We start from the raw sequence: 288,358 nt of genomic DNA, 5'->3' as shown, positions 1-288,358 counted from the left end.
CACTGCACGGGAGCACGAAGGCGAGCAAACAAACTCAGCATACAAAGGAGAAATCTATGGCTTGCGAGAATCAACCGCAAGGATTATCAGCCTTCCAAATACAGCAAAGTCTGCTCCGATCATTTTATAAGTGGTAAGTTGTTTAAATAAACAATCAATTGTGTTTAAGTTTGTTTTTGGAAACCAAAACATCATGTGAACACTCTCTGGAGAATGCCTAACTGGAACCGCTGAGTGTACGTTTACATTGTAATGTACACTTAATATCGCTCGTTTGTCACGTTTCTATTTGACACTTGTCACTTCACTCATGCAAGGGTCATTTTTGAAAAACATTTTAGGTCTATTCTGTATGATTTAATTTGTGTTTGGGATGCAAACAGCGCACCTTTTGGCGGATGCTGCCTGAATCACGCAGATCCGGTTTTTTTGGGGGGGGGGGGGGCATTGGAGTGTCTGATTATAATTTCAAAGTAAATTCTGTATTAAAATTACTAAATAAGCAAATCCGTTACAGCCCATGAAACAGGAAGTATAAGGATAAGAAAGAAACAGTTTAAATCGGGAAGCTGCGCACATTTGTGCAGCCTGAGCGGTGTGCAGGACTGCGCAAATGTGCGCAGCTTCCCGATTTAAACTGTTTCTTTCTTATCCTTATACCTCCTGTTTCATGGGCTGTAACGGATTTGCTTATTTAGTAATTTTAATACAGAATTTACTTTGAAATTACAATCAGACACTCCCAACGGCCCCCCCTTAACAAAAAAAACCCCGGATCTGCGCGATTCAGGCGGCATCCGCCAAAAGGCGCGCTGTGAATATATAAAGTTGTATATATCAGACAGCCTTTAAAGTTTGATGAAGTCAGTTTCAGGCTTTGGAGCAGGCTTTGGCAGTTTCAGGCTTTGGCAGCCCTGCATAGTCACTTGAAAATGCATCTTTGTCCACTTTGTAGGGGTCAATTCCCCCAATCAAGGCCAGTTTGGCTGCATACCGATGTCGTCTAGTGTATCTATATACTTCTGTTTGCTTGATTTTGCCGACATTGATCTTTATTTTAGAAAACTGACTATATAACTTCATAAATTCGTCCGAGATAACGTAGCCGGTAGTGGCGATGGTCCGTTTTGTTTGCCCTCCAAGATGGCAGCTGGAGGGCGTTCCCCGGAATGCCGTGACGTCAGTGAAAACTATCTATAGATCCCTGGAGCTGTGTGAAGTCCCCTCATGCTTCAAACGCTCCACAATAATCCCGGTTCCCAAGAAAACCACCATCACAGGACTGAATGACTATAGACCCTTTTCAGTCACGTGACCTTCGTAAACGCAACCACCATTTTGGACATGTAGCGGACTTCGGCTCGAATTGGTTTGAATGCGAGGAAGGCGACAAACGGAGAACATACAAGAAAAAGGAGTGAGATGCAGAAAACATCTTCGCTATCCAGCGAAGTAGGGCATTTACAGGGCGAGCAGAGGGAGAGGTATTTTCAAAAACTGAGGTTAGCAGGCTTAGAGAGTGACGTTTATCTGCTTCCGCCTGGATTGTTTACAGACGTACGGAAGTACACGAAGCCCTCGTCTTTACCTGACTTCGGCCCACATGATCTTTATACCTATGTCGTTAAAAACCCATCGCCATACACAGGTATTGATCTGAAAACTCTTGTTTTGAACACTTATTTGTAGGCAGTGCTTAATTTGTAAAGTGGGAGGTCCCGGAGCGCAGAGGATGAGCAGCTCCGGTGCGGGAAAAAAAGAGGGGGGGGAGGGGAGTGCGGCGCTGCGCTTCTGGGCATGTTTTGTAATAACACTGCAAATTAAGTTCATCTGCAGATATTTTGTGGATGTCATTTCATTAGAGAAATCACCAACAAGACATATCAAAATCAGACATTAACACTAAATAAACTTGCATTTTTTTATTTAATTATTTGTTGTTGTTTTTTTGTTACATAGTCAAAAGAGGTGTCGGATCACCGGATCCAGTGTAAATAGCTGCCGGAGCCAACGCCCGAGGTTCCGGAGCGCGCTCCGGCTTGCTCCCCCTCAAATTAAGCGCTGTTTGTAGGACACTGCCTCTGATCTGTCCTACAGTCTACCAACAGCAAAGGAACACAATGCTAGCTAATGTCGTTAGCTAATAGCTACTACAGAAGAACAAAGAGGTTACAATGGGTTATTTTAGCCTATTTGGTTACACACTCGCCGCCACAGAATGTTAACAGCAATGTAATGCCTTTTCTGGCTAATTTTATTTGTCTTACCTCCAACAAAGTGGTCACTGCACAAGCGCTGGTATGCCGAGGGCTGCCAATCTTTCCTGTTTATGGCCGCTATCCATCTTCTCCGTCGGTCAGCATCTACCGGGATCCGATAAAATGATAACCCTTGCCTTGTTTGTTGATGGTTACTACATCCAGGTGCACAACAATATAGTGGCATGATGGAAGTCTTGCTGAAAATAAACACTTTCTTTGCTGCCGTTCCTCAATGCTGGCTGTGGTAAACTACTGGTAGTACATGTCCAAAATGGCGGCCGCGTTTGTCGTGATGTCACGTAAAAAGGGTCCATAGGCCTGTAGCCCTCACATCTGTAGTCATGAAGTCCTTCGAGAGACTGGTGTTGTCACACCTGAAGGACATCACAGACCCCCTGCTGGACCCCCTGCAGTTTGCCTACTGGGCAAACAGGTCAGCAGGTGATGCAATCAATATGGGACTGCACTACATCCTGCAACACCTTGACTCTGCAGGGACGTACGCCAGGATCCTGTTCGTGGACTTCAGTTTGGTGTTCAACACCATCGTTCCAGACATCCTCCACACCAAGCTCACCCAGCTCACTGTGCCCTCCTCCACCTGTCAGTGGATTATAAACTTCCTGACTGACAGGAAGCAGCAGGTGAGGCTGGGGAGCATCACATCCAGCACCCGGACTATCAGCACTGGCGCCCCCCCAGGGGTGTGTGCTCTCTCCACTGCTATTCTCCCTTTACACCAACGACTGCACCTCAAGAGACCCGTCTGTTAAACTCCTGAAATTTGCAGACGACACAACGGTCATCGGCCTCATCCGAGATGGTGACGAGTCTGCATACAGACGGGAGGTTGAACGGCTGGTCTGTTGGTGCGGTCAGAACAATCTGGAGCTGAACACGCTCAAAACTGTGGAGATAACCGTGGACTTTAGGAGGAGCCCCCACCCTGCCGCCCATCACCATCATCAACAACACTGACTGCTGTTGAAACCTTCAGGTTTCTGGGCTCCACAATCTCCCGGGATCTGAAGTGGGAGACCAACACAGTCACCATCATCAAAAAGGTCCAGCAGAGGTTGTACTTTCTGCGCCAGCTTTGGAAGCTCAACCTGTCTAAGGAGCTGCTGACACAATTCTACTCTGCCATCATTCAGTCTGTTCTCTGCTCTTCCATCACTGTTTGGTTTGGATTGGTCACCAAGCAGGACAAGAACAGACTGCAACGGACAATAAGGTCTGCAGAGAAAGTTATTGGTGTCAGCCTGCCCTCCATTCAAGACCTGTACCTGTCCAGAGTTAGGAAACGGGCAGGTAACATCTCTGCAGACCCATCACACCCTGGTCACAAATTGTTTAAACTTCTCCCCTCTGGGAGACACTACAGATCACTGTACGCAAAAACAACCAGACACAGGAACAGTTTTTTCCCTCAGGCTGTCTCTGTGATGAACAGCTAAAACCAGACTCAAATATCAGTAACATCAACTGTGAAATATCTGCACACTCATACCGTCATTCTGTGCACACTATATATTTATATTTACTAAGTCATCCTTGCACTATGCACCATTTTGCACCAAAAGATTCTATATGTACATAGCTTTTTGTTTTGTTTTTTGTCTACGCTTTTTTTATCTGTTTGTACGAAGAGAGCTAAGTGAAACCGGAGTCAAATTCTTCATGTGTTCACATACCTGGCAATAAAAGTGATTCTGATATTGCTTCATCATGTCATTGCCTGAGATCCAGGAACCTTTGGGAATGACTCACACAATACAAATGTGTGTTAATACGTCAGTTTTATTCAGAGTGGAACAGATTAATTGAATCTGTCTCAAACTGCAAAAGAGATTAAAACTCATTAACAGCTACATGAGAGGGAAAATTGCCTTGTGATGAACTAGTATCCATCCAATGTGTATTCATGCCTTGCAACCAGGATTCCTGGGGATAAGCTGTGGATCCACTGTGGCTCAGGATAAAATGATTACTGAAGATGAATGAATAATTTAGAGTTAATATACTCCAATCAGCCATGACATTAAAACCACCTGCCTAATATTGTGTAGGTCCCCTTTTTGCCACCAAAACAGCTATGATCCATTGAGGCATGGTCTCCACAAAACCTCTGAATGTGTGCTGCGGTATTTATCACCAAGACATTAGCAGCAGATCCTTTAAAGGAATAGAAAATGCAAAATAAATACATGCATGGGTTGGTAGCTTGTAATATTGAGAGCCCGTAAGAAAAGTGTCAGGCATGTTTGACTATTTATAAGAAAGTTGTGAGCGTTTTTGTATCACTGCTCTAATGCCACTAGTAGGCTGCCATGTTGCCTGTTGGAAGGGCAATGCGTGACATCATTTGGGCGCAAGGCTGTGTCGCTTTTCAGTACTGAAGGGGCAAAGTAGACATTGTCTACTAATGTGACAATGTCGATTTTTTTCACTATACATCTGAAATAGTGTATTAATGAGCTGCAACCCTGACTTATGGACAAACCTGAACTGTTTACCTGTAAAACGAGGCTGAAACTATGTGTTATACTACTCATTAGCACGCTTAGCATGCTCTCAACTCATTCATGAAAAACTTCCTCATCAAGACGTCCCCAGGCTAGCCTACCGTAATTACCGTAGTAGGCAGTCCAACCCCCGCAGCAACGCAGAAAGAGGGTAAACAAGCACTGCTTTACTATACAGGATTCATGTGAACATTACAGGAAGATGCACTTGTATGGAAAAAGGCGGAAATATTGCCAGAAACACCCGAGCTGCTGGTATGGTATGGATTTATTTGGTTAAATTCATACATGTAAAAGATACAGTATAAATAGCACCAAGGACAACATAAAGTATAAAATACACTTATTTCCAATGTGGTCCTCTTGATGACAGCAGGAAACAATAAAATATAAGAGACAATAATAAATTGACAAAATTGTATAAACAATGATGAAAATCATAAACAAAAAAAATGCTAACTGTGATAATTACAGAGTACAACTAGATTACGGAAACTGCACCAAAATGATTAAAAATTAGTTATATATATACATCATAAAACTGGGTTTGGAATTTACTCCATAAAAACTCACCTGTTTCTTAAAATGATCACGTGTTTGACTAGATTGCAGTGATCAAGGTCGGCTATTCCACAAAGAAATTCCTGTATACCTAAAAGAATTCCAAATGGTTTCTGTAAAGTGTGACATCACTTACAATACACAGCCATATTCGAGAAAATGGACCGTAGCACCAGTGACATTTCCTCACTGATTTCCTTGAGTATTTCGGACAATGACATGAATAACGATGATCATGATAAACAAGCATTACCCTATCAATCGAGTTGTTTTAGTTAGTCATTACTGAGGCTTTTCTGACAACACTAAATCAAAGCAAGACACCCAACAAACATCAAATCGCTTAGCTGCATCAGCAATTATTATGTTTATGCCCAAAGGAACTCAAAATAACATATCACGCATAATAACTTAGGGAAGCCATAAAAAATGTTTTCTAAAGGCCCGGTCCCACTGCACTTACGGATGCAAAGAGGATGTAAAACGTAAAAAAATCTTTGCCATCCGTTGGAAAACGCTATGCATCCGTTGTGTACTCATTGCATACGTGCTTCATACGCTCTATCCATCGAGCATCCGTCCACTGTGATTTCATCCGCGCAAAAAGTTTTGAGCTGCACAAAACTTTTAGAACGGATGAACTTTCCGCCGTGTACGATGTAAATCCGCGACATATGCGAGCAACAAACGTTCTATGTCCGTTATCATCCGTTAAACGTCTGCTGTATCCTCTCTGCATCCTCTGGGCATCCTCGCAACTCACATCCGCTGCAGCTGAAAACGGAAAGAGGGAGGAAAGATAAGGTACATGAAACGTCTATTCATCGTTAGTAGCACGGAAATAGAAAGGATGTAAGCGTATGCATCTCGTATATAAAGTATTCAAAACGGACAAAGCGTTTATATCTGGGATGTATCTCGTATATTTAGGATGTCTGGAGTATGTCTAGAGTATGAAGAAGGACACCTAGCGGACAATCGATATTTTGTATAAAAAGGGGGAGAAAATCATCTAGTAGTAGAGATGTATTGATGTAGCCGCCAGCACGTCTTTCTGCTTTATGCTGACGGCGTGCGTGCTGCATCCCTTTATATCCACGGAGCAGACGCAATTCATACCCCCCGCATGCGCAGTGAACGGTCTGCATCCGATATACATCCGCGCAACATCCCCTTTGTTTCCGTTAGGCGTACGTGATGCATCTCCTTCATCCGCTCTTTCTGCTATGCGTCCGCTTCTCAGTTATCACCGGTAACCCCTTCGGAGCTGTCATCCACTTCCATCCGCTTTCATCCGCTAGGCTTCCTATAAACATGCGTTTAACATCCCCGCTATATACTACCCACGTCCGTTCTTTTCTGTTCTGTTTTCGCAAATTTTCGCCAATTTTGTCCATTTCTGGAGCGGATGAAAACGGATAGAGCCACCCCCGAAATTTTGCTCGTCCGCTGTGTCCTTTTTGCATACGTTTTGTGTCCATCGGCCAGTGGGACCGGGCCTTTACCCTTTGAACTTCTCTTTTGCAGATTACTGACCATGTTGTCTCATTTGTCTTGTCCGCTTTTTGGCCAAAGATTGTGGGAACCGCATCTGGATTCAGCGCTGGCTTGTACGGTATTCCTAATGCCCGCTGGATCCGAGTTGTTTGAGTGAAACAGTTTTCTTCAAAATGTTCCGAGCACACGAGCTGCGCGAAGCAGTGTTTGTTTACCCTCTTTCTGCGTTGCCGTGGGGGTTGGACACTCCTACTATGGTAATTACGGTAGGCCAGCAGGGTGACGTCTTGACGAAGAAGTTTTTCATGAATTAATCGAGAGCATGCTAAGTGTGCTAATGAGTGCTTATGCTGCCAGGAACGCGTAAAAACTCAAGCACTTGCCTCTTGGACAGATTTCGGTAAGTCAGATTATATGCAGATCTGTTTGTAGGTTGTCTAGCAAGGTTACAGTCTGCAGAACGAGGCTGTCACAGCAGCACTACTTGTACCGGGGATATAAATATGAAAAGTTACCTTCCCCATTCAGTCACAGAAATACATCAGTTGTTCACTATTCCCTCACTATTTATCAGTGACATCAGTATTATCTTCCCCCTCCACTTTTTTTTGTTAGAGAAATGGAATTGCAATATTTTTTTCACATAAACTTTTAATGAAATAATCTCCAGCCAGGTGCAGCTTCAAGTCTTACTCGCTATGCGGAGCTTCTGTGTCTTGCGCTCAAATGATGTCAGAGCATTGCTGGAAACGATCAGTGGGATTTTTCTGATTGGTTAAAATATTTGCAATGGCAGCCTCCATGAAATCGTCCATTCTGCATAGAAACTTGACTTTTGGAGATGGATATCTTAGTTGTATGAGCTGCTTATTTTCAATTATTCACATTAATCATTAGTTTATATCATAATCTATCTTCATAACTGTATTATTAAAAATGGGTTTTCTTTACTTTTAAGTCCTGTAAGTTGCAAGGTGGGGCCTCCATGGATCAGGCTTGTCTGTTCAGCGGATCCCACAAATGCTTGACTGAATTCAGATTTGGGGAAATTAGATTAGATTAGATTAGATTAGATTAGATTAGATTAGATTAGATTAGATAAAACTTTATTGATCCCTTTGGGAGGGTTCCCTCAGGGAAATTAAGATTCCAGCAGCATCATTACAGATAAACAGAGAAAAGAAGTAGAGAAAACTTCTAGATAAATTAAAATAAATTAAGTATTTACATATACAAATATAAAAGAATAAGATATGGGGAAGAGAGGAAGGGGGAAAGGGGAGGAGAAGTGGGGTTAGGGTAAGGTTGTGTGTGTGTGTGGGGGGGGGGGGGGGGGGGGGGGGAGCAGGAAAGATATTGCACATTATATTGCACATTGTCCGGTATTGCTTATTGTTAGGCTAGGCTACTGCTCCTTCCCGTCCTCTGTCCTCCTGTTACCCCTCCTCCCCCCCACAGAGGAGTTGTACAGTCTGATGGCGATAGGGACAAAGGAGTTTTTAAGTCTGTTCATCCTGCACTTGGGAAGGAGCATTCTGTCACTGAACAGGCTCCTCTGGTTGCTGATGACGGTGTGCAGAGGATGACTAGTATCGTCCATGATGTTCAATAGTTTGTCCATAGACCTCTTCTCGACCACCGTCACCAGAGAGTCCAGCTTCATGCCGACCACAGAGCCGGCCCGCCTGATCAGTTTGTCCAGCCTGGATGTGTCCTTCTTGGATGTGCTGCCCACCCAGCACACCACGGTGTAAAACAGGACACTGGCGACCACAGACTGATAGAACATCCACAGGAGTTTCCTGCAGATGTTAAAGGACCGCAGCCTCCTAAGGAAGTATAGCCTGCTCTGTCCCTTCCTGTATAAGTGATTGGTGTTGCATGTCCAGTCCAGCTTGCTGTCCAGCCACAGCCCGAGGTACTTGTAGGAATCCACAGCCTCCACCTTGACTCCCTTAATCAGAACTGGTCGTGACCTTGGTCTGGACCTCCCAAAGTCAATGACCAGGTCCTTGGTCTTCAAGGTGTTGAGCTGCAGATGGTTCCTGTTGCACCACACAGCAAAGTCCTTCGCCAGGCTCCTATACTCCTCCTCTCATCACTGATACACCCAACGATGGCTGTGTCATCGGCAAACTTCTGAATGTGACACAACTCCGAGTTGTAGCAGAAGTCTGCGGTGTACAGGGTGAAGAGAAGAGGGGCCAGCACCGTGCCCTGGGGTGCTCCGGTGCTGCTAATTACAATGTCAGTTGTGATGTCCTTCAGCCTGACATACTGCGGCCTGTCAGTGAGGTAGCTGGAGATCCAGGTGACCAGGCAGGGGTCCACTCGCATCCTGTTCAGTTTGTCCTGAAGCAAAAGGGGCTGGATGGTGTTGAAGGCACTTGAGAAGTCCAAGAAGAGGATCCTCACTGTGCCATTTCCCTTATCCAGATGCGAGTGGGCTCGGTGTAGCAGGTAAAAGATCGCGTCTTCCACACCAACACCTGCCCAGTACGCAAACTGCAGACAGTCCTGGGCATGTTGTACCTGGGGTCTGAAGAGGCTGAGGAAGAGCTGCTCCAACGTCTTCATCAGATGTGAAGTGAGTGCCACCGGTCGGAAGTCATTCAGCTCGCTGGGCTGATTCTTTTTGGGAACTGGAATGATACATGATGTCTTCCAGAGGGTGGGCACTCTCCCCAGCTGCAGGCTGAGGTTGAAGATGTGTTGGCGTGGTTCACCCAGTTCAGCAGCGCAGGTCTTCAGTAGTCGTGGACACACCTTGTCCAGCCCTGCTGCTTTCCTGGGGTGAAGCTTCCTCAGTTGACCTCTTACCTGGTCTGCAGTAATGCATAGAGGAATCTGTGTTGAGGTCGGGGAGGAGGGGGCTGCTGTGATGACTGGGGGGAGGTGTGTTGAGGGAAGAAGGAGAGATGGCTGCAGTGAGGGAGAGGGTGGGGGTACGTGGGCTGGTTGAACCGATTGAAGAAGTCATTCAACTCGTTCATTCAACTCCACTGTCCCCTCAACGACTCTGGTCTTTGTATTGTAGCCTGTGATGGTTTTCACACCTTCCCAGACCTCCCTCATGCTGTTCTCCTTCAGCTTCTGCTCCACCTTTCTCCTGTAGCTGTCCTTAGCTTCCCTCATGCAGCATTTCACCTCCTGCTGTGCTGCTTTCATCGCCTCCCTGTCCCTGCTCCTGAAGGCAGCCTTCTTCCTGTTGAGGACAGCTTTGACTTCCTGTGTTACCCATGGCTTGTTAATAGGATAACACCGTACAGTCTTAGTGGGGGAGACCATGTCTGCACAGAATTTGAGGTAATCTGTCAGACAGTGTGTCAGCCCCTCTATGTCCTCACAGTGTGGGCTAAGCAGCACATCCCAATCCGTGATGTCATAGCAGTCTCTGAGGGCATCTTCCATTTCAGGGGACCACCTCCTGATGGAGCTAGTTGTTGCAGGCTGCCTTTGAACCAGGGGGGTGTACTTCGGCTGTAGAAGAACCAGGTTGTGGTCAGACTTCCCTAGTGGGGGGAGGGGTGTGACTCTGTATGCATCCCTCACATTAGCAAACAGCAAGTTAATTGTCCTGTTGTTCCTTGTTGGACAATCCACAGCCTGGTAAAAAGCAGCCAAAGTAGAGTCCAAAGTAGCATGATTAAAGTCCCCAGAAATGATCATAAATGCCTCAGGGTGCTGTGTCTGCAGCCTTGCTGTGACAGAGTGAATCCTCTCACATGCAGCGGCTGCTTCTGCCTTCGGAGGGATGTAAACACAGATGGTGATCACGTGACTGAACTCTCTCGGCAGATAATATGGCCACAGGCTAACGGCTAGCAGCTCCAAGTCCAGGCAACATAAAACTGTCTTTACAGAGATATGTCCTGGGTTACACCAGCAGTTGTTAACATAAATGATGAGTCCCCCACCTTTGCTTTTCCCGCATGTGTTAGTGTCTCTGTCGGCTCTCACAGCAGTGAATCCCCGCAGGTCCACGTTAGCATCCGGTACAAGGTGTGTTAGCCATGTCTCCATAAAGATAAATAAGCTGCTCTCCCGGTAAATCCGCTGGTTGTTCAGAGCGGAAAGCTCGTTGACTTTATTCAGCAGTGAGTTCACATTCCCCATGATAACGGAGGGAATGGATAGTTTGTAGTGCCGCCGGTTGTCCACTGGCCTAGCCTTTAGTTTAGCTCCGGCTTTGCAGCCCCTGGGTTTCCTCCTCAGCTCCGCCGGGATGGGGTGTTGTATCCCGGCTCGTCCCATTGTTTTCAGGGCCAAATTTGGAGGCCAAATCAATACCCTGAACTCTTTTGTCATGCTCCTCAAACCATTTCTGAACAATTTTTGCAGTGTGCCAAATCCTGCTGAAAGAGGTCACTGCCATTAGTGCCATTGCAGTGTGCCAATGCATTAGTGCCTTTGCAGCGTGCCAAATCCTGCTGAAAGAGGTCACTGACATTCACGTGTTTGTTGCTATGAAGCAGTCTACTTGGTCTGCAGCAACATTTAGGTAGGTGGTACATGTCAAAGTAACATCCACATGAATGCCAGGACCCAAGGGTTTCCCAGCAGAACATTGCCCAGAGCATCACACTAGTGCAACATCCCATCACGCATCCTGGTGTCATCGCTTCTCCAGGTAAGTAACACACGTGCATCCTGCCATTCACATGATGTAAAAGAAAACATGATTCATCAAACCAGGCCACCCTTTTATCAACAAAACTGATAAAAACTGGTCATAACAATAGTTGTCAACAAATTTCATTATTGATTCGCTGAACTGCATTATGAAGCTGTTTGATCTGAACTGTTGGATAGTGACATGCCATAGTGACACGCATATATCTTCCGTCCTGCTTTCAGAAGTTGATTCCAAAAGAATCTCAGACATTGAAAACTTAGCTGCAAAACTTTGGAGTCAATTTGCCACACTGAAAATGATTCATCAATTTCATTTAGCAGACGCTCTTATCCAGAGCAGCCTGGGGAGCAGTTGCCTTGCTCAAGGGCATTTCAGCCATTCCTGCTGGTCCAGAAAATCAAACCAGCAACCTCTTGTTCCTAAAGCTGCATCTCTAACCATTAAGCCATGGATTCACCTCATGCACACAGACAGCAAACAAAATGAATTTAGTATTGGAGACTTTCAGCCAGCGAAATAGGTAGCGGATATTTATTTTTGAATTTCTCTGTTTTTGAAATTTTAACAAATCATGACTTGCAGACGCAGAGTTGCAAAAAGTAAGTGAATAAAAAAGTGATAAGCAGTCAACAATGTACATAATGTACATAATACAATCACTTTGTGTTAGTCCATTTGGTTGGCATGAGCACTTGGTAATATTCTCATGCTGGGACAGGTTATCTGAAAATATCAGTAATGTTGTATTGTAATTAGTGAACTGTTATTTAATTAAGACTAGTTAAAAAAGAGGTCTATAGTAGTGCTAATTTAAAGGATGTAAATAAATATTTAAATATGTTTTGTGTGTGATATATATGGGTCTGTCTCAGAAACTGGGTACTGTGGGAGTACCCCACTAAATATACTCAGTCAATAAACTATATGGTTTTGAATGGTGATGTTGGTTTTAATTTGAAATAAAATGAAAGAAATAATACAGATAAAAATAAATATTTGATATGAATACTTCATTCAGAATTTGGCAAAAATTCTGCAAATTTGTGGAAAAATGGCGGCTTGATCTGGGACATGATAAATGATTGACTACATCGCATTTCCTTAAAAAGGTTGTAGTCCACTGAAAAGTCTACAGTTATCACTAATTGTATTTTAAGTTGTAACTTTATACACCTAAGGATTGGTGCGCTCACAGAATAATCATAACCGCAATAAAACATCATGCAAAATATTTGATCACCGTTGTAACTCCATTTTCCGCATACCCAAAACCAATACGATCGTGTGTTTTGATCTAAACAGAAAGCCTCAGGGTCAAGGTCACTACCTCACCAAAAGTAGTAACTTAAAATCACTACGGCATATAAAAATTGTTATAAATCTGCGATTTTTTTTTTTAAACGAAAGCTGAAAGTTAGGTATAGAATATGTTTCTTACAGAATATGTTACGATGGTAGCTGGTCTTGTATGAATTTCTGAGCTATAAAATGAGTTGTGGTCTATTTTTTACCGTAGCGTGTTATTTGTGTGCGGGGAAGGACACACATTAACAATTTGCATGTGTAGAATGGAATTTTCCACTCCAACAGTTAGAAGTTGATCGTGCTTCCATTTGCGGTCTTTCTGTTACGCGAGTGATCTGTTCGGCCGTTATCACTGAAAAGGTGAGTTTTGACGGTTTTATTTTGTTTTAGTCTTGCAGTACAAGGCAGTAGAATGTTTCTTTTTCATCTTACTTTCATATTTCGTAGTGTTTGCATATTTTTGGCCAATATTTTGCAACCATGGCCAATTTAGCTCGAACTTTTGATAGAATCTACAGCCAGTCATTTTGCCCCGCCCATGCCTCGCGCTCCGTCCGGTGTGGTAGTGATGTCCCGTTGCTCGTGCGCCTCAGCGGAGACCCGCGCGACCTTCAGCCGGTACAGTCGCTGTTCTTTTACCAGCACCGTTATTCTCATCTTTCCGGTGTGTTCTTGATTTTTCCATTGTGTCCTATTTCGCCATATCAAATACCCAAAATGTATCATATTATTCATATTTAAGTGAATAATCAATTCAGTTATCATAACTTGGCATTTTTAACCCAAGCAATCAAAAAGAGGAAATTTATTCAATATTTTCACTCATCTGTGAAGGAGGGGCTTTAATTCTTCATGATGTAGTTATTTTATATGTAAATCAATTTTGCAAAAGCATTTGAATTGTAATCAAAAAAAATTTCCACAGTGGAGGCCAGATAAAGCAAGATACTATCTTTATTCTTATTAAACATGACAAAAGAATCATTGAGTGTTAGGTAAATGCAAAAAAATAGTAACATTAGAAAATTAATTTTTTGACCATAATGTCCCAAATGAGAGACCAGTTTCTGAGACGGACCCATATATAAATTAATTGGAAAAAATAATCGACAGATTGGTTATCAAAATAATTGCTAGTTGCAGCCCTACTCATGTGCCCATTTTAGGTGTTTCCTGTGGTAGTCAGGGGTTAGCATGAACACTGAGGCCAAGTTTACATTAGACCGTATCTGTCTCGTTTTCTTCACGGATGCACTGTCCGTTTACATTAAACCGCCTGGAAACGCCGGGAAACGGGAATCCGCCAGGGTCCACGTATTCAATCTAGATCGTGTCTGGTCCGGTGCTGTGTAAACATTGAGAATACGCGGATACGCTGTGCTGAGCTCTAGCTGGCGTCGTCACTGGACAACGTCACTGTGACATCCACCTTCCTGATTTGCTGGCGTTGGTCATGTGACGCGACTGCTGAAAAACGGCGCGGACTTCCGCCTTGTATCACCTTTCATTAAAGAGTATAAAAGTATGAAAATACTGCAAATACTGCCCATTGTGTAGTTATGATTGTCTTTAGGCTTGCCATCCTTCCACTTGCAAGTGGTAAGTGACGCGCATGCCCGATATGCACTGGGATCACACACACAGCGGCTCAGTCCCGAATCACTGCTCGTGCACTTCACTCGCGCGCTCTGTGAGCTGCGCAGGGCCGGAGTGCGCACCCTCCAGAGGGCACTCGCTGTTCAGGGCGGAGTGATTTGGAGCGCAGGATGCCTGCGGAGCCGAGCGTATCCGTGTATTGGCGTTGCTGTGTGCACGCGAATCGTGTATTGGTGTTGCTGTGTGCACGCTAATCGTTTTAAAAACGTTAATCTGATGATCCGCTGATACGGTCTAATGTAAACCCCACCTGACCAGTCTGTGCCTACACAGCCCCAAATGCAGCAAACTGTGATGCACCGTGTGTTCTGGCACCTTTCTATCATAGCCAGCATTAATGTTTTCAGCCATTTGTGCTACAGTATCTCTTCTTTGCGACTGGCCCACATGGGCTAGTCTTTGCTCCCCAAGCACATCACTGAGCCTTGGGCACCCATGACCCCTGTCCTTACTTGGACCACTTTTGGTAGGTACTAACCACTGCAGATTGGGAACACCCCACAAGACTTGCTGTTCTGGAGGGGCACAGACTCAGTCATCTTGCCCTCACAATTTGGCCCTTGTCAAAGTTGCTCAGACCTGACCACTTGCCCACTTATCTTGCTTCCAACACATCAACTTCAAACATTGATTGTTCACTTTCTGCCTCATATATCCCACCTCTTGCCAGGTGCCATTGTAATCTCATCTCATCTCATTATTTGTAGCTGCTTTATCCTGTTCTACAGGGTCGCAGGCAAGCTGGAGCCTATCCCAGCTGACTACGGGCGAAAGGCGGGGTACACCCTGGACAAGTCGCCAGGTCATCACAGGGCTGACACATAGACACAGACAACCATTCACACTCACATTCACACCTACGGTCAATTTAGAGTCACCAGTTAACCTAACCTGCATGTCTTTGGACTGTGGGGGAAACCGGAGCACCCGGAGGAAACCCACGCGGACACGGGGAGAACATGCAAACTCCGCACAGAAAGGCCCTCGCCGGCCACGGGGCTTGAACCCAGACCTTCTTGCTGTGAGGCGACAGCGCTAACCACTACACCACCATGCCGCCCGCCATTGTAATGAAATAATCAATGTTATTCACGCCACCTATCTGTGGTCTTAACGTTATGGCTGATTGGTGTATGTACAGTACTGTGCAAAAGTCTTAGACACATGTAAAGAAATGCTATAGACCAAAAATGGCTTAAAAATAATGAAATGAAATGTTTCAGCATGAATAAAATACTATAAACATTAGTGAGCCATAATAAATAAAACAAAGTCAATATATGGTGTGAGACGACCCTTTGCTTTAAAAAAAAAAACTAGTCTCAGGTACAGTGAGTGCAGTTTTATAAGGAACTGAGCTGTAGGTTTTACTGAGCATCTTACAGAACCAGCCACAGTTCTTCTGGACACTTTGACTGTCACACTTGCTTCTTAATTTTTCAGCAAAACCCAGCAGCCTTCATTACGTTTTCTTTTTTACTCTGAAAAGTGCTCTCTTATGTAACATGCTCCTCAGATAGAAACATTTTTTTCTGTAAAATTTAATTTTGTGCTGGAAAATGAACGTTTGGACTCTAAAATGTTTTTTTACCGACTCGATAACGTAGAAGTCTCATCTCATCTCATTATCTGTAGCCGCTTTATCCTGTTCTACAGGGTCGCAGGCAAGCTGGAGCCTATCCCAGCTGACTATGGGCGAAAGGCGGGGTACACCCTGGACAAGTCGCCAGGTCATCACAGGGCTGACACATATGCCGCTTTTCCACTACCAACGCGGCTGAGTCGGGCTGAGCCGTGCCGTGCTGAGTTGGGCTGAGTCGAGCTGAGTTGGGCTATTGGAGTTGCATTTCGACTACAACCGCGCTGAACCGTGCTGGCTGGAAGTGGGTGGACACATTGGGTGGAGTTAGCGAAAGTGGGTGGACGTCACGTGATTAAGCGGCGCAAACAGTGACATCAGTGATCTTTTAAGCGGTAGTCTCACAACCCGGATAGTAAACAATAAACATGGAGGACATGGAGTCGTTAGTGTTGCTGGTCTTGGTGCTGTGGCTTGTTGTCACCGACAACGCCAACAGATACTGGCAAGAGCGTATAGATGAGGCGAGGCGCATAAGGCTTCAGAAATTCTCGTAATTCGTAATTCTTCTTCTTCCGGGTTTACGGTGTTTACAGATCCCAGCGTGCTCGCGGGGCGTGTGTGGGCATGTGAGGACACTCCTCCTCACCAATCAGTGCACAGGGGAGTGTCTGCTCACGCCCCCAGCCTCACTCAGCTCGGTTTGGCTCGCTTCAGCCCCACTCCAAAACCGTGCGAGTTTTGGGTGCTAAGCAGGGCTGAAGCGAGCTGAGTCGTGCTGTTTTGAGATAGTCGAAACGCGAGCCGTGTCGGGCTGAAGTGAGCTGAAGCGAGCTGAAGTGAGCTGAAAAAGGGTAGTGGAAAAGGGCCAATAGACACAGACAACCATTTACACTCACATTCACACCTACGGTCAATTTAGAGCCACCAGTTAACCTAACCTGCATGTCTTTGGACTGTGGGGGAAACCGGAGCACCCGGAGGAAACCCACGTGGACACGGGGAGAACATGCAAACTCCACACAGAAAGGCCCTCGCCGGCCACGGGGCTCGAACCTGGACCTTCTTGCTGTGAGGTGACAGCGCTAACCACTACACCACCGTGCTGCCCAATGTAGAAGTAATCAAATAGAAATCTGTAACAAAGTTTGTATGATAAAAAGGGTGCCTAAGAGTTTTGCCCAGTACTGTAGATAATATAAAACTCTTGGCAATTTGTTTGGCCAAATGATTAAATTACTCTTTTGGGATTTAGACAAATACTTTTATTTGTATTACCGGTGATAAGTACAGAACATAAAGCTGTATCAGTGTTAGTGCTGGTATTTCAAATTTAATTTTGATCATGATTATGAATATTGAGGAGGTTCGTAGATGCACTGCTGTAACTATGTTGCCACTGTGCTAGTTTTATGAATGAAATTCCAGATCACAGGTTTCCATCAGGAAATGCAGTGAAGGCTGAAGGTGTGTATGTGTTATGTCTTATGTAATTAATTACTGCTTTGTGCGTATACACACGTGTGTCCGATGCCTGTATAAACATGCATGTGTGTGTATATCATTTGTGTGTATATATAGTACAAATAAATGTGTCCTGTGTGCCCATGGGAAAAGCTAACAACATTTGATTTGTTTCAGACCCCAAACCAAAATTCTCAAATCTGTGTCTGTGGATCTAAATCCTCACAGTAGGCGCACTGTGAAAACTTTGGGTGTGAAAACATTCCAGCACCAGTGATTGAAAACTGCCCCAGCTGTGTATGAACCCTGCTGGTGTGTGTTACCCAAAGACAGTTGTTCAGTTTATGATGGCAAAGCTTGAGTCAAAGAGTCGCTCACATAGAATTTATATCAGACGGTTTAGTTAACAGTTAGATGTACGTACATACATCATTAGCTTATCTGGCCATAAGGCCAAAGAGTTATTGCCATGGCGTGGCGTCCGTCGTCCACAATTCAGTTAAATCCTATCTCCTCCGTCAATTCTCCACGGATTTCCATTTCTATTATTTTGTTTGAAAGAACTCATCACTCCACACAAAACTTGGTCGTTGTTTTGTCTAATTTTTTGCTAACAAGTTAGTAATTAGGCCAAATTAACAAATTTTCCAGGCTTCTCACTAGAATTGTATCTCCTCTCTCATTTCTCATCCAATTCCAGTTCTGATCGATGTTTTGGTTAGATCTTCCCATGAGGAACAAAACTTGGTCATTTGTTTGTTCAGTTTATTGTTGTAAACAATTTGCTTACAACAGTTGGTTTATTTTCAGTTAAATCATGTCTCCTCCCTCAGTTCTCAGTGGATTTCAGTTTTGATTGTTTTATTTGAAAGAACTAGACCTGGGCGGCACGGTGGTGTAGTGGTTAGCGCTGTCGCCTCACAGCAAGAAGGTCCTGGGTTCGAGCCCCGTGGCCGGCGAGGGCCTTTCTGTGTGGAGTTTGCATGTTGTCCACGTGGGTTTCCTCCGGGTGCTCCGGTTTCCCCCACAGTCCAAAGACATGCAGGTTAGGTTAACTGGTGACTCTAAATTGACCGTAGGTGTGAGTGTGAATGGTTGTCTGTGTCTATGTGTCAGCCCTGTGATGACCTGGCGACTTGTCCAGGGTGTACCCCGCCTTTCGCCCGTAGTCAGCTGGGATAGGCTCCAGCTTGCCTGCAACCCTGTAGAAGGATAAAGCGGCTAGAGATAATGAGATGAGATGAGAACTAGACCTTCTGCACAAAACTTGGTCGTTGTATTGTCAATCTTTTGCTGACAAATTTTCTTCTGACTAGAATTGTATCTCCTCTGACATTTCTCATACAAATTCCCCTCTGATCAACGTTTTGGATAGATCTTCCCTCGGGGAACAAAATTTTAGCCCTTTTTATCCCCCACTGGCCAAAAGGCCCGAAGGGGGATTTTTCATGGCAAATTCTGTCTGTCCATCTGTCTGTCTGTCCGTCCGTCCCGGAAAGGGTTCTCACCTTCTGAAATCAACTCCTCTCAAGATTTTTGAAAGAATTTCACGAAACTTGGCAAAAGGCTTTGTTATAGGACGGTAATACACATATTGCAATTTCGTTTGCAATATATTGTAGCGGAGGATATTGTGCTCTCAGAGAACGCTTGTTTGATTTTCCTGTTGTAAACAATTTGTCATGGAGGTTGGTCCTCTCACATTGTCACATTTCAGTTCTGTTTGATGTGTTGGTATTCGTGGTTGTTTTGATGGCAGGTCAGATGAGCTACTACATATTTGACATTCTGGTTGATAATTGTTTGAGTCACTGGATTTTTCACTCAACCTTCAGGAATTTGAAAATTGTGACACTTTTTTGAGCAGCACTGTCAATAACTACTGTTTCAACTGTACAACTGTGTTGGAGGAAATGTGGAATTCAGGACCTGAAAGTAGTTTGGTACCAGGAAGTAGTGGAGCCACCCATGACCAAAAGTCCTTGACCTAGAACTAGTTGTATAATCATCCTCCAGGAAGTGGAGACCATGCGTGATGGAAAGGTGAAATGTTAGAAAACAGGTGTTTGGGGTTTTTTGTTCCTGTTTATCAGAAGACTGTTTAGGGCAACTGCATGTTCCTCATGACCCTGATTTGTACAATCTGTTATTTTATCTGGTCTTTGGTAACCTTCAAACCGAAGGGACACACATGTATGTGCACATAGTATATAACTACACTTAAATTACTTTACAAACATCCCCTCTTCACAATGTACCCTTTTTTGGCTGGTGCTAATTTGAGCCTAAATATGCAGGCTTTTGAGCTTAATCCCACTGTGTTTCTGGTGTCACGTATCCCTGTCTGTATTAGAACACTGTAATTCCCAGTTGCTTGGCCAGTAGGAACATGCTCTTGTCCATGGCATGGGAAGGTAATAATGAGTCTTGCAGACATACCATGCTTTGAAGAGAGGGCCATGACCTGCACGTCAGCATGGGATATAGGTGACTGGTGCCATGAAAAGGGCCATTGTCATCTGGAGAGAGAGAGAGAGAGCGAGCGAGCAGTGGACTAGTTTGGTTTAGATGTAGATCACTAAAGCACATGGCTGCTTGTATGCCTCGCTAGTACTACATTTCTTTCTCTTTCACTTTTCTCTTACATTCCATTTATTTCATTCATGGAAAGAAGGCAGTGCTCAAAAATGTCCCAGTAGATACGGAAGGTTATATGAGTCGCAGGGGTGTTTCATTCCCATGTCAACTCACCGATTGCTTCAAAACATCCCCATCTTCTCCGGTATAGACATTTACAGTTGACAAAATGTGGAAAACAGTGGATGGAAAATATATAACTGTTCCTTGGCTGCTATTTACAGTATGAGGTGGACAGGTTCCAAAGCCAGCTACGTGAAACCCATGTCCCTGTGTATCAACTCCACAGCTCTCCTATTCATTAGATCTGATCAGTTGTGTTCCTTAAATAAATCAGAACGTTCTGACAGTCAGAGTCACAGATACAAATCTGCAGCAGATTAATATGGAAAAAATCTGTAGCTTAGTGTGTCATAAAGAACCATCTCAAACACCTCCAAACACGTCATTCCCTAAATATAAATGAAGTACTATAGCGTCTGTCCTGAAGATATTGGCTCTCACTGCAGGTAAATCCAGGTGAGAGATGTGTTGAGACTTTGATCCCAGTTCTTGTACAGCGAGGCTTTCTGATTTCAGCGACAGTCTGAACTTGTCTCTCTCTCTCTCGCTCTCAGAGCATTGATACACTGATACATGTCTCCTAACCCATTTCCTTCTTCCTTCACAAAGCTTCCATAATTAATGATCTTTTCAAAGAGTCCTCTGTGTACATTTAATAACTCACTTCATGCCGTCCAAGTTTATTTTGGTTGGGCTAACTGGGGGCTTTTAGTAACGTTCTAATCAATCCAGTGGGACTTCAACACAGAAATGTCTTTCCACTGCCTTAATATTTAGGCTTTGGTACAATCTTCTGTTCCAGCACTATAACACAAAAGAATATCATACAGATGTGTTTTTGACTGAAGAATATGTGCAATATCCTTTTTTATTCCCTCGTATGGAGTGAAACATTTTACAGGCTAAGACACCGTTTAATTGTGTGTTAGCATGTCTTGAAACAGTTTTTGTATATGCGGCTAAATATTTCCAACATACAGTATATCTCATTTCTATGCACAATAGGAAAATAATGTCACATTTTAGCCAAATAAAAAGACTTTTGAAACTCCGAAAATCTTCCAGATCTTAATTTTTGAAATGAAGAATCTTTAAACATTTATCATTGAAAACAGGCCCAGTGAAGTCGTGCAGTATCTTTTCCATCCATCTGCTTTCCAGACCCACAGCCTCGCTTTCTTTCCGTTCCTTCCTTCTTCTTTTTTTTTTTTTGGTTTGAATTTCAAGCAATTAACAGCTTTACATGATGTGATTTTATCATGCCCGAAGTCTTTCATGTTGGCGACTTGCAGAGTGGAGAAAAACAATGGGAAAATGTTGCTTTGTGCCATCCATAACACCAGAGTATCACACGGACATTCAGTGAGGCTTTCAGCTTTTTTTTATATATTTGATTTAATCTCTTTTATTCTCTTTCATTTCAACCATATTTTTGCAGAGCTGATTTTTCACTGTTGTGCTTGGAGTAGCTGTGGGGAAATTTCTGTCTTGCAATATGTCTATGTTTGTGTTTTCATTGCCGTACATGCCATGCTAGATGCTCTAGGTGTCTATGGTGCTCCCAGAAGGCAAGTGGGACTGACAAGAAGCTTGTTGCCTCACTCATTAATCCCCATTACTTGGCTTTACATGACTCTGAGATATCTGTGCTACAGATGTTTCTGTCTCTGTGCTCTTTCCCCCACCCATTTGTTCCCTTTTCATTCCGTCTGCTCTTTCTCTTTCCAGATTCTAGAAAGTGAACTTTGAGACCACCTCTCCTAGGGATCTGTTCCTGTCACACTTGTGCTTCTTTTTTTCTTGACTTCAGAATGATTGCCGAATGTCATACCTTTATGCATTGTTGTCACTTATGATCGTAAACTTATTAACTTATAAACGTTTGCAATGAGTGAATGTGAGTACCATTCACTCTTGTGAGAGTGAATGAAGCTCACACACCAGAAGTAGAGATAATAAGCAAAAAAAAAAAATCTGAAATACGATGCATTACAATGTTTCATTTCATATAAATATGGGGAAGCCATGGCCTAATGGTTAGAGAAGCAGCTTTGGACTCAGAAGGTCACTGGTTTGATTCTTTGGACCAGCAGGAGTGGCTGAACTGCTCTTGAGCAAGGCACCTGCTCCCCAGGCTGCTCTGGGTGTGTTATACGTCGCTCTGGATAAGAGTGTCTGCTAAATGCCTGTGATGTAATGTAACTTAAAGGATATACGGAGTACCTTTATTTTGAAATACATTTCTGAGTGGATAGTATCTCCATCCTTGACTCTTGTATGTTGCATAAATGGGAATAAAAAATATATATTTTTGAGAGTTAAAATCGACTGCAAAGTTGGCATTGGAGCTGCCCTGCTGAGCCAGCCAGCCCTGAGTGCGTGACGTCACTGCGGTAACCGGTTTTAAGGCCGACACCTTTGACAGCTATAGACCAAAGTCATATAAATAAAAATTTATGGTGAAAGTAAGAAATACCGTTACCGACTTGCTCAACTAAGACTGATTTGACTTCATTGATTGTGGGTTGACTCTCATTAAAACAGGATAGGTGTTATAACTTATGCAACATACATGTACACGCATGCATTTTCACTGATAAAACGTAAAAGGCGAATTAAATAATCAGATGAACTGAGACAATCACATTCTGAAGCAAATTAAATAATCTTATACCGGTAACTTAAACACACAATACAAGTTACATGTATTAATCTAAATGCAGGGAAACAACGTGTTTTTTTATCCAAATGAGAGTCGCGTCTTACCCGTCTGTGTTCTCGCTTCTTGAAGGCCGATCTTGTGGCCGATTGTTTTGAAACAATCTGACTTACAGTTGTTCGTTCAGTTCTCCGTTCATTCGCTTCTTCCACGTAAGGGCAAGATGGCAGCAATATCAAGTTTAGAAATGAGACGGCTGGTCCACTCATTCTCTGTTTTCTTCATACTGTGTATTCCGCCATTACTGCTGAGCTCAGGCAATCACTAAAACCCGGGACGGAACGGGATGTCACCAGTTTTAGCAACAACTGCGGGGAGGTCACTGCCCGAGCGATATGTCATGTCCCGTTCTGTCCCGGGTTTTACCAACAACCCTCGGCTCACTCGGGAGGACTGGTGCAACTGAACTCACTTTCCTTTAAAATAAATAAATAACTTTCCTTTTCTTGTAGTTTTCTTTTCCTTTAATTGTTGGGACTGCACCCTTTTTCAATACGGGCTTATAGCCAACGCTCCTCAACAGATCAGAGGTCTCGTATGAGTCCTCAGTAAAATGGGCAGAGCAGAGGAGAGACCACGTCATAGGCGCCCAATGTGCCCGTGAACTTCTCGCAAAACGCGTCCAGATCTTTGCAGTTTGAACATTCTTGAGCCATGAATGCAACGTAAATCCACCTTCTGTCATGTTGCTGCACCGGCCAGCAGCACATCTACGTGGCATGGTGATAAATTAGCTCAAAATGGAGGATCGGAGTTGCAGTCAGCTCTGTGTTTTAGTATAGCGGAAATGGCGATGAGACTGATAGACTTCCTGCTGTGACGTTACGGATGTCAGGGTCATTCACTCAGACCGCTACCTATATAAATAAGTTTAATCGTAAAAATTACTATATTAGATTTATTGTTAACGCTTAAAACTATTTCTGTGCCATTCTTGAGGTCTCAAGGCATTTATAAATGAAAGTGAGGCCATGGCTCTGCGTATATGCTTTAAATACACAATACAAGTTACATGTATTAATCTAAATGCAGGTAAACAACAAGTATTGCTGTTTTTGTTGTTTTGTATCCAAATGAGAGTCGGAGCTTACCCGTCTGTGTTCTCGCTTCTTGAAGGCCGACCTTGTGGCCGATTGTTTTGAAACAATCAGACTTTCAGTTGTTCATTTAGTGCTCCGTTCATTCACTTCTTCCACGTAAGGGCAAGATATTGCTGCTGAGGCGAGCATATCCAGCAGAGAAATCAGACGGTTGCTCCACTCATTCTCCATTTTCTCCATACGGAGTACTCCACCATTACTACTCTGCTCAGGCAATTACTAAAACCCAGGATGGAACGGGACGTCACTGGTTTTAGCAACAACCGCGGGGAGCTCACTGCCTGAGTGAGAATATGTCCCGTCCCATCCCAGGTTTTAGCAATAACCCTCGGCTCACACTCCGGGAGAACTGGTGCAACTGAACTTACTTTTCTTTTCTTGTAGTTTTATTTAATGGTTGGTACTGCACCCTCTTTCAATACAGGCTTATAGCCAACGCTCCCCAGCAGATCAGCGGTCTCGTACGAGTCTTCAGTAAAATGTGGAGAGCAGAGGAGAAACCACTTCGTAGGCGCCCAATCTGTGAACTTCTTGCAAAACGCGTCCAAATCTTTGCAGTTCGAACATTCTTGGGCCATGAATGCAATGTAAATCCACCTTCTGTCATGTTGCTGCACTGGCCAGCAACACGTCTACATAGCACGGCGATAAATTAGTTCAAAATGGAGGATCGGAGTTGCAGTCAGCTCTGTGTTTTAGTATAGCGGAAATGGCGATGAGACTGATAGACTTCCTACTGTGACGTCACGGATGTCAAGGTCATTCACTCAGACTGCTACCTATATGAATCACTTTAGTCGTAAAAATTACTATATTAGATTTATTGTTAACGCTTAAAACTATTCCTGTGCCATTCTTGAGGTCTCAAGGCATTTATAAACAAAAAGTGAGGCCATTGTTCTGCGTATATGTTTTAAGTACTGAAGAATTCTTGAAATAAGTATAAAGTTATGGAACCCTGATTGAGTCAGATGTCCGAATGGAGTGTAGAGGTTGAGCTTTTTCCTTGACTGACAGTTCTTTTATTTATCAGTGCAGTAGTTTCCAGCATGTGTCATTAACTGAGATGCGTTGGCATTGCACAGTCTATTAAACCAAACCTCAGAAGTATAAACCAACCTTGATTGTATATTTGTCTTTTGAGCTATGGCTGCCTGTTCCCTCACTCCAAAAATTAATTTATATTTACTGGGAAAACTCTCTGGGACCTTGTTGTTACATGTGTAGGCTAGAACAGCCCAAAATGAATTGGTTTAAAATGAATAGCTGAAGAGAGTAATGCTAGAAAACAAAGCGTTTGCCAATAAAACTGTAAAGGAGGTTGAGGTTTGCTCAGCGTATACAAAAAGATTCTCGGGGGTCCTACATGCATTACATATGCCCTGCCTCACAGACTAAAAATATTCATATCACCCCCTTGATCTCAGTGCCTCAGTGTGCTGTATCGAAGCAAATGACTAAACATTACAGAGAACATTAATTTTCCGAATGCTCATTGACCTACAACAGGTATTGCCCCATAGATCGTTAATTAAGATCTTTTCAACCCATCAGCGTTGGATGAAGTTTAATAGCGAAACATAAAAATGGATCACTTGAAGCCATGCCCTTCATGGTATAAGAGATTGTAGTGCAAGTCCAATATGAAAAATAGCACCTCATTTTCCTTTGCAGTGACTTATTCCATTTCCCTGTAAATCATGGGTGAAGTCAGGTTATTCATTCGGAATTAGTATTAAGAATGAAATGTATGTATTGCAACAAAATACAATGGAAGTATCATGTCATGCCGTATGTTGTTATTTCATGTTTTTTGGCTCTGGAATTGCTATTGAGCAACAATCTGGCTAATTTTAGAGCCCTACACACTTGATATTTCATATTCCACAGAACTGTGTGTCAGCACATTTCATCAGCTAGTCTGAATTGTGTCTGAGGATGTGAGGATAGCTTGTGTAAAAATGCTTCCAATTCATACTCTATACCGCTTATCCATTGTGGGTCATAAGGGAAGCTAGAGCCAGTCCCAGCTAACACTGGGCAAGAGGCGGGATACATCCTAGACAGGTTGCTAATCTGTCACAGGGCTAACACATGCCCCTTTTCCACCAAAGCAGTTCCAGGGCTGGTTCGGGGCCAGTGCTTAGTTTGGAACCGGGTTTTCTGTTTCCACTGACAAAGAACTGGCACTGGGGCCAGAAAAACTGGTTCCAGGCTAGCACCAACTCTCTGCTGGGCCAGAGGAAAGAACCGCTTACGTCAGCGGGGGGGCGGAGTTGTTAAGACCACCAACAATAACAAGACCGCGAAAGATCGCCATTTTTAAGCGACGAGAAGCAGCAGCTGTACAAACGCGAAGTCATCCATTATTGTTGTTGTTGTTATTGCTGCTGCTGCTTCTTCCGTGTTGTTTTTGCTTCGATATTCGCGCCAAAGTTTATGCAAACGTAGCGACGTAACTGACGTATACAACGACATAACTGACGTATACAGCGACGTAATGACGTGGCTTCCCTTAGCACCGCGAGCTATGGAAAAGCAAACTGGTTCTCAGCTGGCTCGCAAGTTGAACGAGTTGTGAACCAGCACCAGCACTGGCCCCGAACCAGCCCTGGAACTGATTTGGGGGAAAAGGGGTAACAGAGAGACAGACAGTTACTCACACTCACATTCACATCTATGGGCAATTTAGAGTAGCTAGTGTTCCTAATCTGCATGTCTTTGGACTGTGGGAGGAAATCAGAGAACCTGGAGGAAACCCACATGAGCATGCAGAAGGAGAACATGCAAACGTCACACAGAAAGGCCCCAGTCGACAGGCAGGTTCAAACCCAGGACCTGTTTGCTGCGATAATGTTAACTATTGCACCACTGTGCCGTTCATGCTTACAATTATAAAAGTTATTTAGAATTGCTTTGAATTTTATTTCTTCCAAGAAATACCTGGAGTAGCCATAAAATATTTAGTTGATTACCTCTAACTGTTAGGTAATTACTTGGGATGCGTATCAGGCATTTAACAGTTACTCCATGAAATCGAGTTGTACATGAGCTGATAGCTGACGAGGCACTTAGCACCCAGTTGGCTATAAGCCATGTACAACGAGATTGAGTGGAATAACTGTTTTATTCTATCCACATTCACTGGATTTTGAGAAACAGAGCATTTTATTTTTTGCAAATTCGATAAATAAAAACTTTATACAAAACGGCTGACAAAATCATTTCCGCTTAGAATGTAAACAAACCGATGAAATGACAGTAGCAATTTGTGAAAAATGCGATAATAATAATAATTCTTGAAAAATAAAAAAAAATACGTTCTTACCATCAAATACTCTCATTCCATATATTGTTGCTTTTTTTGTGTATTTTTGGGGTTTTGTTGTTGAGTAGAGTTTTTATTTCCTCCTCAGTTGGTTCGGCAACACACTCCACCATTTTTTTTCTCTACTCACGGTATATGAGCTAATAGACAAGTAGTAGAGCAGCCAATCAGAGTGTGTGATTGCTCATATCCAGTGAATATGGATTGAATAACATCCGATATTGTGCTCATTTGCTTATATTTGTTAAAAAAATGTGTCCGTATACACACCTACGAGGCTTAGGTTACACAGTATCACATGATATCGGATGTTTAATACCAACATACAATACGATGTGATACTATGTAACATAAGCCTAGAATATGTGTATGAAGCAAACTGTACAAACTGCAGCGACAGCAAACTGTGCTCTGCTAAAATATGAAGAGGAGGTTCTTCCTGATAAAATGTCTTATGGTTTTTAAACAGTATCTTAAAGAGAGTATGACACTGACTGACCTGAGCACTCAGAGTAGTATCGGTGAACGTACTTATTAAAAACAAGCATGCAAGGCAAAGACTCGGGAGAAGGTTTAAGCTCCATGTGCTGGAGTTGTATTATTTGGTTGTTAAAATATTAACAAATCCAAAGCAGTAAGGTGTAAAGCAGGCAGGAAATCAAGTCAGAGAGAATCCAGATACAGTGCCTTGCAAAAGTATTAATCCCCCTTGGTGTTTGTCCTGTTTTGTCGTGTTACAAGCTGGAATTAAAATGGATTTTTGGGGGGTTAGCGCCATTTGATTTACACAACATGCCTACCACTTTAAAGGTGCACATTGTTTTTTTTTTTATTATGACACAAACAATAATTAAGATGAAAAAAAAGAAATCTGGAGTGTGCATAAGTATTCACCCCCTCTCGTATGAAACCCCTAAATAAGAGCTGGTCCAACCAATTCACTTCATAAGTCACATAATTAGTTGATTAAGATCCACCTGTGTGCAATCAAAGTGTCACATGATCTGTCACATGATGTCTGTATAACTCAACCTGTTCTGGAAGGACCCTGACTCTGCAACACTACTAAGCAAGCAACATGAAAACCAAGGAGCCTCCAAACAGGTCAGAGACAAAGTTGTGAAGAAGTATAGATCAGGGTTGGGTCATAAAAATATCCCAAACTTTGAATATCCCAGGGAGCGCCATTAAATCCATTATAGCAAAATGGAAAGAATATGGCACCACTACAAACCTGACAAGAGAAGGCTGCCCACCCAAACTCACAGACCGGGCAAGGAGGGCATTAATCAGAGATGCAACAAAGACACCAACGATAACGCTGAGGGAGCTGCAAAGATCCACAGTGGAGATGGGAGTATCTGTTCATAGGACCTCTTTAAGCCGTACACTCCACAGAGTGGGGCTTTCTGGAAGAGTGGCCAGAAAAAAGTCATTGCTTAAAAAGTCACGTTTGGAGATTGCCCAACAGCATGTGGCAGACTCCCCAAACACATGGAAGAAGATTCTCTGGTCAAATGAGACTAAAATTGATCTTTTTGGCCATCATGGGAAATGCCGTGTGTGGTGCAAACCCAACACCCTGAGGACACCATTCCTACAGTGAAGCATGGTGGTGGCAGCATCATGCTGTGGGGATATTTTTCATCTGCACAGACAGGAAAGCTGGTCAGGACTGAAGGAAAGATGGATGGCACTAAATACAGGGCAATTCTGAAGGAAAACCTGTTTGAGTTGGCCAGAGGTTTGAGACTGGGATGAAGGTTCACGGTCTAGCAGGACAATGACCCTAAACATACTGTTCAAGCTACACTGGAGTGGTTTAAAGGGAAACATTTAAATGTCTTGGAATAGCCTAGTCAAAGCCCAGACCTCAATCCAATTGAGAATCTGTGGCATGACTTGAAGATTGCTGTACACCAACGCAACCCATGTAAATTGAAGGAGTTGGAGCAGTTTTGCCTTGAGGAATGGACAAAAATCCCGGTGGCTAGATGTGCTAAGCTAATAGAGACATACCCCAAGAGACTTGCAGCTGTAATTGTAGCTAAAGGTGGCTCTATAAAGTATTGACTTTTGGGGGGGATACTTATGCACACTCCAGATTTCTGTTTTTTCATCTTAATTATTGTTTGTGTCACAATAAAAAAACAATGTGCACCTTTAAAGTGGTAGGCATGTTGTGTAAATCAAATGGTGCTAACCCCCCAAAAATCCATTTTAATTCCAGCTTGTAATACAACAAAACAGGACAAATGCCAAGTGGGATGAATACTGTTGCAAGGCACTGTAAGCATCAGTTGAAAGGGTAACAAACAGACCAAGGGAATCCTTATCAGGAAACAACTGCCACACATAAGAGCACTTCAGTTCAGCGAGCACTGAGCACTAAGATACAGTGGTAATTGAAAGTTTGTAAACCCTTTAGAATTTTCTATATTTCTGCATAAATATGACCTAAAACATCATCAGATTTTCACACAAGTCCTAAAATTAGATAAAGAGAGCCCAGTTAAACAAATGAGACAAAAATATTATACTCGGTCATTTATGTATTGAGGAAAATGATCCAATATTACATATCTGTGAGTGGCAAAAGTATGTGAACCTTTGCTTTCAGTATCTGGTGTGACCCCCTTGTGAAAACAATAACTGCAACTAAACATTTCTGGTAACTGTTGATCAGTTCTGCACACCAGCTTGGAGGAATTTTAGCCCATTCCTCCATACAGAACAGCTTCAACTCTGGGATATTGGTGGGCTTCCTCACATGAACTGCTCGCTTCAGGTCCTTCCACAACAGTTCGATTGGATTAAGGTCAGGACTTTGACTTGGCCATTCCAAAACATTAACTTTATTCTTCTTTAACCATTCCTTGGTACAACCCCAATTCCAAAAAAGTTGGGACAAAGTACAAATTGTAAATAAAAACGGAATGCAATGATGTGGAAGTTTCAAAATTCCATATTTTATTCAGAATAGAACATAGATGACATATCAAATGCTTAAACTGAGAAAATGTATCATTTAAAGAGAAAAATTAGGTGATTTTAAATTTCATGACAACAACACATCTCAAAAAACTTGGGACAAGGCCATGTTTACCACTGTGAGACATCCCCTTTTCTCTTTACAACAGTCTGTAAACGTCTGGGGACTGAGGAGACAAGTTGCTCAAGTTTAGGGATAGGAATGTTAACCCATTCTTGTCTAATGTAGGATTCTAGTTGCTCAACTGTCTTAGGTCTTTTGTTGTCGTATCTTCCGTTTTATGATGCGCCAAATGTTTTCTATGGGTGAAAGATCTGGACTGCAGGCTGGCCAGTTCAGTACCCAGACCCTTCTTCTACGCAGCCATGATGCTGTAATTGATGCAGTATGTGGTTTGGCATTGTCATGTTGGAAAATGCAAGGACTTCCCTGAAAGAGACGTCGTCTGGATGGGAGCATATGTTGCTCTAGAACCTGGATATACCTTTCAGCATTGATGGTGTCTTTCCAGATGTGTAAGCTGCCCATGCCACACGCACTAATGCAACCCCATACCATCAGAGATGCAGGCTTCTGAACTGAGCGCTGATAACAACTTGGGTCGTCCTTCTCCTCTTTAGTTCGAATGACACGGCGTCCCTGATTTCCATAAAGAACTTCACATTTTGATTCGTCTGACCACAGAACAGTTTTCCACTTTGCCACAGTCCATTTTAAATGAGCCTTGGCCCAGAGAAGACGTCTGCGCTTCTGGATCATGTTTAGATACGGCTTCTTCTTTGAACTATAGAGTTTTAGCTGGCAACGGCGGATGGCACGGTGAATTGTGTTCACAGATAATGTTCTCTGGAAATATTCCTGAGCCCATTTTGTGATTTCCAATACAGAAGCATGCCTGTATGTGATGCAGTGCTGTCTAAGGGCCCGAAGATCACGGGCACCCAGTATGGTTTTCCGGCCTTGACCCTTACGCACAGAGATTCTTCCAGATTCTCTGAATCTTTTGATGATATTATGCACTGTAGATGATGATATGTTCAAACTCTTTGCAATTTTACACTGTCGAACTCCTTTCTGATATTGCTCCACTATTTGTCGGCGCAGAATTAGGGGGATTGGTGATCCTCTTCCCATCTTTACTTCTGAGAGCCGCTGCCACTCCAAGATGCTCTTTTTATACCCAGTCATGTTAATGACCTATTGCCAATTGACCTAATGAGTTGCAATTTGGTCCTCCAGCTGTTCCTTTTTTGTACCTTTAACTTTTCCAGCCTCTTATTGCCCCTGTCCCAACTTTTTTGAGATGTGTTCCTGTCATGAAATTTCAAATGAGCCAATATTTGGCATGAAATTTCAAAATGTCTCACTTTTGACATTTGATATGTTGTCTATGTTCTATTGTGAATACAATATCAGTTTTTGAGATTTGTAAATTATTGAATTCCGTTTTTATTTACAATTTGTACTTTGTCCCAACTTTTTTGGAATCGGGGTTGTAGAACGACTTGTGTGCTAAGGGTTGTTGTCTTGCTGCATGACCCACCTTTTCTTGAGATTCAGTTCATGGACATATGTCCTGACATTTTCCTTTAGAATTTGCTGGTATGATTCAGAATTCATTGTTCCATCAATGATGGCAAGCCGTCCTGGCCCAGATGCAGCAAAACAGGCCCAAACCATGATACTACTATCACCATGTTTCACAGATGGGATAAGGTTCTTATGCTGGAATGCAGTGTTTTCCTTTCTCCAAACATAACGCTTCTCGTTGAAACCAAAAAGTTCTATTCTATTCTATTTTGGTCTCATCCATTCACCAAACATTTTTTCCAATAGCCTTCTGGCTTGTCCATGTGATCTTTAGCAAACTGCAGATGAGCAGCAATGTTTTTTTTGGAGAGCAGTGGCTTTCTCCTTGCAACCCTGCCATGCACACCATTGTTGTTCAGTGTTCTCCTGACGGTGGACTCATGAACATTAGCCAATGTGAGAGAGGCCTTCAGTTGCTTAGAAGTTACCCTGGGGTCCTTTGTGACCTCGCCAACTATTACACGCCTTGCTCTTGGAGTGATCTTTGTTGGTTGACCACTCCTAGGGAGGGTAACAGTGGTCTTGAATTTCATCCATTTGTTCACAATCTGACTGTGGATTGGTGGAGTCCAAACTCTTTACTCTTTAGAGATGGTTTTGTAACCTTTTCCAGCCTGATGAGCATCAACAACGCTTTTTCTGAGGTCCTCAGAAATCTCCTTTGTTCGTGCCATGATACACATCCACAAACGTGTTGTGAAGATCAGACTTTGATAGATCCCTGTTCTTTAAATAAAACAGGATGCCCACTCACACCCGATTGTCATCCCATTGATTGAAAACATCTGACTCTAAGTTCACCTTCAAATTAACTGCTAATCCTAGAGGTTCACATACTTTTGCCACTCACAGATATGTAATATTGGATCCTTTTCCTCAATAAATAAATGACCAAGTATAATATTTTTTGTCTTGTTTTTTTAACTGGGTTCTCTTTATCTACTTTTAGGACTTGTGTGAAAATCTGATGATGTTTCAGGTCATATTTATGCAGAAATATAGAAAATTCTAAAGGGTTCACAAACTTTCAAGCACCACTGTACACACGCACCAAGGTCAACACTTTGTTTGGCGATCAAGTTGCATTTCATGGCCCGCTGATACTGCTCTACATGTCCTGATTGGCCACCCTCACACACTATTAAAAATCATGTTTCAGCACCATAATGTTACAAACATAACCCAGTCACCTGTCCTTGAATGGCCATTTTGTTCTCGCTAACATTAGTATATAGTGGTATCTTGGCATTTCGTTTCATAAGAATTCCAGTACACCTTTAATGTAGAATATGTGGTGCACAGGTCAATAAACACATTGCGATGTCATAAAGATTCCCACAGTTGATATTAATAGTATTTAATTACTCACAAAAATAGGGCTTTAAGTTCGTGAAAAATGCAAGCAGTGCAATTCAAATGATCAATATCAGAAGTGGTTAATATTCACAGAGTAAATGTACAGTTTGAGCTGAATGTTTCCTCAAATCCTATGAAATCTTTCCAGACTCACACATTAAACATATTAAACACAGCTTTGATGGGGGGAAAAAAAATGCTTGCTTCTTCTGGGCCGAGGAGAGGGAGTCTGGGGAGGGGGGAAGACGTCAAGTGCCAAATCCTTGGAGGACTTTTGAAGAGATTTATATGAAGCAGATAAGGTTGATATACATCTGAAGCTATGCTCGCTCTTCTCAGCCTGGCCAGAGCCACTGCCGCTGCCAAAGCCGTTAAAAGCAGGATTTACATTCCTCTGTTCTCTGTGAGAGAGACTATATAGCTAGCGGCATGGAGAGATTGAAATGAGGAGAGGTGATATTTCAGGAATCAGGTGGTAGTCGATAGGTTAAAAAAAATGGATTCGAAAGAGATTGAGGATAAACAGAGCTCTGAGTCTGCACACTTCCATGTGTACATGACCCTGTTCTTCTTCCAGCACTAACAGCCATAGCTGTACGGTATGATTAGGGCACATGATAGAGCGCCCATACTTACCAGCTTACAGCTCCAACTGTAAAGAATAAATAAATGACACACATGATAAAAAGGCTCCTTTGTGGTGCGCAGGGTCAGTGGAAATCCCACTGGGAGGAAAGCTAAAAGAAGCTTGACAGTAGCTCTAATTAAGCCAAGCTGGGAGCATGCTTATGAGAATTTGGTATTGAAAGCCGTCTGCTGGATTTGCCCCAGGTAATACGCCATGGTTCTTTTCTCTTATTCAGCTGTACAGACTCATATACAGAGATATCACACATTCACTTACACACACACACACACACACACACGCACATGTTGAAGTAATCAGTTGAAATGTAAAGAAAGCAGAGCTTGTGGCAGAACGTAGCGGTACGCCACATTTCAGGCCTTCTCTCTTTCACAATGTCAGTAATGTATTTGACACAGGTAAAAGACTGACATCCTCCATATTATCTCCCTGTCTCTCCCTTTCTCTTTCTTACTTCCTCTTCTAACTCTCTGTTTCTCAGGCTTGTCGGTAATAAAGCCTAAAACACACCACCTAGCTCTCAGTAAATGTCAAAAGCAGGTTGTACATCTTTTCATAGTGAATGAAATCAACTCATGTATACCACCCCTTGTGTTTGGTGTTTATAGCTTCCTCCCTAAAGGGGAATGATTAAGTTGATATGCCTCTTGTAAAAAGTCAACCTCTATTTACATTTCAGTGGTAAGAGATACTATGTATGTAACAAGTGGGAGCTGGAGGCATTCGGGCGTTATCATTTCTTTTGGCGGATCCAAGAATTGTGGCTGTTGTCCGTAGCAGAGATCAGGGCCCTGTACTACGAACGGAGGTTAACCTACCCAGAAGTAACCCAGGGTTCCCCCGCTAAACCGGGGTTGACAAAACCTGGTTATCTTGTTTGGGGTTAAACGGTACTACGATGCCAGTTATGAAGTTGATTTGTTGAACCTGGTTTAACCTAATCAGGGTTAATGCGCGTTCACGTTAAAGGGGAGGTTATCAGCGCAAATCCCCACTGTTCACAATGGCACGGTCGCCGTACTTCACGGAGGAAGAATGCGCTGTCATAATGCAAAGCTACGAGGAGTTCAAAACAACATTAAGAGCAAAATCTAACACAGCGGCTGCCAATAAGGAGCGGTGAGCATGTTGGCAACGAATTGCCGATCGGGTAAATGCGTAAATACATTCTCCCTTCTACATGTTCCAGAACAGAAGTGTAGGATGAGAGAAAGCTTCATGATCAATCACAAGTCACAGAAAATGGTCCTTCGACGTGGCCCCAGTCATATATAGCTTGTTTAATGTCCGAAAAATCCTGAATAAAATTTGGTATGGTAAATTCATGGAGTAGCCTACTTAAGCTGATATGTGCACAGAGTCACATGAATTAGGATGACTGACTGTTCAGTCCCTTTGACTAAGTTGGTGTATGTCCTGTGAACATTTCAGAGGCAACAGCAGTGCCAAACGCACCTGGCAACAGGTGAAAATGAAATATAAAAACATCATTCATAATGGTGTGTGTGTGTGCACGCGTGCAAGCAAGCATTCATTTGCCTTTTATTTATTCAAGTTTTATCTGTTTGCCTAATAGTTCAAATTGTTTTGTATATAGTTTATAATGTTGTTGTGTGATATTAATGATAATATTGTGGGAAAACTACTTTGCACGGACGTTCATTTAATTTATTCTTTCGTCATTTTGTTTGTTCTATTTTTGTGTATTTTATTTATTTATCTGTTTGTCTAGTTGTATCTATTTTTCTAATAATAATATTTTTTGCATTAATAGTTTGTTTTTTCCTATTAAAATAATCTTGTGTTCTTGTTATAACTTTATCTATTTATCTGACTGTTTAGTTGTATCTATTTTTGTTACAATTTCAATATTTTTAATATAGAAAGTTTGTTTTTTTTCTATTAAAATGTTCTTGTGTGATAACTAGTTCTTGTGTTATATTTATTGTAGTTGTATCTATTTTGTATCTCAGACTTAAATATTTTTGTAAAACAAGTGTTTTTTATAAAATATTCTTGCGTTCTTGGTAACTATGTTCTTGAGTGGGTTCTTTTTTTTTTTTTTTTACAGAAAAGCCGTTCTGCATGGACATTCATTGAAGCCCTCATTGTTTTTTAATGGTTATTTATGAGCGTTTAGGGGTTACAATAATGTAAGTCTAGGTTGCTTTATATAAAAGGTATGTCCAGAAATATTGATGTCACTGTCTAAGCAGAGGGATCTGGCTTCTTTAGACGCTGTCTTCTTAAAACTGAATAAATATTTAAAAAGAGCCAAATGAGCCAGTCTTTTGAACGGCTCTTTTCAAAGAACGGATCACAAAGATGCGGATCCCATCAAAGAGCCATAAATCCCATCTCTAATCTGCGCTCCGATATCGCACAGGTCATCCAGGTACACTGGCATTGTCTCTAGAGGAAATGTCGGTGGAGAGGTGGTGTTTAAAAAGGGTGTGGTTAATCGGAAACCTCGGGTTAACCAAGAACATAACCTGAGACGAGCAGGTTTGAGATGCAGCGTAAGTTGCCATGGCAGCATACCTCGGTTTGAACCAGGGCTTTGAACCGGAATTTTGTTCCTATTGGTTCGTTCCGAACAGAAACGGAATTTTAACGTTTCCGGTTTTGGGTTCCACCATTAAATAGACGTTCCCGAACCGGTTAGAACAAAAAAAATTTCGTTCCCGGAACGGTTAATTACGTTCCCTGTCAGCGGTTTAACAAATGGCTATAAAATTATGTCTCTGTCTCATCCAGCTTAAGCCAAATGTAGGCTAATTCTATTACAACCTTCATTAAATAAGACAAGAAATAATTCAAAACAATTATTATTTCAAATGTTGGCGATTTGGATTCTCAGTATGTCTTCCCATCTACACAAACAGAAAAAGTGCCAAAAATGAAAGAGAATTCGTTTAGTGTGTTACCAAAGGCTAGTCAGGCCCTATAGAGGGCTACCGCATGACGTCACCGCGCCGCGAGATTTTGTTAGGCGCCATATTGGAAGACCAAGTACACATCTATGCAAGTACATACATACATAAAACAAACTACACCTGAAATGTAGCCAGGGCCGGTTCTGCCCTAATCTGGACCCGGGTGCAACATCGCGCAAACCCCCCCCCCCCCCCCCCCCCCCCAAAAAAAAAAAAAACACCAGTCTAAATCAGGACAACCATCACATAACTATAACTATAAACATTTTATATCAACTATTTTAACTAAATGGGCTATAATAAATAAGCCTGCAGGCAGCCACGGCGGGCTGCCTCAGAAAAGTAACCATTCAATGACACAACTGAAAGCCTGCAGCCACGGCGGGCTGCCTCAGAAAAGTAACCATTTGTCTTACCTTAAAACTCGTTTTGCATTTTCTGCCTCCTTTTTTGTATTTTCGACCCTGCGTTTATTTTCTTTCCTTTTCTGAAAACCCGATTTGTGTCCAGACATTTTGTTCTGCTACCAACGAACTAACTCGTCAGGTCTCGTCTCTCGAGCCCGCGATGATTCCCGTGGGAAGGGCAACAACTGATACATTTTTACAAACAGCCAATAGGGAGGTTGCAACGTTCAGGCTCTTCTTTGCTCAGACACTCAGTAATGCAATTACTCACTAGTAGTCCACCTTCCCGCTCTCTCCATTCAATCAGCGAACGTCACACAGGAAGTGAACCCCAGCGGGTCATAGAAACTTGCGCAGGAGAAGAATGACTATTTGTAGGCTACAGAAACTTTGAGGAACGAAATAAAAACCGGTATTAACCGGTTACCATTATTTTTAATAAGCGTTTCTGTTCCGGAACATAAAAAATAACAAAGTTTCTGGTTTCGTTTCTGTTCCATGTGAAATAGAAAAAGTTCCCGGTTTTCGTTTTCGTTCCTTGAACCGGTTCAAAGCCCTGGTTTGAACATAGCCAACTTTCGTAGTATGGGTTAATCGGGAAGTTACGCTGCACGTGATCAAGTTACTCTCGAAGTTACCCTGGTAAGCCAGAAAACCCGCTTCGTAGTACAGGGCCCAGGTCATTCAAAACCAGATTTAACAGGCAAATATTTACTCATAGTACTAAGGCAAGGGTAAAAACAAAAGAAAGCAGGAACGCTTGAAATAAACTATTGTGAAATGTAGGATAGTGAAAAAAGCAAATAGGAAACACCCTGTTCAATGAACGCAAGTCAAGTCAGGTTTATCTGTATAGCACTTTTAACAACATTGTCGCAAAGCACCTTTATAAAAAGTTAAAAACTTTAAACATGAGCTAGTTTTATCCCTAATTTATCCCCAGTGAGTAAGCCTGTGGCGACAGTGGCAAAGAAAAACTCTCTCAGACGACGTGAGAAAGAACCCTTGAGAGGAACCAGACTCAAAAGGGAACCCATCCTCATTTGGGAGATAACAGATAGCGTGATTATAAATAACTCACTTCTATAACTGTGTCCTATAATAGAGTCACAAAGTATTATCGTGTAACCTGGAAATTCATTATAGTTTTAACATGAAGCCTGTTTTGTTGAAGAACTGTTTGTTGATAGAAACTTGAGTGCAAAACTGTTCATGACAACTGCAGTCCTAAAGTTAGCAAGTTAACTGTAGTCCTCAGCCATAAAAGCATTACTGCAAGCGTCCAGAGCCGTCTTCCACGTGCGACTTTCGACTGTCCATATGAGGCCGTCCTCCACAGGAGCAAAGTGATGAGACTCCAGCCAGACGTAGGGCATCAGGATGGATCAGGCAGGTCCGAGGAGCAGAAGAGGTCAGCATCACTGGTGTCTCAGGATCGACATGTAACTCAGTAGAGACAGACAGACAGATAGAGAGAAGAGATGGAGGGGACAGGTTGTTAGGTATGCCCAATGTCACTTAAGGAGTAAGAACAGGATACATTTTGCACTGAGTGCAAGCAGGGACTCTGGCAAGACTAGCTATGACAGCATAACTAAAAGGGGAGAGCTAGAAGGTAACACAGACATGTGGGAGCCCTGGGACATAAAGCAGCCAGCCACTACACCGTCTGATCTCAGGCACGTATTCAGGCAATGCTTATATTCGCTGTATAAGAACAGCATACCACAGGTCAATTAAGGTGTCATGAAACATACTTGATATATCACTAATCATCTTATATCTTTCTTTATTTTATCCATCTTCTTATTTCTACTGAGCCATTGCACTTTTCTCCCAGACACATCCTATAAACTGGTTTTCTCCCTGTGATAAAAGCTGATTGCAGGTCTGTATAATTTAAACACTGTGCATTAGTTTCATATAAAACAATAGCAGTCGGAAACCTTAAGCTCTTTATAATGACTACGGTTGGACTTTAGACACGGGCACAGCTGGGAGTTTTTAAATGTGGGCTTTACACACAATACGGCTATAGACATTTTCTAAGACTTTCATTACCACTCTTTGGAAAAATGTAGCAAATCTTTTTTTTTGACAAATTTGTATGGGTCATAAGTGTCTTATTTTTCGTTATCCCACAACTGCCCTGATTGGGTAGTAGCACAATCCATGCTTACTTTATAAGACATATTTATTTCAGTATGACTGACTCCCTGGAGTGTTTAAAATTTGAGATTAAAACCAAGCGATGGGGAATATGACTCTATCTTTTTCTATAAATCCAGTAATTGCTGCTATTAGCTCAGTTCCTCTATTCAGAAGAGCTATTACCACATTTCAGGGATTTACTGTACAGCTGTGCCAGGCTTTCTGACACACTTTACTTTTTCTTTACTTAATTATTTAATTTATTATTATTATAATTATTATTATTATTAGGAAATGAGTCATACATGGTTAAAATGCAGCATGCAGTATGTACAGTATTAACTTAAGACCTATGGACTTAAACGAGCACTGATTAAATATAAAAAAGACCAGAGAAAAAAACCTTGCCTTGTACTTTTTCATTGCTGTACTAAATTCATTCTACTAATGCCTCTCTAACTGGGTTTTAATTTGATAGTGTTCTCAGACCCTGACCTATTTCTACTTGGATAAGGACATGCTTTGGATGGAGACTATGAAGCATTTCTGTTTGTCTCTCTGGATAAGGGTGACTGCCAAAAGCTGTAAATGTTAAAGTATTTTATGTGAGTTAAATGTACACATATGGAGACACACATCAGGGAGTGAGTGAGTAGACTTAATTAGACTACACTTTAGTAGCAGATGATGAAAATTGTTGATGGTAATGATGACGGAGTCATGAAGGGAGCATAGAAATTAACATCCTCTTAGACCACACACTCATGCACGCGCACACACAAAACCGTCATGCCTGCTGTGCTGATATAGTGCCTTCATATAAACCTTCAAGCCTCGTCTCGTCTTCTTCTGCTTATCCAGGGCCGGGTCACGGAGGCAGCAGTCTGAGCATGGAAGCCCAAACTTCCCTTTCCCCAGACACCTCGGCCAGCTCCTCGGGAAGAACACCAAGGCATTCCCAGGCCAGCCGAGAGACATAGTCCCTCCAGCGTGTCCTGGGTCTTCCCCGGGGCCTCCTCCCGGGGGGACATGCCTGGAACACCACCCCAGGGAGGCGGCCAGGAGGCATCCGAAAAAGATGCCCGAGCCACCTCAGCTGATTCCTCTCGATGTGGAGGAGCAGCGGCTCTACTCCGAGCTCCTCCCGAGTGACTGTGCTTCTCACCCTATCTCTAAGGGAGCGCCCAGCCACCCTGCGAAGGAAACTCATTTCGGCCGCTTGTATCCGCGATCTTGTTCTTTCGGTCATTACCCAAAGCTCATGACCATAGGTGAGAGTCGGAATGTAGATCGACCGGTAAATCGAGAGCTTCGCCTTTTGGCTCAGCTCCTTCACCACGATGGACCGGTAAAGTGACCGCATCACTGCGGAGGCCGCACCGATCCGCCTGTCGATCTCGCGCTCTATCCTTCCCTCACTTGTGAACAAGATCCCGAGATACTTAAACTCCTCCACTTGAGGCAGGACTTCTCCACCAACCTGGAGAGAGCAAGCCACCCTTTTCCGGTCGAGAACCATGGCCTCGGACTTGAAGGTGCTGATTCTCATCCCAGCCGCTTCACACTCGACTGCAAACCACCCCAGTGCATGCTGAAGGTCCTGGTTTGAAGAAGCCAACAGGACAACATCATCTGCAAAAAGCAGAGATGAAATCCTGTGGTTCCCAAACAGGATTCCTTCCAGCCCCTGGCTGCGCCTAGAAATTCTGTCCATAAAGATTATGAACAGAACCGGTGACAAAGGGCAGCCCTGCCAGAGTCCAACATGCACTGGGAACAGGTCTGACTTACTGCCGGCAATGCGAACCAGACTCCTGCTCCGTTCGTACAGGGACCAGACAGCCCTTAGCAAAGAGCCCCGAACCCCATACTCCCGAAGCACCCCCACAGAATACCACGAGGGACACGGTCGAATGCCTTCTCCAGATCCACAAAGCACATGTGGACTGGTTGGGCAAACTCCCATGAACCCTCGAGCACCCTATGAAGGGTATAGAGCTGGTCCAGTGTTCCGCGACCAGGATGAAAACCGCATTGTTCCTCCTAGATCCGAGGTTCGACTATTGGCCGAATTCTCCTCTCCAGTACCCTGGAGTAAACCTTCCTTGGGAGGCTGAGAAGTGTGATTCCCCTATAATTGGAGCACACTCTCCGGTCCCCTTTCTTAAAAAGAGGGACCACCACCCCAGTCTGCCACTCCAGAGGCACTGTCCCTGACCGCCACGCGATGTTGCAGAGGCGTGTCAGCCAAGACAGCCCCACAACATCCAGAGACTTGAGATACTCGGGGCGGATCTCATCCACCCCCGGTGCCTTGCCACCGAGGAGCTTGCTAACCACCTCAGTGACTTCGGCTTGGGTAATGGACGAGTCCACCTCTGAGTCATCAGCCTCAGTCTCCTCAATGGAAGACATGACGGTGGGATTGAGGAGATCCTCGAAGTATTCCTTCCACCGCCCGACAATGTCCCCAGTCGAGGTCAACAGCTCCCCACCCACACTGTAAACAGTGTTGGCAGAGTACTGCTTCCTCCTCCTGAGGCGCCGGACAGTTTGCCAGAATTTCTTCGAGGCCGACCGATAGTCCTCCTCCATGGCCTCACTGAATGCCTCCCAGTTCTGAGTTTTTGCCTCCGCAACTGCCCGAGCTGCGGCACGCCTGGCCTGCCGATACCCGTCAGCTGCCTCAGGAGTCCCGGAGGCCAACATGGCCCGATAGGACTCCTTCTTCAGCTTGACGGCATCCCTTACTTCCGGTGTCCACCACCGGGTTCGGGGATTGCCGCCACGACAGGCACCGGAGACTTTGCGGCCACAGCTCCGAACAGCCGCGTCGACAATGGAGGCAGAGAACATGGTCCACTCAGACTCAATGTCCCCCGCCTCCCTCGGAAGCTGGGAGAAGCTCTCCCGGAGGTGGGAGTTAAAGACCTCCCTGACAGAGTGCTCGGCCAGACGTTCCCAGTAGACCCTCACCATACGTTTGGGCCTGCCAGGTCTGTCCGGCTTCCTCCTCTGCCAGCCGATCCAACTCACCACCAGGTGGTGATCAGTTGACAGCTCAGCCCCTCTCTTCACCCGAGTGTCCAAGACATAGGGCCGGAGAGCCGATGAAATGACAACAAAGTCGATCATCGACCTCTGACCTAAGGTGTCCTGGTGCCACATGCACTTATGGACACCCCTATGCTCGAACATGGTGTTCGTTATGGACAAACCGTGACTAGCACAGAAGTCCAATAACAAAACACCACTCGGGTTCAGATCGGGGAGGCTGTTCCTCCCAATCACGCCCCTCCAGGTATCACTGTCGTCGCCTACATGAGCGTTGAAGTCCCCCAGTAGAACAATGGAGTCCCCAGTCTGAGCACCTCTCAGTATCTCTCCCAGGGACTCCAAGAAGGCCGGATACTCTATACTGCTATTCGGCCCGTAGGCACAAACAACAGCAAGAGCCCTCTCCCCAATCCGAAGGCGCAGAAAGGCGACCCTCTCGTTCACTGGGGTAAACTCCAACACATGGCGGCTGAGCTGGGGAGCTATAAGCAAGCTTACACCAGCCCGCCGCCGTTCACCATGGGTGACTCCAGAGAAGTGGAGAATCCAGCCCCTCTCGAGGAGCTGGGTTCTGGAGCCCAAGCTGTGTGTGGAGGTGAGCCCGACTATCTCTAGCTGGTACCTCTCAACCTCCCACACAAGCTCAGGCTCTTTCCCCCCCAGCGAAGTGACATTCCATATCCCAACAGCTAGCCACTGTGTTCGGGGATCAGGTCGTGGAGGCCCCTGCCTTCGACTGCCGCCCAATCCACACTGCACCAATCCCCTATGGCTACCTCTGTGGGTGGTGAACCCACAGGAGGTCGGGCCCACGTCACTGCTTTGGGCTGAGCCCGGCTGGGCCCCGTGGGCAACGGCCCGGCCACCAAGCGCTCGCATACGAGCCCCAACGATGGGCCTGGCTCCAGGGTGGGGCCCCGGCTGCGCCATACCGGGCGACGTCACGGTTCTTGATCGATTGTTATCCATAAGGGGTTTTGGTGAACTGCTCTTAGTCTGGCCTGTCACCTAGGACCTGTCTGCCTTGGGAGACCCTAACAGGGGTGTAATGCCTCCGACAACATAGCTCCTAGGCTCATTCAAGCACACAAATCCCTCCACCACAATAAGGTGGCAGTTCTAGGAGGGGACCTTCAAGTCCACCCTATTTTATATTTCTCAACTTCACCTGCAATTTGTCATTAGTTCTTAAAAGTGCTCATAAGAAAATGCCCTCTACCGTTGCACACTGATAGTGCTGATTTTTATCTCAGCTGCTGGTGCTAATTTTTACTTGGTACAGTATTTGTGTTAATCCTGTTAGAGAAATTGTGTGCTATAGTCAGTGTTGTGCATGAACATGCTAAATGAGCACGGTTCATTGAACATGCTCATATTTTGATGAACGGTGAACTGAATGAATCAGTTTGCAACTCGTGAATGTGAATGTCGTTCACTGGTGAGGGAGCAAATAAGCAAAAAAAATTTGTATGAAATATGATGCAGTACAATGTCTCTTCATATAAAGATGGGGAAGCCATGGCGTAATGGTTAAAGAAGCAGCTTTTGGGATCAAAAGGTCACCAGTTTGATTCCCTGAACCAGCAGGAATGGCTGAAGTATGCTTGAGCAAGATACCTGCTGCTCTGGGTATGATGTATGTTGCTCTAGATAAGAGTGCTTGTATAATGTCTTGGGATCACACCTTGGAAAATTATTACTTGACCACCTTGATTTTCTTGCACATTCCTTGTCTTGACCAGTACTGTTTTACAGCAGTGTGCTGCTCGTTACATGACTGGTTTGCTGATATCAATAAAGTAGACTCCATGAGGTGAAATTTAATATTTTAATTGCCAATCAAAAATTTACGTGACACTGAATTCAGAACAGTTCATTAAAAAAAATCAGAATGTAAAGTTGAACTAGTTCATTTTTGAGGCTACGATCTATAAACTAGTTCATTTTAATCTGTGTGAACTTACAGAACACTGGCCGCGGTATTGTTGCCAGTCAAAATAGTAGGAGGAAAAAATATATCATTTCAAACAATCATTTCTGCTGTTAGCTTATTTTCTCACTCACCCTTTTCCATGAGACAAACATAGGACTCCAAGTTCCATAATGTAGCACAGTTATTTGATGCAGTTGCACTGAGTTACAGCAGAGACTCAGCTCAGCTAGTTACTGATCTACGAGCAGATCATGGTGTACAGATGAGGAGGTGAGAGAGCTGGACAGACGAAAAAAGAGTAAAGCACTGCTGCACTCGACACTTTAGTTTGAGATGAAATCTCACTGGTGCCACGAAAATCAAGAAGTCACACAGTGTTGTGGGTAATGTAGGAAACCATTAACCACTGTGAACATAGACACACATGTTGACGAAAGAAGTTAAACGAAAAAAAGTCAAATCTGAATTTTAATTCCAAATAAATGTTGAATGCCACTGAAGATCACGAAGATACAGTATTAATGATAAAGCTTAATATACATTTGGCTCATTCTTCCTTTTTCCTTGAAGATAAAGATATAACCAGAGATGCTATGCAGAAGACCTTATGCTGGCTCAGTGGTTTTAGACTGACAAATCACGACCCTGTGTGATTACATCTCCATACTGCACAGACTAACACCGAGCAGCAGGGCTTCAGTCAGGATCAGTCCTGTAGGTGGACGGGAGGGAAGCTTTTTTGTTAACTTTGGCTAGTTTTGAAAATCAAGCCGGAATCCACTCTCACGTTCTTGCTTCATTTTCAGATTCCCAGCAGGTTGTAGCATAACGCAGATATGCTGCATCCTACTGTAATGCCGCAGTCATAAATCTGACACATTGCCCCTGGCCCTACACCTTGATTGTGTGTTATGGATCCAAAGGGATCCTAGAAATCCCAGTATGCAGAGTTTGGTGCTGGGAAGGAATGAACATAGCTGGAGAGACAGAGCAAATGAGGGGACACAAGGGCAAGAGGTGAGGTACTGAAACTGTATTGACGTGTGTGTGTAAGGTGTGTCTGAGAGGCGTAAGAAGTTGGGTGGTGTAGTGGTTAGCACTGTTGCCTCACAGTAAGAAGGTTCTGGGTTCAAACCCCACAGCTGATAGAGGCCTTTCTGTGAGGAGTTTGCATGTTCTCCCTGTGTCTACATGGGCTTCTTCCAGGTGTTCTCGTTTCACCCAGACATGTTAACATGAGGTGGCTGTGGGCTGAAGTGCTCTTGAGCAAGGTACCTAACCCCCAACTGCTCCCTGGGTGCTGTAGCATAGCTGCCCACTGCTCTGGGTGTGTGTGCATGCATGGGTTAAATGCAGAGGATGAATTTCACTGTGCTTGAGTGTGTATGTGACAAAGGCTTCTTCTTTTTTCCATCATGCAGAACAGAGCCATGGAGTACTGTAGATTCTAAATGTTTCTCAGAATATTATAGAGGGGTGGCATGGTGGTGTAGTGGTTAGCACTGTTGCCTCACAACAAGAAGGTCCTGGGTTCGAGCCCAGCGGCCGGCGAGGGCCTTTCTGCGTGGAGTTTGCATGTTCTCCCCGTGTCTGCGTGCATTTCCTCCGGGTTCCCCCCACAGTCCAAAGACATGCAGGTTAGGTTAACTGGTGGCTCTAAATTGACCGTAGGTGTGAGTGTGAATGGTTGTTTGTCTCTGTGTCAACCCTGCGATGACCTAGTGACATGTCCAGGGTGTACCCCGCCTCTCGCCCATAGTCAGCTGGGATAGGCTCCAGCTTGCCTGCGACCCTGTAGAACAGGATAAAGCGGCTAGAGATAATGAGATGAGATGAGATCACATAGTTTGTGACAGGGGAAGAATACAGGGCAAAGCCCCAATTGACTTTCAACTCCTTTTTGCTTTGGCATAGATTTATTTATTTTTTTACACCGGATGCCCTTCCTGATGCAACCCTCCCCGATCTATCCGGGCTTGGGACCGGCACTTAAGTATGCAGTGGCTGGTTTTGTTTTGCTTTTTGTTTCCTTAATCTGCATGTCTTTGGACTGTGGGGGAAACCAGAGCACCCAGAGGAAACCCACGTAGACACGGGGAGAACGTGCAAACTCCACACAGAAAGGCCCTCGTCAGTCGCTGGGCTCAAACGCAGAACCTTCTTGCTGTGAGGTGACAGTGCTAACCACTACACTACCATGCCACCCTGTTTAAGATAAAGTAAAATAAAATAAAAACATATAAATTAAATATGACATCATTTTAACTACTCACACCAATAATTGATAACCATACCAATCATCAGCTTTTAAACTTCAAATCTGGTTGGCTGGCCATTTTTTATGACTCGTTATACAACCCCGATTCCAAAAAAGTTGGGTCAAAGTACAAATTGTAAATAAAAACGGAATGCAATGATGTGGAAGTTTCAAAATTCCATATTTTATTCAGAATAGAACATAGATGACATATCAAATGTTTAAACAGAGAAAATGTATAATTTAAAGGGAAAAATTAGGTGATTTTAAATTTCATGACAACAACACATCTCAAAAAAGTTGGGACAAGGCCACTGTGAGACATCCCCTTTTCTCTTTACAACAGTCTGTAAACGTCTGGGGACTGAGGAGACAAGTTGCTCAAGTTTAGGGATAGGAATGTTAACCCATTCTTGTCTAATGTAGGATTCTAGTTGCTCAACTGTCTTAGGTCTTTTTTGTCGTATCTTCCGTTTTATGATGCGCCAAATGTTTTCTATGGGTGAAAGATGTGGACTGCAGGCTGGCCAGTTCAGTACCCGGACCCTTCTTCTACGCAGCCGTGATGCTGTAATTGATGCAGCATGTGGTTTGGCATTGTCATGTTGGAAAATGCAAGGTCTTCCCTGAAAGAGACGTCGTCTGGATGGGAGCATATGTTGCTCTAGAACCTGGATATACCTTTCAGCATTGATGGTGTCTTTCCAGATGTGTAAGCTGCCCATGCCACACGCACTAATGCAACCCCATACCATCAGAGATGCAGGCTTCTGAACTGAGCGCTGATAACAACTTGGGTCGTCCTTCTCTTTATTCTGAATGACACGGCGTCCCTGATTTCCATAAAGAACTTCAAATTTTGATTTGTCTGACCACAGAACAGTTTTCCACTTTGCCACAGTCCATTTTAAATGAGCCTTGGCCCAGAGAAGACGTCTGCGCTTCTGGATCATGTTTAGATATGGCTTCTTATTTGAACTATAGAGTTTTAGCTGGCAACGGCGGATGGCACAGTGAATTGTGTTCACAGATAATGTTCTCTGGAAATATTCCTGAGCCCATTTTGTGATTTCCAATACAGAAGCATGCCTGTATGTGATGCAGTGCCGCCTAAGGGCCCGAAGATCACGGGCACCCAGTATGGTTTTCCGGCCTTGACCCTTACGCACAGAGATTCTTCCAGATTCTCTGAATCTTTTGATGATATTATGCACTGTAGATGATGATATGTTCAAACTCTTTGCAATTTTACACTGTCGAACTCCTTTCTGATATTGCTCCACTATTTGTCGGCGCAGAATTAGGGGGATTGGTGATCCTCTTCCCATCTTTACTTCTGAGAGCCGCTGCCACTCCAAGATGCTCTTTTTATACCCAGTCATGTTAACGGCCTATTGCCAATTGACCTAATGAGTTGCAATTTGGTCCTCCAGCTGTTCCTTTTTTGTACCTTTAACTTTTCCAGCCTCTTATTGCCCCTGTCCCAACTTTTTTGAGATGTGTTGCTGTCATGAAATTTCAAATGAGCAAATATTTAGCATGAAAATTCAAAATGTCTCACTTTCGACATTTGATATGTTGTCTATGTTCTATTGTGAATACAATATTATTAGTTTTTGAGATTTGTAAATTATTACATTCTGTTTTTATTTACAATTTGTGCTTTGTCCCAACGTTTTTGGAATCGGGGTTGTAAACATTGCAGATGATCTACAAAATGACCTCATGACGAGATAAACATCAGAAAGTGCAGTGTTATGAGAAGCTACTACTCTGTCCAGGCAGGTCTGTAGAAATACCTCTGGTATTGGATACTATGCACACATACCTCAAAACCTATGCAAATATACCTCGACTCACCTACACATGATATTTTTTTCACAGCTGTGTGGGAGAAATGGAAGATGAATGACAGCACTAAGAGCTTTGAATTAGGAGGGGTGAAACTGAGTATACTGAATGGGGCATGTGTTTGAGGATAATGTGATTTTTACAGTAGAGATTGAGAGGTGCGAGTAAAAGTAAGGTGATTTTGATAAGGGTAATTTTACAGGGAACGAGAGGGTACTATGTTTGCTCGAGGAAGATGTTTAGAAATTTAGGTGTGTGTTGGGCCAGTGATGGCCAGGTGAGCAGGTCCAAACAATACAGGCTCTGTGTGAGAGCAGTAACCTCTGTCAGAGCCTCATATCATGCACTCCTCCTCTGTCACCTCTCTGTCACTCTCAACATTCACTCTGTTACTCTCACACCACAATGCCTACACCAAAGCATAGTCAACGTCCTAGACTTGCAGAGGATCGTTTCTGTACCTTTATTTTAATTCATGCCACTTCCATCAGCACGTTATTTTACTCTATACCATGAATGGACTTCATTTGCTTCTGACAGCACGCCTGGAGTTTATTAGTTTATTATTTTTATATAAATGGTTACACAGTAGTCCAGAGTCGAATCTCACATTTCATGGCCTTCACTCGTGAGCTGTAGGAGCAGGATTATCACCAGATGTTAGGTAATTAGTTTGAGTAATGCATTGTGGTTTTCGGCTATAGCTCGGCATGCGCCTGGAAAAGCTATTGCTTATGAAAGGTATGCAAGGTAGGCTTCAGATGAGGGGAGACATCTCAACTGATATTTTTAAGTCTACAGTATCAAAGAAAATTGCACCAGTCTAAAATAAGAGGTTTAGCCTTTAAAGATCTATACTAACTATCCCCCCCCCCGGAAATATGTGTACCAGTAACAGTATACACAAGACATTCATGAAAAAATAACAGAATCTGTGACTACTATGAGCTGCTTTTTTTAAATTATTTTTTTATTGCATAAATATTTCGGATGTGCCTTCAGTTTCACAGACGAAGCCAAGAGAGTGCAGGAAAAGGGGTTGGGTATTAGAAAGGAAATGAAGTGGATGAAACAGGAAGCTGCTGTGTCTTGGTGCAGGTTGATAAATCTGTCAGCAAGTTGCCTTGGTGCTTTGTGACCCAGTTAATGTACCATTTGACTCGTACTTTTCTTTAGCTGTACTGGAGCAGAGCCAGATGTTCATGCTATACCCTGGAGTGGTGCCAGTCACATGCCATTCCTGTCAGTGCCCATATCTCACTGGCACAGGGCCATCAACAGCCGCACCACACTCTAATTTAATCTTACATGGTAGGGAATACAGAAATTAGATATTGACGGAAAAAACGGCAGCGCTTTAGAATGAATTATTACAGAATAGGACTTTAAGTTCATCAAATTGGAATACCCATGGTATAGAAACACACACAAACAGAATAATAATGTTTATATTATATGGGGTGGACAAATCATAGCCGAGGCACCCAGGAAAAGCAAATGTCACATCTGGGCTATTTGTTTTTTATTTGTAGTTTCCTGGAGGATAAGTAGGCTCAATAAACAATTTAAAAAATGAATCTACTCCTGAATGACTTTTTCATTTGGTACGTAGCTTCACGGTAGCTGTAGCCCTCAATTCTTGTTCTGTATTCCTATACTGATGTTAGTGGAGAAGCAAGCACTGTGGCTAACATTACTGAAACAGATTAGTATCAGGACTGCTACTGATGCCAACACCACCAGCGTCTGCATTGCTGCTTATGACGAAGAGGAGTTGGTTAATGCTAGCTAGTTAGTCACAATCAGTTATTAAGTCAAGTTTATTTTTATAGCGCTTTTACCAATAGACATTGTCACAAAGCAGCTTTACAGAATTTTAATGACTTTAAACATGAAGTGGGAAAAGTCCCATTTTTCCTTGGGTTTCTATTGTGTTTTGTTTCAGTTCTCCTGTTAAACTAGGGTGGTGTAGTGGTTAGCGCTGTCACCTCATAGCAAAGAGGTTCTGGGTTCGAACCCCATGGCCGAAAGGGGCCTTTCTGCATGGAGTTTGCATGTTCTTCCTGTGTCTGTGTGGGTTTCTCCTACAGTCCAAAGACATGCAGATTAGGTAAAAAGTCGGTGTCAGTGTACTCGGTGTCAGTCCCAAGCGTACTCGGTGTCAGTGTACTCGTTGTCAATCCCAAGCATACTCGGTGTCAGTGTACTCGGTGTCAGTCCCAAGCCCAGATAGATTGGGGAGGGTTGTGTTAGGAAGGGCATCTGGTGTGAAAAATCTATGCCAAAGCAGAGGGGTTGAAAATCAATTGTGGCTTTGCCCTGTATTCTTCCTATGTGAAAAATCAAATAAATTAAACAAGCTTCTGATTTTCATAACCCACAGCTTGCTGTTAGACTACCAAGTCCAACCCCTCAGTGACTGCTCTTCCCTTCCTTTGTTCAAATCTCATCTCATAACCTTTCTGTTTCATGAACACTTCTCCACCACCACTGCATAAACTTACCAATCTTTACCAACTTTTTTTTTTTTTGTTCTGTTTTCTTGATGGCGGCACGGTGGTGTAGTGGTTAGCACTGTCGCCTCACAGCAAGAAGGTCCGGGTTCGAGCCCACCGGCCGACGAGGGCCTTTCTGTGCGGAGTTTGCATGTTCTCCCCGTGTCTGCATGGGTTTCCTCCGGGTGCTCCGGTTTCCCCCACAGTCCAAAGACATGCAGGTTAGGTTAACTGGTGACTCTAAATTGACCGTAGGTGTGAGTGTGAATGGTTGTCTGTGTCAGCCCTGTGATGACCTGGCGACTTGTCCAGGGTGTACCCCGCCTTTCGCCCATAGTCAGCTGGGATAGGCTCCAGCTTGCCTGCGACCCTGTAGGACAGGATAAGCGGCTACAGATAAAGGATGGATGTTCTCTTGACCTATGTAAAGTGTGTAAAGCAACCTTGAGTTTGAGAAAGGCGTAACAATAATAATGTAACGTTATTATTATTATTATTATTATTATTATTATTATTGTCACTTCACCTTGTGCACTTGCAGACCACTTGCATGTAAAATGTTTTTGTAGCTACTTGTAACTCCTGTAGACAAGTATGATCAGCAGCCCATGTAGAAACATGCATTTTAGACTTGAAATGCATTTGACTGACTGGATTTCACTCTTAACACACTGGAGAGTCAAGATGTTTCATGGGCGGCACGGTGGTGTAGTGGTTAGCACGGTCACCTCACAGCAGGAAGGTTCTGGGTTTGAACCCAGTGGCCGGCGAGGGCCTTTCTGTGTGGAGTTTGCATGTTCTCCCAATGTCTGTGTGGGTTTCCTCCGGGTGCTCCGGTTTCCCCCACAGTCCAAAGACATGCGGTTAGGTTGATATGGGATGGCCTTGGGCTGAGGTGCCTTTGAGCGAGGCACCTAACTCCCCACTGCTCCCTGGGCACTGTTAGCATGATTGCCCACTGCTCTGGGTATGTGTGTGCGCTCATTGCACACGTGTGTGTTCACTGCTTCAGATGGGTTAAATGCAGAGAGGAAATTTCACAAGTGTGTGATGAATAAAGTTGTGCTTTCTTTCTTTTTCTTTCAGTCATCCAAACAGCTTTCTTAGTTTGTATTGAATGGTTTTTAGCCAGGATTTTTTTTAATTGCAACAAAAATGACTTGAAAAAAATCATATACAGGTGTAATTATAGCTGAGTGTTCTTCGGTGGGAATCACATGGGGGAAGTGGCAGCGGCAGAGTGTAATGCAATGCTCAGACCATAATAATTCTATTATTCAAAGAAAGTTTGATCTAATTCCTAAGTGATGCGAAGTACTAAAGTTCAGTACAATAATCAAAAAAGACTTGGCAAATGGGCAGCCCAGTGGTGTAGTGGTTAGCACTGTCACCTCACAGCAAGAAGGTCCGGGTTCGAGCCCCGTGGGCGACGAGGGCCTTTCTGTGCGGAGTTTGCATGTTCTCCCCGTGTCCGCGTGGGTTTCCTCCGGGTGCTCCGGTTTTCCCCACAGTCCAAAGACATGCAGGTTAGGTTACCTGGTGACTCTAAATTGACCGTAGGTGTGAATGGTTGTCTGTGTCTATGTGTCAGCCCTGTGATGACCTGGCGACTTGTCCAGGGTGTACCCCGCCTTTCGCCCATAGTCAGCTGGGATAGGCTCCAGCTTGCCTGCGACCCTGTAGAACAGGATAAAGCGGCTAGAGATAATGGATGGATGGACTTGGAAAATGGATACCAGTAAAAGAGTTTAGCTCTTCGTAGTTTTGGAACAGGAGAGTGAAGAAAGCAAAAAATAAAGAGAGAAAGAAAAGCTTGTTCAGTTTGTATCCATGAGACACTGCTTTCACGAAAAACTCTTGCCATTTCAGATGTCCTGAAGAATCTTACCACTTTGATTGGTCAAAACACCTGAAACATTCCTTCTGACATTGAGGAGCATTGTGTTACACTCAAATCTTCCTCCTCTTCCTCTTTCGGCTGTTCCCATTAGAGGTCCCCACAGCGGATAATGTCCCTCCATCTCCTCCTGTCCTCTGTATCTTTTTCTGTAGCACCAACCGTCCTCATGTCGTCCTTCACCACATCCATAAAGAGGACGCTCAAATAGTTGAATCAATTTCAACTTGAACCATTGCCCTGTTTGCACATCACTAGCGTAACACTACTGGTGTCAACCTGCTGAACCACAGCAAACATTAGAAACTCTGCCACTTCTGCCAGTACTACCACTGGTCATTATGACCCCCATCTTATTCTCAAAAACCTTTGGTATGGAAGGGGATGGGCCAGAGAAGGTGACTCCATGGCGTATTGGCCCATGGGCCTCTGAGTTCTTAATCTGTAGTGTTACACGCTCCTCATTCATACTTTAAGCAGTGGGCTGTCTCTACTCATTCTGTCTCTGTCTGCCCAGCTAAACTAGCAGTACCATGGGCAGCATCTTAGCAGCAAATTATGATTGTGCTTGCACAGAAATGAGGCCCTCTTTGTTATTTTACTAGACAAAAATAATCTGAAGATTTTGTGAGGAGTACAGCATTGAGTTATTATGTGGTCACGTCAGTACTGTATGCATAAGTGTTGGTAAAAATCTACACTGGTCACTTAGTGGTTGAACTTCTTATGTTAGAGGGAACCATAACATTAAAAGCAGTGACCACATGGGCTTATTCTTCTCTGTGGCTCAGTGTCTGTGTCTTGTGACTTTGTGACCATTCTCATTTTGGCTCTGTGGCTGTCAGACCTCAGTCAACATGCAACTGCAATTTATAGTAAGCTATTGTTCAGCCACACTTTTTTTTTTCATTTGTACCAGTAGCATCGCCTTTAGCTGAACCACTGCACACCAATTCTCCTTTTGTCAGCTTTTTTTTTTTTTTTTTAAACAAGTGTCTTGTGGCTATTCTAGACCTAACGTACAGTACGTTGCTCAAATGCCTAACAGAAATGTCAGGTGTACCACTTGGCCAACTTTCAAGCCCCTGTTATCTGAAGCATGCAGCATTTTCTCTGCTCTATACTAGCTCATGTTACAGAACCATTACTGGCACACAGCAGGAACATTCCTTTCTGTACTGTAGATGACAGATTGTTTAGAATGCCCTTTCCACCCCTTCACTCTTTGTGACTGTCATTCTTTGATTTGCGGAGCTATGGTATAGCATGGGTTTTGACCCCTTGCTTTGGTGATACAGGAGACACCTGAAAACTACACATTTTTACTTTTTCATTTTGAGCAGTGGTCAAATTGTATTCAAATAAAATGTGCAATTTCATTGAAAGGGATACGAAAAAGGCGCATGCTAACTAACTAAAGGTGCTTTGCGTCACCTTTATTGTAGTCTGGTTAACACCAGACCATATCACAAGTGAAATATGGTCTGGAATCCGCCTATTGAATTTCTCGTAGGGGAGGTGTGGTTTACGATTGTCAACGGCCGTTTATTGGACGTTGCGAATGTCTATCATTTGGCGTATACGTAGCCCATGGCCAATCATGGCAGTTGTACCCGGTGACGTAGTTAGAGCGACGAAGAAGACGAAGAGGCGAAGAAGAGAAGGAAAGAGAAAGAGAAGGCAAAACAAAAATAGGAAAACAATGGCACTGAACGATTACTGTCGTTTGTGCAAGACAAATATGAGAGAAGCTGGTTTGGTTAGTTTGGTTCGTATCGCTCGCCGCCATGTTAAATGTGATCCGTAAACAGTCCCAAATAAACTACAAGCTTCCGTTTGTCGAGTAGTATGCGTCACTGTCTTTCCACCCCTCCCCACTCTCTGATTGGCTCCCTAACTCAGGCGAGCTTTTAGACCATAGTTTCCATGCTGTCTTTTCAGATCGGAACGATTGTGCAAAGCAGCATGGAATTTCCCAGGCTACCTTTATTGTGTAAATCTATGAACTTTGACCTGTGAATTGAAGAGTCTTGGTCTGTGAGCCAGTAGAAGACTAAAAGGCAGCAAGCATGAGTTCAGAGATCCCACTCATACTTACGTACCACTTGGAAAAGTGTGCACAGGGATTGGAATTTTTGCGTGTCTGAGTATATTCATTAATCTTCAATACGTTCTTTGTTCTGGTCAGGATCACTGTGGTTTAAATTGCTCATTTATCTCAATTTTAGCAAATAGAACCAGCAGAGTTCAACCCAAGCAGGTACAAACATAAATAATTACCACTAGATCGAATGAGATTGATCAGAATTCTTTAGGGAGGAAGTGGGAGTAGGATTAAAGAAGCTGTGTAAACACATGTACACTGCATCCACTGGGTCAGCGATGGATAGGGTTTCCTAACATCTGCACGTGAGTCATTTCTTCTCAGCTCAGATGACTGGAATACCATGCGATCAGTGTCGGGAACAGTGTGATCAATTAATCCCATATAGAACCACTGTGTGTCTGATCTGGGCTGCACTAGACACTGCCTGGAAGAGTCAACATAAAAAAAAAAGCCAACAAGTTGTTCTTACTGGAGATTCCACACACAGGCTGTGGATCAGAAAGAGTGTACTGAACCCAACACAAACACAACTGTGGCTGAGGAGTGTGCCACACACCGTGCACATTAAGTGCTGGCTGGTGTGATGTTGAGCGTGCCGACTCGGCCTTCCCTGCGGTTGGAACGAGCATGCTGCATCCTGTCCTTGATGGAAATTCAAAGACATATCTCCATATTCTCGGTACAGCTCTACAGCTGGACACAACCACTGTTTTTGTGGAACATTGGAGCTGATTATGGGAAGGTGCCATTAAACCATAGAGAGAATATAGGAATACTGTCAGAAATCTGAGTCTCTGAGCACTAACGTTCTTCTGATTCTGACAGAACGCCAAGCTTTTGTGCACTGTGCACGTTTTCCATGTATGTCAGAAAGCATGCCGTCCATCGTCCTTTTGCTCAGTTGTTCTGCTTTGCTCATTTGTAGCACTGTTTATGTTCATGCTGGTGAAAATGTTTCACAGGTTCTCAGATGAACAGGCCAGGCTGGAGAAGCCATTGGTCCTCCGTGCTGTTAATTTTCATTGTGGTATTCAGCGTGTTCATGTTGTGTTTCCAATCACACACAGGAGTCCATGAAAAACTTTACAACCCATGACACCCGCAGCAATAGCTGTGTTTTTTCACCAAACAGAACAGTCTTTGGCCTTTGCACAGAAACAGGAGGTTAAGATGAATCCAAACATAATTCTTCTGAAGACAATTACAAAAAAGGCCCACAGTTATGGCAGAAAGGAAAGTTATAGCATTTTCGTTTTCCAGCATTCCAGTGCACTGCATTATCACCCAAATAGTGGTCATGTTGTTTCCATGCTGATACACAGAGTTAGCCTAAAGGACCTTGCTTTGGCTAAAATGAGTCATGTTTTTATCCCCTTGCTCAAGTCAGTTTTGACTGTTAAAACTACATGCTTGTTTGATCATTGATCAAAGCCCAGCTGGCTTTCTTCATTCAAAGATAATGCGTCAGTTAGTGAAATAGTTTTCTGGATGAGGATGTGCTTAAATGTGAAAATATGAAGAATTTTCTCCAACATTAGCCAACCACCTTCACTTACAAATAGCTGGCCATCTGTCAACATGTGACTCATTTCTTCTCATTTACAGTTAGAGTAGAATGCTCTTGAACTCCTGCTTAGTCATGCTAAAATTATGTGTTTAAAAATAAATCTGATTCACCCAGTCTGAAAGCAATTACTAGGTTTTTTTTTTTAAACTCTTAATGAAATTCATTCAGTAAGCACTTTTATCCTGTTCAGGGTTGCAGTAGATCCAGAGCCAGTCCTGGGAACAAGGTGGGAGAATTCACCCCGGATGGGATTCTGATCCGTAACACAGCACCACTCATACACACCTACAGTAGGGGCAATTCATGCATGTTTTTGGGAGGTGGAAAGAAACCAGAGAACCTACATGAGCAGTCTGCTCTGCCAAACTCACAACTGAAGTGACAACCTTGGAGATTATTATTCAGATAATACAACATACATAGATAGATAGTAGGGTGCATCAGTTGCCCTCACTTTCATAAAATCTGATGCATTTTTGTTTGGGTGTTCCTTTTCACCAATAAAGACCTCCTGTAAAATTTTTTGACCATATTCAAAAGTCTAATGGTGGCACCATGAGGTTCATTTTTTTTTTTGCCAAAAAACGCTTATTTTATGTTTTCGCGTAAGGTTTGAATCACAGTGTTGGACTCCATTTATTGATTTCTTGTGACCCAGAGATCATGTTAAGAACCTTTGCAAGGGATTGAGAAGCATTAATGTGATTCATAATACATTTGTATTGTTTAAAAGCAGTTGAACAATGATTCAATGAACAGCTCAAACTCAAACTGTGCTTGATAATATATTTAGAATATGTACTAAAAATGTGTATCTAAGATATTTGGTATACTCTATAAGGTGCCATAATGTTTCATGAAAAGTGATTGAAATTTTGTCATAAAAGTCATAAAATAGGGCGGCACGGTGGTGTAGTGGTTAGCGCTGTCGCCTCACAGCAAGAAGGTCCGGGTTCGAGCCCCGGGGCCGGCGAGGGCCTTTCTGTGTGGAGTTTGCATGTTCTCCCCGTGTCCGCGTGGGTTTCCTCCGGGTGCTCCGGTTTCCCCCACAGTCCAAAGACATGCAGGTTAGGTTAACTGGTGACTCTAAATTGAGCGTAGGTGTGAATGTGAGTGTGAATGGTTGTCTGTGTCTATGTGTCAGCCCTGTGATGACCTGGCGACTTGTGCAGGGTGTACCCCGCCTTTCGCCCGTAGTCAGCTGGGATAGGCTCCAGCTTGCCTGCGACCCTGTAGAAGGATAAAGTGGCTACAGATAATGAGATGAGATGAGTCATAAAATAGCAGCTTTTTCCATAACTTTGAGCTCCTGGTGCCACCATTAAACTTTTGAAGTTTGTCAAAATATTTCACCCAGTGTGTTTTCTTACCAAAAGGAACATAAAAACAAAAATGCATCATGATCGGAGGAACTTTTCATTTTGGGGGGCAACTGATGCACCCTAATAGATAGATAATAGACGTACAACATACCCAGAGCAGTATGGAGTTAGCTGCCTTGCTCAAGGGCACTTCAGCCATTCCTGCTGTTCCAGGGAATCAAGCCAGCAACCTTTTGGTCCCAAAGCTGCCTCTCTAACCGTTAAGCCATGGCTTCCCCTGAGATGTGAAATGTGATGCTACCTGCTGTGTAGTATGAGGTGCTACGAGTAACAGTCAGACTCTTATAATGTTCTAACCCTAAAATATCTATTTAAAATCTACAGTATTTCAAGGTCAATTTCCTTCAATTGCATAAAACATGGGAAGTCTGAAATACTATTTCAAGATAGTATTTGATTGCTTTTGTGATATTATATAGTGATGTATTATAGTATAACACCACTTCTGCCAAATACACTTCTGCCAGGCCGTATTTCCTCAAAATTCACGTCCACTGCTCCAGGCGAACAATATCCTATTGATTCAACCATCTGTGTTCACATCTACCCATGCAAACAGAGCAAATTGCTTGGTGACTTGCTTATTACCCCTTTCAATCATCCAACAAAGATTTTGCAAAACAGCAAGAACAATGTATACAAGCACGGTATAAGAGCTGTATTATTTTTAGTTTGACACTGCCCAGAAATGTACCAAATACCAGGGCTCTTGCTAAATCAATGGCATGGAGTGTGGAGTGCAGAAAGTTACAGGAACAGAGCATTGCTCTGAGGGGACACCGAAGTTAATTACCTGGATGAGTCTAATAAATGAAATAATAACAAGTGTTCAAACATGACAAAATAGTGAAGTAGCAAATACACCCAGGCTTGTTTTTGTATGATTTATTTGACAAGACTCAGGAGACGAGACTCGTATGATTGTGCTCCCCAGAGCATGCCTCGGTTATGATGTCACCAGTGTGTTAGTGACTTTTAGTGACTACACTACAAGCTACACTGCAAGAAAGAATAAGAATTGTGTGTGTGTGTTTGCATAAGCAGCCTCTACAATTTTCCCATTACTGTATTTTTTCCTAGTGATGATGTTAACAGCACTAAAGGGGCTAGAGTGTGGAGACCCAGGAAAAAGGCCAAGGCCATCGAGTGCTTCTGTGGTGAAGGATGAGGTTTTTGGGGTCATCAAGGGTCAGACATTCAGTGGAATATTGCAAGAATAAAATAAATCACCAGGCTTACCAGAACCGTCTAATGTGAAACACTTAGGGGAAAGTGGTGAGAATGTCTGGAAAATGGAGAAAAGAAAGTGTTGGTGAGACAAAGAGAGAAGAGGGGGCAGCTGCTAAGCGTTAGTCTGTAATGAGACCATCTTTCGTCCACCTCTCCCTCCACTGCAAAATGGAAAAAGAGCTTTTAATCTTCATCTAGGAGAAGCCCCCCTTTTCTTGCCGTGCAGTTTTTCGCATGTGCTTACAAGTTTGTGCATGTGCCACATCTTTGCTGCATCCCATTTTTCATCTTTGCATATGCACACCCCTTAATTAGGTGTTGATTGAAGATTTTGCGGCCTTTTTGTACGCTTCAAAGATGTTTCTTTTTTCCCTTCTTTTTTTCTAGTGTGTGAATTAGTAGGCTTTGACTTCTTTTGACATGGCTTGCTGTTTTATCTGTTCTGCTGTTAAATAAAAGTGAGATGGAAACTTGGATCTGTGAGGAGCATACTTGAGTGATAGTCATTATGAATGACTGATGGAGTGTTGAAGGACTTAGTGCAGCGAGCTTTAGTAATCGTGGTCTGGTGTGTTTTTGTGTCAATGACTGGGTATTGAGCTGCCTTCGGAATTCCCAGGATCGAAATGCCGAAATGAATTATTTCATTTAGAACTGTTCATAGTTCCCTCCACCTTGACTAAAGCCCCTGTTCCAGCTGAAGAAAAACAACCCCAAAACATGATGCTGCCACCACCATGCTTCACCATGTATGGTGTTCTTTTGGTGATGCGCAGTGTTGTTTTTGCGCCAAACATACCTTTCGGAATTGTGGCCAAAAAGTTCAACCTTGGTTTCATCAGACCATAACACATTTTCTCACATGCTTTTGGGAGAATTTATGTTTTTGTTTTTTTGCAAAATTTAGCCGGGCCTGGATGTTTTTCTTTGATCCTACCTCATAGTCCAGACATACTGTATGGAGAATACAGGAGATTGTTGTCACATGTAGTACACAACCAGTACTTGCCAGAAATTCCTGCAGCTCCTTCAGTGTTGCTGTCGGCCTCTCGGCAGCCTCACAGACCAGTTTTCATCTTATTTTTTCATCAATTTTAGAGGGACGTCCAGTTCTCGGTAATGTCACTGTTGTCCCGTATTTTCTCCACTTCTTGATGACCGTCTTCACTGTGCTCCATGGTACACTGTAAAAAAAAAAAAAGAAGTTACGCCAACTTAAAAATTCAAGGCAACTTACTGCACAGGATTTTTTGAGTTTATGTGACAACTAAGATTTTTAAGTTTTGAAGAAAGTTGTGCCAACTTATACTTTTGGTCTCCGATAACTTAGCCTTCATATTCACACAAACTTAATTTTTTCAGTTTTACATGATAAGAATTCAACTTTAAAGGGCTGATGACACGAACATGACTCTATGCAATTTCTTAAATAAACTATACAACATGGCAAACATGTTAGATTTCTGTTATAATTACGTGAAAAGAAGCTGTTGTTACGCAAATATCCAACTTTTAATTGCACAGCGCTAGAAAACTGGGTCCGTGGCTCGCGGCCATGTTGTGACGTCAGCGGGAGAACACGCTGCGGTTCACTGGCTGTTCTACTCTGGTTCTACTCAATGGAAATGGCGCATGAAAACACCGGTGAACTCTCTAGTGCTAGCTCTTCTTCTTCTGGGAGTCTAGAATTGTGTTGATCTCTTCCGAATAGAATCTATGATAGCCTACCCTCTTTACCCTTTGCCTCTCGTTGCTAGGCGGCAGTTACATGAAAGCCGCAAGCTTTCACAAGCAAATACATGACTGATATCACGCCGACTTTATGATTACATTTATGATTATCATGTAGAATCTATAGCTCTACGTACCTTTATCTTATGTCGTTTCACAACACATGTTCTGACAGGAGGACTGTCTTTAGATCCGGCATAGCTACTAGTAGACTCCCTCCGGAATACTGGCAGTGTTGCCAGATTGGGAGGAATCCCGCCTAGAATGGGCGGTTTCAAGTGCATTTTGGTGGGTTTTGAACATATTTTGGGCTGGAAAACTTCAGCAGTATCTGGCAACAGATACTGCTGACGTTTTCCAGCCCAAAATATGTTCAAAACCCACCAAAATGCACTTGAAACCGCTCAACTGGGCGGGAAACCTCCCAATCTGGCAACACTGTGTAGGCACTGCTGATGGTAGTACAGTAACACACGTTTGTGCTGAACTGAACACCCAAGAGATTCTTTTAAGCTGGGAAGGGTGTCAAAACAATCCAAATCGAAGTGTTCAGAGCACAGGACGGATGTTGGTGAGGGCTCCCACTTGTCACGAGTGCACCTGACTTGCTTCACCCACTTCGCATGCAGCTCGGGATCTCTGGGAAACTTGAATAAACTTACCCCATCCTTGTAGGTTTTGGAGCAAAAGCCGGCAACACAACGCGAAGGCATAATAACTAATATATATATATATATATATATATATATCATCTCATTATCTCTAGCCGCTTTATCCTTCTACAGGGTCGCAGGCAAGCTGGAGCCTATCCCAGCTGACTACGGGCGAAAGGCGGGGTACACCCTGGACAAGTCGCCAGGTCATCGCAGGGCTGACACATAGACACAGACAACCATTCACACTCACATTCACACCTACGGTCAATTTAGAGTCACCAGTTAACCTAACCTGCATGTCTTTGGACTGTGGGGGAAACCGGAGCACCCGGAGGAAACCCACGCGGACACAGGGAGAACATGCAAACTCCACACAGAAAGGCCCTCGCCGGCCCCGGGGCTCGAACCCAGGACCTTCTTGCTGTGAGGCGACAGCGCTAACCACTACGCCACCGTGCCGCCCATATATATATATTATAATAATGTATAATAATAATACTAATAATGACAAACTGAACACCTGTCGCATCAACAACAAACTGGTAAGTTAGGAGGAAGGTTCTTTCGCTGACGTCATATAGCTCCTCCTCCTTCATCTCCTGGGTGCTGCAGCCCTGTCAAATTTGCCCAAATAGCCGCGTTTTTTATCATAACTTGTAAAATAGGCGCCTTTGTGAATTAATATATGGATCATCAGGAATTACTTTTTATGTTATAAAACATCGCCAAATATGTCAAAAACGTGTCATCAGCACTTTAAGGCCACTAATCTTTCATCCAAGTAACAACTTCAAAATTTGAGTTCAAGTTTCTTTTTATCCCACAATAAAACAAATAACAATCCAGTTCAAATAGCACTACAGTTTTATAGCAGTTTTGCTACCATCATGTTAAAATGAACATGCTATTTGAACTGGATTGTTATTTGTTTTATTGTGGGATAAAAAGAAAATTGAACTCAAATTTTGAAGTTTTTACTTGGATGAAAGATTAGTGGGTGGCACGGTGGTGTAGTGGTTAGCACTGTCGCCTCACAGCAAGAAGGTCCTGGGTTCGAGCCCCGTGGCCGGCGAGGGCCTTTCTGTGCGGAGTTTGCATGTTCTCCGCGTGGGTTTCCTCCGGGTGCTCCGGTTTCCCCCACAGTCCAAAGACATGCAGGTTAGGTTAACTGGTGACTCTAAATTGACCGTAGGTGTGAATGTGAGTGTGAATGGTTGTCTGTGTCTATGTGTCAGCCCTGTGATGACCTGGCGACTTGTCCAGGGTGTACCCCGCCTTTCGCCTGTAGTCAGCTGGGATAGGCTCCAGCTTGCCTGCGACCCTGTAGGACAGGATAAAGCGGCTAGAGATAATGAGATGAGATGAAAGATTAGTGGCCTTAAAGTTGAATTCTTATCATGTAAAACTGAAAAAATTAAGTTTGTGTGAATATGAAGGCTAAGTTATCTGAGACCAAAAGTATAAGTTGGCACAACTTTCTTCAAAACTTTAAAATCTTAGTTGTCACATAAACTCAAAAATCCTGTGCAGTAAGTTGCTTTGAATTTTTAAGTTGGCGTAACTTTTTTTTTTTTACAGTGCACCCTTAAACTAATACTTTGTTGAAGCACCTTTTGATTTAATTACAGCATTCAGTCTTTTTGGGTCGGAGTCTATCAACCTGCCACATCTAGACTTGGCAATATTTGCCCACTCTTCCTTGCAAAAGCGCTCCAGATCTGTCAGATTGCGAGGGCGTCTCTTGTGCACAGCCCTCTTCAGGTCACCCCACAGATTTTCAGTTGGATTTAGGTCTGGGCTCTGGCTGGGCCGTTCCAAAACTTTTTTGGGGTCACTGTCATGCTGAAAGACGAAATTCCTCTTCATCATCATCTTTCTAGCAGACACCTGAAGGTTGCACTTTTTTTTTTTATGTTTTCCCCCCTAACAGATTTGCTTGTTTTTCAATTGAATTGTACAGGTTATAGGTCATATTAAAGGTGAGAAAAGTTTTGAAATTATTTATCGTGGTCTCATTTTTTTACATCAGAAAAACTGATCATTTTAACGGGGTGTGTAAACTTTTTATATCCACTGTAGATGACTCTGTCTTCTTGTTAGGTTTCAGGTACTCCCTTTATAACACCACAAGATGCTGTGTATATATTGCCTGAGTTCTTCTCTGTTATAATATGCAAGGTGTGTGTTTCTTCAGGAAATTATGCTCTGATTAATACAGGACTCTTTATCCGATATTTATTATTCAGCCAACAGGGGGTTGTGTTTGGTATTTCCCTCTATTAGACATACTGCTGCCATCCTGTTTTATTGCCTGGGTCACGATGATGCCGAAAACAATCCCTCTGGCTGGGCCTAATAGTGACACAAAGGAAAACCAGAAAAATTCCTGACAATGTTTTATTCACAGGTATCATGACCAGGACTCCTGCTGCTGATGTTGGCTCAGTGGAAACAGGTCTGAGCAGCTTCCAGATTTCGTCTCTCTGCACAAGATTATTAGGTTTTATTCATTTCAGGAACCTAACAAACAACACTTCACCTCTTCACCCTCACAGAGGTACGCTCAGCTTTATCCAGTTTAAGTGATGGCACAGCCCTGGAGTCACAGATTGACATTTATTCTTTATTGCCACACATGAACATTCATGGTATTTGGATTCGGTACATATTTGGATGTGTACGTTTTATTGCTTTAATTTGATTTACTTTATCTGGAATAGACTGAAGATCTTTCATGTTGTGGCATTAATTTGTGTTTATGGTAGACCCATACAGTATATCAATTTTATACGTTGCATTGGGAGCAAGAACTTGTTTCTGGGTCATATTGGTGTCATGTAAATCAGGAAAAAAAAATACTCATTCTAGTTGTAGATTCATGTGTATATGAAATTGCACTGTACAAAGGGCCAAATTCAACTTTCAATCAGAGATTGAATGTAGATCATACAACCTTAGGGTTGTTCCGTCCTTGGATGGACATATAGCCTCTGTGAATTGACTAACATCATCTGTAGTAAATCCAAATGTTGTAAAGGGTCACATTTATTTTCTCTTTACCCTCCAGAACGTGTAAACTACAATACGCTCATGTTTACGCAAGTCAGACTATGCAGTGGCATCATGTGACCGCTGACTTTTCGACCCTGATGTTTTCAATTAAACGATAGACCTTTTCACTGAGAGCTAAATCCCCTCTCGTATGTGAGCAATTCGGCTGCCGTTTTCTTCATGTAATCTAATTTAAAGTCATTTATTGAAGTTAAGTCACTGGGTGTGTGGAAGAAAAATATTTGCAGTGATAACAGGTAGACCGACTGTCTAAGGTCATTTTTCAGCTCAGTTATACACGCTTGAAGCCAAGACACACACACACACACACACACACACACACACACACACACACACACACACACACACACACACACACACACACCACATGCTTCCAGCCAAACAAAAAAAGACACACACATTTATATAGCCTTACAGAAACCTTATGTCACACATCCATTCATGTGAGTTTAACTCCACATCACCACTCAATCAGGATTTAGACACCACTGCAGACTGAAGACGCACACAAACACCTAAATGTCCCATGTACCAAACAATGGTAAAATGTAATAAAAGCAGGTTAAGTGGTTTGTTTTTGAACTGTGGGGATTTTCATCAAATTTCACTAGTATTACCCAAGTATCTCCCTCCTTATCTCTCTCACTGTATTTCCAGCTTCTTGTTTTGTAATACTTTATACAACTATGATAAAAATTTCTGGATTGCATTACTACACAACTTGCAAGCCTGATTGTCTTCATCGAACATTGAAAAGAGGAGAAATTAAGCATATTTCACAAGTAGGCTCAGTCTAAGCATATGACCATATGGAGAGCAGGAACTTAAACAACGAGTGAGCTTCTTCTTTCTTCCGTAGCCAGCAAAGAACTGTAAGGACACCACTGATGACATTTTAACAGTCCATCACTGGTGTGTCTAGGGCATTTTAAACTTGGCAGACTTCATCCCTGTCCAAGCTTGATCAATGGACAATTTAGAGTAGCCAGTTAACCTGGCCATATTATGTCTTTGGACTGTGAGGGAAATTGGCACACCCAGAGGGGACCCACACAGACACAGGGAGAACATGCAAACTCCACACAGAAAGGCCTGTTCTCAGCCATGGGGTTCAAACCCAGAACCTTCTCACTATGAGGTAACAGTGCTGACCACTGCACCATCCTGCTGCCCAAGGAACAGGCTACTATTTATCCCATAAACACTAATCTTCTTCAAATAATGTCGTGGAGCTGTGGGGGTGATTAAATTACACTGGTACAGACGGTGATCAACAGAGGAGTCACATGAACGTTTGCATTGATATCCACTCATCAGACACTTTATTAGCAAAACCATACTAATACTACAACAGTAGGACCCCTTTTGTTCTCAGAACAGTCTCGGTTCTTAATGACATGGACTCCACATGGTGTTGAACAAGCGCTCTCCACAATTTCTTTGAGATTCTGGTCCATGTTGACATGATTGCATCACAGAATTGCTGTAGATTTGTCAGCTACACTCATCTCATCTCATTATCTCTAGCCGCTTTATCCTGTTCTACAGGGTCGCAGGCAAGCTGGAGCCTATCCCAGCTGACTACGGGCGAAAGGCGGGGTACACCCTGGACAAGTCGCCAGGTCATCACAGGGCTGACACATAGACACAGACAACCATTCACACTCACATTCACACCTACGGTCAATTTAGAGTCACCAGTTAACCTAACCTGCATGTCTTTGGACTGTGGGGGAAACCGGAGCACCCGGAGGAGACCCACGCGGACACGGGGAGAACATGCAAACTCCACACAGAAAGGCCCTTGCCGGCCACGGGGCTCGAACCCGGACCTTCTTGCTGTGAGGCGACAGCGCTAACCACTACACCACCGTGCCTGTTACGTGGATTTGTTATGTTTGTCAATGCCTTGTAATGCTTTTGCCATTGGCTTGTGCTGCGCTCTCATTGTTTCCAGGTGGCCTATCCTGACTTTTCATGATCGGCTTTCCTATTGGTCTGCTGCAGCCAAGCCCCTATTTAAGGCCACCCTTGTCAAGATGGCGGGGGCTCTCTCTGGTCGTTCGTTTGGGCAGACGCCGGCACACACGTTTCGCACCTTTTTCTAATATTGTTTATTGTGTTAATTGTTGCTTTAGTGTTGTTAGTTCTATTTTTGTTAGTCTTGTTACTTTGTATTCTTCGTTCCGTCCCAGGTGACTACTTTTCTCACGTTATTAGATCAGTTAGTGAGAGCAGGTAAGGTAGTGGACCGGAAGACCACATTTTTCTTTGCATCACGGCGCCTGTGCGGTGATGACTCGCGAGCGAGGGTATACTCTAAAATCTAGTCAGATAAATTGAGGTTTTCTTTTACTTTTTCCTGTATGCTCTGTCGTTAGTCACCTGGTCCTTTTTCTTTAGGGGTTTTTGCTTCTTGTTAATGTGGAACCATCTTTGAAGTAAAACAAAAGCTTTTTCCCCCTAAAGCGTGTCTTTGGTATTTGTTGTAGTGTCCATATTATTTCTTTCAAGGTGGACATTGTAACAGTGCCGCCCTGTCAGCTACACATTCGTCCTAAAATTTCCTCTTCTACCACATCCTAAAAGTGCTGTACTGGATCCAGATATGGTGACTGATCTCATGACTGATTCATGGTACATGTTTGAGATGAGATCATGCTGGAAGTAGCCTTTAAAAGGTGGGTGAATTGTGGCCATAAAAGGTTTACACATACTCAGCAACAGTACTCCGATAGGTTGTGATATGCAAATGATGCTTGATTGATATTAAAGGGGCTCAGTGCGTGCCAAGAAAACATTACCCCAACATTACACCACCAGCAGCTTGAACTGTTGACACATGACACATTGGGTTCATGGATTTATGCTGTTGATGCTGAAATTCAGACTCTACCATCTACATGTCACAGCAGAAATTGAGATTCATCAGACCAGGCAACATTTTCCCATCATCAGCTGTCCAGTTTCGGTGAGTCTGTGCCCACTGCAGCATCAGATTCCTGTTAATACCTGGCAGGAGTGGAACCCGACGTGATTATATCTGAGTTATCATAGCTATCCTGTCAGCTCCAACCAGTCTGACTTTTTCTACTAACCTTTCTCACCAACGAGCCATTTCCACCCACCAGATTGCCACATGATTGGCTGACTGGCATGAATAAGCTGATGTACGGGTGTTCTTAATAAAGTGGCCAGGACGTGTACATTGTGTGCTTGTGACAGAATGTTAATATTTATCATATATTGGTTTGGATAATCAGGTAAATGTTTCATGCTGCTCTTAAATCTTCTCTGATGATCCTGCAGTGTGGGGTGCATGCAGTCCAGTCTTTTTTCAGCATACTAATTATTAATGTGGGGGAAAGTCCTTCTTACCCCTTTTCCACCAAATCAGTTCCAGGGCTGGTTCGGGGCCAGTGCTGGTGCTGGTTCACAACTCGTTCAACTTGCGAGCCAGCTGAGAACCAGTTTGCTTTTCCATAGCTCGCGGTGCTAAGGGAAGCCACGTCATTACGTCGCTGTATACGTCAGTTACGTCGCTGTATACATCAGTTACATCGCTACGTTTGCATAAACCTTGGTGCGAATATCGAAGCAAAAACAACACAGAAGAAGCAGCAGCAGCAACAACAACAACAATAATAATAATAACGGATGACTTCGCGTTTGTGCAGCTGCTGCTTCTCGTCGCTTAAAAATGGCGATCTTTCACGGTCTTGTTATTGTTGTTGGTCTTAACAACTCCCCCCCCCCCCCCCCCCCCCCCGCTGACGTAAGCGGTTCTTTCCTCTGGCCCAGCAGAGAGTTGGTGCTAGCCTGGAACCGGTTTTTCTGGCCCCAGAGCCAGTTCTTTGTCAGTGGAAACAGAAAACCCGGTTCCAAACTAAGCACTGGCCCCGAACCAGCCCTGGAACTGCTTTGGTGGAAAAGGGGCATCTGTCTCATATCAAAACTCCATCTAGTTGTTGTGTTGAAAAGATGATAACCAATAAACCATCAGTGTTTACCTGAAAATGTGTGACACATGGGGGTATGGTTTAGTGGGAGCATGTCGGAATGGGCAATTAAGGTGGCACGTTTGTTGCTTATTTGTATGAGCTACATTAATAAGCTGCTTTTCTTTCCTTTCCCTCTTAGTGGGTGTTTCTCACTGTCAAGGAAGGATCCTTTAAAGGTAGCATATCAAGGATGCCACGTCATCGAATCCCACCAAAGGACTGTTCCGATGTCTTAGATCTTTCAGATTCTACCAAGAACCGAGTCCTTCATTCAGAGAATTTTCAGCGATGCGTGTGTATCCTTGATATTCTTAAAGCACCCACAATCTTATGCATACATACAAAAGGCTGGACCCTTTCAGTGATACACACCTGCCTAGGCTCTAAAGGAACTTACTTGTAAAGACCCATCCTACCAAAGAAGCATCCTTGACTTTGAGAAACACCCAGTGAGCCACACCAGAGTGCTGGAAATCGGCCAAGTAGCCGCAATTTTTCTGTTCTGTTATTATCCCCCACCCCCACCCCACCCAAACAAAGTTAAAACCAACTTTAACCAGCCGGACAGAACCCATTTCTATATCCCCCGCCCAAGTTTGGGTGGGGGATATAGAAATGGGTTCCATCCGGCTGGTCACATTTTCGTTTTTGGGCCATATCTTTAAAACTACTGAAGATATCTTCATGAAACTTTGTATACATATTAAGCAACATGTGAACTGTTGCCTTTTGCTATTTTGGATTTTTGAAAAAAAGTATTTTTCAAATTTTTACATATAAAGTAGATTTTGACTTAGTTTCTAAGAGCAATGTTGGTTTCCGGAGCATATATCGAAAACTATTCATGATACGGATTTGAAACCTGGTATACATGTTAACAAGGTGATGTAGATGTGCCTTTTCATACTAAGAAATTTGAGAAATTTAAATTTTTCATGTTTCCATGGAAACAATTTCAGACTTAGTCTCTCAGGTTAGTCTTAGGGGAAGGTTTTTTTTGCTGGAGCAGACCTTGAAAACAATGAGTGGTATGGGCTAGAAAGTTGGTATATGTGTTGATTAAGTAATGTATATGTGCCTTTTGATACTAAGAAATGTGAGAAATTTTAATTTTTAGCTCACCTGGTCCAAAGTTCCGGTGGGCTTATGCCATGGGCTGCTGAGGTCAGTGTAAATAGGTAGTGTTGGTTTCCTGCAGCAGAACTAGAAAAATGTGACAAATAATATCTTGAAACTTGGTATATAGTTGGTATATAGGGCAGGGGATATAGATGACTGTCTTCTTGTTTCGTTTGTTTTGGAATAAAAACTGCACATACAACTGCTACCTGAGTCCACCGAGTTCTTCTGCTGACAGCTGAAATCTGCACATAGCACATAGGTGTTATGTCTTTCACATGGACAATACATTTTAATTCCAACTCATTTCTAGCTTTTGTTATAAGATGTGTCCTATCTGTCAACCCCACCATCTGAGCCATGGCTTCCTCCACTTTTTTTTTTTTTGTCTTCTGCAAAATTCTTATCCAATTGGCACAATAAGCTATGCTTAGCTGTCATCTGCTGAACCTTCATCTGAATTTATGTGAAGCTGAACAAAATTTTCTGGCTTAAATTTCATTTTATTTTGTGTAGTGCTCCTTGAGAAATTCTCCAAGACACCATAGTGAGTCAGGACTTGGCAGCAGAATCCAAAAGTAGGTGTGGTGTTTTGTTCTGGTAAACCTAATAGTGTGAAAATTTTGGTGACTGAAGAACAAATAGAAATTGATAATCTTTTGTTATATCTGTCTTTTCTTACATATTTAAAAGTTATAGGAGTTTGTACGCCAAGCATAATAGTATGTTCTGTCTTTTTTCTTCATCTCAGCTACCATGAGTGTTTGTGTTCAGAGAATTATCAGCCCATTGCTCCTGTGCACTGAAAGTTGGACTGGGATTAGTAATCTTGGCCTGTCTCAGCCTATGTTCCAGTAAATGTCCATATGACGTCCGCTTGGTTAGTAACCTTGAGTGTGCTGATGTGGTTCAATGGTATTTCAGATATCACGTTAAGTGTAGTGGAAAGTTGTCTTAAGATGGTGTGAATTACTGCAAATATTAGTTCAGGCAGATGACATCTTTCCTTTAGAAGTACTGCTGTATTATTAAAAGGTCCTTATCAGAGCACACTCTGTGTATGAAGTATGACAAACCATTATGGTAAGATCCACATTGCAGCCTTCCAGTAAAGTGCTTGCACTGGGATGAGGAGGGGGACGGAGTCTGAACGTATAAAGTTATAGAATATCATTTCCATAATTTACTTAAAAGTGGGATGAGTGATCAAGTCAAAACACTTTTTGTAGTACTTGGTGAATTCCTTCCTCATCCGACAGCTGTTAATAATGTATCTCCTGAGAGGAACTGGTGAGCCAGGTTCTGTAAAGAGGAGAATAAACAAATAATGTGGACCACCAACATCCAAACAATCAGGACAAGAATGCTTGTCAGTCATGGTCCCTGTCAATTCAGACAGCTCTCCATGTTGTTCGAGACTTCAACCTTTCAAACCTAGGCAGCGTGTTTGTGCATGTTTTGGGGACATGGCTTTGGAGAACACTGAAGCAAGAGACTGAATGTTTCAAAATAGCTAGCTTCAGCTACCTTCGCCAAAAATCACACACTGCACCTTTAAGTCTCATTCTCATCTCATTATCTCTAGCCACTTTATCCTGTTCTACAGGGTCGCAGGCAAGCTGGAGCCTATCCCAGCTGACTACGGGCGAAAGGCGGGGTACACCCTGGACAAGTCGCCAGGTCATCACAGGGCTACACCTTTAAGTATGCTTTTAAAATCAAATTTAACGGATTTCTCATAGAGTATGCATGGGCGAGATGCAGAGGTGAGATACTAAGGCTTGGTTTATATTACATCTGCAGATGGAAATCATCCTGCACAGATGTTTAGATACGTGTCCGCTAGCATACTCATGCATAACACTAGAGGGCAGTGTTACACATAACAGACCAGGATGTACATCCATCCATCCATCCATCCATCCATCCATCATCTGTAGCCACTTATTCTGTTCTACAGGGTCGCAGGCAAGCTGGAGCCTATCCCAGCTGACTACGGGCGAAAGGCGGGGTACACCCTGGACAAGTCGCCAGGTCATCACAGGGCTGACACATAGACACAGACACCCATTCACACTCACATTCACACCTACGGTCAATTTAGAGTCACCAGTTAACCTAACCTGCATGTCTTTGGACTGTGGGGGAAACCGGAGCACCCGGAGGAAACCCACGGGGAGAACATGCAAACTCCACACAGAAAGGCCCTCACCGGCTGCTGGGCTCGAACCCAGAACCTTCTTGCTGTGAGGCAACAGCGCTAACCACTACACCACTGTGCCACCCCCCAGGATGTACAGAAAATGAAAAATATATCAATCAATCAATATAAAAATAATCACTTTACAGAGAGAATTAATAGAAGATGCAAAGCAGTGGACATCTAGAAGTAGTATTTAGCTCTTTAACTCTGTACATGAGGGTCATGTCCAGCAGTATCACAGTGCACTCTGACGCAAATCCGTATTGCCTTTTTTTTCATTTTCCCTAATATATTCACCTCTCCTTCCCAGAATTCATCATCACGAAGCATTTTTGATAACGTTTTCAAGATGAGTCATATAACTGCGTATTACATTAGCTCTGGTTTAGATCAAGTATTGTTTGGCTGTCATCCCAACTCCAGCACTATCTGAGATACTTCCCTGCTAAACCAGTCAGTTAGCTCCTCTGTGGCTGTCTGTAAGCCCTTTAACAGCACGACGATGAACTGCTTGCACTGTGTGTGAGGAAGAGAGAGATGCTGTGCTCATGTGTGGGATATGAGATAAGGAATGAAGAGATACAATCAGCAGAGTGTGGTTGAAGGTGTGTGTGTGGGTTTGTGTCTGTGTGAAACCTGAGATGAGAAGTGGTGAGGAGTCATTAGCAATGTGTGATACAGTGTGGGAGTGCGTGCCTGTGTTTATGTGCAGGGGAGAAAGTAGCCAAGACTTTAGCACTGTGTGTGTGTGTGTGTGTGTGTGTGTGTGTGTGTGTGTAATAAGGAGCAGAGAAGGGCTATTAGCTACGTGTGATAGACAGAGTGGGTGGTGTCAGAGCCTTCATTGCACACTTCAGTATATCATGCTAATGATCCTGCAGTGTGACAGTGAGAAGAGTCTCTCGAGCTCATCCTGTCTCCACTTTAAAGTGCATATCGCGGGTAAATTCAGGAGCAAGATCAATGTAATTCCCCTATTTTTGGTCAAATATCTGTAACATTCTGCATTCTCTGCAATTTTTTTACCTTGCGCAATACTAGAAAAATTCAGTTGAAATCAAGCCATTTGAGGCGAATTGGTCCGCCTCTGAAAAAACTTGCCATTTGGATTTCCTGGCAAACATTGATTTTCGTGATGTTATCTGCGGGACGCCTCCCTCTGAATCCTACATCAGCGCTGGTTTGTTTATGAGAAAACGACCTGGTGGTTTTCTGCAAATTTCTTCAATATTATCATGTATTTATTAAAATGGTTAACAGATGTATCATAGGAGGGTGTAGCAACACCAATCTTGATGGGATTAGTACTCATCGTTTCCCAAAAGACCGGACAATGAGAGAGAAATGGGAGTGCTTGGTCTACACAGGCTGTGCACTGAAACCATGCAAAGCTCTCTCAGCCTGCTGGCGCTTCCGCAGATAACGTCACAAATCTGGCTCCAGACTCCCTTGGGATTTTTCCAGATGTGTTTTGTTATTTTATTTTTTTCTGCTGTAGACAGATGGCCGTGTGCAAAATTACCCTTCTGGATGAGTGTGTAAAGGGACCTGCTTTCATATAAAAAAAACCCAAAACCCGAAATTGGTCCAGAATATGCACTTTAAAAGTTCATCCACAAAGCCTCGCCTGCAGCACAACTGCATTTAAAAAGGAACGTACAGATTCATTAAGTAAGCAACAGTTAAGTACAGTGATTATAAGATGCTTTTATGTGTTACAGTAGGTGTTTGTTCCCCTCTCTGATTGCTACTGTGTCCAGAAAGTGAGATAGGATCAGAATAAGTGATTTGGTTGGAGGGTTTGTTGGCAGCTGATGAGAAGATGCCCCTCGACCCAGAGCATAAGCTCATGAATTCACACCTGTCAGGCAGGTACGTTTGATCCTCTTTTATCAAGTGAACACACACATGCATGCATGCTCGCAGCACCATACATTTTTCAGACAACTGAAATCTCTGTGTATCTGCATTTGATGTTTCTGTTACATGAAAGAGAGGAATGTGCAGTCAAGAAGTTCTGAAAGGTTCTGGAATATTTCAAATCAAATACCACTGAAATTTACAAGATAAATGTATGTATATGGCAGACGTTTGAGGTAGAGGATAAAATCTAAGCTTGCAGGTAACAGTTTAAGGTTTAGGGTTTTCCTCAGTGATCCTGTAGCTCTGTGGATTTTGAACTTACAACCTTCCTGGCACTCACTTAGAACACTTAGCACTGAACCACCACTCATTACTGAATGCAATGTTAAAATATATCTAAAAATATTTACCAAGCCCTGTATTACCGACATTGTCCGATGTGCCAGGGGACAGTAGGGGCTCTGAGTGTGCCTCCCCACTGGCTGTTTTGGCCCTTAAATCATCTTCAGTGCTTAAAGAAGCCCTCCCCAAAAATTTCACCAGCTTAGACTGTGCCATTGTTTGGTTCACGCAGAGATAATTACACCACCACACCAGGCCGATTAAGACGCACTGCAATTGGTCAAAAGCTTGGCGCTTATTTGGTCATTGTGTAGTTGATTTTTCTTGGTCACAAGCACATGCTCATTGTTTACACTCTGACTTCCCGTCAGCTGTTCACTGCAGTTGGATTTCCACAAATGGAGAGATTTGTGGAGGGATTTCTAGAAAAGATGACTTGTGATAAAGATGACAAATGTATTTGTCACTGTGATGACTGCTAGTAATTTTCTCTTCGTCACTGATGGATTGTTTGTCAATGACGAGTGTGACGAGCGCCAGCGGGAACCCTGTAAGAGTATAAATGATAAATGATTTTATATATTTCAGAGAATTGCCAAGATATTGTCTGAAGAGGGGTCTTTAGCCCTTTTCAGCAGGAATGGAGATACTGGACTGGAGTGACTGGATGTGTTAGATATTAAAGGACATTCCAGTGTCCTCCAGTTGAACCAGGGTATGTAGATACTGTAGAGGCCTCAAATAATTCTTGCTGCAATAGGGAATGAGTGGGGTGGCCTTGCTAGGGAAGTCAAATGAGAGAACTTGGCGGTGTAGTGGTTAGCACGGTTGCCTCACAGCAAGAGGGTTCTGGGTTCGAACCCAGTGGCCGGCAGGGGCCTTTCTGTGTGGAGTTTGCATGTTGTCTGCATGGGTTTCCTGTGGGTGCTCTGGTTTCCCCCACAATCCAAAGACATGCAGTTAGCTTAACATGGGGTGGCCTTGGGCTGAAGTGCCCTTGAGCAAGGTATTTAACCCCTGACTGCTCCCTGGGTGCTGTAGTGTGGCTGCCCACTGCTCTGGGTGTGTGTGCGTGTGTTCACTGCTTCAGATGGGTTAAATGCAGAGGATGAATTTCACTGTGCTTGAAGTGTGCATGTGACGAATAAAGGTTTCTTCTTCTTCTAACTTTATGAATCAGCAAGCAGCAAGTTTATGAATCTTCATGAATCAGTTTTTAGCTTTATTTATGAATCAGCAAAACGTAGTCTGAAGACCCTGGACATAGACTAAATTGACATGTTGAGACTGACCAAGCACTTAGTTTTCTGCTAAGTCACAATTATAAACAAAACCTGGAAAATAAACTGCAGAGAGCATCCAGCAGACCTGCGTTGTATATGCTACAGGCACTATTACTTGACATAATCAAAACTTCAAAATATAACAAATTCAAGTACGCTAATTATATCTGAGGCAAGTGCAAGCAAACTGGTGAATCAACATTTTGCTGATTTTACCAATGTATAACATCAGTTCGAACAAACATTATACTCCGAACACTTAAAACATCTTTATTTTGCAAATCTTTCAGGCCTAAAGCGTTGTGTCAAACAAAGTGGAGATATCCGTGCAGTGATAAATTAAGTCACATTCTTCATATGACATGCAACAATGTGCCAACAGAACTCCGTCCTAAATCCTACCCCATTTCTACAACATTGTAACTCTTCGATGGCTATCGTCACTTCAGAAGCAGTGGCCTCAGCATAAAATGTCAAGATTTATGCCCTCTGCTAAACAGTTTAGCTGTAAGCTTCCCCTGAACAGAGCATGTAAAGCTGTGGTTAAGGTGCTGGCCCTGCTTAAGTAATGCCCGATAAGTGGAGATAGGAGAAAATGCAAGCGTTAATGGCCTCACAGTCTGTCTAAATGTCCCTTAAGAGAACAAGTGTGTGTGCGTGTTTAGATTTTTGCGTATTTTACTAATACTTTCCCATAGCGGAATGATGCACAGACTCCAGTGCCGTCAGACTCCCTTGTAATGATTCAGTGTACTGCAAAACCCACAGTGTTTCAGACTAAACTGTGTTCTACACAAACACGCACGCACCCTTCCATTACCTACCCCACATCACAGTCTCGTCTAGACACCCCACATGTGCTCCTGGGGCTGGGGTGGAGTTGGTGGAACACGTGAGATAGTCTGTGATTGTTAAACCAACTGAAAAGCCATGAGAGGAAATAGTGGCAGCATGCAGGTAAAAATGTGTGTTCTGGTATTTTTGGAGACTGGAGTGTGATGTGTTCTTGACTTGCCATATTTGGATGGTATTTGGTTGGCACATGGTGAAGACGTGTAGTTGTTAGTCTTGCTTTGTTACAGTTTGCTAGTTAATCTAAGATCAACACGCCACACACTTTTCTTTGATGACTGATTCAGCAGTGAGTCAGAAGTGAGTCAGCTGTGTGCAGACACTGCACTATCGTGTTCCATTCACAAAAAAAAAAATGTTTGCTGTTCTGACCCAGGTCTTGGTGGGGATACTTTATTTTTTTTTGCATTGGTGTATATTTTTGGGCCCTGTTTGGTACCAGATGGCTTTCTTGGCACTGTTGGGGATCATACCAACTCTCTCACGGACATTTAGTCTAAGAATTTTTAACAGGAACAGAACCAGGACACAGTGTTTAAATAGCAGGAACCATCGGCACTCTGGTTAAGAAAACAGATTCAACAAAATCAAAGACGGCCATATAACATCACTGTCCATTCACAGCTTATACGTTTGCTAAATTAAATAAAGGCCATGAGCCAGTGCTCCTTGTAGACTATTGATTTAGTTTCAGCAAAATTAGATTCCACAGATATTGAGTATTTTGTTTGCTTGTAAAGTGTTTGTATTGCAGCTGTCTTTTCATCCTTAGTAACTGCTTACTTGCTTCTGTGCATATATTCTAGTGTAATTTTCGTCTTGCTCTCAGTAACTGTGACTTTCCAGTGATTGTGTACTGTCAGTCTCGTTGCAAATTTCAGTGGCTTTTAAATTCATTTAGGAATGTCTGGTACTTGTTAGCACAGATCAGGGATGTCCAAAGACAAAGCTATAGAGCCACTGTGTTGTCCTGTTTAGGCATTTCTTTTGTGCTAAAACCTACAAAAAAAGTGTGCTTATGGTGTTTTTGCTCACTGTTTATCTACCACATTGATGGGGTTAAAGTATACAGCTCAAATGTCCACCTGGCACAGACTGCAGTAAGCTGGCCTGTGGTTTGTATGTGTCACCATAATTGCATGCATACCTGAACAGCAATCTGAGGATAGTAACTGTCCTTTTTTAGGAAGTTTTCCTGGCTTCCATCCTTGTGGAATAGTGTTATGATAACTGCAGTTCCATTTAAAGGGGAAATAAATTCATACATGTAATAAATCTTTATTGACCAAGCCTGACCTGAACTTTTCCCTCATCTAAAACTATTTAGTTTATAGGAATCTATTATATTTTATACATAATGTTGCTGATCAAACTTAACATATTTGACCATGATTCAGCTTACCAATTTAACAATTACCAAGAAGCAACATGAATGTCAGTAACAGCACTGAAAACCTGAGTTTGGAGTAGCCTCCAAACATGGCCGCTCCGCTTCCCTAGCGCCACAGCGCCCTTCGTCACCAGAATTCTAACCTCAACACCTGTCTCTAATTTACCGGCGATCACCTTCCCTATATAAGCTCAGCTCTCACACTCTGACTTTGCGAAGTATCATTCTGTGTCCCTGTGCCTGACTTTACTGAGCTGTTTGACTATCTACCTGACTTCCTGTTATTGAACTCTGTTTAGGTTTATTTCTGACTTCGTTCTCTCACCTGATCTCTGATATTCTGTTCGCCAATCGACTGACCCTTGCCCGTCCCTGACTACATCTCCAGTTTCCCGATTTGGCTTTGTTTACAGTTTGTGATACACCCGCGCTCCCCTGCGTTTGCATCTGTAAATGCCTGCACCCTGACAGGATACTTTGCCATCAGTGGATGCAGCAGAGCAAGCCAAGCAAACTGCGATTAACGCTCAGGGTCGTCTGTTAGGAGAACACCAGCAGATGATCAACGATCTCAACACCAGGATGTCGCAACTCACTGCTGTCGTGTTGCAGGCTATTCTCACATGCCCCTCATCTTCCGCTGGTGCTCCTCAGATGATTCCATGACCTGAAAAGTATTCGGGTGAAGTGTCTAACTGCAAGGGATTCCTGCTCCAATGCTCCCTGTACTTCTCTGCTCTCACAGGAGCCACAGAAGATTGCTCAATTAATCACTCTCTTTTCAGGCAAGGCTTTACAGTGGGCTAGTGCTGTGTGGAAGCTTGGGGGTGAACGTACCACCTCCTATGACCGGTACATAGAGCTTTTTAAGTGAGTGTTTGATCATCAGCCTGAAGGAGTTGAAGTCAGTGAGAGCTTGTTGACCATCAGACAGGGAGATGGAAGAGTCGCTGAATATGCGCTGGACTTTCGCACACTGGCTGCTGGCAGTGGTTGGAATGAGCCAGCGCTAAAAGACACATTTCGTCAAGGTCTACACCCTGAAGTGCTCTGTGAAATGGCCTGCTGTGATGAACATCTCTCACTTGACTCCCTGATCGAGCTGGCTGTTAATCTGGATAACCTCATCAAGAACAGACCCTCATTACAACCACCTCCAGCACCCTCTCTTACTTTGGCCTCCCCAACTCCCATGGTGGTCTCTCACGCTCACTTACAATGGTCTGAGAGAGACAGGAGACACCATGAGGGCCTCTGTTTCTACTGTGGTCTGTCTGGTTATCAGATTGCTAAGTGCCCTGTTCACCCACCGCAGGAGAATCAGACCTGCCAAGTAACCAGTCTCCCTAGCTGGGTGAGTTCTGAAGCTATTCACAAGCCTCACTCATTTAAGGTACCTGCTATGTTAAATCTGCCAGACTCAACCCATATTCTCTCTGCGTTCATAGACTCAGGGGTGGAAGGAAACGTCATCAGCAGCTCGATCATCCAGAAATTCCACTTGTCCACTGACGAACTCCAAAGACCACTCAAATTAAGAGCCATTGATGGGGGTCCCATCAGTGACAGGCTTGTTACTGCGCGCATGTCACCCCTTGAAATTCAAGTGGGGGCAATCCGCTTTGAGCTCATTTCCCTGTTTGTCACCCATACTGCCCATCATGACCTTATTTTGGGATTTCTGTGGCTTCAGCTTCATGATCCTTTAATATCTTGGAAACAAGAAGAAATCCTCCATTGGTCCCCGTCTTGTTTCCAGAACTGCCTGAAACTCCACCGGCTCATGCTCTCTTCCACCTCTGTGAAGAACCCTCTGCCTGATTCACTAGATAATGTTCCTTCATGCTACCTAGATCTCAAAGAAGTGTTCAGCAAGGGTAAAGGCAGTGGCCTGCCTCCTCATCATCCCTATGACTGTACCATAGACCTCCTCCCAGGTACAACTCCTTGCAAACGTATCTACCCCCCTCCATAACTGAACAAGCTGCTATGGCAGAGTATGTTCAAAATGCATTGAAACATGAGTATATTAGACCGTCAACATCTCCAGCTTCAGCCGGCTTCTTCTTTGTTGAGAAGAAAGGGGGAGGTCTCCGCCCATGTATTGATTATTGAGGCCTCAGTCAGAGAACTGTCAAACACCCCTATCCGCTTCCATTGGTGCCTTCAGCTCTGGAACAGTTAAGAACAGTCAAGATTTTCTCCAGACTAGACCTCCGTAGCGCATATAACCTGGTCAGGATTCGAGAGGGCGACGAATGGAAAACGGCATTTAGCACCACCGCCGGTCACTTCGAATATTTGGTCATACCTTATGGCCTTTCTTGCACGCCACGTGTCTTCCAGTGCCTCATTAACAGTGTGCTCAGGGAAATGCTGGGGAGGTTCGTAATCACTTACATTGATGACAACTTGATCTACTCCCCAGACGAGGATGCCCATCATGAACATGTCAGGTCAGTGCTCTCCCTTTTGCTCAAGAATCATCTGTATGTCAAAGCTGAAACATGCGAGTTCCACGTCAACCAGATCTCATTTCTTGGATATATCATCAGCTCAGAGGGGGTGAGCATAGATCAGGGCAAAGTCTCAGCAGCCACGTCATGGCCCACTCCCACGTCAGTGAAGGAGCTACAAAGTTTCTTGGGGTTTGCAATCTTTTATTGACACTTCATTTGTGGGTTCAGCACGATCGCCACTCCTCTCACAACCCTGCTGAAAAATGGACCATGCTGCCTCCAGTGGAACCCAGCAGCCGAAGATGCATTCAACCGGCTCAAGTCCACCTTCACTACGGCCCTTATCTTGCAACACCCAGACCCTATGAAGCCATTCGTCATGGAGGTAGACGCCTCAGAGACTGGAGTAGGAGGGGTTCTCTCTCAACATCTTGGGGAAAAGCCCAAGCTACATTCCTGTCGCCTTTTACTCCAAGAAGCTCACCCCTACCGAACGAAATTATGACACTGGAAACTGAGAGCTCCTGGCCATTAAACTGGTGATAGAGGAATGGAGGCACAGGTTGGAAGGCACTGAACACCTGTTCGCCATCCTCACTGACCACAAGAACTTGGAGTACCTAAAGACAGCTAAACGTCTGAATCCCCGCCAAGCCAGATGGGGCCCTATTCTTCACCCGATTCCAGTTCACGATATCCTACTGCCCTGGCTCCAGAAATACTAAGGCTGACGCCCTCTTCAGAATCCATAACATGTCAACTCACACATTCGAACCCACTCCCATTCTTCCACCAGTCTGTTTTGTACAAGCTTGGGACATCAACAAAGAAATTGGGCAATCTCAACTGGCTGACCCACCTGAGAACTGTCCTCTCGGACTCATGCATGTTCCACCAAGACTCAGAGGCAAACTAATCACATGGGTTCACTCCTCTCTAGCCACAGGGCATCCCAGCAGCCATTAAACTTACCATCTTCTGAGGAGCAAGTATTGGTGGGAGAACATGGTCTCTGACATCAACCACTTTGTCTCTTTGTGCTTTGCCTGTGCCCAAGCCAAGGTACCTCGAGCTCCACCTGCCGGTCAACTCGGTCCTCTCCCGGTACCCCAATGACCCTGGTCACACATTGCCATTGACTTTCTCACCAACCTACCTCAATCCCAAGACAATACAGTCATCCTGGTGATCATAGACTGGTTCTCCAAGGCACTCAAGCTCATCCCGTTATCCGGCCTACCCACAGCATTTGAAACTGCAGAACTGTTGTTCAATCACAATTTCTGCTATTATGGTATTCCTGAAGACATTGTTAGTGACCGGGGTCCCCAGTTCATCTCCAGACTGTGGTCCAAATTCATGGACAGGCTAAGAGTATCAGTAAGTCTCACTTCAGGATATCACCCTCAATCCAATAGCCAGGTGGAGCGCGTGAAATAAGAGGTGGGTTGCTTCCTCCGAATCTTCTGCATGAGGAACTAGAAGGACTGGGCACAATTCCTCCCCTGGGCCGAATATGCACAGAACTCACTAAAACACTCTGCTACTCAGTTAACTCCTTTCCAGTGCGTTCTAGGCTCTCAACCACCACTTTTCCCTTGGGATGATGCACCCACTCAGATCCTGGCAGTAGACTCTTGGTTCCAGAGGAGCCAACAGGTGTGGAAGGAGGTCCATCAGAGACTGGAGCACGTCAATTCAAAGTACAAACAATATGCTGACAAGCACAGAGGGGAGACCTCAGATTATGCCCCAGAGGACCGAGTGTGGGTATCCACTAAAGACTCGAGGGAACCCAACACGTGCAAGAAGCTTCAAACCCAATACGTCAGCCCATACAAGGTAGTGTGCAAGGTCAACAAGGTTGCCTACAAGCTTAAACTCCCACCTCACTGTAAGATGGCTCCCATGTTCCACATATCATGCTTAAAACCTGCCATCCAAGGTCCCCTAGCCACAGACACACCCACCAAAAAACCTCCCTCCTTAGATTTAGAAGGCAACCCCATTTATCAAGTCAATAAGATCCTCAACTCCCATCACAGTCAAGGACAACTCAAATACCTGGTCGACTGGGAGGGGTACGGCCCAGAAGAGCACAGCTGGGTTAGCTCCAAGGACATCTTGGACCCCCTCCTCACTCAAGAGTTCCACAGGGAGCACCCAGACAAACTCCCAGAGGGAGTTCCTTGGGGGGGTGGCTCTGTCAGTAACAGCACTGAAAACTTGAGTTCTGAGTAGCCTCCAAACATGGCCGCTCCGGACTACACTTCCCTAGCACCACAGCACCCCTCGTCACCAAAATTCTAACCGCAACACCTGTCTCTAATTTACCGGCAATCACCTTCCCTATATAGGCTCAGCTCTCACATTCTGACTTTGTGAAGTATCATTCTGTGTCCCCGTGCCTGACTTTCCCAAGCCATTTTACTATCTGCCTGCCTTCCCGTCATTGAACTTTGTTTACATTTATTTCTGACTTCGTTCTCTCACCTGATTGCTGATATTCTGTTCGCCGATCGACTGACCCTTCCCCGTCCCTGACTACGTCTCCAGTTTCCCGATTTGGCTTTGTTTACAGTTTGCGACACACCTGCTCTCCCCTGAGTTTGCACCTGTAAGTGCCTGCACCCTGACAAGAAACAAAACAAGGAGAAAGGAATGTATGTTTATCAGTCTCGCTGATGTTCTTTCATTATCATGCATATGTAACAAAAGTGGCCAATTAGTGAATAATAAAATATCAATAGTTAAAAAAAAAATAGAGTCAGAAAATCTCAGTTCATCAATATCAATGTTCCTGGTGTAGGCTCTAGATCCACCACAGTCCTCACCAAGATAAAGTGGTTACTGTGTGAATGATAGAATGTTGTACATGTTGACCTTTTATAGTTCCAATTAATGCTGTGGAACACCTGCACATCTGTGAACAAACTAGTTATCACTTGCATTATAGCAGCTATAAACATTCCTTCACCCACTTCTTTATTTCTTTTGCTTCACTTTAATAAGACAAACAAAATCATGTATCACAGACAAACCATAAATCACAAAGTCCTGGGTCCTGAAGGCTTATTTTTGTATTTTTGTCTAGATTGACAAGCCCAGTTCTTGTTTTTAGCAATTTATAAAATAGGAGTGTATTTACACTTTTATTTCAAACACCACAAGGGATGGAAACTTTTGCACTCAATTGTGTCTTTCTCACAGCAAAGCTTTTTCCTTCTTAATAGAAGTCCAAACCGGAAACTATATAGAACCAGAAAGATTTGGGCAAAAAATAATTTGAAAACCCCCTGAAGGCTGAAGAAAAGAATGACTGACGATGTGAGACAAAGCAGCCAAGATAACATGACTGGAAAAAGGTGTTTCACGACCTAACTCCATGCTCTGAGTTAAGATGGTTTTAAAAGGCCAAAGCAGTACGGAACACATTAACCGTCTCCTGGAAGTGATTCACTGTTCTTTTTTAACAATAACTAGAAATCTTTAGTCTCAGGCATTTACTGGCCCAAAGGCTTTGAAAGTGGTGCTGCTTTGTATTGCATGAATAAAGCAAAGTTCAAATGAAATTGGAACAACAAGGGATATGAAAGCATCAGACATGTGATTTTGTACCATGTGCAAGCTATTTTTTTAAAAGGGAATTTTCCAAATACACACATAGCCACATGGATTAATGTGGGGGTTGTCTTCTAAAGCTTGGTTAAGCATCATGTTGTTACTTGTAGCTGACTGGGAGGTTCACTTCTTACCAGCAATCAAATACGGTGCTGTCCATCAAGGAATCCCCTGAAGCATTACCTTTTGGATGGTGATACATCTAAGTGATGTGCCTTCTCATTGTGTTTTCTTTTTCTCTATGAAATGGAGGTTTGTGTCATCTGTTTTCCTAATTATTGTTTCTTGGCTAAACAAAACTCTGGTGTCCAGTCCTCACAGCATGGTCCTTTATTTAAGAATTTTATTCCCAGATAAATAGACCCTTGGTCCCCATGTGCCTGAATGCATGCTGAGACCATATTGATGAGCTGACCAGCCTTGTTGGTTTTCAGGGTATTTTTTTAGTCTCTGTTTACTGGACCAAATGGTTTCTGTTCCCACTCTTTCATCTAGCAGTGTTGACTCATAGATAATCAAATAATACCCACTAGTAATTGTGGAAAGCTTGAGAAGCACATGTCAAGACCCCAAAGTGCAGTTTTCTCAGACAGTGATTCATCTAGAGTGAGAGAATGCCTAAACATCCCAGTAAACACTTGCAGTGAGTCAAAAGGTCTGAGATGGGGAATATTCCTCATGATGTGGTGCATCCCCTGTGGTGTTGTAGTGGTTTTGTGTAAGCAGTGATGTCCAACCTCCAGATGATAACAAAAAGGGTGACGTGCTCTGGAGTGGTTCAGAGATAATAACTGTCAGAATGATCATCGAGGTGAAAGTTGCTGAGATGATGAGCACATGCTCTGGTTTGTTTTTACAAGGCCAAGGTGTGAGTGTGAGGCTGAGACTGCAGGGGAGGATGTGGGTGAGAGGGGATTAGAGACAGAGAGGTCAGAGAGAACAGCCAGGTCAGTGTTTGCTTTGACTGCGATCGATTAAATATTTAAATATTGGCTGGCGTTGAGTGGTATATCAGATATATTCCATTCAGCTAGCATGATATTGAACGAGTCGAAGACGGGCTGAATGGAATATATCTGATATACCATCTCATCTCATCTCATTATCTCTAGCCGCTTTATCCTTCTACAGGGTCGCAGGCAAGCTGGAGCCTATCCCAGCTGACTGCGGGCGAAAGGCGGGGTACACCCTGGACAAGTCGCCAGGTCATCACAGGGCTGACACATAGACACAGACAACCATTCACACTCACATTCACACCTACAGTCAATTTAGAGTCACCAGTTAACCTAACCTGCATGTCTTTGGACTGTGGGGGAAACCGGAGCACCCGGAGGAAACCCACGCGGACACGGGGAAAACATGCAAACTCCACACAGAAAGGCCCTCGCCGGCCCCGGGGCTCGAACCCAGGACCTTCTTGCTGTGAGGCGACAGCGCTAACCACTACACCACCGTGCCGCCCTGATATACCATGAAAAAAAAGCTATTATAATTATTATTATTATTATACATACACACTTTCTTCATATCAGCATTCTCGAAGGCCAACACTAGCTTACCCACAAGTCAATGCAGTCAGTGCAGCAGTGAAGTCACCTTCCAGCTGGTGTAGCGTTCATCAGTAGTGTTGGCGCATGCTAATAAGGCAGTCAAGCCAGTGCTATCGAGAGCAAGTAGCACAGGCTAACGACCGAGAAACTAAGGCCAAGTTTACATTAGACCGTATCTGTCTCGTTTTCTTCACGGATGCACTGTCCGTTTACATTAAAATGCCTGGAAACGCCGGGAAACGGGAATCCGCCAGGGTCCACGTATTCAATCCAGATCGTGTCTGGTCTGGTGCTGTGTAAACATTGAGAATACGCGAATACGCTGTGCTGAGCTCTAGCTGGCGTCGTCATTGGACAACGTCACTGTGACATCCACCTTCCTGATTCGCTGGCGTTGGTCATGTGACGCGACTGCTGAAAAACGGCGCGGACTTCCGCCTTGTATCACCTTTCATTAAAGAGTATAAAAGTATGAAAATATTGCAAATACTGATGCAAATACTGCCCATTGTGTAGTTATGATTGTCTTTAGGCTTGCCATCCTTCCACTTGCAAGTGGTAAGTGACGCGCATGCCCGACATGCACTGAGATCACACACACAGCGGCTCAGTCCCAAATCACTGCTCGTGCGCTTCACTCGCGCGCTCTGTGAGCTGCGCAGGGCCAGAGTGCGCACCCTCCAGAGGGCACTCGCTGTTCAGGGCGGAGTGATTTGGAGCACAGGATGCCTGCGGAGCCGAGCGTATCCGTGTGTTGGCGTTGCTGTGTGCACACTAATCGTTTTAAAAACGTTAATCTGATGATCCGCTGATACGGTCTAATGTAAACCCCACCTAAGATTTCTGTCTCCAGACACTTCTTCCACACATGTTCATCACAGTATTTTTCACTCAGACTTAAGTATTCATTTCCCCCTGTAATTTACTTAGTTACTTTTAAAATTAACATCTACAACTACACACAACGGAGCTACCTGGCAGCCTGCTGCTAATCCCTTGCAAAATCCTTTGCCCTGTTGCTTTTTTGGTGTGTCTAGCTAAGGTTTGACTGAGCTGAAGTCCCAGCTCTAACAGTAACAGTTTGCCACTGCTTGTAAATGTGCGTGAAGAATATCTAATGAAGTTTTGGGAGCCTTTCGGGTGTTCAACGTGCCTTTCTCTTTCCCGGCGAACAAAGAAATGCTTCTGCGCATGCATAGCAGAAAACTCTCATTGGATATTTGCATCAGCCCCGACGTGTGACATCATATTGTCTTGACAACCATGCAGTATTGTAAACCATATTCAACGCTCATTCTCCGTTGGGTAGAGTGAGGTAATACACGCAGAATAAGCGATACAGTAACAATATTCCATGCTGTCAAACCAAACGAATGAAACCCGCTAGAAGGACATAGAATACATGTTTTTATTCCATCAAAAAAGTGTCCTGTATGAGTAATAATTCAGGATATATCCTTTTGTTTTTTGTTATTGTTTTATTTTGTTTTCACCTCTTTCTTTCTTTCTTTCTTTCTTTCTTTCTTTCTTTCTTTCTTTCTTTCTACTCTCTAACTGTTAGATATACATACTCAGACTTGTAATTCACTCACAATACGCTAGCCTTTTGTTTGACATTTATGATCCAGTTTATTCCTTGTGGAGGAATGAATCAAGACTATATAATGTGATCGCAGTTAAAGGCAAAGTTTTGTCAAAATACAACCTTTTCTTCTTCTTTTCTTTTTTATATTTTCCCTTTACAGCAGCACCACATGTGCTGTTAATTTCTTTAAAGGTCAGAGTTTGAATATAGGTCTGTGGATTCTGGGGATAAAAGTAGCACAGAGCTAACATGCTGTCTGTTTTACACAGGAATATAATTTGTGGAAAATAAATGTAGCCTTTAAACTGGTAAATTTTGTTTGACCTCAAAATTAGTACAAATAGCAAAATGGCATAAGGATGTAGGATAATTCTGACATTGGAACAAAGACCAAATGCAATCATTAGAAGCCGGACTTTAAAGAACGGGACCTGATGCCATCTGTGTCCTTGTGACCGATAGTTGCAGAGACTTACTGACTTCCGCCTAGTGAGAGCCAGAGTAAGCTGTTTAGCTTTAGCCTGCCATTGTTTGGCCATCATTACACAGCTGTTTTTCAGCATGGGACTCTCTTTGCACTGCAACAGCCAAACTTTTGTTTACTTTCAAACACTTCGCTTCAGAGCCTTTCTGTTGGCTGGGGTGAATTTAAGGGCAAGGGTCTGATGCAGGAGTTTAAGCACACATGTCCAAACCGATTAATGGCTATAATACCTAGAACTGCTGCTTCTTCAAATAGTGTAATTGATGATGCCAAGTGTAAAGGTGTCTGTGTGTGTGCGCGCATGTACCGGTAAGTAAAGAAATAAATAAATAGTTTATTGTACCTTTTCACAGTGAGTGTTATGGATTATTATAAACACTGTTAAACTCAATAAAGTAGCATTATAAGTGAATGTATAATATATATTCATCTGTTAATAGTTATAATAGTTCATCTGTTCTTAGACATACACTTTTCTTTGTCATTTTAAGTACTGTAAACTCATATTTGCACTATTAATATCATAGCTATCTGTAAACTGTCTTATTGCACTATCATATCAAGTCAGATCATCTGTTTTTTTTTTTTTTTTTTAGTTGCCTACATACTGAAAATAGGCGTCTGTACATGCCAATGCTACCTCTATCACTTGATGCAGCTAGTCACTTTATTCTCAACCCTGTTACTGTTATGCACCTGTGTTCCTTCAGGGACTTGCACAAGTTTATGTATAGTTTAGGTATAGTTGTCAGTAGTTTTTTTTTTTTTAGTAGTAGTTTTATATTAGTTTTATTGTATATATTTTTCTATGTTTATTTTAGTATTTATGTGTGCACTGTATGGTGAAGCTTTAAATCTCATTGTACTTGTATAATGACAATAAAGGCTTTCTATTCTATTCTATTCTATTCTATTCTATTCTATTCTATTCTATAACAGAAGAGACAATATATACTGCTGTAGTCACATAGTTCTGCCCAAGCCTTGACCGCAGCTTTGTAATCAGTATTCATGGCAATGTGAGAAACTAATCCTGGAATGAGTAATCAGTATATCACTACAATGAAGGAGAACATTCCAGACAGCTGTTGCTTAAACAGCACAATCGCCATGTACTCCTTACAGAAGAGTCACATAAGGTTCCGTCATGTTCAGTTCTCTCCCAGATTTGAGGTGCTGTCTAAAGGCTGTTTTACAGCGTGGGATAACAGTGGTTTTATTATACAATCAAGATTCTTTCACAGTAGTCCTACAATACCTTATTGTTCCTATTAGTGCCTTTTTTTTCTAAATGTTTAGTGTTTTAGGGTCATTAGCAGCTTTCACAATTGCTATTGCTCAACAAAATGGGATGTTGTTCCAAAAATGTCTGTCTTTTGAGCACCAAGACAGAAAACCAGCTGGCAGTAAGTAATTTAACATCACCAAATTTAACCTTAGGACCAAGAAATTGTTATTTCAGGATTTGTGATTGTGTATGAGAGCGTAATTCGATGAAAAATGGTAAACTTTTGTAAACACACTGATTACTAATGACAGGTGGTTGGTTTTAACCTCTTAAACTCTAAGGACATGTCTGTAGATCCAGACTTATATTCATCATTCTTGTAACGACATACAATTGCTGTTAGTTTCCGTTAGTTTCTTAGAGGAATCTGTAGTGAGCGGTAGTCGTAGATCAGCTGTTAAGGTTTTGATCCAAATCCCAGGACTGATGCAACTGAAACCTACTTTTCAGTGTTAGAAAATGCCCTTAACACTCAGTCATGTGGTGTTATGCTTGAATTGTTTCCCTGTTGTTTTGGTTAAAAGCTTCAGAAATAAGGAATACCTATAAATGTCTATTAGTTCTCTGTTAGCTATCAGTATTAAGGATGGGTGACAACAAAAATATATCCAAAAATGTTAGGACGCTCTGTAAAATGTAAATAAAAACAGCATGTGATGATTTGCAAATCATAGAAAGCCTGTATTTTATTGAAAATAGTACAGAGACAACATATCAAATGAAACAATTTTTTAAAAATATATACGCATTTTGAATTAAAATTTTGAATCTGAATCAATATGTTTTTTAAAAAATTGGGACGGGACAATAAAAGACTGAAAAAGTTGTGTAATGCTAAAAGAAAGCACCTAGTACAACATCTCACAACTAATTAGGTAAATTGGCAACAGGTCAGTAACATGATTGGGTATAAAAAGAGCATCCCAGAGAGGCGGAGTCTCTCAGAAGTAAAGAGGAGGAGGAGGGGTTCACCACTTTGTGAAAGACTGTGTGGGCAAACAGTGCAACAACTTAAGAGTAACATTCCTCAACATAGAAAATTTGAAAAAGATTTTGGCGATGAAAAGGAAAATTTTTAAAAAGAAAAAGAATTTGGGCATCATATCATCTACGGTACATAATATCTCATCTCTCATCTCATTATCTCTAGCCGCTTTATCCTGTTCTACAGGGTCGCAGGCAAGCTGGAGCCTATCCCAGCTGACTACGGGCGAAAGGCGGGGTACACCCTGGACAAGTCGCCAGGTCATCACAGGGCTGACACATAGACACAGACAACCATTCACACTCACACCTACGGTCAATTTAGAGTCACCAGTTAACCTAAGGCATCATTATTGCTGAATGATGTACAGTACGCAGGCTTTAGAACAACATGCTACTATCCAGATGACATCTTTTTCAGGGAAGGCCTTGCTTATTTCAGCAAGACAATGCTAAACCTGTTAGGGTTTTGCTGGGATTCAAACCTGGTTCGTTGGTGTGATGATCCAGCAAACCCCCACTAGGCCACCAGGGGAATGACTCAAATGCAGAGGCGTGAGGCGGAAGTAGAAAAAGTAACAAAAGGTTTATTTATACTATGTACACTATATACAATCCAAGGCAAAACAAAAAAAACAAAAACAAAGAGTATAATTCAAAAAGAAAAAGGCAAAAATGCAAAAGCTCAGAAGATCCACAAAACACAGTACAAAGGAAACTGGAGATAAACATAACAGCACAAAGACTCCGTGACAAGAGGACTGAACTCAGGGGTATAAATACACAAACTAATTAAGGACACAGGTGAAGATAATTAGGACTAACAGGCAATTAACAAAAAAAAACACAAAACACAGGAACAGTGGCGGCCTCTAGAGGCCAAAATAAATATGACACGAAAAGGAAATAACAGCGGCCTCTAGAGGCCAAAACAGTCCAAGTCCTAACAGGACCCCCCCCTCTAGGAGCGTCTCCTGACGTTCCCAGGGCGATCCGGATGGGCCGAATGGAAGTCCCGACACAGTTCTTTATCCAGGACATCCCGAGCAGGAACCCAGCAGCGCTCCTCAGGACCATAGCCCTCCCAGTCCACCAGATATTGCAACCCGCCGCGGACCCGGCGGGAGTCAAGCAGGCGATGCACAGTGAACACAGTCTGCCCCTGGAAGATGCGGGGGGGGTGGGGGGTTCCTAGGGGCAGGGGCATACGTAGACGTCAGTACAGGCCGCAACAGGGAAACATGGAAAGTGGGGTTGATCCTCAGAGTCCGGGGCAACTGGAGCCGGTAGGAGACAGGGTTCACCCTGCGCACCACCTTGAAGGGGCCAATGTAGCGAGGAGCAAGCTTGCGGTTCTCCACCCGCAGCGGAAGGTCCTTAGTGGACAGCCAGACCCGCTGCCCAGGGCGGAAAGTGTGTGCAGGTCTTCTATGGCGGTTGGCCTGAGTCTGGTTGGTTCTGGAGGTCTGTATGAGGGTCTTCCTGACCTTGCTCCAGGTCTTGCGACACCGTCTCACATATTGGTTGACCGAGGGCACCCCCGCGTCCTCCTCCTGGTCCGGGAACAGAGGTGGCTGGAACCCAAATTGGCACTGGAATGGCGACAGCTTGGTGGCCGATGACTGCAGGGTGTTGTGGGCATACTCTGCCCATGGCAGCCAGGTGCTCCACGATGTCGGGTTATCCATAGCCAGGCCTCGCAGGGTGGTTTCCAGCTCCTGGGTGAGCCTCTCCGTCTGACCATTGGACTGTGGGTGAAACCCAGAGGAGAGGCTGGCAGTGGCTCTGATGACCTTGCAGAACCCGTGCCACACTCGGGAGGAGAACTGGGGCCCTCGGTCTGAGACGATGTCCTGTGGAAGACCAAAGACTCGGAAGACATGATTAAATATAAGTTTCGCTGTTTCAAGAGCAGAGGGGAGTTTGCACAGAGGTATGAAGCGGCAGGCCTTGGAGAATCTGTCAACAATGACCAAAATGACCATGTTACCTTGTGACTCAGGGAGACCCGTGATGAAGTCGACTGCCACGTGGGACCAGGGATGCCGGGGAATGGTCAGAGGATGCAGGAGACCCTGGGGACGCTGTCGTGGGTTCTTGGTTCTGGTGCAAACCTCACAGGACAGGACAAATGACCTTACTTCCTGCTCCATGTTAGGCCACCAGAAGCGTCTTTTCAGGAAGTCCAGGGTCCTCCGAGCTCCCGGGTGGGCGGTGAGAGGGGAAGAGTGACCCCACTGGAGAACCTTGGCCTGGGCTTGATGTGGGACGTACAAGAGGCCCGGTGGCCCCGTCCCAGGACCGGGGTCCTGGCGTTGGGCTCGTCGAACAGCCTCCTCAATACCCCAGCGGACAGGGGCCACAATCCGGGACACCGGGATAATAGGCCCGACTTCATTCTCCCTGTTAGTGGCAGAGAACAGCCTGGACAGTGCGTCAGGTTTGGTGTTCTTGGAGCCGGGACGGTACGAGAGGGTGAAGTCAAACCGACTGAAAAACAGGGCCCACCTAGCCTGTCGAGGGTTCAGTCTCTTGGCTTGCTGGAGGTACTCCAGGTTATTGTGGTCAGTCCAAACCAGGAATGGATGTTGCGCTCCCTCCAGCCAGTGCCTCCACTCCTCAAGGGCCAGTTTGACCGCTAGCAGTTCTCGATCCCCCACATCGTACCGGGACTCCGCAGGACTCAGGCGGTGGGAGAAGTAAGCGCAGGGGTGCAGCTTTCCTTCCGAATGTTGAGAGAGTACCGCGCCGACACCACTGTCCGAGGCGTCCACCTCCACGATGAATGGTTGGGAGGTGTCCGGGAGGACCAGAATGGGTGCCGTGCAGAAGTGGGCCTTGAGGTCTTTGAACGCCTTTTCTGCCTGAGGAGACCAGCCATAAGATCCACCTGTCCCTTTGGTGAGGTCTGACATGGGTGCTGCCACAGAACTGAAGTTCCTGATGAACTTGCGGTAGAAGTTAGCGAATCCTAAGAACCGCTGAACCTCCTTAACGGACTTGGGAGTAGGCCAGTCCCGGACGGCCAGGGTCTTGGCAGGGTCCATTTGGAGTTGGCCTGTCCGTACAATAAATCCCAGAAAGGAGACCTCGGGAACATGAAATTCGCATTTCTGGGCCTTGGCGAACAGATTGTTCTGTAGCAGCCTCTGGAGAACCTGGCGGACATGGTGGCGGTGCTCCTGCACGGTCTTGGAAAAGATAAGGATGTCATCGAGGTAGACAAAGACGTACAGGTTAATCATGTCCCTTAAGACGTCGTTGATTAGGGCCTGAAAAACAGCTGGTGCGTTGGTGAGTCCGAAGGGCATCACCTGGTATTCGTAGTGCCCAGACGGGGTGTTAAAGGCAGTCTTCCACTCGTCTCCCTGTCGGATACGGATGAGGTGGTATGCGTTCCGTAGGTCCAACTTGGTGAAGACGGTGGCGCCTTGGAGCAGGTCGAAAGCAGTGGACATCAGCGGAAGGGGATATCGGTTGCGCACAGTGATCTTGTTCAGGCCCCTGTAGTCAATACATGGTCGAAGCCCCCCATCCTTCTTGCCGACAAAGAAGAAGCCGGCACCAGCAGGTGAGGTGGAGGGTCGAATGAACCCAGAGACCAGGGCGTCTTTGAGGTATTCCTCCATAGCCTTGCGTTCTGGCTGAGAGAGGGAAAACAGTCTGCCACGAGGAGGGGTAGTCCCAGGGAGCAAGTTGATGGCACAGTCGTAGGCCCGGTGCGGAGGAAGAACGGCGGCCCTGCTCTTGCTGAATACCTCCTTGAGATCCCAGTACTCTGTGGGAACTTGAGATAACTCGGTGAGATCAGGGGGCTCGGCAGGAGACACAGGAGAGCTAGAGAGCAGACAAGAGGCATGGCATGCAGGGCCCCATTCCACAACCTGGCTTGTTACCCAGTCTATGCGAGGGTTGTGGCGAGTAAGCCAAGGAAGGCCTAGAATAACTGGGAACTCAGGTGAAGGAATCAGGTGCAGGGATATTTCTTCCTTGTGACCTTGAGACTGAAGGAAGACTGGAGAAGTAACTTGGGTGACTCTTCCATCACCTAACGCTTGGCCATCGAGGGCAGACACAGACAGTGGGACTTCAAGAGGTGCAGTAGGTATATTGATGCTTTGGGCGAAGTGAATATCCATAAAGTTCCCAGCCGCCCCTGAGTCTATCAAAGCTTGACAAGAGTGGACAGACTCACCCCAGGAGATGGAGACCGGGATGTAGATTCCTTGGCCAGGGAGTCCGGGAGAGAGGGTAGGCCCCATCACAACCCTCCCTCGGCTGGACGGGGCGGTCCTTTTCCCAAGAGTTCGGGACATGATGCTCGGAAGTGACCAGGCTTGCCACAGTAGATGCAGCACTTATCCCTCCTTCTGCGCTCCCTCTCAGATGCGGAGAGGCGAGTACGACCCACTTGCATGGGTTCTGGACAGTCACTGAAGGAGGTAGATGGTTTCCAGGTAGAGGTAGGGAGGCTGGGGGGGCTCAAGGCTTGGTGGCGTTCTCTCATCCTGTTGTCCAGACGAATAGCATGTGAGATGAGGGTTTCGAGGTCACTTGGGCATCCAATAGAGGCCAGACCGTCCTTGATGGGGTCAGACAGACCATGGTGGAAGGCTGACACCAGGGCAGTCTCGTTCCATCCACTTACTGCTGCGAGTGTTCGGAACGAGATGGCGTAATCTGCGACGCTTCCTCCTTGCCGGATGGACATGAGCTTTTGGGCTGCGTCGGTACTGATGTCTGCCTGATCGAAGACCCGAAGCATCTCTTCAGAAAACAGCTGGAAATCAAAGCACTCAGGTCCCTGTCTTTACCAGATAGCAGTAGCCCAGGCTCGCGCCTTACCAGCTAATAAGGTGATCACAAAGGCAATCTTGTGGCGATCCGTAGTGTAGGTGGTAGGCTGAAGCTCAAAGGTGAGTTGACACTGGGTAAGGAACTCTCGGCACTCACTGTGCTTGCCGTCATACCTCTGTGGTGCAGGAAGGCTGGGTTTGCGAGGTGAAGAAGGCAGCATGGCAGGAGGCACTGGAGCAGGAGTGGGAGCTGGATCAGGAGCAGGAACTGGATCAGGAGCAGGAGATGCAGGCAGAGATGTCAGCTGTGCCAGGGTTTTCCCAATTTGCTGAAGCAGTTCCTCGTGGCGAGCAAGGGCCTCACGTTGGCTGGTGAGCGTACGTCCATGAGCGTCCATGGTCGCTCCGAAGCGTGTCAAAGCTGCCATAATTCCCTGAAGGTTGGCCGGGTAGACAGTTGAAGCAGCCTCTGCTGAGTCGGTCATGACGGAGTCTTTCTGTTAGGGTTTTGCTGGGATTCAAACCTGGTTCGTTGGTGTGATGATCCAGCAAACCCCCACTAGGCCACCAGGGGAATGACTCAAATGCAGAGGCGTGAGGCGGAAGTAGAAAAAGTAACAAAAGGTTTATTTATACTATGTACACTATATACAATCCAAGGCAAAACAAAAAAAAAACAAAAACAAAGAGTATAATTCAAAAAGAAAAAGGCAAAAATGCAAAAGCTCAGAAGATCCACAAAACACAGTACAAAGGAAACTGGAGATAAACATAACAGCACAAAGACTCCGTGACAAGAGGACTGAACTCAGGGGTATAAATACACAAACTAATTAAGGACACAGGTGAAGATAATTAGGACTAACAGGCAATTAACAAAAAAAAACACAAAACACAGGAACAGTGGCGGCCTCTAGAGGCCAAAATAAATATGACACGAAAAGGAAATAACAGCGGCCTCTAGAGGCCAAAACAGTCCAAGTCCTAACAAAACCACTTTCTGCACATATTACAACTGCATGGCTCTGTAGTAAAAGAGTCCGGGTGTTAAACTGGCCTGCCTGCAGTCCAAACCGGTCTCCCATTGAAAACATACGGTATGTCGAGTTAAGAAATGAAAAATACAATATAGACCCTGAACTGTTGAGCAACTGAAACTGTATATTAGGCAAGAATGGGACAACATTTCACTTTCAAAACTACACCTACTGTATTGGTCTCCTCAGTTCCCAGACATTTACAAAGTATAAACATCCAAAAAGAGGTGATGCAACACAGTAGTGAACATGCACTTGTCCCAACTTTTTTTGAGACACATTGCCTGCATAAAATATAAAATGAGCATTTATTTTTCAGACAACAATAAAATTTCTCAGTTTCAACATTTGATATGTTGTCTTTGTACTATTTTCAATGAGATATTGGATTTCCATGATTTGCAAATCATTGCATTCTGTTTTTACTTATATTTTACACAGCCTCACAACATTTTTGGAAACAGGGTAGTACCATAATACCTACCGTGTCTCAAAAAAAGGTATTGTTGCATAGTTTATCATGATAATATTAAATTGTTCTATCATACAGCTCTTATCAGTATTAGTTCAATCATCTGTGCCTGTAACTCAGCTGCTTTCCTGCTTTCCTTCTTAATAATGAATTCCTGGTAATGATGCATAAGTAATCATTCTGATATAACGCATGGAAGCCATCATCCCTGTCAACTGTAGCACTAAAAGGTTTACTTAAGAAATGCTTCCAAAGCATTAAGTAGTTTGTGAACATTCTCATCTCATCTCATTAGCCGCTTTATCCTGTTCTTCAGGGTCGCAGGCAAGCTGGAGCCTGTCCCAGCTGACTACGGGTGAAAGGCGGGGTATACCCTGGACAAGTCGCCAGGTCATCACAGGGCTGACACATAGACACATACCCCTTTCCACCAAATCAGTTCCAGGGCTGGTTCGGGGCCAGTGCTGGTGCTGGTTCGCAACTCGTTCAACTTGCGAGCCAGCTGAGAACCAGTTTGCTTTTCCATAGCTCGCGGTGCTAAGCGGAGCCACGTCATTACGTTGCTGTATACGTCATTACGTCGCTGTATACGTCAGTTACGGTGCTACGTTTACATAAACCTTGGCACGAATATCAAAGCAAAAACAACACGGAAGAAGCAGCAGCGGCAACAACAACAACAATAATGGATGACTTCGCGTTTGTACAGCTGCTGCTTCTCGTCGCTTAAAAATGGCGATCTTTCACGGTCTTGTTATTGTTGTTGGTCTTAACAGCTCCGCCCCCCCCGCTGACGTAAGCGGTTCTTTCCTCTGGCCCAGCAGAGAGTTGGTGCTAGCCTGGAACCGGTTTTTCTGGCCCCAGAGCCAGTTCTTTGTCAGTGGAAACAGAAAACCCGGTTCCAAACTAAGCACTGGCCCCGAACCAGCCCTGGAACTGCTTTGGTGGAAAAGGGGCAACAGACAACCATTCACACTCATATTCACACCTACGGTCAATTTAGAGTCACCAGTTAACCTAACCTGCATGTCTTTGGACTGTGGGGGAAACCGGAGCACCCGGAGGAAACCCACGCAGACACGGGGAGAACATGCAAACTCTGCACAGAAAGGCCCTCGCCGGCCACGGGGCTCGAACCCAGACCTTCTTGCTGCGAGGCGACAGCGCTAACCACTACACCACCGTGCCGCTGAGTACATAATATAATTTATATAAATTCAGATAATCCAAAGATAAGGCCAGAAACCAACACTGAATGCCTGTGATCTTCAGGCCCTCAGGCAACACTGCATTCAAAACAGACATGATTATGTAGTGGAAATTACTGCATGGGCTCAGGAACACTTCTGAAAACCATCATCTGTGAACACAGTTCGTGACTGCATCCACAGATGCAATTTAAAATTCTAACATGCAAAGAAGAGGTGGAAACTGTACTGTGGTCTGATGAATCAAATTTTTAAATTCTTTTTGGAAATCATGAACACCACGTCCTCCAGACTAAAGAGAGAGAGGGACCATCCGGCTGGTTATCAGTGCATAGTTCAAAAGTGATGGTATTGAGTGCATTAGTGCACAAGACATGGGGAGCTTGCACATCTGGGAAGGCATCATTATTGCTGAATGATGTACAGTATGCAGGCTTTAGAGCAACATGCTACTATCCAGATGACATCTTTTTCAGGGAAGGCCTTGCTTATTTCAGCAAGACAATGCTAAACCACTTTCTGCACATATTACAACTGCATGGCTCTGTAGTAAAAGAGTCCGGGTGTTAAACTGGCCTGCCTGCAGTCCAAACCTGTCTCCCATTGAAAACATACGGTATGTCGAGTTAAGAAACGAAAAATACAATATAGACCCTGAACTGTTGAGCAACTGAAACTGTATATTAGGCAAGAATGGGACAACATTTCACTTTCAAAACTACACCTACTGTATTGGTCTCCTCAGTTCCCAGACATTTACAAAGTATAAACATCCAAAAAGAGGTGATGCAACACAGTAGTGAACATGCACTTGTCCCAACTTTTTTTGAGACACATTGCCTGCATAAAATATAAAATGAGCATTTATTTTTCAGACAACAATAAAATTTCTCAGTTTCAAAATTTGATATGTTGTCTTTGTACTATTTTCAATGAGATATTGGATTTCCATGATTTGCAAATCATTGCATTCTGTTTTTACTTATATTTTACACAGCCTCACAACATTTTTGGAAACAGGGTAGTACCATAATACCTACCGTGTCTCAAAAAAAGGTATTGTTGCATAGTTTATCATGATAATATTAAATTGTTCTATCATACAGCTCTTATCAGTATTAGTTCAATCATCTGTGCCTGTAACTCAGCTGCTTTCCTGCTTTCTTTCTTAATAATGAATTCCTGGTAATGATGCATAAGTAATCATTCTGATATAACGTATGGAAGCCATCATCCCTGTCAACTGTAGCACTAAAAGGTTTACTTAAGAAATACTTCCAAAGCATTAAGTAGTTTGTGAACATTCTCATCTCATTAGCCGCTTTATCCTGTTCTTCAGGGTCGCAGGCAAGCTGGAGCCTGTCCCAGCTGACTACGGGTGAAAGGCGGGGTACACCCTGGACAAGTCGCCAGGTCATCACAGGGCTGACACATAGACACATACCCCTTTCCACCAAATCAGTTCCAGGGCTGGTTCGGGGCCAGTGCTGGTGCTGGTTCACAACTCGTTCAACTTGCGAGCCAGCTGAGAACCAGTTTGCTTTTCCATAGCTCGCGGTGCTAAGCGGAGCCACGTCATTACGTTGCTGTATACGTCATTACGTTGCTGTATACGTCAGTTACGGTGCTACGTTTACATAAACCTTGGCACGAATATCAAAGCAAAAACAACACGGAAGAAGCAGCAGCGGCAACAACAATAATGGATGACTTCGCGTTTGTACAGCTGCTGCTTCTCGTCGCTTAAAAATGGCGATCTTTCACGGTCTTGTTATTGTTGTTGGTCTTAACAGCTCCGCCCCCCCCGCTGACGTAAGCGGTTCTTTCCTCTGGCCCAGCAGAGAGTTGGTGCTAGCCTGGAACCGGTTTTTCTGGTCCCAGAGCCAGTTCTTTGTCAGTGGAAACAGAAAACCCGGTTCCAAACTAAGCACTGGCCCCGAACCAGCCCTGGAACTGCTTTGGTGGAAAAGGGGCAACAGACAACCATTCACACTCATATTCACACCTACGGTCAATTTAGAGTCACCAGTTAACCTAACCTGCATGTCTTTGGACTGTGGGGGAAACCGGAGCACCCAGAGGAAACCCACGCAGACACGGGGAGAACATGCAAACTCCGCACAGAAAGGCCCTCACCGGCCACGGGGCTCGAACCCAGACCTTCTTGCTGTGAGGCGACAGTGCTAACCACTACACCACCGTGCCGCCCCGTGACTGAATTATGGGTCTTTAATGGACTTGAGCACTAGCTTCTGCATGTCCAAACCAAAACCTTAATCCAGACCCCCCCCCCTTTTTTTTTTTTACTTTTATCATTGCTTCTTTGTATTCAGCACTTGCATATCACATCATTAGGCCATGTCTAAGATACCCAAGTCAGTGGAAATGACTCGTATGTTGAAAATAAATGGAAAATATGCAAATAAACAGTGAGCTAAAATGTGAAGAGAGTAAAAACCCTCAAAAATGGCTTGGGGATTAGAGGGTTAACCTGCTAGTGTATAAATACCACTTTAAAACATGAAAAGCCGCAATTAAATTACAGCAACCGAAATTGCTATTGTTTATATGAAACGACCTCCATTTCAGTGGTTGTTGTTTGATAGTTCTTGTGCTTGGGGCCAATATGGCCACCACAGTAATTATCAGAACTATGCCTTCCATGTGTCACAAACAGATTAGCTAAATTAAGGTAAATGATTTGAACTGAGCAGTACTGTCTAAATCTCTAACCCAGTCAGTATTTCTGTTCATGCATCTTCACTTGGCATAACTATAATTTGTCTTATGTCCAACAGACATTTGGTTAATAGTTTTAGCTGTAAATCCACCATGGGCTTTTCTTGTTGGCTTTTTTCACTGACTTTGGCTGAGGGTGTGGAAACTGTTCGTAGTTTTACTCACCACACTGAGAAGAACAGTGTCTGTGACTGTCGAGCTCAAATGGAGCATCCAGGTAGTTTCATCCCTACTGACTATAACTCAATGAATAATATTTGTGTTTTGTATTTTATTTGGACCATACAGGGTAACCCTTAAGATAAGGATTTGATATGGTGCCTGTAAATAACATCCCTGATGTCCCAAACAGACATTTATTGGGCTGCTGAAATCAAGAACCGCATGCGAGTATAAACCCATGATTGTGTCTCCCCACATGAGCAAATGGAAAGACAGCCGGTTTGCTCTGGTCATCACTGTATCCATATAATGTATCTGTCCCCCTTTTACCCTCTGCTTTTAAAATTGCAATAATTCAGGAGGAATCTGGGGCACAGATGTGAATACCCACTAGCCTTTTCACATGCCTGAGCTTGTACATGTTTAATAACTGTCTGTTGAATTAGCACAGTATTTGCAGTATGTCGGCTTCTCCATGTGTAAAGGGCACCGTGTGATATATAGAGATAAAAGCAGCACGTTGGTTCATAGTACAGCAATTCTGTTTGCTTGCCAAGTATTTTGAACGAGTTTACAAACTAATGAGTTTCACAAACACAAATTAGGCCTAGTTCTAGACTAAACACTTTCTGTGTTTGTGTTTTGATATGAACATTTACTGTCCATATCAAGCATATTCTGGCACATGATGAGTTGAGAGTGATTCACTCAGTGTATGCTGTTGAAGCTGTTGTTTGGTGAACTCTGAGATTTTAGAGAGCTTGCATGAGTAAGGGGCTACGGCCTCAGTGAGTTCGGACATCCTCCTGGTCTAAAGCGACCTTTCCCAGGATCTGCTGAGGAGCTGGCCTTGGTCCTCTGTCTGGACACGGCATCTTCATTCATCAGAGCGCTGGATCCCTATAAAGAGTGAGCTCATCGTGTCTGCAGCTGCTTACCACATCATAGGCTTATGCTCATTTTCACCAAGATTTAACATTTGATGGCTTGATTTAGCAAATGTTTCGCTAGATCTAGATCTCTGCTTACCATTAACTGTTATTAAGCAATACTTAAAGAGCACTTTAATGTTCATAACACGATGGCAGCAATCATAAGCGTTTAACATAACAGGCATCAGAAGTGTATATTTGAGATTTATTACGATTGTAAAGAATGTGCACTAATTTGCACGTACACTGGGATAAATTGTATGCATGGGTGATTTACAAGGAATAATCAGGAGAGTAGGGCTATACAACAATATGTAAACACAGGTTTTTAAGGGTCGCGTGCATAATTGTGTATCCGGTATAACAGTGATTTAAAGTATGTATTTAATATATATTAGACTTTCAGATGCTTGCATTTGATTCCAACAACATTTAAATAAAGATTGTGAAAATATACTTTATAGCAGAGCTCCCCATATGTGAAGCACATGGAGCAGAGCACCATACTTAAGAGAATATGGTAATGCAGCAACCTGATTTTTGGTGGCTTTTACAACCATATGGCGTCCGTCTGTATGGATGACATACGTACATGTACCACCACAGGGAACCTGATCATAAGCGCAAGGCAACATGTAAACAGTTGACCACTGGACAATGAAATTTGTATCTTTATTTTCATGAGATAGATGGGTGTTTATCTAGCGCTTATTTTTAATTTGCTTTTTAAAAAATAGATTGAGATTATTTACGAACGCTGTAGCAGCCCATGGCATTAATAACAACAGCAGAGAGTCTCTGACAGGTGAAAATACGTTTTATTCCTCTTGAACACAAGTATAGCATCGAACACCAGACATCAAACACTGTATACTGAGCACAGTGAAAACTAAAGAAAACAAAACTAATTAACACACCTTGCTCCGCTCAACCAAGGGTGCACCATTGACTTCTGTGCTCAAACTCTCATGCTAAACCACAGTTCAACCAATGCACTGAACACAGAAAAACACACTCATGAGTGTGTGTGGCAGTGGGGACGTGGTCAAGCATTGGTCTGTGACCGGAGGGCGGAGTCAGGGAAGGTAAGTGGCAGAATCACTGCACCTGTCGTTAATTAATGTGTTTGTGTGTCTTCCCCAGTGACCGCACTCTATTTAAGGAGAGAGAACGAGAGCAGAGGGAGCTCTCTCCCCAACCAGACGACTGATGTGTGTGCATGTGTCTGAGTATCTGGGAGAGTGTAACGCTGAAAAGTGTCACAATAAAAAGAGTTTTGTGAACTCAGTTCTGGCCTGCCGTCCTTCTGTGCTCCACCCACCCATACGAACTGTCACAGTGGTGCTGAAACCCAGGATGAGCACAGCATTACACTCTCCCAGACACTCAGACACACGCACACACATCAGTCGTCTAGTTGTGGAGAGAGCTCCCTCTGCTCTCACTCTCTCTCCTTAAATAGGGCGCGGTCACTGGGAAGACACACAAACACATTAATTAACGACAGGTGTAGTGATTCTGCCACTTACCTTCCCTGATTCCGCCCTCCTGTCACAGACCAATGCTTGACCACGCCCCCGCTGCCACATACCCCCACCGCCCAACTCAGGCCGGGCAGCTGTCCGGCCTGCAGCCGATCCCCCCCCCCCCCCCCCACCCGACGGGAGAGGAAGTCCGCCACGACCATCTGTGCCCCCGGCCTGTGGATCACCTTGAAGTTAAAGGGTTGGCATGCCAGATACCAACGGGTGATCCGCGCGTTGGCATCCTTCATGCGGTGGAGCCACTGGAGGGGTGCGTGGTCTGAACAGAGGGTGAAAGGGCGTCCCAGCAGGTAGTACCGGAGGGCGAGGACCGCCCACTTGATCGCCAGGCGCTCCTTCTCGATGGTGCTGTAGCGCCCCTCACGCACCGACAGCTTACGACTAATGTATAAGACTGGGCGATCCTCCCCCTCCACCTGCTGGGACAAAACGGCCCCCAGCCCTCTGTCCGACGCATCCGTCTGCAACATAAAGGGGAGAGAAAAGTCAGGGGAGTGTAAAAGTGGCCCCCCACACAGTGCAGCCTTTACCTTAGAAAAAGCCCGCTGGCATTGCTCCGTCCACTGGACCGGATCTGGTGCCCCCTTTTTAGTCAGATCAGTCAGCGGGCTGGTGACGTCCGAATAATTAGGTATAAACCTACGATAATAGCCAGCCAGCCCCAGGAACTGTCTCACCCCCTTTTTGGTCTTGGGCCTTGGGCAGGCCGCAATTGCTGCTGTCTTGTTAATTTGGGGACGCACCTGCCCATTGCCCAAGTGGAAGCCCAGATACTGTACTTCCACCCGCCCAATCGCACACTTCTTCGGGTTGGCTGTGAGACCTGCCCGCCTCAGCGACCTAAGGACAGCCCTCAGATGTTCGAGGTGCCTCGGCCAGTCATTACTATAGACGATGATGTCGTCGAGATAGGTGGCATGGGGGCGGAGGACCCTATCCATCAGCCGCTGAAACGTAGCGGGCGCCCCAAACAGCCCAAAAGGAAGTGTGACGAATTGGTGTAAGCTGAATGGTGTGGAAAAGGCTGTTTTTTCCCGGGATAATGGAGTCAAGGGGATCTGCCAATAACCCTTTGTTAAATCCAGTGTCGAGTAAAAACAAGCCGTGCCTAGCCGATCGAGCAACTCATCAATACGAGGCATTGGGTACGCATCGAATTTAGACACCGTGTTGACTTTTCTATAGTCTACACAGAACCGGACTGACCCATCAGCCTTGGGTACCAAGACCACTGGGCTGCTCCAGTCACTGTGGGACTCCTCGACGATGCCCATTTCGAGCATGGCCTCGAGTTCTTCCCGAACCACCTTTTTCTTGTGTTCGGGTAACCTGTAAGGGCAGCTACGCACTACCACCCCCGGGGGCGTCTCAATGTGGTGCTCTATGAGGTTAGTGCGGCCGGGCAGGGGCGAGAACACACCCGAAAACTCGGTCTGCAACTGGGCAACCTCCACGAGTTGGGTCGGGGAGAGGTGGTCTCCACAGGGGACCGGAGAGGTACGTGATGCTAATGTTCCTTTTTGAACCTCCGGCCCCAGCTCCGCCTTCTCTGGAACCACCGACACCAACGCCACGGGGACCTCCTCATTCCAGAGTTTGAGTAGGTTGAGGTGGTAAATCTGTAGCGCCCCACCCCTGTCCGTTCGCCTCACCTCATAGTCGACGTCCCCGACTCGCCGTGTGACCTCAAAGGGTCCTTGCCACTTGGCGACTAATTTAGAGCTCGATGTGGGCAACAGTACGAGTACTTTATCTCCCGGTGCGAACTCTCTAAGGCGCGTACCCTTGTCGTACAGGCGGGTTTGCCGTTCTTGGGCCTGCCGCAAATCCTCCTGGGTTAGATGTGTGAGTGTGTGGAGTTTTGCGCGCAGGTCAATAACGTATTGAATTTCATTTTTGCTTGGTGAGGGTCCCTCCTCCCAATTTTCTCGCAGCACATCTAAAATGCCGCGCGGCTTACGCCCATATAATAATTCAAATGGGGAGAACCCCGTGGAGGCTTGGGGGACCTCTCGCACTGCAAAGAGCAAGGATTCGAGCCATTTATCCAAGTTACGCGCGTCCTCACTTACAAATTTTTTAATTATGCACTAGTGCTCTGGGGCTCACTCACCTGAGGGGGGGGAGAGACAGACACAGAAGGGAGACACGGAAGGGCACCGCGGGTGCGGCAGGCCAGCTGAGGTGGCGCCAGCCCCCGCCTCTGCGGTGGGGGAATAGGGCGAGGAGAAGACACAGGAGGAGGGGGGAGAGAGAGAGAGGAGAGAAGAGAAGAGGTCGTCTGCTGTCCTGCCGTCGGGACAGCCACCAGATGGTCCTCCGCCAGCTCGATTGCCTGATCCAGCGACGCCGGGCGGTGGCACTGGACCCACTCTGCGGTTCCCGCTGGTAAACGCGGGACGAACTGCTCCAGTACCACCTGGTCGATGAGTCCCTCGGCGTCGCAGCTGTCGGCCCTCAACCACTGCCAGCAGGCGTCCCGGAGTTGCTGGCCAAATGCGAACAGCCGGCCGACTTCCTCCAAGCGCAGAGCGCGGAAACGCTGACGTTGTTGCTCCGGGGTGCGTCCCACCCGCTGGAGGATGGCCTGGTGAAGGTCCGCGTAGGCCAGCCGGCGGTCGGCGGGGAGCTGTAGTGTGGCCAGCTGCGCCTCTCCCGTTAGCAGGGGGAGGAGGCGCGCCGCGCGCTGCTCCACCGGCCACCCCGAGGTCTCTGCTACCTGCTCAAAGAGCATGAGGAATGCCTCGGGGTCGTCCTGCGGGCCCATCTTCGTGAGGGTGAGGGGGGAAGGGCCCACGGCGGTGGAGATGGTGGACCCCGCTGACGCGAGGAGGTGCCGAAATGCCCGACGATCTTCCTGTTGTGCCAGCACCAGGGCCTCGAACCATTGTTCTTGCTCCTTTCGGAGGGCGAGCAGTGCCTGGTGCTGGCTCTGTTGGGCCATGGTGAGGGTGTGGATCAGGTCGGCGAGGGGGGAGGACTCCATGGGGCTGTTCTCTTCGGTGCTCGTCCCAGGTTTCAGCACCACTGTGACAGTTCGTATAGGTGGGTGGAGCACAGAAGGACGGCAGGACAGAACTGAGTTCACAAAACTCGCTTTTATTGCTTTTCAGCTTATATCTGCACTCTCTCACACACTCAGACACACGCACACACATCAGTCGTCTAGTTGTGGAGAGAGCTCCTTCTGCTCTCGCTCTCTCTCATTAAATAGGGCTTGGTCACTGGGAAGACACACAAACACATTAATTAACGACAGGTGTAGTGATTCTGCCACTTACCTTCCCTGATTCCGCCCTCCTGTCACAGACCAATGCTTGACCACGCCCCCGCTGCCACAATCTCGCTTTTGGAAGCAATGCAAAACAGTTTTACTGGTTTTGCTCATAACGTATCATATAAAAATCAACACAGAAACGTTTTTAAGGTAATAAAACGGTTTTCTTGTGTTGTATTTATCAGTTATACAAATTTATGCACTGACCCTTCAAAAGCTGAAGATTTTCTAATACGAAACAGGGCTTCCATTGGCATTGCTACTTTAATTCTCTTTTCTCTCTCACTCTCTCTTTATCACTGTGAATCATAGAACATATGTGAAGTATGCATCACAGAGCACATGTTGTGTTTGCGCAGGTTGGCAACACGTGTAGTGCAGCTTTGAACCTTAGCAGGATTAAGTGTGTCTGTCTGTATTCTACATAGATTCCTCCGTGGCAAACAGCAGTCTCTGATCTTTTTCTGACTTTCCAATGCATTTTCTGACTAGGGTTTTAGATTTGAAGTTTTTTTGTTGCACAGAACTGTGATGTCTCAACTGTTTCCATCCTGGATTGCCAGGTTGTGTGTAATTAGCCTCCTAAGATGATTGTCTCCCACCTATGCATTTTGGAAAAATGATACAGCAGTGCATAAATTCTGGTGTAATAAATTCCTTGTGGAAGGTATCAGTAAGCATGAACACATCACATGCCAAGGTGGAAAGACTAGTAAACATCATAAAATATTATAAGCCTGTAATAAAATCATTCTCCCTGTGTCTGTCTGGGTTTTCTCCAGGTACACCGAAGGTTCACTCCCTAAAACATGCCTGTAGGTGGATTGGCTGCTGTAAATTGCTCCTTATTCCAGTTCCGATTACATGCCTTTGACTCATAGCACTCTGAATAGGACAGTGTTGCTTACTGAATCACAGAGAGAAATATAGGGTGTGTAATGCATCATATGCTACCAGAAGATTTGCACACAGCCAGGTTTTAACCTCTGGTAATCCTATAGCAGTCAGTCTCATACTGAAACCTACGGTCTTCTGGTCTTGCTTCTGTACTGATCTGTGTACATTAGATAATTAACAGTTTTTTCTATGAAATTGAGTTGTACATGAGTTGATAGCCGACAAGGCACATAGTGTCGAGTTGGCTATAAGCCATGTATGACAAGATTGAGTGGAATAACTGTTTTATTCTATCCACATTAACTGGATTTTGAGAAATGGAGCATTTTTATTTTTATTTTTTGCAAATTCGATAAATAAAACTTTGTACAAAATGTCTGACAAAATAATTGCCGCTTAGAATGTAAACAAACCGGCAAAATGACAGGAGCAATTTGTGAAAAATGCTATAATAATAATTCTTGAAAAATAAAGAAGATACGTTCTTACCATCAAATACTTTTATTCCATATTTTGTTGCTTTTTTTTGTATTTTTTAGGTTTTTGTTTTTGAGTAGAGTTTTTATTTCATCCTCAGTTGGTTTAGCAACACGTTCCGCCATTTTCTTCTTCTGTAGGGTTTTTTAGGTGCGTTACTGGGCTGGAGTGTGGAACAGGCGATACGGGGATGGGACTATATTCTTTTAGCTATTTCTGTTTCTTTTAAATACTTGAAAACAAAGTGATATATATCTGACTTGATGCACTCTGCCATTTTGTTTTTCTCTACTCATGGTATATGAGCTGATATCCTAGTAGTAGAGTAGCCAATCAGAGCATGCGATTGCTCATATCCAGTGAATGTGGATAGAATAAATAATCTTGGTCTCTCAGGTTGTGCTTAAGCTTCACTTTCACTTCATCTCATTTCTCTCGGTTTCCTTTTTAGTGTATCACCTGTCATGCAGTGTACTGTATAGTGTGTGCACCAGAGTAAGCAGAGTAAGCACAGTAGGAAACTGCTTGAGACCTGGAGAGGCCAGTAGATGGACTGGCTTCTCACGGGCTGCCTGACCCATAGTGTGATAATTTTAGACTCCAGCGTCTCACATGGTCTGGAGCAAGGACGGCATTTGGAAATAAACTTGGAATTTAGCTTAATTGCAGTTTACAGATTTAGGAGGGGCCGACTTTTCGGCTTTATTTTCTTGCATAAATAGAGTGTGAGTGCAGGCCAGAGACATGAGGTTTAGAAGCCACAAAAAAGTTTCAAAAACGTCAGAGGCCGAGAGGACACTCTAAGCTGCACAATATTTATTTTTTACCTCTGCTGACTACCGTCTTTGTCTTGTTTCAATACAGTACGAACTCCATCACATTAGTTGATTGTTTATTTGATAGCAGAAAATGATATGAAATAGCTCCTCACCTTAAGTGCATGATTTGTAAACATGTTAATGGATATTCAACAGAATACCTCATGTGGTTTTTAATAAAGATCCCAAGACACATGCTGTATATATTACAGAAGGTCAGGGAATGTAAACTTTTGTGAATACCTCAAGGAATGCTTTGTTCATTAGCAGTGTGCATATTATTATTATTATTATTATTATTATTATTATTATTATTATTATTATTGCTTTCATCCTAATCCAATAATTCTTGATAATAAAATCAGTGATGGATAAAGATTTCAGGAAATAAATCTAATAAATTGTGCAGCAGTAATAAATTCAATTTATAAGAATTATCATAACATCTGAGAAATGCAAACTATAAAAGCATTTTTTAAGCCAGAAAACACTTCAAGGTAGAGTGTAGAAAGACATGGCCTTGCTAAATGGCCAGTGAGCTCTATTAATGATAAAGAGCCTGGCTCAGCTTTTAGAGGCAGGGCAACTGTGTATTAATATGCCACGCCCTGTTGGGGACCTTGTTTCTTCAGTAATATATCACGGTTAGTGAGACGGTCAGATTTTGTCCCAGGCTTTTCATTGAAAAACACACATCAAAGCAGGACTTGAACTTCAAACCTAAGAAAACAGGCTTTCTTCTGGGCACTTTGTTTGACGAAAAGGATAAGATGCATGGGAGTTGGGACAAGTCTGAGGACAGAGAGTGATTAGTGGATATTTATACTGAAATCATTGTTATTATGCTGAGAACATGGAGTACAAACTCTTGCAGATATAAGCTTAGGTTTGCTCAGTGTATAGCTGTAGTGGTCTTGTGGTCTTGGATCATGTGAGCATTTTAGTGGGATGTGATCTGTTGTACTGACGCCTGTGGTATCAACAAATGCTTTTGAATGCACCCCAGTCTTCTGCAAAATGTCAGCAACATTTTGTATGATTTGATTTCCAGCTATTATTGTGCTTTCACCTTGGTGTATGCCTACAGGGGCAACAAAAGGACATACATTTAGATCAAATGACACATTTAAGCTTCCTTTAACCCAAGTGTTCTTGATCATTATATAGGGCTTTTTCCACCGCTAGAACTTTTGACACAAAAAAAAACCCTGAAACTGTACTTTATTGATTGACTGTTGTTACAGTATTAAAGGTTTCAGTTATATTTTTAAGTTATTCCATGAAATCGAGTCGTACATGAGCTGATAGCTGACGAGGTGTGTAGCCCCGAGATGTCTATAAGCCATGTACAGCGAAATTGAGTGGAATAACTGTTTTATTCTACCCACATTCACTGGATTTTGAGAAACAGAGCATTTTTATATTTATTTTTTTACAAATTTGATGAATAAAAACTTAATACAAAACGTCCGACAAAATCATTTCCGCTTAGAATGTAAACAAACCGGCGAAATGACAGGAGCAATTTGTGAAAAATGTGATAATACTAATTATTGAAAAATAAAAAAAGATATGTTCTGACCATCAAATACTTTGTTGCTTTTTTCTTTTTGTATTTTTGGGATGTTTTTCTTCTTTTTTAGGGTTTTTTTTTTGGCTGTTGGCAAACCAACTTAAAGGTGCATCACTGACTGGACTGGAGTTTGGAACAGGAGCTACGGGGGGGGACTATATTCTTTTAGCTATTTCTGTTTCTTTTAAATACTTAAGTTTTGGGGTTTCGTTTTTGAGGAGAGTTCTAGGGACCAAAAGCAACCCTAAGAAGAGTCGTTGAGGTCACATGGGTCGTTGACCCTCTCAGTCATCCTGTAGGTGTTAGGGTCACTGGAGGCCAGGTATGAACAGTGTTAGCAGCCTAGAGGGTCATTAAAGGATATGGGACATGGATTTTTTTCTGGGCATAATTATGTATAAAGGACATAAGAAATGCCATCTAAATCACTGCAGGGCATCAAAAATGTGAAAATCATCACATTATTCAAGTTTTTTTATACATCAGCGTAAAACAAGGATTCGTTAATGAGCTAGGTGGTCACGTGACCCGTGACGTAACAAAAACTTTCCAAGGAGCCAGCGCTTGGGAATCTAATGTAAACAGGTTACCGAAATGGACACCATCGACAGTGATATTCCCGATGTTTCACAGAGATGTGAAGTTAGACCTTATCAATTCGAACCGATAGCTGGAAATTCACATGAACATGGATCTTGTCTTTACTCTGACGGGTCAGATGATTCTGAGAGTGAGGGTTCATTCAGTCCCCATGAAACTGAAAGCGGTCAGCTCGATAACACTTCCTGGTAAGTTAAAAACAATTCTGCTCAAAGGCTAATGATCTGTTGAAAGAAGTATTATTTTTGTATCATACATTGAAAGTTCATCATAGATCTAGCTAAAGTCCGTTGCAAGCTATTTTTTTTTTGCTAACCCTAACCCAGTAAACGATAGATAATAAAATTACATAAAATAAATGGGGAAGAAAAATAATAAGAATTAAACAATAGTAGAAATAAAATATAGAATAATAAAATGAAATAAAAGTTAAAAAAAACTCTTCTACAACTTCACCACAACTCTTCGATTCGGTACGTAAACAAAGAAGGACAGATATAAGAGTAAATGAGTCAGAATTATGATAATCGATAACTGATACACCCAAAATTATAATACTAATCCTTACCTCGGCTTTCAGACGTTTAGCGAATGCACCTCGTGGTGGCCGTAGCACTTCTGGTTTCACTCCGTCGTCTTGTTCCTGAATTGGGATGTTGGGAACGGCTCCATCTTTAAGTAGCCTCTTAAATTTGGCTTGGCAATTAATTTCGTTCAGTACCTGAGTATTAAAGTTGAAAGAATCCTCTGTGAAATGGTCCGAACACAGTTTGTGGGAAACAGTAGGTGCAAAGTTTTTTCTACGGCAGTAGTGAGCCCACACTTTCCTCAGCTTCGGGTCCTTGGGGAATGCAAAAAAACTTACTCCAGGGCATTTCTCACTGGAATTATTGCAACCATAAGCAGCACAATACACCATGATGTCCAATGTATGATGTCCAATGTACTTTAAAGACTATAAAAACAATTTTCTTGTCATCCACTTCTCCATTCATCTACCCGCTTGTGCTGTGCCCGAAAGTTTTTGTGACATATGATCACGTGACAGCGGCTCTTCCGGTTGTAGAAAATGCATATCGGAAGTCGAGCAGAAATGCCATATAATCATCACGAATATAACGATTTTGCTGAATTTAACAGATGATTTTGTATTTGTTGATGCAATTAATTCATATTTTTAATGGAAAGAAACTGATATAGTGTGCATTTATGTTTCATGTCCCATATCCTTTAAGGTGATCTGTGGGTTGTTGGCTCTCTCTGCCATCATGTGAGTCGTTGAAGTCAGCTGAGTTTTGGTGTGGATGTGTATCAGGCTTGTAGTACTCGAGTCCAGGACTCGAGTCCAACTCCTGCCCTAATTTTAAGGACTCGTGACTTGACTTGGACTTGAGCACTGATGACTCAGACTTGGACTCAGACTCGTGCACTAAATGCATTCAGATTTGTAAACTGGAGACAAGGACTCAGATTTTTTCTTTAATTTTTGTAACATGCCATAATAATTTGGCATAAGATATTTATATCTGCATTAATTTTTGTACTAATTTTGTCCAAGAGTGTCACACATGCGTGCCTTGCGCGTGCATCAGTGTCAGTAAACCTGCTGTAGATACTCAAACTACAAACATGGACATTCAAGACTACAATCCCCAAGACTCACAGCCCCCTCTGTCTCCCGAATATTAACTACAGCTGACACTCATCTCCTCAATTAGCCCTTCTCATACTTAAACCACTCACACTCCACTCCAACACGAAGTATTGTTCTGTATTCACCCAGTTCATACCAAGCCTTGCATTTCTCTATCTGCCTCTCGATTTTCTGACCTTTGCTAGCCTTATTTCGTTTACGCTCTTTGTCTCGTCTACTCTATGTTGTTTGCCGATCGACCAACCCTCGCTTGTTCCCTGACCTCGCTTCTTGTCTATCGTTTTCGCTTTGTCGACAGTCTGCTTCCCCGCTGTCCTCTGCATTTACATCCGTAAGTGCCTGCACTCTGACAGGATATTTCGTCATTATGGATGTAGCGGAAGAGGCGAAGCAGACTGCTTTGAATGCTCAGGGTCGCTTGCTGGGAGAACATCAACAGATGTTAGCAGATCTCAACAACCGTCTAATGCAGCTGACCACTGTGATGTCGCAGGCCCTCCTACCGCACCCTGAGTCTCTTCCTAGCCCCACACGACAACTTCCTGCACCCGAGAAGTTTGCTGGAGACGCCCTCGCTTGTAAGGGTTTCTTGCTTCAATGCTCTGTGTTTCGCCACCATGCCGAATCTCTCCGATAAGCATAAGATTGCTAAATTCCTTTCTTTCCTCTCTGGCAAAGCGCTAAGCTGGGCAAGTGTAGTATGGAGCAAAGACCACGAACAAACCACGTCATATGAGCAATTTCTCTCTATGTTCAAGAGAGTATTTGACCATGAACCGGACGGTATTGAAATTGGTGAAAATCTGCTTGCCATTTCACAAGGTTCTCGAAGTGTGGAGGAATATGCTCTCAACTTTAGAACCCTGGCAGCAGCCAGTGGATGGAACGAGCCCGCTTTGAAGGCTGTCTTCCATCAAGGTCTATGTCCCGCTATTCTCAGTGAACTAGCATGCCAGGACGAACAACTCACGCTGGACTCGCTTATCGATTTGGCCATCCAACTTGATCATCTGTTGACACACCGCCCCTCCATTCAGGAAAGCGTTAAGCCTATCATGGCTGCCGAAGACAGCTCTCCCATGGAAGTTTCATGCACCAGGCTGTCACGCTCCGAGCACGAGAGATGGAGGAGGGAGGGGTTGTGCTTCTACTACGGGAGCTCCGAGCATCAGCTCAACCACTGTCCCATTTATCCGTCCCGTACAGCTCCAGCAGAAGGTTCTACATGCTCTGTGAGTCTGATGAGAAAATTTGTGTCCAAGTCTTTTAAAATCTCAGTATTATTGAAATTGACCAATTCCACACAACTCCTGTGTGCTTTTATTGATTCGGGGTGGAAGGAAACTTTATCAGCCATTCCATCGTTCAGAAACTCAACCTGCCCACGGTCTCCTTGCAAAGAGTGCGCAGCATTAGGGCCATTGATGGAGGACCAATAGGAGATAGCCTCGTCACTTCATGGACCACACCGCTTCACCTCCAAATGGGCATTCTACATTCTGAACAAATCTTGCTATATGTCACAAATACAGTAAGTCACAACCTTATTCTCGGCTATCCATGGCTGCAGCTTCATGATCCCTTGATCTCATGGCAGAGCAAGGAAATTCTTCAGTGGTCTCCAACTTGTTTCAATAACTGTATCTCTCATCTTCAAGTTAAGCTCTCATCCACCACAGTAGAGAGTCCTCAACCTGACTCCTTGGAAGGCGTCCCGGAGTGCTACATGGATTTGCAGGAGATTTTTAGCAAGGGAAAGGCAAGCGGGCTACCACCACATCTGCCCTATGACTGTGCTATTGACCTTCTGCCAGGCATGCCACCTCCACGGGGCTGCATCTACCCCCTTTCCCAGAAAGAACACGCCGCCATGGAGGAGTACATCCAAGAATAGAATATAATATCTTTGTCACTGTAACATGTACAATGAAAGAAGCCCTGAAGCAAGGATATATCTGCCCATACAAGTCTCCCACTTCCGCAGGGTTCTTTTTCATGGAGAAACGAGGCAGCAGACTCCGACCATGCATTGATTACAGAGGGTTGAACCAGGTATCAATAAAATACCCTTATCCCCTTCCTCTAGTTCCTGTGGCACTAGAACAACTTTGATCGGCTAAGATATTTTCTAAGTTGGATCTAAGAAGTGCTTATAACTTGATCAGGCTCAAAAAGGGCGATGAATGGAAGACCATCTTTAGCACAACCGCCGGCCATTTTGAGTACCGGGTGATGCCGTATGGTCTTTCTTCGGTGCTTAGCATGTTCCAATGCCTAATCAACAATGTGCTACAGGACATGCTAGGCAGATTCGCCATTGCATACTTTGATGACATCCTGATTTACTCCACAGATGAAGAAAGTCACAAGAAGCACGTCAGAGCTGCCCTGATGTGCCTACTTGAAAATCACCTCTACGTCAAAGCTGAGAAATGTGAGCTTCATCAGGTTTGAATCCCCTTCCTATGATACGTTATAAGCGCCAGAGGAGTTAGCATGGACTCCTCCAAGGTCTCCGCGGTTACTTCCTGGTCCACACCCACTTCAGTAAAGGAACCTAAGTGTTTTTTTTGGTGTTTGCAAACTTCTATCGCTGATTCATCAGGGGTTTCAGCACTATCGCTAACCCCTTAACGACCTTACTGAAGAAAGGCCCAAAGCGCCTCCAGTGGAACCCCAAAGCCGAGAAAGCATTTCAGCATCTCAAGCAAGCCTTCACATCTGTTCCGATCCTCCAGCATCCAGAACCCACTAAACCTTTTACAGTAGAAGTGGATGCATCTGATATGGGTGTAGAGGCAATTCTATCCCAGCAGTTTGGTGAGAAACAGAAACTACATCCTATAGCCTTCTTCTCAAAAAACTTTCTTCTGCAGAGAGGAATTATGATGTCGGCAACAGGGAACTGCTTGCCATTAAGTTAGCACAGACCACAAGAACCTGGAATACCTCAAGACAGCCAAGAGGCTAAACCCTCGTCAGACCAGGTGGGCATTATTCTTCATGAGGTTCAACTTCACCATTTTATTCCGCCCCGGTTCCAAGAACACCAAGGCTGATGCTCTGTCTCACAGTTTTGATTCTATGCACCAAGATTCTGTAACCCATCCCATTCTCCCAACTCAGTGCTTCATGCAATCCATCACCTGGGACTTGGACAAAGAGATAAGAAATACTCAACCACAAAGTCTTCCCCATAACCTCCCACCTGGTCTACTCTACATCCCCAAGTGGTTTCAAGGGTGACTAATCACTTGGGCCTATGCGTCACCCACCACAGGTCATCCTGCCAGTCACTGCACCCATCTGATGCTGAAGAATAAGTATTGGTGGGAAAACATGCTGACAGAAATTAACCAATTCATAGTCTCTTGTTGTACATGTGCTCAGGCTAAAGTTCCTAGAACCCCTAACGCTGGCAAATTGTGCCCCCTCCCCATTCCTCAGAGACCCTGGTCCCATATAGCCATTGACTTCATCACGGACCTCCCTCCCTCTGAGGAGAACACCACCATTATGGTGACCGTGGTCCGCTTCTCGAAGGCTCTCAAACTTATCCCCTTACCAGGCATCCCAACAGCATCCCAGACAGCAGAACTCCTCTTCCAGTATATGTTCAGGTACTATGGTATCCCAGAGGATATAGTCAGCGACAGAGGATCGCAATTCATTTCTCGCTTCTGGACCTGCTTTATGGAGAGTATAGGGGTTGCAATAAGTCTTACATCAGGTTACCACCCTCAGTCCAATGGCCAGGTTGAGAGAGCCAACCAGGAGATCGGTTGCTTCCTGAGAATCTTCTGCATGCACAACCAGGGGGACTGGGCACGCTTTCTCCCATGGGCTGAGTATGCACAGAACTCCCTTGGACACTCAACACAGTTAACACCATTTCAGTGCATACTCGGCTACCAACCACCCTTGTTCCTGTGGGACGATGCACCAAGCCAAGTACAGGTGGTAGACGACTGGTTTGCACACAGCCAAGCAATATGGGAGGAGGTTCACCAACATCTTGAAACAATCAACACTGCGTATAAAGAATACGCAGACAGACATAGAGGAGAAAACCCAGACTTCTCCCCAGGCGACAGAGTATGGGTGGCTAAGAAAAACCTGAGAGAGCCCAACACCTGCAGAAAACTTTAGCCACAATACATTGGGCCATTCAAGATATTGCAACACATTAATGAAGTCTCCTACCGCATAGAACTCCCCCCTCACAGCAGATTTTTGCCCACATTTCACGTCTCCAACCTCAAACCAGCTATCCTGGGCCCCCTGGCCGAGAACACTCCAGTCCAGGAACATCCTGAACACCTTCTAGAGGGAGAACCCATCTACCAGGTAAATAAGATTCTCGACTCCAGACACAGAAGAGGACAAGTCGAGTACCTGGTAGATTGGGAAGGCTATGCACCTGAGGAACAAAGCTGGGTCTCTGCCAAGGACATCCTAGACCCTCTTCTCAGACAAGAATTTCATGCTCAACATCCACACAAACCAGCACCATGAGGTAGAGGGCGCCCTAGAAAAAATTCAGCTCCCAGAGGGAGCTCCTCGGGGGGGGGCTCTGTGAGTAAACCTGCTGTAGATACTCAAACTACAAACATGGACATTCAAGACTACAGTCCCCAAGACTCACAGCCCCCTCTGTCTCCCGAATATTAACTACAGCTGACACTCATCTCCTCAATTAGCCCTTCTCCTACTTAAACCACTCTCACACTCCACTCCAACACAAAGTATCGTTCTCTATTCACCCAGTTCATACCAAGCCTTGCATTTCTCTATCTGCCTCTCGATTTTCTGACCTTTGCTAGCCTTATTTCGTTTACGCTCTTTGTCTCGTCTACTCTACGTTGTTTGCCGATCGACCAACCCTCGCTTGTTTCCTGACCTTGCTTCTTTTCTATCGTTTTGGCTTTGTCGACAGTCTGCTTCCCCGCTCTCCTCTGCATTTACATCCGTAAGTGCCTGCACTCTGACAATCGGGTTCTTGAGCACGCTCTTAGCATGCCGATATAAAAACTATGAAGTATTGAGTTGCATTGTTGACACATTACTGAGCCTTATTTCCTTGTTTGGTTTCCTGATCCCTGATTTCCTTTTCTCATCTTTGATCCTGCCTAGTATATGATAGCCTGTTTGTGTCCCACTCAACCTATTGCCTATTTTACGATTTTGCCTGCCATTCTGGATTGTTTACCTGTCTTCATTTGTATTAATAAACACACCTTCTACACTTACATCCATCTCCCAACCATCTCTGACAGAATACTTCGCACTCCCTGACAAAGAGAATACGCATTCACCTGTTCATACAGTCAAAATTCAAAGATTTTTATTGTCAATTCAGTATATATCCAGGACATATAGGAGAAATGAAAAGCTGTTTCTCTCTCACCTTACTTATAAAATCAAGTAAAAATATAAAAAATATAGGTAAACATACACTCTAAAGTCAAACAATGTACAAAATAACAGTAGTGCAAATACAATACAATAACCATAACAGAGAAGGTGCTTAGGAGAGCAGCTTGAGATGTACATGAACAGTAGTGCAAATGACCAATAGCAGCAGGTACAACAGTGATGCAAATGATTGTGGTGTGATGTGCAAACGGCTGAGATAGAGTTCTTGTGTAAATGAATGTGTTACAGTCCAATGGCAGGGGGTAGGTAGTGGACAGACTTCAGCATCCTGACAGCCTGGTGGATGAAACTGCTCAGCAGTCTTGTGGAGTGGGCCTGAAGGCTCCAGTAACTTTCCCCTGAGGGCAGGAGGCTGAAGAGTAAGTGTGAAGGGTGGGAGGCATCACCAGCATTGCTGATGGCTCTGCGGGTGAGGCGGGAGTGGTAAATGTCCATAAGGGAGGGCTGAGGGGTACGAACGATCTTACTGGCCGTGTTCACTATGTGTTGCAGAGTCTTCCAGCAGGAGGCATTGCAGCCTACATACCACACAGTAATGCAGCCAGTGAGGACAATCTCAATGGTGCCCCTGTAGAATGAGCACATGATGAGGGGTGGGACTCGTGAAGTCCTCAGTTTGCAGAGAAAGTAGAGGTGAGTTTGAGCCTTCCTGGTTAGCGATGCAGTGTTGTTGGACCAGGAGAGGTCCTCAGCGATGTGCACCCCTAGAAATTTGGTGTTGCTCACCCTCTCCACTGCAGCACCGTCAATGGTCAGAGGGGGATGCTGTGAGTGACTTCTCCTGAAGTCGACTACAATCTCTTTGGTCTTCTCCACATTCAGGAAGAGACTGATGTCTTTGCTCCACTGGACCAGTTGGCTCACCTCATTCCTGTAGTTGGCTTCATCATTATTAGTGATGAGGCCCACCACAGTCGTGTCATCTGCAAACTTGATGTGGTTGGTGCTGTAGGTTGGTACACAGTCATGGGTCAGCAGGGTGAAAATCAGTGGGCTGAGCACACACCCTTGTGGGGCCCCTGTGCTCAGCATGATGGTCCTGGAGGTGTTTCTGCCAACCCGCACGTTCTGTGGCCTCCCTGTAAGAAAGTCCAGCACCCAGTTACAGAGAGAGGTGTTCAGTTCCAAATGTCTGAGTTTTTGTATTAGCTGCTGGGGAATGATTGTGTTGAATGCTGAACTGTAATCCAAGAACAGCATTCGCACATAGGTGTTCTTTGAGTCCAGGTGAGTGAGGGCTGGGTGGAGAGCAGCAAAGATAGCATCCTCTGTGGACCTGTTTGACCTATATGCAAACTGGAACGGGTCATGGGAGGGAGGGAGGATGGACTTGATGTTCTGCATGACCAGCCACTCAAAGCACTTCATGACGATAGAATTCAGTGCTATTTGCCGATAGTCGTTACAGATGGATGGGAGGGGCTTCTTTGGCACTGGTATTATGATTGTGGCTTTGAAACACGTGGGGACAACAGCTTGGTTCAGGGAGATGTTAAAGATGTCAGCGAGGACATCCTTGAGCTCCATGGCACAGTCCTTCAAAACACAACCAGATATGTTGTCTGGTCCAGCTGCCTTACGTAGGTTGATCTTGGAGAGGGTCCTCTCCACACTGGCTGGATCCAGACTTACGGTCTGCTCGTCCGGGGGAGGAGTGGTCTTCTGTGCTGGTGTGTTGTTTTGTGTTTCAAAGCGTCCAAATAAGTCATTGAGGCAATTTAGCAATGTGTTGTCACTCTCACAGGTCCATGGTGGGGGTTTGTAGTTTGGAAGGGTTTGGATGCCATGCCAGAGAGACTGTGCATCTCTGGTGTTGCTGAAGTGTCTAAATATTTTTTTTCTGTACTGATGTTTTGCCTCCCTGATGCCACGGGACAGGTTGGCTCTGGCTGTTGCTAGTCCTGCGGTATCACCAGCCCTAAAGGCTGCATCCTGAGCCCTCAGGAGTCTGTGAACCTCTCCTGTCAGCCAAGGCTTCTGGTTAGCACGAACAGTGATGGTTTTGCAGTGAGTGACATCAGTGTATTTTGCGATGTATGCTGTGACTTCCTCTATTTCTGTGTGGTCATTGTAAGTGGCTGCTTCTTTGAAAATGTCCCAGTGTGTAGTGCTAAAACAGTCCTTCAAAGCATGGGAGGCCCTCTCTGGCCACACACGTACCTGCTTTTATGTTGGTCTGATGGCTCTCACTCTGGGTCTATATGCAGGTCTCAGCACGATGGTGATGTGATCAGAGAGACCCAGGTGGGGGAGGGGGGAAGCCTTGTAAGCTCCTTTGTGGGTTGTGTACGCCAAGTCCAGTAAGTTGTTTCCTCTTGTTGGAAAGTCCACGTTGATGTAGTTTGGGCAGTAAAACCTTTAAATCTGCGTGATTGAAGTCTCCTGCTGTGATGAGTAATGCGTCTGGGTGCACTGTCTGTTGTTCACTGATGGCCTCGTAGAGTTCATTGAGTGCCTCTGTGGGTGGTAAAAGAGAGCAACTGGACTTGCTTGAAGATTCTTGAAGACGTTTCACCTCTCATCCGAAAGGCTTCTTCAGTTCTGTCTGACTGGTAGGTCCTGTGAGTCACTGAAAACAGCTGGGTTTTGGTGTGCATTCAGTTGTCTGGGAAGTGTGCCAAGGACTGCATTGTAGGTGGCTGATAAATGATGTCTTAGGCCCTGTCCACACGGCAACGGATTCAGGTGAATCTGATAAAATTGTTTATCGTTTCGGCCTGGCGTCCACACGGCACCGGCGTTTTGGGTGCCCCAAAACGAAATCTTTTGAGAACGGGTTCCAGAGTGAAAAAATCTGGCAACGGAGCCGTTGCGAAGTCGTCTGGATGAGTAGAACGGATTTGTTTACGATGACGTCACAACCACATGTGCTTCACGCCGGGTAGAAGTGTAACGAACTCGATGCGAGTTGTCAACAAATCCTATAACTTGGTTCATGAAATGCGCTTACAAAATATTTTCACTGTGAATATTTATTGTGTAATGGTGCAAAGTGAGAGAGAGAGAGAGAGAGAGAGAGAGAGAGAGTGAGAGAGAATAGCCCTTAGGGCAGAGTCAATCCCGCCAGCAAAAATAGGGAAAAAAAAGGAGCGATCTCACCTCTTCAGATGTTGGTTTAAGTCCGATAATACATTCCTCAAAAAGGGCGTAAAAGAACAAAGTAATCCATCAACGTGTAGCATTCAATTTATTCCGGACCATTAAAGAATTCTGGAGGATATCAGAATGTTGGCGTACCGGCTTCCATCTACCCCCGTTCATTCCTCTTTCCGCGTCTCCATTCAAAAAGTGAGCACGTGATTTAAAGGGACTATATCCATAGGATAGGGAGTGAGAAAGTGTGTGCGTGTGACAGTGACAGGGATAGTCACTGTGCGCATGCGCAGTTATGCGCATGCGTCTACTTCTATTGTTCTGGTGTCTCCGATGGGACCGTCTTATAGCGCACGTAGTGGTGTGGCATGTGTATTGCATCGTTTTCAGCAAGTGTTGCGTTGCCATATGAACCTGATATTTTACTGATCCGTTGCCCATGTGGACCCGATATTTAAAAAAAAAAAATCTCGTTGCCGTTGTCGTGTGGATGTAGCCTTAGGCCCTGTCCACATGGCAACGGATTCAGGTGAATCTGATAAAATTGTTTATCGTTTCGGCCTGGCGTCCACACAGCACCGGCGTTTTGGGTGCCCCAAAACGAAATTTTTTGAGAACGGGTTTCGAGAAGTGGAAAGATCTGGCAACGGTGGCGTTGCGAAGTCGTCTGGATGAGTAGAACGGAATTGTTTACGATGATGTCACAACCACATGACTAGAACAAGCAGCACTCTCGCTGTTTTGTATGAACCACTGCATTGCATTCACTTTTGTATACAGCTTTTCTTTTAAATAAACAAGTAACTGAACCATTTCTTGAATTTCTTTTTTTTTATTGGATAAGACTGCTTTTCAAAATGTTCACACACAATAAGAAAATTAAGTTATATAAAACTATGCACACTAATAAAACTAATTTGTGCACACAGAAGGCACGATTTCCTCGCGTAGTCGCAGCCATCTTCTTCTTGTTGTTGTGTGTTTGTTCCTGTGAGTGCTTCGCACCGGGTAGAAGAAGGGGTTTATGCGCATGCGTCCTACTTCTTCTCTTGTTCTGGTGTCTCCGATGGGACCGTCTTACAGCACACGTAGAAGTGTGGCATGTGTATTGCATCATTTTCAGCAAGCGTTGCGTTGCCATATGTACCTGATATTTTACTGATCCGTTGCCCATGTGGACGCGATATTTTTTTTTAATAACATCTCGTTGCCGTTGTCGTGTGGATGTAGCCTTAGACCCCCACCTCTGTTCAGTGATGGCCATTCCAGGTTGACAAAAATGGCTTCTTTAACTCCTCGCTCATACCAATGATGGATACCATATTTGATTTGAAAGAGGAGTAAAATAAGCCATCTTTGTCAACCTGGAATGACCATCACTGAACAGAGGAGGTGGTCTGAGACACCACTTATCAGCCACCTATAATGCAGTCCTTGGCACACTTCCCAGAAAACTGAATACACATCCACACCAAGACTCGGCTGACTTCAACAACTCCTGTGATGGCAGAGAGAGCCAGCAAACCACAGATCACCTTAATGACCCTCTAGGCTGCTAACACCGTTCACTCCTGGCCTCCAGTGACCCTAACACCTACAGGATGACTGAGAGGGTCAACGACCCATGCAACCTCAACAACTGTCCTTAGGGTTGCTTTTGGTCCACTAGAGGATAAATACCTGGAACTCCCCACTAGTCAGACACAACTTAAGAAGCCTTTCGGATGAGAGGTGAAACGTCTTCAAAGATTTCAAGCAAGTCCTTCTTTAGCACCTACAGTTTTATGTATGCAGACTATGTTCTGTGATGACATCATGAAGTGCCAAATGAGTGATGGCTAACTGGCACAACTTGAGGCAGCAGAGCCAGGGACACAAAATTTGGCTGCTTTTCAGTCACTCCTTTTTTTTGTCTCTCTCCCACAAATGTGCAGCTCACACACAGAGAAAGCGAGAGAGTGACAGATTTTTCATTAACAACTTGTTAATATAAAACTACTAAATAATAAGCTACAGGTGTTTCACAGTAACAGGCCATTCCCAGAAACTTCTGCTGCAGATTCCTACTAAACCACACTGTTGTTGCAATGTTGTCACCAGCTGTCTACCAATTTGGAAAGAACTTGAACAAGACCCACTTGTCACATTAGTGGCTGTTTCATGCTTATGAGTGGCAATCAAAACACAGTTTGAGCTTTCTTTCTGACCTGTTGAGAGAGCTACATCGGTCTGGGTGTTTGATTAGGATTGACATCCTGTCAATGAGATATGAAGCGAATCATAACTGACGCTTCAGAATGAAATTCAGTCTGGGCGGGATATTTGTGTTTCACGTCTAACAATTGCTCACTCCTCCCTCTTGCCCTGCTTCTACAGGTGACTGGCAGGTATGAGTGCCTGCAGGGTTAATGGGTAAGACATGACCGAGATGGAGCCACAGTCTTGTGCGAGAGCCTGTTATTGCCTCCATTGACAGATAATGTCATTACCGTGCTGTAGTTCCACCCAAGTGACACAGTTCTTCCACAGCATGATAGTGATGAAGACATGCCTGCTATTTGGTGCACTTTTACCTGCAGTTTTAATTTACTATTATTTTCTAGCCTTTTCTAGAACGCCATGCCATGTGTATGTTTATATATTTACGAGTGAGATTAAGACACTTATTTCAGGCATTTTTTTTAATGCTCTCAGGAAAGGCTTCTTTTTTTCAATGTTTCTGAACAGCATATAGAAATCTATAAAGCAATGTGCAACCTTGCGTGATACTTATTCCTCAAGAAAAACACAATTATTTCAGTGAATTTATTTTCCTATTGTTTCTTAATGCATAATCTGTGGCGGTCTAGCTAATAAGCCATACATAATAATTACAATTTTTTTATTATATTTGAAGAAGAGGGCGGCACGGTGGTGTAGTGGTTAGCGCTGTCGCCTCACAGCAAGAAGGTCCTGGGTTCGAGCCCCGGGGCCGGCGAGGGCCTTTCTGTGCGGAGTTTGCATGTTCTCCCCGTGTCCGCGTGGGTTTCCTCCGGGTGCTCCGGTTTCCCCCACAGTCCAAAGACATGCAGGTTAGGTTAACTGGTGACTCTAAATTGACCGTAGGTGTGAGTGTGAATGGTTGTCTGTGTCTATGTGTCAGCCCTGTGATGACCTGGCGACTTGTCCAGGGTGTACCCCGCCTTTCGCCCGTAGTCAGCTGGGATAGGCTCCAGCTTGCCTGCGACCCTGTAGAAGGATAAAGCGGCTAGAGATGATGAGATGAGATGAGATTTGAAGAAGAAAAAGAAGAAGCCTTTATTTATCACACGTACACTCAAGCACAGTGAAACTCCTCCTCTGCATTTACGGTAACCCATCTGAAGCAGCGAACACACGCATGCACACACAAGTGAGCAGTGAGCACACACACATACCCAGAGCAGTGGGCAGCTATACTACAGCGCCCAGGGAGCAGTTAGGGGTTAGGTGCCTTGCTCAAGGGCACTTCAGCCATGATATAGAAGGGAAGTGCTGTTTCTTCACTCCCTCACATTTTTTCCTGCCAGTCTCAGGAATCAAACCTGCGACCCTTTGGGCACAAGGCTGCTTCTCTGACCTTCATGATGATGTTAATGGGGCTAAAATTATAACTTGGGGAAAGTGAACAATGAGCATATATTTAAAAAGACATTGAACATCATGGACGATGCCAGTCACCCTCTGCACACCGTCATCAGCAACCAGAGGAGCCTGTTCAGTGACAGAATGCTCCTTCCCAAGTGCAGGACGAACAGACTCAAAAACTCCTTTGTCCCTCACGCCATCAGACTGTACAACTCCTCTCTGGGGGGGAGGAGGGGTAACAGGAGGACAGAGGACGGGAAGGAGCAGTAGCCTAGCCTAACAATAAGCAATTGAGGTTTTTCACCCACTTGACCAAGTCATGTGAGGCTGCCATTTTGGACGTCACGGCTCGAATCAGTTTGAATGCGAGGAAGGCGACAAACAAAAAACATAAAAGAAAAAGGAGCGAGATGCAGAAAACACCTTCACTATCCAGCGACATAGGGCATTTACAGGGCGAGCAGAGGGAGAGGTATTTGCAAAAATTGAGGTTAGCAGGCTTAGAGAACGACGTTTACCTGCTTCCACCAGGATTGTTCACTGACGTACGGAAGTACACGAAGCCCTCGTCTTTACCTGACTTCGGCCCACATGATCTGTATACCTATGTCTTTAAAAACCCATCGCCATACACAGGTATTGATCTGAAAGCGTATAAGAGTTTGGATACCTACAAATATTTTGTGTCAGGCTGGGTAACATGTCTACATCAGTGGGTCGTCCCTGGAGCCGGTGGTCGCCATCTTATTACAGCTAAGGTTTGTTCACATTTTCATTTACTTTCGGTCCTCAGGATAAACTAAATGTTATTAAATGTCATTGAAATAACTTCTTAGTCTGTTGAGACATGGCCCGTTATAAATTTGCTGTTACCAGGCAATGACCAAGAACTGTATTATTAGGGTCGGTGTCTGTGTTGTAGCAGTGTACTAGCAGTATTAGCACTAGCTAATGTCAACAACATAGTAGCTAGTATGTTACTGTAGCAATGTTTACGTTCAGTCATTTGGATGACTGTTAAAACCTTTCAGTCTCAAGTTTTTTCCTTTACTGTATTTACTAGTTTACTGTAATTATGATCTGGCAGCTATTTACATCGGATCCAGTGTAAATAGCTGCCGGAGCGCGCTCCGGCTTGCTCCCCCTCAAATTAAGCAGCGCACTCCGGAAGCAAGCCGGAGCGCACTGCTTAATTTGAGGGGGAGCAAGCCGGAGCGCGCTCCGGAACCTCGGCCGGAGCACTCCGGGAGCAAGCCGGAGCGCGCTGCTTAATTTGAGGGGGAGCAAGCCGGAGCGCGCTCTGGAACTTCGGCCGGAGCACTCCGGGAGCAAGCCGGAGCGCGCTGCTTAATTTGAGGGGGAGCAAGCCAGAGCGCGCTCCGGAACCTCGGCCGGAGCACTCCGGGAACAAGCCGGAGCGCGCTGCTTAATTTGAGGGGGAGCAAGCCGGAGCGCGCTCCGGAACCTCGGCCGGAGCACTCCGGGAACAAGCCGGAGCGCGCTGCTTAATTTGAGGGGGAGCAAGCCGGAGCGCGCTGCTTAATTTGAGGGGGAGCAAGCCAGAGCGCGCTCCGGAACCTCGGCCGGAGCACTCCGGGAACAAGCCGGAGCGCGCTGCTTAATTTGAGGGGGAGCAAGCCGGAGCGCGCTCCGGAACCTCGGCCGGAGCACTCCGGGAACAAGCCGGAGCGTGCTGCTTAATTTGAGGGGGAGCAAGCCGGAGCGCGCTGCTTAATTTGAGGGGGAGCAAGCCGGAGCGCGCTCCGGAACCTCGGCCGGAGCACTCCGGGAGCAAGCCGGAGCGCGCTGCTTAATTTGAGGGGGAGCAAGCCGGAGCGCGCTCCGGAACCTCGGCCGGAGCACTCTGGGAACAAGCCGGAGCGCGCTGCTTAATTTGAGGGGGAGCAAGCCGGAGCGCGCTCCGTCAGCTATTTACACTGGATCCGGTGTCTGTAACACTTTTTTTTTTCAAGCTGGTTCTCCCTCTCTGTCTGCAGCGTTAGTATGTAGCTTGACCTTCAAAATGGCGGACACCGGGGCGTCACGTGACCCTGTGACGTCAGGTGAAAAACCTCAATACCAGACAATGTGCAATATCTTTCCTGCCCCCCACACACTCTTACCCTAACCCCACTTCTCCCCTCTTTCCCCCCTCCCCCCTTCCTCTCTTCCCCATATCTTATTCTTTTATATTTGTATATGTAAATACTTAATTTATTTTAATTTATCTAGAAGTTTTCTCTATTTCTTTTCTCTGTTTATCTGTAATGATGCTGCTGGAAATGATGCTTAATTTCCCTGAGGGAACCCTCCCAAAGGGATCAATAAAGTTTTATCTAATCTTGATCCAATTAATTAGTAAAAAAAAAGTTAAAAAAGAAGACATTTTTTATAGAGTTGTGATCAAATATGACAAAGTTAAATACACTTCAACCTGGCTATAACGAACTCCTTGGGGGATGTTGAGGAGCAAGTCATTGTCCTGACACCAAGATGTGAGGGCCTGAACTTCCTCTCTGTAGGCTGCCTCATCGCTGTTGGTTATCAACCCCACCACAGCTGTGTCATCTACAAACTTGTATATTTGGTTTGAGTTATGAATGGGAGAACAGTCCTGTGTGAAGAGTGAGTAAAGGAGTGGAGTAAGAACACAGCCTTAGGGGGTGCCAGTGTTTAAGATGGTGTTGGATGAGATGAAGTCTGCAAGGTACGCACTTGCTGTCGCATCTTCTTTCTTTTCAGCCCATCATATTGATTGCAGTTTTTGGATGAAGTCTCGGAGCTGTTTTTCTTTCACTTTAAAAGTTGAAATTGAATTTTTCAGGATACCATATTCTTTAGACAAATTAGTTGCTTTTTCACCACACTTTAGAAGGTCCAGGACATGAAGTTTGTCTTCCACGGTGTCGCATCCACGCGTGCAGCAGCACACCTCAAACTGCTACTCATGTACACACGCGCAGCGCCATTAGGACTAATTATCACGCACCTGTTCCAGATTAGAGCACAATCACAGCACACAGTTATAAGGACTCTCACTACACACAGAGTTTGTGAAGTATATGTGCTGTACCTTGTGTCTCATGTTACCAAGTCTTTTGTAGTACTTTGTTGATATTCTGATTTCTGACTCTGTATTGTATTTTGGATTTTGCCCTTTATCTCCACCTTTAATATCCTCTCTGTGCCCCACTTGACCATTGCCCATTTCTCGACTTTGATTTTTGATCATTGATTGGGATTGGTTTGCCAGTGTGTTTTCAGATAAAACTCTTCCAGCAATTACATCCATCTATCACCTGCGTTTTCTGACAGATGGAGCATATCTTACGTTTATGAGTAGCCATGACTACTATGCTTACGGAGTAAAGAGTGGAGTAAAATTGCTATCAGTTCGTAAAATAAAGAATTTTTAAGGGATTTTTTTTAAGTCAGTGATTACTGTTCTTGATAATTGTGAGTGATCGACACCTAAGTGAGGCTAGTTAAAGTGACACAGGTTGATGTGCTGGTTCAGGAATCATTTAATCCACTCCCCTTTCTGAATTGTTTGAGCTGATACCCATCCCCATAGCTGGTATGCATCATCTTGTTTCAATACGTTTCAGTTCCTAATGCGGGGTGTCCTAACCACGTTAGTCTGTTTACAAACCGTTCGGCAGCCAGTTCGGAAAAGTCACATGAGGTCATGTGCGGGTTAGAGGTCATGACCACGGAGCCATAGCAAACATGGCGGATCTCCCAGATTGAACAGACTCCTAAATTGAGACAAAAAAAACGATGATTTTAAGGAAGTATCTGACATTGTCAGAGGCAAAACATGCCAGAAAAGAGAGGGAAAAACCTTTTCAGACAAGCCGCGTAAATATTGCTGGCCAGCTTTTCCCATGGAGGGCCGAAAAGGCAAAATCAAATGCGGCATCTGAATCTAAATCTAAACACACCGGTGAGCTTGAGGGCTCTCAAGCGCTCGCTTCTGTGTCGGAGGCCGCCGGTTCCGCAATGTTTGTTGCGACCTTGCTCATTATAATATTATAATGAGGATAAACTTCGGCCATTTCCGTACCCCAGTGTAAACATTAGCGCACAGTGTTTTTCCAGCTCATTCTCCTTCACAGGCATAAGGCAGTGGGCAATACAGCGTGTGATTTAAGTACCTAGGGGTTATTCGAGCTCCACAGGGTACTATTCATCTTTTTAATACATTGACCTGTGTCACTAAGTCTTTGTTTTATCACATTAATACGCATTATTAACTTGACTGGAGACTTGATGACTTACTTTTTGTCTTTGGGCGAAAAGGAGGGGGTTTTTTTCTTTTAAGACCCTGACCCATTGTCATTAAAGGCGGGGGACACAAACTTGGTTCGTAATATGCAAAAGTTCATAGTAAAACAGTTTGTTATAACAGGGTTGCAGTGTACCAAGCTTTTAGGTGGACATTGTTTGTGAGAGCTCAAATACTTACAAAATTATGTCTTTCAATGAAAACTGTTTTTGCTTTTTATGAAAAATTCCACACGCCCATTACATATGGCTTGCATCATTTAACAAGTTTTTACACAACACAAATTTTGGTGCTCATAATGAAATATTGCAAGGAATGTCACACTGACGACTGTAGCTATCACCTTGTCTTAATGTGCTGACAGGATCTGTTGAAATAAACTGAAACTGCAGCACAAAATCAGACCATAAGAATGATGAGATGGGCAGTGTTTAACACAAATGGGGATGAAAAGAAAAGCATATTGATTTCAGTTTCCATAGTTTTAATCTATGCAAATATTTACAGTGCCTTGCAAAAGTATTCATCCCCCTTGGTGTATGTCCTGTTTTGTTGCATTACAAGCTGGAATTAAAATGGATTTTTGGGGGGTTAGTGCCATTTGATTTACACAATGTGCCTACCACTTTAAAGGTGCACATTTGTTTTTGTTTTTTAATTGTGACACAGTAATTAAGATGTAAAAAACTGAAATCTGGAGTGTGCATAGGTATTCACCCCCTTTCCTATGAAACCCCTAAATGAGAGCTGCCCCAACCAATTCACTTCATAAGTCATAATTAGTTGATTAAGATCCACCTGTATGCAATCAGTGTCACATGATCTGTCACATGATGTCTGTATAAAATTAACTGTTCTGGAAGGACCCTGACTCTGCAACACTACTAAGCAAGCAACATGTAAACCAAGGAGCACTCCAACAGGTCAGAGACAAAGTTGTGGAGAAGTATAGATCAGGGTTGGGTCATAAAAAATATCCCAAACTTTGAATATCCCACAGAGTGCCATTAAATCCATTCTAGCAAAATGGAAAGAATATGGCACCACTACAAACCTGACAAGAGACGGCCGCCCACCAAAACTCACAGACCGAGCAAGGAGGGCATTAATCAAGTCAAGTCAAGTTTATTTGTATAGCGCTTTTAACAATAAACATTGTCGCAAAGCAGCTTCACAGAATTTGAACAACTTAAAACATGAGCTAATTTTATCCCTAATCTATCCCCAATGAGCAAGCCTGTGGCGACGGTGGCAAGGAAAAACTCCCTCAGATGACATGAGGAAGAAACCTCGAGAGGAACCAGACTCAAAATGGAACCCATTCTCATTTGGGCAACAACAGACAACATGACCATAACATTAACAGTTTTAACATGAAGTCAGTTTCACTGACGTTATAAACTCTTCATTGATGGAAGCTTGAGTGCAAAATTGTTCATGACAACCGCAGTCCTAAAGTTAGCAAGTCAACTGTAGTCATCAGCCATGAAAGCATTACTCTAAGTGTCCAGAGTGTCCTCCAGGTGTGACTTTCAACTGTCCTCATGGGGCCGTCCTCCACAGGTGCGATGCGATGAGACTCCAACCAGACACAGGGCACCAGGATGGATCAGGCAGGTCTGAGGAGCAGAAGAGGTCAGCATCTCGATCCCAGGACCAACATGTAACTCAGAGGGACAGATTGGGGGGGGGGAGAAAACACAGGTTGTCAGGTATGTCCAATATCACCTGAATAAGTAGGAACAGTTTACATATTGCACTGAGTACAAGCAGGGACTCCAGCAAAACTAACTATGACAGCATAACTAAAAGGGGAGAGCCAGAAGGTAACACAGGCATGAGGGAGCCCCGGGACATAAAGCAGCCAGCCACAACACCATCAACAAACTCGAGTGAGCAAGCGAGTGGGGGACTGACAGCATCCATACATCCCAGTTTACCAAAACACTCTATGTCTGAGGACCCTCCAGATCTACTACTTTACCTCATAAACACCATTAACAAAAGGCTTGACTAAACAGATATGTTTTCAGCCTAGACCTAAACGCTGAGACTGTGTCTGATTCCCGAACATTACTTGGAAGGCTGTTCCATAACTGTGGGGCTTTGTAAGAAAAGGCTCTGCCCCCTGATGCAGCCTTCACTATACGAGGTACCAGCAGATAGCCTGCACCTATTGATCTAAGTAGGCGTGGCGGGTCATAGAGAACGAGAAGTTCACTCATTAATCAGAGATGCAACAAAGACACCAACGATAACGCTGAGGGAGCTGCAAAGATCCACAGTGGAGATGGGAGTATCTGTCCATAGTTCCACTTTAAGCCATACACTCCACAGAGTGGGGCTTTATGGAAGAGTGGCCAGAAAAAAGTCATTGCTTAAAAAATCATGTTTGGAGTTTGCCCAACAGCATGTGGCAGACTCCCCAAACACATGGAAGAAGATTCTCTGGTCAGATGAGACAAAAATAGAACTTTTTGGCCATCATGGAAAATGCCATGTGTGGCGCAAACCCAGCACCCTGAGAATACCATCTGTACAATGAAGCATGGTGGTGGCAGCATCATGCTGTGGGGATATTTTTCATCTGCAGGGACAGGAAAGCTGGTCAGGACTGAAGGAAAGATGGATGGCACTAAATACAGGACAATTCTGAAGGAAAACCTGTTTGAGTCGGCCAGAGGTTTGAGACTGGGATGAAGGTTCACGGTCTAGCAGGACGATGGCCCTAAACATACTGCTGAAGCTACACTGGAGTGGTTTAAAGGGAAACATTAAAATGTCTTGGAATGGCCTAGTCAAACCCCAGACCTCAATCCAACTGAGAATCTGTGGCATAACTTGAAGATTGCTGTACACCAACACAACCCATCTAACTTGAAGGAGTTGGAGCAGTTTTGCCTTGAGGAATGGGCAAAAATCCCAGTGGTTAGATGTGCTAAGCTAATAGAGATATACCCCAAGAGACTTGCAACTGTAATTGTAGCAAAAGGTGGCTGTATAAAGTATTGACTTGGGGGGGGAATACTTATGCACACTCCAGATTTCTGTTTTTTTTCATCTTAATTATTGTTTGTGTCACAATATAAAAAAAAAAAACAATGTGCACCTTTAAAGTGGTAGGCATGTTGTGTAAATCAAATGGTGCTACCCCCCCCCAAAAAAAAAAAAAAATCCATTTTAATTCCAGCTTGTAATGCAACAAAACAGGACAAACACAGGACAAATACTTTTGCAAGGCACTGTAATTGTCATGTTCTAAACATGCACTGATTTCACTTTGCAAATCAGAACGGTTAATTCAAGTGGACGTTCCTTTTCCTTTTTGAAAACACAACTTCCATCTGCACTTGTTTTGTAGTTTGTTTGGTCCCGAGTGTGCATCTCTCTTCGCTGAATTAGATTCAAATCAGATTTATATACAGCCACACTGAAACAATTTCCGATTAAATTTCTGGTCTTGCTATTGTTTGCAGCTCAAACTCATGAGGTCATGTGTATTAAGTCTTTTGGTTCATATGAACTTGCTCCTGGCGTGCAGCCGAGTTTGTGTGGTTCTAATAGCTCAGTTGTGCTAATTGTGCTAATTGGTTTCAACAGAATGTCTTTCTTTCTTTCTTTCTTTCTTTCTTTCTTTCTTTCCATCCATCAAGATGTCTGGAGTTAGCCTTTTCTCTTTCCAATAGGATGGACATTAGATGCCAGCTTGTTATGCTCTGAAGAAGTTTTCGCAGTTCATTTCTCACTATATTGGTGGATGTTGGATGTAACCACATGGTATTCACGCTAGACATTTATTCCCACTGATATGTACCTTGGTTCATCCAACACATCGTGTCTAAGTCAGATGGCAGGCTTCAGTTGCCCAGTAGCATTCAGATCGCTGTCAATTGTGTTTATATTTACTCAGGAAAAAAAAACAGCCAAAATAAGACCAAATTGCAGATCATAGGCTTCCAAAAGAAGCCCAAGCTTCCTGTTTCTCTGCTAGTTTTTGCATTGGAGATGATGACTTATATAAGATGCGAGTGTGCTGATGTCCAGGTTGCAGGCAGGCTGACCACATTTGAAACATATGTGCTTGTGAAGCCTCTAACTCAAACTCCCTCACCCTATGATTGTTCAAACCCCACCCTGTTCTACAAAGTGAAAAGCTCCAATGGTGATGATACATGGGGCAACTTTTTGGGCACTGTTGCCGAGCAATGTTGCTGGCAACGGGCAACTAGGTGAGACACAGGGCAACTTTTCAGGGCAACTAACAATGGGCAACAACAGTTAGCAACGGCAGTTTACAGTTAGCTAAAAAAAAATTGATGTCTTAATTTTTGCTGTGACCATTTAATCAAGCTGTCTGTTGTTTTTTAGAGCTTTGGTGAGGTAAATTCCTCCATATAGAATATTAAAATAACAACTTACCGGCGTAAAAACAGATGAGGAGTCTCTCCATCTCTTCACTCCACTGACACTGAGCGGCCGCCATATTTGTTTGAAATTTCTGATCCGAACCTCACTGGAGGTCACATGACTCGATACTCACGTTCTGATTGGCTTATCTCAAAAAGTTGCCAGAGATTATCAAAACCATTCAGAAAGAAACAATGTTGCCCAATCTCAATAGAAAAGAGTCAAAACGCAATTGCCCAGCAACATTGCTCGGCAACATTGCCCAAAAAGTTGCCCCGTGTATCATCACCATAAGAAAAGAGAGTGAGTATAGATATTGTTGGATGGACTCCAAGGATGATGAAACACTCAACTAATTCTGTGTGGTATACACACAGTGCCTTGCAAAAGTATTCATCCCCCTTGGTGTTTGTCCTGTTTTGTCGCATTACAAGCTGGAAATAAAATGGATTTTTGGGGGGTTAGCGCCATTTGATTTACACAGCATGCCTACCACTTTAAAGGTGCACATTTTTTTTATTGTGACACAAACAATAATTAAGATGAAAAAAACAGGAATCTGGAGTGTACATAAGTATTCAACCCCCCCATCCAAGTCAGTACTTTATAGAGCCACCTTTTGCTACAATTACAGTTGCAAGTCTCTTGGGGTATTTCTGTATTAGCTTAGCACATCTAGCCACTGGGATTTTTGCCACTCTTCCATAAAGCCCCACTCTGTGGAGTGTACGGCTTAAAGTGGTCCTTTGGACAGATACTCCCATCTCCACTGTGGATCTTTGCAGCTCCCTCAGCGTTATCGTTGGTGTCTTTGTTGCATCTCTGATTAATGCCCTCCTTGCCCGGTCTGTGAGTTTGGGTGGGCAGCCTTCTCTTGTCAGGTTTGTAGTGGTGCCATATTCTTTCCATTTTGCTTGAATGGATTTAATGGTGCTCCCTGGGATATTCAAAGTTTGGGATATTTTTTATGACCCAACCCTGATCTATACTTCTCCACAACTTTGTCTCTGACCTGTTTGGAGGCTCCTTGGTTTTCATGTTGCTTGCTTAGTAGTGTTGCAGAGTCAGGGTCCTTCCAGAACAGGTTGATTTATACAGACATCATGTGACAGATCATGTGACACTTTGATTGCACACAGGTGGATCTTAATCAACTAATTGTGACTTATGAAGTGAATTGGTTGGACCAGCTCTTATTTAGGGGTTTCATAGGAAAGGGGGTGAATACCTATGCACACTCCAGATTTCAGTTTTTTCATCTTAATTATTGTTTGTGTCACAATAAAAGAAACAATGTGCACCTTTAAAGTGGTAGGCATGTTGTGTAAATCAAATGGTGCTAACCCCCCAAAAATCCATTTTAATTCCAACTTGTAATGCAACAAAACAGGACAAACACCAAGGGGGATGAATACTTTTGCAAGGCACTGTGTGTGTATATTTTAAAATATACATTTTATACAGGCAGCACGGTGGTGTAGTGGTTAGCGCTGTCGCCTCACAGCAAGAAGGTCCGGGTTCGAGCCCCGTGGCTGGCGAGAGCCTTTCTGTGTGGAGTTTGCATGTTCTCCCCGTGTCCGCGTGGGTTTCCTCCGGGTGCTCCGGTTTCCCCCACAGTCCAAAGACATGCAGGTTAGGTTAACTGGTGGCTCTAAATTGACCGTAGGTGTGAATGTGAGTGTGAATGGTTGTCTGTGTCTATGTGTCAGCCCTGTGATGACCTGGCGATTTGTCCAGGGTGTACCCCGCCTTTCGCCCGTAGTCAGCTGGGATAGGCTCCAGCTTGCCTGCGACCCTGTAGAACAGGATAAAGCGGCTAGAGATAATGAGATGAGATGAGGTATGCAGCATGTCATGCTGCTCGAATATCCAGTATAGCAAGAGATGCTCAGGTACTCCTTTAGGGACGTATGAGGAATGCCAGCACTGCACACATGCCTGCTTGCTCCCTGCTGAGGGTTTGAGCCCATGTTTATAGGGCATATGCAGTATGTGACTAGTCATAGCATGTTTTAGAAATTGAAGAAAATGTTTGTGCATACGTGCCTCTATAAATTGAGTATGTATGTGAGGTTCGTCAGAAAAAATCTGTTTCTGGTTTAGTTTGATTGATTAAATATGGAAATAGATTTGTGTATGATCATCTACATAATAATTTCCCCGTCTTTTTCATGTGTTTGGGGAGAAGTGCATGTGAGAAATGTGACACTTACATAAGAGTCTAAAGAACCTAAACTGAAAAGTTTGAGTGCAAAAGTGTGCTTTTGCATGTGTGTATATGCAAAAATACCACTACACACACACACACACACACACACACACACACACACACACACACACATACATTATATGTAGTGGTATTTTTCAGCTTATTGGAAAGAGCTTCGTCTGGCTTGCTTGTTTGGGATAATTGTATGCTGCCATGGTTTGAGGTCCCTTCTCTGTCTCTCTGTGGCCAGAGCAACATGATCCACATTTAGGGCCAGTGTCCCAAATTATGGACTAGTTGACTGACTGGACCACCAGTTCTCAACAAAGCTCACAGAACAGGTGGCCATCGAGTACCTGGAGTCATCCTTGCTTATCTTTTTGCCATGGCGCCCTTTAACTGTACACTACAGACTCCCTCAGTGCCTTAGAACATCTCATCTCATCTCATCATCTCTAGCCGCTTTATCCTGTTCTACAGGGTCGCAGGCAAGCTGGAGCCTATCCCAGCTGACTACGGGCGAAAGGCGGGGTACACCCTGGACAAGTCGCCAGGTCATCACAGGGCTGACACATAGACACAGACAACCATTCACACTCACATTCACACCTACGCTCAATTTAGAGTCACCAGTTAACCTAACCTGCATGTCTTTGGACTGTGGGGGAAACCGGAGCACCTGGAGGAAACCCACGCGGACACGGGGAGAACATGCAAACTCCACACAGAAAGGCCCTCGCCGGCCCACGGGACTCGAACCCGGACCTTCTTATTGTGAGGCGACAGCGCTAACCACTACACCACCGTGCTGCCCGCCTTAGAACATAATCAGATTATTTATTTATTTATTTATTTATTTATTAGAATTATTATTACTTTACCTGTGATGACCTGGCGACTTGTCCAGGGTGTACCCCGCCTTTCGCCCGTAGTCAGCTGGGATAGGCTCCAGCTTGCCTGCGACCCTGTAGAAGGATAAAGCGGCTAGAGGTAATGAGATGAGATGAGATTATTACTTTATATATGTCAAATAATATTCGCCCCATGTAGATTTTTATTCCTGAACCTTCCACTCATAGTTGAAAGACTTTTTTTTTAATAGACCAACTTGTTTTTGAGTTATTGAGATTTAGATTAAACCCACTGCAGTGACCAGTCAAACAAGCTACTAAGAACTGTAAAATAAATATAATAACTTTGATAATGGTGGGTTGTGATTTCCACAGCTGTCAGAAAAGAAATTGCAGATTACATTGTTATGCTTCCCCATTTTGAGAAGAATTTCATGGGGTGTAATGGTGCACTTTCATTAATGATTACCAAAACAATTACATTGTGTTGTGAAACCTGATGTACAGACAGGTGATAAGTTAAAGGAAAAACAACATAAGCAACCAGAACAGCTTCAGTGCTCTCTGGTATAGATTATACAAGCTTCTGGAACTGTAGAGGATGAATGAACATAATTTGTCCAAAAGATATTCCATCAGTTTTTGATTTTATGATGTTGGAGAATGAAGAGCGTTCTCAGTCCAAAATCTCCTGTAGATGTTCACTGGGGTTGAGATCTGATGACTGTGGAGTTTATAGCACATGATTGACATCATTTTCGTACTCCATGAGCATTCATGTCCTGTGTATGCGGCATTGTATTCCTGGAAGACACCACTCCCATCAGAATAGAAATGTTTCATCATAGGATAAATGTGATCAGTTAGAATAACGTTGTACTCATGTGCAGTGATTCTGCTCTCCATGAATGTAAACCATGCAAGCAAAATGCTCCTATAGCAAGACAGACGCTAGTTTTTCCTGTCTGTATATAACCTCAACTTCGTCTCGGTTATTATTCACCGATATTCACTTCACCTTCAGCAAATAATTGTTAAATAGCGGAATATAAGTGGTGACAGCAAAATTTAATTTTCTTAAATGTTGTCTGAAAATTACTAGGTATTACTCACTGCTGTGGTTTTGTTTTTGTAATTAGCCAGTGTTGATCTTCAGTACAACAGCACGACTTTGTGTTTGATATTGATTAATTAATGCTTCTTAGGGTACTTTGCCAGTGCGGTTGAACAAACCAGCTGTTCAGCAGAATGACTGACTCATATTAAAACTCATAGTAAAACTGAGCAATGTACACAAGCACCAAATCAGTGGAGGCCATACTGTATGTAAACATGTCTTTGACATACATGAGCGTGGAAGAGGGCAAGTATCACAGCCAGACTGCAGAGCAGACATATGAGTAAGTGGGATGGGGGGGGGGGGGGGGGATGAAGGACGGACGAAGAGTCTAGACTTGGCTATAAGATGGTCACAACTCGGAAGCAGTCAAAAACAGGTCGGCACTTTTACATAGATTAATTACATATTTCAGTAATTGTATGTTCTGAAGAGAATATGATCACCAACCTCTACTTCATGCTACACTTACAAACTATATTTCTTTACCCTTATTTTTCCCTAATGAGCCCAAGAGTTAAAAGTAGACGGCCTTTCCATTTCATAAAATCAGTGAAATTTACAACCCCGATTCCAAAAAAGTTGGGACAAAGTACAAATTGTAAATAAAAACGGAATGCAATGATGTGGAAGTTTCAAAATTCTATATTTTATTCAAAATAGAACATAGATGACATATCAAATGTTTAAACTGAGAAAATGTATCATTTAAAGAGAAAAATTAGGTGATTTTAAATTTCATGACAACACCACATCTCAAAAAAGTTGGGACAAGGCCATGTTTACCACTGTGAGACATCCCCTTTTCTCTTTACAACAGTCTGTAAACGTCTGGGGACTGAGGAGACAAGTTGCTCAAGTTTAGGGATAGGAATGTTAACCCATTCTTGTCTAATGTAGGATTCTAGTTGCTCAACTGTCTTAGGTCTTTTTTATTGTATCTTCCCTTTTATGATGCGCCAAATGTTTTCTATGGGTGAAAGATCTGGGCTGCAGGCTGGCCAGTTCAGTACCCGGACCCTTCTTCTACGCAACCATGATGCTGTAATTGATGCAGTATGTGGTTTGGCATTGTCATGTTGGAAAATGCAAGGTCTTCCCTGAAAGAGACGTCGTCTGGATGGGAGCATATGTTGCTCTAGAACCTGGATATACCTTTCAGCATTGATGGTGTCTTTCCAGATGCGTAAGCTGCCCATGCCACACGCACTAATGCAACCCCATACCATCAGAGATGCAGGCTTCTGAACTGAGCGCTGATAACAACTTGGGTCATCCTTCTCCTCTTTAGTCCGAATGACACGGCGTCCCTGATTTCCATAAAGAACTTCAAATTTTGATTCGTCTGACCACAGAACAGTTTTCCACTTTGCCACAGTCCATTTTAAATGAGCCTTGGCCCAGAGAAGACGTCTGCGCTTCTGGATCATGTTTAGATACGGCTTCTTCTTTGAACTATAGAGTTTTAGCTGGCAACGACGGATGGCACGGTGAATTGTGTTCACAGATAATGTTCTCTGGAAATATTCCTGAGCCCATTTTATGATTTCCAATACAGAAGCATGCCTGTATGTGATGCAGTACCGTCTAAGGGCCCGAAGATCACGGGCACCCAATATGGTTTTCCGACCTTGACCCTTACACACAGAGATTCTTCCAGATTCTCTGAATCTTTTGATGATATTATGCACTGTAGATGATGATATGTTCAAACTCTTTGCAATTTTACACTGTCGAACTCCTTTCTGATATTGCTCCACTATTTGTCAGTGCAGAATTAGGGGGATTGGTGATCCTCTTCCCATCTTTACTTCTGAGAGCTGCTGCCACTCCAAGATGCTCTTTTTATACCCAGTCATGTTAATGACCTATTGCCAATTGACCTAATGAGTTGCAATTTGGTCCTCCAGCTGTTCCTTTTTTGTACCTTTAACTTTTCCAGCCTCTTATTGCCCCTGTCCCAACTTTTCTGAGATGTGTTGCTGTCATGAAATTTCAAATGAGCCAATATTTGGCATGAAATTTCAAAATGTCTCACTTTGGACATTTGATATGTTGTCTATGTTCTATTGTGAATACAATATCAGTTTTTGAGATTTGTAAATTATTGCATTCCGTTTTTATTTACAATTTGTACTTTGTCCCAACTTTTTTGGAATCGGGGTTGTAGTTCCTTCTGAAATTTGGTCATGGTGGTATGTTTATTTCTGTAATATCTAAAAAACAAAACAAAAAAAAGGCCATTCTGTGGCTGGGAAGTTATTTAATTTGAGGGGATTCCCAAGCAAATAATGTGCATGAAATCACTCACTTCGCACAGTCAAGCAGACAGAGGAAGTCCGTGTGCGCATGCGCAGGTTTACCTTTGACCGTGCACTGACAGTTCCATCATTTTGTTGCTAAACAAACAGCTGATCACACCGAGGTGCTCGCTGACTGCCAATATTTATTAGTTTGGTCCCACGTTTCCTTTCCTTCGCAACATAACATCTTTTCTTCTCACTTTCTGTTACTGTAGTCGGTCTTTCATGTTTCATTTGCTTCCTCCATTTTCCTGTCCTGTTTCAAATTTGTATCCCACAATGCCTTGCACAAACGGAGAAAGCCCACCACGTGATGCATGACATAGTATCTTGTATTGCATCACGGTGAAGCAGGAAAAAATAGTGGAGAATTTAGGGCCACGTGGCGCTAAATTCATTAATTGTTCTATTTAAAAATAAATAAGTAAAATTGGAAGTCTGTGAATCGAATTCAGTAGCTTTCGGTCCACTAAACAAAATTAATTGGGTGTCAGTGAAAATTATTTTTATGACCTACACTTGAAAAATCTGAAAGGCAGTACAGCTTTAAAATCAATTGCACATGATACGATTATGTTGCAGTGGTTTAGTGTCTCTCAAAAAATATGTCTGTCAGTCCATTGTTACCCCCTTTCCACCAAATCAGTTCCAGGGCTGGTTCGGGGCCAGTGCTGGTTCACAACTCGTTCAACTTGCGAGCCAGCTGAGAACCAGTTTGCTTTTCCATAGCTCGCGGTGCTAAGCGAAGCCACATCATTACGTCGCTGTATACGTCAGTTACGTCGCTGTATACGTCATTACTTTGCTGTATACGTCAGTTACGTCGCTACGTTTGCATAAACCTTGGTGCGAATATCGAAGCAAAAACAACACGGAAGAAGCAGCAGCAGCAACAACAATAATAATAATAATGCATGACTTCGCGTTTGTACAGCTGCTGCTTCTCGTCGCTTAAAAATGGCGATCTTTCGCGGTCTTGTTATTGTTGTTGGTCTTAACAACTCCGCCCCCCCGCTGACGTAAGCGGTTCTTTCCTCTGGCCCAGCAGAGAGTTGGTGCTAGCCTGGAACCGGTTTTTCTGGACCTAGAGCCAGTTCTTTGTCAGTGGAAACAGAAAACCCGGTTCCAAACTAAGCACTGGCCCCGAACCAGCCCTGGAACTGCTTTGGTGGAAAAGGGGCATTTGAGACATCCAGGTAGTAGACTGTTTAAAAAAATGTATATTTGGAATCGCTGGACTATTCAGAAGACCAATCAAAATGTTTTGCCATTCATCCAAACACCATCATTCGGTGACTTCAGAAGTAGTCATGTGACTTTAACATCTCATGTCATTTACTGATCATGTGACTCACTTGTGTGTATTTTGACCAGAGTTACTTGCTATTACACTTTTACAAATGATGATGGTGTTTGGATGAACACCGAAATATTTTGTTTGTTTTTTCATAGTCTAGTAATTCCAAATAAACATTTTAAATATTGCACTAAAGAGCTTTTATATTCCACTAAGGATTAGTATACATGGGTCAGTTCTTTTCAGTCCAAAACATAAGTACAGGCCTGCAGAGCTGACAACTCTGCCAGTTTCCTGTAGACCTTTGCACCAACCCAGCCCTGGAAGCTGCTCCTCACTTCTAATTCTGATACATTGCGGTGTCTTTTTTTTTTTTGAGCCATCCCAGGCCCGAAACTCTTTGACTGTCACAATGGATGACAGTTTGTTTCCAATTAATGACTAAAGGAGAGAAGCGGACAACTCATATGGGACTGCTTTATCTCCTATCCAAGTGTTTCTCTCTAAATGGAAGCAGATTGACCCTGTATCTTCAATCCATTATTCCTAATGCATGAATAATTCAAAAGCACATGGAGGCCAGCATGATGCTTGATTCTAGTCCACAACCCAGAGAAAGCAGTGAAACACTGTTATATGGACTTGTTATGTGGACTCTCTGCCCAAGTTTTTCTTCAGCAGTATTTTAAAGCCAAGACTATGAGACTTCCAAATAGTTCTTCACAGTCTATTGATAGTCATTGGATTTTAAACAGTTGGGCACTGCCATGCAAGGCAGAAGTTATCGCTTCTCAGCCTTTTGGCTGAGGGGCAGCCATGGCCTGAAGGTTAGAGAAGCAGCCTTGGGCCCAAAGGGTCGATTCCTGGGACTGGCAGGAAAAATGTGAGGGGAGTTGAGTGAATGAGCAGCACTTTCCCCTCCCTCTGTATCATGACTGAAGTACCCTTGAGCAAGGCCCAGTTGCTCCCCGGGCGCTGTAGATTAGCTGCCCACTGCTTTGGGTATGTGTGTGTGCTCATTGCTCACTTGTGTGTGCATGTGTGTGTTCACTGCTTCAGATGGGTTAAATGCAGAGGAGGAATTTCACTGTGCTTGAGTGTGCATGTGATAAATAAAGGCTTTATTATTATCCATCCATCCATTATCTGTATCCGCTTATCCTGTTCTACAGGGTCGCAGGCAAGCTGGAGCCTATCCCAGCTGACTACGGGCGAAAGGCGGGGTACACCCTGGACAAGCCGCCAGGTCATCACAGGGCTGACACATAGACACAGACAACCATTCACACTCACATTCACACCTACGCTCAATTTAGAGTCACCAGTTAACCTAACCTGTATGTCTTTGGACTGTGGGGGAAACCGGAGCACCCGGAGGAAACCCACGCAGACACGGGGAGAACATGCAAACTCCACACAGAAAGGCCCTAGCCGGCCGCTGGGCTCGAACCCAGGACCTTCTTGCTGTGAGGCGACAGCGCTAACCACTACACCACCGTGCCGCCTGCTGCCCCTTTATTATTTTTATTATTATTATTTTTATTATTAATTCCTGCATCCATTCTACACTTTCAGCCTTTAATGAATAAAATATCCAAAAAAAGAGCCACCGAAGAGAAATCCTCTCAAACTTGAATAGTTGTGCTAATATTAGATTTTATTTTAATTCAGTTGGTAGTATATTTTTCATATATTAATATAGTATTTTAAATACTGTGTAAATATCCTGTGGAGTCTGAGACTCATTTCCTACCAACATTTTTGAGTATTTCCTTGTGCCTGAATAACTTGGCTGGAAAGTGGCATCCGTGTTTGACAAGTAATAACATTAAAAGAAACAAAAAAAAAATCCTGGGTGTGCATCTCATAGCAGACAGGTATCAATGCACTTAAGTGTTCTTTGATTGCTTGTCTGGACTGGCAAGCTTGTTGCCAGGGGCAAAAGAAAAAAGGATCAGGTGTGATTGGAAACAGTGACCCATGGGGGAACTCTTTGGAAAGCTCCTTTTAACCCATGGTTGATCATATCTGCACCTGGCAGTCAAACATACTGCATGTACAACCACACAAAAGCTTCTTTGGTTGTCATATATGTCATTGCTTTGTTTTTATTGCAAATACTTTTTTCATGATCCATTTACAGCAAGTGTATTACTGATGGTAAACGTATGTTTTGGTTGGGGTGGGGGTCTTACTGGAAACTTCCGACGTTGGATATCAGTATTTTCTTAATGATGGACTTGTAGGGATTTGGTTGCAGTCATGTAAAGATTATTGCAAACTTAAAAGTGTTCTCACAGAAAAAGGTTTGGGGGCAGAACTAAGAACCTGGGAACATCTTCACTTGGAGAGCAGGTGAACTCTATATCCACAGCTACACTGTATGAGACACTGGTGTTTATTAGACTAATACATTTTATCTCCTCTTTAGACCCAAACTGCATTACCTGTCATGACTGATGCTCCTTGTGCTGAGGAGCCTCTTAGGCTACATCCACACGACAACGGCAACGAGATTTTTTTTTTTTTAGCGGGTAAAAAAAATATCGCGTCCACATGGGCAACGGATCAGTAAAATATCAGGTACATATGGCAACGCAACGCTTGCTGAAAACGATGCAATACACATGCCACACCTCTATGTGCGCTGTAAGACGGTCCCATCGGAGACACCAGAACAATAGAAGAGGTAGGACGCGTGCGCATAAACCCCTTCTTCTACCCGGCATGAATGAGTGAGTGCTGCTTGTTCTAGTCATGTGGTTGTGACGTCATCGTAAACAAATCCATTCTACTCATCCAGACGACTTCGCAACGGCACCGTTGTCAGATTTTTCCACTCTGGAAACCGTTCTCAAAAAATATCGTTTTGGGGCACCCAAAACGCCGGTGCCGTGTGGACGCCAGGCCGAAACGATAAAAATTTTTATCGGATTCACCTGAATCTGTTGCCGTGTGGACAGGGCCTTAATGAGGCTTGGTCAAAGCTATTCAACTATGTCTATGCAACTGCTGAACAACTTTTTTGTGTTTTGTTTTGATGCAACATCTATTATTCTGTTATCATATACTAGTCCTTACAATGTCCCAAACTACTGTCTTCTTTTTTCTGGGAAAAGATTCCTATTTTTTATTCCAAAATGACTGGCTGGATGTTTCTTTGGAGCAAATATAACTACAGAATGCATTTCAGTAATCAAAACAATCACATGCTTATGTTACCCCATATTTACCATGTTATAGTTATTGCCAATGATTATGAGCTGCTGCATGCTGTGTACTGACAAGCTTACCCATGCAATAATTTTACCCTCCTTAAAATGGCATGGCCGGAAAATATCCAGAATTTATGGAGTAATGTAAGAATGTGACTATTTTGATTACTGAAATATGCTGTTTACAGTAAGACAAACTGTTCCAGGGACGTTGCCAGGAATAACTCTTAAGACCATGATGAAAAACTGTTTCCAGTCAGCTAGTCACATTACCATAAAGATAATGCAAAATATGTGACTGTATAGAGCTATTGGTGTGAGTGTGTCAGAGTGAGGTAAGAGACATTCAGTGATTCTTTGAGTCATTGCCTTATTGGCCAAGACTACTAATTCGCTCAAAATCAAAACCCTTTCAAAGACTGTAATGATATTTCCTGGTCACTTTTGTATCATTGTTTAGTTTGTTTAATATACCCTTGGCTGTGCGATAGTGTGAGTGAGCAGAAGAGAAAGACACTCCAAGCGAACAGATATTTCTGTTATCGCTTGGCTATGGAGGATGATGTGCATCTGGACTAGGATGGCATTAAGGGATCCCATCCACAATCTTACTCCTTATCGGGTTTCGTGGTTCTGGCTATAGAGTGGCACAACATCTGCTGGTTTGTTAATGAGATCTAGGTCATGTTTATTTTCCCTTAAACTCCTACTTCATCCAAACACAGCGAGCTGTGGTTTTCACTTCCATTGAGCTTCATGAAGATTTTATTTGGCAAGTAACAGCTTTGTCTTTCATTACTTAAAATTGGTGACCAAAAGGACATGGAGCATTTGTTGCATGGTGTCCTTTTATCTAACTGTAAGATGTTCTTTTCAGTTAATGGAGCCGACATTTCCCAAAGTGTGTATTGCTGGAGGGTTTTTTTTTTGGGCCGGATTACCTGCCCGAACTGATAATCGCATCATCAGTTCCTCTTTGGCTAATCAGACACAAGGTACACCACCACACTTGCCAGAGCAGTTGGAGGTTAGGCACCTTGCTCAAGGGCACTTCAACCAGTCCTGCTGGTCCAGGGAATCGAATCAGCAACCTTTTGGTCCCAAAGCTGTTTCTCTCACCATTAGGCCATGGCTTCCCTCAATTTTTGCAAGTCAGATATTCAATTCAGTTGGCAGCAGTTGTGGTTTAAAGTTCTTGATTGTAAGTCAACACAGAAGCGCAGCCTCTAGTACTCTACCTAGTGAGTAACCTGGCTTTCTTGTCTGTGTGGAGTCTCTGAAATATTTTCACTTAAGCCAAGATAATGCCTTCAAGGAAAAAGTCAGCAAGACCTTACTAAACACAAGTGGAGGCCAGTTATTGCAATGCATTCCACACATTTTGGAAGGAAGCTGTCAAGATCATAAACGTGTTTAGGGGGGAGAGCCTGTCATATGCAGTGATGAAGGCCAAATCACTGGAAAAATCCTCTCCAAGAATCTTATCAGGTTTACCATGTCTCGCAAATACATGCTTCAAAGGCATTTTCCATGAACAATTTCCATGTACAGTCATCCAGAATATAAGGGGATTTGGAATAGTGTTGCACCACAGGATTGTCTTAAGGTCCATGCATATACAGTAAGGGCCGAATGCAGAACTGTCTCAAACAGTGGACAGACGTCACTCAGGGTCTCAGCTCAGGCTTTGCTGACTAAGAGATTGTGTGTGGAATGGATGTAAAAAAAAGTAATAAAAAAAACAGCACTTACTCGGAGCTATCATGAAATGTTTGTGAAAAAAGGATTATTTTTATAGCACTGACATTACTCAAAGTACACTTTGCCAGACAGCAAATAAAACTTTGCTTCCTTAGTTAGGGAGAAGCCATGATGAGTGGTGAGGGAGGCATGTATATCTTAAATGGAGGGGAAATTTTTCCTGGCCCCAGAAAGTAGAAATTCTAAGCAAAACTATGGCACACCTGTCAGAGCTCTGAGGAGTGATATATCCCAGCTTCATATGCCATTTATGCCCGCATTATGGATAAGCACTCTTGGTTAATCTGGGTGTGTATTTTATATTGTGGTGGTTTTGAATAGGGTGAGGGACACAGAGAAGGAACAATAATAAAACACACTTATGAAACCTACTCTCTCACTCTTATTCTTATTACATTGATGTCTCATCTCATCTCATCTCATTATCTCTAGCCGCTTTATCCTTCTACAGGGTCGCAGGCAAGCTGGAGCCTATCCCAGCTGACTACGGGCGAAAGGCGGGGTACACCCTGGACAAGCCGCCAGGTCATCCCAGGGCTGACACATAGACACAGACAACCATTCACACTCACATTCACACCTACGGTCAATTTAGAGTCACCAGTTAACCTAACCTGCATGTCTTTGGACTGTGGGGGAAACCGGAGCACCCGGAGGAAACCCACGCGGACACGGGGAGAACATGCAAACTCCACACAGAAAGGCCCTCGCCGGCCACGGGGCTCGAACCCGGACCTTCTTGCTGTGAGGCGACAGCGCTAACCACTACACCACCGTGCCGCCTTACATTGATGTACAACCCCAAATTAGAAAAAGTTGGGGACGGTACAGAAAATACAAACAAACAAACAAAAAAAGCAGTGATTTCTAAATTTACTTTGACTTGTATTTCATTACAGACAATATGGACCCAAGATATTTCGTGTTTTGTCTGGTCAACTTCATTTCATTTTTCTCTGGAACAAAGATGAAAAGGACCGACCAGATTGTTCCAAGCAGCAAGTCCAAAAGTCAGGGTCTGTCATGGTATATTTTTGTGTCAGTGCCCTTGGCAAAGGTAACTTACACTTCTGTGATGGCAGCATTAATTCAGAAAAGTGCATTGAGATTTTGGAGCAACATATGCTGCCTTTAAGATGACATTTTTTTCCCAGGGATACAGTATTTCAGCAAGGCAATGCAAAACCACATTCTGCATTACACATTACAAAGGCATGGCTGTGGAAGAAGAGGGTGCCTGTCCCTTCTGTCCCCAATGGAGAATGTGTGGTTAGTTTGAAATGAACAATATGACAAGGACGACTCTGTAATGTTGCACACCTTAAGACCTGTTTGCAGGAAGAATGGGATAAAATAACACCTGAAACGCTTCATCAGTTGGTGTCTTCTAGCCTGGGCCCGCCCATCCTAAGTGTGACACAACACGAGGGCCTGTTGCGAGCTTAGTCTGGCCAGGCAAGCTATCTATAGCTCTTCCAAGCTCCCGAAAAATCGGGAGCCAATCAACTTTGAGCATCTCCAACGGCCCTGGGTAGAGGCGTGTTCAAGGCACTGACGTAGTAGAACTGCAACCGGAAGCCATAGATTGTTTACAGAATCTATGCCGGAAGCGCTTCATTCACTAGAAACATTACGAACATGGAGCAAGTTCTCATTGAAAACGGAGCAAAGAGCAGCCCTGGAGGTATTTATTGAAAGGAAGGACGTTTTCGCCTTGCTCCCGACCGGCTTCGGTAACAGTTTAATCTACCAGTTAGCCCCGTCGCGTCGCATACGTCAGAGGAAAGAGTGATGTGATTGGTTTAAGCTTCATCACAGCCTTTTCTGGCTTCGACCAGTAGCAAACTGAGGCATTTCAGGGAGGCGGGTCAACCACGCACTTTGGGAAACGGTTGGGCTTAATATCTTTGCCAGACCAAATGCTCACAGAGCTTTGAAGTCGCGTTAGCCAGACTAGGTGTCTTCAGTCTTCATCTTTTAAGTGTTGTGAGAAGGAATGTAAACATTATAAAGTGGTAAATCCTTTACCATCCCAACTTTTTTTTAATGTGTTGCAATAATCAAAATTGAAATAAGTGTTCATTTAAACAAAATGATAAGATTTGTGAGGTAAAACGTCAAACAACGTGTTCTTGTAGTGTTTCAAATGCAGTACAGGTCAAAGATTATTGACAAATCATTGTTTTCAGTTTTAAATTCAATTTCAACATACCGTCCCAACTTTTTCTGATTTAGGGTTTTATTTGAGGCGTGAATTCTGCACTAAATTATAATCTATAAATAATAAAACAATCCCTGGCAATCAGCTCTGGAGTCCTCATTACTAAGCGACACTTATTACATCTGACACCACGGTTTGCTAAACCCGTGGTGTCAGATATAGATACAGGTATCGGTGCATTTTTTTTATTAGTATGAGTAGAAGCAAATAAACACAGAGTCAGACTGATACGATATCAGTATCAATACATCCCTAGTTAAAAGTGAGAAAAATTCCATAGATTTTGCATAATCCCTATGACACGGAGCTAATCATAAAAATGCCTGTTAGGACAGACGGAAAAGTCTGAAAAAGAGGTGAACAAGAAAAGACTGAGTGAGTCAGTTAGTGAAGGTGAAGGGTTGTTAATTAGTATGCTCATGAGACTCTGACACCATAAATAAAGTAGGAAAGAGGAAGAGAATTTAAGCGGCTCCTCTGGGAGTCATCGCCTTTAATAAACTCCAGACAGGTGTGTGTTCCTCATACAGGTGCACAGCTGAGAGAGAAAGAGGAGGAGGAGAAGAGAGGGAGAGGTGGGGAGAGAGAAAAAGAGGAGTGGAGGTAGGAGGTTGAAGGAAGGCAATTAAGTGGAGAGAGAAAGTGTTGTGCAGAAATGACTATATCTCTTCACATGACTATACTGTAGAAAAAAGGAAAAGTGTGTATGTGTGTGTGTGTGTGTATACAGTGGTGCTTAAAAGTTTGTGAACCCTTTAGAATTTTCTATATTTCTGCATAAATATGACCTAAAACATCATCAGATTTTCACACAAGTCCTAAAAGTAGATAAAGAGAACCCAGTTAAACAAATGAGACACAAATATTATACTTGGTCATTTATTTATTGAGGAAAATGACCCAATATTACATATTTGTGAGTGGCAAAAGTATGTGAACCTTTGCTTTCAGTATTTGGTGTGACCCCCTTGTGCAGCAATAACTGCAACTAAACGTTTGCGGTAACTGTTGATCAGTCCTGCACACCGGCTTGGAGGAATTTTAGCCCATTCCTCCGTACAGAACAGCTTCAACTCTGGGATGTTGGTGGGTTTCCTCACATGAACTGGTTGCTTCAGGTCCTTCCACAACATTTCGATTGGATTAAGGTCAGGACTTTGATTTGGCCATTCCAAAACATTAACTTTACTCTTCTTTAACCATTCTTTGGTAGAACGACTTGTGTGCTTAGGGTCGTTGTCTTGCTGCATGACCCACCTTCTCTTGAGATTCAGTTCATGGACAGATGTCCTAACATTTTCCTTTAGAATTCGCTGGTATAATTCAGAATTCATTGTTCCATCAATGATGGCAAGCCGTCCTGGCCCAGATGCAGCAAAACAGGCCCAAACCATGATACTACCACCACCACGTTTCACAGATGGGATAAGGTTTTTATGTTGAGATGCAGTGTTTTCCTTTCTCCAAACAGAATGCTTCTCATTTAAACCCAAAAATTCTATTTTGGTCTCATCTTTCCACAAAACATTTTTCCAACAGCCTTCTGGCTTGGCCACATGATCTTTAGCAAAGTGCAGACAAGCAGCAATGTTCTTTTTGGAGAGCAGTGGCTTTCTCCTTGCAACCCTGCCATGCACAACATTGTTGTTCAGTGTTCTCCTGATGGTGGACTCATGAACATTAACATTAGCCAGTGTGAGAGAAGCCTTCAGTTGCTCAGAAGTTACCCTGGGGTCCTTTGTGACCTTGCTGACTATTACACGCCTTGCTCTTGGAGTGATCCTTGTTGGTCTGCCACTCCTGGGGAGGGTAACAATGGTCTTGAATTTCCTCCATTTGTACACAATCTGTCTGACTGTGGATTGGTGGAGTCCAAACTGTTTAGAGATGGTTTTGTAACCTTTTCCAGCCTGATGAGCATCAACAATGCTTTTTCTGAGGTCCTCAGAAATCTCCTTTGTTCGTGCCATGATACACTTCCACAAACATGTGTTGTGCAGATCAGACTTTGATAGATCCCTGTTCTTTAAATAAAACAGGGTGCCCACTCACACCTGATTGTCATCCCACTGATTGAAAACACCTGACTCTAATTTCACCTTCAAATTAACTGCTAATCCTAGAGGTTCACATACTTTTGTCATTAACAGATATGTAATATTGGATCATTTTCCTTGATAAATAAATGACCAAGTATGATATTTGTGTCTCATTTGTTTAACTGGGTTCTCTTTATCTACTTTTAGGACTTGTGTGAAAATCTGATGATGTTTTAGGTCATATTTATGCAGAAATATAGAAAATTATAAAGGGTTCACAAACTTTCAAGCACCACTGTGTATATATATGTATGTATATATATATATATATATATATATATATATATATATATATATATATATATATATATACACTGAGTGCAGAATTATTAGGCAAGTGAGTATTTTGACCACAACATCCTTTTAATGCATGTTGTCCCACTCCAAGCTGTTTAGGCTTGAAAGCCTACTACCAATTAAGTATATCAGGTGCTGTGCATCTGTGTAATGAGAGGGGGTGTGGTCTAATGACATCAACATCCTATATCAGGTGTGCATAATTATTAGGCAACCTCTTTTCCTCTGGCAAAATGGGTCAGAAGAGAGATCTGACAGACTTTGAAAAGTCTAAAATTGTGAGATGTCTTGCAGACGGATGCAGCACTCTTGAAATTGCGGAGATGTTGAAACGTGATCACCGAACAATCAAGCGTTTCATTGCAAATAGTCAACAGGGTCGAAAGAAGCGTGTGGAAAAAAAAAGGCACAAAAATAACTGCACATGATCTGCGGAAAATCAAGCGTGAAGCTAACAAGCAGCCATTAGCATCCAGTTCTGCCATATTCCAGAGTTGCAACATTCCTGGAGTGTCAAAGAGTACAAGGTGTGCAATACTGAGGGACATGGCCAAGGTAAGGAAGGCTGAAAAATGACCACCACTGAGTAAGGCACACAAGATAAAACGTCAAGACTGGGCCAAGAAATATCTTAAGACTGATTTTTCTAAGGTGCTGTGGGCTGATGAGATGAGAGTGACTCTTGATGGGCCAGATGGATGGGCCTGTGGCTGGATCAGTAATGGGCACAGAGCTCCACTCTGACTCAGACGCCAGCAAGGTGGAGGTGGAGTACTGCTATGGGCTGGTATCATCAAAGATGAGCTTGTTGGACCTTTTCGAGTTGAGGATGGACTCAAACTCAACTCCCAGACCTACTGCCAGTTCCTGGAAGAAACCTTCTTCAAGCAGTGGTATAGGAAAAAGTCAGCAAGAAGAACATGATTTTCATGCAGGATAACGCTCCATCTCATGTGTCCAAATACTCCACTGCATGGCTAGCCAGTAAAGGCCCCCTTGTTCACCTGACCTAAACCCCATAGAGAACCTGTGGTCCATTCTAAAACGTGAGGTCTACAAAGAGGGAAAACAGTACACCTCTCTGAACAGCGTCTGGGAGGCCGTGGTTGCTGCTGCACACAATGTTGGTCGTGAACAGATAAAGAAATTGACAGAATCTATGGATGGAAGGCTTTTGAGTGTCCTCATGAAGAAGGGTGGCTATATTGGTCACTGATTTGTTTTTGTTTTGTGTTTGAATGTCAGATATGTTTATTTGCAAATCTGGAGTTGTCATATCAGTGTACCTGGTGAAAATAAATAAGTGAAATGGCTACATATTTGGTTTTTATTAAGTTGCCTAATAATTCTGCACAGTGAAAGTTACCTGAACACATACATATTCTCCTAAAATGGCCAAAACTAAAAACGCCCCACTCTAACTTCCATACATATTCAACTTTGATATTTATGAGACTTTTTGGTTGATTGAGAACATAGTTGTTGTTCAATAATAAAACTAATCCTCAAATATACAACTTGCCTAATAATTCTGCACTCAGTGTATATATATATTAGGGTGCATCAGTTGCCCTCACTTTCATAAAATCTGATGCGTTTTTGTTTGGGTGTTCCTTTTCACCAATAAAGACATCCTGCAAAATTTTTTGACCATATTCAAAAGTCTAATGGTGGCACCATGAGGTTCATTTTTTGCCAAAAAACGCTTATTTTATGTTTTCGCGTAAGGTTTGAATCACAATGTTGGACTCCATTTATTGATTTCTTGTGAGCCAGAGATCATGTTAAGAACCTTTGCAAGGGATTGAGAAGCATTAATGTGATTCATAATACATTTGTATTGTTTAAAAGTAGTTGAACAATGATTCAATGAACAGCTAAAACTCAAACTGTGCTTGATAATATATTTAGAATATGTACTAAAAATGTGGATCTAAGATATTTGGTATACTCTATAAGGTGCCATAATGTTTCATGAAAAGTGATTGAAATGTTGTCATAAAAGTCATAAAATAGCAGCTTTTTCCATAACTTTGAGCTCCTGGTGCCACCATTAAACTTTTGAATTTTGTCAAAATATTTCACCCAGTGTGTTTTCTTACCAAAAGGAACATAAAAACAAAAATGCATCATGATCAGAGGAACTTTTCATTTTTGGGGGCAACTGATGCACCCTAATATTATATATATATAATTCATAAACACTGAAGTTCCAGGGTTTTTTTTTTCCACCGGAGTATGTTTTGTTTTTAAACCTTTTTTTTTTTGGAGTCCCCCACCTCCTCCTCCACTCCCCTCCCCTCCCTCTTTCAGCACTGGTGCGTAACAGGAGCCACACGATGAGTTGTGGATGAGAGGAGTCAGTTAGAAAGAGAGAAGGAAGGGAACACAACACATGCACACACGCTCACGTCGGAACTTAGAGTGAGCAAGCGGCGTGCAAGGGTGAGCGTCTACACTTACTGCTTTGTGTGTGCTTATGCTTACCAGAACATTAAGACCAATGCATTCCTGATGACAGCAGTTTAAATCTTCAGCTTTGTGAATGAACACTGTTTTCAGATTATTAACTGATATATTTTTTTTCCCCCTGCTGGATTATTTTATATGCATGTGCATGAATTTTTGTGTGCGCGTGTGTTCTTGTGACTTCATATACATGCTTTATTGCTGCACTTCTGGTAAAGTGGGTACGTCTTTAGTACTCTGTCATTAGCCGTCAGTAGCCACCAATATAAACGTTGTGTGTGTTCTGCTGCACGTGTATAGTATTAGACACTACGTGTGTGTGTGTGTGTGTGTGTGTGTGTGTGTGTGTGTGTGTGTGTGTGTGTGTGTGTGTGTTTATCAGGCAACAGGGAAAAAAAATTCCAGCATTCCAGAGGGCATCACTTTATTTTTGCCTTTATGGAAGGAAGTGGAGGTTAAAAAATTTATTGTGAAACCTTGCCATGATTCTGTTGCTACTGGAAAGACATCACTGTAAACAATGGAAAGTTTGAGTGGTTATGATTTTATGTTCTTTTTATACCTGGCATCCTGTTCCAGCAGAGCAAATGTATGTCAAAGCAGTGCAGGTCTTGTTATATGAGGTATTTATTGGCATTGTCCTATAGGGGTTTGCAAGGGAGATTTACATCTAACTTTAGGAAGCTGAGAAACTGACAGAGTGAAGTTTATCGGAGAAGCAAATATGACGTGCTTTGCTGTTTCCTCAGCACTGAATGTAATAGTAGTAGAGTGGTGCTCAGCTCTGGGTCCTCCCGCTGCTGGAACTGTTGTCCAGTGTGGCACGTGTCAAAACCAGATGAATCATAGCTAGTCTTTCATTTTATAATTTCCGATTTACTGCTGTCAGATCATCCGAAAGCAGAACCTCTTAGGTAAGTCATGAGTTTAGGTCACTCTAAGAAGATGGAATTTCAGATATTTTTCATTGGCTTCCCACCTTTGACCCATCTCACTCTCTCCAGCTCACCCTCCTCCTTCTTTCTCCCCTGTGGCTCTTTCCATGGGAGCATGCTCTGTCCTGTCGCTCTGTGCGTGTGCATGTGTGCGCGCGCATGCCAGGACACCAAGTACAAGTGCGTCAGTTTGAATTTGGAAAATAAACTCTTGGCATTCTTATGTCAACGTTTTTTGGGTTTTTTTTTTAAGGCAAACAAGCTGAAATGCTTTCCTTGACAGGTCTTCTATGTACCAACCACTAGTAGATTTTTTTTTTTTTTTTACCCACACTTGTCATGCTATTTGTGTGTGAACTTTTTGTGTCCATAGTTTCACACAGACACTGTCTGCATGATGAAAAGCGAGAGAGGAGTGTGTGAAAACACAAGCAGCATGCCGCATCTGGACTGGTTTTGCCTGTACAGGTCTGTGGGTTCTGCTCTCTATTAGATCTATTAGACAGATTCATTGTACACAAAATCGTTTTCTGAACAGTGGCTATGGTATGTGTTGGAGCTGGAGGGCATATGACTGCAGGGAGTTACTAAGGTCATCTAGATGGGTTTTTAATTTTTTCTGTTTATTCTGAGCTTGTTTTGTTTTATGTTCATTCTTAACTTATTCTGAGCATGCCTTTTTGATTTGTGTGAGTATAAATAAATATGGGCAGATCTCAGGTGACTGGCACTCACACATCACTGACACATCATACAGATAATAAATTGAACATAACAAATCAGACTTGTAGAGGGAATTGTGCAATATTCATCAATACAGTGGTGCTTGAAAGTTTGTGAACCCTTTAGAATTTTCTGTATTTCTGCATAAATATGACCTAAAACATCATCAGATTTTCACACAAGTCCTAAAAGTAGATAAAGAGAAGCCAGTTAAACAAATGAGACAAAAATATTATACTTGGTCATTTATTTATTGAGGAAAATGATCCAATATTACATATCTGTGAGTGGCAAAAGTATGTGAACCTCTAGGATTAGCAGTTAATTTGAAGGTGAAATTAGAGTCAGGTGTTTTCAATCAATGGGATGACAATCAGGTGTGAGTGGGCACCCTGTTTTATTTAAAGAACAGGGATCTATCAAAGTCTGATCTTCACAACACATTTTTGTGGAAGTGTATCATGGCACGAATAAAGGATATTTCTGAAGACATCAGAAAAAGCGTTGTTGATGCTCATCAGGCTGGAAAAGGTTACAAAACCATCTCTAAAGAGTTTGGACTCCACCAATCCACAGTCAGACAGATTGTGTACAAATGGAGTAAATTCAAGACCATTGTTCCCCTCCCCAGGAGTGGTCAAACAACAAAGATTATTCCAAGAGCAAGACATGTAATAGTTGGTGAGGTCACAAAGGACCCCAGGGTAACTTCTCAGCAACTGAAGGCCTCTCTCACATTGGCAAATATTAATGTTCATGAGTCCACCATCAGAAGTACACTGAACAACAATGGTGTGCATGGCAGGGTTGCAAGGAGAAAGCCACTGCTGTCCAAAAAGAACATTGCTGCTTGTCTGCAGTTTGCTAAAGATCATGTGGACAAGTCAGAAGGCTATTGGAAAAATGTTTTGTGGATGGATGAGACCAAAATAGAACTTTTTGGTTTAAATGAGAAGCGTTATGTTTGGAGAAAGGAAAACACTGCATTCCAGCATAAGAACCTTATCCCATCTGTGAAACATGGTGGTGGTAGTATCATGGTTTGGGCCTGTTTTGCTGCATCTGGGCCAGGACAGCTTGCCATCATTGATGGAACAATGAATTCTGAATTATACCAGCAAATTCTAAAGGAAAATGTCAGGACATCTGTCCATGAACTGGATCTCAAGAGAAGGTGGGTCATGCAGCAAGACAACGACGCTAAGCACACAAGTCGTTCTACCAAAGAATGGTTAAAGAAGAATAAAGTTAATGTTTTGGAATGGCCAAGTCAAAGTCCTGACCTAAATCCAGTCGAAATGTTGTGGAAGGACCTGAAGCGAGCAGTTCATGTGAGGAAACCCACCAATATCCCAGAGTTGAAGCTGTTCTGTACGGAGGAACGGGCTAAAATTCCTCCAAGCTGGTGTGCAGGACTGATCAACAGTTACCGGAAATGTTTAGTTGCAGTTATTGCTGCACAAGGGGGTCACACCAGATACTGAAAGCAAAGGTTCACATACTTTTGCCACTCACAGATATGTAATATTGGATCCTTTTTCTCAATAAATAAATGACCAAGTATAATATTTGTGTCTCATTTGTTTAACTGGGTTCTCTTTATCTACTTTTAGGACTTGTGTGAAAACCTGATGATGTTTTAGGTCTTAGTCTTTTAGTGGGTTCTTACAATTTAATGCCCTCCACTTTACATTTGCGTGTACTTCGTAAATGTTACGCTTCACTCATTTTTAGTGTTACTTTTAATGTGTGTAGCACAGGCCCGGCGCCGTGGGGGGGCGAAAGGGGGCGTCGCCCCCTCGTGGCTACAGCCCCGCCCCCTCAACGGAGACTCAGATCACTTAATTGTTTTCTTAATTGTTATTGTGGGTGTGTGTGTGAAATGCTGACACAGCCGCGCACACACAGACCTGTGGTAAGGATAGGGGGAGGGGTCGTGTGGGCGGGGGTTTTACATGTACACTTACAGGTGCACTGTCTCTGCAATATCCTGTAATATGCAGTCAGTTTACGGGAGTAGTCTTTCCCCCACCGAATTAAACGAATTCAATCACAATATTGTGAATCCATTTTCTTTCTTTGTAGGCTAAGTTTATCTCCGTTTATGTTGGTGTATGTGTTCATATATGGTCCGCTTTGTGCGCAAATAGCGTAAGAATATGTGTCGTTGATGTCACCCCCCATGCAGCGGGGGTGAAAATTCATCACTTCAGAGTGTTTTGTCCCCTACACGCCTAAACTGGGATCGCGGAGTAAGTGGTTAGCGTCGACTCGGTGCGAGTCAGGAAGGCTGTTACTGGTGCAGCCGCAGGGTCTGTTGATTTTTTTAAATTATGATTTTGGCCGCCGAGCCAAGTACCTTAGACTTGCATTGACGTTTTGTTTTCATGCCGCGGAGCTATTTGTATGTATTTTAAATGTAAAGGACTTGCCTGTAGGTTTGTGTGTGTTGTTTTATGTTTGGCATCTTTCCGGTTGTAACGCGTGTCTGTGAGAAAATTGGAGGGGAGGGTTAACAGGTGGGCACGGGAGTTGATAAAGCGCAACTGCCCTGGTAATATGTCACATGATTTTCCCGGACTAAAGCAACCTTCGGGGCCATGGTGGTTTTGTGGTTGGCGCAGTTAATTGTTTGAAACACGTTGTCAGACCGCCATCACTACTACTAATATATGAAAAATATTTGCCCCCTTGCGATTTCTAATTGCCCCCTTAGTAAACTGTTCCTGGCGCCGGGCCTGGTGTAGCAGCTGCTTCTGTGTTTCATACTGGCTTGTAAGTATGTGATCATCTCATCTCATCTCATTATCTCTAGCCGCTTTATCCTTCTACAGGGTCGCAGGCAAGCTGGAGCCTATCCCAGCTGACTACGGGCGAAAGGCGGGGTACACCCTGGACAAGTCGCCAGGTCATCACAGGGCTGACGCATAGACACAGACAACCATTCACACTCACATTCACACCTACGGTCAATTTAGAGTCACCAGTTAACCTAACCTGCATGTCTTTGGACTGTGGGGGAAACCGGAGCACCCGGAGGAAACCCACGCAGACACGGGGAGAGCATGCAAACTCCACACAGAAAGGCCCTCGCCGGACACGGGGCTCGAACCCAGGACCTTCTTGCTGTGAGGCGACAGCACTACCCACTACACCACCGTGCCGCCCGTATGTGATCATGTGAATTATATTTATATGTTTTGTAGTAAAGATACCACAACAAAACTGCAGCTGTGAGAGTGAGGTTTGTAATAAGTATGTGATCATGTGAATTATATTTATATGTTTTGTAGTAAAGATACCACAACAAAACTGCAGCTGTGAGAGTGAGACAATTGTTTTTATTGAGGGAGGATTTTTTTTAAATTATTATCATTGTTCTTTTTTTAAGCTAGTTACTTGTAGTTTAGCAGTCCTGTTTTTCACTACTCTAACAGTGACTACGTTTACATGCACATCCAAATCGAGCTGCTGTCGGTAATCGAGCTGAAGGTCCCAGCAGGGTGCCAGAGAAATCCAATCCTACATGCACACAACTGAAATCGGGCTATTGTGTGAGGTGCATTGTGCACCCGAGCCACAGGTGGCGCAACACGCCCCATCGTGTTGGTACACTTCCGGTTGTCGTCATGAAGAAGAGCTATTCAAGAGTGTAAACAAAGTTATCAGTTCCGTGTTCTCCATTGTGCGTTTTTCTCCCGTCCATGAATTTTAATATATTCAACTCCTTAAGCAGAATGAGCATGAACTCTGTCTCCTCATTGCTCCAGAAGTGCACGTTTCTGCTTGCCTGTGGCAGTGGGGGCGTGGTCAAGCGCCGGTCTGTGACAGGAGGGCGGAGCCAGGGAAGGTGAGTGGAAGAATCACTACACCTGACGGTAATTAACCTGTGTTTGTGTGTCTTCCCAGTAACCGCGCCCTATTTAAGGAGGCAGAGGGAGAGCAGAGGGTACAGCTCATCCCGGGACTAGAACACAGCGCGCGTGTGTGTGTCTCAAGAATAAAAGTAGGCTGTTAAACTGAAAAGTCTGACAATAAAAAGCCTATTAGTACCAGAAGCTTTGTCCTGCCGTCGTCTGTGCTCCACCCACACTTCAGAGAGCTCTACATCGCCATTTTCTCTTCTTCATTTGTTCCTCCTGACCTCTTCTGCTGCTCGCTACTGCTGTTGTCATGCCGACCGAGGCTGTTGTGTTTCCCGCTTGTGGTCTCGTCACTCGTCACTTCCGGAAGTAGCTCGACAACTAGCTCGATAGGGTATACATGCACAAAGTAGCTCGGCAGAAATCGCATAAACTAGGTCGTGTAGCTCGATTCCGAGAAATCAAGTTCGGTTCAATTTCAGCCGAATTAAGGTGTATACATGGCATTTTGAACTTCGATTTCAGTCGAGCAACGGCAGAAATTCGATTCTCTCTATGTGCATGTAAACGTAGTGAGTGTGTGTCCAATTTTGTCATGCAGCATCCTGTTCATTTCAGTGGAGAGCTGTGCCGTGTGTTTAGTGTGTGGAGGTTGTGACATGCAGAAATCAGCAAGACCTTAACTTAGTAGGATGCCTTTTAATACACTGAACAGCATAATTAATAGCATAATGCAAAGCTCATCAGTATACTGTAGTATTTGAAAGAACTAAATATCATTACAGAATAAAACCATTTTATATAACAGTTAATTCCAGTCCACTAATCTGACTGGTCGAGCAGCGTTCCAAGAGTGCTGATATTTCACATAACGACATTGGGACGTTCCACTGTGTGTATCACGCTGCTCGTCTGTGTCCTGAATGTAAACTTCCACTCCCTAGTTCAAAACGGTTTTTATGGTAGTGTTAGTGACATCATCAGCAGACATGTCAAATGATCCAGATGACACTTTTCAGGCATATAACTTTTGGCTTGGGGTATGAAAGCTCATCAGATGAAGATGAAAAGTAAGAAATGATGCCAATTTTTCCGGCAGTACCTTTAACAGGAATGTGCAAATCAATGTGCACTAGCTAGCCAAAATGCTATAAAGTGAGTGTGGCTTCTTTGGGATCTTTTTCTGCTAGTGGAGCAAAAAAAAAATGGCCATATTGTATTCAAAATGTCACTTACTCGATATTAATGATATCAGTTTATTAATATCAAGTTATTGATATTAATATCAAGATATTAATTTCTTGTTTGTAGACCTGGTGTATAAAACCATATCACACTTGAGGTTGTGCTGTTGTACTGAATATCAGCACGGCTGTGATTAGCTATGACTGAGTCACAGCCAGTGTTGATATTCAGTACAACAGCACGACTTTGTGTTTGATATTGATTAATTAATGCTTCTTAGGTTACTTTGCCAGTGCGGTTGAACAAACCAGCTGTTCAGCAGAATGACTGACTCATATTAAAACTCATAGTAAAACTGAGCAATGTACACAAGCACCAAATCAGTGGAGGCCATACTGTATGTAAACATGTCTTTGACATACATGAGCGTGGAAGAGGGCAAGTATCACAGCCAGACTGCAGAGCAGACATATGAGTAAGTGGGATGGGGGGGGATGAAGGACGGACGAAGAGTCTAGACTTGGCTATAAGATGGTCACAACTCGGAAGCAGTCAAAAACAGGTCGGCACTTTTACATAGATTAATTACATATTTCAGTAATTGTATGTTCTGAAGAGAATATGATCACCAACTTCTACTTCGTGCTACACTTACAAACTATATTTCTTTACCCTTGTTTTCCCTAATGAGCCCAAGAGTTAAAAGTAGACGGCCTTTCCATTTCATAAAATCAGTGAAATTTACAACCCCGATTCCAAAAACGTTGGGACAAAGTACAAATTGTAAATAAAAACGGAATGCAATGATGTGGAAGTTTCAAAATTCCATATTTTATTCAGAATAGAACATAGATGACATATCAAATGTTTAAACTGAGAAAATGTATCATTTAAAGAGAAAAATTAGGTGATTTTAAATTTCATGACAACACCACATCTCAAAAAAGTTGGGACAAGGCCATGTTTACCACTGTGAGACATCCCCTTTTCTCTTTACAACAGTCTGTAAACATCTGGGGACTGAGGAGACAAGTTGAAGAGAATATGATCACCAACTTCTACTTCATGCTACACTTACAAACTATATTTCTTTACCCTTGTTTTCCCTAATGAGCCCAAGAGTTAAAAGTAGACGGCCTTTCCATTTCATAAAATCAGTGAAATTTAGTTCCCTCTGAAATTTGGTCATTGTGATATATGTTTATTTCTGTAATATCTAAAAAAACAAACAAAAAAAACCAAACCCAGGCCATTCTGTGGCAGGGAAGTTATTTAATTTGAGGGGATTCCCGAGCAAATAATATGCATGAAATCGCTCGCTTCGTGCCGTCAAGCAGACAGAGGAAGTCCGTGTGCGCATGCACAGGTTTACCTTCGTCGTCTTCTTCTTTTGGGTTTTACGGCAGCTGGCATCTTCAGCGTTGCATTACTGCCATCTACAGGTTTACCTTTGACCGTGCACTGACAGTTACATCATTCTGTCACTAATCAAACAGCTGATCACACCGAGGTGCTCGCTGACCACCGATATTTATTCCTTTGGTCCTGCATTTCCTTTCCTTCACAACATAACATCTTTTCTTCTTGCTTTCTGTTACTGTAGTCAGTCTTTCACATTTCATTCCCACACTCACATCCTCCATTTTTCTCTCCTGTTTCAAATTTGTATCCCACAATGCCTTGCACGAACGGGGAAAGCCCATCATGACATAGTATCTTGAATTGGGTCATGGCGAAGCAGGAAAAAATAGCGGAGAATTTAGGGCCATGTGGCGCTAAATTCATTAATTGTTCTATTTTTTAAAAACCTAATAAATATGGAAGTCCCTGATTCTAATTCAGTAGCTTTCGGTCCACTAAACAAAAATAATTGGGTGTCAGGGAAAATTCTTTTTATGACCTACGTACACTTGAAAATTCTGAAAGGCAATATAGCTTTAAATGCTTCCAAATGGATATTCATGCCTACTGCTTTTCATTTTCGTTCCTATGCATGACAAGATGTTTTAAAAGCATGGATTGGAATAAAATGTCTATAACATTGGCGTAGTGGAGCGTTGCAGGTGCTTGCTGAATGCTGTTTGTGCTTTGGCTGAGTAATAGCTGAAGCTGGCTGGTTCTGGTGCTAGATACTGCATAGGAATGCAGAGTGCCGTAGGTTGTTTGCTCTTGTTTTCCTCCCTGATGGACACAGTTTTGAGACTCAGGGATGGACTACACCAAACATTCATCGAGTAAATTACAGATAATCAGTAACATGTGGAAGTCAAGCCCAAAGACTACAAAAAAGGAGGAACCAAGTATCAACACACACACATCCACACGCATACACACAGCACCTCAGCATTTCCTTTGGCCCACAAGAAAATCTCTCAAACCCAGTGTCATACCCAGTCATGTTTTTTTTTCTAAACTCACTGTTTATGATGGAAAAAAAGAGAAAAGTTCTATTTTAAAAACTGCTACATGTCAACAGAGACATTTGTTTTTGATGTGGTAAATATGTCATCTTTTATGTGTTTCTAAACTCCCTCATCTTAAACCGACACTAAGGCAGTCGGTCATAGAGTACACAAGTTTCATATTTCTGGAGTCATAATTGGCACATTGCACTTGTTTTTCTGGATGGGGCTTGCTATGGACTCATCATGGAGCATCAGTCGAGATCAGAATCAAAATGTGTGTGTGTGTGTGTGTGTGTGTGTGTGTTGAGACCAAATGTCCCAATAATAGGACAAATCCAGAACTTGTGAAACATCCACATGTCCACAGAAGATTACGTGGTATGTGAAAAAGGGATTTGCCCGCTGTAGTTAATTTCCCGTCCACCTGCTCCAATTTTGTTACGCATCAAGTCCATCTAGTTCTACCTTTACCACTGGAATCAGTGATGGATGTGTATGTCAATAGAGAACAGGAGCATGAGGCTGAGATCACATAGTTGCATCCATGTGTTTTTCTGTTGCTCATTCAGCTTTTCGGGCTTGATTTTCATGCAAGAGTTACCGCTGGTGTTTTGCTGCTTTTGTTGGTCACATTACAATTTCATGACCTCAATTTAGTGTCTCGGCCACATTAATCATCATATTATCAAGTTTTTTAATTGCTTTATAAAAAATATTGCAGTTCGACAGCATAGAAAAAACAAGTAGTAGACGTGACGGTGTCAGTAGTGTGAACTACATGTCGGTAATTTTAATAATCTGATTTCGGAGCCCAGAAAAACATCAACGTAACCAGGAGCACAACCCAACTCTGAACATTTTCCTGCATAAATATTGATGTAACTTTTGAACTTGTGTCTGAATACTGCCCTTTGTGCTTGGCTGTTGCACGTACTTTTGAATTTTGCCTATATTTCTCATCTAACTTGTGCACGTTTGATATATCAACTTCGTATCTGTATATTTAACACCTTGCATGAGTTTGGATTTTGGACTGTTGGCATTCAAAATGAACGTAAACTTGTATCCAACTCCACATGTATTACAATGACAAGAAAATATCAATATAAAATCGTGTGTGTGTGTGTGTGTGTGTACACGTAAACGCATATTATTGCAGTTACAATCTGTTTTGTGCATTGTGCTTTTTAGTATTTTCCAGGCCATCTGAGTGTGATTGGGACATTATTGTTCTTGGACGTAAACACCAGTTCTGTTACTTGTCCATTTCTAAGGCATCTGTCATGGCATACTGCCGTAATAATCTCACTGGTGGCTGAAGCTGTATTAAAAATTTGAACCTGGTTATGAGCCAGGGTACTGTGGCCAAAAGCCTCGAAATGAGTTTCTCTGCATATGGTCTAGACATTTGTACGTGATATGCAGTACGATATGTTATTCGTATGATAGCGATTGTGCTTCTGTGCGGTGCTGCAACTGTGCATTTACGGTGTGTTTGTGGGCTAATTTAGCTACTGAGGGCTGATAACCTCTGTTTATTTGCTTGGTGCTTCAGAGTGGTGTGATTGAGTCCTCATCTGGTTTCTTCTTCCTCCAAACAGGCATTACTGACTCCATACCTGGAGTAAGAAAAGAGAACAGGGAGGGAGGGAGGGAGAGAGGGAGGGACGACTGCTGGCTTCTCTGCTCACTCTCTAGGCACTTGACTTTATGCATTTAAAGTTCTAGCCTGGGGAACTGTTCAGCCTACCTACTATATCAATAGTATGCTTCTTATGATGGCAGTAAAATGAACCTCGCCCTGCACAGTGGTAAGGAGAGAGAGAGAGAGAGAGAGAGAGAGGAAAGAAAGAAAAGCCTGCTACAGTTGACTGGCTCCAGACTCCATCTTCCGCTCTCACCCGAATTAGACGCCTTCCTGCTGAGATCATGTGGCAGAGTCGAGAGAATGTGGAACAGCATGGGCAGCCACAAAAACCCAGGCCTCGGACACACTCACGCACACACACTCACACAAGTGGCACAAACACAGCTGTATATGTGTGGGTGCATGTGTGAGAAAGACAGGGGGAACAAACCATAAGAGCACAACAGAGACAGATTGTCAGCTTCTCTGACATTACAGCACACATCTACACATTTTTCACTGCTTTCACTTGGCCAGTTCTATTATTTAAAAGACCTTTAATGTTAAGCATGATGTCTCAAACCATCCCTGAGGTTTTCCCTCAGAAACCTTGGAATGCCAGTCAGTCAGCTAGGCTTCTCTTGTATCTGAGCTAACCGTGTCTAGTCACTGCAGCTCTGAACTCAATGTCCAGTTCTCAGACGGATGATCAAGGAGTAGATCACTGTGCGTCTCCTTCTAAACCGCAGCAGCTCTGAGAGATGTTTCAGTCTTTCATGCACTTTCTCCATCAGTAAGTTATGTGGAAATCTTTCTGTCCTATTTATATTAAACATCTGTGTGGAGGTATACATAAACATGCAACTTTAGTGTAACTGTGGAGGATGCATGGTCTGTTGCAAGTGGATTACAGTCGAATGACAGTAGATTAGAGTAGGCATGGTTTCCACAGGACCTCTGAAGATGTACTGTGGTATTTGGCACCAAGACATTAGCAGCAGATCCTTTAAGTCCTGCAAGTTGCGAGGTGGGGCCTCCATGGATCAGATTTGTCTGTCCAGCGGATCCCACAGATGCCTGATTGGATTAAGATCTGGAGAATTTGGAGGCCAAGTCAACATCTTGAACTCTTTGTCATGTTCCTCAAACCATTCCTGAACAGTTTTTATCCCCCGCTCGCCAAAAGGCCTGAAGGGGGATTATTTCGTGGCAATGTCCGTCCATCCGTCCGTCTGTCCGTCCATCTGTCCCAATAAGGGTACTCACCTTCTGAAATCAACTCCTCTCACAATTTTTGGAGGAATTTCACGAAACTTGACAGGATTCTTTGTTATATGTCGGTAATATGCATATTGCAATTTTGTTCAGTTCAGTCGCATTTTGCCAGAGTTATGGTATAGTTGCCAACAGGGGATATTGTGCTCTCAGAGCACTCTTGTAGTGTAGCAGGGAGCATTATCCTGCTGAACAAGGCCACTGACATTAGGGAATACCATTGCCATAAAGGTGTGTACTTGGTCTGCAACAATGTTGAGGTAGGTGTTTTGTGTCAAAATAAAATCCATATGAATGCCAGGACCCAAGGTTTCCCAGCAGAACATTGCCCAGAGCATCACACTGCCTCTGCTGGCTTGTCTTCTTCCCATAGTGCACCCTGGTGGTATTTCTTCCCCAGGTAAGTGATGCACATACGTTCTGCCATCCACATGATGTAAAAGAAAACATGATTCATCAAACCAGGCCACCTTTATTCATTGTTCCATGGTACAGTGCTGATGCTTATGCGCCTAAGCGCTTTTGGTGGTGGACAGGGGTACATGGGCACTCTGACTGGTCTGTGGCTATGTAGCCCCATATGTAGCAAGCTGAGATGCATTCTGTGTTCTGACACCTTTCTATCAAAGCTAGCATTGACATTTTCAGTAGTTTTTGCTACACTGGCTCTTCTGTGGGTGCCCATGACCCTGTCATCTGTTCACTGGTTGTCCTTCCTTGGACCACTTTTGGTAGGTACTAATCACAGCGTACTGGGAAAACCCCACAAAACCTGCAGTTTTGGAGATGCTCTGACCCAGTCGTTTTGTCATCATAATTTGTCCCTTGTCTAAGGCTACATCCACACAACAACGGCAATGAGATTTTATTAAAAAAATATCGCGTCCACATGGGCAACGGATCAGTAAAATATCAGGTACATATGGCAACGCAACGCTTGCTGAAAACGATGCAATACACATGCCACACCTCTAGGGGCGCTGTAAGACGGTCCCATCGGAGACACCAGAACACTAGAAGTAGAAGACGCATGCACATAAACCCCTTCTTCTACCCGGCGTGAAGCACTGTCAGGAACAAACATACAACAACAACAAGATGGCTGCGACTACGCGTGGAAATCGTGCCTTCTGTGTGTACAAATTAGTTTTATTAGTGTGCATAGTTTTATATAACTTAATTTTCTTATTGTGTGTGAACATTTTGAAAAGCATTTTTATATAATTTAGATAACTTTTTATATTGTGTGTGAACATTTTGAAAAGCAGTCTTATCCAATAAAAAAAGAAATTCAAGAAATGGTTCAGTTACTTGTTTATTTAAAAGAAAAGCTGTATACAAAAGTGAATGCAATGCAGTGGTTCATACAAAACAGCGAGAGTGCTGCTTGTTCTAGTCATGTGGTTGTGACGTCATCGTAAACAAATCCGTTCTACTCATCCAGACGACTTCGCAACGGCGCCGTTGCCAGATTTTTCCACTCTGGAACCCGTTCTCAAAAAATATCGTTGTGGGGCACCCAAAACGCCGGTGCCGTGTGGACGCCAGGCCGAAACAATAAACAATTTTATCAGATTCACCTGAATCCGCTGCCGTGTGGACAGGGCCTAAGTTGCTCAGATCCTTACGCTTGCCCATTTTTCCTCCTTCCAACACATCAACTTTGGGAACTGACTATTCGCTTACTGCCTAATATACTTCACCTTTTAGTGGGTTTAATGTTATTGCTGATTGGTGTATATTTGAACCTGCATTTTCAGTAGCAGTCAAAAATTTGGACACATCTACTCATTTATAGGTTTTTCTTTATTTTTACTATTTTCTACATTGTAAAACAATACTGAAGATTTAAAAACTATGAAATAACACATATGAAATTATGTGGTAAACAAAAACAGTATTTAAAAAAAATGCTTCATATTTTAGATTCTTCAAAGTAGCCACCGTTCACTTTGATGGCAGCTTTACACACTATTGGTGTTATCATTAACCAGCTTCAACTGAGGTAGCCACCTGGAATGCTTTTTGATTGACTGGTGTGCCTTGTCAAAAGTTAATCAGTCAAATTTCTTGCCTTCTTAATGTGTTTGAGACCTTCAATTGTGTTGTGTGGAGGTAGTGTTGGTACACAGTATATATGTCCTATTCAACAACTGTAGTAACCCATATTATGTCAAGAACTGCTCAACTAAGTAAACAGTCCATCATTACTTTAAGACATGAAGGTCAGACAATCCAGAAAATTGCAAGAACTTTGAATGTATCTTCAAGTGCAGTTGCAAAAAACATCAAATGCTATGAGGAAACTAGCTCTCATGAGGACCGTCCCAGGGACGGAAGACCAAGACTTGCCTCTGCTGCAAAGAATAAGTTCATTAGAGTTACCTGTCTCAGAAATCACCCATTAACACCACCTCAGATTAGAGTCTACATGAATGCTTCACAGAGTTCAAATAGTAAACACATCTCAACATTAACTGTTCAAAGGAAATTGCATGAATTGGGCCTTCACAGTCAAATTGCTGCAAAGGAACCACTGCTGAGGGAGGCCAATAAGAATAGAATTGCTTGGGCCAATAAACACAAGGAATGGACATTAAACCAGTGGAAATCTCTACTTTGGTCCAAATTTGAGATTTTTGGTTCCAATCACTTTTCTGCCTTTGTGAGATACACAAAAGGGAAATGGATGGTATTTGAATGTGTGGTTCACACCATGAAGCATGGAGGAAGTGGTGTGAGGGTGCTTTGCACTGTTGGTGACACCTTTGGTGATTTATTCAAAATTGAAAGCACATTTAACCAGCATCACTACCACAACATTCTATAGTTCAGTCTGGTTTGGGCTTAGTGGAACCATCATTTGTTTTTCAATCGGTGACCCAGAACATACCTCCAGGCTATGTAATGGCTGTTTACCAAGAAGTAGAGTGAAGGAGTGCTGCATCAGATGACCTGGCCTCTACAGTCACCCGAACTAAACCCAACTGAAATGGTTTGGAATAAGTTGGACCGCAGAGTGAAAGAAAGTCAGCCAACAAGTGCTCAATACATGGGAACTCCCTCAAGACTATAGGAAAACCATTCCAAGTGATGACCTCATGAAGCTGGTTGAGAGGATGCCAGGAGTGTAAAAAGCTGTCATCAAAACAAGCACACTTTGAAGAATCTAAACTATAAAATATTTTGCTTTATGTCCACTTTTTTTTTGCTAACTACATGATTCCATATGTGTTATTTCATAGTTTTGATGCCTTCAGCATCACTTGACAATGTAGAAAATAACAAACAAAGAAAAAACACTGAATTAAGTGTGTCCAAACTTTTGACTAGAAATGTATTTTCTGTATAGTATTTTCTTTGTAACATGGGAAACAGTATTTGCTTTATAGTGTAACATATTGTGTTTGTGGAAGTACATGCATTCTCCTCTGAAAGTATTGGAATGGTAAGGCCAATTCTTTTTTTTTCTATACACTGAAAACATTTGGGTTTGAGATCAAAAGATGTGTATATGTGACAGTAGAGCAGAATTTTAGATTTCATGTTCTAATATTTACATCTACTAATCCCATTTCCAGAAAAGTTGGTATGTTTTCCAAAATGCAATAAAAACAAATATCTGTGATTTGTTAGTTCATGTGAACCTTTATTTAACTGACAGAAGTACAAAGAAAAGATTTTCAATCATTTTACTGACCAACTTAATTGTATTTTGCAAAAATATACAAAGTTAGAATTTGATGCCTGCAACACACTCAAAAAAAAAAAGTTGTGACTGAGGCAAAATAAGACTGTAAAGTTTATAGGATATTCAAGTAACACCATTGTATTACATCACCTTTCCTTTTAATAACACTTTTTAATCATATGGGATCTGAGGATACTCATTGTTGCATTTTTTCAATTGGAATTTTGTGTCCATTCTTGCTTGACACAAGACTTCAGCTGCTCAGCAGTCCATGGTCACCATTGTCTGATTCTCCTTTTCATAATACACCATACATTCTCAATAGGAGACAGATCTGGACTGGCAGCAGGCCAGTCAAGCACACGCACTCTGTGTCTACGAAGCCATGCTATTGTAGCCTATGCAGAATGAGGCCTGAGATTGTCCTGTTGAAAGAAGCATGGACTTCCTGGGAAGAGACGTTGCCTTGATGAATATGTCTCCAAAAAATCCCAATATATGTCCCAATATCAATGGTACCTTCACACACATGCAACTCACCCATGCTGTGGGCCCTGATGCACCCCTATACCATCACAGATGCTGGCTTTTGCACCTTTCTCTGATAACTGGATAGTCATGTTCACCTTTGGTACTGAGAACTCGACATCTGGTTTTCCTGAAAACAAGCTGAAATATGGACTCATCTGATCGCATTTGGATTGATGTGGACTCATCTGATTCTGTCTTTTGGTCCATCAAAGATGAGTTCAGGCCCAGAGAAATCAGCAGCATTTCTGCATAGAATTGATGAATGGCTTCCTCCTTGTGTAATACAGTCTCAGGTTGCATTTCTGGATACAGCGGTGGACTGTGTGAAGTGACAACATTTTTCTGAAGTACTCCCAAGCCAATATGGCTGTATTTGTCCCTTTAGCTTGACGGTTTCTCAGGCAGTGCCAGCTGAGGGCTCGAAGGTCACACACATTCAGCAGTGGCTTCCGACCTTGCCTTTACGCACGGAGATGTCTCCGAATTCCCTGAACCTTTTCATAGTATAAGATCTAAAATATTGCATTGAGAAATGCTCTTTTTGAATTGATTAACAATTTTCTCCTGCATTTTGGCACAAAGGAATGAGCCACGCCCCATCCTTTCTTGCAAAGACTGAGCCTTTGGTGCATGCTCCTTTTATACCCAACCATGTTACCAATTAACCTGCTTATTGTGGAATCTTCCAAAATGGTGTTACTTGGATATCCTATCAACCTTTCAGGCTCATTTTGCTTCTGTCCCAACTTTTTTTGAGACATCAAATTCTAACTGTTTATATTTACACAATACAATTAAGTTGGTCAGTAAAACTATTGAAAAGCTTTTCTTTGTACTTCTGTCAGTTAAATAAAGGTTCACAAAAATTAACAAATCACAGATATTTGTTTTTATTGCATTTTGGAAAATATCCAAGTTTTTCTGGAAATGGGGTTAGTAGATGTGTAAACCACTAATAACATGGCACCTTTTGTTTGAACCAACCCAAGTGACCAAACATATCGGAACACGTGGCTGACAAATGTCATTGTGCAGGTGTGCCCTGTTATATTGATTGTCTATTCCGTTTTGAGCCCTGCGTTTCACCTGTGAAGACTGCACTGAGCTGTCTCAGGGGAAGAACAAGCCATTTTGAAGTTGAGAAACAAGGGAAACTCAATAAAAAACATTTCACAAGCATTGGGCATCGCCAATACAACAATTTGAAGTGTCCTGAAAAAGAAAGATACCACTAGTTTACTAACAAGCAGATATCAAACAGGTCAGCAAAAATAATAGTAGCTGATGACAGCAACATTTGTGAGAGCTGTGAAGAAAAAAAACAACAACAAACAGTCAGTGACATCACCAACAACCTGCACAGAACAGGGGTGTAGGTATCACAATCCACAGTTTGAAGAAGTCTTTGAGAGCAGAAATATAGAGGCCATGCCACAAGATGCAAACCTCTCATTAGCAGTCAGAATCTGAAGGCCAGATTAGAACTTATAAAGAAATACAGAGATGAGCCACAAAAGTTCTGGAACAAATATTAACCTCTACCAAAGACATGGAAAGACCAAAGTGTGGAGAAAGAAAGGATCTTGATTCAAAACCCACAAGCTCATTGGTCAAGCACAATTGAGGTTTTGTGTCATGGCTTGGACTTGCATGGCTGCTTCTGGAACACGCTCACTTATCTTTATTGATGATGTAACTCATGATGGTAACAGCAGAATGAATTCAGAAGTCTACAGAAACATTCGGTCTGCCAGTTTATAGAGAAATGCATCCAAAATACATAACATACATGCATGCATACATACATACTTTATTCAAAGACATGCCATTAGGTTAACATGGGACGGGTCTTGGGCTGAAGTGTCCAGCTTTGCTCTCCTATGATGAACTAAATTTCATTGTACATTTGTGCAGTAACAATAAAGGCATTCTATTGATCCTGAAGGTGATCTAATTGAGAGGAGCTTCATCTCATCTCATCTCATCTCATTATCTCTAGCCGCTTTATCCTTCTACAGGGTCGCAGGCAAGCTGGAGCCTATCCCAGCTGACTACGGGCGAAAGGCGGGGTACACCCTGGACAAGTCGCCAGGTCATCACAGGGCTGACACATAGACACAGACAACCATTCACACTCACATTCACACCTACGGTCAATTTAGAGTCACCAGTTAACCTAACCTGCATGTCTTTGGACTGTGGGGGAAACCGGAGCACCCGGAGGAAACCCACGCGGACACGGGGAGAACATGCAAACTCCACACAGAAAGGCCCTCGCCGGCCACGGGGCTCAAACCCAGGACCTTCTTGCTGTGAGGCGACAGCGCTAACCACTACACCACCGTGCCGCCAAGAGGAGCTTCATGATGAAGCAAAACAATGACCTAAAACATACTGCCAACACAGCAAAGGACTTCATCAGGAAACAAAAAAGTGGAAGGTTTTAGACTGGCCAAGTCAATCACCAGACCTTAACCTAACTGAGCATGGATTTCAGCTTCTGAAGAGGAAACTGAAGGGAGAACACCCATAAAGCAAACAACAACTGAAAGATGCTTTAGTACAAGTCTGGAGTATTACAAAAGAAGAATGCGGCAGTTGGGTGATGCCATTGGATCGCCGACTTGATGCAGTTATTACAAGCAAGGGATATGCAACTAATAACTAATATTAAGTGTTAGTAGTAAAGTAGTAAATATTAAGGTGAGTAAAGTGTGTGTGTATGTGTTTGTGTGTGTATATATATATATATATATATATATATATATATATATATATATACACACACACACACACTACCGTTCAAAAGTTTGGGGTCACTTTGAAATGTCCTTATTTTTGAAAGAAAAGCACTGTTCTTTTCATTGAAGATCACTTTAAACTAATCAGAAATCCACTCTATACATTGCTAATGTGGTAAATGGCTATTCTAGCTGCAAATGTCTGGTTTTTGGTGCAATATCTCCATAGGTGTATAGAGGCCCATTTCCAGCAACTCTCACTCCAGCGTTCTAATGGTACAATGTGTTTGCTCATTGCCTCAGAAGGCTAATGGATGATTAGAAAACCCTTGTACAATCATGTTAGCACAGCTGAAAACAGTTGAGCTCTTTAGAGAAGCTATAAAACTGACCTTCCTTTGAGCAGATTGAGTTTCTGGAGCATCACATTTGTGGGGTCGATTAAATGCTCAAAATGGCCAGAAAAATGTCTTGACTAGATTTTCTATTCATTTTACAACTTATGGTGGTAAATAAAAGTGTGACTTTTCATGGAAAACACAAAATTGTCTGGGTGACCCCAAACTTTTGAACGGTAGTGTGTGTGTGTGTGTATATATATATATATATATATACTTTACTCACTTACAAATTGGGTGGTCTTCCACTAAAGGTGCCATGTGCTAAGTGGTTTAACGCATCTAGATGTAAATATCAAGAATGAAAGCTGAAATTTTGATCTATTATCTCATATTGATCTTTTGATCTCAAAATCATACTTCACTATATCGCAAAAACAAAAGAGTCGGCGTTGGAGGGGACTGTAGGTATCTCACATAAAGTCAAACATGAATCTGTTGTTAAAGTTGATAAATAGTATGATTTTCTCCAAAGAGGCCATAGTCAGGAGCCAGCTGAATAACACTCACTTTCTCAGCAAGTGATGCTAAATAACAAGACAATGCTGTAAACTCCCCTGAGCTCTGGGCCCAGTTGTATTCCTGCAGCTTGTCAGGCCAGATGAACACTGCATCACACAGGAGTGAGTCCCCTTGGCAGCTCACCAAGTGTGTCACCCGCCCACATACATACACATAAACACACACACACAAACTTTGACTTGCATTCTCAGACACTGAGAATGATGGAAATGAAAGATTATGGAGAGGAAAAAGGACATGGAGCTGATGCTGTTTGGCAGGGATGTGTGTGCATGTCGGTTTATTGCCTGGATAAGTCCATGACCTCAGGTGTAGCTGTAGATCACATTGTGTACTGTTCCCTTGCTGATGCTTCATTTTTGGTCTGATTGTAAGACAAGATGTTTGTTGTTTGTGGTCTAGCTCAGTCCAGCTGTTCAGACCTTCAAAAGGGGTATGTATGTAGAAGAGAGCATGAGAAAACTGAATCTCATCTCATTATCTGTAGCTGCTTTATCCTGTTCTACAGGGTCGCAGGCAAGCTGGAGCCTATCCCAGCTGACTACGGGCGAAAGGCGGGGTACACCCTGGACAAGTCGCCAGGTCATCACAGGGCTGACACATAGACACAGACAACCATTCACACTCACATTCACACCTACGCTCAATTTAGAGTCACCAGTTAACCTAACCTGCATGTCTTTGGACTGTGGGGGAAACCGGAGCACCCGGAGGAAACCCACACGGACAGAACATGCAAACTCCACACAGAAAGGCCCTCGCCAGCCATAGGGCTCGAACCCAGATCTTCTTGCTGTGAGGCGACAGCGCTAACCACTACACCACCGTGCCACCCCAGAAAACTGAATCATTGTGTAAAAATAAAAGAGTTGGCTTAGACAGATAGCATTCATTCTTCTTTTTGTCAGAGTATCTGTATGTACTGTATTTGATCTGCTTGAGTTGCACTCTGGGCGGCACGGTGGTGTAGTGGTTAGCGCTGTCGCCTCACAGCAAGAAGGTCCGGGTTCAAGCCCCGTGGCCGGCGAGGGCCTTTCTGTGCGGAGTTTGCATGTTCTCCCCGTGTCCGCGTGGGTTTCCTCTGGGTGCTCCGGTTTCCCCCACAGTCCAAAGACATGCAGGTTAGGTTAACTGGTGACTCTAAATTGACCGTAGGTGTGAATGTGAGTGTGAATGGTTGTCTGTGTCTATGTGTCGGTCCTGTGATGACCTGGCGACTTGTCCAGGGTGTACCCCGCCTTTCGCCCGTAGTCAGCTGGGATAGGCTCCAGCTTGCCTGCGACCCTGTAGAACAGGATAAAGCGGCTAGAGATAATGAGATGAGATGAGATGAGATGAGAATGAGTTGCGCTCTGACTCAGGGGCAGAGGTGTGTGGTGTGTTGCTACAATCAGTAGTAGCCCTTTCACATATGTGCACTTTACAATGACTGAGTGCACCCTGACATTGTTTGTCCTCACCTGAAATTATGTGTAGATTGGTATTTCTTATTTTTAATTAAGTGGTTTGTTTTCAGGTGGCACGGTGGTGTAGTGGTTAGCACTGTTGCCTCACAGCAAGAGGGCTCTGGGTTCAAGCCCAGCGGTCGACAAGGGCCTTTCTGTGTGGAGTTTGCATGTTCTCCCTGTGTCTGCATGGATTTCCTTCAGATGCTCCAGTTTCCCCCACAGTCCAAAGACATGCAGGTTAGGCTAATTGGTGGCTCTAAATTGACCGCGAGTGTGAATGGTTTTTTGTCTCTATGCGTCGGCCCTGCAATGACCTGGTGACTTGTCCAGGGTGTACCTCACCCATAGTCAGTTGGGATAGGCTCCAGCTTGCCTGCGACCCTGTACAGGATAAGCAGCTACAGATAATGAATGGATTGATGGTTTGTTTTCATCCAGTGGTGAGACTGGCATGTGATGCTATTTTGTTACAGCCAGATAGAAATATAGATTCTGCAAAATGCAAGACAGCCTAGAAAACCAATGAGAGCTAATCTTTAACTACATTCAGTATAAAGAGCAGTGACTCCTATGCCTTATTAGAGAAATGCTGCAGCAAAGAGTGGCGATAGATGGGTTTTTGGAGTTTACATTTTATTTACAGTTTTATATCAAGTATATATCAAGTAGAGTGTATTCATTATCATCATCATCATGTTTCTAACCTACATTTCACCTTTTATTATTGTTATGGTTGGTCAAGTTTCATCTGCGGGACCAGAGCTACCCTTGACTGCACCATAATTTGAACAATGTGTGTAGACATGTGTATGCACATGTAAGGATGTGTGCTTTTGTGTAAGAGTACACTCCTATGATTGTGTATGACTGTGCTTCTGCCTCTCCTCTCTCAGCATGTCTGATTAAATTTGAGCAGCGCAAAATGTAAGTCCAAGAGCTCTGTGCGTGTGTGTGTGGGTTTGACTGTGGCACTCAGAAGCCGAGATCCAGACCTCAAAGAACAGATGAAGAAGCAAATTGAAAACCGAGGAAGTGACCTCTGATCTACATAGCTTTGCATAGACACCGTTGCAATTTGTCTCATTTAGCCGATGTCAAACATGATCATGAATAATGTTGGCCCAGGGGATTGGCTCTGAACCAACATGCATGGGATCTTGGATGGGGTGTGTTTTTTTTTTTTGATGGCTTCAGGAACGTGCTGAATGGTTGATTTGAAGGTTATTCAATGTGTGCATGTGCTTGTGTGTTTGGAGTGTGCAGTGAATGGGCAGGACAGGACACTGACCGTTTAAAGGGTTCACAGATGAGTGTTGATGGGAGTTGGAGGATAACAGTGAAAAGTTTGAGCGATGAGTTGGATTGGGACCGAAACGTGTGTGTGTGTGCGCGCGTGCGTTATGCTGAAGATGAGTAATGTGTGTTTTCACTTGGGGTAGAAGGAGTGTGGAGGCTTTGCAAAATCAGCACTGATATGCAAAAGAACAATGAGAGAAAGAGAACACAAAAAAGAAGAAGAAAGAGAAAAAGATCATGATGCCACCATCTGCTTGCCACATGCAAGGCCTGCAGCACCTCTATAAATCTCAGATGTACTCAGCAATGCAGGGTCACATTCCGCCAGGCTAGAACTGAGCTGGATACCGCCACCCAAACATGGAGCTCAACTTCCATACATATAGGGATAATTGGACATCAGTAGGGTGTTTAACTGCATGCAGAACAAATTACTAAAATTTGCGTTTAATGGACAAATTGTAGCTTGGCTTAAATGTGTCATGAATGTACTGTTTACAAACCCCTTCCAAATTTCCTTTAAAAAAAACCCTTTTCAATATAAACTTTCCCCCATCATCATCCCCAAATTCAGTGCCACACTCTACACCTGGCTAACAGCTCTTCAAGCTGTCACCTCTTGCTGCCTTTCACAGATCAGGGTCAGAGAGGTCATCGTAAAGCCAGTGGAGATGAACGTGCAGATGATTTGGGATTTCCTGTAATCTACAAATGGCCTGGAGTGGTTGTTATGGCAATCTTCCTGCCACCCTTTTTATTTAGACAGTGCAGAATTAGCACTGCTTGTTTCTTTTCTTCCCTCTTGGCTCATCACAGACAACTCACATTGTCTTCCACCTTCCCTTCTGGCACGTGCGTACAGAAATGTGCAGCCATAATGATAACGTGACAGTAGACTTCTCCAAGCCCATCTGGGCTCCTGCATGGCCTGCATGTGTTATCTCAGGCAGAAGTTCAAATTTCCAGTTCGCCGAAATCTACAGCCTTGCTTTATGTGACTGTTTTATAGTAGGTCAGATCAGTTAGTTTAAACCTGGCTTAGTGTTTTGTTTTGTTTTTTTAATGGGAATACCTTCTGATCTCAGATTCTGGCAGCTGTCAATAAAATATCTGCTCAGAGGAAAAACTCTAGTTTCTGCAGCACCCCAGACTCAGGAGACGTGGGTCACCTACTGTACATGCAGCTAATCAGTATAAGGAAATGTCTTCAGTTTCCTGTCAGTCATGTTGCTGTTAAATGAGAAAGCTCTCGTCAAGCCCAGGCAGCGTGGGTACTATTGTTTTGGGGTTGCGGCTTTGAAGGAAACACTACAGAGAGGGACTATATTGAGAGAAAATACTAGGTTTACATTGTCTATTAGTTTATCTTTTTGACTACAAATTACATTTATTAATTGTCTAGTGTAAATCATCTTAGAGACACATAAGAATCCTCCACTACTGATAGTTTGTTAATCTACACCATGTATTACACTGCAAAAAATGGCCTTTCAAAAATAAGAAATAAAAGATTAAAACAAAGCATATTTGCTTGAATCAGGTGTAAAAAATCTGCCAATGGAACTAGTCAAATTTGACTTGGTAAGATTTCTTAAAGTAAGATGAAAAATCTAACCTGTTTTTAGATGAAATAATTCCAAAATAAGATTGAGGAACTTATAATGCGAGATCTGATTAACTCAAAATAATCAAAATAGTTCTTATAACAAGATCGTACTTCTTACATTTAGCCATTCAAGTCATTTTTATTTATTTCATTTTAAGGGTATTTCACTTCAATTCATGACAAAGTCTTAGCAGTAAAAACTGAATTTAAGATAAATATACTAATATTAGGATTGTTAAATTCTACAACTAAGCATTGCTAGCTTAAAAGATTCTCCTTTTGTGACCTGTAATTAGTAAAATACTCTAGATATGAGACCAGAGACTATCTTGAATCAAGTTGACGACACGTGTAGCATTGCAACAAGTTTTTTTTTTTTTTCCCCATTTCAACATTCAAATATTAAAACATCTCTTAAGATTCCACTTCCCCAGGACCTCAGGCACCAAAAATAAAAAAAATAAAAAAATAAAAGTCTACGCATTTTGACTTACAGTGCTTACACAACGCCAAAGCAACAGTGCATTTTGGGGGCACTGACTATTCATGTGTACTAGGGGTTTACAAGATCAGGCACAAAAACAAACAAACAAACAAACAAACAAACAAAAAACACTGAACTTAACTCACAGCATTCCAAAAAGACCTCACTAAAACGCCCTCCACTCACTCATAGCCTTTTTGAAGGCACTTGTCTGGTCTAGAGTCTGTACAGCATCTAGAAGGAGCTCACTCTGAATGACTGAGAAAACAGTCGCAGTAAACTTAGGATCTGTAAGGTGGAGTTGAATTGTAATGAAAGATTCGAAGATTTCAGTAAAGTTCATTTATTCCCAAAACAAGCATACTTTTTTTTTTTCTTGAAACAAGATGAATCGCATTTGACAAATGTCCAAAATGTACTTACTTGTTTTAAAAAAAAACTTGTTTTATTTTCAAAGGTGCTCCAAATAAGACTTTTTCAAGACATTTTGTCTATACAAGATTTTCAAGATGGACTGTCTAAAAACTAGCCTTTCTAGCTAAATGAGGTTTTGCTTGTTGGGCAATTATGTCTTATAATAAGGGTGGCTAGATGTTTTGACTTGAAAATAGACAAATAAACTTCCTAAGATTTTTATTTTTTGCAGTGTACCTATAAATAGTATGGTCATATAGATACCTTTCTAGTATAATACCTTAAGTTGTCCCTGTGTGCAGGGTTTCACAGTATGAGATGTGTGAACTGTCGTGGCTGAATACACATAGCAAGGCCTTTGGCATCTCAGCTCACTAGCTGTGCTCTATACAGAAATTATAAGTCAAAATACTGGTGGAATAGCTGATTTGTATTTTTTCCTTTTACATGATGCATTGATTATAGTCATGTCTGGATTTAAGTGTGGTTGAATACTTGATAGGTCTGACAAATAAACCAAAATATGGAAACATTTCTTTGTCTAGTTTGGGACAAATATTTGGAAACTTCCAGCTTTGCTACAAGAGAGGCAGAAAAATGGTCCTCAATTAAGGTTAGTTGGTTAGATAGCTATCCTTAAGATGTGGAGCCACTTATTCTAGGCTTGGGTTTGATTTCCTGGAAATTTTGATAAATCGAAATCATCTTGGTGAAAAGTAAAAAAATTATATAATAACATGGTCGGCAGAGATGATTCACCACTAATTTCATGTTCCCTCTTAAAAGAAAAGTACACTGGGGTGCATTTTGCCTCACTTGAGTGGTGGATGAGAGCATTCAGCTAGTAGCATGGCCCAAATGTGACATCATTGCACTGCTATGTGGTCAGTGAATAAAGGGGAAGGTTCCAGAAAAAGCACATGAAAATATGGAGCTGATGGAGAACCAGCAAAAATTGTCTTATTATTATTCATTTATCACGGCCAGAGATTGGGACAGCCCGAGTTCTGGCCCGAAAGTGTGCTGACTGAGTGGGAAGAGGGCGACACAGGCCACTTAGCTCTCCATTAGAGATTCCGAAACCCTGCAGTGCTGGAAAAGACTGAAAAACACACTGTGATCAGCAGTGCTACCCACAAGCGTTAATGTGGCCTGCTGTTGGAAAGCCAGAGAGGCGGCACACTTCTTCCACTGAAGAGGAAGCGATTGGAGATGATGGTTGAAGTGATTAGCTGAGGGGATGTGGAGAGTTCAGAAAGAAAACACAAAGTCCATTAGCAGAATTCACAGTTGAAAAACACAAAGCTAGAATCATAATAATTCATAAACATTTATGCCATTAAAAACCTATACTTAACACTATGAGAACGGCTTTAATGCCATTAACTGAAGACAGATGTGCATAAAAATAATAGCAGGCTGATTGTGCTCAAACAATAAACCTGAAGCAAAGCATTCAATTCTGTTCTTCACTGTTGTTCACTATGGTTACATGACTGTATAGCGTATCGCTGGTCTGTAGTGGAGCTCTGTGTAGATCCCTGGAGGTTTCTTGATTAGGAAGCCTAAAAATTAGGCTGGATCATGTTCTCAGATCCATGTCCTAACCTTTTTTACAATGCAAAGCACACAGAACACTGTGCCATGCTATTCCAGCCATGCAGTCCATTTTATCATATAAAGAGTAAGAACTGAACAGGGTTTAAGAGCAATGCTTAACACAAAAGTTCATGACCGAGACATCAAACTCTCTGATTTCTTGATCTTGGTAATGTAATGAGAGCATATGGGGTGTTCTGTCAAGTGTTTATTTCTTCTCCATCTCACTTTTTCTCTCTATCTTACAGTTTCGCCCCCCCCCCTTTCGGACTTTCATCCTGTGCCAAAAAAGTCTTTGGTCATATAAGATGGTGGGTGAGGGGTTGGTTTTGGGGAAGGTCAACTCACATAAAGGAGAGAGAATCGAAAGAAAGCAGGATATTTTTCAGAAAATGGCTTGTATTAATGTGGAAATATTACTTTACCTCATCTGAACTAAATTACACAATTGAACTTGGTGCTCTCAGTGTTTGGGCTGACAGCCACACTTGTCCCAGATGGGCAAGGATCTGCTGATCCGTCATATCTGTCACTTTGGCAACAGCAGCATAGAACCCTGCATCAGAGAGCTCTAAAAATCTGCTGTGATTCCATCTGTTTCTGAAAGATCCTAAGGATAAACCAAGAAAATATTTGGTTGTTGTCATTTAACATGGTCCATATGCACAACACCAACAATATATGGCAGATTCTACAATGCGGAAAGGTTTATCTCTTTAGTCCTGCATTCTGTCTCTGAACTGTTCCTTTATCTTATGAATCTCTCCTTGAATCAAAGGCCTTATAATAAGCAAGACAAAAAACAGAGGCCTCACATCGATTGCAAAGATTATAAGTGTATCAGTATGTCTGTACTGAATTATAGGATATTATGGGGCTAAAAGACAATCCAGTAGCAAGCAATGCTCACACAAACCTCATAACTGAATTCTGCTCAGAGTCCAACCATGGTGGTGTGGTGGTTAGCACTGTCGCCTCACAGCAAGAAGGTCCTGGGTTTGAGCCCAGTGGCTGAGGGGGGCCTTTCTGGGTGGAGTTTTCATGTTTTCCCTGTGTCCGCGTGGGTTTCCTCCGGGTCGTTGCAAAAAATTGAATTTGAGGAGAAAATTCCTTACTACTAGTGAAATTATCCTGCTGCATGGACAGATATTTTTACTTGATAAGACATCTTGGAATAAGTTGGTTACAATCTAGAACTAGTTTTAATAATCTCAGAGTTGGTGTCTTGTATTCTTCTAATAGGAAATGCTAGATGGTTTCAACTATATTCAAGATTTTCCAACTTGCTAAGATATCATTTTTTGCAGTGGTGCTCCAGTTTTCCCCAAAGACATGCGGTTAGGTTAAAAGTAGACTGCCTTTCAGATTTTTCAAGTGTAGGTCATAAAAAGAATTTTCCCTGACACCCAATTATTTTTGTTTAGTGGACCGAAAGCTACTGAATTGATTCACAGACTTCCAATTTTATTAGGTTTTTAAAATAGAACAATTAATGGCCCTAAATTCGTCGCTATTTTTTCCTGCTTCACCTGCTTCACCATGACCCAATTCAAGATACTACGTCATGCATCATGTAGTGGGCTTTCATCATTCACCCCGTGAATAATGGAGGACGTGAGTGTGCAAATGAAACGTGGAAGACCAACTACAGTAACCGAAAGCAAGAAGAAAAGACATTATGTTGTGAAGGAAAGGAGACACAGGACCAAAGTAATAAATATCGGCGGTCAGCAAGCACCTCGGTGTGATCAGCTGTTCGTTTGGCGACAGAATGATCTAACTGTCGGTGCACAGTCAAGGTAAACCTGTAGATGGCAGTAATGCAACACTGTGGATGCCATCTGCCGTAAAACCCAAAAGATGAAGAAGAAGACGACGACGACTAAGGTGTGTGCACATGCGCACACGGACTTTCTCTGTCTGTTTGACTGCGCAAAGCGAGTGATTTCATGCATGTTATTTGCTTGGGAATCCCCTCAAATCAAAGAACTTCCCAGCCACAGAATGGCCTGGGTTTTTTTATTTTTGTTTTTTGAGATATTACAGAAATAAACATGTATCACAATGACCAAATTTAAGAGGGAACTAAATTTCACCGATTTTATGAAATCGAAAGGGGCGGCATGGTGGTGTAGTGGTTAGCGCTGTCGCCTCACAGCAAGAAGATCTGGGTTCGAGCCCCGTGGCCGGCGAGGGCCTTTCTGTGTGGAGTTTGCATGTTCTCCCCGTGTCCGCGTGGGTTTCCTCCGGGTGCTCCGGTTTCCCCCACAGTCCAAAGACATGCAGGTTAGGTTAACTGGTGACTCTAAATTGACCGTAGGTGTGAATGTGAGTGTGAATGGTTGTCTGTGTCTATGTGTCAGCCCTGTGATGACCTGGCGACTTGTCCAGGGTGTACCCCGCCTTTCGCCCGTAGTCAGCTGGGATAGGCTCCAGCTTGCCTGCGACCCTGTAGAACAGGATAAAGCGGCTAGAGATAATGAGATGAGAGATGAAATTGAAAGGCCATCTAGCTTTAACGTGGGGCGGCCTTGGGCTGAAGTGCCCTTGAGCAAGTCACCTAACCCCCAACTGCTCCCTGGGCGCTGTAGCATAGCTGCCCACTGCTCTGTATGTATGTGTGCTCATTGCTCATTTATGTGTGTGCATGCATGTGTTTACTGCTTCAGATGGGTTAAATACAGAGGATGAATTTCACTGTGCTTGAGTGTGCATGTGACAAAGTCTTCTTCTTCTTTATTTTAGGACAGTAGTACAGTACAGTAGCCTTGCACTCAAATCTCCATCAGTGAACAGTTGATAACTTCAACAAAATAGACTTCATGTTAAAACTATTATGAATTTCCTGGTTACACAGTTGTATTTTGTAACTCTATAGGACACTGTTATAGACGCGAGTTATTTATAATCACGCTATCTGTTATCACCCAAATGAGGATGGGTTCCCTTTTGAGTCTGGTTCCTCTCAAGGTTTCGTTCTCGGGTCATTCTGATGGAGTTTTTCCTTTCCACTATCGCCTGAGGCTTGCTCATTAGGGATAAATACATTTATTAGGGATAAAATTTAGTTAATATGTTTAAATTCTGTATTTTTCTGTAAGGCTGCTTTGCGACAATGTCTATTGTTAAAGGAACAGTCCACCGTACTTCCATAATGAAATATGCTCTTATCTGAATTGAGACGAGCTGCTCCGTACCTCTCCGAGCTTTGCGCGACCTCCCAGTCAGTCAGACGCGCTGTCACTCCTGTTAGCAATGTAGCTAGGCTCAGCATGGCCAATGGTATTTTTTGGGGCTGTAGTTAGATGCGACCAAACTCTTCCGCGTTTTTCCTGTTTACATAGGTTTATATGACCAGTGATATGAAACAAGTTCAGTTACACAAATTGAAACGTAGCGATTTTCTATGCTATGGAAAGTCCGCACTATAATGACAGGCGTACTAACACCTTCTGCGCGCTTCGGCAGCGCATTGATATCTGAGCTCCGTATCAATGCGCTGCCGAAGCGCGCAGAAGGTGTTAGTACGCCTGTCATTATAGTGCGGACTTTCCATAGCATAGAAAATCGCTACGTTTCAATTTGTGTAACTGAACTTGTTTCATATCACTGGTCATATAAACCTATGTAAACAGGAAAAACGCGGAAGAGTTTGGTCGCATCTAACTACAGCCCCAAAAAATACCATTGGCCATGCTGAGCCTAGCTACATTGCTAACAGGAGTGACAGCGCGTCTGACTGACGGGGAGGTCGCGCAAAGCTCGGAGAGGTACGGAGCAGCTCGTCTCAATTCAGATAAGAGCATATTTCATTATGGAAGTACGGTGGACTGTTCCTTTAAAAGCGCTATACAAATAAACTGACTTGACTTTTTACATTTGTGTCTTCAGCAATTCCTAACTTCAGCCACACAGTGTATTTAGCAGTGATATGAATGCTGCAGTTAGCAGTGAATCTTTACCAAGCAGCACATATGTTTGGCAGGGACTGCATTTTTTTTTTTTTTTTAAATTGATTGAGGGTGAGAGTGCGGTCATGTCAGTCTTACATAGTTACAGTAATAGGCAAATTACAAAATCATAACACAAACTAACCACACTATATTTTGCAATTTAGATCCAGTGATGTGCAGAAAACTCTACAACTACACCAGAGATTATAAGAAACTTCTTTATATCTTTCCCTAACAGGCATCTGAGCATTTTACAATACATATGGCATCCATGATATATTTCACCCCATTACTCCTCATGAAAAACAAGAATAAATTACAGAAGCGTTACTGAGTGGCAGATGAGGAATTTTTGGGCACGGATCATGACTCTTAAGGTTGTTTTGACATCGGACTTTCTGTATTCATTATGGATAGGAGTTGGAAGGGTGTCCTGTTCATACATGTAACAGAAAGCGGATGGAGATCCTCTCTTCTTGTGAGTTTGAAGATAAATGACTTTCTGCAGGAATGGAAAAATACACATTAAGACAAATGGGTTTGAGTAAAGGCAGTGAAGGCATTTAATTGTGAATAACAGCATACAGTATCAGCTGTTATTTTGTGAGTGATTTTTTTTTCCAGAGTATCTGCTTAAGTAAAGACAATGGTTTCATTTAAACAAGATAAGCTACAGTACAGGACTGTAGCAGGTCTGATTCCTGCCTGCTTTCTGTCTGAGATACAGCTCTGACCTGTTCTGTCTCGCTATGGCCGTGGGAGAGGAGAACGCACCACAGATGGGGGCACCTCAGGGCGGATACACGTGGTTTTACATGCAGACTGGCATTATCTGTGTGTCTCTTGTCCCCAATCAAAGGACGGGACACTAAATATACACAGTGAAGCCTTCCCAGGCTCCTATGGGCTCCAGCAGTGTAGCCACCACTTGGGCCTTTGGCCAATGACATTGCCTCCGACCTCTTCAGAAAGTATTTTAAGGTCAATTACAGGGTGCACTGACTTCTGATGGCCTACTGCATTTTAAAAGGCCTTATATTAAAGGTTTATGTGGAAGTCTCGGACAGAGTTGCCTTCACTAAGCCACGGACCATTGTTACCGCATACCCACACACAGATCCACTGAAGACAGTGTGTGGGTGTGTGTTCATGAGCCCGTGCACATACCATATGAAGTTGAAAGAAAGACAATGTGTCTGAGTTCACTTAGTCTCGCATATGGTTTGTACGGTATCTTGTGTTCATTTTGGCAAGTATGTGCTTGATGTATACTGTGAGATTTTTTTTTTTCACAGTTATTCTACTTAAATTGCTGTCATTATATCCAGTCAGAATATCTATCTCTCCGGTGTAGCAATGCAAATCGTGCAGATTATCACAGTCTCTTACCATCTTTACACCTACCAACACAGACCATTATTGACCGTATTCAGTAATGGCCACACATTCAAATGCTCAAATGCAACTTCCAAATAAAGGTAACATTTCACAGTTACTTTGTCAATATTTTTTTTAATTACTCACAGGCTACTTGGCATGTAGTGACACGATTGAATAATCTCAGATTAAAGACTGATCACAATTTTCCCACCATGTTGAATTATTGCCAAAATCTAATTAAGTTATTCCACGAAATCGAGTCGTACATGAGCTGATGGCTGATGAGGTGCGTAGCACCGAGTCGACTATAAGCCATGTATGATGAGATTGAGTGGAATAACTGTTTTATTCTATTCACATTCACTGGATTTTGAGAAACAGCATTTTTATTTTTTTGCAAATTCAGTAAATAAAACATTTCTATAAAATGTCCGACAAAATAATTTCCGCTTAGAATGTAAACAAACCGGTGAAATGACAGTAGCAATTTGTGAAAAATACTCTAATAATAATTATTGAAAAATAAATGTTCTTACCATCAAATACTTTTATTCCATACTTTGTTGCTTTTTTTTTTTTGTATTTTGGGGGGTTTTCGCTTTTCTTCTTCTTCTTCTTTAGGGCTTTTTGGCCGTTGGCAAACCAACTTAAAGGTGCATTACCGCCACCATCTGGGCTGGAGTGTGGAACAGGAGATATTTGGGGGGGATATTGTTTTAGCGAGTTCTGTTTTCTTTTAGCCTGGCAAGCCAGACTAAATGTGAATATTTAGTCTGGTCTCGGTCGTAGACATTTCTGAAGGGTGTGGGTAGGAACAACCCGTTGTCTTTCAAACTGACTCTGTGCGTATAGGCCAACGCTCTGACCAATCAGCGCAAGAGTGACTGTGACGTAGTCAGAGCGACAGAAAGCAGTGAGGGAGCCAGCTGGTAGATCAGACTTTTGCCATAGCCGGTCGGCAAAACAGCGAAAACGTCCTTCTTGAAAAGGAATGAGCGGAGAGCCTCTTCCTGCTCATGTTTCAACGAAAACTCCAAGTCTAATTCTTCTAAAACTGATTCCAAAGCGGAGTCAAACGAGCGCTGTTCAATAGCCGTAGCCATCTTTCCTGTTGTGCTTTCTCCAGCGTCGCGCAGCTTTGTCGTCACTCCTGCAAAAGCCCGCCCAAAGAATCCAAACAAAAACCTTGCGTTGTGATTGGCGGGAACGATTTGATGCCCGGGGTGTGTTGTTGATATGGTCCAAGGCTAGACCCACTTGTAGGCAAAAATATTTTTGGCTGCTAGGCGGGTGGGTCTAGTTTACTAGGCTAGTTTTCTTTTATATACTTGACAACAATTTTCAGGTTTTGTTTTCGAGTAGAATTTTTATTTCGTCCTTGGTTGGTTCAGCAACATGCGCTGCCATTTTGTTTTTCTCTACTCACAGTATATGAGCTGGTAGCCTAGTAGAAGAGTAGTCAATCAGAGCGCACGATTGGTCATATCCAGTGAACGTGGACAGAATAATCATTGATATCTAGCTAGCAGTCACATTCCTGCAGTTGAAATTTCCAACATTTTTACGCTGGCTTTGTTCGGTATAACATTAACATTAGGTTTTGTGTTTTAATCTTAACTTGTCTGAAAGCCATTGCTGATTTACTTTGTCATTCCTCATAAAATACAACAGTGATGGTTTTCATCAGTAACTGTGCCATGCCAGTGTAGAGGAAATTGAGCAACTTGTAGACTGCAATGTATCAGTGTGAACAAAGCAAAAGATGATTGATGTGATTAGGAAGACGGTGATAATCATGCTCCACTGCACATATACAGCGCCACCGCCAAACACCTAAGGTGGGGTTTACATTAGACCGTATCAGCGGATCATCAGATTAACGTTTTTAAAACGATTAGCGTGCACACAGCAACGCCAATACACGATTCCCGTGCACACAGCAACGCCAATACACGGATACGCTCGGCTCCGCAGGCATCCTGCGCTCCAAATCACTCCGCCCTGAACAGCGAGTGTCCTCTGGAGGGTGCGCACTCCGGCCCTGCGCAGCTCACAGAGCGCGCGAGTGAAGCACACGAGCAGTGATTCGGGACTGAGCCGCTGTGTGTGTGATCCTAGTGCATATCGGGCATGCGCGTCACTTACCACTTGCAAGTGGAAGGATGGCAAGCCTAAAGACAATCATAACTACACAATGGGCAGTATTTGCATCAGTATTTGCAGTATTTTCATACTTTTATACTCTTTAATGAAAGGTGATACAAGGCGGAAGTCCACGCCGTTTTTCAGCAGTCGCGTCACATGACCAATGCCAGCAAATCAGGAAGGTGGATGTCACAGTGACTTTGTCCAATGACGACGCCAGCTAGAGCTCAGCACAGCGTATCCGCGTATTCTCAATGTTTACACAGCACCGGACCAGACACGATCTGGATTGAATACGTGGACCCTGGCGGATTCCTGTTTCCCGGCGTTTCCAGGCGTTTTAATGTAAACGGACAGTGCATCCGTGAAGAAAACAAGACAGATACGGTCTAATGTAAACTTGGCCTAAGAGCTCCAAGCCCCTTGGTGTGCATGTTGCAGGAAACCCTCAACACAACTTCCATAGTCAAAACTAAGCTCAGCAGTGTCTTTTTCACCCACACCTCCACCCTCATGTGAAGACGCATTTCTTGGTCATCAGGTATAGGAGTTCCAAAGTCTCAGAGCTCGAGACTTTAAGACAAATAGTGAAAACAGCACACAGAACACCTTTCCCTTCCCACAACTGAGAGCACATATCACAAACACTACATGCACATAGCCAACAGGGTTGCAGATCATCCCTCCCTCCTACTTCTTATATATTTTTAATTAAAAGACTATACAAGGAGATGTATGTGGATTTATGTGCACATATGTGTGAGTTTGTGTGCATTAGGCATGTTTGTACATGACAGTATATCAACTCCTATACTGTATCTGTAATTATTACATCAAGTCAAAAGCAGGATTATTGGTGTAATCCACGCCCTCATCTTCTTTTTCACTCCTCTTCTTTTTTTTCTCTGTATGGTAAGGCCACACACATCAGGAGTGCACCACATGCCACAGTGTAGCAGCTGCAAAAAGTTAAAAATACTCTGCAACCTGCTAAACGGCCTCGTCCTACTCCTTTAAGCTCTCCAGTAAGAAGATGTTCCCGCCACTGACTTCAGGTTTAGATTACATTACTTTTTCCTTTGGCTTGGAGGAACTCAGGGAGGAGATCAGATCATTCAGGGCATAGGCAGGGGTCACCTTGCTTCACTTCCTCGATGAAAGTCATTTCAAATAGCTCTTACTTTCAAATTACTGTTTGACATTTAACATTAATCATGTGTATTAAAATGTGGATGGAAACATTCAGACGCTCATCAGACTGTTAATTCGGCATCAGAGTTCATTCAAATCTGCATGAAAGTTGCATTAGATCCAGGTGCTTTGAGGCTGACAGCTGTAACAGCTGCAATTCAAACTAGCATTTCTCTTGAGGTTGTATACATTTAAAGCCTTGTTCCACGCTGAGAAATGAGAGCCTTGGCAAGTGGCTCGAGCAATATCTCACAATTTCACCACTGTTCCTATTTTAGTGAGCTGGGCCAGTATTAGACCACGAAAGTGAATTGAGATTAAACAGAAAAGAGTCCAGTTCTCTAATCAGAGTGCTGATACAGTTGAGTCTCTTTAAATCCTCCCTACGCCATGTCTGTCTGTCTGTCTGTCTGTCTGTCTGTCTGTCTGTCTTTTGCTTGCTGTCTCTTGATATACACTTGGGTTGCAGTAAATAACCGAAGAACGCAGGTTGCTCTAATGTAAGGATCCTCATGAATAGGATCTTTGAGAAGTAAAATGTTTGCATTGCCGCCACCCCCCCTTCTCTCTCTCTCTCTCTTTTTTTTTCTCAATCACTTTTTTTGGATAATCTGATCTAATGATTATATAACATGATAGTTCTGAAGTCGAATGTTAAAGGTACACATCATGTAGAGAAGGACAAGTACGTAATTGCTGTACAGTGTGAATCATGGCATGTTCAGTCTTCCCAAGCAGGAAGGGTATCACTCTAGCCAGTTCAGCGTGTGCTGGAGTTGTGCTCCAGTCAGCATCTTTACATTATTGGCAGTATTCCTGAAAGGGGATTCTCTGTGGATGTGCTGTTTTCTCTTCTCTGTGTCGCTGTGAACCTGGGAACGTCCTCACTGAGGACCATCACTGCAGAGAGAATAAACATCGCACTGATGCTATGTCCACAACAGGCCTCCCAGCTAGTGTTTGCCCAGAGAACAGTGACGGATAGCAGCCGCTCAGTCCCGCAGTGCAAGCAAATGGCACACCATGGTGCGATGGGCCACTTGAGTGAGCAGTGGACATGAAAGTTGAGATTCATGAACAAAAAGCATGGCCTGATACAGTCAACTGTATCCTTCATGTCAATCAAAAATGGAATGTATTTAACAATATACAGTGCTGCTTGAAAGTTTGTGAACCCTTTAGAATGCTCTATATTTCTGCATAAATATGACCTAAAACAACATCAGATTTTCACGCAAGTCCTAAAAGTACAAACCCCGATTCCAAAAAAGTTGGGAAAAAGTACAAATTGTAAATAAAAACAGAATGCAATAATTTACAAATCTCAAAAACTGATATTGTATTCACAATAGAACATAGACAACATATCAAATGTCGAAAGTGAGACATTTTGAAATTTCATGCCAAATATTGGCTCATTTGAAATTTCATGACAGCAACACATCTCAAAAAAGTTGGGACAGGGGCAATAAGAGGCTGGAAAAGTTAAAGGTACAAAAAGGAACAGCTGGAGGACCAAATTGCAACTCATTAGGTCAATTGGCAATAGGTCATTAACATGACTGGGTATAAAAAGAGCATCTTGGAGTGGCAGCGGCTCTCGGAAGTAAAGATGGGAAGAGGATCACCAATCCCCCTAATTCTGCGCTGACAAATGGAGCAATATCAGAAAGGAGTTCGACAGTGTAAAATTGCAAAGAGTTTGAACATATCATCATCTACAGTGCATAATATCATCAAAAGATTCAGAGAATCTGGAAGAATCTCTGTGCGTAAGGGTCAAGGCCGGAAAACCATACTGGGTGCCCGTGATCTTCGGGCCCTTAGACGGCACTGCATCACATACAGGCATGCTTCTGTATTGGAAATCACAAAATGGGCTCAGGGATATTTCCAGAGAACATTATCTGTGAACACAATTCACCGTGCCATCTGCTGTTGCCAGCTAAAACTCTATAGTTCAGAGAAGAAGCCGTATCTAAACATGATCCAGAAGCGCAGACGTCTTCTCTGGGCCAAGGCTCATTTAAAATGGACTGTGGCAAAGTGGAAAACTGTTCTGTGGTCAGACAAATCAAAATTTGAAGTTCTTTATGGAAATCAGGGATGCCATGTCATTCGAACTGAAGAGGAGAAGGACGACCCAAGTTGTTATCAGCGCTCAGTTCAGAACAGTGGCGGCTGCTGGTTTTTAAAACAGGGGAAGCCCATTTTACGTATTCATCGTAAAACCTGTAGGCCGGATATCAAAGCATAGAAAGGTGTGCCCCATTAGCATAGTGAACTAGACAACCCTACCTAGTGGCAGAAAGTATTTTTGCTTGTACATTTCATGTTATAGTCTGGCTTGCCAGGCTAGTGCCTCATATCCTTAATCAAAAATATCAAACATCCAAAAATCACTGGCTATTCAACAAAGAGCCTTGAACAATCATACCCTGATATGCAACACAGAGTCTTTAACACAACACCCAGCTGTGCAACACATCCTTGAACATCTTCTGCAACACAGTCTGGAAATTCATAACCAGGTAGGCTATGCAACACACAGAACCTTGAATATCATACCCAGGTATAACCTATAACACAGAGCCCACCATTCTCTTAACATTACTGAACAATATACACACTTCAGATTCATGAACATTATATGATGCACACTATTTATACACAAATTCTGCCCTCCGCTCCTTTTCCAGAAAATGGTCTGTGACGCTGTCATACTAGCTGGTTGTGCTTTCCAGAGACTTCACCAATTTCTGTTAGCAGCTAGCACTGCAGATCCCAATAAGGCTCAAGCTAGCCTACAACCAGATTGAACTACAAATGAAATAAACGAGTGAATTCATGAATGATCAAACTGATAGAATGGATGAAAGTTAACAGAGCGCAACGAGTAATATTTACATTTATTTACAGAGTAATGTACAGAGACATCAATGAGAAGAAACGTTTATATGAAAAGAAATTCGGACAGCACTTTGGCACACGACTACACTTTCTCAACATCCGCTAGGGACTGATCATACTTCCGTGTTCCTCACCGACGCCGAAGTACAGAGCCCGCCCTCCTCACTACCTCCAATAATCCTTCATCAGCCCGACTTCTTGTCCCTCCCACTGTCTCGTTTAGTCCCAGAGAAGCCCGGCTTCCCTGGAAGTGACGATTTTGTCGATTTTAACCAATAACAACTAGCCGAAATTGGCTGTTCAGAGCCCTCTCATAGACTGCAACGGATACCCGGCTGCCAGCACATAGAGCCCATTGAAATAAGAAAGGTTACAGCCAGTGTTGCCAGATTGGGCTGTTTTAAGTGCATTTTAGCGGGTTTTGAACATATTTTGGCTGGAAAACGTCAGCAGTATCTGGCAACGCTGGTTACAGCCTGGCAGCAAAGGTGATTCTCGTAGCGAACTGCAAGTTCGTCAGACATCACTCAAATAAGTTACAGGATAGTTATGAACGTAAATACAATCTTGGGCATATATTATGTTATGCAAGTTATTGTTTTAATGAGAATTCAACGTCATAGATGCCGCAGTTTGGGGAGAGAATTTTAGGGGAAGCTCGGCTTCCCTTGTTGTCTCTGAGAAATCGCCCCTGGTTCAGAAGCCTGCATCTCTGATGGTATGGGGTTGCATTAGTGCGTGTAGCATGGACAGCTTACACATCTGGAAAGACACCATCAATGCTGAAAGGTATATCCAGGTTCTAGAGCAACATATGCTCCCATCCAGACGACGTCTCTTTCAGGGAAGACCTTGCATTTTCCAACATGACAATGCCAAACCACATACTGCATCAATTACAGCATCATGGCTGCGTAGAAGAAGGGTCCGGGTACTGAACTGGCCAGCCTGCAGTCCAGATCTTTCACCCATAGAAAACATTTGGCGCATCATAAAACGGAAGATACGACAAAAAAGACCTAAGACAGTTGAGCAACTAGAATCCTACATTAGACAAGAATGGGTTAACATTCCTATCCCTAAACTTGAGCAACTTGTCTCCTCAGTCCCCAGACGTTTACAGACTGTTGTAAAGAGAAAAGGGGATGTCTCACAGTGGTAAACATGTCCTTGTCCCAACTTTTTTGAGATGTGTTGTTGTCATGAAATTGAAAATCACCTAATTTTTCTCTTTAAATGCTACATTTTCTCAGTTTAAACATTTGATATGTCATCTACAGTGGGGCAAAAAAGTATTTAGTCAGTCACCAATTGTGCAAGTTCTCCCACTTAAAAAGATGAGAGAGGCCTGTAATTTTCATCATAGGTATACCTCAACTATGAGAGACAAAATGAGAAAAAAAATCCAGAAAATCACACTGTCTGATTTTTAAAGAATTTATTTGCAAATTACGGTGGAAAATAAGTATTTGGTCAATAACAAAAGTTCATCTCAATACTTTGTTATATACCCTTTGTTGGCAATGACAGAGGTCAAACGTTTTCTGTAAGTCTTCTCAAGGTTTTCACACACTGTTGCTGGTATTTTGGCCCATTCCTCCATACAGATCTCCTCTAGAGCAGTGATGTTTTGGGGCTGTCGCTGGGCAACACGGACTTTCAACTCCCTCCAAAGATTTTCTATGGGGTTGAGATCTGGAGACTGGCTAGGCCACTCCAGGACCTTGAAATGCTTCTTACGAAGCCACTCCTTCGTTGCCCAGGCGGTGCGTTTGAGATCATTGTCATGCTGAAAGACCCAGCCACGTTTCATCTTCGATGCCCTTGCTGATGGAAGGAGGTTTTCACTCAAAATCTCATGATACATGGCCCCATTCATTCTTTCCTTTACACGGATCAGTCGTCCTGGTCCCTTTGCAGAAAAACAGTCCCAAAGCATGATGTTTCCACCCCCATGCTTCACAGTAGGTATGGTGTTCTTTGGACGCAACTCAGCATTCTTTCTCCTCCAAACACGACAAGTTGAGTTTTTACCAAAAAGTTCTATTTTGGTTTCATCTGACCATATGACATTCTCCCTATCCTCTTCTGGATCATCCAAATGGTCTCTAGCAAACTTCAGACGGGCCTGGACATGTACTGGCTTAAGCAGGGGGACACGTCTGGCACTGCAGGATTTGAGTCCCTGGCGGCGTAGTGTGTTACTGATGGTAGCCTTTGTTACTTTGGTCCCAGCTCTCTGCAGGTCATCCACTTGGTCCCCCCGTGTGGTTCTGGGATTTTTGCTCACCGTTCTTGTGATCATTTTGACCCCACGGGGTGAGATCTTGCGTGGAGCCCCAGATCGAGGGAGATCATCAGTGGTCTTGTATGTCTTCCATTTTTTAATAATTGCTCCCACAGTTGATTTCTTCACACCAAGCTGCTTACCTATTGCAGATTCAGTCTTCCCAGCCTGGTGCAGGTCTACAATTTTGTTTCTGGTGTCCTTTGACAGCTCTTTGGTCTTGGCCATAGTGGAGTTTGGAGTGTGACTGTTTGAGGTTGTGGACAGGTGTCTTTTATACTGATAACGAGTTCAAACAGGTGCCATTAATACAGGTAACGAGTGGAGGACAGAGGAGCCTCTTAAAGAAGTTGTTACAGGTCTGTGAGAGCCAGAAATCTTGCTTGTTTGTAGGTGACCAAATACTTATTTTACCGAGGAATTTACCAATTAATTCATTAAAAATCCTACAATGTGATTTCCTGGATTATTTCCCCCCATTCTGTCTCTCATAGTTGAAGTGTACCTATGATGAAAATTACAGGCCTCTCTCATCTTTTTAAGTGGGAGAACTTGCACAACTGGTGGCTGACTAAATACTTTTTTGCCCCACTGTATGTTCTATTCTGAATAAAATATGGAATTTTGAAACTTCCACATCATTGCATTCCGATTTTATTTACAATTTGTACTTTGTCCCAACTTTTTTGGAATCGGGGTTGTAGATAAAGAGAACCCAGTTAAACAAATGAGACAAAAATATTATACTTGGTCATTTATTTATTGAGGAAAATGATCCAATATTACATATCTGTGAGTGGCAAAAGTATGTGAACCTTTGCTTTCAGTATCTGGTGTGACCCCCTTGTGCAGCAATAACTGCAACTAAATGTTTCTGGTAACTGTTGATCAGTCCTGCACACCGGCTTGGAGGAATTTTAGCCCATTCCTCTGTACAGAACAGCTTCAACTCTGGGATGTTGGTGGGTTTCCTCACATGAACTGCTCGCTTCAGGTCCTTCCACAACATTTCGATTGGATTAAGGTCAGGACTTTGACTTGGCCATTCCACAACATTAACTTTATTCTTCTTTAACCATTCTTTGGTAGAACGACTTGTGTGCTTAGGGTCGTTGTCTTGCTGCATGACCCACCTTCTCTTGAGATTCAGTTCATGGACAGACGTCCTGACATTTTCCTTTAGAATTCGCTGGTATATTTCAGAATTCATTGTTCCATCAATGATGCAAGCCGTCCTGGCCCAGATGCAGCAAAACAGGCCCAAACCATGATACTACCACCACCATGTTTCACAGATGGGACAAGGTTCTTATGCTGGAATGCAGTGTTTTCCTTTCTCCAAACATAACGCTTCTCATTTAAACCAAAAAGTTCTATTTTGGTCTCATCCGTCCACAAAACATTTTTCCAATAACCTTATGGCTTGTCCACGTGATCTTTAGCAAACTGCAGACGAGCAGCAATGTTCTTTTTGGAGAGCAGTGGCTTTCGCCTTGCAACCCTGCCATGCACACCATTGTCGTTCAGTGTTCTCCTGATGGTGGACTCATGAACATTAGCCAATGTGAGGGAGGCCTTCAGTTGCTTAGAAGTTACCCTGGGGTCCTTTGTGACCTCGCCGACTATTACACGCCTTGCTCTTGGAGTGATCTTTGTTGGTCGACCACTCCTGGGGAGGGTAACAATGGTCTTGAATTTCTTCCATTTGTACACAATCTGTCTGACTGTGGATTGGTGGAGTCCAAACTCTTTAGAGATGGTTTTGTAACCTTTTCCAGCCTGATGAGCATCAACAACACTTTTTCTGAAGTCCTCAGAAATCTCCTTTGTTCATGCCATGATACATTTCCACAAACATGTGTTGTGAAGATCAGACTTTGATAGATCCCTGTTCTTTAAATAAAACAGGGTGCCCACTCACACCTGATTGTCATCCCATTGATTGAAAACACCTGACTCTAATTTCACCTTCAAATTAACTGCTAATCCTAGAGGTTCACATACTTTTGCCACTCACAGATATGTAATATCAAGTCAAGGCAACTTTATTGTTAAATATGCTATACATGCTCGACATACAGCACAGATGAAATTTCAGTCCTCTCTGACCCATGGTGCAAACAGGCAATGCAATAAATAAAAATAGAATAATTGAAAAAACAAAAATATAAACAGTATAAACACTCTAGATAAGAACTAGACATAGACTAAACCAGGGGTTCCCAAACTTTTCCATGCCAAGGCCCCCAAACAGCATTAGCTTCTGGCCAGGGACCCCCTTTGCAAATCCACAGACAATGCTACAAAATATGTAAAGAAACATCAACTTTTAGAATGTTTTCTCTTTTATTCAATATTCAATAATTGTTAAATTTGTTTAGCATAAGAATATTATTAACTAACGTTTTCAACACAAATATTTTCGCACTGAACAATAAACTTTTCAACAAACTGTTGATAAGAACAGCATAAAAGAAATCAAACCACTCTCAATTGTGTGTGTGTGTGTGTGTGTGTGTGTGTGTGTGTGTGTGTGTGTGTGTGTCTGGGAGTGACAGACGGTTTACACTAGTGGGAGGGATGGGCTTGGTGGCTCCTACATAGTTTTCCTGGGCTTAATCTCCATCAGTGCCATACGCATGTCATTGTCCACATGTAGACGTGCCCTATGTTTGGTTTTGAGTACCTTTAAAGTTGAAAAGCCAGACTCACACAAGTAGGTTGTTGCAAAAGGGAGAAGGCATTTCAATGCCCTGTCAGCCAAGCTGGGATAGTCCTTTCTTACATGTAGCCAGTAGTTAGACAGGGGAAGAGCCTCAAAGTCCATTTTTAAATCCCCTGAGTTTGTCATCTCAATCAGCTCCTCCTGTGACTTTAAGTCCAGACTAGAACCGACACCAGGGGCAAAGGGGTTCCTAACCCAGTTTAAATGTGTGTTTTCGAGGTCAGGGAAATAGTCTTTGAAATATCCTTGGAGGTGCTCCAGGTGGGACTGGCTCAATGGAGAGACGGAGCCCAAACCATCACATGACAGCAGCTCCTGGTGAAGTAGTGGGAACATTTCTGTAACTCCCTCCTGGAGCTTGTTTGACCACAGCATGATCTTTTTGGAAAAAGCACGCACTTTGTCTTGCACCTGGAGTATGCACGTGTCACGTCCTTGCATGCTTTGATTCAGTACATTTAGATGCTGGAAAATGTCTGACATGTATGCAAGTTTGCGGATCCAGGTTGCATCGGTGAACTGATCTGCCAGCTGATGCTTTTCAGATGAGAGGAACTCTGCAACCTCCCTCCGCAGCTCATAGACACGGTTCAAAACTGCGCCCCGTGACAGCCAGCGCATGTTCGAGTGAAGCAGCAGCCCCTCAAAACGAGCACCCATCTCATTACAAAGCAGGGTAAGTAGTCTGTGTTTCATGGGACGGGCTTTAATAAAATTCACTACTTGTATAACCTCCTGTAGTACCTGATTCAACTCGTTATCCATCCTTTTTGTGACCAGTGCCTCGCGATGGAGCATGCAGTGTGTGGCCACTACATGCGGGGCCTTCTGCTTAATGAGAGCGGTCACTCCACTGATCTTCCCGGTCATTGCCGCGGCTCCGTCCGAACACACCCCCACACAACGGGTCCAGTCCAATCCGTTAGACTCGATGTAATCGTCCAAAACTTGAAAAATGTCTTTCCCAGTAGTTCTTCTTTCAAGTGCTTTACAAAATAATATTTCCTCCACAAATCTTTCCTGTGAAATAAATCTGATGTACACAAGCAGTTGGGCCTCACTGGATAAATCTGTGCTCTCATCCAGCTGAAGTGCGAAGTATTCGCTGGCTCTCACCTGCTGCAACAGCTGAGCAGATACGTCTTGAACCATGTCACCAATCCGTCGGCTCACGGTGTTATCAGAGAGTGGGACAGCATCATTTTTTTTGGCAGCATCCTCACCAAGCAATTCTCGGACAATGTCTTTGGTGGCTGGTAAAATCAAATCTTCTCCAATTGAGTGAGGTTTTTTAGCATGAGCAATGTGGTACGAGGCTAAAACTGATGCCTTCAGGGCCCGCTCGGGGACAGTAGCTTGCTGGGTGAATGCAGCAGGTTGCCTGACCAAATGCTCTTCTTTGCGCCTGAAGAAATCTACTGTTTTATCGGCATCTGTCGGATGTTTTTGTACCAAGTGACGCTGAAGTTTCGAAGGTTTTAAGCACTCGTTTGACAGGGTCTCCAGACAGAGGACGCATTTCGGGCAATCATGGCCATTTTTCTGTATGGCTGTAAAGCCATACTTAATGTATGCTGCCTCATATTTTCAGATTTTAGTTGGCCAGGACTTCTTAGTTTTTTTCGCAGCAGTGTCCTCCACAGCAGGACTGTTGGTTTGTTCCTTCGGTCTCTTCTTCAAAAACCTGTCCATTTTGCGCTAGCAATACGCTAGCTTGAGGAGCAAAGCAGCTTGATAAATGGTGCAAACCTCAACGTCACAGGCAATCGGAGAGATGAGCATGGCAAACAACGTTTCGATATGATATATTATTCTTAATAATTATCTCATCTCATTATCTGTAGCCGCTTTATCCTGTTCTACAGGGTCGCAGGCAAGCTGGAGCCTATCCCAGCTGACTACGGGCGAAAGGCGGGGTACACCCTGGACAAGTCGCCAGGTCATTAATAATTATATTTTATAATAATGATTAAAAAACTAATTACAATATATTTAATAATAATTATTAAAAATATATTTTTTTTCGCAATTTTTTTGTTATCGTCCCTCCAACTTTCTGAGGCCCCCCAGCACCCCCTGGCGGCCCCCCAGGGGGCCGTGGCCCCCACTTTGAAAACCACTGGACTAAACACTCATAAACAAATGATATAAACAGTATAAACACTCTAGATAAGAACTAGACATAGACTAAACACTCAAACAAACGATATAAACAGTATAAACACTCTAGATAAGAACTAGACATACCATAGACTAAACACTCATAAACAAACGATATAAACAGTATAAACACTCTAGATAAGAACTAGACATAGACTAAACACTCTCACACACACACACACACACACACACGTAAATTGGTGCAAATAAACAGTCAAGGGCACTTGAGGTATAGCAGGTAAACATGAAATAGGCAGTATAAACAATAAACTAATGGCTGTTAAGGTGAGGTAGTGCGGAATAGTGCAAATGAGCGAGGTAAAGTGAAATGTGCGGTCCCTGAGTTCAGTGTGTTAATGAATGTTGAGTGTGTGTGTGTGTGTGTGTGTTGGGGGGGGAACTGTGAGGGTGACATGTCAGATGCTGAAGGGGGGGCAGGGGGGTGTGCGGGCAGAATCTGTGGCAGGGGGCAGAGGGGGGAGGAGGGGCAGAACAGGGAGGGAGTTGAGCCTCCTGACCGCCTGGTGAAAGAAACTGTCCTTGAGCCTGCTGGTTTTGGCCCGGAGACTCCGCAGTCTCCTCCCCGACGGCAGCAGGCTGAAGAGGCTGTGAGATGCGTGGGTGGGGTCACCTGCAATCCTGATGGCTTTGCGGGTGAGGCGGGAGTTATAGACATCCATTAGAGAAGGGAGAGAGACACCAATGATCCTCTCAGCTGCTCTCACGATGCGCTGCAGAGTCTTGCAGCAGGACACGGTGCAGGCGCCGTACCACGCGGTGATGCAGCTGGTCAGGATGTTCTCGATGGTGCCTCTGTAGAAAGTGTGCATGATGGGGGCCAGGACTCTTGCTCTCTTCAGTTTGCAGAGGAAGTACAGACGCTGTTGGGCTTTTTTGGCCAGTGATGAAGTGTTGCTGCTCCAGGACAGGTCTTCAGAGATGTGCACACCCAGAAACTTGGATTATTTTCCTCAATAAATAAATGACCAAGTATAATATTTTTGTCTCATTTGTTTAACTGGGTTCTCTTTATCTACTTTTAGGACTTGTGTGAAAATCTGATAATGTTTTTGGTCATATTTATGCAGAAATCTAGAAAATTCTAAAGGGTTCACAAACTTTCAAGCTCCACTGTAACGTAGTTTAACTTAAACGAAATTTGTCAACCATAAAATGTTTTCTTATTTGGGGTGGAGTGGTTATCAGGGTCATCTCACAGCATGAAGGTTCCTGGTTCTTACCTCATGGCCAACAGGGGCCTTTCTGTGTGGAGTTTGCATGTTCTCTACGTGTCTGCATGGGTTTCCTCCAGGTGCTCTGGTTTCCCCCACGGTTCAAAGACATGCAGATTAGGCCGAAATACCCAGCCACTGGAGTTGCACAAGCCAGTGCATATTTAGCGCTGGTCCCAAGCCCGGAGAGATTGAGGAGGGTTGCGTCAGGAAGGGCATCCATTATAAAACCTATGCCAAATCAAATATGCAGATCATAAATTGGGAAGAATGATCTGCTGTGGTGACCCCTAACAGGAGCAGCCAGAAAAAGAAGAAGAATTAGGGTATAAGAATTATTTCTGTAAAACACTGGTTTTAAGGTAATCAGCACCTCCATAAATCATATTTTATGATGCCTGTCCTCGGGAGAATAGCAGTTCTGAACCTCTTCCTGCAACGTCTAACAAGTGTGGAGACATTCATCGAAGGATCCTGGACTTTCCACTATACAGAACACTTTGAGCTCTTTTATAGACTTAGATTAGTGTATGCACTGTAAACCTCGCAAGTTGTGATCTTTTGGTTTGTCTTTGCCTCCCACATCTGCGTCACTGGGTGGAGATTTTTTTCTTTTGAATTTTTTGTGATTGCTTTGATTGTGCTTAATGCTATTTTAACTGCCTTTGTAATTTTTTAATCCATGAACTGATTTGTGCAGATCAACAACCATCAGTCTGTTCTGTGTTGAAAGTTCTCTGATTTCCCTCATGGCAATGGATGACAAAAAGATGTCAGATGTGTGCAGTCTCATATTTGGCCATTTCACATGTCTGAGAGCAATCAAAAATAATTTTAGGATTTAATTTATTTTCTAGGATGATTGAAACTATTTGCATTTATGGACACGTCACATATTTCTGAGTTATCATGGGTACTTTTTCTGTATGTTTTCTGTCTGCCTGTCTGTCAATCGAGCTCATTCGATCGCCGCATCTGTTATTTTATCAATGATCAATTCAGGTAGCTTTGCTGTATTGGTCAAATAAGCACAGCTCTAAGTTAAATTCTGAAATATACCCAAAACAGTAACAATAATAGGGATGTGGTTGGTCTGGTTTATGTCTCTTTCTCTCTATTTTCTTCTCACTCCAGTTCTTTCTTTACTCTTTTCCCATAAGTTTACTGGTTCACAGACTGTGTCCAAACCTTGAGCTATAAAATGCACTCTTAACTACGTACACAGTCATTTCCACAAATGCAAACATGCTTATTCACACACTCACTCTTAAACACACACATCTCCAACCTAAACCCTGACCTGGATATTAGATAAAACTTGGGGAATTTGTGCTTGAGGGGTTTTATTTGTCACCCCATGCTGTCGATGTGTCATATATTTGTCCCACTGTGCCAACATCTTTAATTTGGTGTGGATTTATTTTATGACTCTACACACATATACATACACACTGCCAGCATCAACATGGCCCAGAACAACCTGAACTACTCAGCGCACACACACACACACACACACACACACACACACACACAGGCCACTGGCAGTGGTTTCCCTGGTGACAGCCAGCTAAACCTCGCCAACGGGCTGCAGTAAATGCCATGGAGAGCGTGTGGAATTCTCCGACTGTCACAGGTGGCTCCAGGCTGAATGGCCACTGTGCAATCTGTGCAATGAAACTCATTATGACAGATAATCTCCCACAGTACCGTTTATGGCATGGATGACATGTTTGGTAGGTGACACTATTCTGTGGATACAACACTCAAACTTTCAGCTAGATCATGTCAAACCAAAGGCCAGTCTGTGTGTAAATAAGTCTTCACTTATTTACTTTTGTCTTTGCCATTTTCCCAGTTTACTTGCAACTAAATTCTACCTGAAGACAACCACCTAATCTTTTTCAAATTGCTGCTTGGGCAATGTCACATACCTAGGAGCAGAGTGTAAAGTCCCCTATTCTGTATACATTAGCAGTGAAACACAGTCCAACTATCTGTGTATCAATGCTCTAAATATTTATGCCTATGTACATATTTACCGGCGAGTGGCCTAGTGGTTAGCGTGTCTGCCTCTCGATCACGAGTTCTACTCACAGTTGGATCATACCAAAGACCATCATAAAAATGGTGCCTACTGCCATCTGGCAAGGCACGCTGCAATACAGATGCGAGTGGGGAGTCAAACTCTCGCAGTTACCAGAGGACTAGCCCCCTACTGTAACCCTAGCTATGTAATATAGGCAAGAGACCGAGGGCTACGAAACGGAGATCGGCGCCGCCAAACGCGCCATGAATGGTGCAGGAAGGGCTTTGACTTGACATATTTAGATTTAAACTGGAAGGTCTGACGCACACATGTTTTGTTTGTTTGTTTCAGTTTATTGTATACTCTGCCACTGTGTCGTTTTTCATTCACAAATTATAAAAAATACCAATTTCCAGAAGATAAACCTGATTCATCTCCTCAACAAGATAAGACAATAAACATTATTTGGCCAAATGTTTCTGGACACATGACCATCACTCTCATATTTGCTTGTTGAACACCCCATTCCAGGTTTAGTTTCCTTTTTAGCATCTCACTCTTCTGGGAAGGCTTTCCACTAGATCTTGGAGCATGGCTGTGGGGATTTGTGCTCATTCAGCACCAAAAGCATACATAAAAAGACATCCTATACAACTGTGTACTTTCAACTTTGAGGCAGCAGTTTGGTAATGATCCACATGGGTTTCATGGTCAGATGTCCACATGCGTTTAGCTTTTAGCCATATAATATATTTTATTAGCTGAATGATTATTTTTTGGAGAGCCTAGCAGAGCTCTGATGCACAATCACTGTTAACTTGTTTCCTTTGTCCAGTGCTAACCTTTTGGGATTGTTTCATCCATTGTGTTTTTGTGTTGTAGCTATGGTGGGAAGTTTGCCCAAACCTGGCAACCCTACCCACAAGTTTGAATTTTTTTGTTGTTAGTTTCATCCTCCAGTATTGACACATCTAGTGTCAATGTGAAGTTTTCCAGCAAACTTTCTAAACAAGCAAAAACATTAGTGCATCTTCTATTACTATCTGACTTTGTATAAGTTTAGAACACATTATCTGTTCAATCCAAATGGCATACTCATTATTTAATCCACAACAAAGGTGCACAACTGATTGGTGCCATTCTGATTACCACGGGGAGAAGTAGACCAGGCTTTTTCACACTCCTGGACACAGATGGCTGTAGTAGCTTTCAGATTCAAACAACCTAATTCATTTTTTTAGTTGCGTGGTCATTAATGAAGTGGAACAAATGCTGGAAATTTGCTCTCGATGGGATTGTTTGCCATTTGACAATTAAAGGGTAAGATCAGACACTAACAAAATATGTAAAAAGAAAGAGTTCAAGTTTAACTTGCTATTTTTTCACATACATATATATATATATGTGTGTATTATATTAATCGCAGTGTTGTTACTGCAGTATGAGGTGTATTGTGTATTATTTAGTCTTATATAATGCTCCTCACACCACTTAAACTTCCGACTTACATTTGAGCAGTCAAATCATTCAAATGTGTTTTCTTTTAAAATAATCAATATACTGTACGTGTACATTATGTTTTTCTATCTAATCTTTACTCTGTATTTCTAGAAACCCTGGGGATTTCTGCGGTGGGTCCTGTTGCTATAAATCTGATATATTGTACAATGTCTCTCTGATCATAGACTATTTTGATCCGTAATCAAGAAAATGTCTGAAATCTAACTGTCTGAATGTGCAGTTAGATGCAGTAAGGCACAGTGTCATGCAAGTGTATTTTCAGAGAAATAAGGAAAGCTCCCTTTCCATTCATAATCGACTTCATTTGTGTGATGGCAAGAGGTTTTCAATGTGCTTGAATGTTTATTTGTAAGGCAGATAAAATAGAAACTAAAACATGTGTTAAAGCATTTTGTTTATTATTGTGACCAGTGTCAGAATTTCCTTTGAAGTCTTTTGAATCACATCTGATGCATCAGCCATTGGCCAACTATTTTATTCTCTTTTTCAAGCTTCTGAAATGCTCAGACAGCTCATTAGAGCCCCTAGTGGCTGTAATAGGTATCACCCTGCAATCTCAGCACTGTAAAATACTTTCCCTGCCTTTGTCCATGAGCTTTCAGTGACAGCCTCGTATAATCACACTGTTTTCTTTGAGCTCTTTCTCCATTCACTGTTTTAGATGTATTTATCAGCTATGTTATCACAGCAAAGTGAAATTGCACCCCTGGAGCTTGTGGATGACTGCAAGATTCAAATCATGAGACCGCATTTAAGATGGCATGTTTTTCTCTGGCTTGAGGAGATTATCGTCCTTAAACAATAAAGAGGGCAGCAATTAAAGGATTCTTTTCTCCTTTCTTCTTTCTTTCTTCCTAAGTCCAGGCATGTGTCTTTCCTTTCACCACATGTGGAATGGAGGCTGATGATGATGACAGTCTGGAACTGTAAATGCTCTTTTTGTGGTGCTGTGTTAATCTGACACCATTATGCCATTGAAAAGACTGCGTGTCTGTGAGGATGTGTTAATGAGCTGGTACAGAACCATAACGCTCTTGGTACATTTGCAAGCCATACACACGTCTTCATTCATCCCTCTCTCATCTTCATCCTTTCACTTTTTCACTTTCCTGTCAGTTTCTGCCTTGCCAGAGTCGTTTAATTCATGTTTGTTTCCTAACAGTCATATGGATGCGTTCCGTAATTTCCCAATGAATACATTGAATGTACTCAGATTAGTAGTGAACATAGCACATTTCCTAGCTACTACACATATAACAGCTCAGGTTTGAAGACCAACTTGACATTTGTGTCCACCGAATTGGGTTGTGACTTGCTGCCTATTTACACAATGTGCAGTATCACAGTTGTATATGTGATATGATGTTCACTTTATTTGGGATTAGGTAATCATGGAGTCTTTATAAATCCAGTGTTAGAACGCTAATACACTCAGCAATGCATCACTGTAGCCAGCTATTGTATACCTTTCATTTAGTATAGGTAATCGTATGGGGCCGAGTAAAATTAAGGATTAATTTCACGAGTGATTTCGAAGTTTTGAAAATTGCCCGAGTCGCGAAGCGACAAGGGCAAATTTCAAAACTTTGAAATCATGAGTGAAATTGATCCTTAATTTTACGAGGAACCATGCAATTACTTGTTTATAACATAAAGGGCCAAATTCATACTTCGGAAGCCATTCAAGTTCACAACATTTGTCATTCAGGTTTTCTGAACCAATCAGAGCGCAACACTATCTTGCACGTTTGAATCAGTTTCTAAAGCGTTCCTTGTTTCGCAAATCTCTCGCTTTTCCTTTGAGGACTTTTCGTGATTCTTGAAAAGTAACATCTTTCAGGATTGATCCCGGATATTTCTCTTGTCTCAGATGCCGATCCAATGCTGCCTGCATTACTTTAAGAGAGTCTGGTTCGTAGTTTTCCCCATTTTCTTTCCTCACTTCTGCATAAAACTGCGATAGCACCTTGTCTAACTCACAGCATTCATATGCCACTAGAGAGTCGTTTATTTGTCTTTCAGCGGCCCGTTTCTTAAACACGGAAAGCCAAAAATTCGTACTTTTTTGGTATTTTCATTTTCACTTGCAGCTTTCAATTGGTTTGTCATTTCTTCGTCAAATATAGCAAAACGCGGCATTGCTGAATCAGCAGAGTCAGCCATTTTGTTGACAAAATTTGCTAATTTTTGTAACCGTAACTAAGCAACGAACTAGCCAATAGCATTTCAGAAATACAGCCCCGTGTTAAGGAAAATAGCCCTCCTTGATTGACCATTCAGAATTGAGTAATTTGGCCCTGTGTATTATAGTCATTTTTATCATTCATCCTAATTTGAATTTTTTTTTTAAGATTTTTTGGGGGCTTTTTTCACCTTTATTGGATACGACAGTGTAGAGACAGGAAATGAGCTGGAGAAAGACAGGGAGGGATCGGGAAATGACCTCGGGTCAGAATCGAACCCGGGTCCCCAGATTTATGGTATGGCACCTTAGTCGACTGAGCCATGATGCCCCTCTAATTTGAAAACTTATTACTGTTATTATTCCATCCATCCATTATCCGTAACCGCTAATCCTGTGCAGCATCACAGGTAAGCTGGAGCCTATCCCAGCCGACTATGGGCAAGAGGTGAGGTACACCCTGGACACGTCACCAGATCATTGCAGGGCTCACACATAGAGACAAACAACCATTCACACCTCAATTTAGAGTCACCAATTAGCCTAACCTGCATGTCTTTGGATTATGGGGGAAACCAGAGCACCCGGAGGAAACCCACGCAGACACGGGGAGAACATGTAAACTCCACACAGAAAAGCCCCTGTCGGCCACTGGGCTCGAACCCAGGACCTTCTTGCTGTGAGGTGACACAGCGCTAACCACTACACCACTGTGCCTTTTATTATTATTATTATTATTTGGTACGAACACTCCAAATAGAATTCCAATAACAAAATGTCAACTTTAACAGAATAAAAAAATCATTTACTTACAATGTCATGGGGCTCCTTTAAAAGTTTTTCTAGTGAAGCATTAACTGCCTCAAATTTCATACTCTCAATCATTTTCTCTGGCTGGACGACAGTGAAATGTCTTCTTTGTACAGTAGTTAATTGTTCGGGGTTATGCAAACACACATCATGGTGTGTGAGGGAGAGTTTGGGGAGAACAAAAAGAGATCAGTGCTTGGATGAAGCTGTGCTCCTTTGAGTTGTGCTTTAATTTTAGCCGTCATCTGCATACCATGCAAGCAATGTGTGTGACTACAGTTTTATAGCAGGAAAGTAATTAGCTTCAGAGCATTTCAATAAAGGTGCATGTGCAAGATTTATGTGCAATGAAGGAAATGAAATAAGGAAACTTTTTTTTTTCTACTAAGCAGATTTTTTTTTTTTTTGTCGTTTTTGTTGTCATAATGTATTCATTTTCCATTGCAGTGTGTGCTCCATAATTGTATCTTTTCAGGGCACATATCATTTCTCCCATGCTTCAGTCAGCCTGAATAAATATGGCCTTTGTAAAAAAAAAACAAAAAACAAAAAAAAAACGATTAAAGTCTCAACTGTCTCTTCGTGACAGTGTGCGTGCCCTGGTTTGGCTTGGCCCTGGCTGGCTAGACAGAGAGAGAGAGAGAGAGAGAGAGAGAGAGAGTGTATATGTATATATGTGGTGGCGCTGGGGGTAGGGCTCCAAACCTTTCTCCATGCACAACCCCACTCATAATTACAGGCAGTATGCAGTTTTCCTTAAAGAGCAATTTTCTCCTCCAAAGAGGACAACACTCACTTTGGCAGGGATGAGAGAAAGAGAAAGTGAGCGAGGAAGGAATGATCAGATAGTCTGTGGTAGTGGAGTGAGACAGATGTGGGTGATGAGTAAGGTAACCAATTATTTTTCTACTGTAAATGCACACAGAGGGGACACACACACACACACACACACACACAGAGAGAGAGAGACATCTGCTTCATGTCATGAAGTAAGCTAAACAGGCTGTTTGATCTGGTGTTTTTGAGAGCGTGGTTTAATTAAAGAGCCCAGCAACAATGATTAAAAGTGTTTCTGACCTTCCTTTGCTCTACTTTTCCTTCCCCTGTGTGTTTGTCCCTTTATCTGTCATAGCTCCTTTCTCTCTCTTCTTTCTCTCCCTTTCTCTCTCACTCTGCACTGTGCTGGCAGTGAACTGTACTTGGAGGTTTTTTTTGGCACATGGCTGGCCCTCTTTTGACTGGGGCTGGCCCTGGAGTGTGCTACTGGCTGGGAGAGTGAGGGAAGAGAGGGAGGGAGGGAGGGAAGGAGGGAGGAAGAGCGGGAGGGAGGGGAGGCGTGGTCTCCAGCTGGTAATGAAGACTTCTCTTTTCATCCTCAGACTGTAGAGTTGGAGTGGCCGGGGCTGGGGGCTGCAGTGTTCCAGTACACTCTCTCTCTCACTCTTTCTCTCTCCCTCTCTCACTCTTTCTCTCTCCCTCTCTCTCTCTGTCTCTCTCTCTCTCTCTCTCTCTTCCTCTCCTCCCTTCTCTCTCTCTCTCTCTCCTCATGTGAGCCTTGGGTCTAAATGCGAAGCTCTGGAACTGCTACGACAGATATGACGCTCTCACACACGGACTCCACACACACAGGTAAGAGCTGTGAACTTCACTGGATTGGTCAGAGTTGTGTCACTATGTGTGTGTTTATCTGTCTGTGTGTCTGTCTCACTGTCTGGTGGGGTCTGTTACTTCCAGTACCTGAGCATGCACTTTTATTTACACACACACACACACACACACGGAAATGACAGTTGGCTGTGATTCCACAGTCGGTCTATGTAAAAGTCTCTGTGAGACTGGACTAGACGAAGGCAGTATTTAGGGCTCACAATGAATGTGTACAGCGTGTGGGAGCTATTATACTGGCATCCTCATCTCCCTGCTGAACTCTTGTACTCTCTCTGTATACATCCAGAGGGATGGTGTGGATCTTAATGAGATAGCCGGTTTGTTTGGATGGCTGTGCAGGGTTCGAGTTGTTCACTTCAGTGGAGTATATTGCACAACATACAGTATCTGGGATTTTGCATGGCACTGAGTTGTGTCGGTATGAACTTGTCTGTGTGTAAGTTTAGGTTAGGATTATGTGAATGTCGGATCTAAGACTGTTTAGTGTGTGTGTGTGTGTGTGTGTGTCTGTGTCTGTCTGTCTGCATCTGGCCTGGTGTTTTGCCATGCTGTTTAAACCACATTGCCAAAAGGATGCCGAGGGCTGTTTGGACTCATCTGTGTAAATATGACGGGGACAGAGGGAGGGTTGAGAGGACTTTGCTCCTCTCATCTGTCTCTCAGCCACTTGCAGCTTTGATGTGAGGCCTCTGGATCTGTTCCTTCTCCCTGTGGCCCTCTGCAGATCCGGACCAGTTGACTTTCATCTGCATTCTTAGGGATATCCGTCCATCAGTGCACTCGTTCACCCCACCTCCTTTTGCTCTAGCCATTCACCTTTTCTCTGCCCTGGAATATGCAAAATTTTATGTCTCACTCCCTGTCAGAACAATCCATCTGACTGTCCAGATGAATCCATCTCTCTGTCTATTCATCGAATCGACCACCCAGCCACTTATACATCTTCCCACACACCCAGCAAACGCCATCTATTTATCCATCCACCCACCTGTCCCTCCATTCATTCACACATGCATCCTTTTATCAACCATCTATCATTCATCCCTCCATCCATCCGCTTGCCTATCCAGTGCACCAACCTCTTATCCATCCATCCATCCATCAATCCATTCATCCACCTGCAGTATTTATCTATCCAGCCATGTAGTCACTGATCCATCTATTTCTCCCTCTATCTAATTCTCACCTGTTTCTATAGGGACAAAGTAACGGGTCTTTCCAAAACTCCGACCGGAAAAATCTTAAGTGACTTTCCGTTAGTTTTTGTGTTGGACCATGAGAATTATGGTTTCCCAAATGTTCCTCTGAATAGTATACAGGAGCTGAGGCTAATTGAAAAAACACAAGCAGGAATCTGCCGTGGAGGAGACGGACCTGCTGTTACTGGGAACTGTGTAAATGGACTTTCCAGAAGTGGCTGCAGTGGAGAAGGAAAGAAAAGAGAGAGAGAAATGGTAAAGAAGAGATGCAAAGAAATGTCATGGCTAAGTTTGAAATGAAGGGTTGATCATTTAGAACTACACAACTAAGCTGCTATTAAATTAACAGAAACGCACAGTAATAGCAATTGGAATATTCCATGTTATTCCAAGTTAAAAAAGACATAGCATTGCTTTAGTTGGCCAGTAGGCATGTGTATTTTACTACCACACTGTAATGTCTCTTGCATGCCACCTTAACAGTGTCAGTATTTGTGTGAGAGTTTCTGAAAGTATGAGTGATGCATCTTAGTCAGGTTACATGAATTCCAGTCCAGGAGAGAATAGCTCACTGTGAAGGGTGCAGCAAGGCCTGTCTTTTCTACAGTCTACCATTCTCCATCACTAGCTAGTGCTGGAATCCTCCCCGGTTTGCCATTTGCCAGGCTGCTGTAGGGTGAGCGTTATGAGCTCCACTGCTAAAGCTAGACTTCCTGCCTGATTCTTCTGGCAGGTTTATTGAGGATTTGCAGTATCTCAGTTGCAAAATGCGGAAGTGTGTGTGTGTGTGTGAGAGAGAGAGAGAGAGAGAGAGAGAGAGAGAGAGACACTGAGTCTTTGTATCATTTGGAATGATTATATGATTCCTCCTTTTATCAAAGTCTCCCACCATCCCAAAAGGACTGACCCTTATGTTTTTCACGGACCTTTAAGTCATTGGTATACTCGTCCCATCATCTTTCTTCCTTTCTCTCTCACACACACACAGAGACACATTCCATTCCATTCCATTCCAAGGCATTTAGCAGACACTCTTATCCAGAGCGAACGTAACACACACACACACACACACACACACACACACACACACACACACACACACACACACACTTGTCTTACAATCTATCCTAGTTGGGCACTCACTGACATAATGCATTCCCTAGCCCCTTATCCTAACATTAACCACTGCAAATAAATCCCCAACCCTAACCTAAACCTAACTCTAACCTGAACCCTGAAACTAATTCTTAACCCTCAAACAGCCTTCTGAAGAAGTGAGGACCAGCCAAAATATCCTTACTTCCAAAAATGTCCTAACTATGCTGGTGAAAAACGTGTTCCAGTCCTCAATAAGTAGCAAGTACACACACACACACACACACACACACACACACACACACACACACACACACACACATCTCAGAAAGTTAATTTAGGTTGGAGTTGGGTTTTTGGGGGGGTGGTAAAAAATAAATAAATGAATAAATAAATAAATAAATAAATAAAGGCCAGACAAGCATCCCCGCAATGTCAAAACTATATATGAGCTGATGCAAATGCCAAGCATGAGCAGCACTATGGTAGCAGAGGATACATATTTGTGATTGCTTTAGAAACCTGCAAAGTGGAAAGAATAGCAGCCTGTACTCACTGGCCCTATGGGCAAGCAATCTGAATTGGTGATCTTCCAGCGTCTGTATTTATTTACTCCACAGTTTAGCTCATTTGATGCTGTAAGTGTAAAGTGGTCCTAATATAGGATGAAGATTTGGTGAATTTCCCTGGCACTAATCACAAGGCTGATGTTGCTTGTCCTGCCCAAATAAAATAGTCTCTTTGAGGCTAAGCAACTGAGCATCTAACCTACAACTAGAAAGCTGTTTGTATGTGAAGGGTCAAGTCCCGATTCTCTCCTCCTGCTGAATTTACTTCCATATGAGTGGCCTAGCAGGCTGTGAGCGTTGGACAGAAAATGTTTAATTTAATTTTTATATTGTGGGATTTTAAACATGCCCAGCAGTACGGTAAGACATGTGGCTGCTAGCTGCCTGTGTGTATGTTTGTGAGTCTCTACTTGCCGTTTTGCTCCATTTACAGTGAAAATGTCTCTGAAATTATCTCTGCAAATTACCTGTGTTTAGTATACAGCACTCACCATTAATTACACACACACACACACACACACACACACACACACACACACACACACACACACACACACACACACACACACATCTGTTGCTGCTGCATCTATGATTTGCACTCACTTGCACTTCTAGAGCCTTCTGTGGGAGCAGAACACCTCCAACCTCCCACGAACAAGCACACACACACACACACACGCTTTACTGCATTTCCTTGTCAGGGTTGTGAACATCTGCACACTCAGCAAATGCAAAACTCGTGAGTCATAGGAGAAAGGTGAAGGTCCCCCAGATTCAGTCCTGTCTCCTTTACCTCACATCTTTCTTGCATCATTCCAGATGTCCTCTGTATTTCAAGTTGCACTTTTAGCATTCAAGTCGAACTCCGCTCCCCCACAGCATTCTGGCACAGAGGATGAGAACTGCTGATAGAAAAGTGGAATGAAGTGGAGGGAGAGGTGAAAAATGATGGAGCAGGAGACAGATGCTGTTAGCCTGCATCCTGATGTCACTTTTTTGGATCAGAATGTGTTTTGACAGAGACAGTGCCCATCTTTGTGGAACAGATAGATAATTAACCTGAACATTTAATCTGTTTTTCTCACTCCCTCTGCTTCCTTCAGTCAGACACTCTTTGGTACTCTTATTAGCCTGGACCAAAAGAGCTCAGTGCCAATACAGGAGGAGACTGGTTTCAACCTTTTATCAAGCTGTCACAGAAACGTTTTACTCCGTGTGCTTCACTGGAAAGATGATACTCTCTTTAGGCATGGATGGGGCACTTCGGGTCCAGTGAGTTCGTGAGTCAGATTTTGTTAGCTTGAGCACAACATAGTTTATGTCAGGTTGTATGTTGTTTCTGGAGGCACACTTGTGAGAGAGTGATGCTAGTCTAGGTGATTCAGCCTCAAGTCTTAAGCCATATAAAGTTATAGTAGCACAGGGAGTGTGCTGTAGCAGGTTGGGAATCTGCACTAATGGCAGACTGCGTTCCAAGCAGTTGGAGTGATGAGACTAATTTAGTGTAGCATGTTACGTCCTGTCTGTTGGGTGCTGCATTTAGGAATGGAGTATGAGTGTTTTAAAGGCCACAGTGGACGATAGTCTCTCACTTTCTCTTCCTCTCTCTCCCTCTCTCTTTGGCTGAGGGCTGGAATTGGCTAAGAGAGGGGAATCGCCCATAAATAAGAGCTCTGCACATCCGCAGACACTCTGGCACTCGTCCTAAACAGCTGGCTGCTTCCCGTTTTTTTTTTTTTCATCTCTGCTCTCTTTCACTGCATTCTTGCTCTCTCTCTCCTCTCTCTCTCTCTTTGGCTCAGTGTCATTTTCTATGTATCCCAAGTGTGTCTTGATCCAGATGCGGCATTGTTTAGACACATTAGTGTTGTTCAAGCGCTTGGTGAACCTAGCCATGGCTGATGTCATACTTTCTTTTAAAGAGGAAATCCTCTGTGGGCTTTTTTTGAACTTTGTGAGCAGTGTTGTATGCAGAGAGACTGAAGAGCTCATGATTTTTTTCTACACTGCTTTGTTGATTGTTGTGCTGTGTAAGTTTTGGGAAATGTAGCCTTAAGATGTACACAGAGAGTTCTGACCCATTTCAGTCAGAAACCTGGATTCTACAGAGACAGTACATGTTCATTCTACAAACGGGATAATTGCACCTTTAAACTTACAACAGTGGTCCTTTACAAAGAACAGGGACGTGGCCTTGAAGGTACGTACCACCCCAGTGACGTGCTTGTAGCTTCAAACTCAAGTTTAATCCCCCCCCCAATCCTTCTGTGAATGAAGTCATGTGCTTTGACATGTCTTGCTTTTTTATCAACACAACCAGCACCTTATGCCATCCAAGAATGTGGGTGTGTATTTTTAAGAGTGTGCACATGCCCTAGTACATAGTGAAGTGAGTGTGGGTATGTTTGTACAGCTCTCAATAAACATGGATTTGGGATGATTGTGCATTTGTGTATTATTGTTTCAGTCATTTCCCTTGTCCTCCCTTTGTGGGAACCATCTCTCTTAGTGTCATTCAGCCAACACTGTTTATCTTGCCCTTTCCAAGTACAGCAATTCCTCAATGACTGAGTAATAATCGTGTTATTTAAGCTGAGTGTTCTGCTAGAAAGCCAGCTGCTGATAGCCATGGTCCATTGTTGCATTCCACATGGAGCCAATTCATCCGCTCCACTGTTTGGCTCTCAAACATTCGTGTTTGCCCGGTCTGGGTGAGCAAGGCTGGTTCAAATGATCAGTGTAGAGGAGTGACCCCTTGCAATTGTTGCCGGTTCAAATGTTCATGTTTGCCATAGGGGGACTGGGGAGAGAAGGACAGAGTTACGAGAAGCTGACGTGGACGTTTCCATAAGATGTTGTCAAGCCTTGGTTTGAGACAACCCTATTGTATGTCACCAAAGCAAGGAAAAGGGAGAACCAGATGAGTTTACCTGCTCAATGGATGTGAATGGGCAGTCTGGTTACAGTGATCAGCCCACCTGTTCTGCTTAAAAGGCCAATTTATGTGAAGTGCTGATCGAGTGGAGGACTTGTTTTATTTGCTGATGTGTACCTAATCCCAGAACTATGTGACCCCAAATCTCAGTCAATTTATATCTCAGTTGTCAGCATGAAAGGCACAAACGGAACATCTAATTTACAACACACATACACATAGACAGATGCTGAGGCTATGTTCCAGAAAGCTGGACTCAGTGTTACACAAAAAGCCTGATAGATTAGTGATGCATATTAAGGGGTCAAACACATTTAGAGATTCTGTACGTCTGCTTCCTCTGTTTATAAAGTAAACAGGCCATCTACCCCAACACAGTGGTAGATGTGTCCTAGGCCACCATTTTATATAATACCCAGGGCAGAGTCTATCATACAGTGTCCTCTTCAATTATTGTTACCCCTTATAAGAATTAGTAAAATGGGTGAGAAAAAATCCATCATTTGGTGAAGTTGCTGTATCTCACACTGGAAAAAAAATGAGAAAAATCCAGCCTTTATTTGAAATAAATGTATTCAGAGAAAAACAAGTCCCTCATCAAGAAATAATTATTCCCAACAAAAACACCTGAACCACTATTATTGGCACCCTTGGAAATTATAGTGAACACAATGTAACTGAAGCATGTTTCCCTTTTAAATTGTACATTTTTGAGTTGATTGGAGTGTGTAGGAAATTTCAAGCTGTAATCTATGACTTCCTGATTAACTGGAGAACAACTATGAGGTGACAGAGGCCAAATTCCCTGAGTCATCCATCAACATGGGAAAGATAAGAGAACACGCAAACCAATGAGGGAGAAGTGTGTTGACCTTTGTAAGTCAGGGAATAGTTATAAAAAAAAATCTACTCACCTGAAAATGCCCATTTCTAAATGTCAGGGCAATAATTAAAAAGTGGACACCAACTGGAACTGTTACAAACTTGCCTGGAAGAGGACCCAAGTATATTTTACCCCCACGTACAGTGAGGAGGAGGGTAAGAGAGGCAAAAAAAAAAAAAAAATCCCAAGGATCACTGTTGGTGAATTACAAGAAAATGTAAACTCTCAGGGTTTCTAAAACCACCATCAGATGCCACCTCCATGCCAACAGATTATTTGGAAGGTTTGCCAGAAAAAAGCCTCTTTTAAACACCTGAAGTTTGCAAAACACTACTACAACTTTGACTGGAGCTGTGTTCTATGGTCTGATGTAACAAAAATGGAGCTTTTTGGCAATAAACACTCAAGGTGGGTTTGGTGTAAAAAGAAGGATGGCTATAATGAAAAGAACCCGATCCCAACTGTAAAATATTGTCGAGATTCTGTGATGTTTTGTGGCTGTTTTTCCCCCAAAGGTCCTGGAAACATTGTACATCATGGTACATAGCATCATGGACTCCATGAAATTCCAGGACATTTTAAATCAAAATCTCTGCCAGGAAACTAAAACTGGGTCGTCAACGGATCTTCTAGCAGGACAATGATCCGAAGCACATGTCCAAATCAACACACAAACAGTTAGCTGACCACAGAATCAAGCTTCTGCCCTGGCCATCTCAGTCCCCTGACCTGAACCCCATTGAAAACCTGTGGGCTGAGCTGAAGAGGAGAGTGCACAAGAGAGGGCCTCGGACCCTGAATGACCTGGAGCGATTGTGTAAAGAGGAATGGTCTCAGATGCCCTGCTCTGTATCTCCAACCTTATAAAACATTATAGGAGAGACTCAGTGTTGTTTTATTGGCAAAGGGAAGTTGTACAAAGTATTAAATGCATGGGGTGCCAATAAAAGTGGCACGTTTTTTGTTGAGAATAATTATTTCTTTATGAGGGACTTGTTTTTCTCTGAATAAATTTATTTCAAATAAAGGTTGGATTTTTCTCATTTTTTTCCCACTGTGATATGAAGCTACTTCACCAAAAGGTAGATTTTTTCTAACCCTTTTACTAATTGTTACAAGGGGTGCCAATAATTGTGTAGGGCACTGTCAGTCAAGAGAAGGGTGGGTGTAAGCAAGCAAGTAAGTTAAAGCTCCGATACCCAGGCACAGAGGTATATAGACACCACAGACAGATGCACATGAACCTGTGAGCACCGAGGGAACAACCATTGTGGTTGTGCCACAGTTCTTTCATTCATAAATGAATACTTAGACAGGCTGATTCATCTGTCTCGGGCTTGGGTGACAAATTCACAGTACTGGTGCAGCATGCTTCATATGTCAGTGCCAGTTATTCTGTGGGAACAACTTGACCCTCCTCCTCCCAGTTTTACTCTTACTCTATTTCTTCACCTCCCTCTCACATGTCCTTCATTCGCTTGTCCACTCAGATTGTTTATCTTTCTGTATGTCTTAACTTTTCTTTAATCTTATTCAAACCCTTCATCTTTTCTTTTCTCTGTGGTTTTGGCCTCTCTGTCGTGGTTTTGCCATAGCCATCGTCCCTGCTTTTGCTAGGAGTGTGTTATGGGAACCAAAAACTAATTACATTGGTGAAAATGGAGCTGGATGAGAAGGCTGTAATGACATCAAGGACGCAGAGATGTGACTCATAAGGCTCCAGCTGTGAGCCAGCTGGAGGAACGAGATAGATGGAAGAAAGGAGGGAGGGAAGAAGTATACAGAGCCATTTTTATGGTCCTGCAGGTGGAGTGATGGAACAGGTGCTCAAAGAAAGGGGGAGAGTGATGGCTGGCCAGAGGGGCAGAATGCCATTAGAGGGAGGAGTGGAGTTATAAAAAGGGGAGGAAAGACATAAGTAAAGGTGGAGTAGTCATCCAATTCAAGCTGAGCGGACCATTTATTTCTCCACCTTTCTTTACTTTTAAACCAGGTACAGTAGATGTTATGTTCCTCCAGCTTTGTGCCATGGCAAAATAGCAAGATAGCAAGCATAAAGTGCATCTTGTGTGTCTTAAAAGGCAAAGCACAAAAAATGACACTTTTGGTAGATTTTTTTTTCATACCTCGTGTTTGCTAGCTGAAGGAAGATGAATAATTGTGTGGTGAAATAAATATCTCATCTCATCTCATGTAGCCGCTTTATCCTGTTCTACAGGGTCGCAGGCAAGCTGGAGCCTATCCCAGCTGACTACGGGTGAAAGGCGGGGTACATCCTGGACAAGTCGCCAGGTCATCACAGGGCCGACACATAGACACAGACAACCATTCACACTCACATCTACGGTCAATTTAGAGTCACCAGTTAACCTAACCTGCATGTCTTTGGACTGTGGGGGAAACCGGAGCACCCGGAGGAAACCCACGCGGACACGGGGAGAACATGCAAACTCCACACAGAAAGGCCCTCGCCGGCCACGGGGCTTGAACCCGGACCTTCTTGCTGTGAGGCGACAGCGCTAACCACTACACTACCGTCCCGCCCCTGAAATAAATATATGCCATATTACCTCCCGAGGGAATTCTCGCACGTTATTGCGATAACTGTGTACATCCCCCCGGCGGCCAATGCTGCTGCAGCCTGTGAGCGCTTACACACTACAGTGTCAAAGCTTCAGACATCGCACCCCCAGTCCCTGCTACTAATCTCCGGTGACTTCAGTCATGCTTCCCTGTCCTCCACTCTCCCAACCTTCACTCAGTATGTGAAATGCCACACCAGAGACAATAGAGCTTTGGATTTAATGTATGTGAACACCAAGGACGCATATAGTTCATCACCCTTCCCCCCGCTGGGCCGTTCTGACCACAATCTGGTTCACTTGTCCCCTACATACATACCTATAGTGAATAAACAACCACCCACCAAGAGGTATGTAAGGAGCTGGTCTGAGGAGACCAGTATGGCACTGAGGGACTGCTTTGACACCACAGACTGGGATGTGTTGTGTGAACCTCACGGGGATGACATTGATAGCCTGACAACCTGCATCACGGATTACATTAATTTCTGTGTTGAAAACACTGTGCCAGTCAGGAAGGTGCGGTGTTTTCCCAACAATAAACCCTGGGTGACCTCTGAACTAAAAGCCCTATTAAACAAGAAGAAGAGGGATTTTAAATCTGGCAACAAGGAGGAGATGAGGAGAGTGCAGAGGGAGCTGAAGAGGGGGATAAGGAGAGGCAAGGACAGCTACAGGAGGAAGCTGGAGGAGCACCTCAAGGGGAGCAACACCGGAGAGGTATGGAGAGGCCTGAAAACCATCTCTGGCCACACAAAGGACAGTGGGAGGGGCCCTGTATCTGAGGGCCAGGACTGGGCAAATGAGTTGAATCTCTTTTTCAACAGATTTGACTGTGCCACCCCACCCTCCCCCACTCATCATAGTCCTGACCTGTCTGTGATATCACTCCACCCCCCCTCATAATACCTCTGACACCAACAGCTCCCTCCTCACACCACATCACCCCCCTCCGCTCCCTGCCAGAGCAATCCACACACTCCACCCCTGACCTCACTCTACAGGAGTCACACCTCAGCTACACCCCTTGCCTCTCCATAACAGCTGATCAGGTGTTGAAGAAGCTGAGGAGGATCAAGACGAGGAAAGCTGCTGGCCCTGATGGTATCAACTCCAGACTGCTTAAGGACTGTGCAGATCAGCTCTGTGGGCTACTTCTGTACATTTTCAACCTGAGCCTCAGTCTGGAGAGAGTTCCACTTCTGTGGAAAACATCATGTGTGGTTCCAGTTCCCAAGACTGCGCACCCCAGGGAGCTCAACCACTTTAGGCCAGTAGCTTTAACGTCTCACCTGATGAAGATCATGGAGAGGATTGTTCTTTCCCACCTCTGACACCTGGTGAACAGCGAGATGGACCCCCTGCAATTCGCATATCGACCGGGCATTGGTGTGGATGACGCTGTCATTTACCTGCTACACCGGTCACTTTTACACCTGGAGGGCACTGGGAGCACTGTGAGAGTCATGTTCTTTGACTTCTCCAGTGCTTTCAACACAATCCAGCCATCACTGCTTAGGGGGAAGCTGGAGGGAGCTGGTGTCGACTGCCACCTGGCTGCATGGATCATCGACTACTTCATTAACAGACCGCAGTATGTGAGGCTCCGCGACTGTGTGTCTGATGTGGTAGTTTGCAGCACAGGGGCTCCACAGGGTACAGTGCTCTCTCCTTTCCTCTTTACACTTTACACATCTGACTTCAGCTACAACACGGACAGCTGCCACCTCCAGAAGTTCTCAGATGATACAGCCATTGTTGGACGTGTGTCAGAGGGGGACGATCTGGAGTACAGAGAGGTCATCACCAACTTTGTCGCCTGGTGCGAACTGAACCACCTGTGCATCAACGCCAGCAAGACAAAGGAGGTGGTGATCGATTTCAGAAGGACGGCTCCTCAGGTTGCACCAGTGAACATCCAGGGTATGGACATTGAGATCATGGAGGAGTACAAATACCTGGGTGTTCACCTCAACAACAAACTGGACTGGACTAACAACACATGTCCTGTACAAGAAGGGCCAAAGTCATCTGCACCTGTTGAGAAGACTGAGGTCTTTCGGTGTGTGCAGGACACTGCTTAGGACTTTTTATGACTCTGTGGTGGCATCAGCGATTTTCTACGCTGTGGTCTGCTGGAGCTGTGAAAGTTCAGAGAGGGACAGGAAGAAACTTAATAAACTGGTCAGAAGGGCTGGCTCAGTCTTGGACTGTCCTCTGGACTCCATTGAGGAGGTGGGTGAGAGGAGGATGTTAGCCAAGCTGACATCAATCATGGATAACCCCTCTCACCCCCTACACTACCGTTCAAAAGTTTGGGGTCACTTTGAAATTTCCTTATTTTTGAAAGAAAAGCACTGTTCTTTTCAATGAAGATCACTTTAAACTAATCAGAAATCCACTCTATACATTGCTAATGTGGTAAATGACTATTCTAGCTGCAAATGTCTGGTTTTTGGTGCAATATCTCCATAGGTGTATAGAGGCCCATTTCCAGCAACTCTCACTCCAGTGTTCTAATGGTACAATGTGTTTGCTCATTGCCTCAGAAGGCTAATGGATGATTAGAAAACCCTTGTACAATCATGTTAGCACAGCTGAAAACAGTTGAGCTCTTTAGAGAAGCTATAAAACTGACCTTCCTTTGAGCAGATTGAGTTTCTGGAGCATCACATTTGTGGGGTCGATTAAATGCTCAAAATGGCCAGAAAAATGTCTGGACTATATTTTCTATTCATTTTACAACTTATGGTGGTAAATAAAAGTGTGACTTTTCATGGAAAACACAAAATTGTCTGGGTGACCCCCAAACTTTTGAACGGTAGTGTACATGAGGCTGTGGGGGCTTTAAGCAGCTCTTTTAGTAGTAGACTGCTACACCCACGGTGTAAAAAGGAGAGATACTGCAGGTCATTCATACCTGCTGCTGTCAGTCTGTATAACACCCACAACTTGTAATGTAGCACCAATAACCTGTTTGTCGTTATATTTGCACTACTTCACCACTACTACCTCTGCCATCTCTCATTGATGCAATTATTATGTGCAATAATATAGGCCTTAAACTATTTTATACATACTTATATTTATATATACTAGTGCATCTCAAAAAATTAGAATATTGTGAAAAAGTTCAATATTTTCCATCAGTTATTTAAGAAAGTGAAAAGATTATATATTATAGACTCATTACACATAAACTAAAATGTTTCAAGCATTTTTCTATTTTAATTTTAATCAGTATGGCATACAGTACAAAAACATAAAAAAACCCATCTCAAAATTTTAGAATATTTCATTTCGAGTTTGAGTAAAACAGTATGAACACAGTGTATCTCTCGGTCTAGTTCAGTACACACAACCACAATCATGGGGAAGACTGCTGACTCGACTGTTGTCCAGAAGATGATCACTGATGCCCTCCACAAGGAGGGTAAGCCACAAAAGGTCATTGCTGAAAAGGGTGGCTGGAAAAGGTGCACAAGCAACAGGGATGGCTGCAGTCTTGAGAGGATTGTCAAGAAAAGTTGATTCAAGAACTTGGGAGAGCTTCACAAGGAGTGGACTGAGGCTGGTGTCAGTGTATCAAGACCCATCACGAACAGACATCTTCAAGAAGGGAGATACAACTTTCGCATTCCTAATATCAGGCTGCTCCTGAGCCAGAGACAATGTCAGAAGTGTCTTATCTGGGCTAAGGAGAGAAAGAAATGGACTATTGCTCAGTGGTCCAAAGTCCTCTTTTCAGATGAAAGTACATTTTGCATTTAGTTTGGAAATCACGGTTCTAGAGTCTGGAGGAAGAGTGGAGAGGCACAGAATCCAAGGTGTTTGAAGCCCAGTGTGAAGTTTCCACAGTCTGTGATGATTTGGGGTGCCATGTCATCTGCTGGTGTTGGTCCACTGTATTTTATCAAGTCCAAAGTCAACACAGCCATCTACCAGGAGATTTTAGAGCACTTCATGCTTCCATCTGCTGACGAGCTTTTTGGAGATGCTGATTTCCTTTTCCAGCAGGACTTAGCACCTACCCACAGTGCCAAAACTACTCCCAAATGGTTTGCTGACCATGATATTACTGTGTTTGATTGGCCAGCCAACTTGCCTGACCTGAACCCCATAGAGAATCTATGGGGTATTGTCAAGAGGAAGATGAGAAACACCTGACCCAAAAATACAGATACGCTGAAGGCCACTATCAAAGCAACCTGAGCTTCAATAACACCTCAGCAGTGCCACAGACTGATCACCTCCATGCCACACCGCATTGATACAGTAATTCATGGTAAAGGAGCCCCAACCAAGTATTGAGTGTATAAATGAATGTACTTTTCAGAAGTTGGACATTTCTGTATTGTAAATCCTTTTTTTGATTGATCTTAGGGAATATTCTAATAATTTGAGATACTGGATTTCTGATTTTCATGAGCTATAAGCCATAATCATCAAAATTAAAACAAAAAAGGCTTTAAATATTTCACTTTACATGTAATGAATATAGAATATATGAAAGTTTACCTTTTTGAATTAAATTATGAAAAAAAGGAACTTTTTCATGGTATTCTAATTTTTTGCGATGCACTAATATATATATATATATATATATATATATATATATATATATATATATATATATATATACCGTATACACACAGAGTCTACCTGTAATGTGCAATTTTTCCGAGCATCTCAATAAGGCAATATTTCTATACTTTTTCACGCTAGATAATGCAAATAGCCCTCTGTATTCAATCTTTCGTTTGTCTAATTTTTATTTCAGTTTTATTTGTTATCTGTATGACATTTTCTTGCTACTGTAACGTGAATTTCCCCGATGTGGGATGAATAAAGTGAATCTAATCTAATCTAAATATTAATTTCACCACACAACCATCCATCTTCCTTCATCTGGCAAACAACTTTGTTTTCTAAATGTTTGAATTAATAGCAGAATTGTTGTTATAATGCACTTATCTCTGTTGTGTTTTATTTTAGCCATTATTTTACATTTTCACTGCATGGCATTCAAGCAATTCGTGTACGCAGCAGGTTTGGGTCCTTGCTGGACATTGTATAGCAGGTATATTTAACAGTTATTCCACGAAATCAAGTCGTGCATGAGCTGATAGCCATTGAGGCGTGTACCGCCGAGTCAGCTATAAGCCATGTGCAACAAGTTTGAGTGGAATAACTGTTTTATTCTGTCCACATGCACTGGATTTTGAGAAACAGAGCATTTTTATTTTTATTTTTTGCAAATTCAGTAAATAAAATCTTTATACAAAACATCCGACAAAATCATTTTCGCTTAGAATGGAAACAAGCCAACAAAATGACAGGAGCAATTTGTGAAAAATGCTATAATAGTAATTCTTGAAAAATAAAAAAAGATATGTTCTTACCATCAAATACTTTCATCCCATATTTTGTTGCTTTTTTTTTTGTATTTTGGGGGGTTTTGTTTTCGAGTACAGTTTTTATTTCCTCCTCGGTTGGTTCAGCAAAACGCTCCGCCATTTTGTTTTTCTCTACTCACAGTATATGAGCTGATAGACTAGTAGTAGGGTAGTCAATCAGAGTGCGCGGTTGCTCATATCCAGTGAATGTGGATAGAATAAATAAGGTTTTCCCATGCCAAAGCTCCCATAAAAAGGCCCAGATGTGTGTGAGCCTGAGGTGACCTAACCAGATTAGCGGTTCATTAAATGTGTGCTATAAATGTACAGTTTTAGCTCCTCTCATTATACCACTATAATGGCAAACATACATATGCAAGTATTTCAGATATGTTATTAATATATTAAGATGTGCCACTGGAGGCATTTTGTGATTTAAGCCCCATCTTAGATCTCTTTCCAGATCAATCAGATAGTCAGAATTTTACATTCAGCTTTTGTATGGGGGCGGCACGGTGGTGTAGTGGTTAGCGCTGTCGCCTCACAGCAAGAAGGTCCTGGGTTCGAGCCCCGGGGCCGGCGAGGGCCTTTCTGTGTGGAGTTTGCATGTTCTCCCCGTGTCGCGTGGGTTTCCTCCGGGTGCTCCGGTTTCCCCCACAGTCCAAAGACATGCAGGTTAGGTTAACTGGTGACTCTAAATTAACCGTAGGTGTGAATGTGAGTGTGAATGGTTGTCTGTGTCTGTGTGTCAGCCCTGTGATGACCTGGAGGCTTGTCCAGGGTGTACCCCGCCTTTCGCCCGTAGTCAGCTGGGATAGGCTCCAGCTTGCCTGCGACCCTGTAGAAGGATAAAGCGGCTAGAGATAATGAGATGAGATGAGCTTTTGTATGGCCCAACTACCTTTTTACTGTACATATAATTTTAACCTGTCGAGAAGAAAGAGGTTTACAGTATTATATAAACCATGTGGGACTCCTCTGATGCAGATGGACAAGAATAAAGAACTCAAAGTCCACGATGCTCGTGGGCGTACTCCTGTGCCATACGATGCTGGCAAGGAACAAGCTGTCGAGAGGGCAGGAAGACTGGATCAAAGTAACACACTCTCTGTGGTGCTATGTTTCATCTCATATGATTCTTACCTTATCATTTTCATTCCAGCGTCTGACATACAGTGGTAGTGAAACATGAGACAAGAGGACAACTTGGCCTTAACCTCTCCTCAGTCACTGAGCCGTGTGTGTGTGTTTCTAACCCTGATAGTGATTGGAGACAGCGCGGTAAGATAGTGAAAGACTGACTCAGTTGGATTCCCTTTGGATGATTCCTGAATTGGATGATTACAGCTGGGCTATTCCATGTTTTTGCAGCTGTAGGAAGGTAGTCTTGTAAGATCTTAACACTATTCAATCAGTACTTGTCGACAACAGTATCAGAAGAATGTGGGTCCTGGAATATCTGGTTCATAGTTATTCCATGTCTTAAGAAGCTATTATGTAACACTATAGGATAGTTTACTTCTGTAGTTTACTCATAATGCAGAAATATAGCATCAATCTCCAGTGTGTACTGTAGAAGTAAGACCAGGTCCATGTTTGTTTAAGCCATAGACCAAGAAAAACATTTGGCTACTAAATGATGAGTTTATTAAACCCAGTAAATAAATGCATTAAATTGGCATTATTATATGGCATGAGCTATTCCCGGGGCGGCACGGTGGTGTAGTGGTTAGCGCTGTCGCCTCACAGCAAGAAGGTCCAGGTTCGAGCCCCGTGGCCGGCGAGGGCCTTTCTGTGTGGAGTTTGCATGTTCTCCCCGTGTCCGCGTGGGTTTCCTCCGGGTGCTCCGGTTTCCCCCACAGTCCAAAGACATGCAGGTTAGGTCAACTGGTGACTCTAAATTGACCGTAGGTGTGAATGTGAGTGTGAATGGTTGTCTGTGTCTATGTGTCAGCCCTGTGATGACCTGGCGACTTGTCCAGGGTGTACCCCGCCTTTCGCCTGTAGTCAACTGGGATAGGCTCCAGCTTGCCTGCGACCCTGTAGAACAGGATAAAGCGGCTAGAGATAATGAGATGAGATGAGCTATTCCCGGGAAAATTGTGCGCTCTGATTGGTTCCTTGGCGGGCAGTATGTTCCCGTAATGCTTGTGGGCGATTATGGACTTTTTTTCCCAAGGCGCTGGCTTTCAATGTTGCAAAAAACAAACAAAAACAAGATAATAAAATATTAATTGGAAATCAGAAACGGCCGAAAGACAAACGAGTCACCGAGTTATTCAAGAAATGAGCAACGAAGCACATTCAGTAACCGCTAACAGAAATTCAGCTTTGAAACCGCTAGCTGTTTATTCTGCATGTGTGACTCAACTACGTTACGAATATGACGCGACTGAAAGCAGCGTCACACCTCATTATAATGACTCTATTTTAATCTTAGAAATAAAAAAGTCATATAATAAACTCCTTATTAACCTCGCTTGCGCAGTCTTTACAGGAAAATATCAGACCTCGGTCACTGTCAAGACCTCGGTTTGATATTTTCCTGTAAAGACCTCATGCTCAGTTAATAAGCAATTATTCTTGCTAATAATTCTTGCTGTAACTCTTACCTAATGTTCCTGTTTCTGGTAGAACCACAAGTATAAGAAACACTGTATTTGGTGATCAGAGGTAGTGTTTATAATATGTTCAATGATTGTATTTACTCTATTTATGATAGGCTATTTAAAATATTTGTACAATTTATTCAACCAAATTTGATAAACTTTATACACAGTTATTCTCAGCATCCTGTCCTGCCAAGCTGAAGGTGAATGGATGGATATTCTGAGCAATAATGTTGAACTCCGTGGCTTTCTCCGTCCATTCATTAAAGGGGAACTGAAGTCATTTTTAAACTTGCTTTATTTCTTAATTAACGTGTCACTCAATTACGTTTTTGGTTTTATTAACCTTATATCATGACTCATATTGGCATATTATATTACACTTATCGGCCTTTTTGTTTTTTAGCCAAGTTGAATGTAGTTCATTTGGTCCACAGCAAGCATCACTTATCCGCACGATCTTCACAAGACTTGTGCGAGACTTCAAACGTGAAGTGCCAGTGCCGCCATTTTGAAAACTGTTTACACAGTGGCCAGATCGCCATATCATTCCAATTTAGATTAATTTCGAGATTTGCCAGCTTCATCAGTGATGGAGATTATTCCATACGACTTCCAACCAACGTGGAGTAGAGAAGAGTTGGAAAGACGACAGGATAAGGACGAGTCCGTCGCACTGGTATTTACGTCATTACTGTCGCACAATTAAAACGTGTCAGATCAGGCGGCTGGTGGGTTTTCAAAATAATAAATACATGCATGTATTTTTGTGATAAATACACATTATACTGAGTGCATTTCCCACATAATCCTCACTAAGGTTTCAGACAGCACTACAAAATGGCGTCCACACTATATAGTGCCCTATATAGTGAGTAGGGAGCGATGTTGGACACAGGGAAAACTTCCAGCTTGATTACGTCAGCATTCGAAGGAGGGCGCACGCATCTTTTGACAGCGTTGGCAGATGTTGGTCACTTTGATTTCCGCTGTACGTTTTATTTCCGTTCTACGAAGTCTCACACAGGTCTCAGCGAATCTCGTTTACGCCCATTGCTTTGACATATGGACTGATATATTACAGAGCATATTTCAAACACTCATAACTTGCTCTAGCAGTAACAAAATAGCTATCAGAAATGCATTCCTACATTTAATAAAATGAAATAAATAGAATTTTTATAATAAAAAAATTTGCCTTCAGTTCTCCTTTAACTGTTGTTGTCTTCTATAGTATTCAGACACCGTGTATGGTGTTAGAATAGAGCTTCATACTTACTACAGAAATGACTTCGGCCTGCAGTATAAAGGCTTTCAGAAAAAAACCCTGAGAAAGAAAGCTCCGGATTTTGGACTTGTTTCTTTAAACAATGAAATGCCTATTAGGAAGATCAGTCCCTGAACATGCCTTGCCCTTCTATTCGATCATCCCTGGTGTGTTCAAATAACTTCTAAACATCTGGAAGAGGAGTGGGATTTAACTCTTTCTTTCTTTCTTTCTTTCTTTCTTTCTTTCTGTATATGTATATATTGTATTTGGCATGTTATGTACAGTATTTTGTGTCTTTTCTGGTTATCCTGTGAGTTGACCTGACAACTTAACAATCACACTTTCTGTACTCACGCTCCATCTCACACACACACACACACATTTATTCTAAGGCAAGTATCTTTCTAAGAGTCTTGATGACAGACTAAACACCTTCACCCCTGAGGCAAAGGAGCTGAGGAGCAGAATTGCTTGCCTCAGGTTTCCCCGGCAGTGTGTACTGGGAAGTGAGCCAGCTCCGTTATATCATTCTCTATGTTTCCAGTGGGTTTTATTTTCCCCCTCCCCATTTCCCTCCACTCTCTGATTATTAAATAACATGGTTTCCTCTCTGCTACTGTGTCTCACCCCCATCATTGTGGCTGATATTCCACGGTACTGCTGAGGCAGTGTTTTCCATTCTCTCCCACAGAGAGTTCTGGACGAGCTGTGCTTTTCTGTTTGTACCATCCTGATTGCCTAATAATTGCCTTGTAAAAAAAAAAAGTGACCCTTTAAGTAATAATTTACAATGAGGCGGCACGGTGGTGTAGTGGTTAGCACTGTCGCCTCACAGCAAGAAGGTCCTGGGTTCGAGCCCAGTGGCCGGTGAGGGCCTTTCTGTGCGGAGTTTGCATGTTGTCAGCTGGGATAGGCTCCAGCTTGCCTGCGACCCTGTAGGACAGGATAAGCGGCTAGAGATAATGGATGGATGGATGAATTTACAATGAGTCTAGACTTTAATATTCAGGGTAAATGTGATTTTTTTTTTTTTGGTCAGGTTTTAATGTTTCCATGTCATGCCACAGGAGATAAAATTACAGCAAAGGTCTCCTGCAGTAAACGGAGCAGCAGTAGCTACAAGCCGTTTCCCGAACACTAGCCTGGGTCAGGTGCAGTGGCTCCTGTAAAAGCTGCTGCTCAGTGGCTCCCTAACTCATTGTTTTACCATCAGGCCAGGAATCATGTGATCCACTTTGAAGTGGCTAAAGCAGCGTCTCTGGATCTGTCTAGTCTGGGGGGAAAAAAACAGGCCTGCTGTACTGACCTAACTTCACACGCACATACACGCGCATGCATATACGAGTATAGGGGAATGGTCATTTCGTTTATTTATGCTTTTGCACTCTGTTGAGATGGCTGTATTATGTGTACTTGGTTTACCGAGTGTGTCTCTCACACGAAAGTCACCTGAGGTAAACGGTGAGGGGTTGTCATTATGCATTAGCGTTGTTTTCTTGCCGCTTTCTGACAGCTTACTTTGGCACTGCCATTTATGGCTTATGTGACAGGAGTTTTTAAAGCACCTCCACAGACCTTCGGTTAGCATGACTTCAATTTTCATTTCAGGAAGAAAAAAATGGTAGGGAAAAAGAAAGCGAGAAACGTGAGAACTCTCCACTAGTGAGACTGATGTAAATGACAGAAAGAAGAAGTCTCGCTTTTATGGGGATGAGGAAATAAGTTCCACTTTTAATCCGTGTCCAGTCTAAAAATAGGCTCCTCTTCTCTGTTGGCTGCCCACTGGGTCATTCAAGTTAAACGAGTCTGGTCTTCTCTAAGAGGGAGACACTATGTGTGTGAGTAACTATGAATGTGTTCACTCACTCAGCGATAGAAGGAAGGAACAAAGGAGCCAGGGACAAACCGAGAGGCAAAAAGAGTGAGTTTGTAACATCTTGTTACGGGCGATTGCCGTCAGAGCAAGCTTTCCGTACGGCAGAAAGATGGATGTTCGTTTCAGATGAGAGAAGAAAAGAGGATGGAGAAGAGTAGCTCCAGAGCTCAGTAGCTCAATAAAACACCTTTTTGCCCTGAAGGCTGTTGTGAGCCTGTAGCAGCAATAAAAACAGCTAGTGCTTAGAAACGTGCAGTAACACATGGAGGTTTACTGGACCAGTGGTGTGGCAGAGCACTTCCTCTCACTCTCTCTGTCTATCACACACACACACTGACTGTCTGCTTTTTTTTTTCTCCAAAAGTTTTCTCTGTTCTTCTTGTCTCCTTTTTTCATTTATATTCTCTCCTGATGTGCTCTCTTTCAACAACTGGATAAATGGAAAAGACAGGAGTGCCATTGTTTATTTTCAGAACGGGTGGAGCAGCCATATGCCACAGGGTTTCACATGGCATTAATGGAAAAGGCCTGAGCTCTTGACGCAGTTCTGCCACCTTTCTAATCCTCCCCCAAAAGGGTTGGGAATGTACCTGTGGAAGAATCTATAGCAGGGCTTCCTGGCCCCTGACAGCTCAATCCAAGAAAGGTGCAGACCTAATGACTTCAGAGCTCAGTCTCCGTGTACAGACATGAGCAGCACTGGAAAGAGAATGGGCTTTAATGGCCTTTCTCCTTTCCTCTTTCCACTGAACTGCACAGTAGCAATGCTATCCACTTTTCCTCTGAGCCCAATATTCCATCATCAGCAGGATCTGCCGAAGACAACACAGCACCTCCTCACGTCTCTCTTTTCCACTTTTCATTTACTCCAGCCTTCCTGTAGTTCCAGCAATTACATTCCACTCTGATGTTTGTTCAGACAACCTAAAATGCAATGGTTGACCTGCCAAGGACACTAGTACACAGTACACAAGTACTGTGCATAGGATCAGATAGCGTTCCTGATAAATGAGTTTAAGAGCTTTTCAGCATTAGTACAGAATACCACAGGCATGTTAAACACCCCCCCACCCCCCCACACCTGTATCTTTTCCAGAAGGTCAGCGGTGCCTCTTTAATTGAAGCATGACATCACTTTTCCCATTCAGACCAGAGGCTGTGTTCTTTTACAGGGAAAGATCAGCTGGAGTGGCTGGATAGAGGGATTGCATCACCAATTGGCACTGATTATACAACTTCATGGGCTGGCAGTGAGTACACGGCTCACAAGTCACACATTTGTCAACACAGTTGTAGACAATGAAGCAATGAAAGTCAAAGAAACAAGTCCTCATCTGGCAAAAACACACACCTACAACCTTTCTACAGACCCAGTATCTGAAACCAGAGTTTCTTTACAAAGCAGACTTTCACAGTTTCACAGACTGATAAGTTTTGTCTTAAAAAGATTTTTTCCGTCCCTTGGACTTTGCGCTAAACCCTTTAAGAGGAGATGGCAGTTTTATGTTTTCTGAAGTGGTTCTGCTTTTTTTCACATTTTAGAAAGCTTTTAAAAACATTTAGAGGCTTGTATATCAATTTCATCGCAGTCTTCTTGAGTGAAAGTGAGAGGGATACCTCTCGAAATGGATTGTTAAAAAGACAGCCTTTACGCCTTCAAGATCTGAAGCAGTGCAAAGCAAAAGCTGACAACCTTGACAATCAGAGTAGCGTTAGAAGTCAAACCCGTGCTGTACTTGATATCCATTCGGAATGCTACTGCATGCCTGAAAGTACAGTAACCAGCTGGTAGAGCCACTGGGACAGAACAAAAATTCAGAGACTTGAAAGCTTGGCAACCAAAAGGAATTTGTTCTGCGTGTTTGAGTTTGTGTCTTCTAGTTTATTTGAGAGTGTGCGCTTGTGAGAAAGCAGCTCATTCAGAGTGCGTGCCCACCCGTTAGGCAAGCCCAGGCTCCACCCTTGTCCAGTTAACAGTAGCCTGCCTCAGCGTTTTATGGTCATGGGATTTAAACTCTGCCAACCTAAATGGAAGGTCATGCAGCAAACTATGGGTGAGGCTGCACTACAGTCACTAGTAGGGACAAGAATGGTTTTTCAGCAAGGAGGAGAGTAGTGGTGTGATGGTGGAAGAGTGGCAGAGATGGAAAGGAGCACAGACCTGAGCTTTTCACTGCAGCTCGTCCTTCTAATGGCATATGACAGCGTTTCTGATCTCAGGAGGCCCACAGCCAAATGGTTTATTCATCAGAGGCTCTCTCGGGTGCTACAGTGGCACGATCAGTTCACACGCATGAGGGAGCTGCATAGATTACACCTTATTCCTCATCTCATGCCCTCATTTGGATGAATGAGTGAGCTGGCTTTCTTTTATGATGGTCTCTGCAGGAAATCACTGTGGTAGAACTGTTGATGAAGCCACACCAAGTTTTAGTTTGGTCCCTAAAGAAAGTTGGTAAAGACAAGGTCAAATTCAGATTTTGATAATGTTAGTGATGAAAGATGCGGCACGGTGGTGTAGTGGTTAGCGCTGTCGCCTCACAGCAAGAAGGTCCGGGTTCGAGCCCCGTAGCCGGCGAGGGCCTTTCTGTGCGGAGTTTGCATGTTCTCCCCGTGTCTGCGTGGGTTTCCTCTGGGTGCTCCGGTTTCCCCCAAAGACATGCAGGTTAGGTTAACTGGTGACTCTAAATTGACCGTAGGTGTGAATGTGAGTGTGAATGGTTGTCTGTGTCTATGTGTCAGCCCTGTGATGACCTGGCGACTTGTCCAGGGTGTACCCTGCCTTTCGCCCGTAGTCAGCTGGGATAGGCTCCAGCTTGCCTGCGAACCTGTAGAACAGGATAAAGCGGCTAGAGATAATGAGATGAGATGAAAGATGAGCCATATGGAGTCATATTTTTAGTTTTTTTTTTTACAAGCCGTTGCTGCAGCTTTACATTTGTTTGCGTTAGTTATGGTATTCCTTTAACCTTTTGAAAACGTGACCTCCACTCTCCTATATTCCAAATTTCCTTTTTCACATCCTTTCTTACCAGCCCCACCCCCCACCCCATTTTCTCTTTCTTTACTATTCCTGGTGTGGTAGATGGAGAGATTGCCGAGGAATGTAGGGGTACTGTTTCCTCATTTTAAACTTAGACAGGCTCTTCACAGCAAACATGCAGACACAAAGCTTCTTTTCACCAACATTTCTTTTTTTGTTGCACACCTACCACAGTGAACTGAGTCGAAGTTGATAGACATTTGATCATCTGATTTTTTTTTTTTTTAGTACTAGTGCTACTGAACAGCACATACATAACAGTACAGTGGACTTTTACACTCCAGCTGAGTGGGATAGCTTGATACAGAAAGGGATACTTTTCAATATGACCTGCAGTCTAATATTTCAAACTGTCTCTCTGTTTCTCTTATTGGCAAATAGCTCAGCCATTTGAATAAAGAATGCACTATAGTGGTTAGACGTGTTTAAATGTCCTAAAACACTTTAGAAATGTTTTGTTGTAGTGTTTATTATTCTATTTTGTACATCTACTAAACAGAAACTCTAAACTGGACTTTATATTTGCGCCACAAGATCGTTTAATTCGGTTTCTATGAACTGCATTTCCAAACTTTTCTTTGTCTTGTTTAGTGAAGTGGATTTATGGAGCCATCTTGGTTTGTTTGTTTGTTTGTTTGGGGGTTTTTTGCCAATCTTTGCACACAAGGTAGATATGTCATGATTTACGCATTTTATGAGCATAGTGCAGATGGTCTGACCCTGTCAAAGGTAGAGTTCTGTGCCATTTTCCAACAGTCTGCTGGAGACAAGTGCTCGAGCAGATTTGCTTGTGTCCAGCTGTAAAAATAGGAATGGAGAAAAGGGAAAATATGATTCATGAGCAGAGGGATAGAGTTATAGCAATACATTGCAGAGCTTTTCATTGTACTAATCAGACTTCTTTCTTTGAAGCACCAGTCTTTATCACTAAATCACACCTGGGCAGACTTTTGCTCGGGTGCTGTCCCATGAACGAAATTAGCTAAGCAGCATCTATATTGCAGGCTAAGAAAAACAGGTCATATGAGATGCTGCTGTAATTTACTGATTTTTTTTTTTTTTTTAATCTCGTTTTGGATAACCTCTAGCTTCAGTAATGGGCACGTTTTTGTTTTTTTTCAACTCAGAAATTTTAGGCTCAGTTAGGACCTTGCATAACAGTCAAAACAGTTACGAACTTGTACAACATGGTGTGGTCTTTACATTATTATATATATAATATTTATATATGTGGGCGGCACGGTGGTGTAGTGGTTAGCGCTGTCGCCTCACAGCAAGAAGGTTCTGGGTTTGAGCCCCGTGGCCGGCGAGGGCCTTTCTGTGCAGAGTTTGCATGTTCTCCCCGTGTCCGCGTGGGTTTCCTCCGGGTGCTCCGGTTTCCCCCACAGTCCAAAGACATGCAGGTTAGGTTAACTGGTGACTCTAAATTGACCGTAGGTGTGAATGTGAGTGTGAATGGTTGTCCGTGTCTATGTGTCAGCCCTGTGATGACCTGGCGACTTGTCCAGGGTGTACCCCGCCTCTCGCCTGTAGTCAGCTGGGATAGGCTCCAGCTTGCCTGCGACCCTGTAGAACAGGATAAAGCGGCTACAGATAATGAGATGAGATGAGATTTATATATGTGCGACTATATTATGTTGCACATTATAAATTTTATTTTGTTATCCCCATATGAGAAACTGTCACTCAGGATCTATCTCTGCTTGTTTCAGGAGGGAGCAGTATTTTGTGGGCGAGAGTTTGTTTTCTTTGTCCGTTCTATATAAACCTTTTATTAAGTACCTTTTGAAAGGCTACATTTTCTATAAGACCCAGATTAGTAGAAAAGCAAAGCTTCCAAAGTACACAGCCCGGTGTGCCATGCTTTGGTTTGGCTGAGCATTTCACCCCACACACAGGCCACAGAGGCCAGTCAGACAGAGGACACTTTCTCCAGCCGGTCATCAGGTCCGTGCTCACTGTTCCCAAACAGAGATGCACCCACAGGGGGCACAGACCACGTCTCACCCTTGGGCACCTAGACACACATTCAGTACAGGCTCCTGTTTGTCATCGACCAAATGGTCCTGAAGGAATGCAGAGAGGTGTCCAAGAGGGCTGACAGTGGAATATGTGGAGGGTAAACTAGAGACGTGCCGGATTAATTTACTCTTGATTTGAGTTTTGTGTCGCTGTTTGTACTACAGTGACTCCAGTGAAATGTGGTTCAGGTTACTTGATTTTGTGAGTATGGTTACCAAAAACTAACTAGCTAACTAACTAAATAAATAAATAACCAACCAAAAAAAAAACCCTTAAAAAATAAATAAAAACCACAGTTAATTCAAATTGAATCAACCACTTTTAAAATGTGCCTAATGAGGATCTGGAAGTAATGGGAGTCATGTCTTTATAGGGAATGAGTAATGCAAGAGCAATGTCAAGGCAGACCTAGACTGAGCTCTAGTTCACTCCAGCCATGGCCAGTCTTTTCTGAATGCAATTTTGGATACGAAGGACTGTCAGTATGGATAATCAATAAAGTGGATTAGGAACAGTTTTGCGTCAGACACTCCGAGCAGGTCATGTACGTAGCTTCTCTGTAAAAGGGCTTGAAGCTATGAATGGCTCTTGCAGTTATCATACAGAGCGTCATTCTTCTCACACTGATGCAGGACTGACATTCAACGGAAGTCAGCGGTGTAGGCTGGATATTTTCCTATTCCTTCAGGTAGCAGCAGCCGTATCAGGTGCTATTTTAATGAGTTTAAAGCTGAAGAAATGAGGGAGTGTCCAGTGATCATTAGAAGTGTCATAGAGCTATAGTGAATGCAGAAGAAGTGCAGAAAGACGTTCATGTACTAATTTCATAAAGTGAATGAAAGAGAGATGAAAAAAAACACCATCCAGACCTCAGCCTATCCTGTCATTAATGCCCCAGGGTTTGTTTGTCTTCGTAGTTATTCACCCACTTTGTCATTTCCTCAGGAATCTTAAATAGCTCTGGCTTCTTGTCTGACGTTGAAAAGGGCCTCTGCATAAATACAGCTCTTGATGGTGCCTCAGTCTCTCATGCCTTGTCTCCTGTACTGTGGTCAGCGCCATGTGGTGCTCCTGGATTCCAGGAATAGCACCTTAATACCTCCATCCTCCCCCCATATCTGCCACTTTGCTCCTCTGTTTATGTCTCTTTTCACAGATGTCCATTTTAAATGCTACTGGGATGGCTACAGTCAGGCATGGAAACTAACTTTGTAACCCAGTGACATTGTCCCAATCCTTAGTTCCTCTAAGATCCTACTCTTCCCAGGTATCTGCTGGCAGCTGTAGGCATCTAATGAGCCTAGTAATATAACTAATTAACTGTGTAGGATCTCTAACACACACACACATACACAGATCTACACACACGTGTGTGAATGAGAGGCCTCAGATGTCCAGAAGGATAGAGAAAAGCAAGCATTAGCTCTCTCATTGATCTCCGGCTTTTCACAGGGGGATATTTGTGAATTTGAAAAATAAAGTCATCCTGGAGCAGCAGAGGAAGATGAATAGGGTTCTGTGCTAGGCTGCTGGGTGGACTGAACCCCTCTGTTTTGGGTTGTTTTTCCCCTCCATCAGAGCGGGTACACTAGGCTGCCTGTGCAGAGAGGGGGCGGAAGCAGGACGTGGATGTGTAAAGTGATCTGCAGACCCGCACAGAGCCCCTTTTCAGCGCTGGCTGTTCACCACGCTGCTGCGACACATCAGGCAGTCCTCCGTCCACATAAACAGCAGCTCCCATCAGGGACATCCCAGCATGCACCAGCACACCCCACCACCAGCCTCAAAGCCTCACCATGAGAGTGAAAGCTATTCACCAGAGGGACTGGCAAACTCTCTGACAATTTTTAGACCACTGAAATACTGCAATTCAGTACAAAAACAACCCTCAGGCATTTTCCAAATGCTGAAATAATTAAATTAATTATGCTTATTATTTTCATTCATCATAATTCCTCAGGTGGGAGGGTGAATTAAGGAAGCTGAGCTTCAAGCTGTGTCTCACTCTAGATGATATCTGCGTTCTCTCTCTCCGGGTCTGACAGCTCCTTCCCCTTCTGAAGGCTCTCTCCTGTTACTGTCGTTCAAATCTTTTTATCTTTCTGAGTGTCAAGACATTATGAAGTGCCTTAAAGTTCATTATATTTCAGCATTAGGCGGGACTGTTCCGGATACAGTAGTAGGGTATTATCCTGGGGTCGTTTAAAAGTATTTCTTCAGCGAGGTGGTCATGGGTTGGGTAATTAGTCCGTGCCACAGTGGAATCCAGAGCGCTCTGTCCATCGGTATCCCTTCATTTTTCTTTTAATTGCTTTAGATATTTCCAAACCATTACCATAAAGTGGTTTGAACAGGATGCATACCACGTGGGCTCCCACAGCACAAAATAAACAATCACATTAAAAGGCTATAGTTAGAATCAGAAAGCAGTGGGTACAGAAAAGGCACTGGCTTGGTGCTGAATGTGTGAGCCCTTTGTGTGAATGAGTCTACTTGTTATTGTTTCCACTGGTGACTGTAGGTTCTTGTCTGAGGTGCCTTTATAGCCGCCGCCTCTGTGTGAGAAATATGTGGCTGTGTGTTAAACGCACATGGATGTGAAAATATGTGGTTTTTATTTGCTGTGAAAGAACAATAGAGTTTAGTAAAGTCCAAAGTTTACAATAGAATTCAGAAGTGAGTTTTTCTAGCTAGGATGCTTCCCAGACAGAAGAAGCATTTATTATGGTTCATTTTTCCTTTGTGCCAATATTACCTCGTCCAAACGGTGTTAAGAGACTGTCCGCTTGTAGTTTACTTCCTGACTCTCAAATATCACATGATGTATTGATATACTGAAAAAGGCTGAGTTGTAATTGAGTCATTTGGACATTTCCTTAGACTATTTAAAGGTACTGTGCTTTAGGAAAATGCTAGTACAACGTGACTCACGCATTCAGTGCCTGGAATTCCCTTCTGCTTTTGGCTGGCCAACTCCTGCTCTTGGCCCTGCAGGGAAAACTTAAATAGAATGTGCCAAATAAATGAAATAATGATGTGACTGCAGTGAACCACTCATCTTACTGATAGCCAAAGACTGCTTTAGAAACAAAAAAAATTACGTTTATACCAGTTTATTCCAGGAAAGATGATATGCAGTCCTCCTTTCTTTTTTCATGTCTCAAGTTTCTTTCCTGTATACTTAGATTTTTTTTTCTTACTTGTAATTATTCTCGTAGTCACCCCTTTAAACTGCACCTCTGAATGAATGCTTATATACGGTACTTAACGTGTCCTCTCCTTAAACTTTGCACTCTTGCCCCTGGTTTTTAACCTTGGACTGTTGGTGAGATCATGCTTTCAGACCCTTATTTTCACCTCGATGTTCTGCTTACTGTTACACTTGTAGTAGCAGAGACCTGACCTGGCTGAGCCCATTCCCTCCTCCCCAGGCCCATTCCATTCCATTCCATCCTCAGCGATGCTATCACCTCATTGTGAATAAGGAAATATCAGAGAATGGGGATTAAAATATCCCTGTTCGTGCATTATATTTAAGCGGCAGTCCCTTTTGTGCAGGAAGGGGATTGGATTGGAGCATATGAGTGAGCGAGAGTGAAGGAAAGAGAGGTAGAAGGTAGACAGGCTGAGCATTAATGATCCAGATGATCCTGCCAGCTTGAAGGGAAATGTCTGACTCCCTGCCCATCATTCCTCTGGTCCTTTTTTTTTTTCTTTAAATAGGGCCTGTCTGTGATTGCGTATGTGTGCCGTGGTATTTACATTAATCACACACACACTTCAGTAATGCCAAAATGAGACTGGCATTAGAATATACAGTACAAGTCAAAAGTTTGGACAAACTTACTCATTATAATGAATGTCTGTCTAAACTTTTGACTGGCACTGCATATGAGCAAAAGTGCCCAGATATTGAGACGTATACAGTACAAAAGCAATATAAATGTATCTATATAATTTTTCAAAACCCACATGTGAAGGTAATTGCTTATGCTGAAGCATGTTTGTGAAATGTAAGCACAGGAACTAGAAGTAGACTGCAAGGCCAGAGTTCTTGAACCAGCAGGCAGGAAGTCCATAAAGGTGAGCCTAGAATGTCTTAACCCCATACGTCACCATATACATGCCACTCAATCTGACATTCTCTCTCTCACACATACACACACACCATTTTATATTATTAAAACAAATATTCAGTCAAGCGCTAAATTAAATCAGTACTTCCTTGTCATTAAAATTGAATCTATTCATTGTTGTGCTCTTGGTCTCGGTACTCTCGGTCCTGTGAGTTGAGCAGATCAGATGCGATTTCTGATCCTAATTTAGAAATAATTCCTGAGTGAAATAATTGGCCATAACCGAGCTCTTTCTTCAGATGATCGGCGCAAAGAGCAAAGCCATATGGACACAGACGCTAGGGTGCAGTTTGGCAGTGAGGCTGAAGCCATCATTTTAGCTCAGACTATCCCTAAATGAACTCCGTAGTGCGCTTTTAGTGCAACAGAGTGAGAGAAGCAGCGTTCTTCCTTCACACAGTGCTGGGCTGATGTCGGCTTTGGAGGCTGCTGAGAGGATATGGAAAGAAATGGAAGTAAACACCAACCTTAGCCAAGCTCCTAGAACCCACATATCATTGATCAGAGCCAAACTTCTAGAACTTTTTCATGTCCTATAACAGATGGTGCCTCTTCTCTCTCTCTCTCTCTCTCTCTCTCTCTCTCTCTCTCTCTCATACAGAGTCTCTCACTGAGAGTAAATAAATGCAAATCAGAGGCCAAGAGCCTGTTCCTGCAATGGATGAGTTTGATTTTAACTTTGAATGAAAAGGCCTTTGGCAAGATAAATTGTCAACTAGTAAGACGGATTTCAGGGAAGAAAAGGCTTGCATATAAAATATAACTGAACAGAAGATGATGAATTTCTAAAAGCGATGAATGAGCTGGTTGGGTAATGTAATAAATTGCACTCAGTACAAGGCAGGAATGTGATTCATTCTGCTTGTTTCAGCTGACTGGCCTCATTGTCTGCTTCTAACACGTTTTGGATCAAATATGGTTTGAAGAAAAGATTTTCACTCCATATATTTGTACTTTTTTGAAATAGCAACCAGTCTGCTCCAGGCTGGAGCATTATATAGCTAATACTAAGCTTTTGGTATTGAAAAGTGACATTAGAAAGTACTTAAACCAACATAATCATGGTTATAACAAAACATTTGCCAACATTTTTTTTTAAAATATCCTTTCACTTGAGTCATCCCTTGTTAATTCCAACATATTCTTCCTCCTTGCTCAGGTCATGAGTAATATTCCGTAAACTGGTAGGTATTTGGGAAATTGTGTCAAAATGTAAGGAAAAATTACTTTTTAAATAGCCTGAAACAAAGATTCCATCATGTTTGTGGAATGATGTGGTTAGCAATATGGAAACAGACTGGGTCAAAAATGTACTGGTAATAAAAACTGTCTGAAGGAAAGGAAAAGGGGAAACTTGGGAGGGGGTAAAGGGAGCTTCTGGAATTACACACTCACACACACACACACACACACACACACACACACACTTTTGTCTCACTATCCTTACTCTTCTTGTGAGGGCCTTTCACTGACATTTATTAATGTAGCTAATTAATACTATTAAGCCTTCACGAAACCAAATCTTAACCTCAGTAACCAATCGGAAAAGTTCTGGATGTAGTTTTTTTTTAAAGAAAAGCTGCAATTTCTGTAAAAAAGCAGTTTTTCCCTGCAGTTAGACACACACGCTCTTCTAACCATATTTTTGGGAAGGAGGGTGTCTAGCCCATGTTGGCGTGTGGATCACCATCCAGGTTCCTTAAATTGCAGCCCAAAATAGGCCTATAACGTCTGATAAAAACCTCATTCAGAGTCAGGCAGAAAGCTAAGTTAACTTCTCATGCACATTTTGCACAAGCGATATAAATGGACTGCTTTACCACTTCAGCTCTTTTTAATATCTTTATATCAAAAAAGTCAGCTTAAACAAATTTCTTTCCACTGCCCCAGAATTAATCTTTTCTTTTCACTTTTTAAAGAATTGGCTGAGGCCAGGCACAGTTTGCCACGCTTTGCCTACATTTCTCAAGGCAAATACTCTTGAAAGGCAATTTGCTTGGATAATAGATGTTTCCTAAAATAAAAAGAAGGTCGCTCTTCAGAAGGTTGGTTTGGCCATGGGTCTGCTGTCAATGTGCCAGGCGATTTTGGGGAATGTGTTGGTGCTCCCTTGGCCCATAACTGTGTTCAGGAGTTTGAGGAACGCAGTTTGAGAGATTTAAACTGTTACCTGATCCATTCTCTCTAAGTAAGCTCAGAGGATTGGGACACAATTTGGACACCGTGTAAACAACTTTAACCCTTCCAATTTCATTAATCCTCACACACAGACTTTTTTTTTTTTTGCTCTCATCTTTAACTTTCCGCTAGGCAAATGGCATGAGAAGATAGTTCAGTGCACCAGGTGTCTGGAAAAACTGACGATGTCAGCAAGGTTACCCAGCATTCCTTACAGGTTTACAGTTGAATAAAGAGCTCCATTGTGTGTAATGGTTTAGGCATCTTAAAGATGCGGCCTTGGTATTTGGTTGAGCTCTCGTAAGTGGACAACATTTTGGTTTTCTTCTTAATGTGGAGTCCTGCCTGAACGTTTAGAGTCTAGTGGCACATCCTGAAGCCAGCAGAAAATACATGTGCACGACACATGTGTGTGAGTATTGACAGTGTGGATAAATGTGTAGACGGCTGTGAGTATTAAAGATGGATGCATTAGCGCTTCAGTGTCTCAGATAAATGGTTGATTTTTCTCTTCCACTGGCCTTTATGTGGGTTTTGTCTCTCAGTGGGAACCAGAGGATAGATCTAGATGCTTATTATTTATGTTTTATAAATGTCATCATCCAATGTCAAGTAGCTGACGCAGGTACTTAGACCAGAGTGAAATCACGTTCATTACCGAATAACAAATCATCTGGGGCCCCAGGAGTTCGCACCTCAAAGCTATAAAGACAATTTATGCTTCATTTAAGCCAGAATAATGGAAAACTAAGTGCTCGGATGCCATATGTAGCATTAGATAAACAGACTGCCTGCGGAAAGATCCTTAGAAAATAATGGTAGTATGATCTCAGCTGATAAATGGCAAAAGAGTCTCTAAGCATAACAAAAGCATATTTTTGCTTTAGCTTACACTACATACATGGGGGGGGATCTCAGGAAATTGGCTTTTCACTTTAGCTCTGCTGTTTTTTACGCTGGGAAAGAGTAAGCCAGAAAAAAAAATCATTTAAACACACAAAACACTAACTAACACACAGACAAGAGGGTAAAGAGGAAAGACAGATGAAACATTTAAGATTGCACTTACACACATGTTTGTTTACATTTCAGTTTGTGCACACACACACACACACACATGCTCAAAAGGAACCCCCTGTTGGTCCAGAATGGCGTCTGGGTGGTGTGTTTGGTGTGTCCATATGGACCTGATGGTGGTGTGTGTGGGACAGGCTGACTTGACACTAAGCCTGAGGAACACACAAGCTTGCTTTAATTGACTTATAAAAGTGCCTAAAATTCTATTTTATGGCACCATTTTAAGACAACTTGTATAGAGTGTGATATCAAGTCATACTCAGTAATCAAATGTGTCAAAGGCGCAGGCCTTTATTTGGTAGCCAAACTTCCATAAACTTTCTGGCTTGTGTAAAAGTAAAAACAAAAAGATCTGACTGGCTAGATATTTAAAGTCACACCACATAGGCAGTTTGATAGAATGACAGCATTAAAGCTTTGGGATCACCTAACTGGCAGGAAATCTGGCAGCCATGTGTTTATAGATTTGGATTAGGAAAGTCAAGCTGACAGCTGTGAAGATATAAATGAGCCCGCACTGGTTGTGCACTGACAGCTGTGGGTTTGGTGCTACTTCTGATAGGCCCCTGTGATCACAGCAGTGTGTGCTTTGTTGTTAGAGACAGCTTGCATCCTCACTGCCACTTTTCCAAGGGGATGGTTGAGCTGGACAAATAGTGAATGTGGTATGATATATAGATTAAGCAAGACTGTCCAGGGAGTTCCCACTGGGGAACTTGCACGCTTCCATTCTGCTTTCACAGAGGAACAGACACACTGCCTTTGACTGCAGCTGGAGAGAGGATGTGACTTTTCACAGGCTGATCCAAACCCAGGCAGAGTTCAGTCTCCAAACCAATCTGCTAAATACCAGAGCCAGGCTGAAGACAGGGTCCTGGAAATAGGGCTCTTTCAGAAGTGCTATAAAAAAAAAAAATCAAAGCACCTTAATTTGCAAGATCTAAGCCATTGTCCCTGGGAGAAATCACATGATACCTGATTATATTAAAATGGGTTTCACTGATCAGGTATGTCCCTCATCTCATCTCATTATCTCTAGCCGCTTTATCCTGTTCTACAGGGTCGCAGGCAAGCTGGAGCCTATCCCAGCTGACTACGGGCGAAAGGCGGAGTACACCCTGGACAAGTCGCCAGGTCATCACAGGGCTGACACATAGACACAGACAACCATTCACACTCACATTCACACCTACGGTCAATTTAGAGTCACCAGTTAACCTAACCTGCATGTCTTTGGACTGTGGGGGAAACCGGAGCACCCGGAGGAAACCCACACGGACACGGGGAGAACATGCAAACTCCGCACAGAAAGGCCCTCGCCGGCCACGGGGCTCGAACCCGGACCTTCTTGCTGTGAGGTGACAGCGTTAACCACTACACCACCGTGCCGCCCCGGTATGTCCCTTAAATCTGTAATAATGTCTTTTCTAAGCAACCATGCAGGACAGAAATCACAACAAGTGCAGGCTGTACAGCTGCTAAGATAATGGGCCAGAAATGCACATTCTGTCTCAGTCCTACTGTCAGCATTCACAGGAATTCAGCGTAATGCAGCAAGGACATAATGTGATTTTTAACATGAATTTAGGAGAAAAAAAAACTGTTTAGTAGATGAGTTTTTGACATGGTTATGTCATTTATATTAAAAAAAAGATATTTCAACAGATTTTATGACATTTTTTCGTTGTTTTTTTTTTTTAATCAGCTTAAAAAGTAATTTATGCATCATCATATGAATCTGCAGATGCATCACATTTGTGACTATTAAAAGCATGTGTATGTGAGAGGTTTTTTTTTTAATGACCTCATCGTTTTTGGAGAATAGAGAGAGGAACAGAAATTTTAAAACACAGGAATTTGGCTGTGTTTAGTTACTTCAAAAGGAACCCCAGGTCTCAACTTTGTTTCCATTGCAAAAGCAGGATTTTAGAAATATTGATGACGTTTTTACGTTTGAGTCGAGTTTGGTCAAACTGGGGTTTCTTGTAGCTTCTGCATAAATGACTGTGAAGTGCTTACTCTTCCTTGCTAAAACAGATTGCAATTTTAAATATATTTTTAGCCTCAGAAGGCAGGTCATATGAAACGTAACACATCCTTTATTTTACTGCTCTGATAATTGCAGTTTAAAGTAGCAAATTATCATCCAGGTCTAAGTATGAATTGCTTTGTTCAAAATGGCCACTCTAGAATAATTCATGCGTACATTAGGCCAAATATTGGTCTAAATTATACTGTCAGTAGAGGTCTGCGAGTTGAAAATCCTTTGTAGGTTGCAGTTTAATTATTTTTAATTGTCCTTAAGGCTAAAACTGACAAGTGTAAACTTCACTGTTTTGTATTTAGAAAATATGGAAAAGCAAATTTAAAAAAAAAAAAAAAAAGGGTAAAGCTTTGTGGGTTTGTTTTTTGTTTTTTTAACAACTGTGCCCCAAGTCACATTACACCCAGTCACTGTCAGTGGCATGTAAGTAGATTACAAACTTTAACAGAAGTTCCTACTGAGATTTATATGCTCATCCAAATTAAATTTATAAGCCATAGAAATAGGGGCGGCACGGTGGTGTAGTGGTTAGCACTGTCACCTCACAGCAAGAAGGTCCGGGTTCGAGCCCCGGGGCCGGCGAGGGCCTTTCTGTGTGGAGTTTGCATGTTCTCCCCGTGTCCGCGTGGGTTTCCTCTGGGTGCTCCGGTTTCCCCCACAGTCCAAAGACATGCAGGTTAGGTTAACTGGTGACTCTAAATTGACCGTAGGTGTGAATGTGAGTGTGAATGGTTGTCTGTGTCTATGTGTCGGCCCTGTGATGACCTGGCGACTTGTCCAGGGTGTACCCCGCCTTTCGCCCGTAGTCAGCTGGGATAGGCTCCAGCTTGCCTGCGACCCTGTAGAGCAGGATAAAGCGGCTACGGATAATGAGATGAGTCATAGAAATACAGTGAAGAGCATGAAAGGTGCGTAACATTTCCTACCATACATATATAGCAACATTAATTGGTGTTGATATGCACGTGGTGGTGCAACAGGTAACATTTATGCCTCATAGCACTAACATCTTTTCCCTTGTGGCCGTATGCATGGATTTCTTCTGGACTCTTCTGTTTCTTTTCACCTCCCAAAACCACACCAGAATTAGTGAATCTACACTTCCCCTAGATGTGAATGTGTGTGCATGCTACCTTGTGATGGACTGGCATCCCATCCAGACTGTATTCCTGCCTTGTGCCATTGTTCCTGGGATGCATTCCAAAACCACCATGACTAGCATAAAGTTATTACTCAAACATAATGAATGAATGATATGCATTTGAAAGATGTGTGCTGCCCTGTGGTCTTTTTTTCTTCTTCTCCATTCTGAACTAGTCTCAATATCTGCCTTATCGTGTGGGTAATCAGCTTCTTTGACCTTGGCAACTTGCTAGAAGCTCAGACCATTATTCTTAACAGTATCACTAAATTAAACTTAAGCAAAAGCTGGGGAGAGACTGTTGGACTTTTGGTTCAACATCATATAAATAGCATTCTGGTGCTAAATATTTGCTTATAGAAGAAGCACAATCTAAGCTGCAGGAAGCCAAAGTAAACTTGGACAGAAGCAGTGTCTGAGATGCCTTAAGAATGACAACCACCTGTCCCAGCTCACAACTCACAACTTATGAGTATCATGCAATCATTCACTGCAAATGAAAATAATAAGCCCAAGATATTTTCTATGGCAAGCTAATGATTGACATGGAATGTAATGAATTCCTAGTGTTTGGCAGAGAAGCAGAAGGACAAACAGAACTAAGCCCTGGGTTAAGAAGCAGTCTATTGAATCACAAACAAGAAAAAAGTTTCACAGCATTACATAGTTTACATTTAAAGTAAATAAAGATTGTGTCATTTTCACCTTTTCACACCAGAATAGTTATCTAACCTTTCAAATAACAGTTGCTTGAGTAGAAGTAAAATGATTATAAATAATGTCAAAAATATCTGACAGCTTTTTGAACAACTTTTGAAGAATAGCTGGCAGCAGATTTTGAATAGTAGTGCTTACTGACAAATGTAAAGGTTTTTTTGTTTTGTTTTTCCCCAAAACTGATATAATGCTGCCCTCTTATGGTGAGATATGGGTTTGCGTTTTGTCAGTACCTTCAGCTTTGTCGTTCTATAATCCTAGACTTTTAAAAAGGTTCTAATACCAAACACTGCACATGTGTACCACATTAGTATTTTGTTGGAAAACAATGTTGATACAATTAGCATACATAATTCTAAGTTTAATGTTAATTTAAATTTATAAACCCACTTTTAATTGGGACTTTTAGATTTGCAATTCATAGTAACTCTATATTTAATTGAAAATAGTACAAAGACAGGCGGCACGGTGGTGTAGTGGTTAGCGCTGTCGCCTCACAGCAAGAAGGTCTGGGTTCGAGCCCTGTGGCCGGCGAGGGCCTTTCTGTGTGGAGTTTGCATTTTCTCCCCGTGTCCGCATGGGTTTCCTCTGGGTGCTCCGGTTTCCCCCGCAGTCCAAAGACATGCAGGTTAGGCTAACTGGTGACTCTAAATTGACCGTAGGTGTGAATGGTTGTGTCAGCCCTGTGATGACCTGGCGACTTGTCCAGGGTGTACCCTGCCTTTCGCCCGTAGTCAGCTGGGATAGGCTCCAGCTTGCCTGCGACCCTGTAGAACAGGATAAAGCAGTTACAGATAATGAGATGAGATGAATAGTACAAAGACAAGATAACAAGTGTTGAAACTCTTTTTACAATATTTGTTTGTTTGTTTGTTTGTTTGTTTGTTTGTTTGTTTGACAAATAGGTTCTCATTTTGAATTTGATGTCAGCAACACATTCCAAAATAGTTGGGACAGGCTCATGTTTACCACTGTGCTGCATCACCACTACTTTTAACAACACTCTGTAAATGTTTGGGAACTGAGGAGACCAATTGCTTTAGCTTTGAAAGTGAAATGTTGTCCCATTTTTGCCCGATATAGAATTTCAGTTGCTCAACAGTTCGGGGTCTCCTTTGTCATATTTTCCACTTCATAATGCACCAAATGCTTTCAATGGGAGACAGGTTTGGACTGCAGGCAAGCCAGTTTAGCACCCGGACTCTCTTACTACGGAGCCATGTGCAGAAAGCAGTTTGGCATTGTCTTGCTGAAAGAAGGAAAGCCTTCCCTGAAAATGATGTCATCTGGATAGCAGCACGTTGCTCCAAAACCTGTATATATCATTCAGCATTAATGGTGCCTTCCCAGATTTGCAAGCTACCCATACCTTGTGCACTAATGCCCCCCATACCATCACAGATGCTGGCTTTTGAACTGTGCACTGATAACAAGCCGGATGCTCCCTCTCCTCTTTAGCCCAGAGGACACAGTGTCCATGATTTCCAAAAAAGAATTTCAAATTTCAATTTGTCAGACCACAGGACAATTTTCCACTTCCCCTCAGTCCATCGTAAAAGAGCTTGGGCCCAGAGAAGGTGGCGGTGTTTCTGGATATTGTTTATATTTGGTTTTAACTTGCATTTGTGGATGTAGTAATGAACTGTTTTCACAGATGCTGGTTTCCTGAAGTGTTCCTGAGCCCATACAGTGATTTCCACTACAGACACGCGTCTGCTTTTAATGCAGTGTCGCCTGAGGGCCTGAAGCTCACAGGCATCCAATATTAGTTTTCAGCCTTGTCTCTTGCATACAGAGATTTCTCCAGATTCTCTGAATCATTTAATGATATTATGTACCACATATGATGTGATCCCCAAATTCTTTGCAATTTTACATTGAAGAACATTATTCTTAAATTGTTGCACTGTTTGCCTACGCAGTCTTTCACAGGGCAGTGAACCCCTCGCCATCTTTACTTCTGAGAGACTCCGCCTCTCTGGGATTCTCTTTTTATACCCAATCATGTTACTGACCTGTTGCCAATTAAACTAATTAGGGTTTTTCCCCCCTTTTTTTTACATTACACAACTTTTCCAGTCTTTTGTTGCCCCATCCCAGTTTTTTTTTTTTGAAACATGCTGCTGGCATCAAATTCAAAACGAGCATATATTTTTCAAAAAACAATAAGATTTCTGGGCGGCACGGTGGTGTAGTGGTTAGCGCTGTCACCTCACAGCAAGAAGGTCCGGGTTCGAGCCCCGTGGCCGGTGAGGGCCTTTCTGTGTGGAGTTTGCATGTTGTCCGTGTGGGTTTCCTCCGGGTGCTCTGGTTTCCCCCACAGTCCAAAGACATGCAGGTTAGGTTAACTGGTGACCCTAAATTGACCGTAGGTGTGAATGGTTGTCTGTGTCTATGTGTCAGCCCTGTGATGACCTGGCGACTTGTCCAGGGTGTACCCCGCCTTTCGCCCGTAGTCAGCTGGGATAGGCTCCAGCTTGCCTGCGACCCTGTAGAACAGGATAAAGCGGCTACAGATAATGAGATGAGATTTCTCTGTTTCAGCATTTGATATGTTGTCTTGATACTATTTTCAGTGAAATATTGGGTTTCCATGATTTGCAAATCATCACATTCTGATTTTATTTACATTTTACACAGCGTCCCAACTTTTTAACTTTTTAGAATTGGGGCTGAATTCGGAATCAGTATATTGTGGGTGTAATTGCAATTGACAATCCTGACATCTCATTTCTTTATCTCTTCTCGCTTCTCCTTCCAGGGCTTCAAGATGATGACAGATGATCATTTTTGCTCATTGATGAAATGAGGGGATAAGAGAGAAGATATTATAATCTCGTTCTTTCTGCTCATGCCGCTGGAGATTGCTCCGGACTACAGCAGAATGTTATTCTGTCACGGTCTCCACAGATAAGGAGCAGCCTGCTGAATCAGCCACATCAGCATCATGGCAGAAGAGGCTAAACGGACATATGCCACCAAAGAGCTGGATGCAGAGATCAACCAGGAAGAAAAGAAACTTGCAAGTGAGCAGTTCAACGAGAAAGCTTTAAAAGGATCCCCTGAGCACTTTCAAAATGTGTGTGTGGAGTCACAGACTGTTAACAGTAATGCTAAGTTTGTAGAAAAGGAGAAAGACAACACTCAACAACGTGAAGCTGTTATCCGGCCACAACAGGCAGGAAAAATTGATTTCAAGTTGTTACAGAACCGTTCAAACTTTGCCAGTGATAGAACATGGCCTAATGGCAAGGTCAGTCCTCAGTCTCCCAATGGGAAAAGTCGTATTCGGGATAAGGGGAAAAAGTCAGGAAAAACAGAGCGTGCTAACCCACAGCAGCTGTGCAGACTGAGTACTACAAATCCACGTTCCAATCCCACAATAGGGATCGCCTACCCGCAACAGAAGCTTTCACCTCCCAAGAAGCTAGAGGCCAGCCGGGGCCCTGTCTCAGGCAGCTACAGGTTTCATGTACCAAATATTCCAGAGCGAGAGGCAGAACTGCAGCAGGAGGAGTTCAACCTCAACCGCTGTTTCCAAGAGGGCTCTAATCTCATATCTCCAGGCTATACCTCACAACCAGTGGGCTCTGCAGCAGGGGGCTCTTCTCACCATCACTCAGCATCCACTGCACCTCAGCAGCAACCTGGTGCATTGGAAACCAATAACACACAACCTGTCAACCAAATGCTTTTCCCTGACTTTCAACTGAGTGGAGCTGACATGTGGCAGTCTCCTGACAGGGCTTTCAGTAATGCTAGTTTTGGAGTTCCAGTACAAAAGTCTAACAATGTTGTGGAAGTGAACAAACCCAATGGCTTTGTCCCATTACCATTTCAGTATGGGTATCCATTGCTGGATAATGCAGATTCCTTTCCCTGTGATCAGAACCCACAGCCACAAGATTTAATAGAGGCCTCTTTGGGCCCTAACCAAGTGACCCAAAACTCATTTTCTTTTCAGTCCTCTGGGGAGGAGCATGAGGCTGTGCAAAGCAATACAAAACTGAGTTATGAACAATCAGAGGATAGGCAATATACTTTACATTCCAAACCTCCCCAGTATGTGCAGACTCCCCATGGTATACCATCAGCTGTGCATTGCACAAGAAGCATAGTTGATGCTGTTAGTAATGGTGATAGCAAAGAATCAAACAATCAACAAGCAGATAAGAAAAGGAGTGCTTTATCTGACAAGTCAGACAATTATTGTCCAGTAGACACTAGGGATAAAGGTGCTACTGCAGGGGGCAAAAGAGGTTGTCATTCAAAAAACAGTACTTCTAGTCAAAGAATTCTTATTCAAGGCAGTGTACATCACATCAGAAATATTGCGCAGAGTCATGGTCCTCAAATACACTTTTCAAAAAAGAATTACAGCAGTTCCCCAACAAATATCATCCATGTGGGCTCAGCACCTCTTGACAAAAATAGTAGAGTAGCACAGCCATGGGAAGGGCCCAACAAAGCCTTCCCATTACCCTTAGATCAGAACTCCACCCCATATCCATTTCAGTGCCAACCTCCCCTTGACCAAAGACAAAATGCAGGAATTAACAGCCGCATGCCCTGGCAACAGATCCGCCTTACTGCAGCCATGCCAAACCAAAACAGGATTGAGCTTTCCAGGCAACTTAGTAATCAGCAAATGGCTTATTTGGTAACTCCCTCTGATTGGAAAGAGGATAGTAAGTCTCAAAAAAATAACAACCAGAAAAGCTCTAACGATTTTTCCAACAATAGACCCAGTGAGGCTTTTTCAGAGCTGAGGCAAGACAGTGTCAAGCAGGGATGTAGTACAATATCACCATGCCAGTTTACAAATAAAGTGGAATCAAGCCAAAACCAAGGTGGAGATGCCAAAAGTAAGTCATTATACTTTGCTGTAACTCATGGAGTGAATGGATCCACACCAAGAACCCCCAGTTACCCCCCATTACATGTTCCGACTATGGAATTAATGATGGTGTCCCCATATGATTCACCCTCACACTCACCTATACAAAACCAAATGGCTAGCAGCACATGTTCCTCTCTTTCACCAGACTCTACTAGCCCTGCCAGCAGTAGCTCTGATGACAGCCAGAAGGCCTCTCCATCTCAGTTTTATAACCAGGCGCATAGTAAGGCATCACTAGACAGCCTAAGTTCTAATCAGCATCAGTACCATTCAGAAGTTTCACGTAGCCTGCAGTACAATCAAGAAAAACCCAAAGAGAATATTGTGAATTTTTCAACAAATGTCAGACATGCGAAATCTAATGTAGAAAGTGGGAAAGGTTGCATGGACAGCTATGGGATAGAGCACCGTCCTCCACCACCATATTCAGCTCATCAGCTATTAGCTAGCTCTTTAGCCACAGCAAACCTTGACCAACTGGATGTACTTCTCACATGCAAGCAGTGTGATCAGAATTTTAATAACCTGGCTTCTTTTCTTGATCATAAGCAATACTGTGGACAGCATACATTTGCACAAAATGATTTCAAAGATATTCAGAAAGTGGAAGACACAAGGAAATTTCATGCAGATCACACAAAATCTATCTCATCTGGTACCAATTTTGCCATGTCACGGACGTCATCTGATTTGCATATGTCCCTGCTAGGGCTTAACAAGAATGGGGAGATAATGCCTGACAATGAAACCAAAGTTGATGCAAAGGATGATCCCATGAAACTCATGCTGCCATCTGCACCACTCCCTGACTTGGAGATGGAAGATGCTAAGTTAGATAGTCTCATCACCGAGGCACTGAATGGGCTTGGTTATCAGTCAGACAATGCAGAAATTGATAGTAGCTTTATTGATGCGTTTGCAGATGATGAAATCACAACTACAAAATGCTTGTCTAGTAGACAGACTCTAAAAACCAAAGACTCTGTAATGTTTGAGAGCCGAAGTAAGCATGAATTCACATCCAATGAAAAATCATTAACACAGCAAAAGTATACCTTTGATGCAGACTTTGACTGCCTCACTGCTGACAGCAAACATGCTGATGTTACCTACAAAGAAAATAACCATGATTTAGAGGCACATAAAGAAGGTACCAGAGAGGAGACCTCTCTTGTGAAGAGGGAATCCACTTTGGAGGAATCTAACACACACACAGAGTGGGTTAAAGAGACACAAAAGTCAAATAAGACAACAGATGAAAGTGAGCTTGGTCCTAGGTTTCTCTTGTCCAGAACGTTTTCAGAAAGAGGTGGACTCAAAACTATACAAAGCAGCACCCCTTCAGTTAAAACACCTACTCCTCAATCCCCATCTGCCACTAGGAGTCCCACACCTCAGAAGCCAATAGTGAAGGAGAGGAAAAGAAAAAGGATTAGTGGAGGAAGTTGGAGTAAGGAGCTCATTCACAAAATAGTCCAGCAGAAAAATAAGCTTCATAAGCTCCATGTGAAAGGCACTAAAAACATGCAGTTCTCACTTGTGATGGAGAGGGTGACACCCACAGTACAGAATCCGACTTTCAGGGAGTACGATTACATCTCTGATTCAGATGAGGACTGTGAGCCTGTGAAGATAGCCAGCCAGGGCCGCCTTAGTCAGAGCATCCGTTGCAAATACACATATACAAAAGAGTGTAAAGGAAGAATAAGAGCAGATAAGAACAGGGAAAGTCCATGGAAGCAAGAAAAGATAGACAGCTTTGAACTGAAGAAAGGTGAAACTGTCTCTCCACCCTCAGTAAAAGAAATATCTGGCCATCAGAGGGTGCGCAGGCGAAGCAGCAGATCATCAACCAGCAGTGAACTCAGCACGTCTGTGAGTGTCTCCAGTGAGAGCATCAGTAGCCCGAAAAGCATTGATCGCACAGATTCAGACTGTGAAAAACGAGTGGAGATTAAGAAAAAAGACCAGGATTCCTTTGATCAGGACAGATCTCCACAAAGAATACTCAAAGAGTCAAGCACATCATTAGCTTTGACCTTCACCAAAAACACAAAACATTATAGCACTGACAAGATTTTACTCTCTGAACTCAAAGACAGTTATACTACGTCAAAGTGTTCAAATGTCATCAGTACAACAGAAGAGACTGCATCTGAGCATACCTTGACTAAAAGTACTGTCAGCCTTGCAAGATTCAAAACCACCAGAGTAGAGGTAGAGGAGAAAATGGACCACTATGGCTCTGAAATGGGAATTGCTGCAAACACAGAGGAGGTCACACCACTCAGCAAAGACTACAAAGATTACAAACAAGGTAGCATGCATCTCAGAAGGACTGGAATAACAATGAATTCAGTGAAGACCAAAAATGATAAAGAAATCAAGCGAGATCATGTTTCATCAAAGGGAAAAACATTACACAAGAAGAAAGAGCCACACCAAGATTCAGAATCCTCACCAGCTTCCTTTGAGAACTTTAGTAATGATATTTCCACAGTCAAAGAAACAAAGACTGATCCGAGTGACTTATTCTCTGAGCCGCCATCACTTTGCAGTTCACTTATGGATGAAGTTTGTTTATCTTCTGCTAAACTTAATGATGCACTCCCACAGAAAGACAGAACCTGTCTTATGCCTTATACATTAGAACACGAACAGAGTCTTATGAAATCACCCCTTTCATTTGATACAACATCAATGTTTGGTGACCTTACAGTTGGTGGATTTGACAATAACCTGTACCCAGATATTCAGCTAACCAAAGAAGGCTTCAGTCCGATAGAGACTGCAGCTGACAAGAAAGAGCTTTTTGAGTCATCCTTTTCACCCTTATTAGAGCAGAGAGATTGGAGCTTGATGGTTGATGTGTCTCCTGAACTGCCAGATGAGATTGCACAGTACAAAGAGGATTCAGACATGGTAAATGATAAAAAGACCTGCTTTAACCCAGTACCTTTCACACTGACAGAGAAAATAATGGACTACCATCCAAATCTCAATGGTTGTGTCTCTGATGATGAGCTTGAGATTAAGAGAATTGTGACAGAACTTGAGAGCCAGCTCCAGTCAGCTAAGCTAAGTAGTCCTTCTCCACTAGACAATGAGCCACCAAAGCACTTGACTATGAGTAAATTTTCACCATTAAGATTGGATGATCATCAAACTGAGAGTGATCAGAGTAGTATGGAGGTGGTTTGCCCATCAGAAAGCTTAGGACTTGCTGCACCAACAGACACCCACTCAGAACTTTTCTCCGAACCTGACCTGCCATGGTCCAGTCCAGTCCAGTTTGGGTTAATGGGTGGACAACAATGCCTTCACACCCCAACACACCCCGCTGTGACAGACACCCCAATTCATTTAGGCGCAGAAACCGTACATGTAAAGGATGGTGCGGAACTAAATATTCTATCCACAGAGAAACCAGCAGAACTAAACAATGAGGAGAAAACTGGGAGGAGTGATCCTCTGGGCACAACTACAAACAAGTCAGAAGAGATGATTGAACAGGAAATATACACAGAAAATCTCATGAAAAGCTTAGAAGTGATCTCAGATTCTTTATCGTCAGGGCTTGAATCAGCTCAATCGACTGTTCAGCAAAAAGTGTGCAGGGAAGAGCAGGAAAAAGAGGATGATGAAACAACAGAAGAGACTGGGTTCAGAAATGAGTCTGAAAGAGTGGATTCTCGATACCCTGTGGCAGAACTTACCGAGTGCTCATCAGATTTGAATAAAACATTATTGGAGCAGCCACCCAAGCTTATAACAGGTGACATTTGTGAGTCAAATTTAGGGAGCAAAACAGAAAAATCTAGTGATAATGAGAGTAATGATGTCAGTCTGCGTAACAAGGACACACAGGTAAATGAGCTACAACCTGCAAGCACTTGCGTTTCAATCAATGACTCAGAAGAATCAAAGTTACCATCTATTATGTTTGATCATAAAACTTGTGAACCACCAGTAGAGACAGGGAAGGTTAATCCTGAAGAATCCATTGCGGAAGTTTTTAATTCCGAGGGCTCTCCCTGTAGTCCAAATGCCTTGTCAAAATTGCCAGATATGTTAAAAGATGATAGCAGAAAGGCCCTCAAACAGGAAATCAGCCAAGCAGAAGAGATGTTCAAAGAAACAAATGCTACTAACGATCACAAAGACATGCTTGAATCTGCATCTGTAAATCAAAGCACACAAGTTGATGAGCCTGAAATTGACACAGTGGAGAGAGCAAGAAATAATGTAATGCCAGATAATGATCCAGTCCTTGAGAGCATTAAGTCTCATCATTGCGAAGATGCTCAGTCACATGAAATTCTGAAAAATTACACAGACCCAGTGAGCACTCATGAGCAATCACAAATGAACAAAGAGGATCAAAGTTGTGAGACCACATTGAGAATGACATTTTCTGATGCACACAATTTGTGTGGAGAGAATGGACAAAACAAAGTTAATGAGGATCCAAAACTAGAATCTGTACCACCAATTAGTCCATCACCAGTGGTTTCTCCCTATGTTCCTCCGAAGAGTTCCCCCTTGCAAGGAGAAAAGAGTCTATTATCAAGTTGTTGGACCAATATTAACATAATTAGCCCTGCTTTGATGGAAGAGACACTAACCTTTAAGAGTTCTGCAGATGTGGATATTGCGAGGTCACTACATACTTGTGAGACATCAAACACACCTACTGAGATAAGTAATTCTTTTGCTTCCAATCTGAACTTTGCAGAGACAACAGAAAACAAAATATCTAGCCCCAGAACAATGTTAGCTGTGGACAGCATCTCCAAACAAGCTTTTTACGAAGCAAATGAGAAAACAGAAATATTGGATGCTCCCCAAAACAAAGATACATTGTATGAATTCAAACTAAGCCCAATGAATTACAGTGAAACACACTTCAATAGCTGCAGCCTCAGTTCTGAAACTTTAAACAAAAATATTGATGTTCATTCCAACATTAAGTCAAGCCCTAAAGACAGCCTCAACCTCAGTGCTTGTGCTCTGACTCTCAACACGCAGCTATCATCAAATTGTCGCCTCAGTCCAATACATGTTCAAAATGAGCTTGAATTAACTACTTATGATCACTTGGTCAAACTGGACATACCGCATTTCCATGACACCACCAACCAAAATGATATTAAATACTGCTGCATTTCACCCACCAATAATCACCATGTGGAACATAGAGCTCCAGATGATACAGAACAACTCTCAAAACTTCACCAAGATAATATGAGCACTTGCCATGTTTCCCTTGATGCTATTGAATGCATGGACTTAAACATCAATCTTCTAAGGAAGACAGATGCTGAGAATATCGAGAGTCAGATAACTACTTTCAAGCTTGATGCATTGCCTCAGAACCCTATTATGTCCAATGTTCAAGAAACACCAAATCCTAAAGAGCAGCTACCAACAGGATCCATAAGTTTCACAAGTTTGTCAAGCTCAGTAACGGGACAGTGCACAAAACAGCCAGAAGTAAAGTCCTTACCAAAAAAAGGTGCCACACACAATGCAGTTCAAGGGAAATTTCAGTGTGAAATATGTTTGCTGTATTTCCGTACTCTGCGTGGACTTAAGCGACATAAAGCCATGAAGCACACAGTTAAAACTGAAGGAATAACAGCACAAAAGCCAACTTTGAACAGCCAAGGCTTTGTGTCACACCCAGTAGATAAGGAGCTGAAAGATAACATGAGGATCCTTGATCCAGTGGTCTTGCTGAACACCGCCAATGATGGCACACCTGTAACACATTGCGATCTAGCAGCTCTGAATTTGGTATTTGAAGAAAAGGCAAAAGAATCACTTGTTTCTAAAAGTACACTGGGTAATGACAAGGAGGACATGCCTCCAGTAACTGAGAAAGCAAAGAAAAACAACAAAGTTAAAAGAAGCAAGAGCATGGACGTCACCAATGAAGGGTTCATTCACAAACTAGTAAAGAAAGACCCTTTCCCAGAGGAATTGCTCAGTATACTTAAAACGGACATCTTACAGGCCATTTCCCCAGATTTTCCCACAATATCACAACCAGAATGTCCCAAGTCAAGTGGAAAACTGAGCCCAGCTAACAGTCCCAATTATCAAGAGGTGAAAGTCACAGAAGACATTCAGGGCATAGAAAGTGCTTGTGTTGATGCGCATGAGACACCAACTTTGCCCACATGCCCTGAAATGTACCACCATGGAGCTGAAGGAGACAATACAACGACAAAACCAGATAGTTGTACGAGCCTAAATGCTTTAGAAAATAATGGACAAGCAAATGACACCATTTCTGGGGAATATATTGGCATTAAAGAAACCTGTGATCCACATCAGGATCCTTCAGTTCCGATCAAAAGTGAGTCAAGCAGTTATCCCGCAGATGAAAACAGTTCCCACCGTGAGAGTTATAAAGGTCCACCAATCAGCCCCAGTGGCCTGGGCACTGACCTCAAAGATCTCTTTGATGATGAAAACACATTCTCCCAATTATTCCCAAGGAATGATGAAATGAAAAGGAAAAAGTGTGCACGTGTTTATGGCAAAAGTAACAAAAAGCAGAAACAAATGTCAGGCTTAGTTTCTGACTATACTGGCTCAAACACATTTTCTGACAGCAATGAGGAGTATAAGAAAAAGCCAGACACTATATTTGCTAGCAATCTGGATGACCATTGTGAATACGAAGCCATATTACTTGATGATGCTAAAATGCTTGAGATGTGCCATAACAGCACGCTCAAAAGTTCACCTCAGAAAAGTTTTCCGCAAGATGTCATGACCGATCATCAGGTTAGGCATGAAGACACTCAAGACACTAGAATTAGTGACTTTTTATGCCATACAGAAGATGCCATCCTAAAACCTACAGTGAACCTAAATGGAACTGAAGACAAAAATATAGACACAGAGTCAGATGCCCAGGAAACCTGTAAATCTGATAAGCCTTGCCCACTGCAGTTGGTCTGTGTTCAAGATAATGTCTCTCGTTTCCCAAGCATTGACATTCAGAACTTCAACACTACGTTTCAGCTCCCTGAAATGCCACTCTTTGAGTCTGAAAGAGATCTGTCTGTGGCTGAGGCCATTGTGCCAAAGAAATCCCCCAAGAAACCCACAGAACGCAGGAATAGGAAACGAATTGAGACTGGACTGAAGCCCAAGGACAAGCAGTACAAATGCAAAGTGTGTTTCACATGGTTCCTTACATTAGGAGAGTTGGACTTCCACAAGCTTTCTCATAATCCCTCACCTCCTCCAACTTGTTATATGTGTGTCCAGCGCAAATTTAGCTCCCGTGAGCAACTTCGGGACCATCTTAGGGAGAAGCATGTCAAGAATAAAGCAGGTGTCTGGACTTGTGGCATGTGCTTGAAGGAAATATCGGATGTGTGGATGTACAATGAACACCTGCGGGAGCATGCCACACAGTTTGCTCGAAAGGGTCAGTCTCAAAGTTCCCTGCTGGATATGCCAGGCTGTTTTATGCAGGAGAATGCTGTGAAGAACTTCATCTCTTCAATTATGCAACATCAGTCGAAAAAGTCTATCAAAGGGGAGAATGCGAAATCATCTAAGGAGGAGAGGAAAGCTGATACAGATGTCTCTGGAGTAGAGCAAAAGTCCTCAGATATGTGTGAGCCTGAAACTATAAAGAGCAAAGTAGTAGGTGCTGGAGGAGGAAGTAAACATAATATACTCACACCCCTTGAAGTTCTACCCAAAGCAGACACTACCCCCAAAAATGTTGAAATGCATCCCAACTGCAAAGATCCCTCACGGGACTGTCACCACTGTGGCAAGCAGTTTCCAAAACCATTTAAGCTTCAGCGACACTTGGTGGTTCACAATTTGCAAAAGATTTTCATGTGTCACAAATGTCCAGTCTCATATCAGCAAGCAAAGGAGCTTAAAGATCACCTAAAAAGTGAACATGAGGAGGTGGATGAACCTGATTCAAAGCACACTACCCTGTACACATGTGAGCTCTGTGCCGATGTTATGCATGTAATTAAGAAGTCTTTCATCTGCAGTACCTGCAACTATACTTTCTCTAAGAAGGAACAGTTTGATCGTCATATGGAGAAACATCTGGCAGGTGGTAGTAAGATATTTAAGTTTAGGGGAGTGGGGAGACCTGGCACACCTTGCAAGTCCACAGAGGATGACTTTGATATTCCACCAAATAAGAAGAGGAAGGTACTGACTGAGAATTCCCAAGAAAACAGCTTGAACATTACCAGCATTGCATCTGTACACTTACCTCAGAGCACAGACATACAGGGTCTGAAACCAGTCATAGACAACTCTACATGCAACAGCACTGATGATGACAAACAGCCTACTGACACAAATAATACAAGTGTAAAAATTGAGGACGTGGCAGAAGACCTTTCTGGCGCTCTGGAAGTAGTGGGGCAGCGTCAGCCCCAAACAACTTCTGCTGAAAACACCCTTAACGCAAACACAATGACCAAGGAAGAAGATAATAAAGACTTGCATGCACAAGACATTCCAGACACAGATACCAAAGAGGTTGGTACAGAAAACAAGGGTTCCTTGACTGAGATCTGTGATGTTAAGGTTGAAGATGACTGCGGATCAATTCAGACCACATCAACAAATCCAATTCTAAATGAGAGAAGTGTCCCTGATAACAAGATGAAAGAATGCACTGATTTGGTAAATGCAGATGAGAAGGAGACAGATTCAGGTCTGTGCAGTTTGCAATTTCCTGATCAAACAAGTAAAAGCATGAAAAGCCATCAAACAGAAGTCCCTTCGCCTAAAGAGGACTGCAGTCCTAATGTGATCAGACTGCCATCACTCTCCAGTGAGATAAATCAGCAGAGACAGGACCAGACAAATGAATGTGAATCTACTGGGAGGAATGAAAATGAGCAAGTCATAAACAATATTGACCAGGCAATATGTGTCCTGGTTAAAGAAAGAACGTCTGCTAAGTCAGAGGAAAACATGAAACAAAGCCATGACAATAGCACAAAGTCTGGAACCATTGGAGTCACAGATGCTGCAGGTGTAAATCATGCCAAGATTTCCCTCAGCTCCATTACAGTTGAAGACAAGAACTGTGTGAAACTGAAAAAAAGGAAAGAGCTCAAAATGATGCCAAGTTCACCAAGGACAGCGTCCACTGTTACACGTGAGAATCTTGGAATTGACCCAAAAGTCAAAAAGAAATTCCGGTCCAACAAATGTGACAGACTGGCCGGTCAACGGAAAGGTGACATTTCTGTTGACTATCCTGTGCTCACATCAGTAAAGGATGAAATGACCAGTAACAAAATGATCTCAAAGCACAAAATAGGAACTCTGGACTTACAACCAAAGAGAGGCTCTGACAATTTTTCAACCAAGAAAGGAGAGCTCATCCGTCATTTGAATTGGGATTGCAGAGGGAAAAAAGGTGTGCCTGGTAGAACCATTCATTCTACCACCTCCAAGGTGTCAGTAACCTCCCTGAACAATTCATTTAACAAATCCCGTCCCAAGCTTGGGGTCAAGTCCGTGGAGGCGCAATCTTATCATACTGCAGAGTCACATAACAGCCTCCTTAGCAAGCTGTTTGGCCAAAGACTCACTGGTTTTAAGATTCCATTAAGGAAGGACACTTCGGAATCCATTAACTGAGAAGTAGATGCTACTAAGGAGGAGGGAACTATATTATCCACTAGTTGATCAAGACAAGTTTGTAAATGAGAATGAGATTGTATGCCCCTCCTCTAAGAAATGGTTTAACTTTTTAATTAGTCACTTTATTACCTTGTATCTTCTTGTAAATGTTTTCACGTGATGGTGAGGACATGTGATAAAGTTTATAAATATGAAATGAACTAGCTGGTTTGCCAGCCAACTTTTACAAATAACTTTATTTTCTCTACCTTGAAGTGGAACAAGTTACAGAGTCTGTATTTCATGAAAAAAGAAAATAATTGAAAAAAAGAGTACTTGAAAGTTAACTGAGATTTTTTTTTTTTTTTCAAATTATGCATGACACATTCACCACATGTTGTAGATGGGTTTTATTTTTTATTTTTCCTTCTGTGCAACAGTACCAAATGATATTCCATTTCTGAACTACATCAATGTGCCTATTTTGTACGCTTCATAGAAATACGCTTTCATACTCTTTTACCTTACTGTATTGCAGTGACATTCAATGTATTAGCTTTTGTATAAACGTAATTGGTGCTATATTATTTTGATTTTTATTGTAATGTGAACACAAATGTCCTCTAACTGAAGGGAACATGTAGCGGATACATTCATCAAATCATTCTTGCTGGTACTCTATAGTTTCTAGGGGAAATGAGAAAAAATACTGTGCAAGAAAAGGGGTTGATTTTTCAAAGTTTTAATTTGGTCTCCTCGAAAGAGGGCGTTCGGAAAGCCTTTTTTTTTCCATGACTAAATTCAGTATAATTTCTGTTTGATTTGATGAACTCAGGTGCTAACAAGGAAAACTCTTGCGCATGAACCCCTTATTAGGAATTCCTCTCATGCACTGATGTTACTACATACCAAATCCACAATCAGTTAGCTAGATGTCATCCAAATGTTTTATTATTATTACTATTATTTACTAGAACACAAAAGGTGCTTTATCTTGTTTATATGTATCTTATATTGTATTATATTGTAGGTAGATTATCTCTGGTGCAATGCATAATGTCAAAGTTCTATTTTAATAATGTGCAACAGATGAAGAGAATGAGAAAAGGGAATTGCTAAGCCTAGCAAAGGCTTCTAAGTGGTTCACAAAATTCCTCATATAAAGTTGGTTATTAAAAATCCACAGTCTTCCTTTGTTTCTTTGTCTTTACTAGTAGACGGAGCTGTGCACAGCGTTGTTATGACACATCGAAAACTATTTGAATAATTGCTCATTAGTGTTAATTATGGTGAGCTATATTAGCAGTCGACCATGAAATCCTCTCCACAAGCACAAATCCAATTGTGTGAATTTACTCTGGATCTCTTAATTGCCTTTATTGAGAATATAAAATGCAAAATTGTTACACTTTTTTTAAGAGAAGATGAATATAGATGCAGGTTATAGACTCCATTATATAGATTCAGAGTTTCACATTGATAAATCACACTTCATAACCTTGGTCTGTCATTAATGAGGACATGACGACTTCTTCATGGAGGTATTGCTACAACAGTAAGCTAGACAAGGTTTTGGGTTTTATTACTGAATAAACAATACCGTTCTGACAGGCACTTAAGAGCGTGTGTTGATTTAATGGTGCTACTTTAAATTATGAAGTAAAAGTGTTTATATGTAGTTTCTGTCTAAATGTGGTTTAATCTGTGTCAAATCTGTCGTTGTATCACAAATCAGAGTTTTAAATTGTATATTCATTCATCTGGTTCTTTATTGTTTCATTACTTTCTCTAGATCCACAACAGTAATGATCTAGTAAAAAAAAAAAAAATGGCATATTAATTTCGCAAAAAAAGTGAATTAATCTGAATTACAGAAAAGATCATTATACATAAGTAAATGAATCTTACTGATGAATGTTGACAAATGATTTACTACAACAGTAGCACACCCTTGACTACATGCTGAACTGGGCTGTTATTTTCAGTTGACAGTTCACTCTGTGTTTAGTGGCTTGTATCCCTACATGAGTCACATTCACTATCACATAGGAATAAAAAGCCATAAGACACAGCAGCTCATAGAGGGACACACCAGTTCCCTGATGCAAAATAGCTTGTTCTACCTGGACAGAAGGACGGGGGCACAGAGAGACAATGTTACAGTCAGATGTGAAACATCACCTGGTGAACAAATTGTTTTGTAGGAATAATAAGCAGTGATTTTCTTTATGCCAGGAATAGCTGGTGACTGGGGTTAAAATCAAACATGTTGTGATATGACACTGGTGATATTTTAATGAAAAAAAAAAGATTCGTGAAATGCCTTTCAACACACAATCAGATGAGAAAGCCAAATACTGTATAGCTGACATTCTGGACATGGACTAGTGCTGAATTCTCCATCGTCATAATCCTTTTGTTTAAACTCTAAATAATGAATTGCAACTATTTCAAGGATTTACTAATTGGGGAAGAAGAAAAAAAGCATAGTAGTAATTGATGCATTTCTGAGGTTATAACATAAATGCAGTACAAATTGCCAGACAATACTTTCAACTTAGCATGAACGATTAGTGATCAATCAAGGAAAAAGTGCAACAAAAACAAATCCAATAGTACCTCACGTATTGAGCAGTACCGACCAGCAGTAATTGCACAGCTCCTTGACAGTCCTGAACTGATTATTTAATCTGTGTGGGAAATCTCCAGAGAAGCGTGACAGCTTTGCTCTTTGAGGTGTAAAGACATTATCTGTGTGGCTGGCCCTGAAATAGCATCGGTTTTCCCAGCAGTTTAGCTGCCACACTGCCACTCAAGGAGGGCTGCAGATTGTGAGCAGATAGAAAGGGCTGACTGGTCAGCGGTAATGACGTGAGCAGGGTCCGCTGCCTTTCTCTGTTCTCTCCCCCCTCAACACCTTGATCCTACCAACTCCATTACTGCCCAATGCTACCTTTAGCTTTGTGTTGATGGAATACAACAGCATTCCATTACTCAGCCACAATGGGACAGAAATTATAAAAGAGACAAAACGGCGCTGGGGAACAGGGGAAAGTGATGGATGTGGTCCTGTTTGGTTCAGTAAGAGCTGTCAGCTCCCTCTATCATGACATGGCTGGGGATAATAAGCTTCGCTGTTTGGCAGGGGGGAAATCATCACGCCACCTGTTTACGATTCATTGGGGAAGGGAGATCAAGCCTCCATCTCATACATCCACAGGTGCAGTAGCTATAGATGAGGTGACAGAATGAGGTCCCTAATCTGAAAAATGGATAGCGTGCCACATGAAAGGTGGTAATGCTTAAGTAGGATGATTGCATTGTGTAAATCAGCACGGGTTTGTCTGGATCAAAGCTAAACCACAAGCACTTCAGAAAATGTCTTTATGCAGTCCTTTACAAACATAATCTTACAGGCACTCATGAGTTATCATCATTTTCCCACCAGTTGTAGCGAGACGTTTACAGTCTGCTTTTATTTCCGTTCCATCATTTTTTTCAAAATGTGAATCAGTAATAAAACATGCACCTCACATTGTGAAAAATATCTGATCTTTTCTGCTTCCTGAGAGAGAGGTTTCCTTGCCTGCTGGCATGATGAGAAGTAAAGAGAGCCTTTTACAAAGGCACTAAGGCTAAGCGGTGTAACAAGTACACAGAAGACATTGGCTGTGATCTTTAAGCTGCATCTGTGTATTCAAACCAATCCCTACTAGGATTTCCTTTCAAGGTTCAAAAGCCACAGGGTTTTGGATTATTTGTACTTAACGACGGTTCTTTTTTCATACGTCTTCCCTGTACAAATGTTTACAAACACCAAACAAGTAACCCTTGAGCAAGAAAATGAGGAGATGTCTATTTATCTTATTCATTAGTGTCAGACAAGCAGAAAATGCCAGGCTGTCACCTCTTTAAAATTTTCTCTTTCATTTTCCAGGTAAGAAAAAGAAAGGAAACAAATGATTGTGGCTGCTTCAGAGAGGAAATGTAAACAAAGCAATTGACTGCGTGGCATCTGAGGGTCTGCTGATTGAAAGCTAGCTGCTGAACACCATCTTCATAATGAGGTGCTGCCCCAAAACCATCATCTAACGTCTCCAGATTTAGATCTACGCTGTTGTTTAAATTGTTTTAACAGCCCAGAAGGAACTGCGTGTTGCCTTGCAGCTCACATATATAGAGAAAAACATAATCAATAGTGTCGTTAATGAACTGGCCAGAGCTTACGTCTAAGGGAGACCGGTTTAGGAGTGACTGCTCTCATAAATCTTCATGGCATGGGGTCTTCTTTCAGCCAATAATTTCACATAAAGATTAATGGAGGCACAACCTGAAAGATAGAATTACTATTTCATTTGTAAAACAAACAAAAGCTGTTTTCAACAGTAGTATTTGAGGATTGATAGAACTCTAGTGGCAAATCTTCAGGCAATAAATAATGCTTACGGTTTTATGGATCAAACCTGAGACTATAAGGTTTTTTGCACAATGTATCTTCCTCCTAACTGTCATGTCCTGAAGGCCTTTCCTCCTAATGTGAATAGCAGCAGCGAGCCTCTGTGTGTGTGTGTGTGTGTGTGTGTGTGTGTGTGTGTGTGTGTGTGTGTGTGTGTGTGTGTGTGCTCCAGCATGGAAGGAAATGGCATGGCCCATGGCAATGACTTCCTCATGACATATTTGATGAGTGAACCCCCACTTTGTTCGTGACAGTGATCTGATTCAGTGGCGACATCGCAGTGGTGACTGACAATCTATTACATCAGTTAAAGATTGACAGTACTGAATAATTTAACAACCATTAATGCATGGATGTACAATGCGAACAGAAAATACAAGCAAACATTTTGACAGCAACACCAGTGTATCTAAGATTAACTGTATCGTGAAGAGAAAACATTTCTGTGTTAGGAGAAAGGACTTTCAGAAATAACTGCGTCCATGCCAATATACAAATATAACATGCACAATACTGTGTAGATTCACTAGGAAATTTCACACCTTACATTTATAGAGGTTTTGCTTTTTTGAGGATTTAGACTGAGTTTCTAAAGGTTGCCTTTAAATTCGACTCAAATATTTTACAAATTCTACATTTTTGTCATATCATCTACTTTAGATTCTCAGTAAAGTGACTTTCAACCATGCTTTTAGTAATCTGAATAAGCTTTCTGGTCATCCTTGGAATTTAATTTTTGGTCTTGCTCTGCTTAAGCAAAAAAGACTAGGATTATCTGAAAGCAATTCTCTAATAGATGCCCTAATGCTTTAATAGAGTGTATAAGAAGCTGAAGGACTGCGGATTCCCCCCTAATGCAGTGAAAGATCCATCAAGGCCTTGAGATATTCAACAGTTTTCCTTACATGTCTCGCTTGTGGAATGTGTTATAGTTTGTAGAATGATTTAGGCTTATCGTCATTAAATTCATTGCATGTACATTTCAGACAGTGAGAAGATTAGTTGCTTTATCAATCAATATTACCTGTGGCAGAGAGTGATGAGAGATAATACATATCGATCAATCTAGTCAATCCTGAGCCTGTAAAGATAAATGTATATCAAATGTATGTCACTAATTCTATATAACACCACACAATTACTCTTATTCATACAATTAGACACTGAAATGATTTCCATAAGCATCTACTGATAGATGGCCATAGAGCACTCACCTGTGCAAGTACACTCCACCTGTGCCATTCCTCTTCCTCTGCTTGTGTTTTTCTTGCTCCACACATCTCTCCTTTTCACCTTCCCCTTTGCTCTTTCTTTCACACTCACAAAAGCATACTCTCTCTCTCTCTCTCCACTCATTCAGACAGAGGGATGAGTTGGTGGGTCCTCATCTGAGCGAGCCAGATATCGAGGCTCAGCTGCAGAGACTGACATCATCCTTCCAGCAGAGCAGGTTTTCCCCTCCTGTTTCTCTCTCTCTCCCTCTCTCTCTCTCTCTCTCTCTCTCTTTCACTCTGACTCATTGGCTCACAGCTTTCTTCACTTCCCCCCACCCCTACTAGTGTCATCACTATGGAGTAAGAAGCCCTTCTGGTCTGAATGGAGTAGACTGGGTGTAAAACAAGGGCTGGGTGTGTTTTGGAAAATGGCTTATTTAGAAAAAACAACCTGTTATATATACTTATGGACTCTTTTTATGTCTAAGCCCAAACTTAGACCCCTTAAATTATCATTCTAGAGCATGGTATTGAGTATCTTCTATGGATTACTTATTAATTCAAGTGAATCTGATAGAAAAAAAAGTCTGTAGTTCTGAGATTGATACAAGTCTGGACACTCTGATGGATCTTGAAAGTTTAAAGGAGCTGAGAGAGAGAGAGAGAGAGAGAGAGAGAGAGAGTATGCATACAAAGACCTCTGCTGTCCAAGGTTCTGAAAGAGATTGTTAAAAAAGACAGCAGGGACCAAGTCAAATACTGGGCAGGACTCGACCAGGTAACATAAATCAGTGATTTTTCATGAGCGTTCTGGAAGTGAGAGTAGCATTGTGGCCACATGGGTGGCAAAGGGTGGTAGCTACCAACTTTAAAATATGTCTTGCAACTCCAACTGTGTGTGAGAACATCTCTGAAGTCTATTACTTGTTTTTCAGTTCATAAATCATATCTAGCTCATGTTGAAATCATCATTTAAATAATTATTGTCGCATTTTAGGTATTCTCACCAAATGCCTTGTGGAACTTTAGAGAAACCATGAAACCAGTAGAATGATATTATTACTTGGCCATTCATTTTTCCCAAACGAACCAATCATATATTCTGCAAATGCAGGAAATGCGATTTATTAAATTCTGTAAATAACTTATTCAATTACGTAACTTGTTGGATACATAATTTGGTATTGCCACCCCAGTGTATGCTCTTGCCCCCACCCTATCCTTTTGCCACTCTACACACACACACACACACACACACACACACACATATATATATATATCTATCCCTTCTGTCGCATATCTCTATCCCCTCTCCCTCCCGGAGGAATTTCCTGTCCTCCGTCATTTAGATTTTCATTTATCATTGTAAGGTAACGCTGTGGCAGCTGTTATTAAAATAGATTACCCCTGCTAAAATGGTGTAATGTGCACTGCAGTGAGCAATTCCACACAGACACACATATAATGTATAGATGCTCACCAAGATACACGTGTATGTGCATGCAATTAAATATGCATACATCATAGTGCACATTTATGCAGATTACACACATCTTTTCCATAGTCTCAAGCTTGAGTGAAGGCAGAACAAAAATACGATGGCTGTGACAGAGATGACAATTAGATAAGGTTGTTTTATCAGTTTGTTTATGGTGACAGCAGCAGTGACGGGGGTGATGTTACTAATGGATCTGCCACAGCAATGCCATTCACAACAGTAGATTCCTTTTTTCGGTCTCTACTAGGGCTTCTCAGGAGGTTGCATTTAGAATTCCTCCTCTTGTTTCCATAGTGACACTTTTTCCTCCTTTGTAAAACTCACACACATTGTGTGTGTATGTGTGTGTGTGTGTGAAGAGAGAGAGAGAGAGCCTGTCTGTGCTTTAAGTGAATTGCAATAAGGAACTTAATAGCTGTGTATATAATTAAGCACCACAATTTAACTGCTCGCTGCTATTATTTTCAATCTTGTACTGTAATCAAATCACTCCATAAAAGCTGCACAATCATCAGCGCTGGCACATTTGCTCAAACACAAACATGTTTTCCGTGTACTTACCTCTTCATCTGCAAAAGAAAAATTAAATCAAACACAAACCAAAAGACATTACAGCATGATGTTAAAAAATAGCTGCATAAAGATGAATCGCGTCTTTTAGCCTCTCAGAGGAGGTTGCAAAGTAATTATCTGGCTAAAAATGCATCTCATCTAGACACACTACATGCACTTAATCAATTCCAGGACAGAGGTGGGTGGTAGAGGAATGTAATCAGCTCAGCCATTACACAGAAAGGAGCAGCTCTAAGGAAAGGCCTGAGGTCTACACTGCAGACTGACAGCATATGAATGGACACATTTGCTCTTTATCTCATTGTTAAGACCATTAGATGTTATTACTCATTACTCTAATATAGATCCAATCAAATGAGTTTTATCAGGCTGTGTCTACTGAACACAAATTTGACCCAACAGGTGATAAAGCTGAGGTGAATTATAAATGGGTCACGATAATGTGAGGTATCAAAGCAGGTGGTCTACAAATAGACGAACCATTATGAGCTCTTTTATGATTTGATTATTATACACCCCACTGTGTCACATTAGCACAACACAGTTCCTCACCTGTTCACCAGATGTCTTAATCACCATGTGATCATATATATTAATTGGATTACCTTGAAGCTCATTAGGACTTCATATACCTCTTTGTCTTTGGGCTTTTATGACTTGTCAGTTCGATTACAATTGGGATTACCCATGACTCTTAGTTTACCATGAGACATTGACTTACCCTTGGACATTACCCTTTGCTGAGTCTTGTTTCCCAGTCATTTTCCTGTAAGCTTATTAACTACTTTAGAATATTTCTCTGAATTTTTGCCTTTGGATATTGGATTATCCAATGGATTACAGTTGGACATTGGATCACCTTGGACACTGGCTAATGGATTACTTTTAGACACTGAATTAGATGTAGACATTAGATTACTCATGGACATTGGATTTCCCTTTGTCATTTGATTATGCTTAAACATCAAATTATCCTCGAACATGATATCTATACGACTAAAGGAAGGCTGTCTGTCTCTCTGTCTGTTCACCTATGCAAATCGATACGGCTGGACGCACATACTCCATACTTTGCACATGGATTGGTGACACCCCAGAGGAGACCAAGACAACATTTTCGATTTTCCAAAACATGGGATCGAAATCGAAAAGCACTATTCATTTCCTGTAGGCTACATGCTTGCACTAACACACTGCGCATAGCCTTGGTGGGGAATCCCCTCCCCCACTCGCCTGAGAGTTTCAATTGTATGGGATCTCACAATCAGTGCTCCTTGCCAGAGACTTCAGCTAGGGCCGAGTCTATGTCACTGAGGAGACATGGGGAGCGAGTTACATCATTTTGACAGAACACAGTGAAAACCTATACAGTGGTGCTTGAAAGTTTGTGAACCCTTTAGAATTTTCTATATTTCTGCATAAATATGACCTAAAACATCATCAGATTTTCACACAAGTCCTAAAAGTAGATAAAGAGAAGCCAGTTAAACAAATGAGACAAAAATATTACACTTGGTCATTTATTTATTGAGGAAAATGATCCAATATTACATATCTGTGAGTGGCAAAAGTATGTGAACCTTTGCTTTCAGTATCTGGTGTGACCGCCTTGTGCAGCAATAACTGCAACTAAATGTTTGTGGTAACTGTTGATCAGTCCTGCACACCGGCTTGGAGGAATTTTAGCCAATTCCTCTGTACAGAACAGCTTCAACTCTGGGATGTTGGTGGGTTTCCTCACATGAACTGCTCGCTTCAGGTCCTTCCACAACATTTCCATTGGATTAAGGTCAGGACTTTGATTTGGCCATTCCAAAACATTAACTTTATTCTTCTTTAACCATTCTTTGGTAGAATGACTTGTGTGCTTAGGGTCGTTGTCTTGCTGCATGACCCGCCTTCTCTTGAGATTCAGTTCATGGACAGATGTCCTGACATTTTCCTTTAGAATTCACTGATATCATTCAGAATTCATTGTTCCATCAATGATGGCAAGCCGTCCTGGCCCAGATGCAGCAAAACAGGCCCAAACCATGATACTACCACCACCATGTTTCACAGATGGGATAAGGTTCTTATGCTGGAATGCAGTGTTTTCCTTTCTCCAAACATATCACTTCTCATTTAAACCAAAAAACTCTATTTTGGTCTCATCCGTCCACAAAACATTTTTCCAATAGCCTTCTGACTTGTCCACATGATATTTAGCAAACTGCAGACGAGCAGCAATGTTCTTTTTGGAGAGCAGTGGCTTTCTCCTTGCAACCCTGCCATGCACACCATTGTTGTTTAGTGTTCTCCTGATGGTGGACTCATGAACATTAACATTAGCCAATGTGAGAGAGGCCTTCAGTTACTTAGAAGTTATCCTGGGGTCCTTTGTGACCTCACCAACTATTACACGCCTTGCTCTTGGAGTGATCTTTGTTGGTTGACCACTTCTAGGGAGGGTAACAATGGTCTTGAATGTCCTCTATTTGTACACAATCTGTCTGACTGTGGATTGGTGGAGTCCAAACTCTTTAGAGATGGTTTTGTAACCTTTTCCAGCCTGATGAGCATCAGCAATGCTTTTTCTGAGGTCCTCAGAAATCTCCTTTGTTCGTGCCATGATACACTTCCACAAACATGTGTTGTGAAGATCAGACTTTGATCGATCCCTGTTCTTTAAATAAAACAGGGTGCCCACTCACACCTGATTGTCATCCCATTGATTGAAAATACCTGACTCTAATTTCACCTTCAAATTAACTGCTAATCCTAGAGGTTCACATACTTTTGCCACTCACAGATATGTAATATTGGATCATTTTCCTCAATAAATAAATGACCAAGTATAATATTTTTGTCTCATTTATTTAACTTGGTTCTCTTTATCTACTTTTAGGACTTGTGTGAAAATCTGATGATGTTTTAGGTCATATTTCTGCAGAAATATAGAAAATTCTAAAGGGTTCACAAACTTTCAAGCACCACTGTATATCACGTGTCAACTCAACTCTCCATTGGGCCATTCAAAGGAAATCAGGTTCACAAGCAGTAATTACTAGTTGGACATTAGGTGATCCTTGGATTTTGTATTCCTCTTTAGATAAATATACTTTTTTTAATAATATACAATTTATATAGCGCCTATACAAATATGCTTTAAGCGCTTCGCAACCACAAACTAGTAAATAATAATTCGATAACTAATCAATAACTCATTAAAAGGCTAATAACTAAAGGCTAAACAGCTATAGATTAAAAGTGAGCCTAAAAAGATGCATCTTAAGTCTGGCTTTGAAAACATTAACGTTCTCGGAAATACGCACATAGTCAGGCAACTTATTCCAAAGAAATGGAGCATGTGAAGAAAAAGACCTAAAACCATAATTGTTCAGTCTGTAGGAGACTGGGACAAGCTGGATAGCAGAAGTAAAGGAATGTAAGGTTCTTCTAGGTCTATACACTGTCAAAAGCTCTTGTAGGTTAGAAGGCGTAAGACCATTCAGACGTTTAAAAGTAAGTCGATTGGGGGCGTCGTGGCTCAGGTGGATAAGGCGCCATACCATAAATCCAGGGACCCGGGTTCGATTCCGACCCGAGGTCATTTCCTGATCCCTCCCCGTCTCTCTCCCGCTCATTTCCTGTCTCTATACTGTCCTATCCAATAAAGGTGAAAAAAGCCCAAAAAATATCTTTAAAAAAATAATAAATAAATAAAAGTAAGTCGATTAATCTTGAACATAATTCCAAATTCAACTGGCAGCTAATGCAGCTCCTGTAAGACAGGCATTATGTGATCATATTTGCTCTTCATATGAATTACCTGGGGCAGCACGGTGGTGTAGTGGTTAGCGCTGTCGCCTCACAGCAAGAAGGTCCGGGTTCGAGCCCCGTGGCCGGCGAGGGCCTTTCTGTGTGGAGTTTGCATGTTCTCCCCGTGTCCGTGTGGGTTTCCTCCGGGTGTTCCGGTTTCCTCCAAAGACATGCAGGTTAGGTTAACTGGTGACTCTAAATTGACCGTAGGTGTGAATGTGAGCGTGAATGGTTGTCTGTGTCTATGTGTCAGCCCTGTGATGACCTGGTGACTTGTCCAGGGTGTACCCCGCCTTTTGCCCGTAGTCAGCTGGGATAGGCTCCAGCTTGCCTGCGACCCTGTAGGACAGGATAAAGCGGCTAGAGATAATGAGATGAGAGAATGAGATGAATAACCTGGGCTGCAGCATTCTGGACAGTCTGAAGTTTGTTGACTAAATATTTAGGAAGACCAAAAAGCAGAGCTTTGCAGCTATCTATCTTAGATTACGCTTTGATATTAGATTACACTTGAGTATCTTAACAAATTAAGGTTATGGATTAGATATTATAGAATTAGAATTATGTTGGACATTTGATCATCATAGGCCATGGAATTACCCTTGAGAATTGGATTACCCTTGTACATTGGACTGTTTTTGGACACTGGATAACCCTTGGACATTAAATTACACTTCACCATCAAATTATGCTTAGATTATTGGATTGCCCTCTGAGCTGAAGCTATGCTTGAACATCAAATTATGACTGAAGATTAGGTTATGTTTGGACAGTGGGTGATACTTAGGTGTTAGGTTATCTTTCAACATTAGAATACCCTGAGACATTATTTGAGACTCTGGAAAGTAAATTTAGACAATTTTTTTTTAATTGAGATATTCAGTGAGGTTCCCTGTTGCTGTGGGCATATTTATCATCCTGTGTTCAAACACACGTCTGAATCGATCCACACCAAGCTATCAAGTCTGTCTTGCACAGAATTGTAACAGTGCATCAACAATTTACTGAAAATTGGACCTTTGGAACCTATGACTGAGAATAGTGTATGCTGTGTATCTGAGATATTAAAAAATGAGAGGGGTGATAGGAAAGCTTGTCAGGTGTCTAGTGCATAGATCACTTTTTACCCAGCTAAACAGCCAGAGAGCAGGCGTGTGGTGCAGATTGGTGTCAAGCAGTGTGTGTGTGGGGGGGGATGTATATAGGATTTCATTGTCTGTGTGGTTGTATTATCCTGCAGAGATGAAAGAAAGGGAGGATTCAGGGACACTGGGCATAATGTGAAGTGTGGGGAGAGAATCCTATTAGATCCATCATTTATATCAGACGCCATCTAAAATGAAGGTATTCAGTGAATCTTATAGCAAATCACACATTCTTTTGCAGGCTCCCGAGAGACAGAGAGAGAGAGAGAGAGAGAGAGAGAGAGAGTCCTTGAATCGGCATTCCTTTTTTCACTTTTCTATTTTGTCTTCAATCAATTCTTGAGGTGTAACAGTAGCTATTTCTCTGTGTATAATTGGACTGGATGACAGCCACATTTGAAGTCAGCAGATGAAAGCGTCTCTTGACAATGGAGTGTCTGGCCTGTGACATGACTTGAATGAGGAAGGGACTACACACACACACACACACACACACACGCACTCTGTGTCTCGTGACAGACATGGAATAAGGAATAAGGTCATGTTGGATACGGTTGCACCTCACGTGACTTTGCCAGTTAAGCTCTGTAATGAATGCACAGGTGAAATTACAGAAAGTTGTTTAAACTTTCAAATGATCCACCTATCAGCACAGAACACACACCCAGTGGCCATTTTATCAGCTACATTACCATAGGTTTACAAGTAATGACTGTAGTAGTCGTTTTTCAGCCCCCTATCCATCAGGGGAAAACTACCACCGTAGGACCACCACTGACCAGACCTTATTTGTGTGGTGGATCATTCTCAGAACAGCAGTGACACTGGCATGGATGTATGTGTTGTGTGGTGTAGCTACACGTGTATTAAGTACAGCAGCAATGCTGGGATTTTTAAATGAAAACTGAAGGCAATTTTTTTATTATCAAAATTTTAGCTCATCTCATCTCATTATCTCTAGCCACTTTATCCTGTTCTACAGGGTCGCAGACAAGCTGGAGCCTATCCCAGCTGACTACGGGCGAAAGGCGGGGTACACCCTGGACAAGTCGCCAGGTCATCACAGGGCTGACACATAGACACAGACAACCATTCACACTCACATTCACACCTACGGTCAATTTAGAGTCACCAGTTAACCTAACCTACATGTCTTTGGACTGTGGGGGAAACCGGAGCACCCGGAGGAAACCCACGCGGACACGAGGAGAACATGCAAACTCCGCACAGAAAGGCCCTCGCCGGCCACGGGGCTCGAACCCGGACCTTCTTGCTGTGAGGCGACAGCGCTAACCACTACACCACCGTACTGCCCTTCAAAATTTTATTTCTCATTTTATTAATTATAGGAATGCATTTTGTCACTGCTATAGCAAGTTATGAGTGTTTGAAATATGCTATGTAATATATCAGTCCATATGTCAAAGCAATGGCTGTAAACAAGATTCGTTGAGACCTGCGCGAGACATCGTAGGACGGAAGTAAAATGTACAGCAGAAATCAAAGTGACCAACATCTGCCAACGTTGTCAAAAGACACACGCGCGGCCTCTTTTGAATGCTGATGTAATCAAGCCGGAAGTTTTGTTTGTTTTGATAGCAATCAGGAAAGTTTGAAAAAAGTAGGCAGTAATCGTCATTTAAACTCGTTTTTGTGCAATACTTCGTTTGGAAAAGAGCTTTCAAACTGGCAGCACTGACACCTGGCTGACACTTCATGTTTCGAAGTCTCGCACAAGTCTCGTGAAGATCGTGCGGATAAGCGACGCCTGCCGTGGAGCAAACAAACTAAATTCAACATGGCTAAAAACTGAATAGGCTGATAAGTATCATATTTAATTGCAATTAGTTGCCAATACGAGTCATGATATAAGTTTATTAAAACCGAAAACATAATTGAAAAACATGTTAATTAAGAAATAAAGCAAGTTTAAAAATGACTTAAAAATGACTCCTTTAAAAGCATCATTAATACTGACCGAACTAGTAGCATCCTGTGGCCAGAAACTTCCACTAATGATTAACTAGAGGAAGATTAAAACAAATTGTAAATGGGGAAAAAACATGAGCTACGGTTTTTAATTATACACACACACATGCAGGATTAAGAAAATAGATCTGTTTACTGTTTGCAAGAATTAAATACAGAGCTACACAAACTGTTTTTTAAATTAAAAACTGCCTGAAAAGCACATATCTGGGCCATCAACACTCTCTGTCTCTCGTGCACACACTCCTCCACTTTTGAGCAAAACAACTATCTCATCTTCAAGAGCAGGGAAGCTTTCCAAAAGACCAAAAACAGTTTTTTGTATCTTTGTATTTGCTGTTCGCTTTGTCACTACGGTAACCAGCATTACCAAATCATCCCCACTTTCCTGCCAGCCACTTGCATTAAAAGCATAATTTCCCCCCATGGATGCGTGCACACACACACACGCGTGCACACACACAGCATCTCCATTCCCACAAGCCATGCTAGAGGTAAACATCCTCAGTAATTTATACATTCACACAGTGGCAGTAAGGAGAATGAGAGACATGAACACAATTAAGTAACCACCTCGTTCTGCACTTCCTCTGAAGTACCACGTCTCAGCAAAACCACAATGCCTGGGCTATTAGATTTTATACCCAACTTATTGCCATAGCATACTGAAGGGCATGTCTGTATATCAGAGATGAGTTAGTATGGAGGTGTGCTATGTTCAGAGGCAATATTTTAAACTGACAGCTTCTGATGAATGAATATAGTCGGGTTAGAGAAATGTTCTTATATGATACATTAACAATGAATATTTCATTTCTTTTCTAATTCCCAGCTCAGTATGGTCAGCATTCATCTCTGAATATGTAAGGAGCACAACTTGATGGGTTGTGCTGTTAAAGAAAGGTAATCTACGTCAGGGTTGTGTGATGAAGCAGTCTTACTGTTACCAGCTGAAATTTCATTGCTTTCATATACTTGCATGTCCTAAAGTTTTTTATTCCTCATGCACCACAGCAATCTACCAATGATTACAAAATTCTGTTTATTAAAAAAATCACATCATACTGGGTGGCACAGCTGGTGCAGTGGTTAGCATTCTTGCCTCACTGCAAGAAGGTTCTAGGTTCAAACTTGCTGGTTGACTGGAGCCTTTCTGTGTGGAGTTTGGATGTTCTCCTTGTGCCTGTGTGGGTTTCCTCCGGGCACTCCAGTTTCCTCCTAAAGTCCAAAGACGTAGATTCGGTCAATTGGCAACTCTAAATTGCTTATAGGTGTGAATGGCTGTCTGTATCTCTGTGTTAGTGTCACGATAGACTGGTGTACCCCACCTCTCGCCCAGTGTCAGCTGGGACTGGCTCAGCTGGGACTGGAAAGTCTGCAAAGAGAGTTAGTTTCTGTTACATCACTTACATGAGTCGTTCCCTCACCATCCTCTCTTTTTCTCTCTCAAAGGTAATAATAAAATAATTGCACCTTGTCTTTTTACTTGACTTATAAACAACAACGCTATCTCTGCTAAAGACTTCCCCATGGCAGAAAACGTAAAGAAGCTTGTTACCTGTTACCAGTGGTTGGCACTGGAGATTTTGTCCTAAAATGATGGTATCTTCAAAGAAAACTTCACCATATCACTGATTACACATGTTTATGTGGAGCATCCCACATACAAATCCCTGTGTAAGTGTTTAATATAAAGCTGTGATTTGGCTTGTAGCTAGTACTATTGTCAGCACCATAATAGAAAATTAATCAATACCTTCTGACCAATCAGAGGAGAATTCAAAGGCACTGTGGTATAATTGGATTTATTCTATCCACATTCACTGGATATGAGCAGTCAGGTACTCTGATTGGCTACTCTACTACGAGGACATCGGCTCATATACCGTGAGTAGAAAAAACAAAATGGCGACACATGTTGCTGAACCAACCGAGGACGAAATAAAAACACTGCTAAAAAAAAAAGCAACAAAATATGGAATGAAAGTATTTGATGGTAAGGATGTATCTTTTTTATTTTTCAAGAATTATTATTGTTGCATTTTCACAAACTGCTACTGTCATTTTGCCGGTTTAGATTAGATTAGATTAGATTAGATTAGATTAGATTAGATTAGATTAGATTAGATTAGATTAGATTAGATTAGATTAAATAGAACTTTATTGATCCCTTTGGGAGGGTTCCCTCAGGGAAATTAAGATTCCAGCATCATCATTACAGGATAAACAGAGAATAGAAAATAGAGAAAAAACTTCTAGATAAATTAAATTACATTAAGTATTTACATATACAAATATAAAAGAATAAGATATGGGGAAGAGAGGAGGGGGGGGAAGGGGCCAGCAGGAGAGATATTGCACTTTATATTGCACATTATATTGCACATTGTCCGGTATTGCTTTTTGTCAGGCTAGGCTACTGCTCCTTCCCGTTCTCTGTCCTCCTGTTACCCCTCCTCCCCCCAAGAGGAGTTGTACAGTCGGATGGCATGAGGGACAAAGGAGTTTTTAAGTCTGTTCGTCCTGCACTTGGGAAGGAGCATTCTGTCACTGAACAGGCTCCTCTGGTTGCTGATGACGGTGTGCAGAGGGTGACTGGCATCATCCATGATGTTCAATAGTTTGTCCATAGTCCTCTTCTCTGCCACCGTCACCAGAGAGTCCAGCTTCATGCCGACCACAGAGCCGGCCCGCCTGATCAGTTTATCCAGCCTGGATGTGTCCTTCTTGGATGTGCTGCCCCCCCAGCACACCACGGTGTAAAACAGGACACTGGCGACCACAGACTGATAGAACATCCACAGGAATTTCCTGCAGATGTTAAAGGACCGCAGCCTCCTAAGGAAGTATAGCCTGCTCTGTCCCTTCCTGTATTAGTGATTGGTGTTGCAAGTCCAGTCCAGCTTGCTGTCCAGCCACAGCCCGAGGTACTTGTAGGAATCCACAGCCTCCACCTCGACTCCCTCGATCAGAACTGGTTTTGACCTTGGTCTGGACCTCCCAAAGTCAGTGACCAGCTCCTTGGTCTTCGAGGTGTTGAGCTGCAGATGGTTCCTGTTGCACCACACAGCAAAGTCCCTCACCAGGCTCCTATACTCCTCCTCTCTGTCATCATTGATACACCCAATGATGGCTGTGTCATCGGCAAACTTCTGAATGTGACACATCTCTGAGTTGTAGCAGAAGTCCGCGGTGTACAGGGTGAAGAGAAGAGGGGCCAGCACCGTGCCCTGGGGTGCTCCGGTGCTGCTAATCACAGTGTCAGATGTGATGTCCTTCAGCCTGACGTACTGCGGCCTGTCGGTGAGGTAGCTGGAGATCCAGATGACCAGGCAGGGGTCCACTCGCATCCTGTTCAGTTTGTCCTGAAGCAAAAGGGGCTGGATGGTGTTGAAGGCACTCGAGAAGTCCAAGAAGAGGATCCTCACTGTGCCATTTCCCTTATCCAGATGCGAGTGGGCTTGGTGTAGCAGGTAGAGGATGGCGTCTTCCACACCAACACCTGCCCGGTACGCAAACTGCAGACAGTCCTGGGCATGTTGTACCTGGGGTCTGAGGAAGAGCCGCTCCAACGTCTTCATCAGATGTGAAGTGAGTGCCACCGGTCACTCAGTCATTCAGCTCGCTGGGCCAATTCTTTTTGGAAACTGGAACGATACATGATGTCTTCCAGAGGGTGGGCACTCTCCCCAGCTGCAGGCTGAGGTTGAAGATGCGTTGGAGTGGTTCACCCAGTTCAGCAGCGCAGGTCTTCAGTAGTCGGGGACACACCTTGTCCAGGCCTGCTGCTTTCCTGGGGTGAAGCTTCCTCAGTTGACCTCTGACCTGGTCTGCAGTAATGCATGGAGGAGTCTGTGTTGAGGTGGGGGAGGAGGGGGCTGCTGCAATGACTGGGGGAAGGTGTGTTGAGGGAAGAAGGAGAAATGGCTGAAGTGAGGGGGAGGGTGGGGGGCACGTGGGCTGGTTGAACCGGTTGAAGAAGTCATTCAACTCGTTCGCCCTCTCCACTGTCCCCTCAACAACTCTGGTCTTTGTATTGTGGCCTGTGATGGTTTTCACACCTTCCCAGACCTCCCTTATGCTGTTCTCCTTCAGCTTCTGCTCCACCTTTCTCTTGTAGCTATCCTTAGCTTCCCTCATGCAGCGTTTCACCTCCTGCTGTGCTGCTTTCATCGCCTCCCTGTCCCTGCTCCTGAAGGCAGCCTTCTTCCTGTTGAGGACAGCTTTCACTTCCTGTGTTACCCATGGCTTGTTATTAGGGTAACACCATACAGTCTTAGCGGGGGAAACCACGTCTGCACAGAAGTTGAGATAATCCATCAGACAGTCAGTGCGTTTACATGCACATAGAGAGAATCGAATTTCTGCCGTTGCTCGACTGAAATCGAAGTTCAAAATGCCATGTATACACCTTAATTCGGCTGAAATTGAACCGAACTTGATTTCTCGGAATCAAGCTACACGACCTAGATTATGCGATTTCTGCCGAGCTACTTAGTGCATGTATACCCTATTGAGCTACGTATTCGAGCTACTTACTTCAGCACTGCCCCTTCCGGAAGTGACGAGTGACGAGACCACAAGTGGGAAACACAACAGCCTTGGTCGGCATGACAACGGCATGAATCTTTTCTTTTTGTGGCATTGTTTGCACTGTTAAAATTTAGCTCACGTACTGTATCACCAAATACATCTGTACAGCTGTTGCATAGCTGTGAATTGTGTACATAAACAAGTCACTGTATTTGTGTGTGTGTGTGTGTGTGTGTGTGTGTGTGTGTGTGTGTGTGTATAGATGTCCAACATCTGAAGAATGTCAATAAAAACAAAACAATTGAACTTTTTTTGTGTTTATTAAGACATAAGTTAAATTGTAAGCAAAAAATGGACTTTAGAAAAATATTTTTTGTAAGCAAAAAAAAATTTTTGTAAGCAAAAAATGGACTTTAGAAAAATATACAATTGTGCAAAATAAGTTGTCTTACAAAACAGTGGTCTGCGCAGGACAGTTTGTAGCCATACAGTCTGTTAGAGCAAGCCTAACAGCTTGAGCACGGAACTTGTGAACATAGAACTGCCAGTGTTGCCAGATTGGGAGGTTTTAAGTGCATTTTGGCAGATTTGAACATGTTTTGGGTTGGAAAACGTCAGCAGTATCTGGCAACACTGCTGATAACTTTGTTTATACTCTTGAATAGCTCTTCTTCATGACGACAACCGGAAGTGTACCAACACGATGGGGCGTGTAGCGCCACCTGTGGCTCGGGTGCACAATGTACCTCACACAATAGCTTGATTTCCTTGTGTGCATGTAGGATTGGATTTCTCTGGCACCCCTGCTAGGACCCTTAGCTCGATTACCGACAGCAGCTCGATTTGGATGTGCATGTAAACGCACTGAGTGTGTCAGCCCCTCTATGTCCTCACAGTGTGGGCTAAAGGCCAATTTATGCTGACAACCCAGTCCTCACAGATGGCGTCGCAGATGGCGTCTGCGAAGCCCCCCCCTTCGCAGATGCTCTGCGTGCACCTCCCAAAAATTGTGACCACTGCAGACAGCCTCGCAGACAGCGTCGCAGACAAGAGGGCTCTGATTGGTCCACTCTACATCTGCTGTACATGCACTTCCACTTCCCTACTTTCCCGGTTTGGTTTGTTTTCACGACCGCCATTTTTAAAAACACAAGTGAAGATGGAGCAGCACGAAGAGCGTTTGATCGAGGAAGTGAGGAAGTACGTACCCGGAGGATAAACACTCCACTAACCACATCCACCAACTACTCCTAGCGATTTTGCGACTTCGCGCCCCCTTGCGTTGTGGCGGTGAATAACATCGCGCACGCCTATTACTCCCCACTCAACAATAAATTACAACTGTCTGCGAAAAGCTATCTGTGAAAGCCTTGTCGCAAGAGCATGCAGAGGCCTTAAGCAGCACATCCCAGTCCGTGATGTCATAGCAGTCTCTGAGGGCATCTTCCATTTCAGAGGACCACCTCCTGATGGAGCTAGTTGTTGCAGACTGCCTTTGAACCAGGGGGGTGTACTTTGGCTGTAAACAAACCAGGTTTGTTTACATTCTAAGCAGAAATGATTTTGTCGGATGTTTTGTATAAAGTTTTTATTTATCAAATTTGCAAAAAATTAAACATCAAACAAATAAAAATGCTCCGTTTCTCAAAATCCAGTAAATGTGGCTATAATAAAACGATTATTCCACTCAATCTCATCGTACATGGCTTATAGCTGACAAGGTGCAACGAGGCGCTACATCAAGGCTATCAGCTCATGTAGTACGACTCGATTTCATGGAATAACTGTTAAATAATGAATGTGCTTGTAAAGAGGCTGGTGGTGAAATAGTGTTCTTGAAGACTATGTTCTCTTCAGTCAGTTGTTATACTAATAACACACTAAGCTCCTATTTCACTTGATTTAATATTTAGTGACAGCAGTTGGTGGAATTACTGGATCAGGCAAATTCATGGCTCAGTTCATGTTTTCCATGAGCCACCTGTGGTTTAAATGCCATTTATTCTGCAGTGTGACTGCACTGTAGCACTAGAGTTAGATTTCATTGTAGAGGAATGAAAGAAGCACTCAATGAGGATGAGCTGATTTACTTCAGCAAGATTTCCCAATTAATTCTACATACTATGAGAGAGAGAGAGAGAGAGAGAGAGAGAGAGAGAGAGAAGCACCACCCTGAATTATTAGGAGTGCTCTACAGACTGGAGCTTGGATGCTCCTTGACTCTCTGTTTGGTGTGTGAGCAGGAGGATGTACATAAATGGACAGTATGGAGATAGGTGATCAGAGAACCCGGAGGAGCAGAGTCTGACCATAGCACCAGCCCAGTGAAACCCAATGGTGATGGATGTAGTAATAAAAGGCTGGTTGTTCTGCTGGCTGCCTGGGACGTTGTATTATGAATCACTCACATGAGACTGCTCAGAGTGGGAGGAATGGGCAAAGGTGAATGTCATGTCCATACAGTGGTGCTTGAAAGATTGTGAACCCTTTAGAATTTTCTATATTTCTGCATAAATATGACCTAAAACATCATCAGATTTTCACACAAGTCTTAAAAGTAGATAAAGAGAACCCCGTTAAACAAATGAGACAAAAATATTATACTTGGTCATTTATTTATTGAGGAAAATGATCCAATATTACATATCTCATCTCATTATCTCTAGCCGCTTTATCCTTCTACAGGGTCGCAGGCAAGCTAGAGCCTATCCCAGCTGACTATGGGCAAAAGGCAGGGTACACCCTGGACAAGTCGCCAGGTCATCACAGGGCTGACACATAGACACAGACAACCATTCACACTCACATTCACACCTACGGTCAATTTAGAGTCACCGGTTAACCTAACCTGCATGTCTTTGGACTGTGGGGGAAACCGGAGCACCCGGAGGAAACCCACGTGGACACGGGGAGAACATGCAAACTCCACACAGAAAGGCCCTCGCCGGCCACGGGGCTCGAACCCGGACCTTCTTGCTGTGAGGCGACAGCGCTAACCACTACACCACCATGCCGCCTATTACATATCTGTGAGTGGCAAAAGTATGTGAACCTCTAGGATTAGCAGTTAATTTGAAGGTGAAATTAGAGTCAGGTGTTTTCACTCAATGGGATGACAATCAGGTGTGAGTGGGCACCCTGTTTTATTTAAAGGACAGGGATCTATCAAAGTCTGATCTTCACAACACATGTTTGTGGAAGTGTATCATGGCACGAACAAAGGAGATTTCTGAGGACCTCAGAAAAAGCATTGTTGATGCTCATCAAGCTGGAAAAGGTTACAAAACCATCTCTAAAGAGTTTGGACTCCACCAATCCACAGTCAGACAGACTGTGTACAAATGGAGGAAATTCAAGTCCATTGTTACCCTCCCCAGGAGTGGTCGACCAACAAAGATCACTCCAAGAGCAAGGCGTGTAATAGTTGGTGAGGTCACAAAGGACCCCAGGGTAACTTCTAAGCAACTGAAGGCCTTTCTCACCTTGGCTAATGTTAATGTTCATGAGTCCACCATCAGGAGAACACTGAACAACAATGGTGTGCATGGCAGGGTTGCAAGGAGAAAGCCACTGCTCTCCAAAAAGAACTATTGGAAAGATGTTTTGTGGACAGATGAGACCAAAATAGAACTTTTTGTTTTAAATAAGAAGCGTTATGTTTGGAGAAAGGAAAACACTGCATTCCAGCATAAGAACCTTATCCCATCTGTGAAACATGGTGGTGGTATCATGGTTTGGGCCTGTTTTGCTGCATCTGGGCCAGGACGGCTTGCCATCATTGATGGAACAATGAATTCTGAATTATACCAGCAAATTCTAAAGGAAAATGTCAGGACATCTGTCCATGAACTGAATCTCAAGAGAAGGTGGGTCATGCAGCAAGACAACGACCCTAAGCACACAAGTCATTCTACCAAAGAATGGTTAAAGAAGAATAAAGTTAATGTTTTGGAATGGCCAAATCAAAGTCCTGACCTTAATCCAATGGAAATGTTGTGGAAGGACCTGAAGCGAGCAGTTCATGTGAGGAAACCCACCAACATCCCAGAGTTGAAGCTGTTCTGTATGGAGGAATGGGCTAAAATTCCTCCAAGCCGGTGTGCAGGACTGATCAACAGTTACCGGAAATGTTTAGTCGCAGTTATTGCTGCACAAGGGGGTCACACCAGACACTGAAAGCAAAGGTTCACATACTTTTGCCACTCACAGATATGTAATATTGGATCATTTTCCTCAATAAATAAATGACCAAGTATAATAATTTTTGTCTCATTTGTTTAACTGGGTTCTCTTTATCTACTTTTAGGACTTGTGTGAAAATCTGATGATGTTGTTCACAAACTTTCAAGCACCACTGTACACACATGCACACAGGGTATGTACACATGTGTGTGCCCACACACTGTCACACACACGCACACACACTCACAAACACAGATACAGACCTCGGTTGTGAAGTCACCTAAGCACAGAGCAAATAAAGCAAACAGGTTCAAATGAGGATTGACATCAGACCCAGCACACTCATCAATTATTCAGGCTAACTAAGACTGGAGGGCTTTGAGGAGTACAAAGAAGCTCGTTATGACTGACAGCATGTTTACTTTGATATTAATCATGTTTGGCAAAAAAAAAAAAACTCTTTGAACTTGTGTGTGAGAATAAACAGAACATCTGTATGATCTCCACTGCATATAAATTTCAGCATTATTTTCAATTGGTGAGTGATAGTACAGGTAGTATAGGTTATTATTATGTTAGGCTTTGCAGGTTAACAGATTAATTGCCTCGAATGTATGCTCTCTTAGGTACACTGAAAGATTGAGAAAGTTGTATTCCTACGTTGTTTTTGATAAACCACTAAAAACTAAGAGCAACCTTCATAACAAATTCCTTGTAAAAATTGTTCTCGTGGTTTCCCTAAACCAAATCCCTGCACTGCTGATGCAGTGTTATCCAGCATTTAATAAGATCATCTCGAAAAATTCAGTGCTGTGAGAGCTAATATGAGAATTTGAGCAGTAGCCAGGTAAGATTGCATTTTATTAGTCGATTAGATTAGATTAGATTAATCGATTTTTGAAATAATACTGCTGAACTTACTAGACATGTTTTCCCCAATACTACAAAGCACTCCACCTCTTTTCATACCAGTATCACTCATACTTTCTGTTTTTTTCATCCCTTACTTTTCCTCCCACTGGCTTCAGGACATTTTTCAAGGCCTAACTGCTCCCAGAGATAAAAGCTCGAACCACCAAAGTTGGTAAATGTTGTTAGGTTGTCATACCTTACATAAATACGGCATCATTTTTCTCTGCACCTCTTCCTTTCTTTCTTCTTCATCCCTCTACTGATTTCACTACTCTTTCACATTTTAAGATAGAAATGCCAAACTTCGTCTGCAGAATTAACTTATGAATCAAAGAAAACCCCTTTTGTTATTTCTTCACCCTTTGTTTCTCAGCTGCTTTTTTTCTAGTTTAATGCAAACAGCAATCACACACATTTTCTCCAGGAAATGCCCTTTTCTAGTTTTAACCCTTTGGTGACTGACCCCTTGAAAATGGTTCCTCCAGGAACGATGACGTTTCAGTTGTCAAGACAACGGAAAAACTAAAATACAAAAACAGAAAGATACGTCACAATGCTCTTGTGCACAAAACAAAATGCTCTTGTATTTGTATTTTAGTTTTTCCGTTGTCTTGACAACTGAAACGTCATGGTTCCTGGAGGAACCATTTTCAAGGGGTCAGTCACCAAAGGGTTAATATATTAATGTGTTGCTCTATTTGCGTACCTTTTTAATCTTCTGTACTTGGTTGTTTTTGTAGGCCAAGGTTATAATTCAATCAATCAATCAATCAATCAAGCCATGTATCTACCTTAACTCATCACATTTTATATAATATCAAGGAAAGTACTTTCAGGAACTAAAGTAAAATATCTGTGTGTGTGTGTGTGTGTGTGTGTGTGTGCATTAAATATCTTTTAAACTTTCTAGTCGTTTACTTTGTAGGTGTTTTTTGTTTGTTTGATTGGGGTTTTTTTTATGTTTTTCTTTGCAAGCACTAGTGCTGTAATTCCTTCAGGAAATGCAAATCTAGTTTGTTTCATGGTCCAAAGTGGAAGTGCGAATCTTTGCAAGCACTTCTTCTGCACCGTGTCACCCAGTTTCTCCAAACTAAATATAATATTTTCATACTCAAATTCCCACACCCACACAATTTCAGAGACAAAGGCATTAGGGCCATCTGCAAAACACAAGTGTACAAGGCTACAAATATATTTCATAATTTATCCTGTCCATAATAATTATTATGACACTGCTAATAAGGCAACAGGTATTAAATAACAGGTAACACATAAGTATAATACTGTACATAGATATCCACTAAATAGAATTAAAAAAATTATTTTTAATACTGCAAGTCATTATATTAACAGTGAGTTAACAAGATGTCAATACTGATGGCTAATGATGACTAATTTTATATGTATATATACATCTATCTCACTATATACACTGTCCTCTTGCTGCCTAATATATCCCACCCCTTGACAGATGCTACTGTAACAACATAATCAATGTAATTTACAGTACCTGTCAGTGGTTTTAATGTTATGGCTGGTGTGTGTGTGTGAAAAAAGAAAGCACAACTTTATTCATCACAAACTTGTGAAATTTCCTCTCTGCATTTAACACACATGAGCAATGTGCACACACACACATACCCAGAGCAGTGGGCAATCATGCTAACAGCGCTCAGGGAGCAGTTGGGAGTTAGGCGCCTCGCTCAAGGGCACCTCAGCCCAAGGCCGTCCCATATTAACCTAACCGCATGTCTTTTGGATTGTGGGGGAAACCGGAGCACCCGGAGGAAACCCACACAGACAACATGAAAACTCCACACAGAAAGGCCCTCGCCGGCTGCTGGGTTCAAACCCAGAACCTTCTTGCTGTGAGGCAACCGAGCTAACCACTACACCACCGTGCCACCCTAACATCAGACGCTCTGTCGGAACAAACACTTCCTTCGAGCCAGATGCATGTGTATACAGTATAATATTTTTGTCTCATTTGTTTAACTGGGTTCTCTTTATCTACTTTTAGGACTTGTGTGAAAATCTGATGATGTTTTAGGTCATATTTATGCAGAAATATAGAAAATTCTAAAGGGTTCACAAACTTTCAAGCACCTCTCTCTCTCTATATATATACAGTGGGGCAAAAAAGTATTTAGTCAGTCACCAATTGTGCAAGTTCTCCCACTTAAAAAGATGAGAGAGGCCTGTAATTTTCATCATAGGTATACCTCCACTATGAGAGACAAAATGAGAAAAAAAATCCAGAAAATCACATTGTCTGATTTTTAAAGAATTTATTTGCAAATTATGGTGGAAAATAAGTATTTGGTCAATAACAAAAGTTCATCTCAATACTTTGTTATATACCTTTTGTTAGCAATGACAGAGGTCAAACGTTTTCTGTAAGTCTTCACAAGGTTTCCACACACTGCTGCTGGTATTTTGGCCCATTCCTCCATGCAGATCTCCTCTAGAGCAGTGATGTTTGGGGGCTGTCGCTGGGCAACACGGACTTTCAACTCCCTCCAAAGATTTTCTATGGGGTTGAGATCTGGAGACTGGCTAGGCCACTCCAGGACCTTGAAATGCTTCTTACGAAGCCACTCCTTCGTTGCCTGGGTGGTGTGTTTGGGATCATTGTCATGCTGAAAGACCCAGCCACGTTTCATCTTCAATGCCCTTGCTGATGGAAGGAGGTTTTCACTCAAAATCTCATGATACATGGCCCCATTCATTATTTCCTTTACACGGATCAGTCATCCTGGTCCCTTTGCAGAAAAACATCCCCAAAGCATGATGTTTCCACCCCCATGCTTCACAGTAGGTATGGTGTTCTTTGGATGCAACTCAGCATTCTTTCTCCTCCAAACACGACAAGTTGAGTTTTTACCAAAAAGTTCTATTTTGGTTTCATCTGACCATATGACATTCTCCCAATCCTCTTCTGGATCATCCAAATGCTCTCAAGCAAACTTCAGACGGGCCTGGACATGTACTGGCTTAAGCAGGGGGACACGTCTGGCACTGCAGGATTTGAGTCCCTGGCGGCGTAGTGTGTTACTGATTGTAGCCTTTGTTACTTTGGTCCCAGCTCTCTGCAGGTCATTCACTAGGTCCCCCCGTGTGGTTCTGGGATTTTTGCTCACTGTTCTTGTGATCATTTTGACCCCACGGGGTGAGATCTTGCGTGGAGCCCCAGATTGAGGGAGATTATCAGTGGTCTTGTATGTCTTCCATTTTCTAATAATTGCTCCCACAGTTGATTTCTTCACACCAAGCTGCTTACCTATTGCAGATTCAGTCTTCCCAGCCTGGTGCAGGTCTACAGTTTTGTTTCTGGTGTCCTTTGTCAGCTCTTTGGTCTTGGCCATAGTGGAGTTTGGAGTGTGACTGTTTGAGGTTGTGGACAGGTGTCTTTTATACTGATAACGAGTTCAAACAGGTGCCATTAATACAGGTAACAAGTGGAGGACAGAGGAGCCTCTTAAAGAAGTTGTTACAGGTCTGTGAGAGCCAGAAATCTTGCTTGTTTGTAGGTGACCAAATACTTATTTTACAGAGGAATTTACCAATTAATTCATTAAAATTCCTACAATGTGATTTCCTGGATTCTTTCCCCCCATTCTGTCTCTCATAGTTGAAGTGTACCTATGATGAAAATTACAGGCCTCTCTCATCTTTTTAAGTGGGAGAACTTGCACAATTGGTGGCTGACTAAATACTTTTTTGCCCCACTGTATATATATATATATATATATCATCTCATTATCTCTAGCCGCTTTATCCTTGTACAGGGTCGCAGGCAAGCTGGAGCCTATCCCAGCTGACTACGGGCGAAAGGCGGGGTACACCCTGGACAAGTCGCCAGGTCATTACAGGGCTGACACATAGACACAGACAACCATTCACATTCACACCTACGGTCAATTTAGAGTCACCAGTTAACCTAACCTGCATGTCTTTGGACTGTGGGGGAAACCGGAGCACCCGGAGGAAACCCACGCGGAGACGGGGAGAACATGCAAACTCCACACAGAAAGGCCCTCGCCGGCCCTGGGGCTCGAACCCAGGACCTTCTTGCTGTGAGGCGACAGCGCTAACCACTACACCACCGTGCCGCCCACATATATATATAATTTTTTTTTAAGAGGGTCAGATTGAGTTGAGGGTTTTTGGTATTTATTTACATAGTCACTGAATCTAGCTGTTGTCAGTTTTTGAACATTAGCATTTCTCTGCCTACCAGAAGCCCAGAAAATGGGGATTGGTTTCTCTGTGTGTGTGTGTGTGTGTGTGTGTGTGTGTGTGTGTGTGTGTGTGTGTGTGTGTGTGTGAGAAAGAGAGAGAGAGAGAATAGTTTTTATCAAACCTGCAGGCTCTTTATGTCATCCTCAGATTACAGGACAGCGTGATTGACAGAGTCTGGCCAAAGCTGGCCATGGGGAAAGGGGGTGGATTTGCACTGACTGCTCAGGCTTCTATTACCCTTACACTTCTGTCAAACCAGGAATAGAATATATGGCCCACCAAAAAGGTCTGTCTGTCTAATTGAATATATTATTTTTCTTTGGCTTTCTTTCTCCTTCTGTCTTATTGGCAAAAGGTTTTCTCTTTTGTTCCAGATAAGGGTTAATGAATTTTTGAGCAAATGTTACTGGGGAACTTTACAAAGCTCCAAACATCCACTGGTTATTAAACACAACAGAAATAACTCAGAACATTAAAAAAATAAATAAAATAAATAAATTTACAAAACCTTTGCATCAAATGCTATCAAAACAACCTGTTGTTCATAAGTGTTCACAATATCAATAGCTGTCTGTCATGTAAAGATTCAACACACAGTACAGTGCAAGAGACAGAATGCTAGTTTGGATTTAATTTCCTGATATTTATATTTAGATGTGTTAAAAGACTTAGAACATGGCACCTTTGGTGGCAGACGACACAAATTTTAGGTGAGCAAAACTTGGACAGATAGTAAAATTAAATTAAAGTACTGTAAATAACAGTTAATATTTGATTGCATATTCCTTGTTTGCGGGCGGCACGGTGGTGTAGTGGTTAGCGCTGTCGCCTCACAGCAAGAGGGTCCGGGTTTGATCCCCGTGGCCAGCGAGGGCCTTTCTGTGTGGAGTTTGTATGTTCTCCGCGTGGGTTTCCTCCGGGTGCTCCGGTTTCCCCCACAGTCCAAAGACATGCAGGTTAGGTTAACTGGTGACTCTAAATTGACCGTAGGTGTGAATGTGAGTGTGAATGGTTGTCTGTGTCTATGTGTCAGCCCTGTGATGACC

General features: G+C 43.0%; 1 protein-coding gene across 4 annotated transcripts; it reads left to right on the top strand.

The window, feature by feature from the left end:
* The first annotated feature begins 63,988 nt into the window (after window positions 1-63,988).
* LOC132881943 (uncharacterized) lies at window positions 63,989-260,128 on the top strand. Of its 4 annotated transcripts, none has more exons than XM_060915031.1 (3): window positions 63,989-64,129; window positions 207,171-207,420; window positions 246,993-260,128. In XM_060915031.1, the coding sequence occupies exon 3, from the start codon at window positions 247,179-247,181 to the stop codon at window positions 258,783-258,785; it is 11,607 nt and encodes a 3,868-aa protein (XP_060771014.1). In that variant the 5' UTR covers window positions 63,989-64,129; window positions 207,171-207,420; window positions 246,993-247,178; the 3' UTR covers window positions 258,786-260,128. The 4 variants fall into 4 exon arrangements, with proteins under 4 accessions (XP_060771014.1, XP_060771012.1, XP_060771013.1 ...); XM_060915029.1 differs by lacking the exon at window positions 63,989-64,129 and adding an exon at window positions 152,441-152,502; XM_060915030.1 differs by lacking the exon at window positions 63,989-64,129 and adding an exon at window positions 153,881-153,929.
* The last annotated feature ends 28,230 nt before the right edge of the window (window positions 260,129-288,358 follow it).

Source organism: Neoarius graeffei, chromosome 2 (genome assembly GCF_027579695.1).
Source record: "Neoarius graeffei isolate fNeoGra1 chromosome 2, fNeoGra1.pri, whole genome shotgun sequence".
Lineage (NCBI taxonomy): Eukaryota > Metazoa > Chordata > Actinopteri > Siluriformes > Ariidae > Neoarius > Neoarius graeffei.
This window is presented reverse-complemented; position numbering and strand designations above follow the sequence as displayed.

Bases quoted from the DNA above. Each gene is read 5' to 3' on its own strand.
- LOC132881943 (XM_060915031.1), top strand. From the start codon at position 247,179: ATGGCAGAAGAGGCTAAACGGACATATGCCACCAAAGAGCTGGATGCA.